The sequence below is a fragment of the Taudactylus pleione genome, unplaced genomic scaffold (genome assembly GCF_031769625.1).
Source record: "Taudactylus pleione unplaced genomic scaffold, aTauple2 ptg000007l, whole genome shotgun sequence".
Lineage (NCBI taxonomy): Eukaryota > Metazoa > Chordata > Amphibia > Anura > Myobatrachidae > Taudactylus > Taudactylus pleione.
In genome coordinates, this window is record NW_028284410.1 from 24,409 (window position 1) to 284,091 (window position 259,683).

The 259,683-nt window shown below is 45.1% G+C and overlaps 1 protein-coding gene, 1 long non-coding RNA gene, 1 other non-coding gene and 1 pseudogene across 5 annotated transcripts; 1 reads left to right on the top strand and 3 right to left on the bottom strand.

Moving 5' to 3' along the window:
- Nucleotides 1-12,222: 12,222 nt before the first annotated feature.
- ZMYM4 (zinc finger MYM-type containing 4) lies at nt 12,223-208,427 on the bottom strand. Of its 2 annotated transcripts, none has more exons than XM_088460608.1 (28): nt 208,409-208,427; nt 198,190-198,675; nt 161,732-161,793; nt 143,699-143,869; nt 143,428-143,506; nt 97,365-97,626; nt 95,739-95,913; nt 95,085-95,297; nt 90,435-90,585; nt 88,280-88,395; nt 87,370-87,666; nt 82,787-82,937; nt 81,593-81,765; nt 72,238-72,388; nt 69,973-70,002; nt 69,484-69,630; nt 61,146-61,183; nt 60,913-61,057; nt 45,876-45,991; nt 45,310-45,481; nt 39,896-40,075; nt 33,279-33,373; nt 25,930-26,101; nt 25,695-25,846; nt 25,243-25,354; nt 24,886-25,134; nt 22,177-22,306; nt 12,223-14,525 (listed from the first exon to the last, which is right to left on the bottom strand). In XM_088460608.1, the coding sequence occupies exons 2-28, from the start codon at nt 198,665-198,667 to the stop codon at nt 14,321-14,323; spliced, it is 4,422 nt and encodes a 1,473-aa protein (XP_088316734.1). In that variant the 5' UTR covers nt 198,668-198,675; nt 208,409-208,427; the 3' UTR covers nt 12,223-14,320. The 2 variants fall into 2 exon arrangements, with proteins under 2 accessions (XP_088316734.1, XP_088316733.1); XM_088460607.1 differs by having other exon boundaries at nt 12,223-14,528.
- On the bottom strand, nt 66,360-66,524 carry LOC148542832 (U1 spliceosomal RNA). The gene has a single exon (XR_015875762.1). It is a non-coding gene; the product is annotated as a U1 spliceosomal RNA (small nuclear RNA).
- Nucleotides 139,696-139,814, bottom strand: LOC148542833 (5S ribosomal RNA; annotated as a pseudogene).
- Nucleotides 208,428-231,888: 23,461 nt separating the features above from the next.
- On the top strand, nt 231,889-235,806 carry LOC148542834 (uncharacterized). 2 transcript variants are annotated; one of them, XR_015874404.1, is made up of 3 exons: nt 231,889-232,010; nt 234,319-234,448; nt 235,023-235,806. It is a non-coding gene; the product is annotated as an uncharacterized LOC148542834 (long non-coding RNA). The 2 variants fall into 2 exon arrangements; XR_015874411.1 differs by having other exon boundaries at nt 234,337-234,448.
- Nucleotides 235,807-259,683: the final 23,877 nt, after the last annotated feature.

Below are 259,683 nucleotides of genomic sequence, written 5' to 3' on the forward strand. Positions count from 1 at the left end.
GGCTAGGTTCACCAAATGGGAACTAGCATCTAATCGCTCCTGCAAATATTACTGTTAAACGTTGCAGTACGCTGAATCCAGCAACATACCTACCATATGTACAACATGATGTACAAAGGGTGGAAGGAGAGGTGTTGCTGGCGGGAGGTGAGTTCGGCAGACATAATGATACGCACGATTGTATGACATATCTGAATCAGACCTTTACTGCTAGACCTGACATACATGACACACCTTTAGAGAATGTGGAGGTAACTTTTTATACGGATGGGAGTTGTCATAGACAAACAGACACAGGTGAATTATGTACAGGTTATGCTGTTGCAAATGACACAGACACCATAGAAGCTAAACCTCTCGGTCTTCCTTACTCAGCCCAGGTGGCAGAGTTAGTAGCACTGACTAGAGCATGTGAACTGGCAGCAGGCAAATCTGCTAATATTTACACTGACTCGAGGTACGCGTTTGGGGTGGTGCACGATTTTGGGGCTCTATGGCGTCTGAGAAATTTTATGGCAGCAGCAGGCACACCAGTTGCACATTCCCGACACATAAAACATCTTCTAGAAGCAATCCAACTGCCCAAAGCAGTGGCAGTAATTAAATGCAAAGCCCACACATGTCAGGATGACCCGGTGTCACTGGGCAACAACAGAGCTGATGAAGCTGCAAAATGGGCAGCAGGGTTAAAAATGTTTCCTCCAACTGAAACAATTATGTCATTTCAAACTATTGATATGCTGAAATTAATTGAGATGCAAAATTTGTGTTCAATTCAGGAAAAATCCATTTGGAAGTCCAAGGGGTGTGGGTAAAAGTCCTCTGGGCTCTGGAGGGACGGACATGGTAAGCCAGTAGCCCGCAAGGCATATTACCCCAGCCTGGCTGAGGCAGCACACGGTCTGACTCATCTGGGTAAACAGGGTATGTGCAAGTTGGTGAGGGCATACTGGTGCGCCCCAGGTTTTTCTTCACAAGCAGAGAAGATAGCAATGTCCTGTCTGACCTGTTTGAGAAAGAACATAGGGAAAGTGATCCCTACCAAACCATCCCACATTCCACCGACTGATGGACCTTTCCAGGTGATACAAATTGATTTCATCCAATTACCACCCTGCAGGAACCTTAAGTATGTATTAGTGTGCACAGATGTATTTTCTAACTGGGTTGAGGCTTACCCAGCGGCCACTAATACTGCTGTGTTTACTGCTAAGAAAATAGTTCAGGAATTTGTATGCAGGTATGGTATCCCTAAAATCATCGAGAGTGACAGGGGAACCCATTTCACAGGTGATGTTTTTCAAAATATGTGTAAGCTGATGGGTATTAAAAGCAAACTTCACACCCCCTACCGACTGCAAGCCAGTGCCAAGGTAGAGAGGATGAACGGGACTATTAAAAATAAGCTAAGTAAAATCATGGCAGAGACTGGACTAGGATGGCCAGAAGCATAAGGACCACTCCTAGACCTCCTCTGAATCTGTCCCCATTTGAAATATTGTTCGGTAGACAACCTCATTTGATCATTTGATTATAAGTCCAAAGGGAGATCTAAAGGGTAACAACGAGGTAACTGTGAAGTATCTTATATCAATGAGTAAGCAGTTAAAGCAACAGCAGCAGAAACTGAAATTGTTGTCTAATGATATGCCTGAAACGAACTGTCATGATGTTGAACCAGGAGAATATGTAATGATCAGAAATTTCTTGCGTTCAGGTTGTTTGACTGATCCGTGGGAAGGTCCGTACCAGGTGCTGCTGATGAGTACTACATCTTTGAAGGTTGCCGAGAGAGATACCTGGGTCCATTCCACTCACTGCAAAAAGGTCAATCAACCGGTGGAGAAACAAGTCGGAGACAAAGCTGATAGCATGGATCTGTTGCTTGCGAGCTTGTTCCGGGAGGATTGAAAAGGTCGTAGTAAGATACCTGAACTGAGAGAAATTTGCAGGTCTTGTTGTGACAATGGACGGGCCTGCTGTGTTCATTTTCATATTCTCTTTTAGAGTGTTCACCATCCTGGTCAGTCCGGGGATATCCAGTGTCTGTGATGGGGGACCGATTGAGGAAACGGGAGCTGATGGCAGTGCTGATGGAGTGGAATCAGGAGGAGTGCAATGCCAATCAGGGGAGTGTCTTTCCAATCTTAGTACTGTTATTGTTAAAAGAGCTGTCATTCCGGATACTCGGGGAAGGTGTGGAGGGATATCGTCTGAAGATTCCTGTATTTGTGAGCTTTGTGGGTCCCTAGTTGATGAGAACTGTATCCAACGGTGCCAACCTAAATATAATCCATACTGGGGTGGGTATCCTCTAGAGGATTATCATTGCATGGTAGGCAAAGTGTTAAATCAAACTGATTGCTGGGTGTGTTCACATGTGCCCCAGGGACAGCATAACGTAGGGTTGGTGCCATTTCCGCTGAATATCACGGAAATTTTAGAATTACAAAAAGGGAAAACATTGGATGGAAAATTCCTCTCATCCAAACCACCTCATTTCAAACTCTATCAATTCCAAGTAGATAGATCACTTTTTGTCACAGACGTGGGATTTAGAGGCTGTGTTCCCGGACTGGGCCTAGGACCTGTACTAGTTGGCGCAGACGCTCGCTGGAGGAGACTTGGCTTAATAAAGTTCCTCCGCATGAGAGGGAGCAGTGAACTGATGGGGAGTTTGAGTAGTGTAGAAGTAGCGTGGTAGCTTGGAAGCCACTTGGAAAGACTGGATAGCCTTGAGTGGACATTAGGAGCTGGGAAGCTATGTGGAGTGGCTGGATAGCCGTGGGTAGACGTTGGTAGCTGGGTGGCTATGTGGAGCGGCTGGATAGCCATGGGTAGACGTTGGTAGCTGGGTGGCTATGTGGAGTGGCTGGATAGCCATGGGTAGACGTTGGTAGCTGGGTGGCTATGTGGAGCGGCTGGATAGCCGTGGGTAGACGTTGGTAGCTGAGTGGCTATGTGGAGCGGCTGGATAGCCGTGGGTAGACGTTGGTAGCTGGGTGGCTATGTGGAGTGGCTGGAGAGCCGTGGGTAGACGTTGGTAGCTGGGTGGCTACGTGGAGCGGCTGGAGAGCCGTGGGTAGACGTTGGTAGCTGGGTGGCTACGTGGAGCGGCTGGATAGCCGTGAGTAGATGTTGGTAGCTGAGTGGCTACGTGGAGTGGCTTTAGAGCCGTGGGTAGACGTTGGTAGCTGGGTGGCTACGTGGAGCGGCTGGATAGCCGTGGGTAGACGTTGGTAGCTGGGTGGCTACGTGGAGCAGCTGGATAGCCGTGGGTAGATGTTGGTAGCTGGGTGGCTACATGGAGCGGCTGGATAGCCGTGGAGACGTTGGTAGCTGGGACGCTACGTGGAGTGGCTGGGTAGCCGAGTGGAGACGTTCGTAGCTGGGACGCTACGTGGAGCGGCTGGGTAGCCGAGTGGAGACGTTGGTAGCTGGGACGCTACGTGGAGCGGCTGGGTAGCCGAGTGGAGACGTTGGTAGCTGGGACGCTACGTGGAGCGGCTGGGTAGCCGAGTGGAGACGTTGGTAGCTGGGACGCTACGTGGAGCGGCTGGTTAGCCGAGTGGAGACGTTGGTAGCTGGGACGCTACGAGGAATGGCTGGATAGCCGAAACACCTTTGGAGCACAGTGAGAAGGCTCACTTAGTAAAACTAAGAGACTAGTTGCACTGGTAACTTGTGTCAGCATTGGGGATCCTTTTATAGTAGACGCTGAGAGCTGACAGGCTGAGAAAGAAGGAGAAGATTCCTCATTGGTGGAATGGAGTCACATGGGCAATCCAAGATGGCCGCGCCCATGGACCGGAGGACAGCACTTCTTGGATGTAACCAGCAGGGACTAGCAATCAGCAGGAGCCGGCGTGGAAGCAGCACAGCAGCGGGACCCTCCAGAGGACAACAGAGGAGACCACCCTGAGAGAGGAGTATGGCACGGGAGCCGGAAGACAGCGTGGGTCAGCACCCGCAAAGGTAAGCGGCGGGGTCTGATTCTGGGGTCTCCAGGGCAGCGTGTGACACTTTTGTGTTTAAACATAACCAACCCCAATAAACCCGGGAGTTGGGAAGTGACGGGGAATAATCAGACAATGACCTTCTCACAAAGAGCTGATAATGAGTTCATAAACCATGATCTATTGCGCTCCATTAAGTCTGGTGGGAAACATTTTAGGTATCAATATACATTGAGTTCCACGCAAGAAATTATTGGTAAGGTGCCAATGGTTATTGTGCTAAAATAATACAGCCAGAAACTTGCATGTACCAGATGGAAGAACCAGAAATAGGATTGTTTGCAAGGGAAATGTGCTTAATGATAATGATGCATACCATTCCTTATGTTCTCCCCGATAATGTATATTTCATCTGTGGAAGAAAAGCGTATAAATGGCTCTCCCCGAGTTCCGAAGGTTTGTGTTACCTGGGAAGAGTAGTCCCAGAAGTTATGACCCTCACACATGTTGAAATGCTGGGTATACATAAAAACACACCGTCACAATATCTTCACACAGAATATGAACACAGAGGCAAAAGAAATATGGTACCTGGTGATATACATAAAGCCACTCAGTTAATCAGTGGGACAACTGGCTTTCAAGTTCTGGTCGCATTGGACGCCACCAGGATCACTCGGGGTACATTAAATTTTAGATATATCCAGGAACTTGCTAAATTAATAGATAATATCACCGAGATGTACGATGACACATTTAGGTATACAGGGAAAGAATTGCAAGCGTACAAGAAAGAACTGGTGCAACAAAGGCTAGTGTTGAATTATTTGTGCTGTTACTGGAGGGTATTGCGTAACATTGGCCACCCAATTTGGAGTAAAATGTTGCACCTATGTCACCAATGATACCAGCGCCCCTAAGGAGGTGATAGACTGGAAGATGGATGAAATTCTGCAGCTAAAGTGGGAATTTCGCAAGAACCATAACGCTTCAGTGGCTGAAGTAGGGGAAAAGATAGAAGGATGGGTGTCATGGCTGAACCCAGTAAAATGGTTCTCAGGTCTAGGGGAATGGGTCCAGGAAGTGATCGCCAGCATAGGCAAATTCTTAATCCTTATACTGATTGTCATCATAATAATTGGCATATGCGTCCGGTGTGTTCCTATTGTGTTGAAGTATGGAAAATGTAGAAACAGAGTGAAACGAAAGAACGAAACTATGATGGTGGTCAGTAATGACAATATGTATACTGAGGTAAATATAGAACTGCATTACAACCCTGAAATAGGAAATACCATCGTTTGATGTATTATATTTAGACATGCATAGAATGTATTATTGAAATGTTATTCATAGAACACCTCAGATAATGTAAAGTCTCAATTCCCCTTCAAGACTGCTATTATAAGACTGGTACATTCCCACACCTTTCACATGATCTCCCAAGATCCGCGGTGTGCATATAATAGTTTTATGTCCCCACCCAGAGACACATTATTGATGGATAAAGAACCACCTTGTGCCATCCCATAATAACACCAAATAATATGTAAATGTAAGCCTAAATTAAATTCTAATAGCAGATTGTGATAGCATGTTGTTTGCTATCAAAGGGTGGACTGTTAAAGCTGAATAATTGGCTAAGACAAGTTCAGGTTAAAATTTAATCGCGGCGACGCCATCTTGCGACTGGCCGCAAGACGCCATCTTGAAAATGAGATTGCAAGACGTCATTTTGCGAATGGCCGCCTAAGCGCCATTTTAGACAAACTCACATTTTAGTACATGTGGCGATAATACTAATAGCACCATGCGTTTGCATCTTTCACCATTTCTCATACACACATTAATACACACAATTGCGCTGTTAACTAGTCGCATATTAGCGAATGCATAGGACTTTGTATGAAACCGCTGTTTTATTAGCTTTATGCGCACGCATCTGCCCCAAGTTAACTAGCGTCCTTATTTCAAACCCTGAATACCCACACATTACATATTCACACATAAGGTTCAATAAGCTCTAAAGTATATGATTTAAGTTGGGTCAGTTAGTTTAAATGCTGAGAAATAAAGATATTTGATAACTAAGGTATTATACATGCTAAACAAGTCATGTTTGGAGTTGTACTGATGCGTATCCTTTTTACAGTATTCCGGTGTTATCGGTGGGGAGATCGCATCATGCATTCCCGAGTTATGGATCGCAGAGCCTACAAGCAACAAAATGTATATTTTAGAAACAACTGTTAGGATGCTACGAGAGGCGTGAAGAGGAAGACCCCCAGCTATTAGAGGCAGGGAGAGTGTTTGAACCAGCCTGTTAAATGTGCTGTACCAGACGCTTCACCCCTGAGAACCAATGATATCAGCAACAGACTTCCCTATTGTCCTGTATATTCTGGGGGGGGGGGTATAAATATTAGTGCACAAACGCTGGTTCGGAGTCTTCGTGCTGAATGACGAGGGTTCTCTTGCTGATGCCTATCTCTGGGTCCGGAAGCGCCTGCGTACGTATACTGTACTTGGGTCTGTATAATTTCCTTTTGCACCTAAATTGTGTCTTGATCAATTGCGTGTAACTGTCTGAACTTTTACCTGAATATCACTTGTGCTTTGGAACCACAGATTCCACGTCTAATGGAGCATACACACGGTCAGATTTGTCAGATGAACGATTGAACGATTTGAACGATTTTACCAAAGTTTTGAACGATTTGAACAATTTTTGACTGCATTAAAATGAATGGAATCATCCAAGTCTGACTGCAAACACATCAGATGTCAGATATCGTTATCTGACAAACGGGAACGCACATTGTAAATCGTCCATCGTTCAGGCATGTCAGATATGTCAGATTTTCCTTCAGATATGAACGACTGAACGATTTTTAAATCGTTATCGTTCATATCTGAAGGAAAAATCTGACCGTGTATGCACCATTAGTCTTTATTTATGGTATGACTGCGTACGCAAATTAGCGTCATCCTTAGAAGGTATAGGCAGGCCATTAGAAGGTATAGGAAGGTGTGTATAGAGGTTCTGATCCAGTATCGTTAAGACGGTCAAGATACCGGTGCCGAAATCCCGACACCAGCATCCAGAAGGTAAGTATCAGGGTGTTAGGGGGAGGTTAGGGTTAGGTATTAGGGGGGAGGATTAGGGTGCGGGGTGGGGGAGATTAGGCTTAGGCACTGGGGGGGGGTTAGGGTAGGGGGACATACTTACCAAACGTTCCTATGGGTGTCGGGATGCCGCTGTCAGCATTCTGACCAGTGGCATCCCAACAGCCTGGATTTCATACCCAACCCACACTAACATCTATACACCATAACACACATACTGAAACAGAACACATACATACTTTCACTTGATGCAGCAGCAACTGCTGCAGGACCAATATAGGTTGCAACAGGAGCCAGGCACCTTGATTTATTAGCTTGCCGTATTGGCTCCGCCCCCGATGCGGCAAGTGTAGGGGGGCAATCGGTGTGCCGGGGGGGTTGATACGTTAGTGTGAAACTGGACCCTAGAAAACTGCTGCAGCAGCACTGACTGTGCTGCTGAGCCTCCACCTTGGAACAGGTGTCGCTGTGTGGGGGCCCCGGGACAACTGCCTGTCGCCCCCTCTTAATCCGGCCTGGTGTCTTCAACTCCCTTCTCTATCGCTCTCCCGGCAAACATTCTGTGCAACTGTTTTGAAAATTGTCCCATCTCTAGCAGCCTCCTCAGAATTGGCTCGCTCACCTACGTTACGTCATTCCTGTTACTATATCAGCCCGAACTTCTCTTATCCACTTTCCTTTCATAATTTGGAGTAGTGCTATACCATTTCATTTACTAAACTTATTTGTATCTACTCCTGGTGACATACTGCTTGAGCTGATATAGGAAATTAATAAATGTGTATGAAAAGGTAATTTTGAGAATTCCCTAGCTGTAATCAATACTGAGAAATCCTGTTTGTGACAAACAATAATATGAATACAAAGATGTCATACGTCCCCTCCAGTGGCGGACTTTAGCTAGTGGCTGTAAAAATTCCCAGTGAGCCTCCAGTGATTGCAGTAGCTTCCCATTGGATTAGCATTATCTGCTAATCACATGACAAAAGGCAGTCTGGACTGCAATTGGCAATTGCTGTTACCAATGGTAAGCCACTCCAAAGCCTTTCTGACCGTCGTTATGTGCTTCTAGGGAGTGCAACCCATGCAGTTCTTAGAAGCCAGGGCCATGTGTACATGTGGGAGCATCAGTTTTTTTTTTTTATTCAATTCCTTCCCCTACATTTCACTGGTGCTGTGGCTTGTGCATGTTTTTTTTCTGCTTTCCCTACATCAGTGTTGCCCGTGTCACACACTCCAGATTCCAGCTGCTTGTCTTTAATTTTCTGCCCAGTCACTCCAGCCCCCTGCCTTTCCAGCCTACTGCCCCATCACACCGACCCAGTCTCCTAACCCCTATGACTCCAGCCTGCTGTGTAACCAACCTGTCCCCTCCAACTTTCACTCTTATTGGCAGCCTGCATGCTGCTAAATTTGGCTAAGTGTAGCCTATAGGTAATTGCGGATAACGTCATTTTCAGAAAAAGTTAGGTGTGGGGGCCAGAGTGCTTTGTAAATCCTGCCGTAACTATGAGGGTTGCGGCTAATGACAGAAATGCAGCAGATATCGGATATACAGTATGTGTATATATATATATATATATATATATGCACAAAAATAGGTGGGTACGGTACCTGTACTCTTTAGTAATTTGGAAAATGTCTTAAGTTTACATGTTGTACTGCACCAAACCAGTTGCTCAATTGTCAATTCATCTTTTTTTCTCTCTCTATATATACACATACACACAATATTTTTCACAATTTTTTTGTCTACACTGATCAACTACCGGGGAGGAATAATCTACCACTTAGGTTGTATTTAGTGATCACTTAGGATCTGCATTGGTGGTTCAGTGTATTAGTCACCATGCACTGCGTAGCGCACACAGACAGCCCAGCCTGTCATTTGTTTTATTGGGGCTATTTCTTTACATGATTAGCCCCACCCACACACGACACCCTGCAGCCAATGAGCTTCTGGTGGGCTCAGCCAGGAGTGATCAGTGTGGAACAGGCGTTTAATATATTGGTGCGATTATATGGTATATGAGCTGACTTGGGAGATGTGTGCACTAAGCCCCTGAGGGAAAACAGAGTTTATCTGTTGAGACGGACATCGGGCTGCTGCACTTTATTCACAAGTATAAACAGGTCATACTGTGTACAAAGGAGTTCACCTACTAAAGAGTGTTTTTTTTTTTACTTTTTTCTTTTGGAGAAAGTGAACGTGCATTATAAAATATATATATTTCTAAAACAGAATTAATTATATTTCCACTTGCCAATAATAGTTACTAACCTAATCTCTCTATCACTGTTGCTAACTCGACAATCCACCCTGCCCCACAAGCTCGCTGCCTTGGTGTCATCCTTGACTCGGAACTGTCCTTTGTTCCCCACATTCAATCGGTCTCAAAATCGTGTTACATACATCTAAAAAACATATTGAAAATTCAACCATATCTCACACAAGACACTGCAAAAACTCTAATCCATGCACTTATTATTTCCCACATTGACTATTGCAATAGCCTCCTTACCGGTCTTCCTAAAAACAGGCTATCGCTATTACAATCCATTATGAATGCAGCTGCGAGGCTCATCTTCCTTGTCAAACGTTCATCATCTGCTGCCCCGCTGTCAGGCCCTCCATTGGTTGCCGGTTTTCTACCATATTCAATACAAAATACTTTTACTTACACATAAGGCCATTAACAAAACCACACCAACATACATCTCTTCACGCATCTCAAAATATCTCCCAACCCGACCTCTCCACTCAGCACAAGACCTGTGTCTCTCATCCCCACGCATTACTTGCTCCCATTCACGGTTACAGGACTTTCTGCGGGCTGCACCCACTCTATGGAATGCCTTACAACACACCATAACTTTCCTCTAGTCCCCAATCCTTCAAGCATTCCCTGAAAACTCACCTCTTCAGGCAAGCTTATCATATTCCAGAACCACCCACATAACCTTCATAGCTTCCATGTCTAATTACATCCCCTTTCACAGTCCACACACAACCTCACACAGTCTCTCACATCCTCATGACATTTGGCCGACATTCCGGTATGACTGGATCATGCAGCCCACCAAGAAACTGTGCATTATGGCTGGACCAAAATGCAATATATAGCACCTATCCTTGTGTATCAATGCCTATTTCCTTTAGATTGTAAGCTTGCGAGCAGGGCCTTCCTGCCTATAAATCTGTCTGTTATTACCCAGTTTTGTTCAATTAATGTTTACAATTGTAAAGCGCAACGGAATAATATGCTACGCTATATAAGAAACTGGTAATAAATAAATGTGTGTGTCTCAATGAAAGATGTAATAAACATCTGAAACATTGCATGACCAGCAATGTCAGCAACAACCCATGCAATCCACACATGCAAAGAAATCAAACCATAGATATCCATAAATTAAGTTATGTGTAATAAAGTGATATGACACAGGGGAAAAAGGTATTGAACACGCTTACTGAAATTTACTTAATACTTTGTACAAAAGCCTTTGTTGTTAATGACAGCTTCAAGATGCCGCCTGTATGGAGAAACTGGTCGCATGCATTGCTCAGGTATGATTTTGGCCCATTCTTCCACACAAACAGTCTTCAAATTTTTAAAGTTCCATGGGCCTCTTTAGTTCTTTCCATAGATTTTCAATTGGATTAAAGTCAGGTGATTGGCTGGGCCATTCTAGCAGCTTTATTTTATTTATTTTTCTCTGAAACCAATTGAGTGTGTCCTTGGCTCTGTTTTGGAGCATTGTCCTGCTGAAATGTCCACCCTCGTTTCATCAGCAGCCTGGTAGATGGCAGATTTTATCTGGAATGTCTTGGTACATTTTTCCATTCATCCTTCCTTCAATAACATGAAGTATGCCGGTAATGTATGCTGAAAAACAGCCCCGCACCATGATGTTCCCACCTCCAAACTTCACTGTTGGTATGGTGTTTTTGGGATGATGTGTAGTGCCATTTCTCCTCCAAACATGGTGTGTATTATGGCATCCAAAGAGTTTAATTTTGGTCTTATCTGACCAGACTATATTCTATAATCCCAGTATTTCACAAGATTGTCCAAATGTTGTGCAGCAAACTTTAAATGAGCTTCAACATGCTTTTTCTTCAGCAATGGAGTCTTGCGTGGTGAGCGTGCATACAGGCCATGCCAGTTGAGTGCATCACATTGTTTTCTTTTAAACAATTGTACCTGCTAACTCCAGGTCTTTCTGTAGCTCTCCACAAGTGGTCCTTGGCTCTTGGACAACTCTTTTCTCTCCTCTGTCAGAAATCTTCCGAGGAGCACCTGGTTGTGGCCAGTTTATGGTGAAATTATGTTCTTTCCACTTCCGGATTATGGCCCCAACAGTGTTCACTGGAACATTCAGAAGTTTAGAAATCCTTCTGTAACCAATGCCATCAGTATGTTTCGCAACAATAAGGTTGCGAAGGTCTTGGGAGAGCTCTTTGCTTTTATCCATCATGAGATGTTTCTTGTGCGACACCTTGGTAATGAGACACCTTTTTATAGGCCATCAGTTGGGACTGAACCAGCTTGTACTAATTTGCACTGACAAGGGGCAGGGTTGCTTTCTAATTACTGATACATTTCAGCTGGTGTCTTGGCTTTCCATGCCTTTTTGCACCTCCCTTTCTTCATGTGTTCAATATTTTTTCCTGTGTCATGTTTCACATTATTACACATAACTTAATTTATGGACATTTATGGTTTGATTTCTTTGCATGTGTGGATTGCATAGGTTGTTGCTGACATTTGGTGAAAATTTTGTTACAATAGCCCCATTACAAATATATTTACTGAGAAAAATGTTGGTGTTAATATAATATACAGCAGATAAAATAAGTATTTAACAGAAAGAAATAGTTCTAAGATGAAACTACTGTAGTACGTGAGCTGTATATGACTTCCAGAATAATTCTCAATAAAAGCAATATAATCTATGGGTTTTGTGCGATGTACATTGAAAAAGTTTTGATATTCAGTTTCATTCTATAAATTTACCCATACAATTCCACATGGAAAATGTAACAGGTGGAGTTACCTAGGAAACATGACGAGAAACCCACTATCAACAGGATATGAGAGGCAGATTCCAAATTGGTGAAAAAACTTCTGATCCCGGATAGGGAGAAATGGACTTTAATTCTGGTCTTTCAGAAGATGCTGAGAAAACAGTTGTTCTTTGTGGCTGACTAGCTACATCACAGGAACATGGCTAAATACCAGTACAGGCCCTTACACCAGCCACACAACGCTCTTTACATTAAAAACACCAAATCAGTGATTTATTTTACAAGCAGGATAAGAACTAACAGATACACAAAAAAATGGGTCTACTTTGTCTTTAATATTAAACTCTTTAACTGCTAAAACAAAAAAATAAAAACATAAAAAAAAAGAAAAATCAAAGACGTGAGAAAATGAGAATCATTACTACCCTTTAAAATACAAGGGGATAGCAACATAATGCACAACATGTCAGGGTCCCCTGTGATAGAAAAGAGTGTAATGAAGTAACAGTAACATACAGAAACATTAGCTTCTCCTGTAACTGAAACACACATCTGTCCTGCAAGAGTATGCTCTGAGTGTTTGACAGCTTTTTCCATTATTTATAAACATTAGAAAGTTCACTGGTAATTTCCTTCTTAATTCTACAAAATAAAATCCAAGATCATGGTTTTTTTTTTTTTTTTTTTTTTTTTAAGTCTTCTCTGGTTCAGTGATCAAGAGGATAACATGTTACTTGGAAGGATCAAAGAAATGGTCTAATTGTGTAATGCCCTTGGTGATAAGTTAGGCATGATGGGTAAAAAAAAAAAAAAAAAAGTATTTACTATGTTCAAAGTGACAGGAATCCGATTGGCAAATTATTTCCATTGGTAGTTTTTGGAAACCAGACCACAGTACGGGAGCACAAGATAAATGCTAGGTGTTTGGCTGTAATCTCTTTGGAACGGCTATGGTGGTATATATAAAACTTATCTTACAGACTAGTTGCATAACCCTTATATAATGTATTCAAATCAGTTTTTGCTTTTTTTTGCTTGTTAATTTTACAGGTACTCAAACTTGCTTTATGGAACATTTTTTATCAAACATGATGAAAACACAAAACAGACACCAATTTTCTTGATTTATTCTAATTACACAGCATTAAATAGTGATGCTGTGCCCATACGGTATAAAGCCTAGATATGTTTTAAGCATTATTATTATTATTTTAGGAGGGAAGGGAAAAAAACCCAAATAAAACAAACAAACAAAAAAAACAATTAAATCCCTGATGGGTTAATGCCTGTCACACGTGGAGGTTCCTGATATTGTCTGTATCATGAAGGAGCCAATATATTGAACAGAAAGAAGTCTGCCTTACAGCATATAAAAGGACACATGCCAAATTTTGTCACAACAAAGGATTTTAACAGCCTAAACATACATATTTCCTGGCTGAAACATGTTTATTGTGCTACTTCCACATGGAGTGGTAGATCGGTCTAAGTACTAATGGTCTGATTGCAATACTCCTGGTGAATGCAGCTATACTGTGTACTTTGTGGCCAGTTTATAGTATAGCAGGAAGATTGTGAGAAATGCAATGTGTGAAAGTAGGCATCACTTGGCCCTCATATTGGGTTAACATTAAGGTGAAAGAATGCTTAAACCTGCTAAAGGTCGAGGGGGCCTGCAACACATTTTATAATTTATTTATTTTTTTAAGTCTGAAATTGAATAATGTAAAGTATGTGGCACTTCAATGCATCCAACAGTGTCACTCAGTATAGAAGATAATTCTTTCTAAATCCTTCCTGCTGTCTTTCTAGTAGTATCAGTCATTTTTGCAGAAGAGAGAGTAAAAAGCAATCTCCCATTTTGCTCCAGTTAAAAAGAAATACAGTTCCTATTGTGGGATCAAGCACCTAAATTCAGGTGTATGGTCGTCTGGGGATTGTAGAGTCATTTGCTCATCTCTGTGCCTGTTTTCCTACCACAGAGATTATATACTGTGATGTTTGGAGTCTCACTGAGATCCAGCAGGGGAGAACTTGATTCTTTTTATATACATATACATAGAGTCAGACTTTGGGGCAAAAGTTGGGCAGTGTACAAGTCCAGAGTGAAAATGTTGCATTCACAGTTTAGCGCTTGCCCCCACTTTATATAGAAGTTATGGTGTTTGTGGATTTGGAATTAAGGGGGCTGAGGGGATCTGATGCTAATTCAATCAGACAGTTCCACTTCTGAGTCCTCTTTTGCTTTGGTCAGCTCTTCGTGAACTTCTCGAACCATTAGGATGCGGGTCAGCATGCTCTCCAATGTGCCTGGGTCAATGGGCATGGTGGAGAACCACATGGGGCTATTGGGCACACAAGAGCGCTCTGGCTGTAGGTAGAAGACATCACTCCGTTGCTTCACACTTTCAGAACTGCTTGGGGGAGAGAAGAAAGAAGGATGAAGCAAGAACTATACTAACTATTATATAATGTATATAAACTAAAACTTCCAGATTGTTTATAACTTGAAATGTTTACAAATGATTAAAAAGAAAAAAACAACCAACCACCTTAGTACAGAGGGTGTCCTCTTCCATCTTTGCAGATTTAATGACAAACGCATGCACGCATCACGCCATGCCGCCCGCGCATGCACCACGGAATGCTAGGCAGCGTTTGCACCATGCAATCTTATGGATCGCAGTTGTGCGAGTCACACCATACATAGCGCGATTTGTCACATCAGTGGCAAAGATACAAGAGGACAAACTTGTACAATAGAATTAGTGGTCCAACACTGTTCAGCATGGGTCTTGTGTTTAAATGAAAAAAAGCTGGTTTATGTAAGGAAATGAACACCACCTCCTACATCTCCTAGTTCACTTCTAAGCTCACAACTAGTCCAGCAAGGAGGCACAGAGTAGTGTTAAAAAAAATAAGTTTGGGTCTGTCTCCCCTAACATAGGGCCTGATTCAGCAGAGATCGCAACTGCGATTACGCACACAATCGCCCGATTGTTGCTTTCTGCGCACGCATCGCAATACGCGCACACTTCACTGCGATCGGTACTGTGATTGCAGTGATTACTCAGAACCATCGCATAGATTGACAGGAAGTACCGTTCGGGGGAGGTGGTAGGCGAAACGCATGTGTGCCAGGGTGTTTGAACGCCGTTACAGGGGCGTGCATAAATTAGCCACTGCGATGCCATGCGCAGCTTGGGCTTTCACTGCGTACGATGAGGTTAGCAATTCCTGAGTAAGGTCAGAACTTGTGCAAGTTGTCGTGAGGCTGCGATGATACTCGATGTTACCGATGGGTTTCGCAGTCTTGCTAAGTATTATGGAATTGTGTAAGGTAAGGTGAGCGTCCTTATGTTGTGCTGCGACAGCATAGCGATCCCAGAGAATTAGCATATCTTCGCAGTGAGACTGCGTGTGTAATCGCTATTGCAATCGCAGTTGTAAACCTTAGTGAATCAGGCCCATAGTCAATAGATTAAATTTAAAAATATTTTAAATTCCAAAAAGCTACCCTCAAAGGAAAGTGGAAAATGAGTAGCCACCTGGATGATCTTCACGCCGAAAACTAGAGCAGGCCTGGCCAACATGTGGCTCTCTAGCTGTTGTGAAACTACAAGTCCCAGCATGCTTTACCAGCTGATCGGTAGGAGCGCATGCTGGGACTTGTAGTTTCACAACAGCTGGAGAGTCACAGATTGTCCAGGCCTGGGCTAGAGATAACTAAAATAAGAAATTAAGGGCTGAAAAGGAGCACCCTGCAGGACGAGTTCCAGGTTCCACTGGAGAAGGTAGGAAAAGCATAGCAGGACATTAGCACTTTTTTTTTTTTTTTTTTTCAGACTCTAGTGGAGGAAAAAATATATGGGTGACAGACTTCTGTTTCTCACAACAGGTCAAGTAAAATTTCTAAACCTTATGATAAACACAAAAATGGTCTCAATAACTGTGCCAGAAAATGTCTATAAATGTCAATAAACCACTGCTGTAGCAATGTCAGTCCAGATCACGACAGCTCAGTTCTTAAGAAATTAAATCCAGGTGCTAAGTAGATGGGTTCTGAGACTCTTGAAAGGCCAAATACCCTTTTTGTGCAATGGTGAAGAAAAAAATATTTCCATTTAAGTGGATTGGCATCCATAGTCATTAAAAGCTGCACCAGACTTAGAAAACTCTCCCTTCCCATCAGATATGAGATATTGAACCACTTCAAAAAGGAAAAAGGTTCCCTTGTTAACGCTCTTTCTTCGAAGTCCAAAGGGTCCACAGGGAGACGATGGGGTGTAGGTGGTACTTGGGAGGATCGGACACCAACAGCAAAGCTTTTTCCTCTGGATGCTCCGGTCCTTCCCACTATACCCCGCCCACAGCCTGAGGGCAACTGAGTTTTGTTAACAAGCCCAAGGCAGGAGCAGGATAGGAGAAAAGAAGACTGGTACACTGAAGAATCACATGCACATAGAGAAGGAAACAAGTGACCCATAGAACCCTTGCATAGTTGTTCGGCAGATGCGCCACGGCGGGCTGCCCACGAGGGACCCACAGAGTGAGTAGAATGAGCAGATATTGTAGCAGGCACTGGAAGGGCAGTCTGCTTGTAAGCCTGTGAGATAATCATGCCAAGCCATCTGCCCAGAGTCTGTTTGTTAGCTGGCCAACCCTTCTTGTGAATTTCATATAGGATGAAGAGGGAGTCCGATTTCCTGATGGAAGTAGTACGGTCCATGTAGATCTTCAGAGCACGGACCACATCAAAGAGACCTCACCTGCCGAGAGGTCTGGTGATTGAAAGGCCGGAAACACAATTCCTCATTGAGGTGGCAACGAGAGACCACCTTGGAAAGAAAGCCAGGGCGTGTTCGAAGAACAGCCCTGTCCGGATGAAAGATTAGAAATGGGGAGTGACCGGAAAGCGCCCCTAAATGCGATAGCCTACGGCAGAGGTTCGCAAACACAGCCCTCAAGGCTCAGGTTTTAGAGCTATACATGGTTGAGCACAGGTGGTTAAATCAAATTGACCGAGGTACTAATTAAGCCACCTGTGCTCAACCATGGATCTCTCTAAAACCTGAACTGTTGGGGAGCCTTGAGGACCGCGTTTGGGAACCTGCCCTATGGGAAGATACTATAGCCAGAAGAAAGAATTCGCAGTGAGCAATTTGGAGTGGAGGTTCCTGAAGTGTGTGGAGAACCACTGACAAATCTCATGGAGTCACAGGAGGGACAAAGGGAGGTTGTATACGTACAATACTTTGCAGGAAGGTGTGAACATCCGGTAGAGGAGTAATTCTGCGCTGGAACCAGATGGACAGAGCACAGACATGCAGTTAAAGCTAGGAGGAGTCAGAGATCCATTCCAGCTTGAAGAAAAGCAAGTATTCTAGAAACCATAAAAACCTGAGGGTCATAGTTTCTAGTAGCACACCACTTTAAATATGTATGCCACACTCGGTGATAAATCCTGGTAGAGGCCGGTTTACCCGCTCTCAGCATGGTCTGGACCACAGAGCTGGAAAACCCTTTAGGCCTTGGGAGGGATGTCTCAAGAGCCAAGCAGTTTGGCCAGGTCCGGATGTAGACAGGGACCCTGAGACAACAGGTCTGGTCGTAGAGGAAGTTGGAGAGGAAAGTCTATGGAGAGACTTTGAAGATCGGGGTACCAATGGCGTCTGGGCCAAGCCGGAGCTACCAACAGGACCGTTCCCCCTTCCTGCTTAAAGAACTCGAGGCAGAACGGAGACTGGAGGAAAGAGGTATGCCAAATGGAAGGTCCACTTCACAGATAATGCATCCACGAAGGCTGCGTCAGGTTCCCTTGTCCTGGCCCTGTACACTGGAAGGTTGTGGTTGTGTCATGAGACCATGAGGTCCACGTCCGGTATACCCCATTTGTGCACCGGAAGCTGAAAGACTTGTGGATTGAGAGACCACTACCATGCATGCACATCGTGATGGCTAAGGAAACCCACCTGCCAATTGAGAACCCTGTGATGAACAATGCGGAGATGGCATTCGGCCCAAGTGAGTATGCGGGACACTTCTGCCATTGCTGACTGACTGAGTGCCTCTTTGGTGATTGAGGTATGTCACTGCGGTGGCGTTGTCGGACTGTACTTGTACAGGCTTGCCCTGAAGAGTATCCTGAGCCAGAGTAAAGGCTTTGTAAACGGCTCGGAGTTCCAGGACGTTGATTGGTAAGACCGCCTTGGCTGAAGTCCAGCGTCCTTGGAAGGAGTGCTGGCTGATCACTGCGCCTCACCCGCGGAGGCTTGCGTCCGTTGTGAGGAGTGCCCAGTCCGGGATCCAAAAGGGACGACTCTTGTTTAGGTGGGACGTCTGTAGCCAACAGGATAGGGACAGGGGAACCTCCGGAGAGAGGCCAATCAACTGGGATCTGAGGAGATGAAGCAGCCCGTTCCACCTGGAGAGCATCAGGTGTTGTATGGTCCTGGAGTGAAATTGATGTCGAAGGTGGACACCATGGATCCCAAGGTCTGCATTGCATAGTGAATTGACACTCGGCAACTGTATTACAGCACTGAGTGAACAGATACTCCACAGATATTTTGTCTGCTGTCAGCAAGATTCTCTGAGCATGAGAGTCCAGAAAGGCTCCCAGATGTACCATTCTTTGAGAAGCGGTCAGGGAAGACTTTTTCCAGTTTATCAGCCAACCATGCGTTTGTAGAAAGGCAATGGTTATTTGTAGATGGTGGTGAAGAGATTCTGAGGAGCTTGCTAAGAGCAAGAGATCGTCCAAGGTTTGGGAGCAATCTGATCCCTTCACGATGAAGATAAGCCGCCATAACTGCCATGATCTTGGTAAAGACACGAGGAGCTGTAGAAAGACCAAAAGGCAGCGCTTGAAAAAGGTCTTGAATGTCCAGAGACACCATAAAGTCCCCAGGCTCCATAGCGAGGACAATAGAGTGTAGGGTTTCCATACGAAACCTGGGCACCTTGATAAACTTGTTCAGAGATTTGAGGTTTAGGGTAGGCCGATGAGACCAGTTGGGCTTCTGAAGCAGAAAAAGGGTAGAATAATAGCCCTTTCCTCGCTGTGACGTGGGGACCGGGATTATTTCCCCCGAGAGCAGTAAGGACTGAATGGCCCCTCTTGAGCAGCAGGTCGTTGCTTGGGTCCGATGGAGGTCCTGTGCAAAAGAACTGCTGGGGGGCCGCTTCAGAAAGGAGAGGGCGTATCCGAAGGAGACCACTTCTCTTACCGAGGTGTCTGAGGTAGTCTGACACCAGAAGTGGGCGTACTGAAGAAGTCAGCCTCCCACCCTGGGAGAGGCCTGCCTCGTCAGGCTGAAGGCTTGTTCTCAGATTTGGTAGGTGGACGTCTAGTAGCCCAGGCCTGTTTGGCTTGGAGGCCTTAGTGGATGCAGACTGCCTTGGAAAAGCTAAAGGTCAGTCCTTTCCTCGAGGATGAAAGGATGACATTCTAGGCTTTGCAGTAGATGCAGAAGGCAAGAACGCAGTCTTGGAAGCTGCCAAGTTAGTCACAATCTTGTCCAATTCTGGGCCAAACAGGATCTCCCCAGAATAAGGCAGAGACTCCAATGCTTTTTTAAGAGTCTGAATCTGCCTTGCATGAGCGAAGCCAAACAATACGTCGGGCTACCACGGAAGTAGAAGATGCTTTGGAAGCTAGGAGACCAATATCCAAAGTTGCTTCACCTAAATAGGAGGCTGCATCTCTAATGTGGGATATGTAGGACAGCTGTTGACTCGAAGCGTCAGAGGGAAATTTATCTTCATGGCCTCTGCCCAAATCTCAATGGCTTTTGACACCCAGACCGTAGCCCTGGCAGGACGAGTAATAGCTCCTGTAAGAGTATACAGATTTCAGGCAAGCTTCAATTCTTCTGTCTGTGGTCTCCTTTAAGGAGGTTGCAGTATGGATAGGTAGTGTTTTTAAGTAGGCATGTCACGTGGGAATCCACTGCAGGGGGAATTTCCCATTTAGTGCAATCAGAAGCTGGAAGGAGGTAAAAGGAAATGAAGCGTTTAGGCAGCTGAAACCTTTTACTTGGCATATTCCATTCCTCACTCATATGATCATATAGCTGATTTGAGTGAGGAAATTCTGGCAAAACCACCTTCCGTCATTTAAATAATGGCTCTTTTGCCTTAGGAGTGCGTTCTGCCTTTCTATCTGAAGAATAGATTTTACAGCTCTCACAAGTGCAGGAAAAAGAAGCCAGGGAAGGGGGGGGGGGGGGATCCTGAGGAGAGGATGCAGGGGCTGATGGGCCAGGTGCCATACAACAAGATGCATAAAGACAGTCTCGAATGAGATCCTCTTAAGATGCATAAAGACAATCTTGAGTTAAGCCTGCTAAGCAGGACTTACAAGACACACCAGAGTGGGATACACAGGCTGCTTGTTACTCTTGCCGGACATAGCAGCAAGGTAATGTAGCACACGATCTGCCACAGTGCAGTGAGAAACCCAGATATATGTGCAATATGGCACAGTGTAGTGCGCAACACCAGTATATAGTATGTGAAGATCCAATCCTGGGATTCAAATCCCTCCAATTCTAAGTCAAAATTCCGGGATCGCGGGATTTTGGCTTAGAATTGGCGGGATCTGAATCCCAGGATTGGAGCTTCACATACTATATACACTGTGCCATATTGCACATATATCATTGGTCTCCCTAGTAGCTAGAGTGCAGAGATGTAGAGTATGAGCTCATGAAGGTGGTGCATTCCTGGAGAATCAGGAGTCAATCCTTGTAGGAATGGCACCAATGTGCCCTATAGGAAGGATGAATACAGGCTGCTATACCCGGCTTAAGGCAATTTGGAAGCTGTAGTACTGGGAAACAGATTAACAGGCCAAGGATATTATAAACAGCAATCATACTGGCAGCATAGGATGTGTTTAGGGAAGGCAATCCCAGGATCAGCGGGAACCCTGGATTTAGCAGAAAAAAAACCGCAGAATTCCAGGATTGGTGACTCCAATCCTGGGTTTAAGCTGCGCATCTTCTCTTCAGCCTGGGGGCAGCGCAGAGCACTAGATCCATCGGCTCGGACGCTGCCCCGGGCCTCCTACAGTGAGACCAAACCCTTACACATCCACGCCTGCCCTGGAGTCTGCTGTGGGCGGGCAGCGGCTATTAATTGATTATGTTAAGCAGAGGCCTGGCTGACTCCCTGGACCCTATGGCGAGCGCCGCCAGTGAGGCCCAAGAGAGTTAGGACTGGAGGAGAGGACTGACTGGCTGATGTGGGAGTTGGTGGGTGCCACTGCCTGGGCTGGCACTGCTGACCTGCCTGCACGCTGGCTCTGCAAAACTTGCTGTATTGACTGAAGACTAGAGTATAAGACTAGCAATTCTGTCTAGTGAATGTGTGACAGGTTTTTGCTTGTGGAGGTGGGTGGTGGCTGGGGGGCTATGATTAACTCAATCCTTGGAATCCCAGGATAAAAAAAAAAAAAAAAAAAAAAAAAAGAGGCTGAATTGGCCTCCCTAGAAGTGCTGCTATGACACTTTTACTTTCAGTCAGTGGTATTATATGACCCAATTGATCCTATACTCTGCCAGTGGGACACAACCCTAAACAAACTCGCACTCCTGCAGACTAATCTACTACCAAGAAGCTGCCAACTTAGAAAAATTACAGTAGGGCCTTTTACTGGCCCCAGATATAATGTGGTGTGTTCCATTACTGAAAGCGCCTCTGGTCTGTTGAGCAGAGAGCAGCTACCATTCAGCACTCCCTACCTAAAACACTGAAGCATTAGATGGAAGGCCCGGTGATACTGCAGGGGGGTACAGCGTGTTCAAACACCTTTTCATCCCAGGAGGCCAAAGATTTCCTGATCACACAGTTATAGCTGAAAACAAATTTATTAAAAAAAACCACCATCTGATTGGCTGTCCCTCAAAGGGTGTCAAATTTGACCTATGTATACTACCATTCAGATGTCGCTGAAGATCTGCTGGCTTTTTGTGTCTATACATATTAGGATCTAAGGCCAATTAGGTTAAACAAAATCTTTCCACATATGATTATAGAAAACTTCAAATACGAAGTACTTACCATTTGGACAAATAAAATTCATACAGTCTGACTGGACACCTGAGAGGGTTGTCTGTATTTTCAGCCATCTCCATCACAAATTGTCCATCCTCCTCATCTAGTCTCTTTCGCTTTCCCCCTGTTACCTTCTCTGTGTTGTATATATTTATGGGAAGAAAGAAAAAAAGTTATATTGCACTAGGAAAGAAGGCTGCATATAGTGTCACCTTTTACATCTATTTAAAACTGATTTAATAATGAAGATACTGTAGTTGATCACTTAAACCAAATCCATTAAAGAACAGAAATCACAAGGAGCAACATAATGTGGCCAGGAGACTAAGCAGCAGCAGCTGGGCATACCTGGCAGAAGAGGACAACCCAGGACTGGATGTGAGCATCATCTGATTGGCTCAATCCTATCCTGGGATAATACATCTCCATTGAAGGCACCAAGCCTAACAGAATTTAAAATTCCTAAGAAGGAGATAGAGAGGTATTTACAAATACGCTGAATACTGGCTTCATTGCCTGTCTTGTATAAAAAAAGGCAGCGAATTAAGTGTTCAATAAGGCAGGTAGTATATGATTTATCTAATGCTAATAATTTCCAATTTAAATACATCTGAGGGGTATTCAATATGAAACGTTAACTTCACTGTCGAAGTTAACGTTTCATATCGGAGTTTTTTTCTGCGTAAAGGTATGGTGCGCGCTCCCTCTTATCCCCGTATTCAATATAAAATTAACGAAAACGGGAAACTAAGTTGGATTTGCGTAAAGTTAAGAATTTTTCCTTAAAATAATTGTAAGACCCCCCCTAAAGTTGTAAAAACATGGGGGAACACTATGGGTACCCCCGTATTAGCCTTTAATTGAAAGTCGGCAATTTAAATAGCCGCAGCAGGTGTTTTTTTCCCGACATTGAATAAGTGATGCAGAAGAGCACTTAGGTTATTTTTTTTGTTTTTTTAAGTGGTCCCATCAAATTTGGGGTACATGAAAATGGGTACTAGCATATTTTTAAGTCCCTAAAGTAAGTTTTTAAAAATTCTGCATTTGTGCACCGGCCGCTATAATTCTATTCTAGAAAACATTTGCCGCATACTTGCAGAATAGCCCTGAACCTATTTCCCTATTCTTAAACAATTTTTTCCCATTTTTTTTTTTCACCCCAATTTTTAAATTAATTTTTTGGGGTGTCCCTATTTTTTTTTTTTTACTTTTTTTGACAGTTCTTTTTTAAATGTCATTCCCAGGGGTGCAGGCTATTTTTTTTAAGCCTGCACCCCTAAACCCCAATTCTGCACTTTTTTTCGACACCTATTCAATGGTGAAAAGTTATCCCCGTTTTTATTCAAAGACTTTTCAAAACTGCGATAAGTCTTTGAAATTGAATACGATGTAAAAGTAAAACTTGCGATAATGACGTCATACCTCCGATATTAAAGCAAAAACGATGTTATCGCACCCATATTGAATACCCCTGCTAGACTTGTCTTTGGTGACATATTCTACATCCATGTAACATTAAGATGCCTCATTTGCCTGTACATAACAAGCAGTATAAATGGGGAGTTCCTGTCACACTAGTGCTGACAGGCTCTAAGATCACTGCAGACTGCCTTCATAGCATATTAGCGTACAACACTCAGCTCTGTGCTTATAATGGTAAAAAGCATCTGATGACTAACATATGCAGATTAACAAAGCACGTGTGATAAAGCAGGTGTTAGCGACCCTATAACTCTCCTTTCAATCCATATAACAGTGATTTTATGCCCATAATACTACCTGACCACTCTCTCAAATGGTTTCAGAAGGTAATTCATAAAATACCACCGTACTAAACAAGTCAAGTTTGGCTCCAATGGACTAGGTACCAGTCTATCCTTTGCATCCAAAGATATCAATTGTAGCATTAAAAGGAAATGCTACAACTGCCTGACAACAGTTTTGTGTGCAAGTTTTTATTCTTAAGGGGAGTTTTAACAAAGAGCAATACCTCCAATTGTACCCTTTAGAGGTTTGAAAAATCTCCACCTTAGTATTTGTCTGCTGTGGAAGGCTCTCAAAGTAATATAAAAATTGATACAACTTAAGGTGCGTACACACTGGGCGATAAAGTGGACGACTGAACGATAACGATATCGTTCAGTCGTCCACTTTATCGTCCATTTTTAACCCCAAAAAGATGAACGATAACGACGACGCGCGTTCCCGCGGGTCGTTCGTCATTATCGTTCATCGGGCTGACATGCAGGCCAACCTGACGATCTCGTCAGGTTGCAGCATGTCAGGGAATGGGGGAGAGAGCCCAGCGCTGAACGATATCTTTAATGATATCGTTCAGCGGCTGTGCTCAATGTCATGAACGATATTGAGCACAGCCTGCCGGGGACAACACTACACGATATCGCTCAGGAAGCATATCATGTAGTGTGTACCCACCATTACTGAACCAAAGTGGATTGTTTGTGCGAGCCACAATATTAACGGACTGCACACCAGCATATTTACGGACAGAATGGACAAAGATAACGTACAAACTTGCTGCTGTGAACAAATATGAACAGAATACAGATGTAGTTTTGAAAAAAGTGATAAACGCTGGAAGAGAAAATTGGCACATACAGTACCACCCTGATACTGTCCATATAACATACACCTCTTAAGACACATCCAGATTCTGAATCTCTACAAACTACTGTATAAAGTAATAATACACACCCTGCTCTAGCTCTGGCTTCTGGTAAGGAGGCATGAAACGCAGGTAGGTGGTCTTGGTGTTGTATTTCATAGTCTTTGTGCGTCTCATGACATAGGCAAAGGAAAGTTGCTGGTGCTCCGTCACAGTCTTTAACTGGAAGTATTTGGTTGTGAAGAAGAGCAGGGTGTTGAGAAGGATTATGGGGGAGTAGGCACCAAGCTGCTTACACTCCCACAGATGTTCCTCTTCAATCCTCGAGAACATGAAACCTAAAAACAGAGATTTATAAGGCAGCTAAAATAGCTCCGTAATGCAGATTATGGCTATAAGTATATTGCCACAGTAGCTCATGTATGGTTACTTATCTATGGATTTACCATTGGGTAACACGGGTGGGTGCCAGTTTTTCAGTAGCTTTGTAAGTTCCACCATAAATCTGGAGTAGGGTTCTGTAAAAATGTTATCTATTCTTCCATTCTCAAACAGATACTGGAAAAGAAATAGACAAAATGTATGAAAAAGAGGGCAAAGAAGCTAAAATGCTGTGACAGCATGTACTTATGTAAAACCAAGTGACAATGTGCTCCATATATTATTTAAACAAATGCACATTTCCGGGGTTTGTGCCTTGTTAACTTTGTTAGAAATAAAATTAATTAGAGGGATCTCCTGGGTAATAAAATATTGATATCACATTCGATAACTGTGCAAAACAACTGACTCTTAAACAAGTTACAGGTTGTTCCTCACTTTCCACAAACACACATGAAAATCTCTATACGCAAACATACGAATGTTGAACACTGCAGGCAATTAATGAATTAGTTACCTGTTGAACTCCAAGGCACAGGTACAGGATGCTGTCTGCATTGTATTTCTCTCCATTTGGCCGACGCACCTCATGTATAAACTGACACAGACCATAGCTCAGTTCTGCGAAAGTGCATGACAGAATATCTTCTTTCAACTTTACAGGTCGTACTATGAAAGAGTAAGGCAGTGAGTCAGAAGAGAGGTACAGAATAAGGTTCATGATTTCTGACCGACAGACACCTATAATTTACCTCCAAACTTAATGTCTTCCGGCTCCTCTTGCGAGTTTTTCCACCGTACCCAGTTTTTCCAAGCATTGACCCCATACATATATTTTAATGTGGAGCCCAAAGCAGAACAACCAGGGTATGATCCTTGCATAAGGTTCCGCGGTTCCACAGCAACTACTGACTTTTTGCGGCCCTATAACAAAGTAAAACAAAAGGCTATTAAATTGCTGGAACTGTAGGTCCCATATTTGGGTTCACATGACTTGCCTTCAGTGTATATTTCTGTATATACATATAGCATGCAATATTGCTTTCTCTCAAATTTAAAACTGCTGCTTAAAGAAACAGAAAATATAAAAAAGGATTTCTGTAACATTCGTAAATATAAGATGTGATACAACTGGAGAGGTTTGGAATTATATTTGAAGATTCTAGGTTTACTATTCTCTGGTATTAGCCATTTAATATGGACAGAAGTGTCCCATCTGTACCCTGTAACAGACATGAAGCCTGCTTCCACAGCAGAAACCTTCTTCCTCAAGACTCAGTACTTTTTCAACTATGGGCCAGATCAATTAGCCGCGGTACTTTACCACATGAGGAAATGGGTGGCAGCCTCAAGCTTTTACTCCCAAGGCTATTCAATTACAACCCCTTTTCCTTGCACTGTAAAGTTGCGGCTAACGCGCATTAACACTTAGTTTCCAGGATAAGTACCTGGAGCTATGGGTTAACGCGTTTGCGGCAACCGCGATAAGGGTACTTACAATGGATTTTTGTTCAAGCCTCCCTCAGGCTCAAACAGAAATCTACATTAAAAGAGGGATTTAGGGGTTTCACAATGAAATATTACTAGGATTAATGATAAATATAGTCAAATATCTCGGTTAAGATATTATAGTTTGAGTGTGTTTTTTTTCCTTTATTATTTAATTCTCTTTGGGATGTGTTAAGAAAAATTAATATTGTGAAGGGTTATACATCGGTTTATAAGATCAGATACCCCTACCCTTTTAGGGTGAAATTAAATTCTATGTTGCTGTTGGTTTGGTGGATAGTCTGGATATGTGCAGTCAATTCCAGGCTGCACCTGTCTTTTTTTTGTTGGTTGGAAAAATGAAAAGTGGAGGAAAGTGAAGCAGGAAGTCATATGTGGTTTTGTTGTATTCGGATTCTATCAATGCTATGTGAAATATGTCATGTTTTATATGTTGAGATCCGTCTGGTGATTGCTCAGAGGCCTACACGCACCAAAGTAATACTGGACCTCCCCCACATGGCAGTTATGTCTTAGGAAACTAAAATACTCCATAATGTAAATGTCGACTGGAAATGCAAACACTAGATCTCGAACAGATGAGATGCCAACCCGTAGCCCAGTGGGATTAAAACTTGTCTCGTGGAACGTTGGGGGGATTAAATTCACCAATAAAACGTAAGAGGGTCATAACACACCTTAAAAAACAACATCCCGACATAATATTTGTACAGGAAACACATTGGCAGTTGGGGATGAGGCTGTCCTCCGAGCTCCGTGGATAGGCACATGTATAACGGCCTGTCACCATAATAAATCCAGAGGTGTCGCAATTTTGTTCAAATATCATTTACCATATAATATCTTGAATCAAATTATAGATAAACAAGGGAGGTTTATAATATTAGACATTGAAATTAGACACTCTAAGTTTACTTTGGTAAATATATATGCACCAAACTCAGGCTCCCAATCTTTTTTTAACCACTTAACCAAATTATTACAACAAAGAGATAACTATCCATTGATTCTGGGTGGAGACTATAACATAATACTGGACCCACACATGGATGGACAAGGCCCTCCCACCCCCTAGACAAGATACAGCTATATGGAAAATACTCCCATCTCTACTAAATACACTAAATTTGATAGATCCTTGGCGGCTGCTAAACCCTACAGATCATTCATATACTCATTTATCAGCAGCACATGGCTCCTTGTTTCGAATTGATTATATCCTCCTGTCGGACGTTTTGATGGCTAGACTAGAAAAAGCAAATCTGGACAATATAGTAATTTCAGACCACGCCTTAATATCAATAAATCTAACCTTTCCCTGTGATATATATCGAGATAATATTTGGAGTTTTGCAGTAAATATGACTTCATCAGAGGAATTTAAAGTATATTTAAAGTCAAAGTGGTCTAATTTTGTAGATGACAACATTGAGCACTGGGACAATCCTAGCCTGATGTGGGAGACATCAAAAGTTGTATTATGAGGACATATCATTAGCTATATGGCCAAACGTAAAAGAGACATGTCAGCGAATAGACACTCCCTGACCACAACAATGCATCAAGCATTTAATGAATACACCATAGACCCCTCTCCAGATAAATTAAGCCAATATAAAACAAGCCAGACAATTTCTGGAAGATTTTCTCCTCATCCAGGCTAAACAGAACATAGAGATCTCTAAACACAAATATTATAGGTGGGGGAATAAAGCAGTCCGTTTTCTAGCTAATATGGCTAAATCAAGAAAACCTAGAAATCACATCAAAGCAATTCTTAACCCCACAACTAAATCCCTTGTCACTGATTCACAGAATATCCTTTCATTATTTAATGAATACTATTCCACCCTTTACTCCTCGCAAACCATTGATACTGAACAGCAAAAATTGTTGTTAGATGAGGCACGCCTTCCTGTGCTTCAACATGATCAAAGAGAGGCTTTGGACGCCGATATTACTGAACAAGAGCTCAGAGATACTATAAAAGTATTGCTAGCAAAAAAAGCTACTGACCGGATTGATACTCCGGGGAATATTATAAAATTCTCCAGGAAGATGTCTCCCCATTATTATTGGATCTCTACAGACATATCCACCGTAATTACCCTTCTCTTCCGTTCTTTAATAACTCACATACCATTATTTTACCCAAACCAGAGAAATATCCTCTTTTATTAGGTTCATACCATCCCATCTCTTTGTTGAATGTAGATTTAAAAATCCTAACAAAAATAATGGCCACACGTTTACAAAATATTTTACCGTCACTGCTAACCGAACATCAACTAGGATTCGTATCCGGCAGACATTCAGTGAAGGGTATTCGTGCTGCTTTAGCCGCTATTATTGCATCTAGCAAACTACCTAACGTTCAAAACATGCTTCTCAGCCTTAACACTCATAATGCGTTCAATACGGTCCTTTGGCCACACTTATTTGAAATTTTTTCTCGAAGACAATTTACCCCTGATTTTATCAGACTGATCCGGTTTTTGTATAATTCACCCACTACCTCATTGCTAATAAATGGAATATGTGGTCCACCGAGAAAACTGGGTCAAGGTACGCGTCAAGGCTGCCCACTTTCACCCCTACTATTCAATCTTGCAATAGACCCTCTTCTCCGTATCCTTCAGCAGTGGCCAGAATTTCGTGGGATTAAGATAGGCACACGTAATATCAAACTCACAGTTTACGCAGATGATATTCTGTTATACATTACTGATCTCCAATTTACCTTGACGAACATTATACACAAGATCGAACAGTTTGGTGATATTTCGGGGCTTAAAATGAATGAAAACAAATCCACTGTGATATTACATCCTACCCTACGCATCCCGTCGTAGGGTTCCTCATTTTCATTTTCCTGGGCCTCTTCACATTTGGATTATCTAGGTATTCAAATACCAAAAAATCCCACTCTTTTATATGAAAAAAATTTCATACTATTCGAAATATTACAGAAGAGCTTTGGAGTTGGCAACACTTAACACTCTCATACTTGGGGAGAGCGACTTTAATAAAAATGATGACATTCCCTCGCCTTCTATATGTGCTACAGGCACTACCTATTTTACTCACATCAAAAGACATTCAACTTATTAATAAACTAATTAGGTCTTTTATATGGCAGAATAGTAGGGCCCGGATAAGTTTAAGGAAGTTATGTCAACCTAAGGCAAACGGAGGAATAAACTTCCCAAATATTCTTGATTACAATCACTCATCACTGTTGAGGATATTGATAGATTGGCTGCATGATAGGGAGGTTTACGCTAATACATCAATAGAGTCACAATTCCTTCCCACTATGGATTTAAAATATTTTTTACACATACATGATCAAGAAGTACCAATAGAAATCCAAGATAATCCTCTGCTCATGACAACTAGACGTTTGTGGCATATATTACGTCACAAACAACAACTCAATGCATACAAATCAATACATCTCCCATTACTGCGTAATTTGGATTTTCAAGAAGGAAAGGCAACATATCCCTTTACAATATGGAGGGCCGCAGGGATGCATAATATAGGTAATTTGTTGAAATTTAATGAGAAAAGACCCCTGACGTTCCTAGAGGCAACGGAAAAATTTGGGACTTTAAGGGCATATTCCCTGGCATATTTCCAGGCAAAACATTATATCACATCAATAATGCAGGTATTCTCACCTTCTGATTGAAATAATCCATTAGACAGATTAATAGGTAGACAGAATCCCAACAAGAAGGCCATATCCATATATTACAAATTTCTTGGCGAAGAATTGGATCATACATTGGTTAGCCAAGGTGTGCAACAATGGTTGACTCAATTCCCAACCCTCACAATGAAAGACCTGGTGCGAGGGCTATCAAGATCGCGTGCACGGCTGAGTGCTAGTACATACAATGAGTTATTTTTAAACATTTACCATAGAACCTATCTGTCTCCCCATAGTAGATACAGAATGGGTCTGTCAGACACTCATACATGTCCTAGATGTGATACAATAGAGGTGTACTTATATCATTGCATATGGCAATGTCCAGTAGTCCAGGGCTTTTGCAGAAAAGTCAAACAAGACGCTGAACGACACTTAGTAAACTACGTACCCTTCACACCAGAATGGGCGGTACTGGGTATTTTCCCAAGGGGGCAGAGACTTACCCAAGGCAGCAGAACTACTGTTGATAGTTTTTTTTTAGCTGCAGCACTTATTGCTATCTTACAGGAATGGATCCACTCCACTCCCATAACCTTCACATTGTGTAAAGAAAAACTGCGATTTATTTTCAGAATGGATTGGGTGGAGACCATGTTTAATAGAGAAAGGAAGGCCTCTTCTTTTTTTTGAAACTTGGGAGAGTTATATGCCCACCTTGTCAAACACAATGCAAATTTATAACTGTATGCAAAAAACACAATGGTATGAGTCACAGCTATTGATAGGAGAATCATTAATTTAACTGCAGTTAAGGTAGATTGTGCACTCAAATAGAGAGTGTGGACGTGATCAATGGGCGGACGCCAGACAGAGATTTACTATGTTATGTGTTTTCATATTTTCTATTGAGAATTACTTAAATACAAATGTATGTTGTATATATGATAGAATGATTGATAAAATATTTCTAAACGTTTAGTAAAAAAAGAAAAAGAGAAAATTCACAAGAATTAATTTGTGACAGCATGTAATACTGAGATGAAGATTAATGGAAAAAATCTAAACAGTGATGTATATTCTTTTCTTTACGTGTATACAATGTATATGTCAATGATTTCCTTGTTTCGGTTTAAAATAAAAAAAAAAAAAATATTACTAGGATGATTCAAAGAAAAAAAAATAAATTTTCAATATCAATCTTAAAATGTATACAAGTCTATTATAATATTTAGCAGACTAAAACCTCAGTACCATAAATGCCCATGTCTTCCATGCATCACAAGCTTATTTACATTACTCACCCTGGAAACAAGCAAGGTGCGGTCATATGCTCTACTTATAAGGATGCACTAATTAAGCAAACTGCAGCAACTAAACCGAAATTGACTGAATGTATACCTGTCATGCAGTTATAAAATATCAAAGCAAGACATTGCTAGCTGTTGATATGACTGGTGGGTTTCAACACTTGTAAATTTAGGTTATTTGGCAGCTGGGAACAAGTTGGTTGGTAGATGCAACCAAAATGTAGCGCTTGAGCATATTAGTGAGCATGCTCGTAATCTATGTAAAGTTGAGTCTTATATTTTTAGACTAGCAACTAGAAGATCATGAAGGTGACCCACAATGCTGTTGGATGGGGACACGATAATGCCAATTACAGCGAATGTGTCATCACCAGGACTACCAACCTTACTGTGGTAATGTGTGAATTTGGGAGGCCGGTCTATTCCAGGAAAAGTATATTGTATAATTGTAACTAATCATACAGAACAATAAAGGTGGTACAGTGCAGAGAATTACATGAAGCACATGGATTTAACATCAAGCATACAGAATGATTATTAAATTGGACATCTACAAATGCTTTTCTGTAATAACTTGAATGCCCATAGACCTATGCAAAAGCACTGAACCCATTAATATGCAAAATAGTAGAAAAATACATATATAAAACAGGAGACTATATTTGTCTCTATTTTTTATATATTTATGAGAATAATTTGTGAAACAAAACAAAAATCCGAAGTGCACAAATACTTGTGATTCTGTGAGAAGACCTGGAAAACATGCACTGTTTGGGGTCCTGAGGGCAGAGTTTGAAAACCTGTGTCCTAGAGTAAGTTACCTCTAGTTAGGAGACTGTTTTTTGTTTTTCGTGCTTATGTTATTCTAATTATAAAATAGACTTTTTTTTTTTGGTTAAAGTGTTTGCTATTCTGATTATTTATATTAGTGCCACTGCTCTATATTTTATTTATATACACACACACACATATATATATATATATATACATACATATATATATATATATATATATACACATATATATATATATATATATATATATATATATATACACACACATTAAAAACACACACACACACACATATATATATATATATATATATATATATACATACATACACACACACATATATATATATATATATATACACACATACACATATATACATTCAAAGACACACAGAAGCTTGATTAGAGGGCTTTCAAGCTCTGAAACAATCGCTATTTAGAACAAAAACAATATACATTATTTACAAGCCTTTTTGCAGAAGTCTTCATTATATCTATATATATTTATTTTAAATACAAAGTGTGGCACTTTCTATTACATTTTCCCAAGAAGTGGAAACAAAAAGAGAAAAATGTAGGAAAAAAAAGAAATGCACAAATACCTGCTTTCCTAATGATGGAGTCCTAGTTGTGCAGGCATATTCTAGATGTGCAGCTTGTGAGAAACTAGGGCACAGCTGTGTCACATTAAGGGATCACTCCTCCCAACACTGGAAGTGATGTTAAACATCTCACTGTTCAGAAGTGGAAAACTCACAATGCAGCACTGCCCAAACACCCTTCTATTTAGAATCAATTAACTACAGGCACAGAGAGTTCTTAAGGTTTCCACTCACCCGTCTTTTTGGCTGGGGGAAGCCATCTCTATGTTTTCGCCTGCCTCGTGATCGGGCAAAAAGACTGGAACCTTTATTCAGCGGGTCAAAAGATTCTGTAATTGGAGATAAATAACAGGTTTCAAACAGTTACTGTACATATTAGAACAGTTGGGAAAACAAACAGCCCTTGCCAGCAGGACATTATTTAAAAATAGAGAATTGATTGGCCCTTGGAAGTAATTTCTGAAAGTGCAAAAAATTTGATATTTATTTTTCTGATTACGATAGTTTTTTTTTTGCACATCAAGATGGCAATGGCAAGGGGCACAAAAGGCTGCACTTTCTAATGGCAAACGTTTGAAGGATTAGGGAGTTCCTTAGTTAACGCAGGCTAGACACAAAAGTAATTTTTTTTCTCATTAGCCTAAATGGGTAACACTACTAGCCTTGGGGTGCAGAGTACTTCGGCTGGAGTTGGCACTCTATGCAAAACTAGTTAGCAGTGGTCTCCTCCCCTTCACTAACAGGATCTATTTTAATTTTAGTGCCCATGGAGTGGGCATCAAGGCAGATTAGGTAGGGTGGAATGCCCTAAACTGCCTTGACCACGGCTCATGAGCCAGTGATGTGTTCTTGCCCCTCAAGTTTAAGTTTGCCAGCCACCCCTGAGAGGACATAATTTCTTCAAGCTGCAAGATCAGCTATGTAAGTTCTTATAATCTAGTTGTTCTTTCTCCCAACAGTATTCTCAATGGGAAGTTTGCTGTAGGGGGGAGGGAAGGAGTGCTAATCAGCTCTTACCCAATACCCCCACACAGTGTTTTTTGTGACATGGAGCTTGCAAGGCACCGTGCCTTGGCCAGAGGTACCCTCGGCCAAGCATTGGGCGCCATTGTTCCCCCAGTACCAGTCTCTTCTGACATGTGTGAGAGGCACCCCCCTACCAGTCTACTGGATCTCCGTTGTGAGAACAATGCCATATCTGATCTGGCCCTTGAGGAAGGTAATTTCTTTGCACCTCTTGTATGGCATGTTTTGGTAGGAAAAGCTGGTCATTCAGGCAGCCATCCTCAACTCTGCAGGGAGAATACATGCATCCATATCTGTATAGGCTTGTCTACCAATTGCTTTTAGAGTGTCCAATTCTGTTACCAGATCCAGATTTCTGGGGGAAAATCATTATGTACTTCAAAAGCCAAACCAAATAGAACATGGATGTCCAGAGAACCAAAGCCTGCATGTCTGAGGGGATGCATCAGTAATGGCAGAGCTGGCGCTTTCGGTCGATGAACTGATAAAAGGACAGTCTATGTATCCTTGGGAAGTTAACAGATTCCTTGTTCCCATCCCCATAGGCAGTATTTGCAAAATTGGTTTCCCAAACTCTGTCCTCAAGGCACCCTATTAGTCCAGGTTTTTAAGGATAGCCATACTTGAACACAGGTGACAATTAGTACCTCAGTCATTTTGATTTAACCATTTGTGCTTAAGCATGAAGATCTTTAAAACCTGGACTATTGGAATGCCATTAAGATCAGGTGTGGGAAACAGCCCTTGGGTACTCCAGCAGTGGCCCTCATTCTCCAGGATCCTTTACTCAGCAGGACTAGACACACAGTGGTCCAGGAGCCTCCCTGATTAAATTTATTCTATCAGCCTTGAGTTCTGTCATCTGCCAGATCATGTGAGCATCAAGGATCTGCTCAGCTCCACTTACCAAGGGACTCAGTAGGGACTATGATTATGCCGAACTCACAGGTTAGAAAGATGACACCCCAGTAGACGGGGCGCTGAGGAGCCAAACTTAGAAGCTTGTTAGACCCTGTTTTCAGTATGTTTCTTTACTAAAAAGCAATAAACAGTCATTCTTTACTTTACGTCTATTCCTCAATTGATGGAATTTTGGCGACAGGCCTGGCAGAAATCAGACAGCAAGTTTAATTTCACCGATCCCTTTTTTAGAGGATATGTCCAGCAACATTACTATTCTAAATGTGGCATTCTTAAAGGACAGCTCAGATAGGAAATGTGAAGGGTTTGTTAAACCGGTGTTTGGTCTCTGCAGGTACATATGTCTCAGACCTGTTTTAGTGGCTGATTAAAATCAAGAGTAGGAGGTAAAAACTTATTTGGATGCGAGATTGTATTCACCTAGGATCGCTGCGAGTTTTCATTGAGTTTGCATAGTAAGTCACCATATGTAAAAGGCTGTGACTAGGAAGCTACAAATGTTCATCTCCCGTATCTTCCACCATGTTTGCACAAGCTGAAAACGAGCATTTTCTGACAGAAACCACTGTATGTAATGGAAGATAAAAGTCGAGCGAGTTTGACCTTATTAACTCTTCTAAATCTTGTTTGTGCATATTTAACTGAGAGCTTTGGGAAGGAGATAGGTGAAGGAGGACAGAGGAGAGGCTCAGTTGCTGAGGAGCATGCAAAATAAAACAGAATTAAATCTGTTGTGCGATTTAAACATTTTTTGGATATTACATTTTAATTTTATTAAACGCTAGCTGATGTGCCCGGGTATACGTTAGATATTTACTATTTCAATTTCCTTCATCCCATTTTAACTTAACTTATATGCTTAGTTAATTTTATGCCTCTGGGGTAAAAGAGTGTGGTAGTATCCAATTTTTTAAAACTTATTTTTTTTTTTTTTTTTTAATATAAATGAATTGAAGGTGGGTTATAATATGTATGTAAACCTTTTTTTGTTCTACTTAAAGGATTTCTTTGTAAACCACATTGGTGGTTCTCTCCTCAAGTGCTAGGATCACCAGGCTGAAGCAGGCCGCATAGAATTGCCCATGCGAGAATCATTCCTGGATCTAGTCAATCAATGTGCCTTCTGCGACTGCCTCTGGAACTTGTTGATGGTCATTGTAAAGCAAACCCTGAGGGGAAACTGCAGCCTCTTGTACTGAAAGGGGTACTCTGATGGTATGAACACCCACTCCCACCGAGCACAGCCGGTGAACACTTTACTTGCAGCCTGGTGCCATTGCAGAGTTTGGACGGGTTGAGGTACTGCAGCAACATCACTGGAACCCCCACTTTGAGGAGAAGCTTGTAGGCTGGGAGGCTAGGAGGGTGTTGAGAAACGCCACAGGGTAGTGGACAGTGTTATGCATTTGCACTACCAGGTCCACAGACAAGTACCACATTTCTGCCCCTTCGATTGACTTAAGTACGTAGAGTGTCATTAATGACAGTCTACATTTAGGCACTGGGATTTAGGTTTAGGGTGCGAGGAGGGAGAGGTTAGGTTTAGGCACTAGGGGGGAGGTTAGGGTTATGCACCGGGGAGGGAGGGTTAGGGGTAAGGGTCAGACTTACTTTTTGCCTTATGGGTGTCGGCATCCCGGCCAGGGCTGCCATCAGAAATTCTGGGGTCAGGTACTAACAAAACAGGCAGCCCGCCCTGGGTATAGGTCAGAGTTGAGCGGAGCTGTGGATAATGTGGGTGGAGCTATATCAGGGGTGTTGTCTCAAATGCTGGGTAAACCAGGGAAAGCTACACATGGTGGAGGGGGCAGGGAAGACTGGACAAGGGGGATACTGGGCTGTGAAGGGTGGACTGGGGTGGCAAAGGGCAGGGAAGGCTGGTTGGACTAGGGGGGCAAAGGACAGTAGGGGAGGGGCAGAGAAGACAGGAAGGCTGCCTGGACATGGAGGGGTGCAGGTAAGACTGGCTGGACTGGGGCAGGTAACACAGTGTGGCTATGCTAGGAGGGGGCACAGGTAGGACTAGCTGGACTGGGGGAGGGTCAAGGCAGGCTGGCTAGACTGGGGGGGGGCAGGGAAGGCAGGCTGACTGGACTGAGGGAGGGGCAGGGGAAGGCAGGCTGAACTGGGGGGGGGGGGGGGGGTGTGCAGGAAAGACTAGCTGGACCAGAAAGGAGAGGACACAGGGTAGGGTCAGCATACCTGCTTTCTTCATTCTTTTGTCCTGAGAGAGAGGGGGCCAAGCTGGCAGCTGCAAGGAGTGCACCAGGCGGCAGGCAGAGAGAACGAAAGAGCATAATCGCTGTGGCATTCAACTATGGACGGTCACTGGAGCCGGCCACGAGTATCAGCGGCGCTGTAGCATTTGAACTATGGAGCCGGCCGTGAGCCAATCACAGCTGATTGGCTCGCGGAACGGCAGCCAATCAGGAGCGGCCGTTCCAGATTGGCTGATCAGGAGTTGCTGCTCCTGATTGGCTGCCGTTCCGCGAGCCAATCACAGCTCGCGGCTGGCTCCAGTCCATAGATGTAATGCCACTATTTACCTGGGCCTGGGCTATTTCTGACTAATCAAGACTATTATTGATAATGACTCAAATAGGGGATACTATTCAAGGCACTCAGCACAAGATTAATTTCTTACAGAGACATAAGATGCAAAATGGGGCCGTATGCTTTGTAAAAACATCTGGCAGGGCCAGTTTTCTCTGAAAGAAAAACTAAAGAAACCTGAATATTGCAGACCCTCTTTAAAGAACCATAGCAGCCTACATAACCTAAAGCATGAAGAAAACACTGCCTCTCACATGAAAAGATGTCAGTCTTCCATACGTTATGGTAATATCGGGCTGAAACCAGTTTCATAACCTTCAGCATAGTTTGAATCACTTTACCAGACAAGCTTTTAGGACATTGGCTTCTATGGATTTTTACTGCCTTTCTGCACAAGAGGTGGTGTCCACTTACTAAGGTTTAGAATACCGCATTTAGGGCCTGATTCAGAGTTGTACGCTATTCCCGTCACAACTGCAAATTTTTACGCAGATATTTTTATAGTTACTATGCAAATGTCTCAGCCACCAGGATATGTATTGAGATGCCCACTGGCGGCTTTGCAATTCCAAGCGTCTGCGCAAAAAGTTGCAGCAGAAGCGTACAAAGACAGCACTGGTGGCTGATCAGACGATCATCGGCCTTCAGAGTAGCTATATGGCTACTTATAATGGCCGACGGAAATAAGATGTCGGCACAGTGAACCTGCATACAAAGACGAGAGTCGCTGGATTCGACTTGTACACTCGCATTTTTTTAACCGCCCCACTGATACCACCCACAAACGGACATTAATTGTCACTGCGTTTAAATCCTCTCTGTGAACTATACTGCAGAGGCATCAGGACACATGCTCCGTGCGACCTAGATGCATGTACTGTGATAAAATCACCCCCCAACTGCATAAATATCAGTATAGCGTACAACTCTTAGCTCCAGGACAGTGGTCTGAAGTCAGGACTCCAACGACACTGAAAGCGAGCATGAACAATGAACACTCCAATGACTGGAGCACATTATCACCAGCCCCAAATCCCATAGGGCTGCTCTCAACAGAGGTTCTGTAATCTTAATCACTAAACAAGAGGGCAAAATGCTCAAAACGCAAAAAGATGGCCTGGCTGCAATGGTGACAGGGAGACTTGTTTCAGGTTAAGTACGAGCTAAAAATTGTTGACCGCCTCAAAAAGGTAAAGTCCATCTTCCCCAGAGCTCTCGTACAAATGAACAGATTTCAGAGAGTCAGAAATGACTTTGCAAAACACTTTAACAAAAGAATCTTGTCCTGCAGCAGAAACACCTGCTGTAGCCAGATGATTAACAGAATCCTCAGGAAAACCATATGTATAGGAGTCGGTTTTGACTTACCGGTAATTGTCAACCCAGCCATGGGATTCCAGCATCTGTACTATTTCTAGCACATCCCTTGCCTAAAGCACAGATGGACACTGTAGTGAAGAAGCAGTGAGGTACTGAGGCATCAATAAAGCCCCTGCTGTGATGAGGCAAAAGCTCTAACCAAAGCTGGTTGCTGTCTGCTCTTTCACAGTGCAATATCATAAAACAATTCAAATGTATCAGTGATATGTACTAAACATGTTCCTTTACTTGCAGGTAGTAAACGTCGAAGCATAATTTTTGTATTTTGTTGACCAGTGCATTTGCAGTTGGAACCACAAAGGTACAATGGAGTATTTGCAAAAAGAGGTGAACAAATGTGCATATGTGCAAAATAAAATGTGCTGTACACCTGTATATTTCGAAGTTCATATAGACTCCCTTCTACCTTTGTGAATGCAGCTTTACATAGAACAAAACATAAAAAAAAAAAGCCATGAATGAATTACTTTGAGGAAATAAATACACAAACCTAAAATGACATAAGCTCCCTAGGCACTTACTCACTCTATTCCTAATCACATCTGGTTAAAAGAAACCAGTCAGTCAATGTGCACATAAAGCATGTGCAAAGATAATTGCCTTTGGAATTTGTCACTTCCCTGTAGATTTTCAAGTTTGTTCATACAGAAAAACATTGCAATGGCCCACTCTTGTCTGTTTAGTTAGTTGTAGACCGTTTATATTTTGGGTACCCATTTGTATACCAGGAGGTAGATTGCATTAGTGAGGTTCCACTAATACTACTGTATGCATGTTATTATTAGAGGAAGTTCTCACTTTGTTTATGCTCTCGTCCCATAGTGGTGAAAGCTAAAATACAACTATGGTAGTAAGCCAAAACATGCAGCCAAAAATCGACAACGTTTTGCCGGCTAATTTAAAACGGCTGTCATATGTTTTTATTGTTTATCCAAGTAAAGCTACTAAAAGATTATCTACAACTGACAAACCTGTTGGGAAGTCCAGTTCCAGATCCTGCTCGATTCCCACTCTGGAGAGCTGCCGGAGCTCTGTGTCTGGCTCTTGCAGGTTGTTGGACCTCAAGGTGTAGTGGTTTAATTCCTCCTCCCAACTATGTGGTGTAGACACAGCTTCAGATTCCAAGTCTCCACTGTACGTGCTGCCCTGATCTGATGTATACAAATGATAGCATATGTAAATGTAATGTATAAGACAGTAAATTTCGATATAGTCACTTTTACAACTTATCTTTGCTCTCAGTATCTTCAATCATGTCTACTATTATCCAATAAAGTTTTTAGTACTCTCTGCTTACTTAAGGACTTAACCCACACTTGCACGTCAATTGCCTCAGGAAGCTGAAATGGCTCTGGGAAACGCGTTGCAGTTGAAGTGAGAATTTATTTTTATGCTTTATTTGTTTTTAAAATTTTTAGCTGTTCATATTATTTAGTTTTATATTCAAACAGGTTTCCAATATTGTCAACCCCATATTTTTGAATCCGTGAACATCACCTTTCAAATTTTGCAGTTTGTACCTGGTGATTTGGTTGAAGGGTTTGTCATTCTTAAAGACCGTTTTATATTGTGCACCAAACCACTGCAGTTCTGCCAAGTCCAGAGGCTCAAAATGAGCCAGCTGAAGCTCCTCCAAGACCAAATTGAGGTCACAAGGCGGGAAAGACTGAACGTATGGTGCATGAACACGCAGCACTCCCTCCATCAACACCTCAACATCCAGAAGCAAGGCCAGACGCTTCTAAAACAGGGTCAACAAGGCAGAAACCTAACCCTTTAAGGAAGATACCGGAGACCTTGATGTATTCTGTGACCAAAGTGCCGGGCACGTGGCTGTTAGCGCCGCACTATGCAGAAAAACAGCTGCGCGCCCGGCACTTTGATCGGATTTCTCCTTCGCCTTCCCAGGGGGGTGCGAGAAGAAATCCTTAGCCCGCCCAAACAGCACGGTGTATTGAATAGCTTCGGGAGCTCCCTTCATTCGCTATTCAACATCGCACTTAATTGAATTCCTCCCGTTAAGAAAAAATGATACATATAAATGCTCACTTGTTGTAAAATCGGAAATAACACTGGGGATAAATATTAAGGTAAGTCTTGTAGTTAGTTTCTTAATACGAATACAAAACGCAAGTGTAAATCAAGGCGAAAAATGAAACATTAACAAGATTGTCATTGGTTCATAAATAAATAAATCACTGCATTAATATTTCATAAATCCTTGCTAAAGCCTCCAGGCGAAACGCGCATCGGGCAATGTCTCCATAGGAGTCTCTGTGCTCACAGGGACTCTATACACCACGGACCTTAATATTTATACCCAGTGTTATTTGTGATTTTACAACAAGTGAACATTTATATATGTGTCATTTTCTCTTAATGATTTATGTTTCCTGGCACTCAGCACTTTGAACTTTTTTCAATTAGATCAATTATTTATTAATTTTATGACTCTATTCATATTCACTATGTGTTAGAATTTGCACAAGAACCTTTATATCTGTTGCTGCTAATTATTTATATTAGTACAGAATAGTTTTCGGGCATCCGTTATATGCATTATAAGAATCTATTGTTTTCCAGTAGCATCATACCGCGGGATTTGTGATTAAGACATATAGATGCCACACTAGTTATATATATTTAGTAGGTATCTTTATTTCGATTTATATTCTGACACTTTATTAGTGTCAATTTTGCTATGTTTTTGCACTTAGCACTTTAGATTTCTTAATAGGGTTAATTACTTATTAGTTTGTGTGTAATAACTATATTTTATAGGCATCCATTTACTCTTTGCCGTTTATTACAGACTGCAATATCCAAAGCGTACTTGTCATACGCACTATATCTAAATCAGATGTAGAGATTGTTGCTACCTCCAAGCATCATACAGTGTCACTGTTGGATAAAAATAAGGTTAATTAGATAGGTTATGTATGTTTAATTTATATTGATTTTTAATTTTCAAGGAGATTTACACCATGAAATTGTTGTTTAACATATCTGAGTAATATTTATAATACACTTTTTTTTGCCCCTCTTCATTTGAATTTTTTTTAACATATTCATTAATAATAGTTAATTTTTAATAATAGTTTTGCGACACAGTGTGCCCCACCCAAGAGAGTTTCTCTTTTTCTTCTTCTTTTGAGCCTGAAGCAGAGTCTGTGTCAGCTACAGAAAACTCCATGTGCAGGACCGGCTCTAAACTTAGTAGATTGGTGGTCGAACCGTGGTGGACAAAGTCAGAAAATCTGCATACCATGCCCTCTGCCGCCAGCCCTGTACTATGAGGAGAACGTGAGCCTTCTCACGTTTGATGCTACAGGGGACCTACAGCAGCATGAAGATGGGTGGAAACAGGTAATGAGACTATTCCCCATTGTAGCCTGAGGATCCCTGGACCACGCGCACTGTAACTAGGTAGCTTTCTGGTTTAATTTGGACGCCATAAAATCGGCATCAGGAAGAGCCCAGCACTCCACATGCTCTGGGTCAAACAGGTACTCACTCACAAACAACAGTTTCCAACGTCTTTTTGGACTCCTGGCCAAAATAGATGGCGAGGACATACTGGACAGGTGATAGAGTCCAACGTTTTATTGAAATAGTGTATGTTTGTGTCAATGTGTGGAGCATATACTAATGGTTTTAAGAACTGTCTGCACTATTATGTGTGTATTGTTTTACATGATGAATTTCACAGACCGTGAGTGATACATCCAGAGTGTTCTGTAATCATAAAAGATGCCTTGGATGGGCTTCTTTCTGATATTCTGACTGCTTATTTCACTAAATGTACGGATCTGGACTCTATGGGAAGCACATTTTTCTAAGCTATATCTTGAACTCAGTGGGGAACGTCTGCATATATAGCAATATACTGTTTAACACTGTATTTTTCCTTTTTTCTGCATGGTGGATAAAATCAGCTGTAACTGGAGGCGTACCACCAGTGGATTTGATTGGACAATGGTTGCATAAGAATTGTAACAGGTTGTGATCAGACTCCTATTTTATTTCTGGACATTTTGCTCATTTGTTGAGAATTGGTTGTGGCTGCATCATATTTGCACCTTGAAAATATAATTTTTTTTTTTTTTTTGTTGTGCTTGTAGAAAATGCCATACACAACCTCTATGTAATCTCATACCAAATAGAGATGCTTTACTAAATCTGGGGACACACTGGATAAAAAGAGCTGCTGGCATAGTGCTAAAATAAACAGGATATCAGCTGCTTAGCCAAAGCCAGTCAGGGGGTTGGTGCCATGTTGAAAAGATAAGTATGTTACAGTGCTGGCCCTGTCCTATGGACAGCATAAAAAAATTACCATACATGAAATTGCTTGCAAGAGGCAGTGGCTCAAAGCTTGTACAGCATAAAGATGAAACAGCTATGTTTGGAAGTTCCTTTGTCCAGCTTTTATTGCAAATAAAATAAAAAAAATCAGAACATGTGGAATGTCACAAGACCAGATCAATGCAGAAAAAAACAAAACATCTAGATGTGATAGTTTTGAAGTACACAATTTCTTGGATGGAAAACAAATTCAATAATTGGAAAAAGATAACAGTGGAATTCACCACATAAAACCGGTGTCAAAAACTTGACCTGTGAACTGGTGCCATCCGGCAGGTTTGTGCAGGTGACCACAACCGTAAAGTTTGTTCGACTGGATTATAATGGTATGGCTCTGAAAGTAACTTTCGTTAAGAAGCATAAGAATTACTTGAAGTTTGAAAATATTTATAGAAAGCAGACACACGTGTCGAGACTAACAGCCTTGACAAATCAATATACTGTATGTATCCCAGCTCTCTAGCCTTAGAGACGGGCCTTTATAGTATTAACAGTCCAGATCAGTCAGCATGGACCAAACGATCTGCAGGTCAGGTGTGCTGGCTAACTCTGCCACAGCAACAGAGTGAGTAATGTGTTATAGAGGAAAGGTGTACAAACAGATTGCTGTAATTTTTCTTATAGTGCTTTTGGAATTGTGATATAAGGAGCTCTCAGGAGGAGAACCAGATGAAGACTCCATTATTCTTGATCAGAAACAGAATGACCTAGAATCCCCTGACTGCAGATATTGGGGAACTGGAGCAATGACTTGCTTTGGGGATTCCTGGAGATGCAATAGAAAGGAAGGGCTTTCAGTGAGTTCGAACAGACTGAGGAAGGTAGAACATGAAAAGAATGGAAGTTAAAAGTTCTTCTTAAGTTGGCCTTGTATGTACCATGCCATTGTCGGCTGCTTTGATGTTTTCAACCTCCATAAGATATTCTATATGTTGGATATCAAATACATTCCTGCAGGAAATGAGAAAGGTCCTGGGTCCATCTAAGATCTCACAAATGGTGTATCTCTTAAAGACTTAAGTCCCACCAGGATTTCTGGTATTCGATGGAATGGAATCGGATTTTACAGAACACATGCATTAACGGAGTACAGGAGAGATATTTTCCAATATTTGCAGTAGGAAGCACTTTTGTCCTGTTCTTGAAAGATGATGGGATTAATAGAAGTAAGCCCTCAACGAATCCCTGGTTATATACAAGAGAAAAGTATACAAATGTCCTCCACAGCTACAAGCACTCGGTGACTGAACAAAATGCTACAGAAGTGGATTTGGAACACTGATACTTTACTACCTTTTCTGCCAACCTTAAATGGCAGGGAGATAACTGTTGGGGATAATTAATAACAATTGGCAGCAACAATTTCCTACTTCTGGATTAAGCCATAGGGGAAGACAACATAGGCTCTATACCTCTAAAATACTATAAATACTATACATAAATACTATTAAAGGACAAAGAGGTGGAACAACTCCTTATATTTCTGGCACCCTGGGCCAATCTATGGATGGGATGCACGTGTTTACGATGTCCATGTAGCAAAAGGAGGAGTACTGTGCAACTCAGTAAAGAGAATGACACTATACCTTTTAAAACAAAATTCCAAGCTAATACCTAGACTAAACTTAAAAGAACACCTTATAGTCGCTAACTCCTTATCAAGACACAAGAAACCAAAATCTACTTGCGGTAGTAGAGGTATTCAGAGCCAAGAGTCGTCAGATTAAAACTTCAATATAGGGTTATCCTTCCTTATTTTAACGTAAATTATTAACTCAAGGCATAATATATTTATGTATTTAAAATTAACCTTTAGACGCTATAAGGTGGACACCATGAATTTCCATGACCACTTGCAGACATGATGCTGTATGTTCTTGTTTATTTAAATGACCATAATATTCAGTGGTGACTTACTGTAGATAAAACATACAAAACTAAAAAGACTGGTATGCCATTTGAATGGCATGTCTACGATCACTTTTTAAGTCTAGAAGAGAAAGCTGACGATAACGGTTACCTCCATGGGATAGAGTTTTCTCCTTTTCCTCATCTTCGGCAATCATCTCAGCCATCTGAAGAATGTCTGCCTCAAAGGGATCAGATGGAATTTTTTCCTTGAGGTCCTCTATTGCATCTATAATCTTATCAGCATTGTCAAGAGTGGTGGGGATCAGCATTGGGACAGGGACCTATACACAAAAGAAAGAGTTAGTTTCTCACTACCCCACAAGTGACGTTGCTGCAAGTTCTGTCTCATTTACAGTTCCAAGTTCTAAATACACTTTTAAAATAATACTTTATGCTTAAAGCAAAGAACAAAATAGAGTGTCCTCAGACTCACACAATGGTCTCCAACGGTAAGAAGTTCCAAAATGTAGTACAATAGCTATTAGTATGAAATAGATGCTAGGTTACAGTTGTTTTCTTATGAAGTTCTGTTTATACTATACATGGAATAGTAGAGAGAATTTCACTACAGCAGTCCTGACTACTATTAATATCTCAACCAAAAGCAGCATTACAGAGTATACTGAATTGACATATTAGATTATTATAAAACATTTAAAAAAAAAACAAACTCACAGGCAGTGGTATGCTTAGAGGGACAGGGGCAAACTGTGTATACAGGTGCATGGGAACAGGAATAAAGACTGGCACAGGTACAGGCAACACAAAGATCTGTGGCTTTCCGTCCTCCTCTGCAAGGAAATATACAACAAAAATATCATGAAATCCATCACGTCTTCCAACCAAATATTGTTAAGAGTGGTAAAAACAAGGTGCAAATAATACAAACCTACTGAACAAAAATAAGAGTTATGGTATAACATACCTTTGTTAACTCTTTTTCTTCGAGGTCCATAGGGTCCACAGACATTACCTTGGGGAATGTGGTTGGAGTGATCCAGTTAACAAGCTTTAGCTCCCAGGATGCACTGGGTCCTCCTCATTATTTATAATTATATATATATATATATATATATATATATATATACATACACACACACACACACACACACACATATACACACACACATACAGTCAGGTGCATAAATATTGGGACATTGACAGAATTTTAATATTTTGGCCTCTACTCACCACCACAATGGCTTTGAAATTAAACAAACAAGATGTGCTTTAACTGCAGACTTTCAGATTTAATTTGAGGGTAATCACATCCAAATCAGGTGAACGGTGCAGGAATTACAACGGTTTCTATATGTGCCTTCCACTTTTTAAGGGGCCAAAAATAATGGGACAAACTAAACAAACCTAAATCTAACTTTCACTTTTTAATACTTTGTTGCAAATCCTTTGCAGGCAATTACAGCCTGAAGTCTGGAACGCATAGACATCACCAGACGCTGGGTTTCATCCCTGGTGATGCTCTGCCAGGCCTCTACTGCAAATGTCTTCAGTTCCTGCTTGTTCTTGGGGCATTTTCCCTTCAGTTTTGTCTTCATCAAGTGAAATGAATGCTCAATCGGATTCAGGTCAGGGGATTGACTTGGCCATTGCATAACATTCCACTTTTTAGCCTTAAAAAACTCTTTGGTTGCTTTTGCAGTACGCTTCGGGTCATTGCCCATCTGCACTGTGAAGCACCCTCCAATGAGTTCTGAAGCATTTGACTGAATATGAGCATATAATATTGCCCGAAACACTTCAGAATATATTCTGCTGCTTTTGTCAGTCACATCAATAAATACAAGGGAACCAGTTCCATTGGCAGCCATACATGCCCACGCCATGACACTACCACCACCATACTTCACTGAGGAGGTGGTATGTTTTGTATCATGAGCAGTTCCTTTCCTTCTCCATACTCTTCTCTTCCCATCACTCTGGTACAAGTTGATCTTTGTCTCATCTGTCCATAGGATGTTGTTCCAGAACTGTAATGGCTTTTTTTAGATGTTGTTTGGCAAACTCTAATCTGGTCTTCCGGTTTTTGTGGCTCACCAATGGTTTACATCTTGTGGTGAACCCTCTATATTCACTCTTCTGAAGTCTTCTCTTGATTGTTGACTTTGACACATATACACCTACCTCCTGGAGAGTGTTCTTGATTTGGCCAACTGTTGTGAAGGGGTTTTTCTTCACCAGGGAAATAATTCTTCTGTCATCCACCACAGTTGTTTTCCGTGGTCTTCCAGGTCTTTTGGTGTTGCTGAGCTCTCCGATGCGTTCTTTCTTTTTAAGAATGTTCCAAACAGTTGATTTGGCCACACCTAACGTTTTTGCTATCTCTCTGACGGGTTTGTTTTGATTTTTCAGGCTGATGATGGCTTGCTTCACTGATAGTGACAGCTCTTTGGATCTCATATTGAGAGTCGACAGCAAATGATTCCAAATGCAAATGTCACACCTAGAATCAACTCGACATTTACCTGCTTAATTGATAATGAAATAACGAGGGAATAGCCCACACCTGTCCATGAAATAGCTTTTGAATTGATAGTCCCATTACTTTTGGCCCCTTAAAAAGTGGGAGGCACATACAGAAACCGTTGTAATTCCTACACCGTTCACCTGATTTGGATGTAATTACCCTCAAATTAAATCTGAATGTCTTCAGTTAAAGCACATCTTGTTTGTTTCATTTCAAAGCCATTGTGGTGGTGAATAGAGACCAAAATATGAAAATTCTGTCAATGTCCCAATATTTATGCACCTGACTGTGTGTGTGTGTGTGTGTGTGTGTGTGTGTGTGTGTGTGTGTGTATATATATATATATATATATATATATATAAATATATATATATATATATATATATATATATATAATGCAAAGCTGGGAAGCACTCCCTCAATCAGATATATAAACTCCGGGTGCCCTCCTGAGTAACCCGCAGCCACGGGTACAAAATACAATCCACAAGCAGGCGACACTCCACTGAATGATGACTCCTGATATCCGTGTGAGGAGTCTTCATTCAGTGGAGTGCCGCCTGCTTGTGGATTATATATATATATATATATATATATATATATATATGCACACACATACATACATACACATATATATATATAAAAATATGAGGACTCCAAAAACTCTCTAAGAGGGAATCATGGAAGATACAAAAGAAAAGATTACCCAACACCACCAGGTGCGTTAGGGTGGGTGTCCTGTGAACCCTATGGACCTCGAAGAAAGACAGTTACCAAAGGCATGTTATACCATAACTTGTATTTTCTTCTTTGGGGTCCATAGGGTCCACAGAAATTACCTTGGGGATGTCCAAAAGCAGTTCCCTTTAAGGGTGGGGACACTCCTGGGTTTCAGTAGAAGAATCCTACGCCCAAAAGAAGCATCCTGAGAGGCAAATGTGTCAAATGCGTAAAATTTGACAAAGGTGTGGACTGAAGACCACGTGGCTGCCTTATATATTTGTACAGCAGAGGCACCATGACGAACCGCCCACAACGGTCCCACAGAGTGAGTAGAATGTAGTGTGACCGTGTTCGGAACAACAAGACCAGCTTGTGTGTACGCTTGAGAAATTGTCATACGCAACCATCTGGCCACACTGTTTGTTAGCTGGCCAGCCTCGCTTGTGAAAGCCATACACCAGAAGACTTTCTAATGGGGTTGGTGCGATCTACATAGATACGTAGTGCACGAAAAACATCCAATGATGCCGGTGGTCTATAGTGTTGGAGACAGTTTGCACATGGCTCCTCACAACAGCGTCCCTCAGCGAGTCCCCACTGCCGGAGGCATGGACTGCCACACGGTTTCCCGCGTCAGCGGGCGGGGGGAACCACTAACCTGCATCCCTGATTTTTCCGGTTGCAGCCCTTGGCTGGCTAAGCCCGCCGAAATCACCACTGGTGTTGTGGCGCCGGCGAAGGAAGATTGAGCGGCGACACGGGCGTCTATACGGATGCTTAGCTGCTTCAGGTTTTCCCCTCACTCAGCACGCGCCGTCAATAAGGTGCCTTCTCGCACCAAACAAAAAACTGCCTGTAGCCGGGGGCGGGGTATATATTGAGGAGGACCCAGTGCACCCCAAGGTAATTTCTGTGGACCTATGGACCCCAAAGAAAAAAAAAATTAAACAGTATTACTTAATTACTGCTGAAGATGGTTATCTCCTTTAGGGTATCCACACTCTAGGCAGCCTTAGCACGTCCTATAAATCAACAGAAAAGCTGCAAGCCCAACATAAGATCTTCAAAAGGATAAATAACTAAACAAGCCAGTGTCGCCACTTCCAACACAGTTAATATACGACAGAGCAGCGCTGAAAGGTTAATTGCTTGGTGCTTCAAACAGAGCTGTTGCAGTGCGACTATATAGTTACATATAAAAAGGGGATCTTTGTTTACTTGCATTGAATCCGTTTTCTCTGAATCAGACTGGGGAACACTGGACCGTGGGGAGTTGTAGATTTGGACTGGAGAAGCTCGCACTTACAACTAAACCTGTAGCTTTAACAACCTAAGTTCCTCCCCCCTGCAACCCCAGCAAGCCAGTAGAACTTTAAAAAGAGCCTGGTAAGGAGAAGTAGTAATCCCAGGTAAACCGGCCTCCAAACTTCCTTGATGGCAGACTAAAAAAAAACACGAGTATTTTTTATCATATTACATATCCAAACCGTCTAGACTGATGAGGAATTCGGATAGTTTTATTTCATACTATACATCTTTTCAGCCGGACGCAGCTATATATTATCTATCTGGCTCCGTTAGCTACGGTACTTTCAGATATTCAGTTTTAAATGCTTTTTTTTTTTTCAGGATTGCTACTTAAAAGAAATAATGTTTCATCCTTTATATGCTTGATTTAATGTGTTTTATTTCATGTTTATATTCATTGCTGTAAGCTTTGAGCTTTTTATGACAAGTTACTGAACATTAATTATAATTTTTTATTGCACACTTATTTTTCTGTCTCCTTTAAAAAACGAGGAAGGCGAAACCTGGAAATATGAACTCCACGGTTTTCGCACAACAAGAGGTAGATCTTCCAGATCCTGTGGTAATTGCAGGACGAAACGGTTTCTGGGCCCGTTACAGATTACAAACCATCAAAGGTGAAAAACTTGTATCCTTCAAGAGCCGGCCTCAAAAGCCAGGCCGTTAAAGCCAATCAAGGAAGATCCTTGTACCATAACAAACGCTGCTGCAGCAGCAGATCTGGCTGTATTGAAAGCTGCCACCCAGGACCTACCGACAGCTTGAAAACGTTGGCGAATCAAGACCTGTCTAGAGCTATAAGGATCACCATTACCAGTTGATCCTTGAGCACCAAAATGGTCATTGGAATTGGGGGGAAAGAGATACGCCAGGTGGAAGTTCCACGCAACCATCATGGCATCCACAACTTAAGCCATCAGGTCTCTGGATCTTGCACAAAACCGCGGGATCTTGAAGTTGAGACTAGAGGCCATGAGACCCCACTTGTGAAACTCCGGATGAAGCGATCACTCCCAAGGGAGAAACATGGTTCTACTTAGGAAGTCCACCTCCCAATTTTCCACACCTGGCATGAATACTATAGAGACCGCTTAAGACCTCCGCCCAGGACAGAATGCGGGTCACCTCTGCCATCACCTCCGTGCTCATGGTGCCACCCAGATGATTTACATACAACACCGCCGTGGCATTGTCCTACTGAAACCGCATGGGTAGGATGGATTGGGCACCTAAGAAAGATAGGAGGGTTCGGAGCTTGAGCATATTGATTAATCATGCAGTCTTCGACAATGACTAAAGACCCTGTAGTCGCAGATATAATGTCACGACACCCCAACCGAGGAGCCACGCGTCCGTGGTTAATCAATCTTGGGAGACCTTAGATAGTCCCTGGAACAGATGATCGGATACCAGCCACCAATGCAGGGATTCAGGAGTGCTGGCGGACAGAATGAGAAACTGAGATGCAAGGAATTCTGTGCTCCCTGACTAATTTTGGAGAATCTCACACTGGAACTCCCGTGAGTGGAACCTGCTGTACTTAATGGTCTCGAAGGTAGAGAAGCTAGAAAAGCCCAGCAGCTTCATGCACAGCAAAATTGAAGAATGAGGCATCAACAGTACCGTCGTGACCAAATCCTGGAGTGTCTGGGCTGTAGACTCTGGTAGGTAAACTCGCCGTAGAGAGGTGTCAAAGACTACCCCCAGGAACAGCATGCGCTGGCAAGGTATCATGTGAGACTTTTCGTAATTCTGGATCCAGCCGTAAACCTGAAGTACCTGTACCGTGCTGTCAAGATGTACCTGTAACTGAGATGCAGAATGGGCCTTCATAAGATTGTCTAAATAAGGTAGAATTGTAATACCTTCCTTGTACAGTAGGCTCACCATAACAGCCATAAGTTTTGTGAAAATGTGTGGGGACATTGCCAAACTGAATGGTAGGGCCCGGAATTTATAGTGAGCAAAGCCAACTGTGAACCAGAACGAGAGAGTGATGACTTGCCCAAATAGGAACTTCAAGATATGCGTCCGACGTCTAGAAAGGCCAAAAACTTGTTGTCCACTATGCTGTGGATCACTGATTTGAGAAATTACATCTGAAAATGATCCACCTGGTGTATTAGGAGCGAAGATTGAATCAGTCACAAGGAGCCATTTGGTTTCCAAACAAGAAACACGTTGGGAGAAAAAAAAAAAACAGTTTCCAGAACCGGGGCAATAAGCTCTTCTGAAAGGAGAGAAGTGACAGCCTAGTCTAATGCCACCCTCTTCTCCGCATCCTGGGGAAGAGCAGTGTTGAAAAAACGCCTTGGCAGCAGACCCCTATGGTTGACATAACCTCTGGAAATGATGCCCAGCACCCAGAGAGTCCTTAGACGATTCCACTCACTGGTCCCTGAACTGGAGTAAGCGCCCACCTATAGGACTGGTGGGCAAAGACCCCATCAGGCTTCTCCGAAGCGTGGTTCCCGAGCACCTGTTGGCACCAGATAATTTACCTCCTAGGAGCCGAACCCGCCAGGGATAAAAAAAAAAACGTACTCTGGCTGACTGATTGAAGGAAGATCGAAAAGCTAGAAAGATGTGAACCCAGCTGTTAAGGTGCAGCCAAAGGAAGAAAGGTGCTTTTCTGCTCTGTCTATAATAGCATCCAGATCAGGCCCGAAAAGAACACCCCCACGATAGAGAAGAGATTCCAATGAATGCTAGGATTCGGTTTCCGTGTCCCTAGTGCAGAGCCAAACCTCCCTCTGAGCCGAGACGACCGTAGCCGAAGCCCTGGAAGCTAACTGAGCATCGTCCTGCAAGGCTCACACGCATATTCAGCTGCACCAAAAAGCTATTCCGCAAAGTCCAGTAACAAATCTCTGGACAAATCACTCTGAAGCCCTGCAATGAGTTTGTCGGTCCATGTCTCTATGATACGGGGGACCCATGCAGAGGCCAGCAAAGGCCAAACAACGACCTCTGTGCCTTTAAAAATGGAACAACCTTCCAATTTTTTATCCAGCGGATCCTTAAAGGACGCCGAGCCCTGAACCGGTAGAGCAGTGTGCTTAGCTAAACGCACCACAACAGCGTCAACCTTGGGAGGTGGCTCCGACTTGGTCACATGATCTGACAGAAGAGGATATAGGGAAGCAAACTTTCGAGGAACAAAGAACGTCTTATCAGCATATTCCAGGCCTCATGATGAGATCCAAAGAAGGAAAAGCAACAATCCTCTTGCGCCGATGCTTGAGTATCCAGATTCAAGCAGTCCAGAGACTGCAGCACCGCATTAATGAGATCTTCCACGCCCGTGGAAAACTCAAGATCCTCACACTCCAGGCGGACAACATCATCTGGAAGTCCACCATCCTCTTCTTCCAGATGTGAAACCTCTAATTCACCCCTGGAAGAAGGAAGACTCTTATGTGATTCATGCAGCCTCGAGAAACTGTTCCAGAGAAGAGGAAACATTCTCAAATCATGACACCGTATGCTCCATGGTACTAAGGCAGGGCGGATCAAACAAAGTGTGTGGAACCACACCACCAGGAGCAGGCGACCAAGCAAGGCAGTCTCCCTTTCTACTTCAGGGTCCATAGGGGGTCCACAGGGTTGACCTTGGGGTATAGGTTGGGAACCAAATCCGGGCACCACGCAGTTAAAGCTTTTAGCTCCCAGGATGCACTTGGGTCCACTCTCCCTATAACCCCGCCCCCCAGCCAGAGGCACCTCAGTTTAAGTTGGTGCCCGGCCGGAGTCGGGTCACCGTTACTGCAGGGGGGCTGCTTAGCAGCCCCTAAGCTTAAAAGAGTTTTATTTTATTATTTTTTTACTACTCTTCAGAGCGGCAGCATCAGACTGTCCAATGGACGTCTGAGCTGCCGCCCCTACACCCCGCCGGCGCTGCGACGCCAGTACAGATCTGGGGATCGCAGCGGGACCCCAGAGTCTGTACTAGCCGGGCTCTGGAGGAATCCCTGGGCTGCTGCCGGATCGACGGGGACAGGTAAGTCGCGTGGTCACCGCTTGCGGTGACCCGCGTGTACATGCAGCCTTATGCCTCCGGTCTCTGGGGACAGACCGGAGGCGCTAGCGGTGGCGGCGGGCTCCCCCTCCATGGAGGCATACCCCGCGTGTCCACAGCCCACCAGGGATTATAGCGGCAGCGGGAGCCGGCATCCCGGGGGGTTAATTGCTAGCCAGGGGAGGAAGCCTTCCCTGTCTAGCGGCTCCTCCCCTCAGCTCAGCGCGCCTTTCAATAATACAGTCTGGCGTCGCTGAGCTGCTTCCTCCGCGGGCCACGCTTCTTCTGAGGTCTCCAGCGGCCATTTTCTCTCTGTGGTGCTGCAGAACTCCTAGGATGTCAGTGAGCCCAGTCCCCCTGCGTACCTGGCCATTTGGGTGAGTGTACACAGCGCTATAGCCTTCCCAGACACTGAATCTGGGCAGTTGAATGTAGCGACATTGTGCAGTATATTATATGTCATGCTTATGTATGTATATATATTTTTCTGCATTGTATGTGACTTATGCTAGTGCTGACTGTCTGCTTTTTCTCTCACCTGTCAGTGTATATCTATCCCTTTTCTTTATCTGCCCTAATACAGGTGTACCTGGGGTGGTTCTGAGACCTCACATATATATATTTGTTAATATCTGTGAGGTTTGTCACATACTGTTGCGTGCTGCACGTTGCCATATTTTAGATGGAACTGTGAGTTGCGTACGCTGATAATGGGTTCCTGCAGCTAATCTTAGCGTCAGTCAGGACCGGTATGGCGCTGCTTAATATTTCCGTCAAGATAGTCAGATATATCTGACCAGGAGATTGCACACGATACTGCACCCATTATTGCTATCCTGCAAGTCATAGCCTGCAGGAATTAGTGCGGAGGATTTTAACTCAGAAAGGTTTACGTATGCGGCACCATCTGGTGCCGGGCCCCTTGCACGACCCCCTTAAAGGGCGTTGTTTCTCAGGATCCTCTCCTTTGAGGATCGCCGGGCGGGCCCCATTGTTGTCACTCGCTTGGAGTTACTTCACCATACTGCCCTTTTGAACTCGGGGTATCTCGCAATTTCTTGCAATTTACCCGTGTCACAGACTATCGCTCCCTGCCGGGGTTTTTCACAGTACATGAATTACCTCCGATACCACATCGGTCTGTCATTCCCCTTGCAGGGATTACCACAACGGCCACCCTGGTGGATGTCGTTTTATACGAAATACTAATTGGCGTGATATACGCCCTGTGGTTACTGACCAGTGGCTCTGCCGTGAACTGGATGGTATATTCGGCTCTTTCCCTCTCACATGGGGGGGAGCCGATCTCAAGTATTATTATCCCTGCTTTGGGGCTGGTAGCCAGGCTCATTCTGGATATAGAGAATGTCGATCCTGCACCAGTATCATACATCTCCCGTTTTCTGCCCAGCGGGTGGATCTCATAGCGGGAGTCTGGCTGTCCCCAGATACGAGGAGTCACAAAGGCCTCCTGTTTCCCATTCCCTGAGGGTCCTCACAAGTAATGGAAATCCCCTTCTGGGATGGATTTGTATGTTAATCATCGGGTTACAGGCATTAATACGCCTCCCATCCCGGCCTGGACGAATTTTACGGATCCGTAGGTGGTAACTTTGCCTGAAATCAATGTACTCGTTTTCAGGGCCTGTTGCCCGTCCTACCATGGCCATCGCATGGTGATGCTTTTGTGACGTTTTTCCCCTCCAACACGTCTGAGGTTCAAATATCTTTTTGCCGCTCACAAAATATGCAGTGGTCATATGTGGGATTACCTCATGGGATGCCGGTCTTCTAACTTTCAGGGTTTCGGCGGCGTCTGTATCCGCCGCAGTACCCTATGGTTGCGTTATGGGAAAGTAGAGGTGCACACTCCTTCCAGGGGGAAGTTCTTGTTTGGTCCTGACCTTGACAAGATCGTTGCATCATTGGCAGTATCACTAATGGGGAGATACCGTCTTTAGCTACTCCCACTACATTCGGACTAACTCTGTTAAGTCTTTTTGTCCTCAGGGTCAGCCTAAAGGCCTGTTTTTTCCTAGGCTGTCGGCCTCCACGGGGGCCACCATATCCAGTACCGAGCAGTCCTGGACTTCCGGACGACCCTGTTTCTACACCTGAGGATATACCCTCAGCCTGACGGGACAGGTCTACATCTGGGGAATTTCCAGAGTGAGGTACTGATTCTCAACGGCCTCTCATTGCTCATGCAGCCTCCTCACAGGCATTGTTACACGGGCCCTTCTTCAGAACTGATCAGGGCCTTACAATCCCAGAAAGCTATACAGTCTTTGTGGTAAGCAGAGCTATTTCGGCCAACCTCACTATCTCAGTGAGGGACTGGTTGTTCTACTTTCTTTTTGGGGCGGTGACCGACTGGTCCTCCTTTGCCTATACTCTGTCTCAAATCCCTGAATCAGATTCCAACGGTGCCTTGACTCAGGTGGAATCGTCCATGCTCCATCATCCGATGTTTGGAACCTGGGGATTTTATGGTATATCCGAGTATTCAGGATACGTACCTACGGGTACATACAGAGCCCTCTCATCAGCATGGGTTCAGGTTTGCTGTGCCACAGCAACACTGGTAAGTTTCGGGCTCTGCCTTTTGGGGCTGTCCTCAACTCCACCGGGGTTTACCAGCTTTATGGATTTTCTGACAGTTCACCTGTTCAGTGTATCCGAATGCTCCTTTCTCTGGACGGTCTCCTACTTTTAGCAGGATCACCAAGGTACTTTACCGCCAGGTCAGGATAACCGGGGCTTCTTCTCGTCACAGAAAAGTCCTCCCTGCATCCCTCACAGGGTTTTCTTCATCTGGGAGCACTGCTGGATTCTCAGAATCTGAGAATTTTTCTGGCGTAAGACAAGATCTCCACTCTTCAACTTCGAGTGTGCGGATATCTACGCAGTCGACATATGTCATTACTCTTTGTGATGCGCGGTCTACCAGAGTGTCTACCTTTTGGTAGGGTGGAATGTGCTCAGTTCCATTCCAGGCCTTGCCATAATTGACTCCCCTCCAGATGGATTGAGTTTTTTCCATCGGATCGCTGTTCGAACGATGATACTTTCTACGGAGGCGAGTTGGTCTCTGTCCGGGTGGCTATGGCCATCTCGTCCAGGGTGTTCTTTGCTAAAGACAGTGTCTGGTCCGCATTCATTTCGGGGCAGTTGGATGTCTGTCGCTTCTGCCCTGCCACTTACCTTGTTGATACTTTAAGCTGTCTTGGACTTTCACTCTGGCCTAACCCATTTGTCACGGTAAACCTGAATAGGTTCAGTCCGACAGTGTCACAACAGTGGCTTCCATCTAGGCAACACTGGTAGTTGGGTGGCAATGTTAGGAATGTCACCCATGCTGACATAGTCCAAGGGTCTTCTCCTGGCCAACTCTGCGGTGTTTATTCCCGGAGCTCTCCATTGGGAAGCGGGCTTCCTCAGCCGTCACAGCGTGCATCCCGGGGACTAGTCTCTTCTCCAAGAGAGGTTTCAACTCCTGGTGAGCAGAGGGGGCCTCCCTGAGGGGATTGATCCCCATGGCCTTCTGACTCGATCACACATTACCGGTGTTACAGTCCAGCTCTAGGAGTACTGAAGCTACCTTCAGTGACTCTTTGTCAGTGAAGTGGTCCTTCCACTTTGTGTACCTGTGTCCTCCGGTCTCCCTTCTTCCTCGAGGTCTTCGGAAGTTTAATTCGAGACGGAGGGGCTTTCCTTCTGGGGGCTCCAGGTCGTCCCAGACATCACTGGTACTAAGATTTTCGGAGTCTCCTCCTCGATGCTCCGTTCCTACTGCTTCACTATCTGGACCTGTTGTCTCAGGGTCCTTGTTTTTCCCGGGATCTGGATCGCTTGTCTTTAACTGCGCCCCTACTGTGGTCCTCGGGCTTCCCTGGCTCTGTCTTCATTGAGATGTTTAGAGCAGATAGGCCAGACTTTGCTGGGATCTGCCACGGACTGTGGCATACATAATTCTTATGGTATCGTACCTGTCGATACGATCCTCCGGTGTCCAGGATTTCCAGATATTCTGGTATTCCTTCCAGCTGGCTTGGGTTTCACCCTTGGCCTGGCCTTCCTGACAGTGCGGATCTCTACACTGTCGGTATGGTTAAGATATGGAATTGCTCCGCTCTGGTATCCAGTTCATCCTTTGGAGTGTTTTCTGGATTATGTCTCCACTTGTCCTCCCTAGGGACTCCTGGGGAGTTAGTAGTGGTTCTTTGTTCCCTCCGGGGACAGTCAATGGAACCGCTGGTTGTGATAGCCATTACAGGGTCTATTGTTTAAGCTCTCTCTCTCTCTCTCTCAGGGTGTTTAAATCAACCAGGAGAGTGTCTGAATGGGGAGCGTTCTCATGTGGCTCCCTCTTCTGGAGGGCATCATGTCAGGGTGTGAGTTGCTCTCGCCCTGTGTTTCTTCTTAAAGTGGTTTTTAGGTTCCATATTATTCTGGAACTTATGGTATGGCCATTCAGTTCCCAGTCCTCTCGGCTGTTGTGGCCTCATGGACTGTGGTCCGGCCTCTTTGGCTTTATGTGATCCGTTCAAGTTCCTTATGGTAAGCGGACTCCTTATTGGTGGTCTGCGGTTTCTGGTTTTAACAGGAAACGATGGCCGGCCTATAATGAAATGTTGACTGGATGGCCTCGTATGTCTTCCTCAGGGGCCTACCCATGGGTGGGCATTTCTGTCGTTGAGGCTTGTTTTTTTCTCGGGCCGTGTAACCCTCGTGGGCGGCTCGTCGTGGCGCCTCGGCTGTTTTGCCTTACTAGGTGTCCACGTGGTCTTCTGTCCATACCTTTTTAAGGTTCTAGGCATTGGTTTCCTTTGCCTCTCAGGATGCTTCCTTTTTGGCGACGGATTCTCCTCTCAGCACAGGAGCGTCCCCACCCTTGGTTGAACTGCTTTGGGACATCCCCAAGGTCAACCCTGTGGACCCCCTATGGACCCTGAAGTAGAAAACAAGAGATATGGTAAGAACTTACCTTTGTTATCTCTGTTTCTACGAAGTCCATAGGGTCCACAGGGCGCCCGCCCTGACGCACCTGGCTTCATATGGGCTGTGTTACTGGTCACCGGCTTCCCGTCTCCTTTTCTGTGAGTATGGTTCTAGAGTGTTCCAGTTTTCTCTCTCTTTTTCTCTCCTCCTCCGGCCTTTGGCTACTTACAATCTGAGGTGCCTCTGGCTGGGGGGCGGGGTTATAGGGAGAGTGGACCCAAGTGCATCCTGGGAGCTAAAAGCTTTAACTGCGTGGTGCCCGGATTTGGTTCCCAACCTATACCCCAAGGTCAACCCTGTGGACCCTATGGACTTCGTAGAAACAGAGATAACAAAGGTAAGTTCTTACCATATCTCTTGTTTTCTTGTTCCTCTCAATGAAGCTCTACAAGCTTCGCCAAAAAGGAGACAGACGACTCAGAGCCTGTGCCCAAGCCAGCTCCGCCAGTGCAGACAAGGCACCTCACAACACCTGTGCATCACCACGCCCCGTCCAACACTCTCTGCACAACATCCCAGAGTCCACACAGTAATGTAATATTACATTGGGCACGAGTAAAAAGCAACGCCTGCAGAGCCAGATGAGAGGAGTGTGGATGGCTGCTCCAGCGTCCTACGCAGCAAACTCGGCCGTACCAGTCGCTGCAGCTATGCAGGGGGGAGACCAGCACCGACAGGCTCTGGCTCCAATCTTCGTCCTCCGGTGTTACTCTGCCCCACCTGGGGAGAAAACATTGGTATGGCCCTGGACATAGGTTGCCTATTGCCGTTCTGTACCCTCTAAAATGGTGAGAGTGCGCCCTGTCCTTGGGTCCAGGCGGTCTCAGATAAGACCGGAGGGTGAAAGAGGGAGATTACCGCTGGTCAGCTCACTCCCCTCCACCTGCCATGCTGCAAGCTGAGTCAGCTCCCTTCAGCCGCTGCACTCCCACTGTGCACTGACAGCCAACCTTACTAGAGAGAAAAGAAAAACTTACAAATAAAACAAAACTAATCTAGCTACAAAGGGCTGCACCCCAACAAAATGTAAAACTCCACAGGTACTTAAAGTACACTGGCATGCTGGGGTTCAAATGTATTTTAAACTGGTTTAATTTGAAATGTATGTAATACAACTGATGCGTCAAATAAAGATATTTAAAAAACAAAAAAAAAAACACATGCAATACAAAATATGTTTTAACAGTGGTAGTGGTCATCTCTGACATTGTTGTTGTGCCACACTGCTTTCAGTTTGCCACACTTTTTCCCCAGAATAGTGGCGATATAAGGGCTTGTGCTGGAACCTCCTGGATTATAATAAATCCTACAGACATACTGCCTCTTCAGAGCAGCAACAGATGTGTCCTTGCTCATCTAGCCTCAATACGCCATGCAGCGCGATATATGCCTGACGTGAGTGAGCCGTCAGGTCCTGTGCAAATCTGCTAGCGTCGGGCATCTTTGTGCTGGAAATGAGTCTACATTTCATTTCGATGCGACTAGAAAGCACCAGGAGAATGTGGTGGTTATCATAATATATGACACTTGTAAATCTGTGTGCAACAAAGAACGTAAATGGCACTTGGCGTGGAAAAAAGTTAAGCCTACTGCATCGTAGCACTTCGCATGATGATTGGGAGACTAAATCACACACACATATACAAGTGTCACATATCAAATTAATCTCTTGGTGCTTCCTAGTCGCATCGTACTGCAAATCAGATGCATCATCGGCACAAACAAATTAGACTCCCTGCGCCAGCAGTGGCTGCTTGACACGACTGCAGCAAAGATGAGGGAGGATACATCTGTATGGCCCCCAAATTCTCTAGAGGTAATATTAGGTTGGAGGGTGGAAGCTAGACATCACAGCACTTTAACTGTAATTTGGGTGAGAGGGTTAAAGGTTTAACCAGACTTAAGTAATTCCAGGTACTAGTGAAAGGGCCTAGCAGCAACTAATCATCTACAACTGAGAAATGGGCACCCACAGTCAAAGGTTGTCAGGTGGCAGAGTAACAGTAGGAGTGGTCAGTAAAGGCAGGAAAAAGGAAATGCAAGTCTCCAAACCACTTTCCTGCAGACAGAGTGGCAATGTAAGCCCATCCGGACAAACACACAACAGCAGACTTATATTGGTTTTTTTTCTAAATGAAGATCCTAGCAAACTAATTTGTGAAAACTCTTCACGATACCTGTCTGACACTCCTTGTGCTGTGTGTGAGGTTTGCACGAGGTGGCCTTGGTTTGTGTAATTGGCTTGCAGAGTAGGGCCTTGTTCTTGAGGAGTCGTGGTGGCTGTGAGGAAGGGAGTTTCAGTGCATCTGTTTGGGTACTTGCCTGGAAGAGATCAACAATGTACACAGTCAATTACAAATAAAATAAAAAAAAGGCATCTCCAAGGCTTTATGTATATGCAGTAACTTACATCCCCAATTATTTTTGCTGTTACGGTTGGAACAGCACCTAAAAAACAAAAAAGGGAACAAATAATTAACTATAGGAAGGAGTAAATAAGGAGTGTTACGGTAAAACTTACCCTTGTTAATTCTCTTTCTTTGAAATCCATAGGATCCACAGGAGAGACAATGGGGTGTAGGTGGGAAATGGAGGACCGGACACCAACACCAAAGCTTTTCAATCCCAGGATGCTACGGTCCTTCCCTCTATACCTCGCCCAGAGCCTGAGGGCAACTCAGTTTGTTAACAAGCCCAAGGCAGGAGCAGGACAGGAGAGAAGGAAGACTGGTACACTGAAGAATCACACTCACACAGAGAAAGAAACAAGTGACCAAGAGAAGAAACCCATAGAAGCCAGGTTAGTCAGGGCGGGTGTCCTGTTGGAATGTAGTTATATGGCCGCTGGTCACCAGCCTAACAGCAGACCGCCGGCTAGGGATTTATGATAGGCATCGAAATACAGACGCCGGAATCCAGGCCGACACGTGCCCGAACGAGGTAAGTCCGGGGTGCCCATCCTGTTAGCCGTGGGGAGGGGGGACAGGTTAGGTTTAGGGCAGTTAGCGGGGTTAAGTTTGGGGGGTTATGGTTAGGCACTCCTAGGTGGGAGGTTTAGGCACCCCCCGGGAGGGTTAGGTTCAGGGAGCGGTAGGGGAGATTAGGCACCACTAAGGGAGGGTTAGGGTTGGGGGTTAGAATACTTGACTGCCTGTGATGGAATTTTCATCCGGTCGGGCAGCTGCCGGCATTTGAACTCCATTCTGTCTGGTGGACCCTATGGACTTCGAAGAAAAAGCTTTAACAAGGATAAGTATTACCAAAGCTTTCCTTTTCTTCTTCAGGGTCCATAGGGCTCCACAGGGGAGACAATGGGGATGTCCCAAAGCAGTTGTTCAAGAGTGGGGACGCTCCTGAGCTGATAGGAGAACCCTATACCCGAAGGAAGCATCCTGAGAGGCAAATGTATCAAAGGCATAAAACCTAAAAAAGGTGTGGACAGAAGACCACGTAGCCACCTTGCATAGCTGTTCAGCAGAGGCGCCATGAGGGACCCACAGAGCGCGTAGAATGAGCAGATACTGTAGCCGGCACAGGAAGGCCAGTCTGCATATAAGCCTGAGAGATAGTCATGTGAATCCATCTGGCCAGAGTCAGTTTGTTAGCTGGCCATGCCTTCCCATACAGGACAAAGAGGGAGTCCGATTTCCTGATAGAAATAGTACGGTCCATGTAGATCTTCAGAGCACGTACCACATCCAAAGAGGCCTCACCTGCCAAGAGGTCTGGTGATAGAAAGGCCAGAACCACAATTTCCTCATTAAGAGCGGTATCCAATTAGCCCCGAACATTGTTCAGGCGCTAACTGAACCCTACGACGGGCAAAAAAACCAGGGATTTTACGACGATTATGTTTTTCTTCACCCTATCCTGTCCTATTATTTTGGTCGAAAAAATAGAATAGTTCTCCCAAAAACACATAGGTGCCGCGATAAGCTTGCAGACCTATGTGTTTTCGCCTTTTTTTAGGCGAAAAAACGTGATATTATCGTGGATTCTTTTTCGGAACCCCTCAGGTCCTAAAAAAAAAATAACAAGATTTTGGTACTTACCGATAAATCCCTTTCTCCGATTCCACAGGGGACACTGGAGTTCAAGACAGTGGGGTATAGACGGTGGTAGAGTAGAGCCTGGCACTTTAAATAATTCAGAAGTGTGACTGGCTCCTCCCCCTCTATGCCCCATCAGCCCCAGTTTAAGAACTGAGCCCGAGAGGAGACGGAGGACCATAGGAAAACGAGGAGAAGGAGAGGACCACAGAACGGAACAAGACCGAATGAGGGAGAACAGAGGAACCAACTGCAGGGAACACATGCAGTCACACAACCTTATAAGAAACCAAACAAAATGGCAGGTACGCAGCGCTGGGCGGGCGTCCAGTGTCCCCTGTGGAATCGGAGAAAGGGATTTATCGGTAAGTACCAAAATCCAGTTTTCTCCTTCATCCACTAGGGGACACTGGAGTTCAAGACAGTGGGGACGTCCCAAAGCCAACCTCCCGGGTGGGAAGCGCGGAGAACTTGCCGAATCCTTGGCAAAACCGAAAACCGGGATCACCAAGAACCGTAGGCCTAATGGAAAGGCAAGAGCTGAAGATCAAGTGTTGTAGAGCAGAGGAGACAATCAAGGCTCCTTGCTAAACAGCCATAGAAAATCCACACCTTACAGCGTAAATCGAATGGAATACTGCTAGCAAGAGAACAACCGCAGATGAAAACAGCTGAACACCGTAAGCTCAGCCGAAACAGACCAAGCACGAACCAGAGTTGAACATGAGAAGCTGTATAATTTGGAGACAGCAGAATCCCAGCACTGCTGGATATAACTCATATAGTTATACATATAACAATACCAATCTACAGATACAGAGTTGATCCTGTCCACAGACTCCTAACAAGAGTATACAGGGAGCAAAAGACAAGACCGAACAGTCGCCCTGGACCATTCTTGAGGTCCAACTACTACAAGGTTGGCAACCAGAGTGAAACCATAGAAGTCTCCAATAAGGATAGAGATCCCAATGACATGAGGCAGAGGCAGCTCTGAAAGAATCGAGACCACAATTCCTTTCAGAGCATCAGACAGCAGTACAATCAACTCAGAAACAGAGGGAAAAACAGCAACTGAAACCTTGCAGCTGTAAATCCCCATACCAGACCACTGGCAGAATGTCTGGCAGCCCATCAGTTGTCTGCCTATTGAGTGGTTACTACTGCCTGGGGCGGGTCTCGAATTAGTGTATGGGGCATCCCAGGTGGAGACCTTACAGCACAAGCCACTGTGCCGACCTGAAAAGAAACCCACAGCAACAAACTCCAAACAACATCCAACATGATGGAAGTGCGTAGGCAGTATCAACTGCTGTCCTGAACATAGTATAAAAACAACCCAGTTACCCTAGCAGTTAAAGAGCACGGATGCAACAGTCACCCAGTGAGAGCTACCAATATAGGGAAGCAACCATACAGCAAGGCTACAGAACTAGGACAACCATAGAGGTACCCATCAGGTACCTGTCAGTGTGATGAAAATATTCACAGTACTGAACAGGAAAACCAACCAGGCCCCCTGCGTGGAACATAATGACTGTCACGCTTTAATATAAAGAAGTGCATAACCCCCAAGGCACTACATTCACAGTCCATTATAACCCCAACAGAAGAATAAAGTGACATTCTCAATGTTGGAACTATGCACGCCAGGAAAGCTCTAAAGTGTAGAGCCTACTGCTAAAAAGAGTGGATGGCTACAAAGTCTGCAGCTAGGATGCATAAGGGAGAATAACGGCTATGTCGTGTCAGGTTGCATGAAATCTGAGCATCTTCCGAGGCAATAGTGGGGTACCGCTTACCTGTGAGCAATCAGAAGCCCTCTAGAAACTATGTAGAATGTCACTGACCATCTCCATCTCACAGCAACCCGTCACATCGGGAATAGAGAGTAGCTTCAGTGGGCTAAAAACCAATGCTCCATAGCACAGTCTTCAGTCTGGCGATGTTGCCGTAGGAGAGACTGTAGAAAACTAGCAAAATGTTAGTGGTAACAAGAAGGTCGTACTACAGGACTCTATACCTGAGCTTGTTCCATTAGGGATGTGTATCCTTATATAGATTATACATATACCCCAAGCACGGTCTGCTAGAGTAAGTATTAGTACATTAACACTTATAATGGTTAAGTGCGTATTAGTCAAGAGGCGGGATAGTGAAAGAATTAAATAAGACCCTGTACTGGTCAAGATACACATAGCAATATTACATATTTGATGATGGATCCCACCAGTGACCCTTGACAATCATAGTGTTCACAATGAGGGATTAAACTTGAACCGCAGGGCCCATGATTTACTGGATACCCACCAATCTAATCAAGCCAGGCCTGACCCTGCCTATTCGGCGGGTGGCCCTAGACCTTCAGGTACAGGAGCAGAAGTGTGGTCTGTTGTCATTTAACCAAGTAAGCCCTGAGGATGGAATAGAATCTGGATTTTTATGTACTGATAGGAATGTACCCAGGGGCCACTTTATAGCCTCATTTTATTGAGATATGCGACTAAACAATAATATGGAGTACAGGAACCTATACAGAGAAAGGTACCTGTACATAGACATAGAATGCAATAATTATCCCAAGTAAGAAGGGATATATCTGTAAAGAAAACCCCAGTTAGGGCTAAAAAAAAAAACAGGTGTTTCCCAATTATTAGGAAGTAGTCATACGAGGAACATGAATATATTGGTATACATACACACGTACACTTAGACAAATAGTTGCATGAGAAGTCAACATAGTAAGTATACTTGTCAGACTCCTGCACCAGGAGATCATTATGCTCTATATAATATATAAATATATACATAGTAGGAACCACAAATAGCGGCACTCCGAGACTTAAATAGTGATCAAAAAGGTATATCTAAACTATGTTGAAACAAACAGGCCGACGTTTCGGGGGATACGTGCCCCTTTGTCAAAGCGAGTATATATACATATACCTATATACACATACATTGTAATAATAATAACTCCCCCGAAAAGGGGGCGCTGTAGATATAAACTGACAGGAACAAAACTGTAACCCCAGAAGGGTGTAAGTGCCTATCTTATATACATGTGTGGACTACCAGAAGGCTCCCAGACAAGTATATGGTCCATATTAGAAGCCATGCCTTAGGGAATTGCGACTATCACAATGTAAACTGCAGAACATGACTCTAGTCTATAGAGCCAATATAATATATTATAGCCTACAGCTTCTGGTAATCACAGCTGGCTTCCCATCTGTGGAATTAGAGGTAACCTAATGATTGCGGAAGCATAGGCATACCCACACATATAACAAATACATTCATACATAGTATGTGTAAATCGAAGTTGTTGTACCAACCCACCGCAGCAGGAGAGTCCAGCCTCCAATTGCAGTATCTTTCTTTTTAAAATATGCAAGGTATTAGATATAAAACTGATAAGAACAAATCCTACCTTTGCCTTTATGGCAAGGATAAGAAGCGATACATACATACATATATATATATATATATATATATATATATATATATATATACACATATATATATTGTATACATGTACCCTCATACAAGGTCACAGGTAACGATAATTTATCCAGGAGAAAGCGTGAACGCAGTCCCCCACTTCCACAAATTATGCAGTCGAGATTTCCGCATTTTGAGAAATCATCGGGGGTCAGCACACCCAGAGTGCAATGGATGCGCCTCGCCCTGGGAGAAACACCTTTGTGATCTTGGTATCTCCCCTGCCAGGTAAGTATGAACTGTGGCTTACCTCCACGCAGGGAGACTGCTGATGTGCCGTGTGTCCATCCTCTGTAGGCCTGATATTTTAGCAGCGCGCTGTCCCAGACTGGTATAGATCCTGGGAGCCTTCTGCCCTTGCCTTATCAGGTGAGCCATTTGAGCTCCAGTTGAACCCACCTTTTCAAAGTGGGGATCAAAAGGACAACCTCAGGTCAATGAAGTATATTGCATTATATTTAACGTATACAGGCATATTTGTCATGCGGAGGGCAAAGTGACATGGACACAGCCTCTGTATTAGGCTGCGGCATGTTCCTCCCTGAGCTAGTGTCAGGGGTCCAGACACTCACTCTATAATAGTGGCTGCGGGTCCCATGATATGTAGAGGTACTGCTTCAATAACATCTGACATTAGTGAGTACTGATTAATTTCCTAATCAAACAGACTCCAGCAGCCATCTTGAGATAGACAATTGTAAAATAGTCGCAACTATCTCTACACAGTGACATCACAATGACGTAGGGCAGCAGTTAGGATAGTTATGGGGTCGACAGTTTTGAAGTGCTCTCCCCTACAGAATAGAAGTACATTACTGCTAGATAAAGTACTAACAAGTTCATTGCTGGAATCTGACCACCATATAGGAACTACAGAGATGAGCCAAGTTCTATATGGACCATTCCGCTGCGTGACTAAGTAAGCAGGAAGACTGCTACACTGCGTGCATAATTTGTAATCAGCTCAGTATGCCTCAGCATTGTACTATAATAGAGACCAAACTAGGTTCTATCTAGATTCTACAGCTATGCACAGGGAAGACTATACACATAGGTCCTCTTCATCTATATATTTATTAACAGTTCTTATATATCGCAGCGTATTCCACCACGCTTTATCATTGGAAACATCAATAGAACAAAACTGGTTTTAACAGACAGTATATATAAGCAGGAAAGCCCCGTATATATACACATATATACTCATACATACACTTAACTCATGTAGGCATGTATACAAAGCTACCCATATTGCATTATGTCATAGGTAGACAAATGTGCTTGGAACTAACTCCAGCAGCGGTACAGTGAGTGCAGCGTCTTCAGGCACAAACTTCTACGCCTCTCCCTGCACTGCAAGCAGCTGCCTCTGCAAAGTTACAGACTGCCTGTATTCTGTACAGTGACAGTCTCTGCATATGCCTGCGCTGTAGTGCGCGCCAACTGAGAGGCTAGAAAAAATATGCGGCGCCTGCTCCCCGGGAGCAGTAACGGCTGCCGGACCTAAGCCACGCCCCCTCACTGCCGGGAGTAGAGCCCCGGCGCTAACTGCATCCGGTCTTGACCGGCAATAAACTAACCCCTGCTGCTCACCACTATGGCATAGAGCAGAGGGAGGAGGAGATCACATCGGCAGCAGTCACACAGCGCTGTCAGACTCTTAAGTGAGCCAGCGCTGACTCAGCAGTGCAGGGATGTTAAGAGATGCGCCAGCAGCTCGTAGCAGGGCAGTGCACAGCGCACCTATGTAATTACAGACTGTCTGAACAGTCTCCCTTGATGGGTATCCGCGCTATATGCGCGGTAGCTCCGCCCCTTGTAATAACGCTAGCGGCGTTATAACAGGAATCCAGGACTGTATGAGCCTGGGAGGGGGCGGAGGGGCCGCAGATCTAACTCAGTCCCCCGCTAGTCAGGGGAACAGAGCTATACTTACCAGTTGCTGGCATCAGGACTGCGGCTAGGCATAGGGAAGCACGGACACAGCTTCTATATTAAGCTGTGGCGTGTCCCTCCCTGAGCTACTGCCAGGGTGCCTGGGACCCGGACACGCACTCTTTATTAGTGGTGGCGGGTCCTCCTGATGCCTCCATGTAGCAGGCTGACAGACGCAGCACTCTGTCAGCCTGTCCTCAATGCTTGTTGAAGCTATGAAAATAAATAAAGTTAAAATAAAAGTAAAATTACTAAGTGTGGGCTGGAGCTCAGCCCTATGTGACCGGCTCATTTCTAAAACTGGGGCTGATGGGGCATAGAGGGGGAGGAGCCAGTCACACTTCTGAATTATTTAAAGTGCCAGGCTCTACTCTACCACCGTCTATACCCCACTGTCTTGAACTCCAGTGTCCCCTAGTGGATGAAGGAGAAACAAACAAAAAAAAATGATAAGTGCCTTCATCAGGGCTAATTGGATAGCCCCGGGCGAGGTAATTAGCCGCAGCTAATTGGATAGTGGAGTCCTGGGCGTACCAGTGTCCACATCAGCGCCTCTCCTGAGAGCGGAGGCAAGACTGCGCAGAGACGCGGGTCCCCGCAAGCGGGAATCCGCCTTCCCTGTCCCCTGGATACCGGGCTGCAGTCTAGGGTCCGGGGAGCCTGCTAGCTAGTCCCCCTCAGAGCCCCGTCTGGAGTACCTAGCTGAGGGCTGGCGTCACAGAGCCACAGTGCAGACGTCCAAGGGACTGTATCACGCTGCTGCTCAGTAGTAAAATAACTAGAAATTAAAATAAATCCAAATAAGCAGCTTGGGCTGCTTAAAGCAGCTCCACTGTTAAAAATGGTGACCCAGCTCCTGCCAGACACCAACGAAACAGAGTTGCCCTGTGGGCGGGGTATAGGGGGGAAGGTCCGGAGCATCCTGGGATTTAAAAAGTTTGCTGTTGGTGTCTGGTCCTCCAGGTCCGACCTACACCCCATGGTGGAGCCCTATGGACCCTGAAGAAAAAAAAAAAAAGGTAAAAAATTGGATCGAGTAACCACAATTATTAAATAAGTGTGACTTCCTAAAATGAAAACTTGCTTAATAGCAGAACTGTATCAGGCATGATTATGCAGCCATTCCATATAGCAATGGACAGTACAGGGGGATAATTTAAAATATTTATTTTACCATATTTCTAGGCTATAAAGTCCAAGCATCTGCTTTGAATACACGACAGACAAGACTGTCCAGCAAAGTCAAACCTAAAATGTTACCTTGTAAAACATTGGTAGAGTTTGCGGTGGGCTGTGCTACAGGGGCACTTGCAAGCGATACTACATTGGCAATCACTGGAGTAGATTCCTTAGCTCCAGATGAGCCTGTGGAAGCTGGGACTGCTTGGACCATGGGAACATTGGATGCTGAAACAAACAAAATGACTTTATACTGAACTATTTCACAACACAGGTAAAGACAACAGCACCTACTATCGCATATGCCTAGAGCCTGAAGTAGTGGGTGCACAGTAATTCCTCAAAGGGAAGCCATGGTAAACAGTGTTTGTAGAGCTATACATGTTGAATAAAACAGAGAATCAATTTGGAAAAAACAGGCATCATAAAACATTTCATTACAGCATATCTTGGACAGTAGAGGCATCGCCAACTAGAGTCTGTTACTGGAGTCTTATAAAATGTATCTTGCAGTAGAAGGAAGTTAAGCTAACATAGATGGAGTTCTATTTCTTTTTTGGTAGAGCTTACCTTCGAGTGCTGTGTCTGTCCCCCAGTTGGCTGAAAGAGAAAGTAAGGTTTTTATGGGATGACTTAGCCTAAATATTTTAATCAATATTTATAGAAAATCAAACTCATTTTACTGATTAAAGTTCTATTTAAAGCTAAAGAAAAAAACAAAGAATTCTGTGCACAGTGACAAAATTTAAAAAGTACAGAAAATGTCCCACACGATTCCACATACTATTTCATGGGGTTTCTGCTCTTCCTATTACTTAGAAAAGTCAACTAACTGATGGGCTGTGGCCAGTTCCCCCTCTTCACAGACCTTTATATGCTCCAGCACAAGTTTTGGTGCTAAGCGCCCGTATAAAAAAAAAAAAAAAAACACAGTAAAAGTGTTTCAACACCCCCCCCCCCTCCAACGATCCCAGCCAGAGCCTACAGCGTATCCGCCTAGTGCGTATGCGCTGTGTCGCACCTCCCGGCCAACTCTGATGCAACCTGGAGCCTGGCAGCCGCCGGAACCAGAAACAGTGCTGTCCCTACTATGGTGATAAGGGAACGACAGCTGCAGCGGTCGATATCAAAAGCTACAGCTGTCGGAACGGTCAGTGCCACTGACCGTTCATACATCTCCTGCACATTGGCGCGCCTATATTTAAGATCGGAGCACCGATAATGACATGGGCGCATAACTCGCTCGCTTCACTGCATTACTACAAGCAGGTAGGCAGTAACTGCAGAATATGACGACTCAAAACATCTACTATATTACTTTGTAATATAAAAAAAAAAGTAATTTATTCATGTTATATTGTTTGCACAATACTCTAATAATCGTGTACAATATATACATTATATATTTATGTAACAATGGACATTGCTGTGTTGCTATTCTTGGGTTACAGTATAGATGTTGATTTGGATATATATCTTGGTGGGGGTGCATACGTAAGGTATATGGACATAGTCGCTCATACATTTATGTACTAACATGCATACGATGAATTATCTGTATGTTACAGTTGAGGCTAGTCTGTATTATTGTTTTCACTAGCGTGGAGATTAGTCCTCATTTATGCATGGAATATGATGCCATCGATTGTAGCATTCAGACCCCATTGTGTCTGATCCATAAACAGATAGAATGTGTCCCCTTTGACACTTATAGTTCTACAGATTTTATGCTTTATGTGCAAATTTTTAATGTCTTCACACCTTTCTCCCTTCAGCCGCGGCGCCTGTGTATGTTGTTATGGAGACGGAGTAGCCGGGAGCCGACTGCGTCCCTGGTTACGTTCCCAGAGTACCTAGCACTTGGTAACTGGATGATGACGTCACAACCTCACGGCGCCCGGTGAACGGAGACACGAGCTCGCATTTTCACTTCACTACCATTAGAGGTATCCTATATAAGGTAAGCACGTTTCACTGTTTGTTTCTTTACATCCTGATGACAAGGCCGTTCAAGTCTTGAAACGTCGGCTTATATGGAATAATCAAATTTCCTTTAGTTTCTACCAAGTCCGGATGAGTGCCGCCTGCTTCTTTTTAGAAGATACGCTGGACATATTTTCTTTTTAGGAAGGCACCACGGCAATTACTGTTTTCTTTATCCAGAGTGCCCATCTACATGCAGTTTATATATATATATATATATATATATATATATATATATATATAAAAAAAATTAATTGGTCTGTTTGTCTATCTGTCCGGTTATGCATTCAAACATCCCTGCATTGACTGGGATGAACCAACGCGAGGTGGTCCAGTTGGGCCTTGGCCAGGTTTTAGGGGGGTTAGGGTACTGGTCAGACCTTCCGTGTGCGTACGGTGGGCAGAACTTTGACCCAGAGAGCCTGTTCTGAGTCTTACACTGGATGGATTTGGACGAAAGCTTCACAGAGGGGTGGCAATTGGTCTGGGATACCAAAGGAGCGATTGGGGTCACTGTCGGACCTCACGGCGGTGTGCGCAGGGCAGAACTTTGACCCAGGGAGCCTGTTCTGGGCCTTCCACTGAATGGACTTGGACGACATCACATAATAAAACTTAACAACTTGAAGAACTTCAGCTAGTTCTTATTAAATCTTTATTTCTACAGTAATGCAGTCTTTAATCACTATTTAAACCACGGCTCCACATCTCTCTTTTTCCTGTATTTTGTAATAGTAGGCAGCAGGAACTACTATGGGAGCTGCCACTTTGAATAGCTGTCTAGGTGGTTGGTAGACAGTGTACCCCCCTCCCCCTCTTTTTAAAATTTCTATTGATGCTGTGCAAACAAACCTGTATTATTGAGTGGAGGAGGATCCGTTACACCCTGCTGGCTGCAGAACACCAGAACACACATCAGATTACAAAAGTGCTTCATCTCTCCTCTCCACTTCAGAGACTCACTCAGCTTTCCTTGTCGTTTGCAGCTTTCACATTTCCCCATCTAACAAGAGATACATTTAGTTAAATATATATTGACGGTCTTAGAAAGGGTATAAATTATCGAACATTTTGAATTTTGGCATGGAATGGAGTGCACACACATTCAGTATACATGTTATAAATTATGCTAAATTGCTGAGTGGAGCAGCACTGTTCTGCTATTCTCCACAAATAAGCCTCTTGTTCATAACAATATAGCTTTCCTGATCTGAAGAACAGAAGAGTGATGTGTCATGGCTTTCATTGCCAATCTGCCTGTGATATTTGTTGGTCTGAAAGGACTGTTAAAATGAAAGTATCATTACTTCAAGCACTCTAGAGCGACTTCCAACGGTCATAATTAGGAGAAATGTGGACAACAGATACTTCAGAGGAAGAGCTAGCCATTTATTGAAAAAAAATCTTTGTTCCAAATGGTCACCTGGTGGCACTATTGAAATACAGATCAATTGAATTGCAATACAACTGTTCAATATATCCCCCACTGTGGTCAACAACAGTTTATACACAAACAGCAGCAGAACATTACATGTCATGTGAAATAGCCATCACATGATATCTAATGCGGTTTTTCAGAACTGATCTTGGTTGTTTAAAATAAAAATAAAAAACGCCACATCCAAAGTTGTATGAGTAAACTCCAGGGAAAAGCGTGGCCAAGATTTCTAAAAGTCGGTCATCAGGCGCTATACAGTGCATTGCAAAAGTATTCACCCCCCTTTGCATTTTTCATGTTTTGTTACCTCACAACCCGGAATTAAAATGGATTGCTTGAAGGTGTGCATCATTTCATTCACAGAACATGCCTACAACTGTGATGTTGTGGGATTTTTTTATATTGTGAATCAAACAACATTTAGGACAACATAACAGAAAACTTCAGCGTGCATAACTATTCACCACCCCTAAAGTCAGTACTTTGCCGAGCAACCTTTTGCGGCTATTACAGCTGCAAGTCGCTTTGGATAAGTCTCTATGAGCTTTCCACATCTTGCCCCTGGGATTTTTGCCCATTCCTCAAGGCAAAACTGCTCCAGCCCCTTCATGTTGGATGGTTTCCGCTTGTGAACAGCAATCTTCAAGTCTGACCACAGATTCTCAATTGGATTGAGATCTGGGCATTGACTAGGCCATTCCAACACATTTAAATGTTTCCCCTTAAAACACTCGAGTGTTGCTTTAGCAGTATGCTTTGGGTCATTGTCCCGCTGGAAGGTGAACCTCCGTCCCAGTCTCAAATCACAGGCAGACAAACAGGTTTTGCTCAAGAATATCCCTGTATTTAGCCCCATCCATCTTTCCCTCGAATGGAATCAGTTTCCCAGTCCCTGCTGCTGAAAAACATCCCCACAGCATGATGCTGCCACCACGTTTCACTGTGGGGATGGTGTTCTTGGGGTGATGGGATGTGTTGGGTTTGCGCCAGACATAGCGTTTTCCTTGGTGGGCAAAAAGTTAAATTTTAGTCTCACCTGACCAGAGCACCTTCCTCCATACATTTGGGGAGTCGCCCACATGTCTTTTGGCAAACTCAAACCGTGTCTTCTAATTTTTATCACTAATGGCTTTTTTCTGGCCACTCTTCCATAAAGCCCAGCTCTATGGAGTGTACGGCTTATTGTGGTCACATGCACAGATACACCAGTCTCTGCTGTGGAACTCTGCAGCTCCTTCAGGGTTACCTTTGGTCTCTGTGCTGCCTCTCTGATTAATGCCCTCCTTGTCTGTGAGTTTTGGTGGGCGGCCCTCTCTCGGCAGGTTTGTTGTGGTACCATATTCTTTCCATTTCATGATGATGGATTTGATGGTGCATCCGGGGGATCATCAAAGATTTGGATTTTTTATTTTTTTTGTAACCCTACCCAGAATGGTACTTTTCAAGAACTTCGTCCCTGACTTGTTTGGAGAGCTCCTTGGTCTTCATGGTGTGATGCCTCTTGTTTAGTGGTGTTGCAGCCTCTAGAGCCTTTCAGAAAAGGTGTGTTTACACTGACAGATCGTGTGACACTTCGTGAAATGAAGTCCACCTGTGTGAAATCTGAATGTGACTTCTGAAGATAATTTGTTGCACCAGAACTTTTGAGGGGCTTCATAGCAAAGGGGGTGATTATATATGCACAAGCCAGTTTTCAGAATTGTATTTATAAAGATTATTTTTTATATATATTTTTCTCATTTCACTTCACCAAATTAGACTGTTTTGTGCAGATCCATCACATAAAATTCAGATAAAAAAAATAAAATAATAATTATAGGTTGTAATGTAACAAAAAAGGTAAAAAGCCAAGGGAGGTGAATACTTTTGCAAGGCACTGTATACATTGTCCTAATAGACATTTAAAACAGTAAGAATTTATCAAACATTTATTTAGTGAACACATATTCCGCAGCACTTTATATAAGCACAAAACAAAAGTGGCACTCCGAGTCTCAAAATGGCAGATGAAGAAATATCTTTTAATCCATATGAAGGATAACCAGGCCATATCCTTCATATGGATTAAAAGATATTTCTTCATCTGCCGTTTTGAGACTCGGAGTGCCACTTTTGTTTTGTGCTTCTGTATCCTGTTTTATCTAGGAGGCAACCCGAACATATTGCACTTTTCATAACATAATAGTTTAAGACTGGTATCACAATGTCCTAGTTTAGATCGGTCTTCGATATCACTTGGATATCACTTTTGGCTGAAAAGGTGGTTTGGTTCTAAGGAGGAAGACCTGCAAGACAATCCCTTCGATATGTGAAAAACTATAAGCCCACAGTCTGAGATTGCACTGACAAAGTATAGGCTTCCGACGCCTTGCAATGCCATAGTATCACGTTAAGATTAGTCTCACGTATCTTATGTATGAGAGTGATTATCTGGCAGAACAAAAACAAAAATTAAACCATTAACAAGCAGTTCTGCTGTTATTGAAAAGTGACAGGTAGCAGAAAAGAGCCTTAACATGCACCTACAAGCTCTATGCTCCCACTCTGAGGGGTGACTGCAGTGCAGTTTGCACCACAATTTCCCTGCTGGTGTGGCTTCTGAACTGAGTGACAAGGTACACAGAAGATTTCAGTTGCATTTGTGGTCATTCTGGACCAAGTGATAGGTCTGAACAGCAGTTTGTGTTTTCATGCCCCGGTGTTCTAGTGGAGGAAGCAGTCTACCCTGGTTCCTTACTACAGCGGCCTCCGGCAGGTCTCCACTGCCGGAGGTACGGACTGCCACATGGTTCCCTGCCATCATAGGCCAGCAGGGAACCACCTTACCTGCATCCCCGATGTCTCCGGCTGCAGTCCTGTGCCCAGCTCGCACTCCGCTGACGCCCGCTGAAATCACCAGTTCCCTCACTGTTGCGGCGTCGGCGGGGGTAGACTGAGCAGCAGCACTGGCGTCCATCCGGACGCATAGTGCTGCTTATGCTTTGGCAAAAAATAAAAAAACTTGCTTGGGACTGCCAAAGCAGTCCCCTGTTCATAAGGTGCACTCCTACGCACCAAACAAAAAACTGAATGCCTGTAGCCAGGGGCGGGGTATACATGGAGGAGGACCCAGTGCATCCTGGGAGCTAAAGCTTGTAAACTGTTTGGTGCCTGGATCACTCCAACCATATACCCAAAGGTAATTCCTGTGGACCCTATGGACCCCCGAGCTACAGTGGGATGTTGAGCAACGAACAATGGGGGCGATTCAGTAGTGCACGGAATTGGAAAGTCAAACGCAAGCAGCTTTGCAATTCTGTCCTTGCAATTATGTTAATACAGCAGGAAGCATCAGATCATCTACAATTACATCGGTCAGCTGAATGACCCATTATAAGGACGATCCGCCAATATCGAGCGGATTGGCCCAATAATGTTTTAGTGTATGCCCAGCATAACATAAGGGGAAATTTATCAAAACTTAAAGAGAGAAAGTACCAACAAATCACCTCCTAATTGTCATTTTTCAAACAGAGACTGTAAAGTGACAGGAGCTGATTGGTTGGTACTTTATCTCTCTCCATTTTCTCTCTTCAAGCTTTGATACATCTCCCCCACAATTATTTAGCCTTAAGCTGGAGGAAAGAATTACACATACAAATCTGGGCAGTGAATCCACAGCAAACATAACTGACGAGCAACTTTGCCACTTGGGCTTTTTGCTTCTTATTAGCTGTGGGGTTTGGTTTTTGGCTTATGTCAGTGGGAAGAATATATTCCACACTCTTTCCTTGTTGAAGCTTAAATGGAACCACTAACAGTGTATTTGGCATTTAAGCGTCAAATTTGTAGATTTACTTATATATGGAAAAAGGAGATTTATGTTCTTACCTTGTTAAAGCCTTTTCTTCGAGTTCCACGGGGACACAGGGACAATGCTGGGGAGTATAGGGCTGTACAGGAGAACCGGGCACCAAACAGTTAATCTTTAAAAGATCTCAGAGTAGCCCAGCCTCCTTCTTCCCTATACCCTGCCCTAGACAGGCCAGTTTAGTTAGCAAGCCCAAGGCAAAAATGAGATAAGGAGAAGGAAGACGGGCACACACACAGATTCAAACACACCAAAGATATGGACAGTGGGAATCTGAAACAGAAAAACCCCCGCAAGCCAGGTGCGTCAGGGTGGGCGCCCTGTGTCCCCTATGGAACTCGAAGAGAAGGATTTAACGAGGCAAGAACATAAATCTTTTTTTCTTATTATTGACCATAGGAGATACAGGGACAATGCTGGGGACATCCCAACACAATTCCCCTAAAAGGAGTGGACGCTCCTGAACTGCACTGAGAAGTACTGACCGACCTGGTAGAATGAGCCGTCACCAAGTCGGAGCAGGGAGGTCTGCCACTGCCTGCGCGTAGTGTATAGTCAAACGGAGCCAGCGAGCCAACGTCTGCTTTGTAGCCAGCCAGTCCAGTTTGTGAAATCCATAAAGCACAAAAAGGGAATCTGACTTACGGAGAACCCTAGAGCGGTCTACATAGATCCGGAGAGCCTGCACCAGATCCAAGAGGACTCCTCCTCCGAACAATAAGGCGATTGAAAAGCTGGAACCACAATCTCATGGTTGATGCGAGACCGAGAAACTGCCTCCGGAAGGTAACCTAACCTCGTCTGAAGAATGGCCTGGTCCAAGTGAAAGACTAAAAACGGAGAGCGACACAACAACACACCCAAGTCTGAGACTCAGGAAGGTACAGAATTTTCCACCGACTCCAAAGGCTCGAAAGGAGAAGACTGAAGAGCCCTAAGGACTAAAGACAAGTCCAATGAAGCCACCGGAGGAACAAAAGGGGGCTGTACATGGGGGACTCTGTGAAAAAAAGGTTCTGACGTCAGACAGCAACGCAAGCCACCTTCCGAAATAGGACAGAGAGGGCGGAAACATGAACCTTCTGGGACGAAAGGCAAAGACTCAAATCCAGGCCCACCAAGAGTAGAGTAGAGACGAAAGACCAAGGGTTAAGGCCCCTGGCTGAAAACAAAGAAAAATAAATTCTCCAAACCCAGTGATAAATCCTAGCTGAAGTGGGTTTGCAGGCATGGAGCATGGAACAAATTACCGACCTGGAAAAAACCCTGGGCCTCAGAATGGATGTCTCAATAGCCACCCGTCAAAGCGAGATGGGCCATGTCCGGATGGAAGCACGGGCCTTGAGACAGGAGATCTGGCCATAACGGAAGACAGAGGAGTGTCGATGGTGAGGGCCTGAAGATGCGCATACCAATCTCTCCGCGGCCAATCGGAAGCCACGAGGATCACGGTGCCGCCATCCAGTTTCAAATTTGTGGAAAAACCCGCGGAATGAGCGAGATCAGAGGGAATATGTACATGAGACGAAAGACTAACTGAACTTCCAAGGTGTTCACCAGAAGTGCGAGAATTGTATCTCGGCAGCTTGTGGCTGTGTCGATACGCCATCAAGTCGATGTCTGGAAGGCCCCAGCGATGTGAACCAGAATCAGAAAAATGTCTGGATGAAGAGACCACTCGCCCGAGTGACTGTCCTGGCTGCTTAGAAAGTCCGCTTCCCAATTCTGGACTCCTGGAATGAAGACAGCCGACAGAGCCGGAAGATGGACCTCTGTCCAACTGAGAATGGGACTCACCTCCTTCATGGCGCCTCGACAGAGTGCCAGCCTGATGCGTGATGTAGGCAATGGCAAATCTGCGCACCTTGACCAGAAGGTCCTGAATCTTGTCCAGGCTGGAGGACACCTTCAGAAGGAAAAAGCGCAGCCCTGAGAAACAAGATCCCGAACCAAAGCTTCCGATTTGGTCACCAAACAGGTCTCGCAGAAGAGCAGAAGCCGGCCACCCACACTGGGGTCCCCCATGCGGAGGTGTCGCAGAAGGCAGAAAAGCTATCTTGGATGCTGCCACCGTGGCAATAATCTTGTCCAATTCTGAACAAAAGAGGATGTCCCCAGAGTAAGGAAGAGCCTCCAGAGCCTTTTTAGAGTCAGCGAGCCAGGAATGAAGTCAGAGGAATCTACTAGCCGTGACGGAGGACGCTGACACTTTGGAGGCTAGGATACAAGTGTCAAGGGCTGCCTCATACAGATAGGAAACTGCCTCATTAATATGTGCAGCTAGGGACAATAACTGGTTCCTGGGAGTACCAGAGGAGAGACCCTCTTCTAGGGCATCCATCCAACTACCCATGACCTTAGCCCCCCAAGCGGAAGCAATTGCTGGACGTGCAATCGCAACTGCATGGAAATAAATTGCCTTTGAGGAAGATTTCCAACTTTTCATCCATTGGGTCCTTAAGGGAGGCCGTATTAGAGATAGGAAGGATAGAATTTTTAACTAGGCGGGCAACATGTGCGTCCTACGATGGAGGGGACTCCCATTTGTGACACTGTTCGGCAGGGAGCGGATAAAAGGTCGCAATGCACTTGGAGACCTGAAAGAGTCTATTAGGAATGGTCCAAGCCTTTGCTAAGAGATGCTCCAGCTCTTCTAACTTGAGAACTCTACCGAAAGCTGCTTTTGCAGCTTAAAAACTGGAGCCTTGGACCTAGGTGCCGGCTCCTCAATCTGCAGAACCAGTTTAAACGCCTTAATCAAAGCCTCTAACATCCACCTGAGAGGAGGATTTCTCCTGGACAGAGGGGGCTTCCCCATCTGAAGCAACGGACCTCACCTGCTGCAGGTCTGAGGAAACCTCAGCGTCCGAAGCATAGGATGATTGAGGGTTAGTACCTTCCCGCTGGGATGGTGTCAAATTTGGTAATACGGTCCTTATCCAGCATCTGCTGGGAGGTGGACACCTGTGCCAAACCCTGAACTGACCGGGAGAAGGAACTCATCCATGGCGGTTCCAAAACAGGTGGCAGCAGATTAGACTGCAGAACCATGAGGGTGCGGCCCTGTCAGAGGGAGTGCTGTCAAACGGTCATCAAGCTACGTGCGTCATTTACTGTGACAGCGAGGCAGTCCAAGCCGGCTCCTGGATGGAGGCTGTGGATGGACCCTTTCGTGACGCATCTGTGCAGCACCGAATACAGAGACTGTGCTGGACTGTATCCTGCGTGGAGAGACCAACAGAACAAGATCTACAGATGCATAACACAGGAGCTCCAGTATCCTTAGATACCTCTTTAGGTGCTTTGCCTTTGGAAGACATTAGGCTTGATTCAGAGCCCACCAGCCATTCATAAGACACCCACTTGTGCACATCATCTCCTGGAAGTACATAAAAACATTGGTACATCGAGCACCATCGCTTGCAGCGCTTGAGGTTGACTATACCTGGCCACAAGCACTGCGATCACTTCAGTGTGAAATACAATCAGGTGACGTGTACAATGACGCTGCCTGTTAATTATGCACGCCTATGAAACGGGGTTGAAACACAGGCACGCCTGCGTTCGTAACTCCACTTCCCCGTTTCTAGTGGCCTGCCCGTTACCACCAACAAACGGCCTCTTCTGTCACTCATTCAACTGGGCTGTCTATGCTGGGCGAGCGAGCGCTTACAATTTGTAGCAGTGGTATGCGCACGTGCATTGTGATGCATACGCATGCGCAGAATGCAAATATCGGTCAGCTACAAGCGATCGCATCCTAACGAGCAGGTCTGAATCAGGCCCATAGTACAATCCAAGGCAATCCCCACACACGAGGCTGTAGTAACAGATGTGTGCAAGAAGGGGAGGGTGCAATGAATAATAACAAGTGGAGCGTAGTAGAGGGGGCACAGTGAACCCCTCATCCAGTTAATACAAGGGTTAATTGCCAGAACACAGATAATGTACAGTGTTAAAAGACAGAAAAAATGACTGGCAAAGGGATAGAAGAGAAAATACCTTTCTATAAGAACAAGCACACATTGAATGCAAAATAGTTTAATGAGCAGCGAGTGCTCAACAGCAGCCCAAGCCCCAGTCGGCTAAACTGTATAACCTGACCTGGGAGCGAGGTGTACAGGGAGACTAGGAGCCCAGCTCTCCAGAGATCAAGCTGCAGCCGGCTAATGGAGAGAAAATGGCCGCTCAGCGTCTCTTGAGGGAGGGAGAGGAGGAACAACTCTGACAAGAAGCCTCCATGAGAAACCACACCAGGGGCTGGGGGAGGAGCTAACAGGGTGAGGCCACCTTCCCCTTCTTATAAGAGATTCCCCAGGGCAAATGGCCACCACTATTAGCATTGCCACAATACCTAATGCCCTAGTGGTCCAGCTGGAATGTGGACGGCCAGGCCCCCGCTGTGTCAGAGATGGACACCATCGGCAGGTGAAGTCGCGTCATTGCTTGCAGGGTGCCACCTTACTTCTACCCACCCCGGCGTCCGGTGCTTGTGGAGGACCAGGCAGAGGTCACTGACCCGGTTGCCAGCACCGTGGCCACCGGGGGTTGATGGAGCAGCAGTGCTGAGCACCCTATAGGACACTCTGCGCTACCCACTCAGTTAATGTAAAAATCAAATAAAGATTAATGGCTGCAATGGCAGCCCTGTTTCAGTGTGCCTGGCTCCTGCCTTTAGCTGGGGGCGAGTTATAGTGGAGAAGGAGGCTGGGCTTCTCTGAGATCTATTAAGATTAACGGTTTGGTGCCCAGTCCTCCTGTAGAGCCCTAACCCCCCCCCCACACCCAGCATGGTCCCTGTGTCCCCCATTGGACAAGACAAAATCTGGAACCATTTTTTTTTTTTAAATATTTTCCTAAAAAACACTTAACAGTCTAATATTAAAACTACTAACATTTTCTTTAGTACTTGTCCTCACCTGATAAAACAACACTGTGAACTTTGACATGCACTCTTCCCCGCAGAACTCCTCCAATTTCCCGCCAAAATGATTCCGCACCAACTTGGGAGATGTCTGACAGCAGTAACTACACATTTTACAGTAATTTCCCCATTTCTTTGAAAGGTCGTGTTTGTACAGCAGCTTGCAACCTACAGGACACACACACAAATAAGTAAACAATTTCTATAGATATTCAAACTTTGTGAAAAGCAATACTTACACAAATTAACTAAAAACACAGCACTGCAGAACCAGTATGTAAGACATGCTCATTTATACTTTTCATACAACTACATTGTCTTACAATTAATGCTGTACACTCCAGTACCTTAAAGCACCCAGACACTCTGAGCACTGGTGTGTACTGCAGGCACATTCTATTCATATTTATCGGACATGTCAGTTTAGCCAAGAATGTGGGTACCAGGGTGAATTAAAAAAACAATCTTATATACAACCCTATAAAACAGTTCAATTACCTATTTGCTCAAAACTCATTGTTGGAAAAAGCTTTATTTATAATACTGTATTTAGGTGAACATAAAATTACTATTTTATGATCTGCAAAGTGATAACAGCAATCAGCCACTGGGTTTATTTTTAAAATAGTTAAGTACCACTAGTAATGCAGGCCAGATATCTACAGCCCCAATTCCCCGGTCTGCCAACCCAACTCGATAAGCAGATCGACAACCATTGATGATAGGCGTTCTGTCGGTGGATCGGAGAAAGTCAGCCATGTAAAAATTTAGATACAAACTTAAGTGGCCCATACATCTGCAACTCATTGCCACAGTTCCCGGTTCTGTTTGTGTCAGTGGATGAAGGAGAAAGCAATGCCTTCTGAATTTTCAGGCATAAACATGAACAGAAGTGTCAGGTTTATCAACCAGACACTTTGTAAATAAACCCCCAATAATCTTTTTACAGCCTGCCACAGTGTTTTAGATCATGTTAAAAAAATAATCATGGCTTAGCTGCATGAATATCATCCTCCACACACCTCACACAAATGTTATGCTCTTCTTTGAGTGATTGAAAAAGGAGGACTTAGATTACTGAATAAATGAAACAGAAATCAGAATGCTGCCTTGTCTGCAGCGTACAACCCCAAACATGTCAGTTTAGATTTCCACAGTATGATAAATAGACGCACTTTGCAGGACTCACCCTCACTGCAGAAAACCTTCTCATTTCCAGAGAAGCGTACAACCTCCTTGATGGTCTTTTCAATCTTACAGTACTCGCACATGGCCGTAACCATGTTAATTTTTTTATATTCATCACAGCATGCTTTGCCACAGAACTGGTACATTTTACCCTGGAGGGGAGATTGGATTGTAACAAAATCAGCCAAAAAAGACATGACTTATAACAACAAAATTCTCTCTTTCACTATTCCAACAAGAACATAAATTGCAATTATTTTTCACATATGGTATTGTGAAGCATTGCATGCAACAGGCTCGGCGGCTCTTTGGCGTTCATTCTTAGCTACGATTGCATTCGTTACAGTAAACTAAAATTTCAAGTCTTTCATTAAGGTAACAGTTGTTAAGTTAATATTCCATCTATTTACTTATCTCATCTTCCACTTACATTCTCATCATCCAGCTTATAAGAATTTCGTACCAAAAATAATCTGCTTGCTGTGCTAGTTCCTATTTCCAACACAAAGGGGCCTATTCCATTACATGCGATGTAAGATAGCACGCTGCAGTGCAATGTATGGGCAATGTACAGTATGCACATCAGCTAGACATACGGTAGACTTATATCGTACATATTCCGTGGTAAAATGCATCATTTACAGGCGTTGTAGGGAACGGTTGCCTCACAGCACAAAACTATATGCAACACAGCCATTATTTATCAATGATGGGGTAAGCCAGCCACTAGGAAAGTCTTGAATAGCTTCCAAGGGATGACTGGGACGGTTTTATTAAATAATTTACAGCACAATACGCCTATGTAGAATAAACTAATGAAGTTAGTACATTTTTGAAAAGTTTAAATGCAAAAAAAATGTATTGCACTCATCTCCGCTGAAAGAGAATGCATCTGCAGGTACCAATGGTATGCAGATGCTGTAAGTTAGATAATGCAGCACTGGGAGCACATACAAGCCCTGTGCAGGACTTGTAAAGGGGGGGGGTTAGCGGAATTCATGCTGCTGCATGAGTATGGAATGCAAATCGCCATACCACTATCCTGTAGCACAACTGGCATTCTAAGGATTTAACTGAGTTTTTTCTATGCACTGCCCCCTAGAGCCCAGTGGAGGAAAACACTACAGCTGATCTCAGAGTCGTGGTCTGGAATATTGCTCCTGGTTCATGAATCTATATACTCAGCTTGCAGGATGCACCAAACCAAGATCTCGGTAGGTATCTTTGGCTGTAGTTTTAAAGACTCCTCTCACAGTCCGAACTTAATAAAGCTGGGGTCAAGATATAGGGTTACATTCCTTGCGCAGACAGACAGGAAAGCTCCAACACTGCCACAGAGCAGGATGTTATAGGGAAGAATATGCTCCAAGCTGGTGCATCTGCAAGAATCAATTTCACTGGACGCAAAAAGGAACAGGGGGGCTGTATTAATGGTATAGAAAGGGGGGTAGAAATGTCTCAATTAAAGTGTGTGTAGCATTACAATTAGCATCTATTTAAAGATAGCCAATGTTACACACACTGAGACTTTTCTGCCCTTTTTATACAATTAATACAGCCCCTCCTGTTCCTTTTTAAGTCCAGTGAAATTGATTCTTGCAGATGCACCAGCTTGGAGCTTGTTCTTCCCTTTAACATACTACTTTGTGAAATACATGTGAAATACAGATGGGAGCTAAAACTCATTTATCCCCTGGCAATCCCTTGTTGAACCCATTACCCTGAGTCAACATTATCCCAGCTCCCCGGTAATCCAGACCTAAAGTAAGCCATCCTAAGGATCCAAAGCTACCAGTTCCAGGTGCTGGTGAAGGAGCCTAGTGTTGGGAGTGTGACAATTCTACCAGTCAGTGGCCAAGTAGCACCAGGAGGAATAAGCATAGTTTAAGTGAAAAAGCCCAAATAAAGATCAACCCCCGGACAGGATGGCTGAACCCATTCTGTCACATGAGAACAAAAGATTAGCAGGATATGGTTTCTTTGAAAAGTGATAAGCAGGATTAGTTTGGACAAAGTTCTGAAAAACGTATTTTGAACCAATGAAAATAACGATTAGCATCTAGGGGTTAGGTATCAATGAAAACCAGGCATCGCCAAAAGCCTGTACCAGCTTTTGAGTCCACAGTCTGGAGCATGTAACATTCTTGCACTCTTTTTTTGTCTGTGATGCCACCAAGAAGCTGGTTTGGGACTTTATATATACTATTGAGTGTACTGTTTCCGGCTTTACCGTCTACTTTGTAAAGAAACAGTAATATTTCCTCATGTGGTTTCCTGGCTTATCTTTTCCAGTTCTGGCCTAACAAAGCATTCCCTGAAAAGCGAAGGACAGATATAAGACATTTTGAATGTATAGTCTACCACAGAGGTTCTCAAACTTGGTCCTCAGGACCCCACACAGTTCACGTTTTCCAGGTAACCCAGCAGATTCACAGATTCACTGAACTTATGTGTCAGTCATTACTCACTGACACATTTTATAGATCCACAGGTGGAGCTAATTATTTCACTAGTGATTCTGTGAGGAGACCTACAAAACATGCACTGTTTGGGGTCCTGAGGACCGAGTTTGAGAAACTGTGGTCTACCATAAAGTCCATTCGCCAGAGGAAACGGCACGTTAGCATCTATTAGCTGATGTCCCCTAAATTAGCAATGCAGAATCAAAGGCCACATCCTAATATAGTATTACATGTCCAGGATGCAAGACAACCACACCAGATCCAACTTCTTTGAGCCGTTTTATAGTCCCTGCAAGAGAGATGTTTTGCTGACTGTGGCCCTGATTCAGAGCCGGACGCTCGCTCTGAATCAGGGCCATCCTTGTTTTCAGAGCGGCCTCCTGGCCGCTCGCATAGCTGTGGGTGACCACCCACAGCTATAGCGAGCGGCCAGGAAGATGGTCGCGATGGTCAAGACCATCGCGACCATCGGGCTTGCGACGAGACCCTTGTGGTAGGGTCTCGTTGCCGCAAGTCCCAGAGTGCTTTCGGCTCTAACAGAGCCGAAAGCACTCCCACTGACATCACTTGTGATGTCAGTGGGGCCGGCCCCAGACGGTAGGCGTTCCCATGGGAACGCCTCTGTCTGGGCAGCCACGCCCCCGGCCCGCCCACCAAAGGGGGCGTGCTGTCACTCAACATCGACAGCACGCCCCCTTTGGTACGAGACCTGGAGCGACGGATTGCCCGTCGCTATCCGGGTCTCGCGCATGTGCACAACGGAGCCGGCTCCGTCATGCACATGCACACTGGGCCATCATCGACCCGCTTGCGAGCGCTTAGCGCTCGGGTCTGAATCAGGCCCTGTATTGCTTCCTGACGATTAGAGCTGAGATTACAACACTGATAAAGCGGTCAATAAAAATACTTTGTGTACTATGACTTGGGTCACTCTGTTGTCCTATAATGCATCCTTTATTCCTAGAATCTCTTTACCATTTCAGGAATGTTCCACCACTGACTTAATCAAGGGGTGACAAGGCATTTGCCTTTTGTTAAATGTGAAACCTGAAAAGTGATCTACCTTCCCCCAATGGTCTGAAATGTTTTGAATTCATTCCTCTACCCATATCAATGGATGGAAATGGAAGATGCACTTGGGCACTTCCACACACCACTTGCCAGGATGGAGACAATAGACAGAGGCCTCAAATGCTCTGCATCCTCCCTAGGAAGTGCTTCCTGAGGTTGCTGTGCTTCATCGCCCGGGCAGAAATAGACAAAAGCACAATGTAACACCAAGGGAGGCTTATAAGGATTCCTTGGCTTAAGCTGGGTACACACTACGCGATCTGTTGTACAATATTTAGTTCCTTCGCAGATGGGAACAATATATCTAATCTATACAATGTGTATGCCTGACTCGTTGTTCGCGATGATCGTTCATAGTATTGTCCCATCTGCTGTTCTGCGCAGCATGGGACGATGCAATGAACAATACCATGCTGCAATATGCAGTATGGAATGACAAACTGCGCTATCGTACACCGGATCATGTAGTGTATGTGATGCGCGCGATGTATAGTTACATTGCGCCGTTCCGTTTTTGGGTACACACATCGTATATTGTGTGTACCCAGCTTAAGGCACAGACTATTGAGTCAGACAAAAAGCACCCAGAAAATGGCCGTCAAACCTCATATGCGCAGAATCCCCAAGTTCTTCAACATCTATGTAGGTATATCCAAAGTATGTCCCTTTAGGTATGCTGAGGCCACTTTACTCTAGTGGCTGTCCTCATAGACACACCCCTTCTGATGAAGAGGGGGGGGGAATATATAAGTAGGAGCATGCAAGAAGAGGCGTTCGCTTTCTAAAGAGTCCAAGTGAGGAACATAAACCAATCTGTGTACCACTACTGCAGAAGTAGAAATGCACATATTTGTCCAATGCACTCATGTCCGATACATACATCTTCTAATATGTTGCTGCTCATTGGCTTCTCTAGTAGTAAACTCTAATCTTACCAAATTTTCTGTCTACAAATTACAACAGTATGGCAAGTATATCTATCATTTTTATTTTTTGAATCACTGAACTTATGTGATTGTCTTTATGTAGCCAATTTATTGCCCTATGGTACCTTGTAATCCAAGAGATCTGGCTTGGTGGCAAACAGTCGGGTGCAATGGTGGCACCTTAGTTTCACAGTTAGACGTGAAATGGTGTTTTGCTGCTGTGTTTGTGCAGCTAGCCTTTGAAGACCAACAGCTGCTGAAGTATTAACCGTTGAAGAGGAGGTGGTTGATGTGGCAGAGACCACAGATGGTGTACTGCTTCCGGCTTGAGTTGCCGATGCTGCATTGACATTCATGATCACTTGGCCTTGGGACAGTGGGACCACAGAAGAATTCATGCCTGTGGGTTTGTTGAACAAGTTCTGTAGTTTTGAAATGGATAAAGAAGAAAATATACTTAAGGTTATACTAATAACATTTACTAAATAATAACATGGAGAGAAAAAAAAGCCAGTGTTTTCAATCTGCCAAATAAACCTGCATTTTCCTGCAACATTATTTATTGTAAAATAAAAAGTTATTTTGTAAAAATTACATTCCTAATGCTGGGCATACACAGCCAGATAAAATGTCTGAAATCTCACAGTGTATAGCCCGACATCCGCGCTCCGCCCCCGGGGGAGGAGACATTTCCCTGTTCCTTCCGTAGGAAGGAACACAGGAAATGTCTGTCTGTCGGCCGCGCTGGGCATACACTGCCTGATGCGGCCGACAGTTACTGGGTAAATATCGCATCGGACGGGCATGCTGGACAATCCTGCATGCCCGACCGAGCAATATTTAACCCTCGGTCGCCCGCACACACGCTTCAATTATAGGGGCGATCCGCCGATATCAGGCGGATCGCCCCGATAATTGTAGCGTGTATGGCCAGCATAAGCAGTGTTGTTGTTTTGTTTATATACAAGCACCTTCTGAAAAACAAGTATTAGAAGAGGACACCAGTGTTAATTAAAACACTGTTTCAAGTCTCACCTGAAAAGACACCACACAATTGTAACTGCAGAAATTTCGGATGGTTCCATCAGACATTGCCAAATGATACTGGGGCACAGCCATAGTTTTACAGCTGTTACACTGAATCTGTATGCCTATCACACAAAAATATATAGTGAGTGAACACAGCGTATAGTGTAACTTTACTGATATAACAAGAATTAAAAGCAACATAAACAACAATGTGTGTGGAAAAGACAGAATAAAGGGGATTTTTAGACTCGTCGTAAAAGTCATTTTTCTAAACCAATTTAGGGGACACTGCTAACCTGAGTGTAGAGTGTGTTGATGCAAGAGTAGACAATGTAAAATGAAAAGCTTGCTTGCACTGTGTCTCCTCCACTCAAACTAATAAGGAATCAGTTACAACTAACAAAGCCCAAAGAATAAAATAAAACAAGCAATCAAACACTCACAGAAACAGAGCAAAAGAACAGGAGGGAACAAAATGCAGTGTCCCCTAAACCAATTCAGAGAAATAGACTTAACGTTAAGTCCTAAAAACACTTTTTTTTCCAATGTTGTCTTTGGAAAACAATTTATAAAATTTGATAAAAGTATCGACAGAGGACCAGATTGCTGCATGACAACTTTTCTGGGCATCATGGCACTCCAATGCCATGATGCCCAGAAAATGCTCACCAATTGATAGATTAGTTAAAATATTATCTGGAAGCAGAGTGATGCTTTTACTTGGTTGCTTAACTGCTGTTTGTAGTAGTCACTTAAAAATGTGTATAGCAATACTTTGTGTATGTAGATTAGAGAAATCATACCTAAATAAAATAAAAATCTAAAAAGAAAAAGATGAAGGTTTTATTGTAAGCAGCTTGCTTCATTAAAAATAATTAACAATGAGAGTTATGGTAAAACTTACTTTCTTCAAAGTCCATAGGGTCCACAGGGATAGCATGGGGTGTAGGTGGTGGATAAGGACCGGACACCAAACAGTTAAGCTTTCAACTACCAGGATGCAACGGTCCCTTCCCCTTAAACTCGCCCCTGAGCCTAAGGCAAATCAGTTTGTTAACAAGCCCACGGCAGGAGGAGGAGAGGAGAGAAGGAAGACTGGTACACAGAAGAATCACACTCTCACATCAAAAGAGACGGGAAACAGGTGACCAGGAAACCCAACCCAAGGGAGTCAGGGCGGGTGCCCTGTGGACCCTATGGAAAACCATAAAAATAAAGCTTTGTGCTGCATAAGGCAGCCACGGTTATAAAGGTGAACCGAGCTCCTGAAGGACACCAAGCAAACGGATTTGCCTCAGGGGCGGGGTTTAGGGGGGAGGGACCGTTGCATCCTGGCAGTTGAAAACTTAACTGTCTGGTGTCCGGTCCTTACCCACCACCTACACCCCATGGTATCCCTGCGGATCCCTATGGACCCTGAGGAGGAAATAACGATAACTGCTAGTAAGTAAAACATTGGGCCTGATTCAGCATGAATCACAATTGCAACCGCGTATGCAGATGGGTCGATGGTGCGTACCGCGCATGCATAGCAGTGTCCGTGCGTGAGATAGCATTGCGACTGCTCTGAGTGTCGAGACATCAGCGTTTGGGAGGTGGCGACGTGTGAGAGGTCGGAGAAATGCAGGAGTGTCAGTCCATTTGAACGCTGTTACTTGGGCATGTATAAATTAGCCACTGCGATGGCATATGCAGTTTGAGTACCCACTGCGTGTGACGAGAGTTGTAACTTATGAGACAGGTCAGAGCTGCAGTAATTGTGCGTGAGGGGCCGATGTTACTTGATGGTACCAATGTATACGCAGGTCTGCGCGGTAGTGGGCATCTCTATGCTGGCTGTGATTGCAAACATTAGCATATTTTCGTAGCAGATCTGCATGCAAATTCGCAGCAGTGAATTAGGCCCATTGTTCCTTCTCAGTAACTGTTCCATGCAGGTTAAATGACCATAATCTGTAATCCAAAAAGTATGATAAGAGTTTAACGAGAAAGTGCTTTACACAGCGAGGAAGGATTTAAGTTTTGTAGTTATTAAAATGTAAAAGCAAGGCCACTCATAAGAATTACGGGGCTTTTGATAATTTTTCATCCCGGGTCACCGCTCTTTGAGAGAAGAGTTTAAAAAATCTTATATCTCAACATCTACAGTAATTCAACATACCTGACGACGTTACACTCTGAACCCTGTAGGCAGATAAACAGTTAACGGAGCAGTACAACTCGGTACGGCCTATACTGTTAGTGTTCTCAATCATTTCTGCTGATGAACGCAATGTTTTGCATAGAGCACATGGAGTGATCTTAGCAGATTTCTGTTGCAAAGAAAAAGACATGGTAAGTAAAAAAAAAAAAAATGGCTTTATATATTTGCATTTTAATCCAAAAAGTAACATACAAAACAATAGTACAATCCTAATCCAAGCCACTAGGAAATCAACCTGTAAGGCAAATCTTAAAAATAGGGATCTTACTTTTGAACTATGGTGGATACAGTGCCTTCATTAGGGCTTTAGCACTTTAAATTAACTAAATCTGTTTAATGCTAGTATTAGAAACCTCAGGCCTTCTAATCTTACAAATGCGTTTTTTCCACCAAAAAAAAAACGTATTGATCATGTTGAGTATTAATTAAATGTGTATCAGTTATATTTTCAATTTCCATGCATTGTACTCATTTTATTTTAACATTGTGCATATGATTTACACGTTTTTACTTTATTGCACTATAAAAAGTTGGTATTTCAAAATAGATCAGTGTTTTGTGTACATAAACTAAACTACTCGTAGAATTTTACACCGATCTGAAAATCCCGGGTTGATGCACATGAACGCGCATCAACCCGGGATTTTTGGCAGTGTAAACGGATCCACCCGGGTCCAGGGACCCAACTCTGGTAGCGTGCAGGGTTGGCCACGGTTCGTTCCCGTGTCACCCTGCAGTGTAAACGGCGCGATCCGGTTCATGTCGACCGGGTTGTGCCACATGCTGCCCGATTGACCGGCTTCAGTGGCGCTTGGAGATGACATCATCTCCAAGCGTCCACTGAAGTGCAACACCATAAGAGACAGGTCACTGCAGACCCGGCTCCGGTGCGGCCGCCTTCAGCGGCGCTTGGAGGTAACATCTTCAAGCGTCTACTGCAACGCTGGAAAGGTCGGGTCACTGCAGACCAGGCTCCGATGTGAACGGTGCCGACCCGGGCATAGTCCGAGTCGGTGCCGCGGTGTAAAAGGGGTCTGCTCCATGTTACAAATGTGTAATAGGGGTAATAATTAACATGGTATTTTGCGAAGCTTGGTTGTTCTATAAAACAAGGCTACAAATGTGTTGTGTGGCTTTGTCATTCTGCCTGTTTTTTTAGGGTCAAATGGTAGTTGGGATGGGGTTATAATGACAGTACCAAGGACTAGTGCAGGGGAGTGGAGCAGATGAGAGGAGGGGGGAGTTGGCTGCGGTGGATGAGCAAGGGGGTTTTGGAGTCCAGTTCAATAGTGCAACCAGGGGTGATGAGGACCTGCAGGTTAGAAGGTCTGCCGCAATTAACGCGCCTCAGATGGGAGGGCAGAATGCTTCCTTGTGCAGCAGGAAGATAATGCAGGAGTGGCTGGTGTGCCCATTAGGTAAGATGTCATCTACGGCTCCCATCTTCCGCAATCACCGCTACCTCGATCAGGAAGGTAGAGGGGCTTCCTTCTTTCCTTCTATGATCTTCTGATAGCTCCTCTGACTGGCAAAATCGTGTCATCATGATATCATATGCGAGTCAATATGCATTGGGACCTACACGCCTCTCACTTTCCCAGCGCTTCCACCTTCTCACAAGAAACTGAGAAGCCGGGACATACACTGCAGTGCTGAGTAGTGAGGATTATCCAGTGGGTCAATGATCCCGAGCAATCCACTCACCACTAACATTATTGCAGCACCCACCACACAGCCGCCGCCTGCACAGGCAGCTGTAACAGAGTACTTACACACCTCCTAAAGTCCCAGCATGCCCACTTTTTCAGAAGCTGTTTAGAAGCTGGGATGCACACTGCAGTGCCAAATTACTCGGCGGGACAGCGCTCCAGCATTACCCACTCACTGCTAGTGATACTGAGGCTCCTAAGACACAGCTTGAATGCACAGGCAACTGTAGCAGAATTTAATGAGTGCCAAACAGAGCAGGTTCAATTGGTGGCAGACTACATTCATGCAACCAGAGGAGCACAGCAACATATGTTGACAGTTCATATCAACTACTGAACCACCACCACACTGTAAGGCAAAGCCTGACCAGAGAACATTCAATGAACCGAGCGACTTACAGACATAAGATTGCCCAACTAGTACCTCAGAAAATTCTCTAATACACCTGTGTGGACTTTTTACCAAGCCCAGAACAGAAAAAGTTGGAGGGTGAACAGACTATCACACACACGGTGAGTATTTTTATATGTAGGATGCAACAGTATAATTATCACTCACCACCGAAGCATTATACCCCAACAGCAGGCTGCACAGTAACCCATTAATCTAGGGGACGTACGGTTAAAGATTTGATCAAACTATACGAGAAAGAGCGTCCCTACAAGATTGTCACTCTAAAGTGATTGGGGATAACATTCATATATAAAATTGTATCCACCCAAATGACATCCTGCTTTATTATCTGAAGGTGGACACCATTAATTTATCATCAATAAAATAACTAATTTTTACTACATGGTTATAATATTTTAGCACACAGTATTCAAACATTTTCCCTGTACCACCATCATCGTAACCAGGTGGTTTTCACTGAGCACTTCCCCTCCTTTTCGTACATGAAGTAAGCTCTGCAAAAACGTGTGGTGCCCCAGTATTAGAGCCAGCTTTCACTAAAGAAACCTAATGGGCTGAAATCTGGACCTTCAGGATACACAACCTCACTAGAATCTCCTATAGGAACAATAGCAACCTGGACAACCTAACAGATGAAGTAGGAAGCCAGTCTCACAACAAGAGATGCATATCTGCCACACTCTATGGTAAATTCTGACAAACTAGTTACCTGGCCTTCAGCATAGTCTGAATCACTTTCTCAAACAAACTCTTTGCTCTAAAATCATTACTTCAACATTACACCGCTAAAGCAGCTGCTGGAAACTCAGGTGAAGAAAAGGGCACTCCATGCGAAGGACGTCGTGTACCACAACCTTCATGCCCAGTCTGGAGATTCCAGTATGGCTGGACTACTTTCCCTCTTCACATTCTTCAGCACCTTAGGGAGCACTGCCACTGGAGAAAACAAATAAATGAGTTTAAAGTCCCAGGGCAGTGACTTGTCATCCACCAAAAAGGCCCTTGGATCCTTGGTTCCAGCACAGTACTTTGGCAATTTGTGGTTAAACAAAGAAGGCATCATACGGACATCTGGCTGCCCCAAGTTTCCACCTCCTGAAGAAAAAGTTCAGAACGGAATGGACCAACACTTTCAGGATTCTGCCATGTGAGAAAATCTGCAGTGCTCCTTGCTAAAGGACTCCTGAAGCACCCCTACACCACTGCTGTGAAATACATATTTACTGCCTTTCCACACAAGGGACATCCTTTTATTAAGGCGCAGAAAACTGCCCTTAGCTTCAGGACACTAAATGGGTTTCCAGCATCTGCGCAGAGTCCAGCACATGGTTCTAAAGCAAAGATGGGGAACTGGCATTAATCAAAAGATTGTCCAGGTAGAGAATGATAGTCACACCCCATGACCGTAGAAAAGCCACCATCACGGCTATGACCTTTGTAAACAGTTGCTGAGCTGCTGCCAGATTAAACAAAATTGCCCTGAACTGGTATTGCTGGTCCTGAACTTTAAACCAGTCTCTGGAACTTATGGTGCTCTTGTTAACACCTGTTCCCCTGAAAGCATAAAAACACTTGTCATTCTCTTATGTATCATGCACATACTTCAGAAAAAACTTACAGAAGTAGAATACAAAAATTACTCGAGGGAGAGGAGGAGTAGCTCAGAGGCGGGAAACCTCTTGTGAGGGATCGCGCCCCAGTCTGGGGGAGGGGCCGACAGTTGCTACTGCTGTATCAACTGTCGAACGCCGCTGGCCTTCAATATGGTCCCCAACGTCAGACTTAACTGCCTCGGTGGTCAGCGTGCTCCGGCTGGTCTCCACAATCGGAGGTAAGGACTGCATAAACACGGGGAATCGCCTTACCTGTCTACCCAGTTTGTCCAGCTGCAGCCCTGTGATCCAGTGGAGCGGCTAGCCTAGCTTCGCTGGCGCCTGCCGTAATCACCAGACCGCTCACCGGTGTTTGGGCACCGTTGAGGGTAGATGGAGCAGTAGCGCAGGCGCCCATCAGGAAGTCATACGCTGCTTGCTCTGAAGTAAAACAGAATAAACTCATAAAAATAAAGCTTGGGGCTGCCAAAGCAGTTCCACTCTAAGGGTGCGACCGGTCCTGCCGGCACCAAACGTAAAACGGTCTGCCTGTAGCTGGGGTATATGTGGAGGCGGACCGGGGCATCCTGAGAGCTAAAACTTTGACTGTTTGGAGCCCGGATCACCATGGGGAGGTATCCACAGGGATACCTCCCCATGGTATCCCTGTGGATCCCCATGGACCCTGAAGAAGAAATAGCCAATTAAATTGTGGGGAAAATTTTAGAGGCTGAATGAATGACATTAAAGTAACAGGAACAATCATGGAAAAATATTTTTTTTATTTTTGACTGCTTGCCACCAGGCAACACAGAATAACAATTAAAAAACCACAATATAAAAACTTAAAGCAATAAAAGTTCTTGATATTTATACTGAAGCATAGCATTACCTGTTTGAAAGCGGTGACACAAGTGGAACTGCAGAATTTCTTGCACTGGCCATCAATGTTCAGCAAGTGGCATTGACCAGAGCCACTATAACAGTAACCCCCGCAGTTCTCACAACAGTTCATGGTAAGGTTGTTAGCAGAGCGGAATTTAGAAAAGCAGACATCACTGCAGAGCTTATGCACCACATTCTGATAATTTACTTCATGTCGGATCTAAGAATAAATAAAACATTGAATATTTGAAACTAACTTTGGGAAAAATAAAATAAAACGAATACACCCAAACTAAAATGAAAGTTAACATACAAAACACAGAGTTCTACTAAACTGGTTTATGCTGCAGTGGTCCCCTACTGTATATCTTTATTGGTTCTACTGTCATCTGCTTTGTAATCTTATCAAAACTCACTTCAGACAGGCTGAGCAGCTTCAGCCAAATAATGAGTTCACAGGGGAGGAGCATCAAAACCAACGTAGCCTGTCTGAAACCAGCTAGTGGTAGAGTTATACAGCAGAACTACGCGAGACCTTTGATATACCAAAGACCACTGAGGAGCTGCTACATAGTACGCACTAGAGGAGTATTTGGTGAATGCCATAAAGTACTAACTTAAGCTTTCTGTAAAGTTATCAGTTAAAGCAGTCTCCACTTACCACGGCATTTTTCAGGCACACACTGCACTTAGTGGAAATGCTATTGGTGTGAATGGTAACTGTAGCTTTCCTCTTGAGCTCATAAGATGACAGACAAGATTGACAACAGAAGTCCATACTGCCACTAGGATTATCAAACTGAGCAGTGATTACATCCTTGGGATTTGCGATGACTCTAATGAAGGGACAAATTGAACAATTAGCACAGTTTAATAAAGGAAATAGTCATTATCATTTTCAAGTTTTCTGGCTTTATATTTTGCTGGACAAATTAAATACTAAATAAAAGTTTATTTTTCTTTTAAAAATGCTTTACTTGAATTGACAATCAGATTCTTTGCAGCTTTATAATGCATCTATCATCTATCGCATTACTGTGTGGAAGAAACAGCACATAATAAAATGGTTTCTAATTTGCGAGCTGTAGATTTCACCTGACATGTTTCAACTCCGTATAGCAAGTTAGCCAACAAAACAAGGGGAAGAATTACACTTTTGGTTTTGAGGAAATACTAAAGTGACCGGGTATAGACTCAGGGCCTTTAGTTAGTAACCTAACTAGCCTGTGAACATAGTTGAGATTATCTGAATTTAATCAATATTTTCATCACCCGACATTCTGGAACTAAAGGTGCGTATCCACTAGACTATTAAATGATTACGACATCGTTATCGTTCAATCGCTCATTAATAAATTGCTCCGTCGGGCGTCTGGCACATACAGTCGCCAACTCAAACATTTGAATAGCCTCCTAAGAGTAATATTAAGATTATACTTTACCTTCCTGTTAGAACAGAAGTAATCTAAATATACTAGAAGTACATCATGATATATACATTTTCCACATAATGGTACATTTTTGCTGAAGATTCCCCTCTCAAAATCAAGTTTTTAACAACCACGTTCAAGTTTGATAAAGGAATGGTCCTTGAGACAGAAGATCCTGCCTTAAATGGAAGACGCCAGGACTGACCACTTGCCCTGTTTAGTATTTCTATGTACCACAAATGTTTTGCCCACTATGGAGCCAGACAGAGCACCTGCACATTTTCCTTCATTACCCTTGGTAAAACAATTATCAGAAGAAATCGATAAACCAGAGAGAATTTGCAAGTAACTGACATTGGGGTTTATTTACTAAGTTGCGGCTTGCAAAAGCAGCCGCTTTAAAGCATGTTTAAAGTAACCTGAAATTTAAAAAAGAACAATGCTTTTAATAGCAAAAGAAAGTATGCAGCAACTATTGGTAAATTAATCTCCATTGTTTTTAAATTCCACTAATATGTCAATGAAGTTTACCTCAATTAACCAGATTTGCTCTGGGTCATGACATTTACGTTTAATTTCCTCTATGTACATTATATTTTGAAGTAGAAAACTTAAGTAAATCTCCTATAAAAGTACTCTAGCGTAGCTAGCAGCGCGTGACAACATTACTGAATCTAGACATAATGGCCAAGCAAATGGAAAGGTCAAGATACAATGGTCAACAATGCAGTTATTGCCACCCTTGTTATATAGCGCTGCCATTGCCACCAGTGTAACATAACTAATCCACATCTCTCCTGTAGCCTAGAAGGTAGTAGGTGTTAATAATGCCTATTTTACAGTATATTATTACTTACTTTGAGCAGCTGGAGCAGGTCCGTCTGGTGGGAGGCATGGGTCTGGCAGGGGTTACAGTGTAGCCAGTAAGGCATAGGGTGGAACAAAAGAGCTGCGTAGATCCCTTACGCTGGTATGCAGTCTGTCCTTTCTGAAGAACTTTTTTGCACCCCGAACATGAAACTCTGATTGATGTTGTGGGAACTGCAGGAACTGCTGGGACAGATTTGTTCATGCCTGGGGAGCCCAAGGGAGCCTGTAAGCCACTGGACAGCTGGGGGGCTATTGAGGGGAAAATGAGCAATCACACCAGTTAGCCTACAAGCTACTGAAATCATAACCTACTATTTCATTAATGGACAATTTTAAATAATACGCAAGTATTTCCCACCACTGAATAGCCATATCAGGCATCTGTGTCTAATTATGCTTTTGCACAGGTCACAAAAGTCTGAGGTGACTAATTTCCTAATAAATGGCTATTTTAATTACTTACAATGCAGGATTAGCAGCTTACATTATTTAAAAGAAAATACTAATATTTTGCATTTTACTTAGAAATTAAGTAAACTGACTTTGGTTATGCTGCCATTCTAGGTACATATAACAAAACTAAAATGGACATGTATCAACACAACATTGTCTCAAATAACATCATGTGAAAAGTAACGTACACCCCCTGTCAAATCAGTATTTTTACTTATCATGACATATTTAACAATCATCTAGTCTTCACTAAAACCTAAAAGTTGATCATATGATAAACTACACAGAACTAAATATTGACAAACTAATACCGGTTAAGAAAAAAATACTCTGAAGAAAACCTGTAATTTAAAAAAAAAAAAAAAAAAAGATCCCTACTGTTCAGTACCTTGTAGCTATAACAGTGTAGTAATGATTTTCTTACAAAAGCTGAGCAGTACCCCCACTCCTCCTTGCAACACTGATTTTTTACATTGATTGCCATTCATTTATGCACACAGTTCCCTTTTGCCGGGTACACACTAGACTATATGCCGCCCGATCCCGCGGATTGGGCCAACATATCGGGCTCATCGTCTAGTGCGTACCCACTATGCTTGCTCCAGATGGCCAACACCGAGGTCGTTCAGTCATCTGTGCATGCACAGATGAAGGAGCGACCAAGCTGGCAATGCCGGTAACATCAATGGTGCCGGTGAATAACATATCGGGCTCACCAAATCGTGCAGTGTGCATCGACGACTGCCCGATATATCGTTCATTGACACCATTTGCCGTTGCCTTAGGGCGGTCGGCAAGTGTGTACCATTACAGTCCCATTGCGTTGAGGTCTGGACATTTAATCGGTAATTATTTCCTTCATCAGCCATTAAGTTGCAGTTTTGCTTATGTGTTCAGTATTATTGTCCTGCTACATTATACATTTTGCCCAAGTTTCAGTTGTCCAACAGATACAGTCAGGTACATAAATATTGGGACATTGACAGAATTTTCATATTTTGGCCTCTATTCACCACCAAAACAGCTTTGAAATGAAACCAACAAGATATGCTTTAACTGCAGACTTTCAGATTTAATTTGAGGGTAATTACATCCAAATCAGGTGAACGGTGTAGGAATTACAACGGTTTCTATATGTGCCTCCCACTTTTTAAGGGGCCAAAAGTAATGGGACAAACTAAACAATCCTAAATCTAACTTTCACTTTTTAATACTTTGTTGCAAATCCTTTGCAGGCAATTACAGCCTGAAGTCTGGAACGCATAGACATCACCAGACGCTGGGTTTCATCCCTGGTGATGCTCTGCCAGGCCTCTACTGCAAATGTCTTCACTTCCTGCTTGTTCTTGGGGCATTTTCCCTTCAGTTTTGTCTTCATCAAGTGAAATGCATGCTCAATCGGGTTCAGGTCAGGGGATTGACTTGGCCATTGCATAACATTCCACTTTTTAGCCTTAAAAAACTCTTTGGTTGCTTTTGCAGTATGCTTCGGGTGATTGTCCATCTGCACTGTGAAGCGCCGTCCAATGAGTTCTAAAGCATTTGACTGAATATGAGCATATAATATTGCCCGAAACACTTCAGAATTCATTCTGCTGCTTTTGTCAGCAGTCACATCACCAATAAATACAAGGGAACCAGTTCCATTGGCAGCCATACATGCCCATGCCATGACACGACCACCAACCACCATGCTTCACTGATGAGATGGTATGTTTTGGATTATGAGCAGTTCCTTTCCTTCACCATACTCTTCTCTTCCCATCACTCTAGTACAAGTTGATCTTTGTCTCATCTGTCCATAGGATGTTGTTCCAGAACTGTAATGGCTTTTTTAGATGATGTTTGGCAAACTATAATCTGGTCTTCCTGTTTTTGAGGCTCGCCAATGGTTTACATCTTGTGGTGAACCCTCTATATTCACTCTTGTGAAGTCTTCTCTTGATTGTTGACTTTGACACATATACACCTACCTCCTGGAGAGTGTTCTTGATTTGGCCAACTGTTGTGAAAGGGTTTTTCTTCACCAGGGAAATAATTCTTCTGTCATCCACCACAGTTGTTTTCCGTGGTCTTCGGGTCCTTTGGTGTTGCTGAGCTCTCCGGTGCATTCTTTCTTTTTAAGAATGTTCCAAACAGTTGATTTGGCCACACCTAATGTTTTTGCTATCTCTCTGATGGGTTTGTTTTGATTTTTCAGCCTAATGATGGCTTGCTTCACTGATAGTGACAGCTCTTTGATCTCATATTGAGAGTCGACAGCAACTGATTCCAAATGCAAATGTCACACCTAGAATCAACTCCAGACCTTTTACCTGCCTAACTGATAATAAAATAACGAGGGAATAGCCCACACCTATCCATGAAATAGCTTTTGAGTTGATAGTCCCATTACTTTTGGCCCCTTAAAAAGTGGAAGGCACATATAGAAACCATTGTAATTCCTACACCGTTCACCTGATTTGGATGTAATTACTCTCAAATTAAAGTTGAAAGTCTGCAGTTAAAGCACATCTTGTTTGTTTCATTTCAAAGCCATTGTGGTGGTGAATAGTGGCCAAAATATTAAATTTCTGTCAATGTCCCAATATTTATGCACCTGACTATGTAGAATACATCCCCATGTGTTCAATGGTGGGAATTAAATTGTTTTCTCGCACCAATAAGTAATGGGCGCCCGACGGATGATATAGTTTAGCCAATGGCCGAGAGCTACATGGGCACCCATTACTTATAGCGCAAGTACCCAAATGCACTGAGTTTGATGTGCACTGCCCAAATGGCAGTTTGGCCACCCAAAAGCCGGGCTTTTCGTGGATTCTGCTCACCATCTCTGTCCTTAGGACGCTTCAGACGGTCACAGTGCTGTCCTTACAGCTCCCCGCAGCGATTGTGGCTCCGCCCCATGTGATGTCACACAGAGGAGTGTGGCCTGCATCGGGCCCGCAAATGATAGATATCTCTATCTATATCTATCTATTCTATCTATCTATCTAGATAAACGGGGGGCACTCAGCGGGACTTGCACAACTTTAGAAAAAATGAACCAGACAGAGCCGATGTCTCTGCCGACGTTTCAGCAAACAAATGTTTTTATCAAGACATACAAAAGTTAAAACATGTACGATATATATATATGTTATAACTCACCCAATGTGTCCCTCACCTCCACGCTCTCCACAGCCGCGGCTCCTGCTGACGACGTCATACACAAAGACACACCAGCGCGCGTGTAGGCTGAGGGGGCGTGGCCTAAACACCCGTGCTGTCACCATAGCAACCATGTAACAATAACACAAGACATCTGCAGAAAGGAATGAACTATCAGTCTAGGAGACATCCCAAATAAACATAATGAATATGGAATCTATTACAAATAACAAAATAGTCAAATAGAAGACTGTAAGTGAAACCAAATAACCAGGTAGTTACAACAGTCCCTCACACTGGAGTATGGACCTGTGGAAAAAATCCTATATCAATTATATAAAACGGGTTAGGGATAAAACTTTCATTAAGAGACCCATGGGGTACACAGTCTGAAGTACATGGATCCATTTTGCCTCTTTTTGTAAAAGAATACGCCCTCTGTCACCCCCTCTACTACTGGGGGGCACCCAATCTATCATTTTGTACCTAATGCTGGACAAATTGCGTTGGTGTTGTAGAAAATGTCGTGCGACCGGTTGGTCGCTACTCTTACCCTCAAGAGCTGTCCTAATGCTTTAACGATGCATAGCCATACGTTTCTTTGACGTGTGGTCTTACCGATATATAGCATACTGCAGGGACATCTAATGTAGTAAACTACATACTTGCTGGAGCAAGTTAATGCATGTTTGATCTTATATTTTTTGCCCGATCTTGGGTGAATGAAAGTATCACCTGTTTCAAGGAAGCTACATGTAGTGCATCCAATGCACTTATAATTACCAGGTTTCCGTGTAAGAAAATGACTTGGCTTGTTCACTGACAATTGACTAATGTCATTATGTACTACGATGTCCCTGATGTTCCTCCCCCGTTTAAATGATGGTAAGATGGAGGTTCCTAATAATGCTGGGATCTGATTGTCTGTAGCTACTATAGGCCAAATTTGCTTGGCAGTTTGCATCAGGGAATTACTACCCTCCGTGTATGTTTGTGTCCAAACAATGCGATTATTTGGCTATCAGGCAACTTTACGGCTGACAGACAATGCAATGCACCATCTCTGGCTTTTGTCAGAGTAGAATGATGATATCCCCATTTGAGGAACTTCATCATCATACTCTGAATCTGTATCCTGGTATCGCTTGGGTCACTGCAGATCCTTACCACCCTCATGAATTGTGAAAATGGTAAACCCCTTTTCAAAGATTTGGGATGTTGACTATCACAAGATAGGAGAGTATTCCTATCTGTGTCTTTAGAATACATCGAGGTATGGATACTACCGTCCTGACGGAGTTGAATAGAAACACCCAGGAAATGAGCTGCAGTATAACTGCTTTCTGATGCAAGCTTGATGGGACAATCACGCTTATTGATGTTAGAAATAAGTGTCAAAATGATCCTGGCTACCTTTCCATAAAAGGAATATATCGTCTATATATCGATAATAACCACAAATGGATTGTACATTAATGGAATCTGAAAAAAAGAAATCCTCCTCAGTGGCCAACATATATATATTGGTAAAGCTCGGGACTACACATGATCCCATGTGGCACACCCCGAGCGTTGCAAATAGATCTTGCCATCAAACATGAAATAGTTGTGAGTAAGGGTCCATGTAAGTAACTGAACAAAAAAATCAATTTGTGGGCCTTTGTAGTCAGCTTGACGTAAGACTGCGGACTGCTTCTATCCCTTCTGCTTGGGGAATGCTCGTATAGAGACTAGAGACGTCAATGGTACACATTAAATGTGGTTCCTGAAGAGGTGATAATGCTTGCAATTTTAGGATAAAAGATGTAGTATCCTTGAGGAAGGTTTTTTCTTTCTGAATAAGAGGCCGTAAAAAATAATCAAGCATTTTTTTCAGATTCCATTAATGTACAATCCATTTGTGGTTATTGTCGATATATAAACGATATATTCCTTTTATGGAAAGGTAGCCAGGATCATTTTGACACACTTATTTCTAACATCAATAAGCGTGATTGTCCCATCAAGCTTACATCAGAAAGCAGTTATACTGCAGCTCATTTCCTGGGTGTTTCTATTCAACTCCGTCAGGACGGTAGTATCCATACCTCAATGTATTATAAAGACACAGATAGGAATACTCTCCTATCTTGTCATAGTCAACATCCCAAATCTTTGAAAAGGGGTTTACCATTTTCACAATTCATGAGGGTGGTAAGGATCTGCAGTGACCCAAGCGATACCAGGATACAGATTCAGAGTATGATGATGAAGTTCCTCAAATGGGGATATCATCATTCTACTCTGACAAAAGCCAGAGATGGTGCATTGCATTGTCTGTCAGCCGTAAAGTTGCCTTAGAGCCAGCTCCAGTCAAGGAGCCAAATAATCGCATTGTTTGGACACAAACATACACGGAGGGTAGTAATTCCCTGATGCAAACTGCCAAGCAAATTTGGCCTATAGTAGCTACAGACAATCAGATCCCAGCATTATTAGGAACCTCCATATACCATCATTTAAATGGGGGAGGAACATCAGGGACATCGTAGTACATAATGACATTAGTCAATTGTAAGTGAACAAGCCAAGTCATTTTCTTACACGGAAACCTGGTAATTATAAGTGCATTGGATGCACTACACGTAGCTTCCTTGAAACAGGTGATACTTTTACTCACCCAAGATCGGGCAAAAAATATAAGATCAAACATGCATTAACTTGCTCCAGCAAGTATGTAGTTTACTACATTAGATGTCCCTGCAGTATGCTATATATCGGTAAGACCACACGTCAAAGAAACGTATGGCTATGCATCGTTAAAGCATTAGGACAGCTCTTGAGGGTAAGAGTAGCGACCAAACGGTCGCACGACATTTTCTACAACGCAATTTGTCCAGCATTAGGTACAAAATGATAGATTGGGTGCCCCCCAGTAGTAGAGGGGGTGGCAGAGGGCATATTCTTTTACAAAAAGAGGCAAAATGGATCCATGTACTTCAGACGGTTCACCCCATGGGTCTTAATGAAAGTTATCCCTAACCTGTTTTATATAATTGATATAGGATTTTTTCCGCAGGTCCATACTCCAGTGTGAGGGACTGTTGTAACTACCTGGTTATTTGGTTTCACTTACAGTCTTCTATTTGACTATTTTGTTATTTGTAATAGATTCCATATTTCTTAACTAGTCGTTTCTGCTGTTATGTAGATTGAGCTTCATCATTATGTTTGTTTGGGATGTCTCCTAGACTGATAGTTCATTCCTTTCTGCAGATGTCTTGTGTTATTGTTACATGGTTGCTATGGTGACGGCACGGGTGTTTAGGCCACGCCCCCTCAGCCTACACGCGCGCTGGTGTGTCTTTGTGTATGACGTCATCAGCAGGAGCCGCGGCTGTGGAGAGCGTGGAGGTGATGGACACATTGGGTGAGTTATAACCTATATATATCGTACATGTTTTAACTATTGCATGTCTTGATAAAAGCATTTGTTTGCTGAAACGTCGGCAGAGACACTGGCTCCGTCTGGTTAATTTTTTTTCTAAAGTTGTGCAAGTCCTGCTGAGTGCCCCCCAATTGCTGAAAAAGCTGTAACTCAATTTTCTGCCCAATGAAGGATGTGACAAACCTCCCTCATTGCTAGCCAGCTACGTGTGCCACCCTGCTTGTTTATGTAAGCAATTGCCGACTGCCGTGGCATTGTCTGATTGGATTCGCACTGGTAAATTCCTTAGATGGCATTGAGCCTGAATCAATGCATATCGAATTGCCCTTAATTCCAGTATATTGATGGAAAGAGAGGCTTCCTGGACAGACCAAAGACCCTGTAAGTGTCTGTCTAGAACCACCGCCCCCCAGATTGTTAGGCTGGCATCTGTGGTGACAATGGTCTAATCTATTACTGACAATTGGCAACTCCTGTTCAGATTTGCATCCTGTAACCACAACCGGAGATACTGCTGGGTCTGCAGAGATAATCTGAACATCTGCCTGTTTAATTGAGGGTGTGGCTTCACCCATCGATGAAGCAATTGGTTTTGTACTGGACAGGCATGAAATCTGGCAAAAGTAACGGCTTCTAATGAAGCCACCATTTTTCCAAGTATCTGCATAGCCCTGAGAAATGAGATACGAGACATCTGTAAAATGGTCCTTATCCTGGATTGCAGATCCTGAATTTTTGTCTGAGGAAGAAACACACTGACACTGAGTGTCAAAGAGAAGACCCAAAAATATCATCCACTGAGATGGAATTAAAATTTGATTTGGGGAAATTGATGATCTCTGGAGCATACCGAAAAGGTAATCTGAAGATGTTGTTGCAATAGAGCTATTGAGGCTGCCCTTAGCAACAAATCGTCCAGATAAGTCAACACATTTTTCCCACTCCTTTAGAGTGGGATACAGGGTTCACACAGACCTCTAACCTATATAACTCCCACTCTGCTAGTGCTTGTTGCCAGGAACTAAGCACCCAAACAAAAACATCAAAATAAAGAAATAAAACCTAACTAAAGCTGCATACACACACACAACGATTTTGTTACCAACGATTTTATGAACGATTTTCTGTCAGATTATTTGTCCGAATTTTTAAAGTGTAATGAACGATTTTTGTAACTTCCCTTAATGAAAATCGTTCAGTTGGTCAGTCAGAATGAACTACAAACGGGAACGCGCATGAACGCTAATCGTTCATCGTTATAACTCAGAAACTGAACTATTTTTTCAACGATTGAACGATAACGACGTCGTTATAGTTAAATCGTTCAAAAAAAATTGTTACGTGTGTATGCACCTTAAAAGCTGGGACCTAGCCAGTGCCTTACTACAAGGCTCTAAAAACAAGACTGAGCTTACGGTGGAAAGAGAGGGGGTTATATAGGGGTGGGAGCCAGTTTCAGCTAGCTAGTGTCCGACTCCATCCTTCACTATGCATAAACCAGATGTAAGGCATGGGCACCCGCAGCACTTGCGCCCATTACCATAGAAAAATGTAATAGCTCCCAGTCACTTTAGACAAGTGGGCGTTCAAAGACAATTGAATTCCCACCACTGGTTGTGAGGATCCATGTCAAATGGCTGCAAAACAACCTCAAATCATCACCGCTTCAGTAGCATTAGGTTCTTGTGGTGATATGCAGTGTTGGGTCTTAATGTACATTAGACAACGAAGAGAGAAAAAGAAAAGTGTTCACTGTGGTGCACGGACAGAATCCTAATTCACGTATTTCCGTGTGTAATATTGATTGATTGAAATCTTTATTTTTGTATTTTAAAATAATGGTTTAGGATATTATGGCAAAATAATTAAAAAAAATTATAGAATAGTACAGGTTGATTCACCCATATCCAAAAATGATTGGGACCCAAGGTATTTTGGATATCGGTATATTCTGTATTTTGGAATATTTGCATACCATAATTAAATATCTTGGGAATGGGACCAAAATCTAAATACAAAATGCATTTGTGTTTTATATACACCTAACTGTTCTCCCCAGAAAATTTTTCCAGTCGGGTGGCATCAAGAAGTAACCGGGAGGGAGCCTTTGCAATAATAAAATGTTTTAAACCCTGACCTTACCTCACCTGATTATGAAAAGCTGCAAAGTCTGTAGGATCTGTTCCTTTTTATACAGTGCCGGGTGGTAGGCCGTTTCTTGCCGGGTGGTGCACCCGCAAAAAAACAACCTGGGGAGAACTGCACCTTATACGCATTGTCTGAAGTTAATTTTATACAGTATTTTCAATAATTTTGTGGCTCAAACAATGTTTGTGTCGATACAAGAAATTATAATTATTATATATACACACCTTATACACAAATTCTGGAGGTAATTTTATTTGTAATAATTTTGTGCCTTAAACAAAGTATGTGCACATTGAACCATCAAAAAGTAAAGTTTTCACCATCTCGGTCATGCTAAAATAAATTCCGTATTTCGGAATATTTGGATATGGGAGACTCAACCTGTATAGTGAAAGAAGATTGAAACGTGTATTAAAATATAGTTTCTAATGTCGCTTGTCTGATACCAATATATACAGGTTCATGCTCAGTCTGTGCTGTTATTTAGCTGATGTTCAGCTGTCAATAAGTGTCACCTTTAATAAATATATCAATTGTATTGACTATCAGTTAAACAGGTAACATATCTTATTAGTCTAGGTTACCGGTTTAACTTATAAATACAATTGATAGACATTCTTCAGGGTCCATAGGGATCTACAGGAATACTATGGGGATAATGTGGTTGGAGTGATCCAGGCACCAAACAGTTTTTCAGCTCCCAGGATGCCCCATGGTCATCCTCCACATATACCCCGCCCATGGCCACAGTTTGTTGGTTTGGTGCGGCAGGATTCAGACGCACCTTTTTTAACAGGGGACTGCTTAGGCAGTCCTAAGCTTTTATTTTATGTTCTATTTTATTTCTGTGTTTCTGAGTTAGCAGTGCTGAGCGTCTGAATTAAGACGCATGAGGCCAGCGTACCCGGCTGGTTGATGCAGCTTAGAGGAGGTAGGCTCTCCCCCGGCAACTCCTCCCCAGACTTAGATCCATCAAAGGTTTTCCCGCGTCTGGGTCGCTCCTCCTACATATAATACACTCACAGTCCATTATCGGCGCTCCCCTGAAGCGGTTTGGTCTCAGGAGGTTTTGGGTCAGTCTCACTGTATACCTCTCCTCCAGGTCAGGTATATAGTGCTCTATATCCTACCAGGCCTCATGTTTGAGTAGTTGATACAGGGTCTATGGCAACTTAACTATATATGCCTTGTATGTGACTGTTTGCTAACTTCTGTTTTGATACTGCCTTTTATTTTTGGACTGTCAGTTGTTATTATTATCATCACCATTTATATGGCACCACAAGAGTTCCGCAGCGCCTTACAAAGTACATAAATAAGTAACCAGCGACTTACAATACAACACAAAGCAAGACATGGACAATAAACATAGCTATATTAGCAACCTTTACACCCATAAGCAGCCAAGTGTTAGTTGCCCTAGTGAAGAGGAAAATATAAATGAAAATACAGTAGGGAGAGCCCTGCTCGAAAGAGCTTACATTCTAAAAATAACTACAGATGAGCGGGTCCGGTTCCCTGAGGACCGAACTTCCATATCCAAGGCGAGATCAGAGTCTGGCTCGGGTTTTCCCGCCTGACTCAGATCTCAAAGAGAGGCAAAAAGTCATCATCCCGCTGTCGTATTCTCACGGGTTTTGGATTGTATAAGTCCCTCCCCACAGTGATCGGCGCCATTTGCTTGCAGACTCCCGGGCTGTCAGGGCTGTACTTCATCCAGGGCGGGGGCTGCTGTGTCCATCCAGGGGTGCCCAGTGTATAAAAAAATAAAAGCTAATAAATATAATTAATAAAAATATAATATATTTTTTTTGTGCTGTACCCCCAGTACACTATATTTAATTTATATATTTTTTTTTTTTACTGTGACGCTGCCTGTCAGACCGCAGTGTAATATTCATACACGTATTGTTTGGGACACCAAGTGGTAGCGCAGTGTATAATAAATATGCTCACACTAAGTGGAAAACGCAGTGTGTAAAAAATCTTGTGACACTTAGTGGAAAACGCAGTGTGTTATTCTTTTCTTAATCATAAAAAAATCTTGTGACACTAAGTGGTAGCGCAACTCCATGCAACTGTATTCCAGAGTGTAGCTGCTCCTCCTGTAGCCCAGGTCAGATGATGTGTAGGGGGTGTGATGATATGAACTAAAATGGAGCTGACATCCACTAAAGTGGACAATGAAACCCCAATCTAACCGGGAGCGCAGCTGTAATTTATACACAACACAGGATGGGATGACGATATAGGCCTGGGTGCTGGTATAATCTGGGTAACAATATAAACTGGGGTTATAGGCTGGGGTGACGCCTGGGCACAAGACCAGAGAAGCCACATCTTGGGTGTGGAATTATTTTAACCCAAATCCTGACAACAGATGTGAAGGCATCTGTATCATTTGTAAAGCCAAAATTAGGAACCTTCATCCTGTTATGTCATCTGCAGCGCACCCATCAAAAACGTTTTTTCAAAATTCAGAAACTTTGGCTAAAAAAGTAACAAGCAGTGCAGCGTCAGCTAGCTCCCTTCTCTCTGCTAGATCCAAACACCTGCCATCTTCACCACCAACACTTTCATCAACAATATCCTCAATCATTAAGTGATTGGTTTGTTTTGGGCCCCCACAAAACAAGCTACCAATGAGCAGCTGACATTGCTGGCAATGATCTCTGCATGCACAAACTGGCTTTACAGAGCCAAGATGTTGTCGCCATCATCATCATCCGATATGTCACCCTCATCAGTCTATACAACATCTTCACACAATATTAATTAGTCCCTGCTGGAATCCACCATTACAGGTGCCTCTGTACTTTGTGCACGTATTGACGGTAAAGGTCTCTCTCGCAGAATTTGTAGTTCATTTTGATGAACATCATCTTTTTCACATTTTGGGGACATAGCCTCATAGGCCGATCACTGACAAGGTTCCTGGCTGTGCTGAAAACTCTGAGTAAACACTGTAGGGTGTGCCGCTCAAGTAAAGCAAAGCCAGTTTGTGCAAGGGCCTCCAAAATTACCTTTTTTTCATGCCAGTAGTCAAACGGTCTGTCTGACATGCCTATTTGGATGCTTTCATTAAAAATAATGTAAACAGTCATCAACCATTCTTTGAATGGTGACCGTATCAGATGGAGTCACAGTAGAGGCGTCATTAATTGTAGGCAATTCTCTGACCCGACCAGATGTCAAAAGTTGGTTGTTTTGACTCATCTGCATCACCAATGGGTGTTTTGAAGGTATAGTTTTTTTCTCGGCAGATGCACTTGCTGGAGAAACTGAAGGAGAAGCCATCGCTGCTTCACGTGCCACTTGAGCTGACAATTTGCTTATCAACAACTCTTTACAACGTCTTCATCCCTTCTGGGATGATAATCCACACTCAGCAGCAAGTAAGACCTTAAATCTTGCATTTGCTCTGTTCCGCTTGTCCACATATCTGTGCTGGTTAAGTGGACAGTGGGTACAACGGCAGTTTGGAGGCCACTATGTTTTTTTGAATGTCCCTGTACAGGTTGGGAAATTCTTTGCAAGTGGAATCTTTGCAAAGGATTATTTAACAGTAAATTGTTTTGGAAAGCACTACTAGAAGTCTTCCTGGTGCCCTTCTGGGCTGAAAATCCACTCCCACCAGCAGCAGCAGGCACGGCGCTCAAGGATTCTTCTGGGGCAAGGACTGATGTGAATGAATAAAATATTTTTTGTAAATGTCTCCGCTCCCTCAAAAACTTTACTTCGGAATCAAAAATTTACTACCAATCAACCCTTCCTGTCCCATGCCTTCAACTACATACATACTCCAACTCCCTCAGGGCCTCTTGAATAATAAAAACATAGGTTTCCTGATGTGCCATGTTGGAAGTTAAACTGCCACGTGTGTTTGTGCCACCCTCTGCTGCCGCTTAGCTTAGTCAGCCAGCTAGCTTGGTGCAAATTTTGGGCCTAAACTGGATGGAAACAATATTGTGAGCTGTGAGGTGGTGAAAACTGTCTGGAAACGAGTGGAAATTAATGTTATTGATGTTAGGAACAATAAAAAACAAACAAAAAAAATTTTGATTTTAGCAGATTTTATAAAAAAAAAAAAAAAAAAAAAAAAGAAGATCGAAAAACTAAAAAAAACAAACAAAAAAAAAAAAAACAAGGGCGGTTTTGGCAAAACCAATCCAAAAAACACGGGAGTTGGCGCACATCTCTAGTTATAACTATCACTGTTTTTTTATTTCTCCTCAACCGTCTGTTGGTGTGTGGGGGTTTCCCTTGGTACTTCACATTTACTTGTTATTTGTAAAGGCTGTCACATTACATTGCGTTGTTACCTTTATAACTGAAATGTCGAAAGGTAAAGGGAAACAGGAGGAGGCGGCCCCTGTGCTGGTGTCATGTAAATCCTGTTTGGCGAGCTAGTTCCCTCAGGATTTTCATAAAGGATGGTTTATGTGCGGTCTGTCAAAGAACCACCTCACCAGTAGAGTATACCAGCCCCTGTAGAGGTTATCTTTTTATCTGTTCAGCATATAGATTCAGACGCATCATCAGAGGTATCAGATGATGTGCCGGGTTCTTCGAAAAGGGTCTAGTTCGGGAGAGGAAGACCATCCTTCTACAATGGATATGCCTTCTTTGGTGAGGGCGGTTAGATCAATCCTAAATATACAGGATGATGAACAGGCTCCTAGAAAGAAGGCTCCATTATTTAAACACCAGAAGGTGGTGAAAGCTGAGTTTCCTAAATCTGAGCAGCTCACTGAACTTATGGAAGAGGCATGGAGTAATCTGGATAAACGGTTCCATGTTACGAAAAGATTAGCATTATTGCATCCTTTCTCAGCTTCTGAATGTAATAAGTGGGAAATTCCTCATACTGTGGATGCTAATGTGACACATTTAGTCAGGAATACTACGTTGCCTATTCCGTCAGCATCTTCTCTCAAACATCCTACATATAGGAAAATTTAAACATGTCTTAAAGCAGTATTTTCTTCATCTGGAGCTGTTACTCGACCAGCTATGACAAAGTTGTTGAAGAATGGACGGAGGCATTGGAAGATACTCTACCTAATGCTACCAGAGAATAGCTGACATATCTCCTGCATACAGGAAGCGGCCTCCTATTTGGGAGAAGTTTCAATAGATGCTGGGCTCCTGGCTTCTAAGGCATCGGCAACTTCAGTTGTTGCTCGTAGGGCTCTATAGTTAAGGTCATGGAAAGCAGATACAGGGTCAAAGAAAAGGCTCTGGAACCCTTACCCTTTTTTGGGAATATACTATTTGGAGCAGAATTGGATAAGGTAATAGCTACTCTGGCTGCTTCAAAATCTGCAGGACTGCCATCAACAACTACATTGAAGTCTAGGCAGCCTTCTTTCCGGTCCTTTCGTCCTCAGGGACGAGCAAAAAAACAACAGTCTTCCTCCAGGCCATCTAGTTCTCGTAGGACAACCAAGCAGCTTCTAAGCCGGACGACAAACCCTCTGCCTGATGGGGCGGGCCTCCTCCCGAGGGATCCCAGGGTGGGAGGCAGACTTCTTCAATGTGTGGACTACTGGCATCAAACAGCAGATGCCTGGGTCAGAGAAGTGGTCTCTCAGGGGTGTGCCCTCACTTAACTGAGACATCCTCCCCAGAAGTTTTTTTGCACAACTCTCCCATCAGATTCGATCAAGGTCTTGGCCCTCCAGGAGGCTATGTACTCCCTGCTGCGGGCCAGGGTGATAATCCCGGTTCCTCTGGGTCAACAAGGAAAGTGTTATTATTCCAATCTATTTTTGGTCCAGAAACCGAATGGGTCTCATCGCCCTATTCTAAATCTGAAAAACCTCAACAAGTTCATCCGTGTACCCAAGTTCCATATGTAGACTCTTCGGTCAATTATTTGTGCAATGGAACCTTTGGATTTTATGGCTTCCCTGGACATTCAGGATGCATATCTGCATGTGCCTATTACGCCATCCCACCAACAATTTCTACGGTTTGCTGTCCTGCAACAAAATTACCAATTTCAGGCACTGCCCTTTGCTCCATCATTGGCCCCTCTGGTCTTCACCAAAATAATGGCAGTTATGACACCTACCTCAGGCATCAGGGAATCAGAATACTACCATATCTGGATGACCTTCTGATATTGGCACAATCTCCAGCTGTACTACAACACCATCTCCAACTGACCATGGCCTGTCTACAGACGCACGGCTGGATCATCAATTGGAAGAAACCCTCTTCTTCTCCAACACAGCGGATGGTACATCTGGGGGCATTTCTGGATTCTCAGGCACATAGGGTGTTTCTGCCAGAGGACAAGATTGCGGCCCTATCATTGCAAATTCGCAAAGTGCTATGCAATTAAAGGGTATCCATTCAATCAGTGATGCAGGTCTTCGGGTCAATGGTATCCACCTTCGACATGGTGGGACTGCTCAGTTCAACTCCTGGCCTCTGCAAAAATGGATTCTCTCCCGGTGGAATGGACAGCATCATCTAATAAAGTCCCAGAGGATACTTCTCACTCTGGAGGATAGTTTCTCTCGCTCTTGTGGTAGCTACGATAGGATCGTCTAGACAAAGGTCGCCCATTCTGGATTCCAAATTGGATGCTTCTCACCACGGATGCCAGCCTTCGCAGATGGGGGGCAGTGACAGGTCATCACACCTTTCAAGGAAGATGGACAAATCAGGAAAGTCATCTGCCCAATAACATTCTTGAGCTTAGAGCAGTATACAAAGCACTCATCATGGCACAGGACCTGCTCCAGGGCAGGCTGGCCCAGACCTAGTCCGACAACGCGACCACAGTAGCCTATCTCAATCATCAAGGAGGCATGCGAAGTTACGCAGCCATGAGGGAAGCGACAAACCTTCTGATCTGGGCAGAACATCATCTTCCGGCTATCTCGGCAATATTCATCGCGGGAGTCCTCAACTAGGAAGCGGACATCCTAAGTCATCAGGATATACACGCCAGAGAGTGAGCTCTCCACCCGGGGGTTTTTCAACTCCTAGTGAACAAATGGGGCCTACAAGATATAGACCTCATGGCATCACGTCATAACCGGACAAAACAAGGCAATGATTACATCTGCACACAAATTGATGCTAATATTGAAGAAACACCGTATTTTTATTTGTGACAATTGTATTTGTTTTGTGGGTACTGCCACTGACAAAAAGGTACTAATTAAGACAAGATAATAATTACCTGCAAAAAAAAAAAAAAAAGAAGATTTTGACTATTGTGCGGTGCACACTGATGATTTACTTATATTAAAGATTAACTTTTTTTATTAGATATGCACTAAAATGGCCCTTTTGGAGCATACTTCAGCAAAATAATGGTTGAAAGACAAATAAAAAGTAGTAAATGTGAATTAGATTGAAATTGTGTAAATAAAGATTAAACAAAAAACCCTACTATTTCTTAATTCTATATAAAGATGTGTGTATAAGCTTTGGGCTATATGTACAATGCAAGACTGAAAGGGGGGGGCACTGTCCACGTGCTCAACTTATATTTGAGGTTGTGGATGGATGCAATAATTTTTTTTTTTAGCATTCATTAACTTTTTCTTGTTACAAAATCACGTCACAACCACAAGGTCCCCCAGGTACGGGGTCCAGGAAGAGAGACCCCTCAGCCCCCTTAGTAGACGCACTGGCAGTAAGATGGAATTTCAATCTGGTGTATCTCTTTCCTCCGAATTCCCTCCTCCCAAGGGTCCACAGGAAATTCAAGCAGGAAGGCGGAACTGTAATACTAGTGGCTCCAGCTTGGCCCAGACATCATTGGTTCACCGACATACAGAATCTATCCATAGACATTCCATTTCCTCTATGGCAGGATCGGTTAGCGTAGGGTCCTTGCCTACATCCGAATTTACCCAGTCTATTTGATGGCGTGGTTCTAGAGTCTTCCATCTTAAGAGCCAAAGGTTTCTCCAGCTCTGTGATTGAAACGATAATTAGAGCATGAAAACCTTCTTCTGCCCGCATCTATTAGAGAGTTTGGCATTCTTTTGGTAAATGGTGTTCCCAAAGAAAGTATGGCTCTACGCCTCTTAGGGTTTCCCGGCTACTTGGTTTTCTCCAGGCTGGGTTAGTCCTTGGTCTCCGCCTGGCCACCCTGAGAATGCAGGTTTCTGCACTGTCAGTCTGGTTCCAGAGAAAGATTGCTTCTTTGCCGGATGTTAGAATTTTTTTCAGGAGAAATTCAGAGTTCAGCCACCCTTTGTCCCACCGGTAGCACCGTGGGATTTGTCTTTGGTTCGTCCACTTGAACCTCTGTTGATTTGAAATGGTTGACAGCAAAGACCCTTTTTCTCCTCGCTATCTCAACTGCACGCAGAGTCTCTGATTTTGCAGCGCTTTCTCGACGCTCCCCATTTTAAATTTGTCACCAGGATAGAGCGGTTCTCTGTACAAGGGAGGATTACCTTCCTAAGGTAGTGTCCCGTTTTCATGTGAATGAAGACATTGGGGTTCCAGCTTTTCAGTCTTCAGACCTTTCTGTAGGTGAAGCATGCCTGGATGTAGTTTGTGCTCTCCATATATATGTGGAGCGTACAAACTCTTAGAAAATTAGATGCTCTTTTTGTGCTATATGGTTTTCACAAACAAAGATGGCCAGCTAACAAACAGACTCTGGCTCGGTGGTTACATATGACTATATCTCAGGTGTACACACAGACTGCTCTCCCTGTACCAAACACGGCGACAGCACATTCTACCCGGTCTGTGGGGCCATCGTGGGCGTTAAGTCGTGGTACCTCTGCTGAACAATTGTGCAAGGCAGCCACGTGGTCTTCTGTCCACTTTTCTTAGGTTTTACGCCTTTGATACTTTTGCCTCTCAGGATGCTTCCTTTGGGCGATAAGTTCTCCTTTCTGCTCAGGAGCGTCCCCCACCCTTAAGGGAACTGCTTTACGACATCCCTGTGGACCTTGAAGAAGAACATAAGAGTTATGGTAGACTTACCATTGGTAACTCATTTTCTTCGAAGTCCATAGGGTCAACAGGGCACCCGCCCTGACGCACCCAACTTCATTGGGTAATTTTTTTCGGGCAAAGATTCCCTCATTTTCTGAGAGTGTTTCTGGTGTACGATTGTTCTTCCTTCTCCTGCCTTGGGCTTGTTTACAGAAGTGAATGCCTGTGGCCAGGGGCGGGGTATATGTGGAGGAGACCGCGAGGCATCCTGGGAGCTAAAAGCTTAACTGTTAGGTGTCTGGATCACTTCAACCACATTATCCGCATGTGGTCCGGCCTCTCAGGATTTACGTGGTCCGTTCCAGTTCCTTCCGGAAATCAGACTTCTTATTTGTGCTCTATGGATTTCACAGGAAAGGATGGCTGGCCAATAAACAAACATTAGCTAGATGGCTTTGTCTGACTATCTCAGGGGCCTCAACATAGGAAGGCCTTTCTGTTTCGGTTTCTGTTGATGCTTATTCTACTCAGGCTGTGGGCCCCTCATGGGCGGCTCGCTGTGGCGCCTCGCCTGTTCAGCCTTGCAAGGTGGCAACGTGGTCTTCTGTCCAGACCTTTCTAAGGTTCTATACATTGATTCCTTTGCCTCTCAGGATGCTTCCTTTGGGCGACTGTTTCTCCTCTCAGCACAGGAGCGTCCCCACCCTTACAAGGACTGGGTTAATGTGTTTCCATCTTTTCCACGGAAGATACAGTCCCTTAGCAGCGTAAAGCCTCCGGACGTCCGTTATTTCTGCCAAAATGCCAGGGAGAGAAATCCAAAGTCTACAGCCCGAATGTCCACAGATTGTTTATGAGCTGGGTCAGCAAAGAGCAGGTAGAGCTCTCTGTCAGCGCTTTCGTCTATTTAGATGTTTTTTTCCATATTTAAGAATTACTTAATGGATTTGAGATAGAGGATAGGCCAATGAGGACCATTCGGCCTCTGAACCAGAAAGAAAGTAGAATAACCAGTCCCCCCGCTGAGAAAGTGAGGAAGGCATAATTACTGCAAGGACTGTATAGCTTTCTGGATTTGTAAGACCTTGTTCGGGTCTGAAGAAGGGCCTTGTAGCAAAACATTTGGGGAGGCCATCTGAGCAATTAGAGGGCGTACCCGTGAGAGACCCCATCTCTTACTCAAGCATCCGTGGTGACTTGACACCAGCACTGGGCGAACTGATAAAAGTCTGTATCTCACTCTGGGATCCCCCAGATGAAGGCCTGTCCTCTCAGGCTGAAGGTTTATCCTCAGGTTTTAGAAGCAGGGCGTCCGGAGTTCTAGGTCTGCTTGGTTCCGGGTATGGCGGCCCTCGTGGAGGCCAACTGCCTAGGAAAGGACTGGCCTTTAGGCTTTCCTTGAGGACAAAAAGGACTTAACAGATGTAGTCCGAGGCCTTGTAGTGGAAAGTAGCTGAAGGCGGAAATGTGTGAACGTTGCTACAATCTTGTCAAGGTCAGGGCCAAACAAGATCTCCCTATTATAGGGTAATCCATTTTAAGGCCTATCTTGGATTCCACCTCTGCATTCCAGGAGCGCAGTCATAGGGTATGGCAGGCAGATACAGTCGCGGCCGAAACCCCGGAGGTTAGAAGATTGGCATCCAATGGGAATCGGTATGGAATCCCGGCTGCCGCATGGCCGGCAGTTCGATTCCCGGCAGCTCGACAGATCAGCAGAGCCCGGCAGCAGAAGCCCGACAACGCAGGAAATCCCGATTGCCCCTAAGGTAAGTATAAACTAACCTAACCCCCTAACCCTCCTTAGGGGTGCCTAACCCTAATCCCCCCTCTAAGTGCCTAACCCTAACCCCCCCCTTCCCCGCTGCCTAAACCTAAATCCCCAGGGGGGTGCCTAACCCTAACCCCCCATTCCCCTAACCTAACCCTCCCGGGCAGTGCCTAACCCTAAGTCCCCCCCCCCCCGGGTGGCCTAAACCTAACCCTCCCCCCCAGCGGCTGTCCGCTCGTGGCGCCTGGCATCCCTTCGATCGGGATGCCGGGTGCCGGTCTCCCGGCGTCGGGTAAATGACAGGCGTCCCGACTGCATACCATCCAATGTTGTTACTCCCACATAGGAAACTGCAACTTCAATGTGAGCAGCAAAAGACATCTGATCCCCAGAAACTTTTGAGGGAAAAAGGTCCACAAATGCATCAGCCCAGCTCTCAATCGCATTAGCCACCCCTGCAATAGCCATGGTTGGACGGGCAACAGTTCCTGAAAGCGAGTTTATTGATTTCAGGCAGAGCTACCACCTACTTATTCGTAGAATCCGTCAGGGCAGGGATGGGAGGCTTAGTAGCGCTCATAATCAAACAACATAAGAATCCACAGGAGGTGATTCCTATTACTTGCAATGACACTCAGGGAATGGGTAACATGAGGCCCAATGCTTTTGTTATACCCTTTATCTGGCGATTGCTAGCTCTCCGCCATGTGATCCACACGCTGGTCAGAGTGGGTGAAACCAGCCGAAGACACCTTCAAGCTTAAACTGAGGGTGATGTAATTTAGGTGCAGGTTCGACATCCTCTATAACCAGGATGGACTTGACCGTCCCCACGAAAGCAAGGATATTATCCATTTCTCCCTAGGCTGATGATCTGCGTTAGACAGCAGTGCACACTAAGAAAACACCACAGGGCGTTTATTACACCTTCTTGGTTTCCTAGAAACGACATCCACCCAGGGAGGCCGTTGTGGTAATCCCTGCCAGAGAAATTACAGACTGTGGTGGTACCGGAGGGAATTGCATGTACTGTGAAAAACACTGGTAGGGTACGACAGTCTGTGTCATAGGGGTAAACTGCAAGAACTGCGAGATACCCTGAGAGGGAAGGGTAGCATGTTGAGGTAATCCCAAGTGAGTTACAACTATGGGGACCGCCAAGTGATCCACAATGGAGGCTAGGATCTTGAGAAAAAAAAACACCCGAGGGGGGTCCTTTAAGGGGCCCGGCACCTGATGGCACCGTATACATAACCCTTGAGCAGAGGTGTATCTAGGAGTCAGAGCTTCCCTGGCAAAGTAATGGACTGATGCCCCTCATAATTTCTGCATAATTACACTCTGTACTTACAATGTCTCCCCAGCCAGCCCCCATATTTCATCAGCCAGTACCTTTATCTGATTCATAAGGTAGCACCCATTCTGTCTCCTCAGCCATCCACCTTCTGTCTCACAAGCCAGTCTACCCTTCTGTCTCTCCAGCCCCCGCAGCCCATACACACTTACATATTTTCTGGCTGTGGCCGGCTCCTCTTCAGTGCAGCAATACGGCGCGACCGACGTCAATACGTCATGCGCGCCTTGTGAATTTTTTATTTTTTTATTAATTAAATTGTGTCTACTCTACCAGGCAGCTGCCGGCAAGCGGCTATCTCGCCCTAGACCAGTGTTGGCTAACCTTGACACTCCAGCTGTTATGGAACTACATAGCCCAGCATGCACTGCTACAGTTTTGCTATTAGGGCATGCTAAAACTGTGGCAGGGCATGCTGGGATATATAGTTCCACAACAGCTGGAGTGTCAAGGTTAGCCAACACTGCCTTAGACAGCTGCCCCAGATAAGAGGCGGGAGCGTACCCAGGACTCCAGTCATGGAAGTCTAGTACCAATTCTACCCCCGACCATGGGTGACACCTCCAGATAGCGCCCCCCACCCCCCTTGACAGGCGCCCCTGGCGAGTGCCATCTTGGCCAATAGGTAGATACGCTCCTGCCCTTGAGTCAAATCCTCCGTACTGACACCTGCAGCACATGACTTGCAAAAAAAATGGGTGCAGTATCGTGCTCTATTTCCTGGTCAGATATATCTGACTAACAATCATTGTGCAAATATTAAGCAGTGCTATACTGGTTCTGACTGGCGCTAGGATTAGCTGCAGGGACCCATTATCAGCGTATGCAACACACAGTTCCATCTAAAATATGGCAACAAGCAGCACGCAACAGTATGTGACCAACCTCACAAATATTGACAAGTATATATATGTGAGGTCTCAGAACCACCCTAACTACACCTGTATTAATGCAGATTGTAAAGAAAAGGGACAGATATACACTGACAGGTAAAGTACAGACAGTCAGCGCTAGCATAAGTCACATACAATGCAGACAATATATATATATATATATATATATATATATATATATATAAAAATAAATAAATAAGTTACATATAATATACTGCAAGTGGCACTAAGTTCAACTGCCCAGACTCAATGTCTGGGAAAGCTATAGCGCTGTGTACACTGACCCAATAGGTGAGGTACGCAGGGGGACTGGACCAGCTGCCATCTTAGGAGATCTGCTGCTGCACCAGAGATAAAATGGCAGCCTGGAGACCTCAGAGATGCCAGACCTTGCGCTGGAAAGGCGCGCTGAGCTGAGGCTTGGAGCCACTGAACAGGGAAGGCTGCCTCCCCTGGCCGGCTATTAACCCCCCAGGACGCCGGCTTCCCGCTGCCGAACTATAAGTCCCTGGGGTTCTAGTGTACACACGGAGTATGGGGGGGGGGGGGGCGCCGCCACTACCAGCGCCACCGGTCTGTCCCCAGAGACTGGAGGCAAAGACTGCATATACCCGCGGGTCACCGCAAGCGGTGACCTGCGATTTTACCTGTTCCCCCGGCAATCCGGCAGCAGTCCTGGGCGCCCAAAGAGGCCGGCTAGCACAGACTCTGGGGTCCCGCCGCGATCCTCAGGTCCGTACTAGCTTTGTGGCGCCGGCGGGGTGGAGGAGCGGCAGCTTGGACATCCAATGGACAGTCCGACACTGCTGCTCTGACGAGTTATAAAAATAAAATTAAATTAAAACTCATAAAATAAATTTAAGCTTAGGGGCTGCTAATCAGCCCCCCTGCGATAATGGTGACCGACTCCGGCCGGCCACCAACTTAAACTGAGGTAGCTCTGGCTTGGGGTCGGGGTTATAGGGAGTGTGGACCCAGTTCATCCTGGGAGCTGAAAGCTTTAACTGCATGGTGCCTGGATTTGGTTCCCAACCTATATCCCAAGGTCAACCCTGTGGACCCCCTAGGGACCTTGAAGAAGAAAAAGTTATCAATGGTAAAGGCCCCCATACACCTACGCGATTTCTAGACGATCACACGATTTTCGATTCGATGTGCGTTCAGTCTTGTTGAAATCGTGCATTTCTTCATCCGATGCGTGCTCCCGTGGGTCCTTCAATCGTATCTTATGATCATATGTGCAGCATAGGTTCCATCGTATCGTGTTCAGAACGTGGTTTTTCTTTTTCATGCGATCCATCATGTGGCAATACAGTTATTTCAATAACTGTTTGTCCCTATTCCCTAATGAGCGCGTGCGGCACAGGATCGATCATACGACTGATCCTGTGCAAAGAAAAAGAAAAAGAAAAAAAAACAAAACGTACCGACGGAACTGCAGGGTAATCGGATGTAAAACGGATCGGAAGCTGATCGTGTAGGTGTATGGGCCCTATAAGTCTACCATAACTCTTCTTTATTATTATTATAGGTGACTGTAATTATTAAGAGCTTAACATCAGCAAAATAACAGCACAGACTGAGCATGAACCTGTATATATTGGTATCAGACAAGCGACAAACTATTTTAATACACGTTTTAATTATTTTCACTATACTATTCTATCAATTTTTAAATGATCTCGCCATAATATCCTAAACAGTTATTTTAAAATACAAAAATAAAGATTATATTTTAACTTCAATCATTATTACACATGGAAATACGTGAATTAGGATCCTGTCAGTGCACCACAGTGAACACTTCCTTTTCTCCCTTCACTGTCTGTAATAAAATTTCTTGGAGCATCACACAGTCTGATCTTTCATTTACTGAGATGCCCAACTCCTGGAAAGATTGGCAACTATCTCTGCTGGTTTCTATTTGTAATGTTTTTCTCAGTGTAAAATGACGGAATGGTTCAAAAATGATCTTACAACAACCCTTTCCCAACTGGTGAGCAGAAACTTTCCACTTGGTGTCGTGTTAGCAGACCTGTCAGGTTTCTGGTTTTATGTTCAGGTTGTAGCATCTTCTAATGATCAAATAAAGAAGGGTTTCCAGTACCTTAAGCCATGATTAGCCAAGAGTCCGGCTGCTCTTTGCCAATCAGCAGCTGTTGTCATAGTAACTGGCTGCTGATTGGCTAAGAGCAGTTAATGTGCAGGAAACCTTGTGGGTTCCCTGTCACACAGCTAGTGCTATCCTGTATATACAGTATTGCACTCTTTCTGGTCCAGGTAATGGTGCATACACACGATCAGATTTTTTCTTCAGATATGGACGATAACGATTTAAAAATCGTTCAGTCGTTCATATCTGAAGGAAAATCGTTCATATCTGACATGCCTGAACGATGGACGATCAACGATGCGCGTTCCCGTTTGTCAGATAACGATATCTGACATCTGATGGGTTTGCAGTCAGACTTGGACGATTCCATTCATTTTAGTGCAGTCAAAAATCGTTCAAATCGTTCAAAACTTTGGTCAAATCGTCCAATCGTTCAGTCGTTCATCTGACAAATCTGACAAGTCTGACAAATCTGACCGTGTGTACGCTCCATAACTCGCTTTTTTATTTTCTGAAGACGGGATGCTTACTGAACAAGAGGACTGACCAGCGCCAGGGAGCAAATAAATATTTAGTGTGAGAGCAGATGAGGGTGAGTGCATAAGTGTGTAAAAGAATGCCAACATTTGGTGTGTGCCTCTTGCGGTTTTTTTTTATGTTTTTTTCCACAGTGGAAGTACTATAAGTGCTACTACTACAGGCTGCCTAGAACTTGTAGTCCCACTGTGAAAAACTATATTAACACTTCAATTATACCGATACCCCTGGAGCTGGAGAATGGTTTGGCAGGGGAACCCCACACCCCCATGCTGTGCCATTGCCACCCCAGCAGGATCAGCCCAATGCTGGCAAGAGAAAATAAGGGAACCCCAAGTCTGTTTTCCCTCTGACTTTCCTCTACCAGATTGGGCTCAGAGGTCCAGTTGTTTCTTTAAATGAAGCCATATATCACTGTAGAACACACAGATGCCTAAACAGATCACAGTTATCTGTGCAGAGCTTCTGCTACACACGCTGCTAAGGAATGGGTCAAACCTCTATCTTAGATCCTGCTAGCAGGCACAGTTCTTGGTAAATCCCTGTGTTCTATTCCTAATCCCCGCAGTCTATGGGAAGTACTTGCGAATTTGCAAATTGGTGTATTGACTTCCACTTGTGTGTTCAGCTGTGTTTTGCAGACAGATATGTGTTTTTACTCCCGTGTTTGCCATTAGCAAATCTCCGTGATTGAGCATCAAGTAAACTCTCATGGGAATACTAACTTGGCCAGACACGATTCTTAGAAAATATACCCCTAAACCTCACATTATAATGGGACCCAGAAAAAGAGGTGGGACCCCAATTTATTTACATAAGCCCTGGGACCCACATAATTGTGGTCTCAACATGATTACTGAAGGACTTGGCTTTTTCATTTTGGTATGATTATTTCATCAATGACAATAACATTTTAGGGGGTATTTTTTTTTTTTACATAACTGTGTGCCTTAAATTCATTATTGTTCACAGTCTAAAATGTTACCACAAAATAACATGAGGGACTATTACTACTACACATGGTTCTTGATCCTGCGCTGGGGAGTTAATAATAGAGCTTGACTTGGATAAGTTACATAAATAGAAGATTAGTTTTATGTCACATTAATTTGCTGGGCTCATGAAATACTCATTATTAACAAGTACAAGTTACATTAATTTTGACTTTAATGTAGAAGTTATAATCTGTAATGAAAAATTATTTTTAAGTCATTTACATTATGATTATAAGCGGGTTTTAAAAAATATGAGATATGGTAAGAACTTACCCTTGTTATCTCTATTTCTACGAAGTCCATAGGGTTCCACAGGATACCTTGGGTATAGGTGTGACGTCAGTCGCAGGGCACCAAAGAGTTAAGCTTTCAGCCTCCCAGGATGCACTAGGTCCCCCTCCTATACCCCGCCCCCGAGCCAAGGCACCTCAGTTAGTTACCAAGCCATAGGCCGGAGGAGGAGAAGGAAGAGAGAGAACAAAGATCTGGACACATACAAGAATCACATTCTCACCAGAGGGAGACGGAAAACCGGTGACCAGAGCAAAGCCCATCTGCAGCACAGGTGCGACAGGGCGGGAGTCCTGTGGAACCCTATGGACTTCGTAGAAATAGAGATAACAAGGGTAAGTTCTTACCATATCTCATATTTTCTACTTCAGGGTCCATAGGGTATCCACAGGATACCTTGGGGATGTCCCAAAGCAGTATCCTTTAAGGGTGGGGACGCTCCTGTGCAGAAAGGAGAATCCGCCGCCCGAAGGAAGCATCCTGAGAGGCGAAGGTGTCAAACCTGTAATACCTCACGAAGGTATGGACAGAAGACCACGTAGCAGCCTTGCAGATCTGAACTGCCGAGGCACCACGTCGAGCTGCCCACGAAGGACCCACAGACCTAGTGGAATGAGCCTTCAGAGAAGGAGGGACCGGTAGGCCTTCATGAAGATAAGCTTCAGAAATAGCCATACGGATCCAGGCTGCCAAAGTTTGCTTTGAAGCAGGCCAACCCTTTTTACGGAAGCCAAAGAGGACAAACAAAGCGTCCGACTTCCTAAACGAAGAAGTGCGGTCAACATAAGTCCTTAAGGCCCGCACAACATCCAAAGAGGCCTCACCCACGGAAAGACCCGGTGAGTTAAAGGCCGGAACAACTATTTCCTCGTTAATATGAAACTGGGAAACAACTTTGGGAAGAAACTCGGGCCGAGTGCGGAGCACTGCCCTGTTCCCATAAAAAACCAAGAAAGGGGGTCTACAAGAAAGAGCCCCTAACTCAGAAACACGTCTGGCCGAAGCAATGGCCAGAAGGAAAACAGTCTTAGCTGTTAGCCATTTAAGATCCACTGAGCCCAGTGGTTCAAACGGCGGTCCTTGGAGAGCCCTCAGGACCACAGCCAAATCCCAAGGCGCCACAGGTGGAACAAAGGGCGGCTGAATGCGGAGAACACCCTGCATAAAGGTGCGCACATCCGGGATTGTAGCAATCCTACGGTGAAACCAGACAGATAGGGCCGAAACCTGTACCTTCAAAGAAGCAAGGCGAAGCCCATGATCTAGTCCCGCTTGCAGGAAGGCGAGAATCCGAGACAGACGAAACTCCCGCGGTGCATAACCTCTCGGTCGACACCACTGGAAGAACGTATGCCACACGCGATGGTATATCCTCGCGGAAGACGGTTTCCGAGCTCGTAACATGGTACGCACCACAGAGCTGGAAAACCCCCGGGACCTCAGCATGGCCGTCTCAACAGCCACGCCGTCAAAGACAGCCGAGTCAGGTCCGGGTGAAGGCAAGGACCCTGAGACAGAAGGTCCGGTCGTAGCGGCAACCGCAGAGGAATGTCCACGGACAGACCCTGAAGGTCTGAGAACCAGTGCCGTCTGGGCCACGCGGGAGCTATCAACAGGAGCGTCCCTCCTTCCTGTTTGAATTTCCGGATTACCCGTGGAAGAAGGGAGACCGGAGGGAACAGGTATGCGAACCGGAACGTCCACCGGACGGACAGAGCATCCACCAGAGACGCCCCTTCGTCTCTTGTGCGAGACCCGTACACCGGCAACTTGTTGTTGTGCCGGGACGCCATGAGGTCGATTTCTGGAAGACCCCACCTGTCCACCAGTAGTTGAAAAACGTCCGGGTGCAGAGACCATTCCCCCGGATGAACGTCCTGGCGACTTAGAAAGTCCGCCTCCCAATTGAGCACTCCCGGGATGAAGACCGCTGATATGGCCGGAAGATTGCGCTCCGCCCAAACCAGGATCCGAGAGACCTCTACGAGAGCCGCCCGACTGCGAGTTCCTCCTTGCCTGTTTATGTAGGCCACGGTGGTAGCATTGTCCGACTGGACCTGCACCGGGCGACCCTGGAGAAACCGCTGTGCCTGCTGGAGAGCATTGAAGACCGCACGGAGTTCCAAGATATTTATTGGAAGCTCCGCTTCTGTCGGCGTCCACCTGCCCTGGAACAAGTGTGGACCCGAAACTGCTCCCCAGCCCCGAAGACTGGCGTCCGTTGTCAACAGGACCCAATTTGGAACCCAGAACGGACGTCCCTTGTTGAGGTGGGTCGTCTGTAACCACCACGTAAGGGACAGGCGAACCTCCTGGGTGAGCACAATCGTCTGGAACTTCAGAGACTGAGTCAGCCCGTTCCACTTGGACAGGATCAGGTGCTGCAGAGGTCTGGAGTGAAACTGGGCGTATTCCACCATGTCGAACACCGACACCATGGAGCCCAGTAACCTCATCGCCGAGTGTAAGGACACCCGGCGGCTGTGCAGACAACTGCGCACCCTTGACTGTAAAGCAGAGATCTTGTCCTCCGTCACGAAGATCCTTTGCTGTCCCGAGTCCAATAAGGCTCCAAGATGCAGAATCCTCCGAGACAGGATTAGAGTGGACTTCTGCCAGTTGATTAGCCAGCCGTGCCGTTGCAGCAGTGCAATGGTCAGGTCCAAGTGGCGTAACAGGAGCTCTGGAGATCCTGCCACCAATAACAGGTCGTCCAAATACGGCAACATGCGGACTCCCTGCAGCCGCAGAGAAGCCGCCATGACCGCCATCACCTTGGTGAAAACACGTGGTGCTGTTGCCAGGCCAAAAGGTAACGCCCGAAACTGGAAGTGGTCGCTGCTGATTGCAAACCTGAGGAACTGTTGATGGCGCCAAAGAATAGGGACATGCAGGTAAGCGTCCTGTATGTCCAATGACACCAAGTAGTCCCCAGGTTCCAGCGCCAGAATGATGGACCGTAGGGTCTCCATCCGAAACATCGGGACCCGCAAAGACTTGTTGAGTGCTTTGAGGTTGAGAATCGGACGATATGACCCATTGGGTTTCTGTACCAAAAATAGATTTGAATAGAAACCCTGGCCCCTCTGGGAGAATGGAACCGCCACTATAACTCCAGCCTGGAGCATAGTGTGCAATACCTTCCGCAGCTCCGTAGCCTTGTTCCGGTCTGATGGGAGACCCGTGGTGAAGAAGCGAGCCGGGGGTCTGTGCCGGAAGGAGAGGGCGTATCCGTGGGAAACCACCTCCAGAACCCAAGTGTCTGTCGTAGTGGTCGACCAACACTGGGCGAACTGTAGCAGGCGGCCTCCCACCCTGGGATCCCCCAAAGGGAGGCCCGGACCGTCAGGCCGCAGGCTTGCCATCTGGCTTGGGGGCCGGACGTCTGGTACTCCATGCCTGCTTCCGGGGCTTGACCGATTTCTTAGGGCCAGTCTGTCGAGGAAACGACTGTGGTTTGGGCCTGCCCTGGGCCCTAGATGACCGAAAGGACGATGGTCCCGAACCAGAAGGAGCAGCGGCCGACGGGAGACAGGCAGATTTGGCTGCCGCCAGCGTGGCCACAATCTTATCCAGATCCGGACCGAAGAGAACTTCTCCGGTAAACGGCAACGCTTCCAGACCTTTCTTGGAATCTGCGTCCGCCTTCCAGGATCGCAGCCACAAGGTGCGACGAGCAGCTACCGCTGCTGAAGAAATTCTAGACACCAGAGTACTAATGTCTAGAGCCGCCTCGTTGATGTAGGTGGCCGAATCACGGAGATTGCCAATCAACTCCGCCTGATCGGCCGGGCAGTCGGATTCAAAAGAAGCCTCTAATGAATCCGCCCAGCGCTCCATCGCTCTGGCAACCCAGCAAATGGCCATAGCCGGCCGTGCTGCCCCCCCTGCAAGGGAATAAGCGGACTTCAGGCAGATTTCTACCTTGCGGTCCGTAGCATCCTTAAGGGAGGACATGGATGGCATCGGCAATGTGGCACTACGGACAAGACGGGTCACGTGAGAATCCACCTGTGGAGGGGATTCCCACTTCGCAAAATAATTATCCGCGAACGGATAAGCCACCGCCAGGCGTCTCTGCGGCTGGTATCTTTTGCCAGGTTGTTTCCACGCCTCCTCTAAATGGTCCACCAACTGACCCGAAAGAGGAAAGACTGTGGCATCGCCCTTCACATCTTTGAAAAAGGCATACTTAGATTTAGCCGCTGGGGGAACTTCGTCCTCAATCACCAAGGCTGTGCGGACCGCCCGAATAAGTCCAGGAATATATACTTTGGACTTAGCATCAGCGTCCTTAGTATGGAGAGGTTCCTGATCGTAAGGATCTAGAATCTCCCCATCATCAGACGTCCCTTCATCATCCTCATAAGGAGCGGACAGAGACGCCACCGGCCTTTTATGAGACCGCATCACAGACTCCCCTTGCAACACATCCGACAAGTGCTGTACAGAACTCGTCAGGGAGTTAACCCACGCTGGCTCCTGAGAACCCGGGAGCGGGGAAATAGGGAGACTGTGGGGTACCACCAATTGTCGTGGGAACCCCTGCATGGGTGACGACACCACAGACTGCTGGGACAAACCCATCGGAGTAAACGCGGGCTGCGGAGCTAACTGGCCCACTAAAGCTGTTAACGCCTGAGCGAAACAAGCCCAGGGCGGCTCCTGTACCGGTGCTGTAACCGTAATAGGCCGCGCCATGGACAAACACTGCCGGCAAAGGCCCTCCGCGCTACCCTCCCCCTCCGCTAACGGTACTTTGCACGTGGTACACTGTAGCCGGAGGGGAAAATCACTTTCAGACATGATGGCACCACGTATGTGACCTCTCTCACCAATTAAGTATTAAATAGGCGAGAGACCACCCTGCAGCACCGCACCGCAAGGGCTTTAGCAGAAAGAACAGGGACAGTAATAAAGCTGACAGTTTAGAGAGAAAAGATTACAGGCAGCAGCGCTAGCACAGTCACATACAATGCAGAAAAATAACAATTCCTGCACTAACAGCGCTGATCACTCAACTACACAGACACAGGGCCTGGTAGGACACAGCGCTGCATACACAGACCTGACCACAGCGGAGGAGAGGTATGCGGGGGGACCCAGACCACGATGCTTCCTTCCAGCGCTTCCAGCAGCGTTCACCATGCGTTCTGGAGAAGATGGCCGCCGAGGAGCAGAGAGGAGGCTGGCCTGGGGGAGGAGCGCTGCCACAGGACCAGTCGGCAGCATGCAGAGAGGGCTGTGTGCAGCGGGGGAGGCGCCGGCTGTGAGACAGGGAAGGCGCGCTCCCCTGGCATGCATTTAACCCCTGGGACGCTGCAGCGCTACCGCTCAGCTGCGGTCCGCTGTCCCAGGGGGTAGTGGAAGCGCAGGTTGGTCGCCTGGCTCCACGCTGCAGCCAGTCCCCAGGGAGCCCCCTGCCTGGGGACTTAGGACCATGTGATCAGCGGGGACCCACCGCGGGACCCCGCTGCTTACCTCTGTCCCCCTTGAATCCGGCCATGGTCCGGAGCATCTGGGGTCACCGCTAGCTGTGACCCCAGACGCCCACCAGCATCCCCGGATCAGTACCGGCGTTCTGGTACCGGCGGGGTGTAGGGAAGACAGCATGGACGTCAGGACTGACTGTCCATGCTGTTCATCCAGTTGTGCAGCCACAGCTGCATGAAGAATAAGCTTCAGGGGCTCTTCTAGCCCCCACTCCAACAGGTGCACCCGACTCCGGCCGGGCACCAAACTAAACTGAGGTGCCTTGGCTCGGGGGCGGGGTATAGGAGGGGGACCTAGTGCATCCTGGGAGGCTGAAAGCTTAACTCTTTGGTGCCCTGCGACTGACGTCACACCTATACCCAAGGTATCCTGTGGATACCCTATGGACCCTGAAGTAGAAAAAGTGGTAGCATTCAATTAAAAAATGTGTGGAGAACTAAACTCATAACCTTCATTTCAAGCTGAGCATTTTCCAATGCCCAAAGTGCCCTTTCAAAACACAGGATCTAGGGAGCAATGATACACAACGAGGTTATTCATGTAACAAAAATCAACTGATGTACATATTCTAATTCTTAAGGCATATTACTATAAATTGGCATTTGATGTAAGAACACAATTTAAGTTTAGAAAAGACTAAACAATGCACACTGAGCTGTTAATGCTTATAGACACTTTTTTAGGATTCATAAAAGGTTATTGAGGTTTTAATGTTACGGTGGTAGAAGCATTATACAGTTGTCAGAGTCAGGCAGGAAGAAAATAGCTCAATAAACAGAAACATATGTAAGCGTTCAATAACAGTATGTGAAGAATAGGGGAAACCTGGTGAGGTTCTGGAAGGAAAGGAGGAAGGAAAAGGGTTTGGGGGGGAGGGTTTGGGGGGGGGGGGGGGAGAACACCCCTGGAATAATCCCACCATGGGCAACTAGAAATGGGAGAGGGTGTAAAGAGGTTGGTGGAAGCAGGGGGTTTGAAGTAATAATAGATAAACCGCCTAGTAGAGTGGCTATAGATAATATGGGATAAGGATAGAGGAGGCAAAGAGTGGCTGGATAAAGCCGAGAAAAGTAAACGTAGGTGTGAGATAGGGGAAAGAAGAAATGTGGAGGAGAGGATGTCAGTAAGGGGAGGAAGTGAGCCGGGAGGAAATGGAAGTAAAAAAAAATTAAAAATAGGATTTTGGTACTTACCGATAAATCCCTTTCTCCGATTCCACAGGGGGCACTGGAGTATAGACGGTGGTAGAGTAGAGCCTGGCACTTTAAATAATTCAGAAGTGTGACTGGCTCCTCCCCCTCTATGCCCCATCAGCCCCAGTTTAAGAACTGAGCCCGAGAGGAGATGGTAGACAACAGGAAAATGAGGAGAAGGAGAAGACCACAGAACCGAACAATACCGACTGAAGGAGAAAAGAGGAACCCACTGCAGGGAACACAAGCAGTCACACAACTAGATAAGGACCCAACAAAATGGCAGGAACGCAGCGCTGGGCGGGCGTCCAGTATCCCCTGTGGAATAGGAGAAAGGGATTTATCGGTAAGTACCAAAATCCTATTTTCTCCTTCATCCACTAGGGGACACTGGAGTTCAAGACAGTGGGGACGTCCCAAAACCAACCTCCCATGTGGGAAGCGCGGAGAACTTGCTGACCTTTCGGCCAAACGAAACAGGGACTGCCCAAGACTGGAGGCGAGTCGTAGAGCCAGGAGACAATCAGAGCTCCTTGCTGAACTGTCAGACATTCCAGAACAGCGTAAATTGAATGGAATACGGCTAGCGAGAGACTGCCCGCAGATGAGAAGCATCAGAACACCGTAAGCTCAGCCAAAAACAGACCAAGCAGGAAGCTGCAACAGTCGCAGACAACAGAATCCCAACACTACGGGACATCAATCATATAGATAAAAGTATAATGATAGCAATCTACAGAGACAGAGCTGATCCTGTCCACAGACTGCTAACAAAGCATACAGGGAGGCAAAAGCCACGACCTAACAGTCGCCCTGAACCATTCTCGAGGTCCAACAACTAAAAGGTTGTTAACCAGTGGAAGGGTTAGACCATAGAAGTTTTCAACGAGTGGAGATCCCACTAGGCATGAGGCAGAGGCGGATACGAGAGGATTGAGACTACAATTCCTTCCAGAGGGGCAGATGGCAGTACAACCCATCCTGTCAAACAGCAGACAACTTCTTACATGATGGAAGTGTGTAGGAAGTACCAACTACTGGCCTGAACATAGTATGAAAAACAACCAGGATACCCTAGCAGAAAAAAAGCACGGATGCAACCTCCACCCAGAGAGAGCTACCAATATAGGGAAGCATCCCATCCGCAAGGCTAGAGCACTAGGACAACTATGAAGGTACCCTTCAGGTACCTGTCAGTGTGATGAATTTATCAACAGAAACTGAACAGGAAACCAACCAGGCCCCCTGCTCAAATCGATTCCAGTAGAATAGTGTTAGTAATCTCAACGAAGGAACTATGCACCCACACACCAGGAAAGCTTTAAAAAGTGTAGAGCCAACTGATTTAAAATAACGAATGGCTGCTAGGACAGCAGCTAGGGTGCGTAAGGGAGAATAACGTCAGCTTGCATGAAAGAGAAGCATCTTCCGAGGCATTAGTGAGGTAAGCCTGCTTACCTGTGAGCGACCAGAAGCCTTCTGGACACTATGTAGAGGTCACTGACCTTTTCCGTCTCACAGCAACCCACCACGTCAGGTATAGAGAGTAGCCTCAGTGGCCTAAGATCAATGCTCTACTGCAAGGACTTCAGTCTGGAGATGTTGCAGTAGAAAATACTGTAGAAACTAGCAAATTGTTAGTGGAGACAAGAAGTTCATACAACAGGACTCTATACCTGAGCTTGTTTCATTAGGGATATGTATCCATAAAGAGATTATACATATACTCCAAAAATGGTCTGCTAGTATATCCTTACATTAACACTAATAAACTGTGAAGTGTGTATTACGCCCACCAATCTGATACAACCCAGGCCAGACCCTGCCTATATCGGCAGGTGGCCCTAGGCCTCATGTAATTTAACTAATTAAGCCCTGAGAATGGAATAGATCCTGGATTCTCTATGTACTGATAGGAAATGTACCTAAGGGTCCTTTAGATACCTATTTTATTGAGATATGCGACAAGACAATAATATGAAGTATCAGAATCGATACTGAGAAAGGTATCTGTACATAGACATAGAATGCGTTAGTTATCCCAAGTAAAGAAGAGATATATCTGTAGTGATAACCCCAGTCAGGGCTAAAAAATAGATTTTTCCAATTATAAAGGAAAATTCATACAAGGAACGGGATATATCAGTATATATAGACATAGACAAACATAGCTACATGAAAAGGCAATCTCTTCGAAAGGAAGAGTTAGTATCGACATAGTAAGTTACGTGTCAAACTCCTGCACCAGGAGATTAGCACACTACACATACAACAGCATGCTTTATCTATATATACACACAAAATATATCCTGCATTCTTAGTGTCTTATAAGTTTGCTACTAAGTGCGCTATAGAGTGTAGTTGTAATTAATAGGTCCCCCGAAGGGGGCACCGTAGATATAGACTGACGGAAACAGGACTATAACCAGAGGAGGGTGTAAGTACATATCCTTATATACATGTGTGGACATACAGGAAGGCCCCAGGACATGTATAGAGTCCATACAAGAAGCAATGCCTTAGGGAATTGTGACTATCACTATGTAAGCTGCAGAACATGACTAGTCTATAGAGCCACCATATAATATGTATGGATATAGCCTACAGCTTCTGGTAAACCCTGGCAGCTTTCCATACGTGGAATAACAGGTTACCTTAATGATTGTGGAAGTATAGACATATCTACACATATTAATAATTATATGCACACCAACCCAATCCCTAGAGAGAGATGGTGTAAAGCGGAGTTATAGAACAACTACCGGATCAGGAGAGTCCAGCCTCCAATCGCAGCATCTTTCTTTAAATATGCTAGGTATCAGACATAAAACTGATAAGAACAGATCCTACCCTAGCTTTAATGGTAAGGAAAAGAAGCAATATATATATCCCTACATGCCTGCGCGTACCTACATACAAGATTAGTAGGCGACGATAACATTTTAAAAAATATGAGATATGGTAAGACCTTACCTTTGTTATCTCTATTTCTACGAAGTCCATAGGGTTCCACAGGATACCTTGGGGTATAGGTGATGACGTCAGGCATCAGGCACCATAGAGTTAAAGCTTTCAGCCTCCCAGGATGCACTAGGGTCCCCCTCCTATACCCCGCCCCCGAGCCAAGGCATCTCAGTTACGTACCAAGCCATAGGCCGGAGGAGGAGAAGGAAGAGAGAGAAAAAAAGATCTGGACACACACAAGAATCACATTCTCACCAAAGGGAGACGGAAAAACCAGTGACCAGAGCAAAGCCCATCTGCAGTACAGGTGCGACAGGGCGGGAGTCCTGTGGAACCCTATGGACTTCGTAGAAATAGAGATAACAAAGGTAAGGTCTTACCATATCTCATATTTTCTACTTCAGGGTCCATAGGATATCCACAGGATACCTTGGGGATGTCCCAAAGCAGTATCCTTTAAGGGTGGGGACGCTCCTGTGCTGAAAGGAGAATCCGCCGCCCGAAGGAAGCATCCTGAGAGGCAAAGGTGTCAAACGCGTAATACCTCACAAATGTATGGACAAAGGACCATGTGGCAGCCTTGCAGATCTGGACTGCAGAGGCACCACGTCGAGCAGCCCACGAAGGACCCACAGACCTAGTGGAATGAGCCCTCACAGAGGAAGGAACCGGAAGGCCTTCATGAAGATAAGCTTCTGAAATGGCCATACGAATCTAGCCTACCAAAGTCTGCTTTGAAGCAGGCCAACTCCTTTTACGGAAGACAGAGGACAAACAAGATGTCCGACTTCCTAAACGAAGAAGTGCGGTCAACATAAATCCTCAAGGCCCGCACAACGTCCAAAGTGGCCTCACCCACTGAAAGATCAGGTGAGTTAAAAGCCGGCACAACGATTTCCTCGTTGATGTGAAAACTTGAAACAACTTTAGGAAGGAAACCAGGACGAGTGCGCAGCACCGCCCTGTTCCTATGGAAAATCAGAAAAGGGCGTCTACAGGAGAGAGCCCCTAAGTCAGAAACAAGTCTGGCCGAAGCAATGGCCAGAAGGAAAATAGTTTTAGCTGTCAGCCATTTGAGGTCCACTGAGCCCAGTGGTTCAAACGGCGGTCCCTGGAGAGCCCTCAGGACCACAGCTAAATCCCAAGGCGCCACCGGTGGAACAAAAGGTGGCTGAATTCTGAGAACACCTTGCATAAAGGTACGCACATCAGGGATTGCAGCAATCCTACAATGGAACCAGACGGACAGGGCAGACACCTGCACCTTCAGAGACGCAAGGCGAAGCCTATGGTCCAGTCCCGCCTGCAGGAAGGCTAACACTCTAGACAGACGGAACTCCCGAGGGGCATAACCTCTCGGTCGACACCACTGGAAGAACGTATGCCACACTCGATGGTATATCCTTGCAGAGGATGGTTTCCGAGCCCGTAGCATTGTTTGCACTACAGAGCTGGAAAACCCCCTGGACCTTAACATGGCCGTCTCAACAGCCACGCCGTCAAAGACAGCAGAGTCAGGTCCAGGAGAAGACAAGGGCCCTGTGACAGGAGGTCCGGTCGTAACGGCAACCGCAGAGGAATGTCCACGGACAGACCCTGGAGGTCTGAGAACCAGTGCCTCCGGGGCCACGCGGGAGCTATCAACAGGAGCGTCCCTCCTTCCTGTTTGAATTTCCGGCTTACCCGTGGAAGAAGGGAAACCGGAGGAAACCGATAAGCAAACCGGAACGTTCACTGGACGGACAGAGCATCCACCGCCGCCTTTTCGTCTCTTGTGCGAGACCCGTACACCGGCAACTTGTTGTTGTGCCGTGACACCATGAGGTCGATCTCTGGAAGACCCCACCTGTCCACCAGAAGTTGAAAGACGGCCTGGTGCAGAGACCATTCCCCCCGGATGAACGTCCGGGCGACTGAGAAAGTCTGCCTCCCAGTTTAGGAATCCCGGGATGAAGACTGCTGATATGGCCGGAAGATTGCGCTCCGCCCAAACCAGGATCCGGGACACCTCCACGAGAGCCACCCGACTTCGGGTTCCTCCTTGCCGATTTATGTAGGCCACGGTGGTAGCGTTGTCCGACTGGACCTGCACTGCGTGACCTTGGAGAACCCGATGTGTCTGCTGGAGAGCATTGAAAACCGCTCGGAGTTCCAAGATGTTTATTGGAAGCTCTGTTTCCGCCCGAGTCCACCTGCCCTGGAACAAGTGTGGACCCGTGACTGCTCCCCACCCCCGAAGACTGGAGTCCGTTGTCAACAGGACCCAATTCGCCACCCAGAACGGACGACCCTTGTTGAGATGGGTCGTCTGCAACCACCAGGTTAGAGACATGCGAACCTCCGGAGTGAGCACCATTGTCTGTGATTTTAGAGTCTGAGGCAGTCCATTCCATTTGGACAGGATCAACTGCTGCAGAAGTCTGGAGTGAAACTGGGCATATTCCACCATGTCGAATACTGAGACCATGGAGCCCAGTAACTTCATCGCCGAGTGTAGAGACACACTGCGAGTCTGCAGACAACTGCGCACCCTCGACTGCAAGACCGAGATCTTTTCCCCCATCAGAAAGATCCTTTGCTGTCCGGAGTCCAATAAGGCTCCGAGGTGCAGAATCCTCTGGGATGGGATCAGGGTGGACTTCTGCCAGTTTATCAACCAGCTGTGCCGTTGCAGTACCGTAATGGTCAGGTCCAAATGACGTAGAAGGAGCTCTGGAGATCCTGCCACCAACAGAAGGTCGTCCAAGTACGGTAACATGCGGACTCCCTGCAGCCGCAGAGAAGCCGCCATAACCGCCATCACCTTGGTGAACACACGTGGTGCTGTCGCCAGCGCAAAAGATAACGCCCGGAACTGAAAGTGGTCGTTGCGGATTGCAAACCTGTGAAACTGTTGATGGCGTAAAAGAATAGGGACATGCAGGTAAGCGTCCTGTATGTCCAACGACACCATGTAATCCCCAGGTTCCAGCGCCAGAATGATGGACCGTAGGGTCTCCATCAGAAACCTTGGCACCCGCAAAGACTTGATGAGTGCTTTGAGGTTGAGGATCAGACGATACGACCCATTGGGTTTCTGCACCAAAAACAGATTGGAATAGAAACCCTGGCCCCTCTGGGAGAATGGAACAGGCACTATAACTCCAGCCAGGAGCATAGTGTGCAAGACTTTCCGCAGTTCCACTGCTTTGTTCCGGTCTGATGGAAGACCCGTGGTGAAGAATCGGGATGGGGGCCTGTGCCGAAAGGAGAGGGCATACCCGTGAGAAACCACCTCGTGAACCCAAGTGTCTGTCGTGGCAACCGACCAACACTGGGCGAACTGCAGCAGGCGGCCTCCCACTTTTTGATCCCACAAAGGGAGGCCCGGACTGTCAGGCCGCAGGCTTGTCATCCGGCTTAGGGGCCGGACGTCTGGTACTCCAAGCCTGTTTCCGTGGCTTGGCCGATTTTTTGGGGCCAGACTGTCTGGGAAAGGACTGAGCCTTAGGCCTACCCTGAGCCCTGTAAGGACGACCTACCAGAACTGGAAGGGACGGCAGCAGACGGAAGACATGCCGACTTGGCTGCCGCCAGTGTGGCTACGATTTTGTCCAGATCCGGACCAAATAGGACTTCTCCATTAAACGGCAAAGCTTCCGAGCCCTTGTTGGAATCAGCGTCCGCCTTCCAAGATCGCAACCATAAGGTGCGTCGAGCAGCTACCGCAGCTGAAGAAATCCGAGACACCAGGGTACTGACATCCAAGGCCGCTTCATTGATACAAGTGGCCGAATCCCGGATATCGCCTATCAACTCGGTCTGTTCAGCCTAACAGTCGGAATCGAGAGAAGTATCAGCCCAGCGCTCCATAGCTCTGGCTACACAACAAATGGCCATAGCCGGCCTAGCTGCCCCTCCCCCCCTCCCCCGCAAGGGAATAAACGGACTTTAGGCAGATCTCTACCTTACGGTCCGTAGCATCCTTCAAGGAAGACATGGAGGGCATGGGCAACGTAGCACTACAGACCAGGCGTGTCACATGAGAATCCACCTGTGGAGGTGACTCCCACTTAGAAAAATAATAAAATAATTATCCGCAAACGGATAAGCCACCGCCAAGCGCCTCTGAGGCGGATACCATTTGCCAGGCTGTTTCCACGCCTCCTCTAAATGGTCCACTAACTGACCCGAAAGAGGAAACACTGTGGCGTCACCATTAATAGCCTTAAAAAAGGCATTTAGACTTGGACACCGGAGGATCTTCATCCTCAATCACTAAAACTGTGCGGACTGCCCGAATAAGTCCAGGAATATATAGCTTGGACCTAGTATCCGCCTCTTTAGTATGGAGAGGTTCCTGGTCAGAAAGATCCAGAATCTCCCCATCATCAGACGTCACCCTCATAAGGAGAAGACAGAGACGCCACCGGCCGCAATAAAGCCCCCCCTTAACACGTCCGACAAGTGCTGTACAGAACTTGTCAGCGAATTAACCCACGCAGGCTCCTGAGAGACTTGGGGAGGGGTATTAGGGAGACTGTGGGGTACCATCAATTGTCTCGGGAAAACCTGCATGGGTGACGACACCACTGACTGTTGTGACAATCCCATCTGTGAGAGCGCAGGCTGCGGAGCTAACTGACCCACCAGGGTTGTAAGTGCTTTGGCGAAACAAGCCCAGGGCGGCTCCTGTACCGGGGCCGTGACAGTAATTGGCCGCGCCAATAAATAACACTGCCGACAAAGCCCCTCCGCGCTATCCTCCCCCTCCGCTATTGGAACCTTACATGTAGTATACCGAAGCTGGAGAGGAAAGTCACTTTCAGACATGATGGTAAGTATGTGACTCCTCACACTAATACTTTTAGTATAGCGTGAGACCACCCTGCTATCACCGCACTGCAAGGGCTTTAGCAGAAAAAGATCAGGGACAGAGAAAAGGCTGACAGTAGAAATGAAAGTACAGGCAGCAGCGCTAGCAGAAGTCACATACAATGCAAAGAAAATTAATTCCTGCACTATCAGCGCTGTTACTCAACTACGCAGACAAGGAGCCTGGTAGGACACAGCGCTGCATACACTGACCTGAACCTTAACGGAGGAGAGGTATGCCGGGGGACCCAGACCGCGATGCCACCTTTCCAGGCTTCCAGCAGCGCTCACCATGCGTTCAGAGAAGATGGCCGCCGAGGAGCATAGAGGAGGCCGGCCTGGGGGAGGAGCGCTGCCACAGGGCCAGCCGGCGTGTGCAGAGAGGGCTGTGTGCAGCGGGGGAGGCGTCGGCTGTGAGACAGAGAAGGCGCGCTCCCCTGGCATGCATTTAACCCCTGGGACGCCGCAGCGCTACCGCTCAGCCGCGGTCCAGCTGTCCCAGGGGGGTAGTGGAAGCGCAGGTTAGTACCTGGCTCCACGCTGCAGCCAGTCCCCAGGGAGCCCCCTGCCTGGGGACTGTGGACCATGTTCAGCAGGGTCCCACCGCGGGGCCCCGCTGCTTACCTTGCTGTCCCCCTTAGATCCGGCCATGGTCCCAAAACATCTGGGGTCACTGCTAGCTGTGACCCCAGACGCTTACCAGCATCCCCGGATCGGTACCGGCGTTCTGGTACCGGCGGGGGTGTAGGGGAGACAGCATGGACGTCAGCACTGACTGTCCATGCTGTACTTCCAGATGTGCAGCCACAGCTGCATTGTAGAAAGCTTCAGGGGCTCTTCTAAGCCCCCCTCTAACAGGTGCATCCGACTCCGGCCGGGCACCAAACTAAACTGAGATGCCTTGGCTCGGGGGCGGGGTATAGGAGGGGGACCCTAGTGCATCCTGGGAGGCTGAAAGCTTTAACTCTATGGTGCCCGATGCCTGACGTCATCACCTATACCCCAAGGTATCCTGTGGATACCCTATGGACCCTGAAGTAGAAATATAACGAGCAATAGTTAGATCCATGGAAGAAACTGAGCCCCAGGTCTTAACGCAGGGCTTAGTATAAAATACAAGTATATACATACATGTGGCTTACCTCCACGCAGGGAGACTGCTCATGTGCCGCGTGTGGCCATCATTCTGCTACGGCGTAGGGGCAGGAAATGTTAGCAGCGTACTATCCCAGACTGATTTCGATCCTGGGACCCTTCTGTTACTGGTGTACTCGCCTTATCAGGTGAGCTATTTTGGCTCCAGAAGATGGGAGTCAAAAAGATGACCTCAGTGTTGTGAGGCAGTAATGCCAACCACTACACCGGCCCTACGTCACTACGTTTATCTTGTGTGTGCTGCCGAAGGGAACAAATAAGATATAAATCCATTTAGATGCATACCCTCTAAGGTAAGCACCGAAGGCTGGTGAGATTTAGTATATGTGTTGCCACATATATGCATGAGAAGAGTACGGCCCCACTTTATGGCGAGCCAATGTGAGGCATAAGCCTGGGGATGGGACGCACAATTGTGCTAACCCTGGGTTAAAGATATGCAATAACCATAATTTCTGTCAGCAGCCAGAACAGTGGCCCTGACTATGCATTATATACACATTTAGGGTATTTATGTGATGCATGATTTCTGGCAGCTTGCAAGAAACACGCTGCATTATTCTATTACACATCAAGCATATTTGCCACAGATATTCAATGTAATAAGCCTACCGCACCTGGTATTCCCAGGCGGTCTCCCATCCAAGTACTAACCAGGCCTGACCCTGCTTAGCTTCCAAGATCAGACGAGATCGGGCATGTTCAGGGTGGTGTGGCCGTAGGCCTTTTATATTTATAGTGGGCAAAGTGGCATGGACACAACCTCTATATTAGGCTGTGGAATGTTCCTCCCTGTGCTTCAGGGTGCCTGGGACCCGGACACTCACTCTATAGTAGTGGCGGCGGGTCTTTTTTTGCAGGAGGGATCGCAGTGGGAACCAAACACACTAATTCAGTGCGAGGCAGCAATGCCAGCCACCCCACCTGCTGTCAAAAACATTAGCGAGTAGTAAGTTACTCACAGCCTATCAACAAGCAGAAGAAGTACATTTCTGCTATATATAATTTTAAACAAGTACACTGCCCAGTTCCGTAGGTAAACTACCGATGTGCAATATAACATAGATGAGGCAGAGCCAGAATCTATATAAAGTCTGCAGGTTAAATTACAAACTCCACAGTTGTGCCGTTAAACCTACAGCACCTGGTCTTTATTATGTTTAAGTAAAGAAAATAGCGGGAGAGGCGCATATGCAAGCACAGGGAGAATACACAAACTCCAAACAGTTAGGGCCGTACTGGGAATCAAACCCAGAACCTCAGTGCTGTGAGGCCCATTACACTATCTGTGCTGCCCTGTTAAGTGTTGCACCTCCCCACACGACTCCAGAGTGAGGATGTGAGAGATGCTGGCAATAAGCCCTGGCTCCTTTTAAGGCAGGTGCATAACTGCTAAAAGGGGAAGCCTGCAATAATACTCGCTGGAGTAATGGAAGCATCTGTGCACGCCAGCAGTAAGTGGACTAGCCTCCGCCCCTACTATCAATAAGCGGGCGGGGCGCTAACACTGGCTGGTATAGCATATCTGTGAGTGGGGGAGCGGGAACGTAATAGCCAGCGCCGGTGCTTCCTTCATACGAGCACCGGCGCCGCAACCAGCAGCCGAGAGCGCTGTGAATAACAGCCTCGCTCTTCGGCGGCTCTGAGGAGAAGCCAGCGCCGGTGCTTCTACAAGCACCAGCGCGGCAAGGAACAGCCGCGCTTAGCGGCTCCCCGAGCCCCGCCATATATCAGTGGAGCTACGCAATGTAGACTCCCTTATGGGAGTAGCGGGACGCGGCAGTCTCCCTCCCCGTGCATGGAGGAGGGAATAGCAGGCGTCCTCAGTGACAGCACCGCGCTGTCACCCAGCACAACACGCGCTCTCCAGCGGGGCCCGCGCGGCATCCAGTCCCTCACCACATAGGAGGGGGAACCGTATGTGCGCGTCACAGGGTAAATCAGTGACCCGGACGCTGACTGTCGAGTGCAGTGGCGGGTCTCAGTAGGGAAAAGGAGCCTGTATGCTCCGTGCCTGTGACAGCCGCACAGTAGGCGCTTCTGAGCCCAGCATTTTGGCCCACCATTCCAGCTAGTAGGGAGTGGTGGGGTATACTTACAGATTGCTGCGGCCGGGTTGCTAGGCTGGGGGACAAGGAGATAACCCGGACACGAACCGGTTGCAGTTGTGGCGGGTCCTCGTGGAGTCCGATGACTCTAATTTAAGGTCCCCCCTCGGGTCACCAGACACAGGCTGCAGTAGCTGTGGCGGTGCCCTTCCCGGCGGCTCCCACGTAGCAGGCAGACTGCCACAGTAAGCAGCCTGCCTGTCCTCAGTGCTTGTTAAATAAAAACACAAAAAAATAAAAATTATATGAGAAAGGCTGGAGACAGCCTGATGTGCGACCGGCTCTCTTGGGCACATTCTAAAAAACTGGGGCTGATGGGGCCATAGAGGGGGAGGAGCCAGTCACTTTACTGAATTATTTAAAGTGCCAGGCTCTACTCTACCACTGTCTATACCCCACTGTCTTGAATTCCAGTGTCCCCTAGTGGATGAAGGAGAAAAGAAAATGAAAAGCTGAGGGGAGAAGAATGGAGGGATGACAGTAGAAGAGGACCAGAAGTGAGAGCTGGTAGGGAGGGGGAGAAAAGAGAGGGTGTACTTTCATACAAGTTCAGAAAGGGTCACATTATGACACCTGTATCATGGAGACCAGACTGCATTGAACCTAGCCACTGTATTGTTCTGGAGATTTGTAATATATTCCATTTTGGCTACAAACCAAATCCTATTAATTCTTGACGGGATAGGGCGTTCGGTTGTTTCTATGTTCAAGCAATCTGGTATTTAGCTGCACAGGAGAAGTGCAGAATCAGTTTATTAGTGTGTTTGGGTGACTGGCAGACTGGGGCACACAGAAGTAAAGTAGCAGGAGTGAGAGGAGAGCCCACAATCACTACAGAAGCAATAAATGACTGAACAGACGACCAGGGTGAAGCAATATGTGGACAACTCAATCAGATGTAAAAAAAAAAAAAAAAAGTCACTCAATATGGCTGCATTGTTGCCACACAGGTTAGAAGAACTGGGATACAATTGATGTAGACATTCTGGAACAAGGTACATACCTTATAAGATTTCTCCCTAATGGACACACTGATGGAGCATTAAGAAATATTGCACTAACTGTCTAACATGTATCCTCCCTAAGAGGGGATCACAAATCTGCTTCAAATAAGCGTTCGTGGACAGCCAGGGGTGAGGAGTTCAGGGTTAAAATGGAAGTGTACAGGTGAGAGATGGTACCTCTATCTGTAGGCTGTAGATACAGAGTCGCTCCATTAGTGTAGGATTATAGTTGGAGTCAGTGTTAGGGAGGTAAGAGTTGATAAGAAGTCAAATTTGGTGGTATTGGTAAAAGTAGGAGTTAAGGTGGGTACACACCAGACCGATTTATTTGTGCAGATATATCCGCAGAACATATGTTCTGCATGTAGACTGCCCGATTCGTCACAACTGGGTGGGCATTTACTCTTAAGAAGAATCTCTATACGTATACATGGTTTCCTTCTTCTCCAAATTAATTTGCAAGGGATTGGAGGGAAGTGAGCACTCGGACAGGGACTACTATCGGGAATGTCTGAAAAGATACAGGAGTTTGGGGAAAACATTCATTTATATTGTGGTAATGTGACCTATGCAGGAGATAAAATATTTTTGCCATGGAGAGATTTTTTACTCGATAGGCCAGAAGAGGGGGGAAATTAGCCTTATATAGCTGGTCATAGTCTTAGACAGGTAGATTCCAAGGTGCTTAAGAGAATCGTTCCGCCACGTAAAATAGACAAACATTTTTCATAAAGACCCATACAGTAATAAACAGTAAAAAACATATATAGAAATAAACTACCATTGTTTACCATTTCCTATTTATTGTTTGACATGCCACTCGCTTAATCAGCAATGCAGATCTGAGTAATGCCACATAGGGTATCTATACATTTAGCCTTGCCTAAGAACTCGATAACAAAGACCTTGCATTAATTTTTTATTTAAGAAATTAGCACATTTGTTTCTCATTATAAAGTTAATTCAAAAACAACTATATTCTAACTATGTGCCAGATATAGAGTTACACGTAAGTGTCTTGGTGATAAACTGATGCACTGTGCATGAGAACAACTTGGATCATATTTAGAGTTGCACATATCTTGCACTTGAATTACTGTACACATTACTTGAGATATGTTAGCTAAGTGATGCACATTTTGGATGAAAGTATGACAAAGCAGTATTATATCACACAAATAAAGCAGGAAAAAAAAAAAAAGACACCCTTATCAATGCCACTCACCCAGAGGACTTCCACTGACTGAAAACACTGCACTGATTTTAAGTTCCCCGTCAGAAGCTTTTGGCTGCTGGGAATATTCCTGTAATGGATAAAATGATCAAACATTTTTCAACTCAGAAAACAAATGTAAGATCTGAACAACAAGGAGCAATAGCACCCAGCTGTTAGTATTGTAAAAAAATGTAAATTACAATTCTGCTAATTAAAAAAAAAATTCTGCTAAGTACATTTTATACAAAACATAGAATAATCGGAAGGTAAAATTATTTACCTCTGAGTTATCTGGCTCATCTTTGACTTTGTCCACAAAACTGGGTGGAGGTGCCAAAGCTCTTTCATAGTCTTCATCCATCGGCTCTTCCTTTATCCTGACACTTGGGGCATACGAGCTGCCCAGATTTTCACCTATTGGCGATTTGCTACTGTAGTTGTAACCAGATTCCTGAAACAAAGATATGGACACAGCCTGTTAATGTACAACAAAACATCCTCAAACAGATATGATTTATCCAGGAAACAAATTAAAAGTAAAATAGTAACTTTAAAACTCATAATAAGCCATACATTACTTCATTGACCCTGTACTCAGAAATCAGCATCCTGCATCATATTTAGCTACATAATAAGACCAGGTACACACATATGCATTAATGTACAAATGCATAAATGCTTGATATAAATGGTGCATCTTTTTGATCAATCATTAGTTCTAATAAGTTACGTTTAAGGAAAACACTACCGAGAACTAAAAAATTAGAGTTATGGTAGACTTACCTAGATGACTCCTTTTCTTCAAGGTCCATAGGGTCCACAGGGATACCATGGGGATATTACGGTTGGAAGACCAGGCATCAAACAGAAATCCCCAGGTCCTTCTCCATATATACCCTGCCCCTTAGCCATAGGACTTCAGTTTAGTTAACATGCCTCAAAGCAGGAGAAGGAAAGAGGAAAAGGAAGAACAATTGTAAGCCAGAAACACTATTGCATAAGATGAGGGAATCTGTGACAAAGGTTCCCTGTGGACCTCGGAGGAAAGGACTTATCTTGGTAAGTCTACCATAACTCTATTTTTCTTCTTCAGGGTCCATAATGATCCACAGGGATACCATAGGGATGTCCCAAAGCAGTTCCCCTAGGGTAGGGGACGCTCCTGAGCAGAAAGGAGAACTTGTCGCTCAAAGGAAGCATCCTGAGAGGCAAAAGTATCAAAGGCATAAAACCTAAGAAAGCTGTGGACAGAAGACCAAGTGCCTGCCTTGCACAATTGCTCAGCAGAGACACCACAAGTAAATGCACATGATGGCCCTACAGACCGAGTAGAATGTGCTGTCACAGTGTTTGGGACAGGGAGATCAGCCTGTGTGTAACTGCATACCTGAGAGATAGTCATATGTAACCATCTAGCCAGAGTGTTTGTTAGCTGACCGTCCTCGTTTGTGAATACCATATAGCACAAAAAGAACATCTGATTTTCTGACAGTTCCTGCTCTCCGTATTTATGTGGAGCGTACAAACTACATCCAGGGAGGATTCACCTACAGAAAGGTCTGGAGCCTGAAAAGCTGGAACAACATTTTCTTAATTCACAAGAAAACAGGACACTACCTTAGGAAGGTAACCCTCCCTTGTAAGAAGAACAGCTTTATCCTGGTGAAAAATAAAAAAAATGGGGAGCGACAAGTTAGCGCTGCCAAATCCCACAGTGCTACCGGTGGAACAAAAGGAGGCTGAACTCGCAAAACTCCTTGGAAAATAAACTAACATCTGGTAATGAAGCAACCTTCTTCTGAAACCAGACTGACAGTGCAGAAACCTGCACTCTCAAAGTGGCCAGGCGTAGACCTTTGTCTAATCCTGCCTGAAGAAAAGCCAATACCCTGGAAATACTGAATATCTTAGGATCATACTTCCTATGGGAACACCATTGACCAAGAGAATACCAGACTCTAATAGATGCGGGCAGAGGCAAATTCCTTGCCCTAATCATCATTTGAATTACAGAACTAAAAAAACCTTTTGCTCTTAGGATGGAAGATTCAAGAGCCACGCCGGCAAAGCCAGACAAGGTAAGTTCGGATGTCGAGAGGGACCCAGCGTTAGCAGATCCTGCTATAGAGGAAGAAGGTACGGACAGTCTATGGATAGATTCTGGATGTCGGTGAACCAATCACGTCTGGGCCAAGCCGGAGCTACCAGTATTACCGTTCCGCCTTCCTGCTTGAATTTTCTGAGAACTCTTGAGAGTAGAGAAATTGAAGGAAAGAGATACGCCAACTTTAAGTCACATTTTACTGCCAGCTCATTCGCGAAGGCTACTGATGGGTCTCTGGACCTGTACCCATACCTGGGGACCTTGTGGTTGTTGCGTGACATCATGAGATCTCTCTCTGGTAAACCCCACTTGTTTACCAGGAGCTGAAATACTTACGCCGGAGAGAAGTCTCTACATCCATGTGTGTCCTGGCGACTTAGGATGTCTGCTTCCCAACTGAGTACTCCCGGTATGTATATTGCCGAGATGGCCAGAAGATGACGTTCTGCCCAAATCAGAACCTTTGTCACTTCCTTCATGGCTGCATAACTTCTTGTGCCTCCCTGATGATTGAGGTAGGCCACTGTAGTCGCACTGTCGGACTGGATCTAAACCGGCCTGCCCTGAAGCAGGTCTTTGTGCCATGACAAGAGCTCTGTATACTGCTCGCAGTTCCAGAATGTTTATTGGCAGATGACTTTCTTGATATGTCCATCTAGCCTGAAAGGTGTGATGACATGTCACTGCCCCCCATCCACAAAGGCTGGTGTCCGTGGTGAGAAGCACCAAATTTGGAATCCAGGAAGGGCGCCCTTTGATCCTTTCTCAGCCATCACAGGAGGGAGTGACGAACCTCTGGAGTGAGAAGGATCCTCTGAGACCTTATAAGATGATGCTGTCCGTTCCACCTGGAGAGAATCAATCTTTGTAGAGGCCTGCAATGAAACAGAGCATACCCTACCATGTCGAAGGTGGATACCATTGATCCCAGGACCTGCATTACTAACAGAATCGATACCCTTCGCGTGCGTAGAAGCTTACATATTCGCAATGATAGATCAGCAAGCTTGTCCTCTAGCAGAAACTCTTTGTGCCCAAACATCCAGAATTGCTCCCAGATGTACCATCTGCTGTGTTGGAGAAAGTGACGATTTCTTCCAATTTATTATCCAGCTGTGCCTTTGTAGGCAGGCAATGGTCATTTGAAGATGGTTTAGTAACATAACCAGAGTCTGTCCAATATCAGAAGGTCGCCCAGATATGGCAGAATTCTGACTCCCTGACGCCTGAGATAGGCAGTCATGACTGCCATTATTTTGGTAAATACCCGGGGAGCCGTAGATAGGCCAAAGGGTATAGCCTGAAACTGGTAATATTGCTTAAGGACAGCAAACCGTAAGAATTGTTGGTGGGATGATATAATAGGAACATGTAGATATGCATCCTGAATGTCCAGAGAAACCATGTAATCCCCGGCTCCATTGCCAAAATAATTGACCGGAGAGTTTCCATACATAAACTTGGGTACATGGATAAACCTGTTGAGGGTTTTTAGATTTAGTATAGGGCGATAAGCCCCATTCTGTTTCTGAACCAGAAACAGATTGGAATAATAACCCCTTCCCTGTTGAGACACAGGAACTGGGATTATTACCCCCACCTGCAGCAGGGAGTGAATAGCTTCCTGAAGGGCCAAGGCCTTGACCGCATCTGAAGGAAGATTTGTGCAAAAAACCTTCAGGTGGGGATGTCTCCTGAAAGTGACTAAAAACCCCTAAGAGACCACTACTCGGATCCAGGCATCTGTAGTTGTCGAATTCCAATAATCCGCAAACTAAAAAAGTCAGCTTCCCACCCTGGGATCCCCCAGGAGGAGGCCAGCTCCATCAGGCCGAGGGCTTGTTGTCCAGCTTAGCAGCTGGACGTCTTGCCAGACCAGGTCTCTTAGTTTGTCGCTTAGACTTGCGGAAACTAGTTGGCATGGAGGAAGACTGTTCTCCTTTGCTTGTCCCGGAGAATGGAAGGACTGCCTAGATCTAGTTTTTGATGCAGACGGCAGACTGCAGATTTTGAAACTGCCAGAGTAATATTATCCAACTCTGCTCAAAAATGTACCTTTCCATAGAAAGGCAAGACTTCCAGCGCCCTCTTTGATCCTGTATCAGCTTTCCAAGATCTTAACCAAAAGGGCTCTGTGTGCCACTATTGATGCTGCTGATGCCCTAGAAACTAAAATTCCAGCATCCACTGCAGCCCCTCCCAGATAGTCAAGCTGCTTCCCATATGTGGGAGATATTCATCATCTGTTCTCTGGTAGCATTTTGTAGAGAATCTTCCAACGCCCCTATCCATTCTTCAACAGCTTTGGCTACCCAGGCTCCAGCCATAGCTGGACGAGTAACCGCTGCAGTTCACGAAAATATTACTATAAGACAGGCTTCAATCTTTTTATCTTTGGAATCCTTCAGCGAAGACTATGATGGAATAGGCAATGTAGCATTCCTGATTAAATGTGTTACATGAGCATCCACAGTAGGAGGTACCTCTCATTTAGTACATAGAGAAGGCTGGATCGGATACAATGATGTCATTCTTTTATTCACATAAAATCGTTAATCAGGGTTACCCCATGCTTCCTCGACAAGCTCTGTAAGCTGATCAGATACAGGGAACTCCGTTTTGACCACTTTCCGGTGGTGATTAAACATTGGAGCCTTCTTACTATGAGCTGGTTCATCATCCTGAATATCTAGGACTGCTTTTACCGTCCTCACCAAAGGAGGATCATCTACCGTGGACGGATGATCCTCCTCCCCAGAACTAAATGCTGGAGAGGAACCCTGTGCATCCTCTGATTCCCCTGATGATGCGTCTGAATCCATATGTTGGGCAGACTGATAAAAAGATAACTACCGGTCTGCTTTCAACATTACATGGTGCCATACTCGACTAGAATGGCCTTAAACATCCTTCCATGAAGGATGCATTACTAGGTGCAAACATAGTATACTGTAGACACCCCATCCAAGGAGACATTGTGGGAGCAGCCATACGATCCACAACCTTCATCGTAACCTGGGACAAAGAGGAAACCTGGCTCTTGTCCAGGGACAGGGTAAACTGGATTGTGAGGTGACTCTTTATAACAGACAACACACAAACCATCCTTTAAGTCCTGAGAGAACACATAAGTGTACATGACTTAAATGGAACCAGCACAGACTGCTCCCACTCCTGTTTACCTTTATCTTTTGACATGGTCAATAAAGACAATAATTGCAATGTTAAGTTACAGCCTTCACAAAATCTTTATTGAATGTGAAGTACTGAAAGAAACCTCCACCCCAAAAGGATGGGGAGAAAACAGTGATGGTTATAATTGACAGATTTAGAAATAAGAGACAGTGTAAAATCAGCAGCTAGCAAACAGTCATATACAATGCATATGTATATAATTACAATCGGCTCTAAATCAACTACAGCAAAGCAAAGGAATGGTAGGACATACGGCACCATATACCTTAACCAAGGGAGAGGTATACAAGGAGACTGACCCAGACCCTCCTGAGACGTGGACCGTGAGCATCTCATATACACGTGGACCCAGACACGCAAAACTCTTCGTAGGGACTGCGTCTGGGTCGGAGCTGCCAGGGTAGCGCCTACCTCCCCTAAGCTGCGTTGACCTCGTGGCAGCAGGAGTCCCCGGCGTCAGATGCTAATGGCCCGGCTGGTGTAGTGAGGACACGAACAATCCCGGGCCCTGACAGCAGCGGCTTCTGGTGCATCTCTGACACAAGAAGCAAGGACTGCCGTACGCGAATCCTTGTTAAGCGAGGGATCGCCTTACCTGACATCTCCGAGCATCCGGTGCAGTCCAGGTCCCAGCACTGCTGCTAGCTTAGCTCAGCTGCGACCCGCCAAAATCACCACCACAATTACTGATGTTGCGGCCTGGCGGAGGTAGATGGAGTCGCATTATCTGCATCTTAATACAGACGCTGAGTGCTGCCTCCTCAAGCATTAGAAAATAAAACATAAAATAAAAGCTTAGGACTGCCAAAGTAGTCCCCTGTTACAAAGGTGTATCTTGATCCTGCCGCACCAAACGAACAACTGAAGTCCTATGGCTAGGGATGGGGTAAATATGGAGGAGAACCTGGGGCATTCTGGGAGCAGAAGCTTTAAATGTTTGGTGCCTGGTCTTCCAACCATAATATCCCCATGGTATCCCTATGGACCCAAAGAATAAATTATGTTTTGGGTGGAGTTCATGTATAAGGAAAGCTCAAAGTTGAGGTACAACGAAATCCTCCTAGCCACACAAACCAATAGGATGGTAAGAGAAGAGGAGTGCATGTGAACATTACAGCCACTAAGGTAGACCGATTTTCAGTGGGGGCAATTAATTGTTTAGGTAGCGGCAATTTTAATTTAATTTATTTATTTATTTTTATTAAGGCGCCCAATGGAGCAATTCAATTGTTGCTTTATCTGAACGTGATCTTTGACAGTAACAGCATTTCTGCTTGCACCCTCAGGAGTGTGCGAGCAAAAATGTGCGATAAACCCAATTTAACCTGCTCTAACCAGAACTTTAGATGGGTTTGGCCGATTTACATGGCTAAACCCAGTTTAATAGGGTGAGAAAAATGACAGGGTCGTGCAGGAGATGCTCTCTGTGGCCCACAAAATTTCTGGGCATTTTTGCCATTCAGCCGATGCATGTAGAAGATTGCAGCACCTGCTAGAAATGTTGAATTTGCCCTGTCATCAGCTGAAGCAAGAGGTAGTTACGAGGTGGAACTCCACCCTTTATATGCTTCAGCGGATTGAGGAACCACAAAAAGCTATCCAAAGCTGCACAACGAAGTATGACATAGGAAGAGGAGGGGGACTGTACCTTACTCAAGCTCAGTGGAAAATACTTTCCGTGTTGTGTAGAGTGCTGAAACCCTTCGAAGTAGTCTTCTGTGAAGTGAGTTCAGACACTGCCAGCTTGAGTCAGGTAATTCCCCTCAGACTGTTGGAAAAGCAGCTTGAGAAACGGAAGGAGGAGCTGAAACTAAGTGATTCCGCTAAGTATGTCAGACTTGTAGATCAAGTCCTTTATTCGCTTCGCTATGATCCAAGGGTTGTCAGGATCTTCCAAATCGGAGCAATACTTTCTGGCGATTGTGCTCGATCCTAGGTTTAAGTCATATGCTGTGTCTTTCTTCCCAACGGACACAGATCTGAAGAGATGCAAAGAGCTGTTTGTAAGTAAATTGTCAGCTCAAGCGGCATGTGATGCAGTGATGGCTCCTCCTTCAGTTTCCCCAGCAAGTGCAGCTGCCAAGGAAAAACTAAACTTTCCCCCCCAAAAAACACTGGTGATGCAGATGAGTCAATACAACCAAGTTTTGACATCTGGTCGGGTCTAAAAGAATTGCCTACAATTAATGAGACCTCTACTATGACTCCATCTGATACGGTCACTAAAGTTTTAATGATAGCATCCAAATAGGCATGTCAAAACAGTCCGTTTCACTACTGGAAGGACAAAAAGGCAATTTGGAGGCCCTTGCACAAACTGGCTTTGCTTTGCTTTACTTGAACTGCCCACTCTCCAGTGTGTACTCAGAAAGAGTTTTCAGCACAGCCAGGAACCTTGTCAACCTCAAAATGTGGAAAAGATGATGTTCATCAAGATGAACTACAAATTTCATGAGGAAGACCTTTACAGCCAATTACATCCATTACACCTGAGGCTGTAATGGTGGATTCTAGCGGGAACAAATTAATATTGTTTGAAGATGATGTACACACTGATGAGGGTGAGGAATCGGATGATGACGGCGACAACATCTTGCCTCTGTAAAGCCAGTTTGTGCATGGAGAGATCATTGCCAGATGCCCATTGGTAGCTTGTTTTGTGGAGGCCCAAACAAAACCAAACCAATCACTTCAGCCACAACTGGCAGTCCCTGTAGCTGAAGTGATTGATTTGTTAAATTGAGCACATCCTATATACAACATACGGGTGGGTGGAAGGGCTAAAGGAGAATTCCATCTTGCACCTCTTTTCTTTGCATTATGTGCTGTTTGGGGCATTGCTGCCTGACAGTTTTAATTTTATAGTTTATGAAACCGCCATCCTGTTTGCCACTGCCGTGTTGCAAAAGTTTAATAGATGTCATATTTTTTTAAGCTGCCGTGCTTTTTTGCCGCTGCTCTGATGCTTACTTTTTTATTTTTTAGTTTCATACTGTATTTATTTAAACTAAAATCACAAATAGGTATACTTGTAAAATACTGTTATGCCATTTTTCAACCTTGATTTGTAGATACCAACCTGGTGGACTTGGCTTTCCATGATCATAACAGCCATGTTTGGTCAGATGCAACTCAAACACCAAATGGAAAGGCTATTTTGTGATGGTATCTGTAGATGTTCTCTCTCCTCCCCTCCCAGCCTTCCTATCCATAATCCCAGAAGCACAATGATGACAGATGTTTAGTACCGGACTTTAAAAATCCCTCTGCCCCCTTCCTGTTCAGAGCTTCTGTTTTGTGTGCTGCAACAGACAGACAGTAGCCTGCATGCCCTTTTCATTAAAAAATAAACCAAAATGCTGGATCACCACAAGAGCTCAACTGGAGCAAGGACTGATGACTGTTCTTTGAAAATGACTCCCCACCTCCCTCCCTCATAAATTTGCTTTGGAATCCAAAACTTATATTAAATTTACTATGAATCAACCCTTCCTTCCCTGCCTTCAACTACATACATACTCCATCTCCTTCAAGCCTCTTGAGTAATGAATACATAGGTTTCCTTATGTGCCATGTTGGAAGTTGAACGGCCATGAGTTTGTGCCACCCACTGCTATCACTTAATTTGCACCAAGCTAGCTGGCTGACTAAACTATGTGCCTAAACTGGATGAAAACAATATTGAGAGCTGTGAGGTGGTCAAAATTGACTGGAAACAAGTGGAAAATGAGAGTTATGGTAAAACTTTGTTAACCCTCTCTCTTCTAAGTCCATAGGGTCCACAGGTAGACCTTGGGGTGTAGGTGGTGGATGAGGACACCGGGAACTACGCCGTTAAAGCTTTAGCTACCAGGAAGCATCAGTCCATCCCCCTATACCCTGCCCCGAGCCAGAGGCACCTCAGTTTGTGACAAGCCAAAGGCCAGAGGAGAAGAGAGAAGGAAGACTGGTACACACAAGAATCACATTCTCACGGAGAATGAGACGGGAAACCGGTGACCAGAAACATTGCCCATATGAAGCCAGGTGTGTCAGGGCGGGTGTCCTGTGGACCCTATGGACTTCGAAGAAATGGTTAAAAAAGGTAAGTTTTACCATTACTCATTTTCTTCTTCAGTGACAATAGGTCTCCACAGGGAGACCTTGGGGATGTCCCAAAAGCAGTCCTTTAAGGGTGGGGAAGCTCCTGAGAGGAGAATTCAGCACCCAAAGGAAGCATACTGAGAGGCGAAGGCATAGAACGTCAGAAAGGTATGGACAGAGGACCACGTAGCCACCTTACACAGCTGTTTAGCGCCACGGCGAGCTGCCTACGAAGCACCCACAGAATGAGTAGTAACAGTAGCCGGTACAGGAAGGCCTGTCTGCGTGTAAGTCTGTGAGATAGTCATGCGAAGCCATCAGTCCAATGTTTGTTTGTTGGCTGGCCATCCTGTCTTGTGAAATCCATAGAGTACAAATAAGGAGTCTGAAGGGAACTGGTACGGTCCACATATACCCTGATTGCACCGGACCACAACCAAGGAGGCTTCACCTGCCGAGAGGTCTGATGATTGAAAGGCCAGGACTACAATTTTCTCATTAATGTGGAAACTAGAAACAACTTTAAGAAGGAAACCAGGACGAGTCTGAAGCACGGCCCAGTCCTGGTGGAATATCAGAAAAGGGGAGCGACAGGAGAGTGCCCCTATAATCGGCCACTCTTCTGGCGGGTGCTATACCCAGAAGAAAAAGTCTTTGTTCTCAGCCACTTGAGTTCCACAGAATCCAGGGGTTCGAATGGAGGACTCTGGAGGGCACGAAGAACTACTGACAAATCCCAAGGAGCCCCTTGGGACAAAGGGAGGTTGAATCCGGAGAACACCCTGGAAGAAGGTGTGGATATCCGGTAGTGGAGCACGTCTACGCTGGCACCAAATGGATAAATCATAGACATGCACTTTCAGTGAGGCCAGGCTGAGTCCAAGGTCCAATCCACAGCTTGAAGGAAGGCAAAGACTCTGGGAATCCTAAACACCTGGGGGTCGTAGCTTCTGGCACGACACCACTGAAAATATATGTGCCACAAACGTGCTCTGAGCATAGCTTTGTCTAGAGTGCTAGAGAATCCTTTGGACCTCAGGAGCCACGCCGTCAAAGACAGACGACCCAGGTACGGGTAAAGGCAAGGACCTTGAGAGAACAGGTCCAGTCATTGAGGCAGCAGGAACGGAGTGTCGATGGAGAGACTCCGAAGATCTGAGTACCAATGATGTCTGGGCCAAGCTGGAGCCGCCAGCAGGACAGTGCTCAGTCTTGTTTGAACTTCTGAAGAACTCGAGAAAGAAGGGAGACTGGAGGGAAGTGGTACTTAAACTGGAGGGTCCACTTCACTGATAATGCGTCTACAAAGATTGCCTCAGCATCTCTTATTCTGGACCCATACACTGGCAGTTTGTGATTGTGTCGGGAGGCCACGAGGTCCGCCTCATCTGCTCACTAGGAGTTCAAAAACCTTGGTGAAGAGAAAATTCCCCGGGATGCACGTTGTGACAGCTGAGGAAGTCTGCTTCCAATTGAGGACTCCTGGAATGAACACTGCAGAGATGGCTGGGAGGTGACCCTCGGCCCATGTTAGAATGCGTGACACATCTGTCATTGATGCCCGACTTCGAGTGCCTCCTTGAAAATTTATGTAAGCCACTGTTGTGGCATTGTCGGACTGAACCTGTACAGGTTTTCCGTGAAGTATGTGCTGGGACAGCTCAAAGTTCCAATATGTTGATTGGTATGGTTGATTCGACCGATGTCCAAGGGCCCTGAAAGGAGTGCGGAACAGTCACTGCACACCAGCCCCAGAGCCTGTCGTCTGTTGTAAGGATTACCCAGTCTGGGATCCAAAAGCGGCGACCCTTGATTAGAGGAGATGTCTGTAGCCACAAAGATAGAGACAGATGCACCTCCGGAGAGAGCACCATCGTCTGAGCTTTGATCCAATGGATGGGTTAACCTGTTCCATCTGGAGAGGATCAGTCTTTGCAAAGGCCTGGATTGGAACGGAGCATATTCCACATTGTCGAAGGTGGACACCATGGATCCCATAACCTGCATAGCTGAGTGGATCGATACTCTGTGACTGTGGAGACATCTGCACACTCGTGTGGAGATCTTGTCTGATGTCAGAAAGATTCTCTGATCCTGAGAATCCAGCAGAGCTCCCAGATGAATCAATCTCTGCGATGGATTCAGGGAGGACTTTTTCCAGGCGATTAACCATCCGAGCTTGTGAAGGAAGCAATGGTTAGCTGTAGCACCTCTGGGGATCCTGCTAAGAGCAGGAGGTCGTCCAGATATGGTAGCAGTGGGACACCCTGACAACACAGGTGGGCCGCCATGAAAGCCATAATTTTGGTAAACACCCGTGGAGATGTGGACAGTCCAAAGGGTAGAGCCTGAAATTGGAAGTGTTGCTGTAGTATAGCAAACCGGAGATATCGCCGATGAGAGTGCGCTATAGATACGCCTCCTGAATATCCAGCGATACCATAAAGTCCTAAGGGTCCATAGCTAGGATGATGGAGTGTAGGGTTTCCATCCTAAGCCTTGGCACCCTTAGGAATTTGTTCAGGGATTTGAGGTTCAGGATAGGCTGATGAGACCCATTCGGCTTCTGAACCAGAAAGTGTAGAATAAGAACCAGTCCCTCGCTGAGATAGTGGGACTGGCACAATTACCCCTGCTTGCAGCAAGGACTGTATGGCTTTCTGAATGTTTAAGGTCTTGTTCGGGTCCGAAGGAGGACCTGTGTAGAAAAACTGGTGGGGTGGCAGTCGAAAAAAATGAGAGGGCGCACCTGTGAGAGACCACTTCTCTTACCCAGCATCCGTGGTGGTTTAACACCAGCACTGGGCAAACTGAAGAAGTCGGCCTCCCACTCTGGGATCCCCCAGAGGGAGGCCCGTCCCATCAGGCTGAGGGTTTATCCTCGGTTTTTGAAGCAGGGCGTCTGGTGTTCCAGGTCTGCTTGGTCCTGGTTTGGCTGCCCTCATGGAGGCCAACTGCCTAGGAAAGGACTTGCATTTAGGCGCTCCTTGAGGACGAAATTACTTAAAAGATGTAGTTCGAAGTAGCTGAAGGCAGAAACCCCATTTTTTTGATGCTGTCAACGTGGTTTCGATCTTGTCAAGGTCTGGGCCAAACAAGATCTCCCCATTATAGGATAACCCTTCAAGGCCTTTCTTGGAATCCGAATCTGCCTTCCACGAGCACAGCCACAGGGTATGGTGGGCAGACACAGTCACGGCCGAACTCTGGAGGTTAGGACACTGGCAACCAATGTTGCTAGTCCAATATAGGAAGCTGCATCTCGAATGTGAGCAAAAAAAGATATCTGATCCCTAGAAGCCTCTGAGGGAAAAAAAAAGTCTTCAAGTGCATCAGCCCAGCTCTCTATAGCTTTAGCCACCCAAGCAAAAGCCATGGTTGGATGGGCAACAGCCCATTAAAAAGTATATCGATTTCAGGCAAGCTTCCACCTTCCTATCCTTAGGATCCTTCAAGGAAGTAACTGTAGGAATAGGCAACGTAGCGCTTTTAATTAAACGCATAACATGGGAATCCACCACAGGGGGCGTTTCACATTTTGCACAATGAGCCACAGGAAAATGGTAACATGAGGTCAGACTGTTTTGTGATTGAAACCTCTTACCAGGCGTTTGCCAGCCTGCAGCCATGTGTTCAGCTAGTTGATCCGATAAAGGGAATTCTGCTGAAGACTTTCTGTCATCTAAACAGAGGGTGCTTGGATTTAGGGGCTGGCTCGTTATCCTCTATTAGTAAGATGGATCTGACAGCTTGCACCAAGGCAGGAATATTAATTTTTGACAGACTCTCATCCTCCACCAGAGGGGAGTCAGGGTTATAGAGATCAGCATCTTCTGCCTCCTCGGATGATACCTCAGAAATCTGAGAGTTGCGTGGACTGCGACGATAACACAGGACGCTAGGGGCTTCAAATCTTGCAACATGGTTTGAAAGGCATTAGATGTAGCCAGACTCTGCACTGAGTTAGAGTACCTCTGGCCAGTACCTGAGAAAATGAAGCCATGGGGGGGGGGGGGGGCTCTTGTATAGGCACTGGGTAGTTTGATGGGCCTGGTGGAGTATAACATTTGCTACATAACCCACCTTGTATCAAATCCTCCTCACTTAAGCCTGCAGCACAAAACACGATAGCAGTATGGAAGCAGATGCCTGCTTGTTACTCTTGCGTTTGCTAGACATAGCTGCAGAGTAATATGGCACACAATATGATACTAGTAGGAATGCAATATACTGGTCCTGTCTTATGCTTGGGTAAGCAGCAGGAGCACACAACACAAATATGGCAGAGTGCAACGCACAACTGTATGTGACCAACCTCCCAAATATTACGTTCTATAGATGTGAGATATAGGAAACACCCTGACTACACCTGTATGTTAGGGAAGAATCAGAGAAAAGGAATAGATATATGCTGACAGTAGAAAATAGACACAAACAGGCAGCACTAGCATAACTCACATACAATGTGCTAATTGGCATTACAATCGACTACACAGACTCAGTGTCTGGGAGGCTATAGCGCTACATACGCTGACTCCAGGAGAGGTATGTAGGGGGACCGGACCTTGCGTTACCCTGAGAGAGCTGCGACTGTGCCACTGGAAGAAAATGGCCGCCGGAGACCTCAGAGGAGTAGAGCAGCTCGGGGAAGCAAGCTCTCAGAGGAATGGCCCCCTGAGCTGAGGTGCCGCTTTAACGGGGAAGCTGACCTCCCCATGCTGATTGTTTACCCACTGGGACGCTGGCTCCTGCACCATATGTACCCTGGTGGATCACGGTGTCCACACTCAGCACCTCTGGCCTGTCCCCTGAGACCATAGGTAAGGCTGCCCATGTGCCTTAGCTGTCCCCTTGCGTCCAGCTTGCAGGCTGGGTCTGTCTGCAGGGCCGGCTAGCTGGGACCCCGGGATATCCGCCGAGATCACCAGCCGGAACTGGCGTTGCGGCGCCGGAGGGGTGACGGAGCGGCAGCGCAGACGTCCTATGAACAGTCTGCTGCTGCACGCTCTGAAGCAGAATAATAAAAGAAAACAAAACCTAAAATAAAGCTTATAGGGCTGCCTGAGCAGCCCACCGCGTAAATGGTGACCAGACTCCGGCCGGGCACCAACGAAACTGAAGTGCCTCTGGCTCGAGGGCTGGGTATAGGGGGATGGACCGATGTATCCTGGGAGCTAAAGCTTTAACTACGTGGTGCCCGATGTCCTCATCCACCAAATACACCCCAAGGTCTCCCTGTGGAGCCGTATGAACCCTGAGGAAGAAATTAATGTTATTGAGGTTAATAATACTGTAGGAACAAAAGCAGGCCCAATTATGTGATTTTAGCTGTTTCTATGATTTTTTTTTTTTTTTTAGAAAAAAAACAGATCCAAAAACGCGCAAGGGCTGTTTTGCCAAAACCAAATCCAAAACACGAAGGAGATACAGATCCAAAACCAAAAACACGCGGGTCGGCGCACATCCCTATTGAGAACATACAAATAGTTTTTTCTGTCCGAAAACAACCTAAGCTCACAGATCTCCATGCTGTGAATGACAGATCTCAAAGGGTTCATCTTTAATAGGTCCACTCTGTATTCTTTTCATCCCATTCTGAACCTGACATTAGGCTCAGAGTGGAATAAAAGCACAAACTCTTGGTATGAACGGAATGAAACCCACAAGGAGAGTAAACACTGAATTACTTCCCACAAAGCAAAATATTTTGCCTAGTCTCCGTAAGATCTATGGCCGCTGCATCGTAGCGCTTCATATACAAATTCAAAGGCTCAGTCCCACAAAGAAATACAAGAGCTGAAAATAAAATTAATCAGCACAGACTGCTGGTACATTCTAGCTGCAACGTATTTTTGGGCAAAAGACGCCTGGCACTAACAGAGTTGCACTGCGACTACTGCAAGAATGTATGAGGACACATCTGTACGTTGACAGGCGAATCAATCCATACGCCCTAGCAATCTCCATCTGTGTATGCATCAGGTTCATAAGCAGATTTCTTTCTTTTGGTGCATGTGCAACATGCCATAATTTACAAAATCCTCAGAACCAGCCCTTAAATATGTATGCCTGCTGTGTTTATTATTTTAACTGAAGTTGGGTGGGTGTAGACTTTCCCTGATTTTGAACTCTTCAGTTTGATACCCTTTTTTTTGGTCCCCTGAAAAGTCAGGTTTAAGGTCGTTAAGAAAAGTGTAAAACAAAAACATCAATCCACTTTATCAAAACCATAACAAACCATTTTTCCAGTTTTTATTGAAGTTAAAGCAATTCAAGGCCAGTGAATAAGCTGAAAATGTACAAAGGGTAACGGTAAACTGCCAGAGATTTAAAAATTTTTAGGTTTGCAAAAACTGCAAATAATGTAAATTCCACTTTTTCAGACAGCAACTAATGGGTTACGTACTTATAATTGGTCTTCAGCAGAGGCTTGCCTGGGTCATGAAGCACCGCCAGTGGACTACTACTTTGGAGCAATAAATCAAAATTTTAGCTCTTTGGGGGCGACTCATTTGTTTTACCGATCTCCCGACTAAAATGGTGGGAGATCGGAGTGCATTAATCAATTGTTTTTGGGCGCCCATGCCTTATCGCACAGGTCGCGCCTAAACAGGCGTTTTATGCGGCTAAACTAGTCTAAAGTCCTGGTTAGCGTGCCCAAATCACGGACTTGTCACACATTTATGCTTGCCACCTCAGGAGGGTGCGAGCAGAAATGTGTGCATCCGCGGCTATTTGTGCCCGAATGGAGCAACAACTGAAAATTGCGCCGTCAGGCACCCATTACACCAGAGCTGTTCTAAAAACAATTGCGTGGTTCATCAAGCAGGGTTTTTGTAGTCAAAAGGCTGTTTACTCAGTGTGTGGGGTTTATCACAGCATGTTTAAGCAGAAAAGTTAAAATGATAATGCTTGCAATAGGAAAACACTGTTTTGCTATAAAAAGCATTGCTCCTTTCGGGCTTAAACACACAGGCAAGAAGCTTTTACAAGAGACCACTTAGTTAATAAGCCCATGTTACACTTACAAGTTATCGCTGTATATATATAAGTCCTGAGAGTGCCTCGGCTACCTTAGACACAGTATCCTATGCTGTAGTGAGAGCACCCAGGAAATTACATTATATATGGGAAAGAGTGCCACCTATAAAAAAAATATATATTCATTCATACATACATACATACATACACACACATACATACACACACACACACACACACACACACACACACACACACACACACACACAGCTCCACCTACACTGACCCACTCTGTATCATCTGTAAAGACCTGTATTATCCCCGTTAACACAACAATAAAACATATATAGTGCACCACTGACCTGTATTACCCACTGTGTCATTATATACACATAACACCCCAGCTTTGGCTATACCCCGCTGATATCACACTGCCCCGTGCATGTCATTCTCTGCTTGCCTCATTGTGTGTACAGACATTACTACCTGCTCACTCACTGCCCACTGTGTAAGTGTAAGGACTGTGCCCCTTTCCTATTCCTGACACATTCTGTCTGTGTCCTCCGTATCCTCCCAGTAGCAGCTACATGCCCTCCACCACCCATTCCCTGTGTACTTTTTTCTGCCCCATGGCAGCCTCATACTGTACCAACCCCACCTCTTGTTCTGCCACTTACCACAGTCATGTTCCGCGGGCATGAATCACGCATCCTCCACATGCTTCCTCCGCAGTCAGTCATCTGGCTCCTGTTGATCACAGACGGGATACCGCAGCTTTCCCCAGTAATGTCACCAGCCTCTTTCCCTTGCCCGGCAGTAACCATCCCTGGCCACACACAGCAGACTGGATGATCAGCTTCCTGTCCTCTGGCTCCTGTAGTGCACCGCGGCTTTCTCCGGTAATGTAACTGGCCTCATCCCCTGCCCGGCGGTGACAGCCCCCGGCCACACACAGCAGGCTGGATGATCTGGATCCTGCTCGGAGCAGAGAGTGAGGGGAGGGCGGGCGATCACACTATGTTCTCCTCCCCTTCCTCTGCATTTGAAGCATGAAACGGATTATTACAGGACAGCGCTGCTGATTGGTCAGAGCACGTCCTGAGGGACCCATTGGTTTATTTTATTTTTGTTTGAGTCCCCACTGCCAATTATCGGGTAAAATACGCGCTATATTTGCGAACATTGAGTACCATGCAATTCCCTCTAGCTTATGCCTAGTTGGTCAAGGGTTGAACATGCAGACAGATTTTAATGAAACCAGCTATGACACAATTTTACTTTTGAGGGCAAAAAAAAAAAAAAAAGACTTGAAATCCATCAAACCAGTTTGAGATGAATTGGATAGAAGGGTGAAAGTAAAAGCAAACTACAAGTGCAGCACATTTGTGGGACCTTCTGCAACAGCTTTGGGAAGTACTTCCAAAACAATATTTGATTTCCATTGTAGAAAGAATGCCATGAGTGTGTTCGACGGTTATATCAGCAAAAGGGGGCTACTTTGAGAAGTAAAACTATAGATCTAGATTTCTATTAAACAAAATGATTGTGTTTGTTTTAATTTCCAATTGTTTATTTGTTCTGTTTTAATTTCAGAGTAATTTAACTGTGCAGCAGGTGGGAAGGCTCAGAAAGGACGAGGGGAGTTTCAGCTCCAATAGTTTGAACTATTTAAGTGCCTTCTCCTGAGCCTCCTCTCTAAATACAGTCTGTGCAGTGTCCCCCAGATTACACAAAAGAGGAAATGGGGGTGTTTATAAAACTTCTGATTGGTAACTAGGCAGGTTAGAACACAAACCAAAACGTATTTCAAAACTAGGGGTTCCTTTCCATGGGCTGACTCTTATCATGCATCAAATGTCTATCACATTATACCACAGTTCTAGTCATGTACACACACACACAGACATGTTTGTTTTTTTACACACACATTTACATTGATTATGGTCTTACCCTAAAATTGCTATCTGGGGCTTGTGCCGCTAACTGTGCTCGTGAGGTTTCCTCCATTGGACCTGAAAATATTGGAGAGAAGAGATTACATTCAGCTCCTAAAAGTAGCATGCAATCAATAAAAAGAAAAGCCACGTAATATATATTTACACACTCGCGAGCATTGACGTTCTATTAGAAAGATATGGTTTAGAAATGCTGTCCATGCATTCTATCCTGCTGATCATCTTTTTGGAGAAGAACTACACACCACAGAGATCTTTCCTTCCAGTCATGTCCATCCCTCCATATTGCACATTATGGCCTGTTAAATGATCAACGCCACCAAATATGGCATCTGATTAGGTGTCAAATTGTATAATGAGTCAAAGACTCTAATAAGAAAACTAAACAAAAAGTAATGGTTTAGTCACTTTTACATTTTGTGTATATGTATACATACACAGTATATATACACACATACATGAACATATACATATTGAAGTGTAATGAGGCATACACAGTAAAGAGTATACATATAGTCTTCCCCCTAGGGGAATGGAATAAAGTTACAGCAATAGACTTCCTTTTACAACATCAATACTGCAGCCAGGCAAAGAAAATATTATCGTGTACCAATCACCAGATCTTATGAAGTAGTACAGGTAGTTCGGAAAGTCCCTCTGCAGTGACTGTGTGCTAAGTATGTGACAGTGCAAAATTCAAATAGGGGAGCCACACCAACTGCCAGTATTTGGCAGCATTTAGGGTGGCTCCCCTATCTGAATTTTGGACTGTGCTGCAGCTCCACCTCTGGAGTCGCCACTGTCTGTCACATGTAGCACATAGTCATTGCGAAGGGACTTTTTCGAACTCCCTGTATAAGTTCACACCATGCAATATTATGTCAATTTTTAAACTCTAGGAACCACCCAGCATCACTCTCCTCATAGTACCTGTAGGAAGAAATATCTGGTGATCATGTCTGACCAAGTCATAGAACAGCAGAATATACTTGTTGCTTCTTTCTGAATAAAGTGTTTCTTGAAAGGTACATGTACTTCTCACAAAATAAATTCTCTCAATTCCAATGGCAGTGAACCAGAGATTAGGTTAGGCTTTCCCCAGCCCCATATTTGAAGAAAAGGCAGATGCGCCCAAGGCCCTAAAAAGAAGCATATTGGCTTCTATCTACTGTCCCCAGTATTCTGTAATAGGACACTTATAAAAGAGGTACAACTAAAAAAAAAATGCTATAGGGAATTTGTAAAAATTCTGAGGAAACAACTAATTATTTCTAAACTACAAATAAAGTGCTTGAGGCTCTTCAGACTGACGTGTTAGATGGTGAGCAGCTGTAGTGAATCCATGTAACGGCTTCCATCTTTGTGAAAAGGTTTAAAGGCTAATTCAATATCAATATTCCATTTTGATGGAATTCCTTTTTTAACATAATACAGATTACTTCCTGGGGTCTTGTGGCTGTGATTATCAGCTCCTGCTGCTAGAGTGTTGTTGAAGCACATGCTGAGTGCCAGAAGCACAGGCAGAAAGTTACTCATCTACAGCATGCTTCATATATTTAACTTTTGGATGAAGCAAGGGTCCATACTTTTAAAGGTACACAGATTGCCCAGGATGTGAAAGTTATATTCTTTGCTAATAGTCTATCTGCAGAGTGTGCTGCGTCAGAAATATTCAGCTATTAAACGCAATAGAACACGCATTAGAATTGACCGGTTCATTTATTATTCATAAAGGTTAGGAAAAAAAATATCTGTTGTCTTTTTAGTGCACAGTTTCAGGTTAGCACTAGTAATGGTATAGTCATCCTTTTTAAAATTACAAAAATTGGGAGGGAGTGTTGAATTAAATGTAATTCTTAGCATGTAGATGTACCCATCTATGAGAAGATAGACAGTTTTTTTATTCAAACAGAATTCAAGCAAAAAAATAAATAAAAATGATATATTTTTAAATACTGTATAAAACGAGTGAACTGCAAGGAGGACATGCAGCAATAGAGAGGAGATGGAAGAAAAAACAAAGGAAGGAAGGGGATGGAAAAAAGGGTGCATTGGTTATGTATATATATTTTTTATCAATAGTCCGTGGTGAGAGAGCGTTTAAGAGATTATGGGGCAGATGTATGAAGCTCTGGGAAGTGAAAGTGCAGAGTGATAAAGTACCAGCCAATCAGCTCCCAACTGCCATGTTACAGGCAGAGTTTGAAAAATTACATTTGGGAGTTGATTGGCTGGTCGCGTATCACTTCCCAGAGCTTCATACATCTGCCCCTGGGGCGCTGACACCGCTTCTCCCCGATGTATGATCGGGGATTTTGGTGGTAAATGACACAGCTGCAGCCGAGACTCTGGAGGTTAGGAGACTGGCATCAAATGTCGCTTCTCCAATATAGGACGCTGCATCTCAAATGTGAGCAACAAAAAGACATATGATCCCTAGAAGCCTCTGAGGGAAAAGAGTCGTCAAGTGCGTCAGCCCAGCTCTCTATAGCCTTGGCCACCCATGCAATAGCCATGGTCAGACGGGCAACAGCTCCTGAAAGAGAGTATATCGATTTCAGGCAAGATTCCACCTTTCTATCCATAGGATCCTTCAAAGTGGATACTGCAGGTATAGGTAATGTAGCGCTTAAAATTAAACGCGTAACATGGGAGTCCATCGCAGGGGGGGGGGTTTCAAATTTTGAACAATGAGTCACAGGAGGTCGGACGTTTTTGTGGCTGAAACCTCTTACCAGGTGTCTGCCAGGCTACAAACATGTGTTCAGCTAGATGATCCGATAGAGGGAATTCTGCTGAAGCCACTTTCTGTCGTTTAAACAGAGGGTGCTTGGATTTAGGGGCTGGCTCGTCCTCTTCTATTAGTAAAATGGATCTGCTCGTACCAAGGCAGGAATATTAATTTTGGACAGACTCTCATACTCCTCCAGAGGGGAGTCAGTGTTAGAGAGATCGGCATCTTCTGCCTCCTCAGATAATACCTCAGATTCTGATAGCTTAAAAGGCTTACTGGGTAGGGGCTTCTCACCTTGCAACAAAGTTTGAAATGCAGTAGAGGTAGCCATCAGACTCTGTACTGAGTTAGAGAACATCTACCCATGGTGGGGGTACAGGAGGTACCTGTATCACCTGAACCTGTTGTGGCAAAACCCAGAGGGGGAATTAGAGCCTGCCGCAGTAAACCCGTAGGGGGAACTACAGCCGGAACCGCTAAGCGGTCGGCAATAGTAGCCAGCACTTAAGAGAAAGAAGCCCAAGGGGACTTTTGTACATGTGCTGGGGGGTCTGATGGGCCTAGTGGAGTATGACACTTACAACATAACCCATCTTGCATCAAATCCACCTCACTTAAGCCTGCAGCACATAATTTGCATGATAACATTAAGGGTGCAGATGGCAATAGCCGATGGCAGTTAGTTTAATAGTAGATGCTGCAGCTTTGGGAGCTGATGGTGCGGCAAATGTGCCGATGGTGTGGCAATAGCCGATGGCAGACAGTTAATAGTAGATGCTGCGGCTTTGGGAGCAGATGGTGCGGCAATAGCCGGTGGTAGACAGTTAATAGTAGATAGAGGCTTTGGAAGCCGATGGTGCGGCAAGTGTGCAGATGGTGCATCAATAGCCGGTGGAGTAGGAAATGGGTGCTGCGGCTTGGAGAGCCGATGGAAGCACAGTGGTATTGTTGCGGCTAGAGAGCCGTAGAAGAAGCTGGAGACCTGGAGATAGCACAGAAGCTACTATGGGAAAACCAAAATCTTCCCCACGAGGAGGAACAGAACGCTGACCATGCAGCCGAGCTGAAGGAACCCACAGATAAGTTATATTCGGCGAGGCGGCTAAAGTCCAGTGACGTTTGGATTATTATTACAATATTACTTGTTAAATTAACACGTGTAAATTATTTTCTTACTTCACAACTTCTCAGTACGGGATGTGCAACTAATTGAATTCAGCCTAAAATGACTTATATCCATGTTTAATTTGGTTTTAGTAATTTCCTTTATTGACATTTTACAACACTTGATTTTTATTGTGCAAAATTACATGACCGTCTCTATTGAGATTTGGCTTTATTGTTACTATATATAACAAAAAATGACAGATATGGTAAGAACTTACCTGTTATTGCTCTTTCTTCGAAGTCCATAGGCTCCACAGGGAGACCTTGGTGTTTAGGTAATGGCAAGGACATCCGGGCACCACGCAGATAATATGAGATATGGTAAGAACTTACCCTTGTTATCTCTATTTCTACGAAGTCCATAGGGTTCCACAGGATACCTTGGGTATAGGTGTGACGTCAGTCGCAGGGCACCAAAGAGTTAAGCTTTCAGCCTCCCAGGATGCACTAGGTCCCCCTCCTATACCCCGCCCCCGGGCCAAGGCACCTCAGTTAGTTACCAAGCCATAGGCCGGAGGAGGAGAAGGAAGAGAGAGAACAAAGATCTGGACACATACAAGAATCACATTCTCACCAGAGGGAGACGGAAAACCGGTGACCAGAGCAAAGCCCATCTGCAGCACAGGTGCGACAGGGCGGGAGTCCTGTGGAACCCTATGGACTTCGTAGAAATAGAGATAACAAGGGTAAGTTCTTACCATATCTCATATTTTCTACTTCAGGGTCCATAGGGTATCCACAGGATACCTTGGGGATGTCCCAAAGCAGTATCCTTTAAGGGTGGGGACGCTCCTGTGCAGAAAGGAGAATCCGCCGCCCGAAGGAAGCATCCTGAGAGGCGAAGGTGTCAAACCTGTAATACCTCACGAAGGTATGGACAGAAGACCACGTAGCAGCCTTGCAGATCTGAACTGCCGAGGCACCACGTCGAGCTGCCCACGAAGGACCCACAGACCTAGTGGAATGAGCCTTCAGAGAAGGAGGGACCGGTAGGCCTTCATGAAGATAAGCTTCAGAAATAGCCATACGGATCCAGGCTGCCAAAGTTTGCTTTGAAGCAGGCCAACCCTTTTTACGGAAGCCAAAGAGGACAAACAAAGCGTCCGACTTCCTAAACGAAGAAGTGCGGTCAACATAAGTCCTTAAGGCCCGCACAACATCCAAAGAGGCCTCACCCACGGAAAGACCCGGTGAGTTAAAGGCCGGAACAACTATTTCCTCGTTAATATGAAACTGGGAAATAACTTTGGGAAGAAACTCGGGCCGAGTGCGGAGCACTGCCCTGTTCCCATAAAAAACCAAGAAAGGGGGTCTACAAGAAAGAGCCCCTAACTCAGAAACACGTCTGGCCGAAGCAATGGCCAGAAGGAAAACAGTCTTAGCTGTTAGCCATTTAAGATCCACTGAGCCCAGTGGTTCAAACGGCGGTCCTTGGAGAGCCCTCAGGACCACAGCCAAATCCCAAGGCGCCACAGGTGGAACAAAGGGCGGCTGAATGCGGAGAACACCCTGCATAAAGGTGCGCACATCCGGGATTGTAGCAATCCTACGGTGAAACCAGACAGATAGGGCCGAAACCTGTACCTTCAAAGAAGCAAGGCGAAGCCCATGATCTAGTCCCGCTTGCAGGAAGGCGAGAATCCGAGACAGACGAAACTCCCGCGGTGCATAACCTCTCGGTCGACACCACTGGAAGAACGTATGCCACACGCGATGGTATATCCTCGCGGAAGACGGTTTCCGAGCTCGTAACATGGTACGCACCACAGAGCTGGAAAACCCCCGGGACCTCAGCATGGCCGTCTCAACAGCCACGCCGTCAAAGACAGCCGAGTCAGGTCCGGGTGAAGGCAAGGACCCTGAGACAGAAGGTCCGGTCGTAGCGGCAACCGCAGAGGAATGTCCACGGACAGACCCTGAAGGTCTGAGAACCAGTGCCGTCTGGGCCACGCGGGAGCTATCAACAGGAGCGTCCCTCCTTCCTGTTTGAATTTCCGGATTACCCGTGGAAGAAGGGAGACCGGAGGGAACAGGTATGCGAACCGGAACGTCCACCGGACGGACAGAGCATCCACCAGAGACGCCCCTTCGTCTCTTGTGCGAGACCCGTACACCGGCAACTTGTTGTTGTGCCGGGACGCCATGAGGTCGATTTCTGGAAGACCCCACCTGTCCACCAGTAGTTGAAAAACGTCCGGGTGCAGAGACCATTCCCCCGGATGAACGTCCTGGCGACTTAGAAAGTCCGCCTCCCAATTGAGCACTCCCGGGATGAAGACCGCTGATATGGCCGGAAGATTGCGCTCCGCCCAAACCAGGATCCGAGAGACCTCTACGAGAGCCGCCCGACTGCGAGTTCCTCCTTGCCTGTTTATGTAGGCCACGGTGGTAGCATTGTCCGACTGGACCTGCACCGGGCGACCCTGGAGAAACCGCTGTGCCTGCTGGAGAGCATTGAAGACCGCACGGAGTTCCAAGATATTTATTGGAAGCTCCGCTTCTGTCGGCGTCCACCTGCCCTGGAACAAGTGTGGACCCGAAACTGCTCCCCAGCCCCGAAGACTGGCGTCCGTTGTCAACAGGACCCAATTTGGAACCCAGAACGGACGTCCCTTGTTGAGGTGGGTCGTCTGTAACCACCACGTAAGGGACAGGCGAACCTCCTGGGTGAGCACAATCGTCTGGGACTTCAGAGACTGAGTCAGCCCGTTCCACTTGGACAGGATCAGGTGCTGCAGAGGTCTGGAGTGAAACTGGGCGTATTCCACCATGTCGAACACCGACACCATGGAGCCCAGTAACCTCATCGCCGAGTGTAAGGACACCCGGCGGCTGTGCAGACAACTGCGCACCCTTGACTGTAAAGCAGAGATCTTGTCCTCCGTCACGAAGATCCTTTGCTGTCCCGAGTCCAATAAGGCTCCAAGATGCAGAATCCTCCGAGACGGGATTAGAGTGGACTTCTGCCAGTTGATTAGCCAGCCGTGCCGTTGCAGCAGTGCAATGGTCAGGTCCAAGTGGCGTAACAGGAGCTCTGGAGATCCTGCCACCAATAACAGGTCGTCCAAATACGGCAACATGCGGACTCCCTGCAGCCGCAGAGAAGCCGCCATGACCGCCATCACCTTGGTGAAAACACGTGGTGCTGTTGCCAGGCCAAAAGGTAACGCCCGAAACTGGAAGTGGTCGCTGCTGATTGCAAACCTGAGGAACTGTTGATGGCGCCAAAGAATAGGGACATGCAGGTAAGCGTCCTGTATGTCCAATGACACCAAGTAGTCCCCAGGTTCCAGCGCCAGAATGATGGACCGTAGGGTCTCCATCCGAAACTTCGGGACCCGCAAAGACTTGTTGAGTGCTTTGAGGTTGAGAATCGGACGATATGACCCATTGGGTTTCTGTACCAAAAATAGATTTGAATAGAAACCCTGGCCCCTCTGGGAGAATGGAACCGCCACTATAACTCCAGCCTGGAGCATAGTGTGCAATACCTTCCGCAGCTCCGTAGCCTTGTTCCGGTCTGATGGGAGACCCGTGGTGAAGAAGCGAGCCGGGGGTCTGTGCCGGAAGGAGAGGGCGTATCCGTGGGAAACCACCTCCAGAACCCAAGTGTCTGTCGTAGTGGTCGACCAACACTGGGCGAACTGTAGCAGGCGGCCTCCCACCCTGGGATCCCCCAAAGGGAGGCCCGGACCGTCAGGCCGCAGGCTTGCCATCTGGCTTGGGGGCCGGACGTCTGGTACTCCATGCCTGCTTCCGGGGCTTGACCGATTTCTTAGGGCCAGCCTGTCGAGGAAACGACTGTGGTTTGGGCCTGCCCTGGGCCCTAGATGACCGAAAGGACGATGGTCCCGAACCAGAAGGAGCAGCGGCCGACGGGAGACAGGCAGATTTGGCTGCCGCCAGCGTGGCCACAATCTTATCCAGATCCGGACCGAAGAGAACTTCTCCGGTAAACGGCAACGCTTCCAGACCTTTCTTGGAATCTGCGTCCGCCTTCCAGGATCGCAGCCACAAGGTGCGACGAGCAGCTACCGCTGCTGAAGAAATTCTAGACACCAGAGTACTAATGTCTAGAGCCGCCTCGTTGATGTAGGTGGCCGAATCACGGAGATTGCCAATCAACTCCGCCTGATCGGCCGGACAGTCGGATTCAAAAGAAGCCTCTAATGAATCCGCCCAGCGCTCCATCGCTCTGGCAACCCAGCAAATGGCCATAGCCGGCCGTGCTGCCCCCCCAGCAAGGGAATAAGCGGACTTCAGGCAGATTTCTACCTTGCGGTCCGTAGCATCCTTAAGGGAGGACATGGATGGCATCGGCAATGTGGCACTACGGACAAGACGGGTCACGTGAGAATCCACCTGTGGAGGGGATTCCCACTTCGCAAAATAATTATCCGCGAACGGATAAGCCACCGCCAGGCGTCTCTGCGGCTGGTATCTTTTGCCAGGTTGTTTCCACGCCTCCTCTAAATGGTCCACCAACTGACCCGAAAGAGGAAAGACTGTGGCATCGCCCTTCACATCTTTGAAAAAGGCATACTTAGATTTAGCCGCTGGGGGAACTTCGTCCTCAATCACCAAGGCTGTGCGGACCGCCCGAATAAGTCCAGGAATATATACTTTGGACTTAGCATCAGCGTCCTTAGTATGGAGAGGTTCCTGATCGTAAGGATCTAGAATCTCCCCATCATCAGACGTCCCTTCGTCATCCTCATAAGGAGCGGACAGAGACGCCACCGGCCTTTTATGAGACCGCATCACAGACTCCCCTTGCAACACATCCGACAAGTGCTGTACAGAACTCGTCAGGGAGTTAACCCACGCTGGCTCCTGAGAACCCGGGAGCGGGGAAATAGGGAGACTGTGGGGTACCACCAATTGTCGTGGGAACCCCTGCATGGGTGACGACACCACAGACTGCTGGGACAAACCCATCGGAGTAAACGCGGGCTGCGGAGCTAACTGGCCCACTAAAGCTGTTAACGCCTGAGCGAAACAAGCCCAGGGCGGCTCCTGTACCGGTGCTGTAACCGTAATAGGCCGCGCCATGGACAAACACTGCCGGCAAAGGCCCTCCGCGCTACCCTCCCCCTCCGCTAACGGTACTTTGCACGTGGTACACTGTAGCCGGAGGGGAAAATCACTTTCAGACATGATGGCACCACGTATGTGACCTCTCTCACCAATTAAGTATTAAATAGGCGAGAGACCACCCTGCAGCACCGCACCGCAAGGGCTTTAGCAGAAAGAACAGGGACAGTAATAAAGCTGACAGTTTAGAGAAGAAAAGATTACAGGCAGCAGCGCTAGCACAGTCACATACAATGCAGAAAAATAACAATTCCTGCACTAACAGCGCTGATCACTCAACTACACAGACACAGGGCCTGGTAGGACACAGCGCTGCATACACAGACCTGACCACAGCGGAGGAGAGGTATGCGGGGGGACCCAGACCACGATGCTTCCGTCCAGCGCTTCCAGCAGCGTTCACCATGCGTTCTGGAGAAGATGGCCGCCGAGGAGCAGAGAGGAGGCTGGCCTGGGGGAGGAGCGCTGCCACAGGACCAGTCGGCAGCATGCAGAGAGGGCTGTGTGCAGCGGGGGAGGCGCCGGCTGTGAGACAGGGAAGGCGCGCTCCCCTGGCATGCATTTAACCCCTGGGACGCCGCAGCGCTACCGCTCTGCTGCGGTCCGCTGTCCCAGGGGGTAGTGGAAGCGCAGGTTGGTCGCCTGGCTCCACGCTGCAGCCAGTCCCCAGGGAGCCCCCTGCCTGGGGACTTAGGACCATGTGATCAGCGGGGACCCACCGCGGGACCCCGCTGCTTACCTCTGTCCCCCTTGAATCCGGCCGTGGTCCGGAGCATCTGGGGTCACCGCTAGCTGTGACCCCAGACGCCCACCAGCATCCCCGGATCAGTACCGGCGTTCTGGTACCGGCGGGGTGTAGGGAAGACAGCATGGACGTCAGGACTGACTGTCCATGCTGTTCATCCAGATGTGCAGCCACAGCTGCATGAAGAATAAGCTTCAGGGGCTCTTCTAGCCCCCACTCCAACAGGTGCACCCGACTCCGGCCGGGCACCAAACTAAACTGAGGTGCCTTGGCCCGGGGGCGGGGTATAGGAGGGGGACCTAGTGCATCCTGGGAGGCTGAAAGCTTAACTCTTTGGTGCCCTGCGACTGACGTCACACCTATACCCAAGGTATCCTGTGGATACCCTATGGACCCTGAAGTAGAAAATTTTTTTTCTCCCAGGATGCACTGGGCCTCTCCCTACACCCCGCCGCCGGGCCAGAGGCACCTCAGCTCGTAACAAGCCAAAGGCCGGAGGAGGATAAAAGAGAAGAAAGTCTGGAACACTGAAGAATCCGATTCTTACAAATAAGGAGACGGAAAACCGGTGACCAGAGCGAAGCCCATCTGAAGCAAGGAGCGTCAGGGTGGGTGCCCTGTGGACCCTATGGACTTCAAATAAAGAGAGATAAAAGTTCTTACCAGTTCTCATTTTCTTCTTCAGGGTCCATAGGCTCCACAGGGAGACCTTGGGGATGTCGCAAAGCAGTCCTTCAAGGGTGGGGACGCTCCTGATCTGACAGAAGAATCCAGTGCCCGAAGGAAGCATCCTGAGAAGCAAATGTATCAAATGCAAAGACCCTTAAAAAGGTCTGGACAGAAGACCACGTGGTCTTACAAAGCTGAACAGCCGAGGGCACCACGGCGAGCTGCCCACGAAGAACACACAGACAGAGTAGAATGAGCAGTAACATAAGGCAGTACAGGAAGGCCCTCTTAAGTGTAAGCCTCAGATGATATCATACGAATCCACCTGGCCAATGTCTGTTTATTGGCTGGCCATCCGTTCTTGTGAAAACCGTAGAGGACAAACAAGGAGTCTGATTTCCGAAGGGAACTGGTACGGTCCACAGAAATCCTGAGAGCACGTACCACATACCACATCCAATGAGGCCTCACCTGCCGAGAGGTCTGGGGAGCTAAAGGCCGGAAAAATAAATTCCTCATTAATGTGGAAAGTAGAGAGACCACCTTAGGAAGGAACCCAGGGCGAGTCCGAAGCACTGCCCTGTCCTGGTGAAAGATAGGAAATGGGGAGCGACAGTAGAGCGCCCCCAAGTCTGACACCCTTCTGGCCATTGAACAATCTTAACTGGCAACCATTTGAGATCCACTGAGGCCAGTGGTTCAAATGGAGGGCTCTGGAGAGCCTTAAGGACAACAGCCAAATGCCAAGGAGCCACAGGAGGGACAAAGGGAGGCCGATTCGGCAGGACACCCTGCAGGAAAGTACGAATGTCCAGTAAAGGAGCAACCCTTATAACGAAAAGAGAACCGAAATATGCACCTTCAGTGAGGCTAAGTGGAAACCAAGGTCCAAACCTGCTTGAAGGAAAGCAAAAAGTCTATGTAATTTAAATACCAGAGGGTCATAACCCCTGGGACGACACCACTGAAAATAGGTATGCCACACTCTGATAATATGCGAGCAGAGGCCGGTTTACGTGCTCTGAGCATGGTACTGACCACAGAGCTGGAAAACCCTTTGGACGTTAAGAGGGATGTCCCAAGTGCCACGCCGTCAAAGACAGACGACCCAGGTCCGGGTAAAGGTAAGGACTCTGAGACGGACGTTTAGGCAACAGCAACAGAGTGTCTATGGAGAGAGACTCCGAATGTTTGAGTACCAATGTCTTCTGGGCCAAGCTGGAGCCACCAGCAGGACCATTTCTCTCTCTTGCTTGAACTTTCGAATGAACAGAGGAAGAAGGGAGACTGGAGGAAACAGGTACGCAAACTGAAAGGTCCACTTTACTGACAGAGCGTCGATCAGGAGTGCCCCGGCATCTCTAGTCCTGGACCCATAACTTGGCAGCTTGTGGTTGAGCCTGGAGGACATGAGGTCCACTTCTGGAAGGCCCCACTTGTCCACTAGGAGTTGAAACACTTCTTGGTGAACAGACCATTCCCCTGGATGCACGTCGTGACAGCTGAGGAAGTCTGCTTCCCAATTGAGGCCACCTGGAATGAACAATGCCGATATGGCTGGGAGATGGCCTTCCGCCCATGTTAGAATGCGTGACACTTCTGTCATCGCTGACTTAGTGGCTTACATCAGTCATCAAGGAGGAACTCAGTCGTGGAGTTGTCAGACTGTACCTGCACGGTTTTCCGTGAAGTATGAGTCTGGCTTGCTGAAGGGCCCTGAAGACCGCCTGAAGCTCCAATATGTTGATTGGTAGAGCAGACTCCTCTGCTGTCCACCACCCCCTGAAAGGAGTGTGGAGCTGTCATTGCGCCCCAACCCCAGAGACTGGCGTCCGTCGTCAGGAGGGCCATTCCGGAAAGCAAAAAGGGCGCCCCTTGGTGAGGAGACACGTCTAGCCACCAGGCAACGGACAGACGCACCTCTGGAGAAAGCACAATCGTTTGTGCCTTTATCCGATGGGGTAATCTGCTCCACCTGGAGAGATTGCGGAGTGGATTGACACTCGGCGACTGTGGAGGCATCTGCGTACTCACGTCTGCAAGGTGTAGATCTTCTCTGCGGTCAGAAAGATTCTCTGCTGTTGGGAATACAACAGAGCTACTAGATGGAGCATCCTCTGAGATGGAGTCAGGGAGGACTTTGACCAATTGATCAACCATACGTGAGCCTGAAGCACAGACGCTGTCAGCTGTAGGTGGTATTGAAGTACCTCTAGAGACCCTACCAACAAAAAGAGGTCGCCCAGGTAAGGCAACAGCCAAACCCCATGATGCTGTACATGGGCTGACATGACAGCCATAACCTTAGTAAACACTCGAGGAGCTGTATAAACACCAAACGGCAGCGCCCGAAACTGCAAATGTTGTTGCTATATAGCAAAACGGAGGAAAAGTTGGCGAGATGAAGCAATTGGAATATGCAGGTTATGCATCCTGAATATCCAGCGATACCATAAAATCCTCTGGTTCCATAGCCAGTAAAATGGAGCGGAGGGTTTCCATCCTGAACAGAGGTACCCTGAGGAATCTGTTGAGGGACTTGAGATTGAGGATAGGCCGATATGATCCGTTCGGTTTCAGGACCAGAAAAAGATTGGAGTAATAACCCGTTCCACTTTGAGGAGACGGGACTGGGATGACAACTCCTGCTTGAAGCAAGGATTGTTTCGCTTTCTAGATTTGTAATACCTTGTCTTTGTCTGACAGAGGGCTTGTGCAGAAGAATTGCTGGGGAGGCCTTTTGCAGAAGACAAGGGTGTACCCGTGAGAAACCACTTCTCTTACCCAAGTGTCTGTTGTGGTCTGGCACCAGCACTGAGCGAACCGAAGTCGGCCTCCCACCTTGGGATCCCCCAAGGGGAGGCCCGCCCCGTCAGGCTGAGGACTTGTCATCAGACTTGGCCGCAGGACGTCTGGTACTCCAGGCCTGCTTTTTGGGCTTGGTAAACTCTTTAAAGGGCTGACTGTCTAGGGAAGGACTGACCCTTAGGCCAAGAAGACCGAAGGGACGAGGTCCGAGACCCTGAAGAAGCAGATGCCAAAGGCAGACACGCAAACTTAGCTGCTGCCAACGTATCCACAATCTTGTCCAGGTCTGGACCAAACAAGATCTTACCATTATAAGGCAAACACTCTAATCCTTTCTTAGAGTCCGCGTCAGCTCTCCTCCAAACCCGCCCCAGAGATAGATATATATATATATATATATATAGCCGAATCACGGAGGTTACCCACCAGAGTCACTTGATGTGTGGTAGCATCCGACAGAAAAGACTCCTCTAGGGAGTCTGCCCAGAACTCCATAGCCTTGGCCACCCAGGAGAGCCATAGCTGGTCTGGAAGCTGCTCCTGAAATAGAATACATTGACTTTAAACACACCTCTAGCTTCCTAACGTTGGTCCTTTAAGGTAGAAATGGATGGCATAAATAGAGTAGCACTTTTTATTAAGCGCGTCACATGAGAGGCCACCGCTGGAGGGGATTCACATTTAGTACAATATTCCTCAGGAAAATGATGGGCATAAGACAGGCGTCTTGGAGGCTGAAATCTCTTCCCAGGCGATTTCCACACCACTTTCATATGCTCCACTGGTCAGATAAAGGAAATACTGCAGAAATAGTCCTTACTTTTTTCTTTTGAACAGAGCTTGTTTGGACCAGGGAGTAGGAGGTTCATCCTCGTCTATGACTAAGGCTGAACAAACAGCACGTATCAGAGCAGGAATATTTATTTTTGACTTAGACTCCTTCTCTCGCTGAGAGGGCTCAGAGTCATCCCTCCTCTACCATCTCCCCGGTATCAGTGTCATCATCCCATTGTGTGGATGGTGATGAAAGCATGGGCCGTTTGGCCAGTCTAAGGGGGTTTATCGCCCTGCAGCATAGCCTGAAGGGTAACAGAGGTGTAGTAGACACTGCATCCATCCATGGCGGTGGCATAGATTGAACCGGCATGGGTGAAATCTGTAAGGGCTGGCCCTGTGAAGGCAAAACCGCCTGCTGTGTGAACCCTACCTGGGGAAACACAGGGGGTGCTGCCTATCACCCAGCCATGGTAGTTAATGCCTGAGCAATACGTAGTAGTTGGGACTACAGAAAGGGCTGGAGGATTATGACCCTCTAAGACCCAGTCCCCCACACCTAGTTCAGCAGAACAAGATTTACATGACTTGAGCAGGACTGGACTGCGATTGAGGCATAATAAAAGACCTTGACTTGTAATTGTAAGGGTTTAGAAAAAGAAATGTATAGTTATAATGGCTGACAGTTGAAAAATAGACAGGAGCGCTAGCATACAATGCAGAACAACACCTGCACAGTGGCACTACAATTCAACTTCCCAGACTAGGTGACTGGTAGGATATAGTGCTACATACACTGACCAGAAAGGAGAGGTATCCTCATAGATCTGTGACTTTGCCAGGGAGAAAATGGCCGCCAGAGAACTCAGAAGGGGTGTTCCTGTGAGAGGAGTGCTGCTACAGCTTAGCCAGACTGCAGTGGAAAGGCGCGCTGTGCAGCGGGGAGGAGCCGGCTGTAAACAGGGAAGGCTGCCTCCCTTGGCCGGCGATTAACCCTTAGGATGCTGGAAGCGCAGTCTTTATGTTTACTGCACTCCAGCAAAAATTCCCCCAGGTTATCGTTGTGGAAGTGCAGGTTTCCAGGCCTGGCTCCACTGCCGTCATCCCCCGGTCCATCCCCCAAGACCAGGGGAAAGGACTGCAATAAGCGGATCACCGCTTGGACTTGCTTGCCTCCCTGTGAATCCGGCTGCAATCCAGGGAGTCCCACGGGGTCTGGCTAGACGGGTGTACAGCAGCAGCGCGGACGTCCCACTGGTCCGTCCGCGCTGTCCACTAGTAAAGCCAACCAGAAATCTTCAGGGGCTGTTACACAGTCACACTGTGCTACAGTGACCCAACTCCAGCCGGACACCAAACGAAACTGAGGTGCCTCTGGCCCGGGTATAGAGAGGCGCCCAGTGCACCCTGGGAGAAAAAAAAAAAATTAACTGCGTGGTGCCCGGATGTCCTTGCCATCACCTAAACCCCAAGGTCTCCCTGTGGAGCCTATGGACCCTGAAGAAGAAAACAGGATTTTTTTTTCTTACTAGTAAAATCCCTTTCTCTGAATCCATGGGGGACACTGGAACAACACTGGGGGTATAGACGGTGGTGTGTGGAGCCTGGGCACTTTAAATCTTAAGATTTCTAGGCTTGGCTCCTCCCCCTCTTTACCACACCTGACTTAAGTTAGTTTTACAAAGCCAAGGAAAGATGGAAGGAGAGAGCAGAGAGCAAAAAGGAGGAAAAAACAACCCCAGAGAACACAATGACCAACAGGCACACAACATACAGCCAACAACCAAACCCAAAGTAATAATGAACACAGCAGCTCAGGGAGGGCGTCGAGCGTACCCCATGGTTTCAGAAAAAGGGATTTTATTGGAAAGTACAAAACTCCTGTTTTTGCCTTCATCTGCTGGAGGACAATGGAATGGGGACATCCCAAAGCAGTACTTACAGGAAGGAGCTCTCTGTGGCTATACAACACACTTCACCCAAAACTAGCCTCCGGGCACATAAGTATTTGACAGAAGTATACACAGAAAATCAGATAGCAGAGCTACAGAGCTGACCCGTAGGAGCTCATCTAGAGGCGCCCTCCAACAGAGTAGAATGAGCAGAAACCCTGGCAGGCACCAGCTGACCCTGGCAATACAAGTCTGCCAACTCACCTCCCGGATCCAAAGAGCAATCATCTGCTTGGAAGCCGGCCAACCCTTCTTGTGGTAATCGGAGACCAGAAACAACGCATCAGTCTTCCACAAAGAGTAAGTACAGTCGACATACAAACAAAGGGCCCGATCCACATCCAAAGACTGCATGGAAACATTCCCACTGGGAGAGCTGGGACCTAGTCTTACTGCCTCTAATGGTGGAAGATAGGTCTGTGGACCCCCGAAACTGCGGCCTAGCTGAGTTCCAAAAGGACGGGCCAGAACTGGCCGATATAGAGGGCAAGGCGGCACTCTTTCCCTATGTACAGAGAACGATGAGCCTGTCCAACTCTTGACCAAACAGGATTTCACCTGAAAAAGGCAGAGCTTCCGTTGAACGCTTAAATACAACATATGCCTGACAATTTCTAAGCCAGACGAACCTATGGGCATCCACAGAAGCCGAGCAAACCAGGCCTGCATCCATAGTGGAGTCTTCTAAATAAGTAGCGGATTCCTTCAAAATGTTCCACCAAGGAAAGGAGATCGGACCAATGGGTACTATAGCGAAAGTTATATGCCAGAAAAGTCCGACCACTTTGTCGACCCATGTCGAAACCAAAAGAGGGTGCAGAGAAATATCCGCAGCCACATACAGTCAGGTGCATAAATATTGGGACATTGACAGATTTTTCATATTTTGGCCTCTATTCACCACCACAATGGCTTTGAAATGAAACAAACAAGATGTGCTTTAACTGCAGACTTTCAGATTTAATTTGAGGGTAATTTTACATCCAAATCAGGTTAACTGTGTAGGAATTACAACGGTTTCTATATGTGCCTCCCACTTTTTAAGGGGCCAAAAGTAATGGGACTATCAACTCAGAATGAGAGTTCCATCAGCTTTTCTAGGGAGAAGGAAACCAGCACAAACCTTTGAACCTAACGAGCCAAACCGTGGGTCCAGGGAGGCTCAACAGACTGGGAGAGCGGTAGTACTGAGGGATCCCTTGTTAGAGGGTCGGAAGGGTCTGACATGCTGGGAGGAACTATCATTCCCGACAGAGGGGGCAACACTAACTGCCTAGACGCTGCCAATTGCAAAGTCAGGTCAGACATAGTCCTAGTCAAAGTCGCCAGCCAAGATGGCATTATCCACTGGCGACAATCCACCTATTGGCGCAGCGACAGACGGGGCTCCCAGTCAAATACTATTGTACTGGCTAAAGCATTACATGCCTAACTTGCAGCTACGTTTATTGCCCAAATAAAGTCACATTCTGGGTCCATCTGTAACTCTACGTAGGACATTCCAGTCCTATTACTCCCAATTGTATAATTTAAAGGGTCCAAGAAGCAGGCGTGGATGCTCAATCCCGGAGGCTCGCTATTAAAGCATACTTGACAGAGGTGGGATTCCCTACTCTCAAAAGGTGAAGATGGAGGCATTAGAGGATCAGTTTACTTCGCTTGAGCGGGCTATAAAAATCAACTCCGAATGGTAAGAGCCCAGGCCCGGATGGTTTCTCCAGTTGGTACTATAAGATGTTTTGTGAAGTCCTCTCACCCCTAATGATTAGGGCTTTTAACAAGGTTTCAGACCCTTCGCCCTTCTCCTTCTAATCTCTTCTGGCCCACATTTCAGTTATCCCTAAAGAGGGGAAAGATCCAGCCCTGTGTTCCAGTTACAGACCCATCTCCCTGTTAAATGTAGATTTGAAGCTTTTTGCCAAGCTAATGGCCAATTGTTTAAAATTGCTCCTTCCTGATCTAATTCATTCAGACCAAGTAGGATTTGTCCATGGCCGCGATACCAGGGATAATACCACGAAGGTTCTAGACTTAATTTCTGAGGCCTCTCAACGAAAGACCCCCACCAATCTTCTCTCAACAGATGCAGAGAAGGCATTTGACAGGGTAGACTGGGACTTTTTATTAGATGTACTGGATCATATGAGCCTAGGCACGGTAGTTTCCCAGGAAATCCGGGCTATCTATTCAACCACTTCAGCACGTGTGAAGATTAACGGGGACCTATCAGAAGCTGTCTTGATCTCGAATGGCACAGGGCTGTCCTTTATCTCCTCTGGCTTTTGTGCTATGTATGGAGGCCTTGGCGAAGGCCATTAGACAGAATGATCAAATCACTGGGTTAGGTGTAGGAGGGAAGGAGCACAAGTTAGTTATTTTTGCAGATGACCTACTAGCTATAGTGACTAATCCCCTGACATCTGTCCCCAATGTTCTGGCTGAGTTTAGGCGTTGGGAGTCCTATCTAACTTTAAGGTTAAACTATCTAAATCAGTTGCCCTCAACCTGACAATAGACCAAACTAGCCTCCAGGACATTAAATCTACCTCCCAAATCTCTTGGTATCCAACACATTTTAAGTACTTTGGGGTAATATTACATATGGATCTTTCCTTCTAATTTTCTTCCCTTGTTGGCCAGACTTCGAGCAGATCTCCTTAATTGGCGATTTCTTGGACAGTGAGGATATGAGTGATCAAAATGAATGTACTCCGTAGGGTACTGCATCATCTGCAAACCCTCCCTATTGCAATCCCACACTCCTGGTTCATGTCACTACATTGCATAGTCAGAGACTTTATATGGGCAGGTCGTATGCCACGTTTCAAGCATGAATATTATAAAGAAGTAAACTCAGAAATGGTCTCCAACTGCCACATTTTCCTTCATACTATCATGCAGTTTTACTTACTAGAATTATGGAATGGTGCCGATCATCAGACAAGAAGCAATGGGTCGACATTGAAGCTGCATCTTTCCCTACACCTAATCCGGGGCTGCCTTGGCTCTCAGCTCTTCAGTTACTGTCCCATCCCCTCCTTGGTCCTACTGTTTCGTGTTGGCGTCGCCTACGTTCGCAACTACTTCTCCCTCCCTCACCGTCCCCTCTCACCCCTTTATTTGGAAACCCTGGTTTTCCTCCAGGAGTCACAAGTAGTGCATTCCAGGTTTGGCGAACACATGGGATCACTAAGGTGAGCCAATTACTAGAAGCATCTGGTGTTATGAGTTTCCCTTCAAACCAAGCTAACTGGGACCTACCTAATAAAAGAGATTTGGAGATATCTCCAGATTAAGCACTTCCTTCAGAGCCTAGGTCCCTTCACAGGTTACTGTCGTGGAACCACTCCTTTTGAAAATGTGTTCTTCCCAATCATACCCCTCTATATATAAAACTCTGGTGGATCACACTTTTTCTACAAGGCCTAAATTCACGCGTGACTGGGAAAGGGATTTGCAGGGTTTGGTGGGAGAAGAGGATTGGCCAGAGATCTATAGAAATACATTTTCTAGCTCCTCGACTGTACTGGTGATGGAAACGCATTATAAAATTCTTTCCCACTGGTACCGCTGCCCCAGCTTACTAGCTAAAATGCATCCTGGAGTCTCGAGCTCCTGTTGGAGGTGCAATAAAGCATAGGAACACCTTTACTTATTTGGTGGGAATGTCCCCTCCTCCAGTCCTTTTGGCGTAAGTTGATAGAAACAGCCAATCTCATTCTCCAGGAAGACTTGCCCTCGTACCCTAGTTTTTGGTTGCTAAGTATTCTGCGGAGACCTCATGCACAATTTAAAAAGACGCTACTTAGGCACATACGGAGTGCCTCAAAAGCAGTTATTCCAGTATACTGCAGATCGACTTATATACCCACTATGACTGAATGGTGTGCTCGGTTAGATCATTACATGTCCATGGATGACCTTATCGAACACTCATCAAGATTTTACAACTATATGGTCCCATGGCTGAAGAAAGAATCTGCACACTACAGATAATTATGTAGGAGTGTGGATGAGACCAATAGGGATACTAGAGTGGCTGTCAGCTAGGCCACTTCCCTGCAGTGGTGTGACAGGTAGCCCTAATAAGAAACTTATATATCTCTCTCTCTCATCAATATTATCGGACAGTGTTCTCTTCTCTGGTTTGGAGGCCTTTTTTCTTTCTCTTTTCTTTTCTGTTCATTATTTTTTTTGGTTTGTTTTTTTTATATTTACGAAAATACCAACCATATGTGATGACTTGTTTATGATCAGATATATGCTCGGTTTTCACTGAGTTGTTATTATATGTAATGGAATTCTGTGTTAAGTGTATTTTATGTTGGTATTTAATAAAAACAATAAAAAAAATAAAAAAAAAAGGGGGAGAATTCAAACTTGAATCCTAAAGCAGGCAGCTCTGCGGTTGCAGGAACTCTGAGCAGCCAATATGGCGGCACCCTCGTGGGCTGGGCTAAGATGGCGGCACCCGCTGAGGCAGAGGCTGTGTGGGGCGTTTGGCAGGCCTCTGCAGTCAGGAGGGCGCTCACAGAAGATGGGAATGCTAGTACACTCCTCCCTCTGGTCAGCAGAGTGGAGCACTTCTCCCACAGCCGACGATAGCTCTGCCCCCTCCAACTCTTGTTCTGGTAACGGCGCCCATGGGACCTGGAGAAAACAACATCCAACCGCAGCTTAATAGGAGTTATGTCTAGAGACGGCTTCCTACTTATCCCCACCCATGCCTCCGGTACAATATGGAGCCACAGCGGTGGCGGATGCTGCGGTCAGGAAGCCCGGACATGTCCCTGTGGCGGGTTCCCCAGAGGCAACTCTTGTTGCAGGCAAACTCTGGTAGCCGAGAGTTTTGCCCATTAGAAAAATTAAATCAAAGTACAGGCTGCTCAGTACCAGCCCTCAGTTAGTCACATCATCAAAATGAGACTTGCTTTGTGTTGGTACAAAGCGGTTTTCTATGATGACATGCATGTGTGTTCCTAATCAGCAGATGTGGCAGCACAGAGGGGCGTTGTGACTACAATATTTTATTTTAGCATTTACTGGTCGTGTAAAAATAAAACTTTTCTTATAAATGGAAAAACTACTAGTAACATTAACAAATATCTAGTTAAGGAAAGCTACATAACATTTAAGGAGGACCTGCTCATGGGAGAAGACTTTTGTCTACGTATCTATCATTCTGCAATCTGTGTGATGTACAATGACATGTACAAAACTTACAACACAAACAATTCAATATAGCTGAAGGCGTGCTCCCGAAAAGAGGGTGTGGTCGGCCAGGGAGTGGACATGTCCATGTGTCACGCCTCTAATTTGTCACACTTGGGGTACCAGCAGTTCGAGGTGCTGGGCTTCCCCCAAGCTCTCCCCTTGCGGTAAATAGATGCCGTGATCGGTCAACGCAACTTTTGCCACCCACAGGCCGTGGGTGGGGAAGGCTCAGGGCAGGCTGTTTTAGCAGGGCGCAGCTAAAAGGGCTGGGCACATTTTGCCCTTTTAGACTTGAGATCCGGGAAATTGCCAGGTTGATAGACCCAGCAAATGCCTGGGTCTCAGTATGACCCTGGTAAAGAGCAGATTCGTGGACCCAGTTACATTCACATATAGGAAAAACCTGGGTTGATATGCGTTCACGTATAAAAACCTGTTTTGTGCTCTGGGTATTAGTGACTTGTATGTTTGAAAGCCTCCATTTCATTACATGTCTGCATGCAACCTCATCTTACACATAAATAAAAGATATCTCCATAGCTTAGTATCGAAGTTTAAAAAAATGGGAACATTTATTTTAACAACACATACAGCAGACAAGATTTATGTCCAGGATAAACAGCTTATCTGTGATCGAAGATGTGAGGGCACTGCAGTTCAAATGGTTATTTCCTTTAGAAAACAAGGTTCAGTCCATTTCCTGGATGGAGGTAGCTGGAGGTAAGTGGTACTGACACGTTTCGCCAGTAGTAAAGCTTCACCCTTGAAGCCTTACTACTGGCGAAATGCTTTGGGACCACTTCCATCCATCCAGGAAAAACTCTTTGGCCTGAACCTTGTTTCCAAGCAATCTCTTCTGGGAGGAGTGTCATTCATGAAAAGCCATCTCCTGCAGATACACTGAAATTATATAAATGATCAAAAATTTTACAAAACCTATTGAGTTTCTGCCACTCAAACTCAAAAAAGCAATGAAATTCCGATCATTAAGGCTGACGCCTTAATGGACGTGTTCCTTGAGTTAGTAGTTGCTGAACTAACAATGGTATCATGTACTAGTTAAAAATAAATAAGTATTCTTTTATCAGTACTAATATACTCTCAATTCTATTATATTATAAACCCACCCTCTCACTTGTATGCAATCATCCATGTCGGTGTGCTCCCAAAAGTGCCACTCTACCTTCCCCCCCATCCGCGCTGCTGTCGGTGTCCCCCATCTGCATCACTTTGTCGTCCTGCCCACCATCCGCATCACTGTTTCTACCCATCTGCATCACTTTGGCTCCCCCCATCTGTACTGCTTAAACTTCCCCCCTCTTGATGCCTTTCTGTCTCCCCCATCCACCCCACTCTTATCCCTTCTGCGCAGCTCTATCTTCTGCTCAGACCTCAGTTGCATAGATTGCATGTGTGTATTCCAATGAACACAAAATTCTGTGAATTTGCTTTCACTCACAAAATGGTGGAGCTGCTATCTCACTCTGCGAGAGTGCTGAATCTGCAGTTAACCACAGGGTGCGATGGCATACCATATCTATATTGCGCAAGGAACACCTCCATTAAGGCGTCAGCCTTAATGATTGGAATATCATTGCTTTGAATGTCAGAAATTCAGTAGGTTTTGTGAAATTTCAGATCATGTCTAAGAAGCCTTAATGGGACATGTGAAACAGTAACTTTTTTTGTCTATGGAATTTCATTGCTTTTTTAAAATTTATTAACCATCAGGGACAGAAGCCGCAAACTGGGCCACCTGCAGTGGAGAAGGGCAAGAAAATGATACACTAGCGAGAGTGAAGGAGGTGACAGCACACAGGAGGTGTTTTGCAACCATTGATGCTTTGGTTCCAATGTTTCCTCACCATCAATGGAAACTCCAGGTGAGCACAGTGCCGGATTAACAGCAGAGCAGTCACACAGGAGCTTCCACACACAGCTATATAACCAGCATGGAGCATTGTGACGTGTGAACTGGGGTGTCTGTATGGCATAATGTGAATTGGAGGCACTACAGTGTGATTAACACATTTGTGGTATTGGAATTAGGGGCATATTCAGAGTTGTACACTATGCATATAGCAGCTGTGTCTTTGGAGCCCTGCCATAATCGCTTAAGATGCAGCATCGGATCACCATTGCAACCTTTGGGATGACACTGCCCCGTTATTGGGAACGTTCCTCAGCGACTCCACCTCCCAGCCTCCATGCTGTGGATTATAGGGCACTGATGTTTTAAAGAGACAATCATTTAAAAAGGCACAAACAACCTGGTATTGCATTTTAAATGACTGCCTCTTTAAAACATCGGCCAGACTCGCCGATGCCTGCAAGTTCAATCTATTACATATAGCCCTCCCTGTGCTACTTTGCCTGGTGATAAGTGTACTATTTGCAGGTTGGGTCACTCCATCATGGCAGTTACATTGGTGAACTTGGACATGGGTGAGGGGCGAAGAGGAATGGAGCAGTGTGTGATCACGGATACTGGTATACATTCAGAAAATCAATATACTTAATGTCAACAATAAAAATGACGGGATGTAGTTATCAGACCGGCGGACGGTATGCCGCCAGTCTGAATCAAGACGCTGAAAGTTAGACTTAAAATAGGAGTCGGAATACCGACGCCTATCTTAATACCAACGCCAGAACACAGACAGATGCCAGCCCGAACCAGGTAAGTCCACGGCGTCTTCGCTGTTAGCCACTTGGAGGGTTAGGTAACAGTGGGGTTAGCGTTAGGTTTTGGGGGGGTTGGGTTAGGCTCTAATGGGGGGAGAGAGTTACCGACCACTGGGACGCCACTGTTGGAATTTTGACAGGAGGCATCCCGACAGCCCGCATTACATACCGATTCCAAAAATGTCGACATGTTCACAGAACATTTTTGTGATATTTTTAGGATTAGCTTTATATATGCAAAACCTGTACGTCGACCTAATCTCAATGCTAATATTCTGACTGTCAAACTGGTGTCGACTTTTTATAACACACCCCTGATACTGAGCAGGAGCTGTGTTGAGCACAGATGCAGCAGCAGTCAGCGCATCTTAGCCAGCCCTTCCGAGATATCAAGTCTTCTCCTGTACTGAAATACTATTATAGCACATACTACTATACACTACTACTGTATAACAGGTCTTCAGTTCAATTCTACAGTCACCATGGTGTAAATTAACAATCTGTTGGTTTGTCATAGCCGTTGTCATCGGCTGTTTTGACAGTTGGATTTAAAGCAAGAGGCGGGGGGGGGGGGGGGGGCTAGCCGACCCTGGGCAATGAATTTGACGGGCGCCGATTAGACGGTCCGCATCAATGGCCAGATAGGGCAGACCGGCCAGTGCCACCGAAGGGGGCCCTGGTGGCAGCAAGTGTGGATTTGGAGCCACCTGCCCGCAATGGCAGACAGACGCCCACAGCCCTTGAGAGACAGAGAGCCATGTATATTAAGCCGCTGAGATCCTCAGCCCTGATACCCAAGTGTACCCTATTATAAGTCCCTCACCATCCTCCTCACCCATGTGTACCATAGTACTGTTTGCCATCCTTCTCATCCCTGTGTATACCAGTGTTACCCCGCAGTACTCACACCTCTGTGCACCCCAGTATTATTTCACTATGTGCTCTGCAGTAGGACCCACCGTGTGTCTCTCTCTCTCTCTCTCTCTATATCTATATATAACCCGGCAGGACGGAGACCTGCCCGTCCGCCACCTGATGACCTTGGCTATGTCAGACCTGCTCTGTCAACTCAAGATCTCCGCACTACCTTGGGAGGTAAGTGCCTGTAACTGCGGCGCTAGTCTCTCCCCGCCTACTACCCTTACAGTCACCACTAAAGCACTCAGCAGCAGCAATTATAGCTCTTCCGCTGCCCTGCAAGTTGAAGCTCCCCATCTCTAAAATGGGGCATATTTTGGCCAATTGCCAAAAAACTAACTAACTTTCTCAATTACCTGAACCCCAAAAGGCCCTACACTGGAACAAGAGCTACCTAAGAAAACAAACTACAAGTCTTAATTTGCCCTCTACCCCGAGTTATGCCTTCCCAAAAATCACCCACAGACTAAAGCAGAAAAATGGCAGTTTTGACAAGACAGGAAGTGGAAGAAAAAAAAAAACCTGACAGTTTAAACTTTAGATTACGCCCAATTACTAATTTTTTTTTGGGGGGGGAGGGGGGTTTGCCCTGAAATGTGGCATGCAGACCGAGCGACAGTTCTACCCATCCATGGCAAATTTCAGCTCAGTACGTCCAATAGCTTTTGAGATGTACCCCCTCAAACACCATGCCCCCATCTCAGGAATTCCCTATGGGGAGAATTCCGTTTGACTTTTTACCTTCTAATGAGTCTTACACACACAAAAATGATATGCAGCATGCTTATGTTCTCTGAGCAAGGGCAGGTGTATCTGCATGCGAAAATGCTACATTACAGTGTCAGCGGCTGTAACACTAACAGTGTTTTAGAAAGCAGATACACTTGCAGACGCACAGAGAACATATCATTTTAATCAGCAGAAGCTGCTTGTGCTATCCATTTGCATTGTTGTGCGAATAAGACGCATTTAAAAAGGTAAAAAGGACAAAAACATGCTCAGTGCTACTGAAGTCACACCACGGCATGGCACGACTAGAAGAGCTGTTTAATGCGCCAGGAGGCTAGATGTATGTGGACCCATCTGTATGCTTTTTGGTAGATTACTAAAATAATATTAGTGCTATAAGCTGTTAAACTTCAAAAATACACATTTTCCAAAAGTTTTCCACAATTTTGAGGCGTGCGCACGAGAGAGAGAGAGAGAGAGAGAGAGAGAGAGAGAGAGAGAGAGAGAGAGAGAGAGAGAGAGAGAGAGAGATAACAAGAGATATGGTAAGAACTTACCTTTGTTATCTCTGTTTCTACGAAGTCCATAGGGTCCACAGGGTTGACCTTGGGGGTTATAGCTGGAACAGGATCCATGGGCACCACACAGTTAAGCTTTTAGCTCCCAGGATGCACTTGGGTCCTCCTCTATACCCCGCCCCCGAGCCACAGGCACCTCAGTTGGTAAGCAGCCTAGGCCGGAGGAGAATATGGAACAGAGAGAAGGAAGACTGGAACACACAAGAAACCATACTCACAGCAATAGGAGACGGAAAACCGGTGACCAGCCACACAGCCCATTTGAAGCCAGGTGCGTCAGGGCGGGCGCCCTGTGGACCCTATGGACTTCGTAGAAACAGAGATAACAAAGGTAAGTTCTTACCATATCTCTTGTTTTCTACTTCAGGGTCCATAGGGGGTCCACAGGGTTGACCTTGGGGATGTCCCAAAGCAGTTCAACTAAGGGCGGGGACGCTCCTGTGCTGAAAGGAGCACCCGGCGCCCAAAGGAAGCATCCTGAGAGGCGAAGGTGTCAAACGCATAGAACCTCAAAAACGTTTGAATAGAAGACCAAGTGGCCGCCTTACACAGCTGAACAGCAGAAGCGCCACGTCTAGCAGCCCAAGAGGGACCCACAGAACGAGTGGAATGAGTCTTAACAGAGGCTGGCACAGGTAAACCCTCTTGTGCATAAGCCTCACAAATAATGGAACGAAGCCAACGGGCTAACGTTTGTTTGTTGGCAGGCCAACCCCTCTTGTGAAAACCAAAGAGGATAAACAAGGAATCAGACTTCCTAACCGAAGCCGTCCGGTCTACATAAATTCTAAGCGCCCGGACCACATCTAAGGAAGTCTCACCAGCTGAAAGATCAGGGGACTGAAAAGCTGGCACAACAAGTTCCTGATTAATGTGGAACTTCGAGACCACTTTGGGCAAAAACTCAGGACGAGTGCGGAGCACCGCTCTGTCCTGGTGAAAAATCAGGAAAGGAGGGCGACAGGAAAGCGCCCCCAATTCAGACACCCTCCTGGCCGAAGCAATTGCCAGGTGAAAAACCGTCTTAAATGTCAGCCACTTGAGCTACACCGCCTCAAGAGGCTCAAACGGAGGACCCTGCAGGACCCGTAGCACCACCGCCAAGTCCCAAGGAGCCACAGGAGGCACAAAGGGAGGCTGGATCCTGAGAACACCCTGGAAAAAGGTGTGAACGTCTGGTAGTATTGCAATCCGCCGTTGAAACCACACGGACAAGGCGGACACATGAACCTTCAGAGATGCAAGGCGTAAGCAGAGATCCAATCCTGACTGAAGAAATTCCAAGATCCTAGAAACTCGGAACACCTGAGGATCATAATGTCTGGACTCACACCACTGAAAGTAAGTGTGCCACACTCTGTGATAAATCCGTGCTGAAGCAGGCTTGCGTGCCCTGAGCATGGTACCAATAACCGAACTGGAGAAGCCCCGAGACCTCAAGACGGCTGTCTCAAGAGCCACGCCGTCAAACACAGCCGACCCAGATCCGGGTAAAGGCAGGGCCCCTGAGACAACAGGTCCCAACGCTGAGGAAGAAGGTACGGAGCGTCGATGGAGAGGCTTCTGAGATCGGAGTACCAAGGACGTCTGGGCCACGCCGGAGCTACCAGCACGAGCATGCCGCCGTCCTGCTTGAATTTCCGCAGAACCCGAGGAAGCCGGGATAGCGGAGGAAACAGATACGCCAGGTGAAACGTCCATTTCACCGACAGCGCGTCCACCAGACTTGCGCCTGCGTCTCTTGTCCTTGACCCGTAAACGGGCAACTTGTGATTGTGACGGGAGGCCATCAAGTCCAGCTCCGGCAGTCCCCACCTGTCCACGAGTAGCTGAAACACCTCTGGGTGAAGCGACCATTCCCCGGGATGCACGTCGTGACGGCTGAGGAAGTCCGCCTCCCAATTGAGGACTCCGGGGATGAAGACCGCCGAGATCGCCGGAATGTGACCCTCCGCCCAAGTCAGGATACGAGACACCTCCGACATCGCTGCCTGACTGCGAGTTCCGCCTTGGTGGTTGATATACGCCACCGTGGTGGCGTTGTCGGACTGCACCTGTACCGCCCTTCCGTGAAGAGCGGGGCCGGACGACTGCAGGGCCCTGTATACTGCCCGCAGTTCCAGGATGTTGATGGGGAGAAGTGCAACGACCCTGAAGCGACAAAGAGCCGGTCACTGCCCCCCAACCCCGGAGACTGGCATCCGTCGTGAGCAGGACCCAGTACGGGATCCAAAATGGGCGCCCCTCGACCAGATGAGCTGTCTGAAGCCACCAAGCCAAAGATTGCCGAACGTCTGGAGACAACACCAGCATCTGAGAGCGGATCCGGTGAGGTAACCCGTTCCATTCTGATAGAATCAGCCCCTGCAGGGGCCGGGAATGGAACTGGGCAAATTCCACCATGTCGAATGTCGACACCATGGACCCCAGAACTCTCATAGCCGAATGGACCGACAGGCGGCAACGGCTCAGGCAACTGTGTATCCGCAGCTGTAGGGAGGCGACCTTCTCCGGAGTCAGGAAGATCCTTTGCTGACGCGAATCCAGCAGGGCTCCCAAATGAACCATCCGCTGAGATGGAATCAGGGAGGACTTTTTCCAATTTATCAACCACCCGTGTGCTTGCAGGCAAGCGATCGTCAGGTGGAGATGTTGAAGCAGTACCTCCGGGGAGCTCGCCAGCAACAGGAGGTCGTCCAGATACGGCAGCAGCCGTACATTCTGGTTCCGAAGATGTGCGGCCATGACCGCCATAATCTTCGTGAACACCCTCGGTGCCGTGGAGAGACCAAAGGGTAGCGCCCGGAACTGATAGTGGTGTTGAAGGATAGCGAACCTCAGATACCGCTGGTGTGAAGATGCTATCGGAACATGGAGGTAGGCGTCCTGGATGTCCAGGGACACCATGTAATCCCCCGGTTCCATCGCCAGAATGATGGAACGTAACGTTTCCATCCTGAACTTGGGAACTCTGAGGAATTTGTTCAGAGACTTCAAGTTGAGGATAGGGCGATGAGAACCATTGGGTTTCTGCACCAGAAACAGAGACGAATAATACCCCTTCCCTCGTTGTGATAGAGGAACGGGAACAATGACCCCTGCTTTCAGCAAGGACTCTATAGCCTCCTGAATCTGTAACGCCTTGGTCCTGTCCTGAGAAGGACTTGTGCAGAAAAACTGGTGGGGTGGTCTGTGCCGAAAAGACAGGGCGTACCCCTGGGAGACCACTTCTCGAACCCAGGCATCCGTGGTGGTATTGTGCCAGCACTGGGCAAATAGAAGAAGTCGGCCTCCCACTCTGAGGTCCCCCAGAGGGAGGCCCGTCCCATCAGGCCGCAGGTTTATCTTCCTGCTTGGAAGAAGGGCGCCGAGCACTCCAGGCTTGCTTCTTGGGTTTAGAGGCAGTCTTACTCGCAGACTGTCTCGGGAAGGACTGACATTTCGCCTTACCCTGAACCCGAAAGGAACGAAAAGCCGAACTCCGAACCTTAGCAGGCAGTGCCGCCGAAGGGAGGAAGGCCGACTTGGATTTAGCCAGGGTGTCCACTATTTTGTCCAAGTCCGGACCAAATAGTAATTCCCCATTGAAAGGTAAGGCCTCCAGACCCTTCTTTGAATCAGAGTCCGCTCTCCAGGACCGCAACCACAAGGATCGGCGGCCAGACACCGCTGCAGCCGATACCCGCGAGGTCAGCAGACTAGCATCTAAAGAAGCTTCACCAATGTAAGAAGCAGCGTCCCTCATTTGTCCCAACAACGCCCGCTGGACATCCGGAGCGTCGTCCGGGAAGGTATCTTCCAATGCATTGGCCCACCCCTCAATGGCCTTGGCCACCCAGGAGATGGCCATGGACGGTCGGGCCACCGCCCCGGAGAGGGAGTAAATAGACTTTAAGCAAGTCTCAACTTTCCTGTCCGTGGGATCCTTCAGCGAGGATATCGACGGTAATGGTAAGGTGGCGCCCCGAGTTAAACGGGTGACATGGGAATCCACCGCCGGTGGAGTTTCCCATTTTTTACAATGTGCCTCAGGGAAGGGGTAATTAGAAGCCAACCGCTTCTGAGGAAGGAATCTCTTACTGGGCGCCTGCCAAGCTACCGCCATATGATCCGTCAACTGATCCGACAGGGGAAAGACCGCAGAAGCCACCTTAGTTTTTTTGAAACTAGGAAACTTCGACTTAGGAACCGGTGCCTCATCCTCTATAAGAAGAATAGCTCGCACCGCCCTAACTAGTGCTCGCACATTAATGGACGACTTGGTATCCATTTCCTGGACCGAGGCGTCCGAGTCAGTGTCATCAGGGACCTCCCCATCATCTGAGGAACCCTCTGAGTCCGATACCTGAGCAGCCCGTGTCATGAGTGGGCGTTTTGAAATCCTAGAAGGCATGTCAGTCTGCAACATTGACTGAAAAGCCGAGGAAGCGGCCGCCAAATTTTGCACGGAGTTGGAGAGCACATCCACCCATGGTGGAGGAGTCGCCATAGGGGCCTGAAAAGGTACCACAGGCTGCTGCGGCACAGGGGAAGCCTGTATATACATAGGCAACCCCGCATAGGGACCTACTGATTGAGACCCAGGAGGACTCCGCAATAACTGCGGGACACCCGGGGAATGGGGGATGGTCGGCTGGGGCACCGCCCTAGTAGGGAGAGCAGTCGGGACCGACAGACGGTCCGCAATAGACACCAGCACTTGAGAAAACATCGCCCACGGTGGTTCCTGCGCCAGAGAAGGTCTGGATGGGCCAGGAGCCACCTGGCATCGACTACACAGGCCATCCTGTGACAAATCCTCCCTATCTACTCCTGCAGAACAGCGTCCGCAGGAGGCCAACACCGGAGCCACTGAGCGCTCAACCTCCTCGTCTGACATGACAGAATATATTATATATCTGGCACCAGGGTAGAAGTAAAACGCACTCACCGGTGTGCTGAACAACAGCCCACAATATGGCACTGAGTAGCACACAACTGTATGTGACGGACCTCACAAATACGTGATCTATATAAGTGAGGTCAGTAGAAACGCCCCTCCCCCACACACCTGTAGGGCTTGTAGGAGAAGTAAAGGGATAGGTATAAGCTGACAGTAAGCGGAAAATAAGCACAGACAGGCAGCACTAGCAAAAGTCCCATACCATGCAGGAAGATATACTCACTGCATCTTTACACTACAATCAACCTGCCCAGATTCAGTGTCTGGGAGGGCTATAGTGCTGTGTACGCTGTCCTTAATCAGGGGAGAGGTACACAGGGGGACCGGTCCGCGTGCTCCCTGAGATCTGCGCTGCCACTGGGAAAATGGCTGCTGGAGACCTCAGAGGAGGAGTGGCCGAGTAGATGCAGCTCAGCGACGCCAGACTACGTGCTGAAAGGCGCGCTGAGCTGAGGGGAGGAGCCGCTGACAGGGAAGGCTTCCTCCCCTGGCTGGCCATAACCCCAGGGATGCTGGCTTCCCGCTTGCCCCTTTATCCCTGGTGGTCTAGTGGTCCCACGGATTATGGGGGGGGCCCGCCGCCACTGCCAGCAGCCTCCGGTCTGTCCCCAGGACCGGAGGCTAAAGGACTGCATTTAAGGCATTCCGCGCGCCGCCGCTAGCCAGCGACGCGCGGCTTACCTGAATCCCCGGCGACTCCGGCAGCAGTCCTGGGAGGTAGACAGAGTCCGGCTAGTACGGACTCTGCCCTCCCGCCGCGATCCCCAGATCAGTACTGGCGTCGCGGCGCCAGTCGGGGATCAGAGCGGCAGCGTGGGCGTCTGTACAGACAGCCCTTCGCTGCCGTCTGTAGTAAAAAGAGATTAAAAATAAATAAAATCTAACTTAAAATAAAAAGCTTCTGGGGGCTGCTCCTGCAGCCCCCCTGCGCGGTGACCGACTCCGGCCGGGCACCAGCTTACACTGAGGTGCCTGTGGCTCGGGGGCGGGGTATAGAGGAGGACCCAAGTGCATCCTGGGAGCTAAAAGCTTAACTGTGTGGTGCCCATGGATCCTGTTCCAGCTATAACCCCCAAGGTCAACCCTGTGGACCCCCTATGGACCCTGAAGTAGAAATATATATATATATATATATATATATATATATATAGTGGAGATCTATATCTATTAGACACATATATGCACACCAAAAAAAAATTATACAGAAGCCATTTTCAAAATGTGCTCTGTATTCCTCCATTGGCAGTCACACTAAAGATTCCCTGACTCGACTCGTGTGCATAGCAGTTAGAACTCCGATTTGGCCAAATTAAACAGATAACAGTCAGCTCAGTGGTTGGATTGGCCTGTGTATGGTAATGCACACTAAAAAAGCCAGGATTCAGATGTGCAATTTGCACTAATTCAATAGAATGGCACTTTTTACCCACGGATAAATAAGAAAACTTCTGAAGCGCTATTGCCTTATTTATACCTCAAGTGCCATCACATCTCTATCAGCAATACAAGTGAAGTGCAGGGGGATTAACATGCCTACAACAAGACTGTCTCCTATATTTTAATTTCAATGGGGGGCAATTCAATTGTTTTAGACGCCCCCAGCTGGGCGTCTATATGAAGAGGTGCCCGACAGAGTAATTGAATTGTTTTCCGTTTAGACGCCTAAAGCTGCAGGGGGACACATTTCTCCCCGCAGCCTATTGAGGTGTGAGAAGAAATATGTGCGAGGTCCAGTTTTTTGGGCGCCCTAATGGTGGTTTGGACGCCCTAACCCCTTTCTTTTACGGCTAAACCTGGTGCTCTTAACCGCGTACTAATGAGCGCCCGAACAGAGAAACAATTGAATGCTCTGTCAGGCGCCTATTCGTATAGACGCCCAGCAGGGGGCGCGAAAAACATTTGAATCGCCACCAAAGTTACTTTCACTTAGCTCTGTTGATTACACATGTCATAATCAATTAGCCTGCATTTCTTATACACTTACTTGTATGCTTAGTTACGGCTCTACTGTCATCTACTGACTAAAAGTATTATTTACTGCTATATTAATTCTATGCTAAATTTAAGGTATAGTCATTATATAACAGAAAAAAAAAAATACCCATTGCCTGTGAGTTTCTTTCTGAATAAGGGGGAGACCATTTCATGTTTGCAGGTCTCCTTATTCTCCGCCAGGTAAAGAAATGCCTAAATTCTAGTCATATCACTGTCATTCGCTGACCATAAAAGAATAAACAGAAAATAATGCCCCAATATTGTAAGTCTCTTTGTACTGTATAGTCCTAGGTGATGCAGCTCCACCATATACAGTGGTGCTTGAAAGTCTGTGAACCCTTCAGAATTTTCTATATTTCTGCTGAAATTTAGCCTAAAACTACCTCAGATTTTCTCAAGTTCTAAAATTAGATAAAGAGAACCAAATCAAACAAATGAGACAAGAAAAATTTAGACGTGCTCATTTTTTTTATTGAGGAAAATGATCCAATATCACATTTCTATGAGTGACAAAAGTATGTGAACCTTTGCTTTCAGTAATTGGTATGACCCTCTTGTGAGCAATAACTGCTTTTAAACGTTTCCGGTAATTGTGGATTAATCCTGAACATCGGCTTGGAGATATTTTACCCCATGCCTCCGTACAAAACCGCTTCAACTCTTTTATGCTAGAGGGTTTCCTCCCATGAACTTCTCGCTTCAGGTCCTTCCACAACATTCCGATTGGCTTAAGGTCAGGACTTTGACTTGACCATTCCAAAACGTTCAATTATTCTTCTTTAACCATTCTTTGGTCGAATGACTTGTGTGCTTTGGGTCATTGTCTTGCTGCATGACCCACATTCTCTTGAGATGCAGCTCATGGACAGATGTCCTGATATTTTCATTTAGAATCTTCTGGTATAATTCAGAATTCATTATCCCATCAACGATGGCAAGTCGTCCTGAGACAGATGAGCAAAACAGGCCCAAACCATGATACTACCACCACCGCTCATCTGTCCTCAAAACATTGTTCCAATAGTCTTCTGGCTTGTCCAGGTGATCTTTAGCAAACTGCAGACAGGCAGCAATGTTCTATTTGGAGAGCAGCAGCTTTCCCCTTGCAATCCTGCCATGCACACCATTGTTGTTCAGTGTCCTCCTGATGGTGGACTCATGGACATAATGGTCTGGAATTTACTTTATTTGTACACAATCTGTCTGACTGTTGATTGATGGAGTCCAAACCTTTTAGAGATGGTTTTGTAACCTTTTCCAGCCTGATCAGCATCAACAACTCTTCTTCTGAGGTCCTCAAAATTCTCCTTTGTTCATGGCATGATACACTTCTACAAACATGTGTTGCGAATATCCTACTTTAATAGATTCCTGTTCTTTTAAAAAGACAGGTTGTCCACTCACACCTGATTGTCATCCCATAGATTGAAAATACCTGACTAATTTCACCTTGAAAATATCTGATAAGCCTAAAGGTTCACATACTTTTGCCACTCACAGATATATGTGATAATGCATCATTTTCCTCAAACAAAAAAAATTAGCACATCTAATTTTTTTTTTGTCTCATTTGTTTGATTTGGTTCTCTAACTACTTTTAGGATTTGTGTGAAAATCTGAGGTAGTTTTAGGCCAAATTTCAGCAGACATATAGAAAAGCCTGAAAGGTCACAAACTTTCAAGCACCACTGTATTATCTCTGAAGATCCAACACCAACACTTGGCACTCTGCACAGACTTGCCAGCTACAAAAATGTTCCCATACCTATGAGAACCAACAGAAAAAAAAATTGCTTCAATACAGACTTCCTCCACTAGAAGTGTAACCAAGAAAAACTACATAAGTGACTAATACCCAGCAAATCTACCAGCCTCCACTGCCTCTTTGCCATAATCTACTACATTTCCTGCCTACCATCACCACGTTTCTTTTCTCACTGATCATGACTTCGCCACCTACTTTAATTGCAAAATTATCCCATATTTGAAGAAAGCTCCTCTCACCAAATGCCTCATTCCATATCCACCTACTCCTCCACTCCCCTTCCCACACTAAGTACTTTGAGACTTACCCCGAGTTGAGAGCAAAGCAAAAAACAGCAAGTAACTTTGCACCTTGTTAAAAACATGCTGCATTGCAGGTGGGGCAGGTGTACAATGAGCAGAGAGATTTATATTTGAGAATGGAGTGTCCAAACGCAAACCTAAATTGTAGTGTAAAAATAAAGCTGTCCAGACTTATGACTTACTTAATTTCTCTCCACTTCCCTCCCTTCTCGAAACTCTATAATCTTGCTTCTGCAAGCCACCAAGACTGGCCACATTAAAACGACCAATGATCACTTTACGGCCAAGTAAAAGGTTCACTTCTCCCAATTCAACCTCTTTGACCCTCTGCCTCTTTCAATAGAGTTGACCACCCTCTTCTGAAAACCCTTCGCTCCTTTAGCCTTCACAGCAGTATTCCCTCCTGGATCACCTCCTACATCTCCAAACACTTTCAATATGAAGTGCATTCCCACAGAAAAATGCTTTATCTAATATTATGGACTAAAGAGTGACTATTCAACATCACCCAGGTATCTTTAAATTGAGCATGCAGATAGAACTATGGGTAATGTGAGAGGTCATGCTTAACTGGGTGTAGCACAAAACTCTAACTTCACATCCATTTGCCTTTACAGTGTTCTGTTTTTACATTACAATCTAAAACTTCAAGTAATACAAAGCAAAAGCAAATGAAAAGGCAGAGTGTTGTCATCATAAGTTAATAGTCTAAATAACAAGGTTATGTAGGTTCTTTGAAGAACAAAACAAAGTCAGCTGTGTGCATTACCAAGACAAAAAAACACAGACAGAATTAAATAACTGGAGGTTCCATTAAGAACACTTTCCCTCAGCAGTATGCTGCCATGTTAGAGGGGTCAATTACCTAAGCATGTAGACAGTAATGCACAGGCTTGTTCTGCACCAATGCACTGTATGGAATGGTAGTCACGCACTGGGCCAGGACCAGTGACGGCTTAACTTATGAAACCATTGTAGCCTCCACTTTTGACAAGCATCAGATGCCATGATGATACTTTTCTAAATATGTGTTTGAAGCTGCAGCTTTATGTTGTAAAATGTCAATTAGCAGTAAACAGAGTATTGGTTCATAGCTTAAAAGTTTATATTTCAGCCGTCAGTGGTACTTTAATGTCACTTGCTCATTGCATCTTCCCTTCCATAACATACATCTATGATTCATCTAACAAATGTCTGCACTACTGTCAGAAATCAACATTTCATGTTTTGTCTAAATGCTTTATAACACACCCATCCCATGTTCCTCCTATACAGTTACCTTCCAAACAACCTACCAATGATTCTTTTACACTCTTCACTCTCCTACACATGTTTACATACCACAGATTGATCACATGGAATGATCAATTAATCCCATTTACCTTGGTTAGTGTCAAAACTTCCTTTTAATGAAGAATCTGCTTCTCTGGAAAAAGTATCCTGGAATATCCCAGCCCGGCCTGACTCCTTGGATGCGTATGTGCCTTGGACCGCTCTCTCTCTGGACAAACTAAAGTCTTTTCTAATTGTTTGTAGCATGGACTCTTTGCTTAGCTGAGGAAGAATATCTGTAAGTCTCAAGTTACTGATATGAGTTTCCTTTTCACCTTCTATATTGTGTTCAGTAGGAGTCCTCGCTTCTTCCATACTCCCTTGGGAGTGTAGTGTGGATGAAGTGCTGCCTTTCAACAAGTAATCCTGCTCATCCTCGTCACCAATAACAGGAATTTCTGCCAGCACTTCCGAGTTCATAAAATAATTCTCATCCAATAGTGATTCATCTGGTACCTTTGGAATCTGTTGGTTGTATGAGATTCTTGTAATTCCAGGTCTCAAAGCGTTATTAAACTCGGCATCCATATTTCCATCTGTACAACATAATAAAGAAAAAAGTTCTGATTATTTAACAGCGCAAGCTTCTAGTAAGCTCTTTTAACAACACATTCAGCTATGTTTTACTACTAACAAAAAAGCCATGTTAAAAAGATAGTTGTGCTGAATCCAAGAAGATCAGCAGTTTTTTAACATAATCCAATACTGAAGCAACGGCTTGAAAAGTTAAATGCTGAAGCCAATGAGCTTGCATGAACACAATCTTGAAAACAGTTTCTCCAATAAAAGTCTATGGGCTCGATTCTATTCTGCTTGAAGTGAATAGCGCTGGGAATCAGCTCCTGGAGCTATTCAATACACCGCGCTGCTAAGCCCGACTAAGGATTTCTTCTAGCACCCCTCCGTGGATGCGAGCAGAAATCCGACAAAAGTCCATGCTGGCACAATGCTGGAAAACAGCATCGCACCAGGAAGTTAGGTTGGGGAATGCCCCTTCTCACGCCTTAAACAGAGTGTTTAGTCGCGAGAACGGGCATTCCCCGACTAAACACCGCGCAGAATTGAATAGCTCCAGGAGCTATCTCCCGGCGCTATTTACATCGCAGGCAATTCAATCAAGCCCAAAGATGTTAAAAGCAGAGAACATGCACCTTCAATACGTCACTGTGTGTAAAATCCCCTCACTGTACATAGTAAGTCAATTACCACAGAGACTACAAACAAATAACTTGGCTGTAAGTTTCAGTATTTACTGCACTGCCCCTGCTCTCCTTCACCATTCCAGATAATTGCTATATAAAGAAAAAACATGTGCTGGCTATCGTCAACAAAGTATAAAACAAATGGGATGAGTCACCATGTCGACCATGACAATGTCAAAATCAAATATTGACACCTGAAAAATGGAGACATTGATAAGGTCAACACATGAAATGTTGATGTGGGTTAGTGAGACAAAAGAACAACATATCTAGCGTTCCCGCTAGGCTGTTTTAGCAGGGTGTCACGCCCTGCCCTTTTGGCTGCGCCCCATTACAACATGCCAGGTGCCATCCCCACTCACGGGCCTCAGTGTCCCGCGAGTGGTAAAAATTGCAGTGCAGCAATCACCGCCAGTGAATAGACGCAGTGCGTATGCATATGCCATCTATTCACAGAGAGAGGAGAAGAGGAGAACTTGGGGGCAGCCATGTAAACCAGGCTTTTGTCTCTTTATACCTCTCTCTGTGAGACAATGTATACCTTCTGCCTCTACTGCCACCTTTATGCAGAAGGCAACTATTCCCAGAAATACAGACAAAACTGAGACACAAATTACATGAAAAATACACTGCGCAATATTCATGAAAAACTAGCACAAACGAACCACATAGGGGTCTATTTACTAAAGTGTGGGTTTAGAGAAGTTGCGGTGTTGCCCATAGCAACCAATCAGATTTTACTTATTTATCTAGCACCTTCTAGAACAGTGATTCTCAAACTCTGTCCACTGGACCCCACAAAGTTCACATTTTCCAGGTTAAGTGGCCCCATACACCAGCGACGGATCGCTGCGACCCTGCAATGCAGAGATGCCCGGTTGCAGGATTGGTGAAATCCAGCATGTTGGATATCACAGTTTTGCAAATCTGTGAAATTTAACATGGAGAATTTCACTGCTCCTCCGACGGATCGCAGACCATTGATGGCCGCAGGTCAGCATTTCCGACCAGCAGATCGCCATTTCCGACCCGAATGCAGGCAATCCATCACCTAGTGTATGGGGGTCTTCACCCAGCAGGTGGACAGGTGTATTCACTACTCACTGACACATTTAAAAAGATCCACAGGTGGAGTTATTATTTCACTTGTGAACCTGTGAGAAGACCTGAAAAACATGCCCTGTTTGGGGTGCTAAGGACCACATTTGAGAACTTGTGTTCTAGAAGAGAATAGCTATATTGAGTACATATAGGTAAATGATGGTCTGATTTTTTTCTAAAATGGGGCAACAATCTCTAAAAACCCATAGTGGGTAAAATTAAAATGATTCTATTATTCAACTGCTGTACCTAACCAAGAGGAATTTTATCCTGCATGCCTACTATTCTCTTCAGATTGAGTTAATCTATTTGATAACGGACCTGCCTATGTAAAGCTCATAGTCACCAGCAGTAGCTGGGTGCTATAATTACCCTATAAACTTCTATAATAAAAACATAAAGGCCGCGATTCAAATGTTATAGACAGCCCCTGCTGGGCATCTATACGAATATGTGCCCGAAGGAGCAATTAAATAGTTTCCCGTTCAGGCGGCAATTACTAGTTATCGTGGCCACAAGCACCGGGTTTAGCAGCGCACAGCGGCTACACCAGTCTAAAGAATCGGTTACAACGCCCAAATAAAAAAAAATAAAAAAAAAACAGGACTAGTTCCTGCAATAACATTGCACAAAACTGCTCTCACAAATTTCAGCGAATTTTTGAAATCCAATAGCAAAAAAGAAGAAGGATAACCGATTTTCTTTCAAACAAAATTCATTAAAAGAGCAGATTTTTGAACTACAACATATATTTTTTTTCTTGATAGGTGTTTTGCCATTGAAAGAAAAAAACAAGGCCTTAAAATAAGGTCATTTTTGGCTTACAGCCTTACGCAACAATATTATGAGCGACAAGGCATTTTTCAGAGGCAGTTATATTACGGTGTTATACTTGGCATGAAATGACCCATAAATGTTGAGAAATCTGTATATGTTACTTGAAAACATATTGGGTGAAACAATTATACCAATTTCTAAAAAAAAAAAAAAAAAGTAATTTGTGCTTTTTTATTTAAGGTAAACATTTTGACAGTTATACTCAATTCTGTTAAGAAAATATAATTACTTGGGCTTATATGGACTGCCTATTGATCATAAAAAATTAACGTGATACAATTCAATGTGCCACTGTGATGTTTTGGCTGCATACATTACTGCTTAGCCATCATCATTGACAGCAGACATTAGCACCAGCTCTATCCCTTAAAACAGATAGTTCTCTGCATATGCACAATATTTACATGGCCTGTAATTCCATCTACATGCCCTCACTAAACTTGGCCTACAAGCAAATACCCCAAAACCACCCAGTCAAACTGGAGATGCAACACAATTGCATAGAATTTGACGGCAGATAACCAGTGTTCACTCTAGCTTCGGCGCGAGGCAGGGCGCTGGAGCTAGAGAGGGCATGTCGTTCGCGCGCCGCAGTCGCGCGTCCGAGAAGGGGGCGTGGTCATCGAAAAGGGGGCGTCTATAAGACACGTCCCCGTTTCATCACTCTTGGGGGCGTGCCCGGCACTTACGGACACGCCGGGCAGCCCCCAAGCCATGCAGACAGGGAGAATAGATGCCAGGCGCATGCGCCCGGCGTCTATTCTCCGGAGGTGACCGGGTCACCGCATATTTCTTCACCCGCGGGACACTGCGACCCGCGGGTGAAGACAGTTCCCGCAGGCTGTTAGGGCAGGGCGCTTTTTGCCTTCCAGAAAGAGGGCAGGGTGCCGCGCCCCGCTAAAATAGCCTAGCGGGAACGCTAGATAACCACTTGGCCCATCTAGTCTGCCCTTTTTTACCTTTTGGTAACCTCAACCCTATGTGATCATTATTCTTTGTAAGGATATTCTTATGCCTATCCCAAGCATGTTTACACTGTTCTACTGTCTTAGCCTCTACCACCTCTGATGGGAAACTATTCCACTTATCTACTACCCTTTCTGTGAAGTAATTTTTCCTCAAATATCCTTTGAATCTACCTCCCTTTCGTTTCAGTGCATGTCCTCGTATTTTAGTATTTCTCTCTCTTTAGTACATACTCTCGGCTACAGAGCATGCTCACTGCTAAAATATATAGGGGGGAGATTCATTTGTTTTTTTTAAAGGCTCGGAAATTAATGGCCGCCCAATGGTGCAATTAAATTGTTTTTTGGGCACCCACTAAATATTGCACTGGTCGCACCTTATTAGACCACGTTTAGCTACTTAAAACGGCTAAATGCATCCAAAGTCCTGGTTAGGGTGCCCAAACAGCAGTTTGAGCACCCAAAACCAGGACTTACCGCACATTTCTGCACATCTCCTCACGAGGGGGCGGGCAGAAATGCCGGAACAACTGAATTGCTCCGTCAGTCACCCGGCACTGAATCCATCTGCAAAATAGATTTACATACAACTCTGTATTAGTCCCTGGGGGGCTGTGTTAAGCACTGAAAAGGTCTACAAAAAATTACTTTCACAGGGCAATTCAAATGTTACTGTCTGCATTTCTGCTCGACCCCTCAAGAGTAGGCAAGCAGAAATGTTCGAAAGTCCATGGTTTGGGCACCCTAACAAAAACTCTATACGCGACTAAACCCTGTCTAATTGGGTGCAACAAGCACAATAATTAATGGGCACCCAAAAACAACTGAATTGCCACATTGAGCTCTCATTGATTACAGTGGCGATTTTTAGCCATTGCGCATAAGCCGCTCTGCGATTAACCACGCACAGAGTAGTGTGAGCGTTTGGGGGGGGGGGGGGGGTAAGTGGTAGTAAAAAACGCAGATGTGCCTGTCTGTTTGGACGAGGTTTCATGGGCTTACATAAATTAGCCACTACGATTGCATACGCAGCATGAGAGCTCTTTGCGTGCGATGAGACTTGCAATATCTGCGGCTGGGCAGACTGGTGTAAATGCCTTTACGACTAAAGCCAACTATGAAATGACACAATGTAACAATATATTGTGTGCAGTGTACACACTGTACGATCTAGTTTACGACAGCGCGATATATATCATTACATGCTGCATGTAGCAGCAGGACATCATTAGTTGCTTTATTCCATCTGCTGTGCAGCACAGCAGATGTGATGGTGTGATGAACGGCCGCCGTGCATGAGCAATCGGGCATACACACTATACGATCCACACAATATATATCACTTCGTTCTCTGTCGGAACGATATATTATCTTATAACGTGCACCCAGCTTAATGTTTTGGGGTTGATTAAATTGTTTTTGGCCGTGGCTGTTGGTGCCTGGCGCCCGACAGAGCAATTGAATTGTTGCTCTGTCAGGGCACATCTAGCCGTGGTAGCACACATTTCTGTTCGCAACCCCCCGGGCAGGTGAGCAGAATTGTGCAATAAGTTGAAAGCAGGACTTTAGACAGGTTTAGTCGTTTTACGCAGCAAAACCCTGTCTATTTGGGCACGACATGCATGGGTGCCCAAGAACAATTGAATATCGCACCTCGATCTCCCATCACTTTGGACGGGAGATAGGGTGCAATGAAAAAATTGAATCACCCCCTTTATGTCCACAGAAACAAACGTGCCTATTAATTGATTCTAAGGGGGCGATTCTATTGTCTTATTGTGTCCGATTCCCCGCCTAAGTGACGGATGATATTCAATTGTGCCCAAATTGATCGGGTTTACCTGCTGAAAACGGCTAAACCCATCTAAAATCCTGTTTAACACACTCAAAACCAGGACTTTTTGCACATTTCTGCGCTTCACCTCAGGAGGGTGCAAGTAGAAATATGTCCACCCACGGCATTCGTGCCCAAAGGAACAATTAAATTGCTCCGTTGGGTGCCTGTTACTCACAACCGCGGGTGAAAATAACTGAAACACCCCATAAGCATGGAAAGCAAGCCCATCAAAAGCATTCTGATAACTATAACAGACCAATATCTTCTAAGAACATGACAGTGGAATCAACTAGTCAAACAAAATACTGTATTGTAGCTTAGTTGGCTTTCTTGCCTTTGTGACAACTGCCCATTCATTACCCATATGCAGAATGTAACTAAAATATAACTAAACCAGGGAAAAAAACAAAAACTGCAGACAAGGGAATCAGATCGTTTCCATTGAAAGCAATTCATTGTGTAAACAGTCTACAACAGTGGTTGCCAACCTGTAGCTCGGGTTCTTCATTCTGGTACCTCACCTAGCTGCAGTACTGCCGAGTCAACTAGGAGGAAGTGACCTCTGATGTGTGCTCACCGTGGAGTCGACGCCATGAGTGGAGCCACAGGGAAGCATGTCAGGTAATTGCTGCAGTCTCTACAGAAATCACCTGACCTGCTACCCAGTGATTCCACCCACAGTGTCTACGCTAAGGCAGAGTGAGCGACTTCCGTCCAGCCCTGCCGGAAAATCACACAGCAGCCCTGCCTATATCTTTTGCTCCTCTACTGTACGTACCTCATTGGAGCCAACAATTAAACAGTGATATGTGCCTGTGCTTAAATTTTATTTATAAACGACAACAATATCACAATAATTGAATTCATTGTTAGTTTTTACGAAACATTTTTTTAATTTCATTAAATGACCTTCAATTGTTCGGTTATTAGCCAGATTTTTTTATTTTTTTTATTTTACAATTTTAGTAGCTCTTCAGGAGGTTTCTTTTTTCTAAAGTAGCTCACACCTCAATTAAAGTTGACGACCACTGGTCTACAAAGTATATGGCCCTGTACGCAACGTGACCAAAAAGGTATGCCCCTTGCAGTTAACTCAATTAAAATTGAATGCCACATTCATAGCTATATCTTGGTAGAAAATGGGGCACCATTATAAGAAACTCAACTTTGCCCATGTGCTATGGTATTTTGCAGATGAGAGTTTTATTTTACGGCATACGGATGTGTCCTTATACATCTTTGCTGCAGACATGCTAAACAGCCCCTCTCGGCGCGCCAGGTCTCACGAGACTGTGCTAGCGGAGGGCATTTTTTCTTATTGAAAATGTGTGTAATTCGCAATGAGATGCAACTGGGACACACCAGCAGACTGTGCTGATTAATTTGATATGTGACACTTGTATATCTGTGTGCGACTGAGTTTCTGAATCTGTATACGAAGTGCTACAATGTAGCGGCTGCAGCTTATTTCATTCCAAGTTCTGTTGTGGTTCATATAAAGACTCAAGTGTACACAGATATACAAGTGTTGCATATAAAATTAATCAGTACAGGCTGCTGGTGGGTTCTAGTCGCATCGCATTACAACTTCGGCGCATTTTCGACGCTCAATGCTAGCAGAGTAGCACGGGACCTGGTGGCTTGCTCACGCCAGGCAAGTTGCGCTGCGCAGCGTATTGACACTAGATGTATGAGGACACAGCTGTGTGGCAGAGGTTTCCAAACTCCGCCATTACAGTTCGTGTTATATGGATATCCATGGTTTAGCACAGGTGACTTAATCAGTAACTCGGTCAATTTGATTTAACCATCTGGACTCAAGCATGAATATCCTTAAAACCTGGACTGTAATAGCGGAGTTTGGAAACCTCTGGCAAATGGAGATTACATTTAACACTTTACCAAATGTGGTTACACGCTTTAATAAAAAAATAATAAATGCAGGGCTTGACAAATTTTCTAAAATCTAGGAGCCAGACCACAGCCGCCCCCCCCCCCCCCCCCCCCCAGGAGTAAGGAGCACAGCTCTGTGCGTTATACACACTATACTAGTCCACAAAATGGTCACAGTTGAAATGATACAGTAAAATGGAGGCCCCCTCACTGCTCTGCACTGCTCCACCCTCCAGTAATAACGGACCACATTTCATACAAAACAATGGTGCCAGAAAGTACAACAAAACCCCCCTCCCCTCATGGTCACACCACTATCCCTCTGAAGCCGCTCCGCAATCCCTGGCCATGCATAGACCCCAATGCCGGAAAGCTCTATGCAGCCGGAGATAGGAGACCGTAGACAGCTGGGACGTACAGTAGGATCAGCGTAGACTGGGACAGACAGCAGGGATCAGGGAAGGCCAGGATGGAGAGTCGTCGTCAGTGCAGGCCGGGACGGACACAGCAGTCACCGCAGGCGACACTCAGCACATGCACTCTTGTGCATGATATTAACACCGCAAGACTATAGGCATGAAACTCTGCCAGAGCTGATGAGGATCTGCTTCCTCCCTCACTGCAAAATCTGGTAGCCATGGCGACCTGGCCCCTGGGATTTGTCGAGCCCTGAATAAATGCCTCATCATCTCAAGGATATTTCTCCAAAACTTCACCAGGTGTTATGAGATAATATTAATGTACTTATTGCTGGTGGAAAAAGAATTAAGAACCAAAAGAGTAATTTAAAGAAAGTCAACAACAGGACGTGCCCCAATAAAACATTTATGAAATTGCTGAATTTTTTAAGGCCCGGTAGTTATCTGGCTCCTCAGATTTGCCCATGCCTATAACTGGTTAAATAAATTCAAGAATATATGACAGTTTACAAAAGAGATTTTTAGATTCAACAAGAAAAACTAAAATCAGTTTAGAACAGCGGTTTACAAGCTTTTTTGAATCAAGGCACCCAAAAGTATCAGCATTTTTTCCATTGCACCCCTGGGCCAAAAGTTTCTTATTGAGAAATTCAGCAAAAATTAAATGAGGTATATTGTGCTTATGTCACCCTCAGATTCAATTATGTGGTTGTTGACAGGGCTGCGCCTCTTTTAGTCCACATATTTTTTGATTGACAGTCATTAGCACTGGTTTAGCTTATCGCACTGACTAAAAATCACTTTATTTGGTACTGGACCACCAACCTGAGGCACCCAGTTTGGGAACCACTGGTTTAGACAAAGAACAGACGACAACAATGTTATTTTATCATTCATCTGTTGCAATGATCATCCATCACCCAGGTACCATTCTGGAGTGCATGGCGGTTCAAAAATTGGCCCCGTTCCCCCCCCCCCACCCCACAGATAGAATGACAAACTGGGTTGGAGTTTTGACTTTTATAGCAGTGCTGTCTAATTCTCTACCATGGGGAAGTGCCATTGGGAAGCTAGGGCAGTAATTCCCAACCTCGGTCCTCAAGGCACACTAACAGTCCTGGTTTTAGTGATATCCATGCTTCAGCACAGGTGGTTAAATCTAAATTACTGAGGCACTAATTATGTCACCTGTGCTCAAGTATGGCTATCCTTAAACACTGGACTGTTAGTGTGCCTTGAGGACCGTGGCTGGGAACCCCTGAGCTAGGGGATGAGAATCTTGACAATCTTGTGTTGGGACTATTACAGCCACTAGGAAGCCACAGCAACACATCAAGAGGGACACAAGTATATGTTATCCTATTTTATCTGCCCTAACTCCACCCAAAAGTACATTTTTAGTTTTCAGTTGAGTTATCCTCTAATGAAAGTGTGCAATGCATATAATTACAAACTCTGGAGTATAGGTTACATACCTGTTAAAGACTTGAATGTGCATTACTGTCTTATACATACTATGCAAAATCAGAGTCTAAAGCTATACTATTATACGTGTCTACCTATCATTTTTTGTGTGTGACATATAACCAGATATAGGAGAAAACAACTACTTAGCAATGTACATGGTTTCTAACTGGGTAGTCCAATACAGTGCATAAACCAGAGACTCTGTTTGGACTTTTACACAAATATTGTAGCTTCCAGTGAGCAAAATGTGAATATTGTATCAGTAAACAGGGATGCACTGAGAATGAAACAAAACATTATCTGCAATGTGTCCAAATAGCAAATCAGAATTGCTCTTCGTGTAGCAGGGTCTCGCACAGATGTAATATAGACGTTACATATATGCTCCGTATACTGCAGGAGAGACACAACGACCCCATTCTATACAAGTGTCTATGAAAGGAGTGCAGAGCGAATGATGTGACTGCATGTGCATGCACCACGGCCAGACAATGTAGGATCACACACACATGTTCATGGGTCCGGGCAGCAGCTCTCCCGCACCGTACCCAGAGGGCAGCAGCACGGCACCGGCACACGTCCATGCAGAAGCATAATAATGGGCTGCAGCACGGTGCCGGACATGCAGGGTGAGAGAGAGCGCGGTGTACGGATGACTCGGGGTCTCTAGCACCGCCATTTTCTGCACTAATTGTCACCGGCAAAGCCACTCCCCACATTCCGGTTCCCTTACCCCCCGGCCAACCCGGGTTCTGTGTCCCGCCGCTCCGCCATGTCGGCCCCGGACCCGTCCAACTGCAACACTCCGCAGGGGGGGTGAGAGGTGGGCGGGCCAAGGCTGAGCCACGGCAGGGAAAGGGGGGACATGAGAGTAAAGGGTGTACCATTAACAAGTTTAGAAACAGGAACGAGGTCGACGCGGCGCTGCGGTCTCTCTCCGGCCCTTACACCGGAAGCATGGGAATCCCATCTGCGATACCAAACTGAAGAAAGTAAGCAATCATTATGATTACATATCGGGCCGGATCTCCCCCACTCCATTGTGTTGTTTGGTTCAACCCCTAGAGCGGGAGAAACACGCAGGCGCAGCAGGGCGGGCACTGGGGCAGGACGCATGCGTGGGGAGGAGGGCTATGCGCGTGCGCTCTGGCCGCTGTAAGGCTCGCAGCACTATGTTCTTAAAGAGACAGCAACACATTATTAATGCTTCCATTTTGTTTGGTCCTCTAAAACTACTGTTCACTCGTAATTGAAAAGAACATTTCCTGAATAGCAACCCTGATAGAAAACCATTAATTAATAAAAGCATTAAGGGCTCCAACTAGTGAATATAAAATGTATAGCTAATGTATACAATGCACAATGATACAAATTAAAAAAGTTACACATATAACAAAGAAATTCTAAATTTCCATGTGCTAACTGTAAAGTGGCAATACTGTAAATATTTGTATTGCCCTGTTTATTCCAGATTAAACACATACTTAAACCTGCTAAAGTCAAAACATATATATGTATTAATAAATAAGAAAAAAAGATCACTTCCAATAGATAATTTTTAACATTATATAATGTGTTGCTTATTATATGTACAGTAGTCAGTGTAGTTCAATGACACCCAATAAAGGTCACTTGGTAAACATTTACATATTTTTTGGAAGAACAGGACATACATACAGCCATGGCCAAAAGTTTTGAGAATGACATAAGTATAGGTTTTCACAAAGTTTGCCGCTTCAGTGTTTTTAGACCTTTTTGTCAGATGTTACTATGGTATACTGAAGTAAAATTACAAGCATTTCATAAGTGTCAAAGGTTTTTTATTGACAAGTACAGGACGAAGACTTTTGGAGGATGGCCTGGTGTCAAGAAGGGCAGCAAAGAAGCCACTTCTCTCCAGGAAAAACATCAGGTGCAGACTGATATTCTGCAAAAGGTACAGGGATTGGATTGCTGACGAGTGGGGTAAAGTAATTTTCTCTGATGAATCCCATTTCAGATTGTTTGGGGCATCTGGAAAAACGCTTGTCCGGAGAAGGAAAGGTGAGTGCTACCATCAGTCCTGTGTCACGCCAACAGTAAAGCATCCTGAGACCATACATGTGTGGGGTTGCTTCTCAGGCAAGGGAGTGGGATCACTCACAATTTTGCCTAAGAACACAGCCATGAATAAAGAATGGTACCAAAACATCCTCCAAGAGCAACTTCTCCCAACCATCCAAGAACAGAATGGTGACGAACAATGCCTTTTCCAGCATGATGGAGCACCTTGCCATAATGCAAAAGTTATAACGAAGCGGCTCGTGGAACAAAACATCAACATTTTTAGTCCATGGCCAGGAAACTCCCCAGACCTTAATCCCATTGAGAACTTGTAGTCTATCCTCAAGAGGCAGGTGGACAAACAAAAACCCACAAATTCTGACAAACTCCAAGCATTGATTAGGCAAGAATGGGTGGCCCAGAAGTTGATTGACAGCATGCCAGGGCGAACTGCAGAGGTTTTGAAAACAAAGGGCCAACACTGCAAATATTGACTCTTTGCATGAACTTAATGTAATTGTCAATAAAAGCCTTTAACACTTATGAAATGCTTGTAATTTTACTTCAGTATACCATAGTAACATCTGCAGAAAGGTCTAAAAACACTGCAGAAGCAAACTTTGTGAAAACCAGTACTTGTGTCATTCTCAAAACCTTTGGCATTGGCTGTACATACATACCTGACCAGGAACTAATGCAAACAACCTGGTGAAATAAAACAGACATTTCATGTGCACAGGGAGGAATTTCTGATCTGGAGATCACAACAGAAAACAGCAAAACAATTAGCAAAATTTGGGTAGTTATGACATCAAGGTAAATAAAGCATCCAATGTGGTGATGGGTTTATAGTGTCCGGTATAGAAAAGCTGTTATAATGGACCTTTATTCTGAGCTGGGAAAAAGCAAGAACAAGTGACAATGAGGAAGATGTATGAAGCTCAGAAGAGGTATCAGCGCACGTTATGTGCGCTGATACCGCTTCTCCCCAATGTATGATCGGGGGGTTGTGCGGTAAATGATGGGCGCTATGTGCCCGTCATTATCGGCGCTGCTATCTACAAGATAGCAACGCCGATAGCCTGGGCCATATATGAACGGTCAGATCGCCTGACCGTTCCGCCCGCTGTAGCTGTCACTATCGACAGCTACAGCCTGGTGATGCCCTACCCCCGCAGCAGGGACACCGCTGTTCCTGCTGTGGTGACTGCTGGATCCAGGGCTGCACGCGTGATCTTGCGATACTTGCGAGATCCCGCACATGCTCAGTGGAGCAGGCCGGGACTGGTGTACAGATGGTGGAGTTGACATGGATGCGGACAGGCGGTCTGAAGAGAAGCCACAGCGAGGGCTTATGGAAGACCGAGGGGCAGAGCCATCACTCGGAATTGCAGCCATGGCATGGGTATGTGTGCTTTTTCCCTGCCCTCTCTATTGAAACAAACTGGATTACACGGTCCTGAGACGGCGATTCAGAGTTAGGTTTTATGAATCACGGTCACCATTCTATGGTATGGTGATGGGATGACTGAAGTAGGGGCAGCGTGGGAGAAACATGATGTTTCTCAATGTGATAACATCTTTGTGAGAGGCAGAGAAATGCCCTGTTTACCGCAAAACAGGGCATTTCTCCGCTTCATGAACAGACCCCTGTGTCCTCTATACAATACAGTGTGGACTAGTGGTAAATATGCAATGCTGATAGCAATCTGGTGACCTCTATAGAACAGAGTGAACATATTATTATTACTACTACTACTCAGGTAATAGAACAAAATTTAGATTGTAAAGCATTATTCTCTCTGCATATCCTCCACTATCGCCATCCTGAGATGGCCATAGCAATAACAGTATTATTGCAGTAACAATTCCCAATAGGTTTCCCAAAGTTTTGCTTGGGAAACCTATCACTGGATGCAGCCAGTAATAATTATCTCCAGCCATGGGTATTCTTAAAACAGGGAGAAGCTTTTTTCCGTACCACACTTAGACCACGGCACCTCCGTAACAATACATTTAGGCGAATACGGAATCCTTACTGCAGCAAATTACAGCAATAAGGAATCATTATTGGGGGTGAGTCGCATATAAGTAATAATAAGCCCCCTAGAATCTGAGCTTTTAGGTTTGCAGGAACTATTCTTTGTTTCGATTACTTTGGGGGCGATTAAATTGTTTTAGTCGCTACTATTCCTGTGTGCTTCCAACTTTATGGTAACAATTTGGCAAAAACTCCTTTTATTATTTTAGCATGACAAAAGATCCCATACATAAAGCAAGGTTCAACAAATTAATTTTTTTTACCAAGATTGACGTTTGAGAACTTCACTGGCCTGCCCAGAGCCCTGACCTCAACCAGATCGAACATCTGTGAGATTGAACTGGAACACTGAGTGTAAGCCTCAATGCCCAACCTCACTAATGCTCTTGTGGCTGAATGCCCTCAAATCCTGTCAGCCATGTTGCAAAATCAAGTGTAAAGCCTTCCCCGAAGAGAGGAAGCTGTTGTAGCAACAAATAGGGAAAATAACTCCATATGCCCGTAATTTTGTAATGAGATGTTCAACAAGCAAATATGAGTGTGAAGTTCAGGTGTCCACATACTTTGATCATGAAGTGTATTTTAAAAATAGAAATTAGAACACAATCTCCAATCTTTCCAGAAGTAGTTGGCCCAACAAACTCACCCAAAGACCAGAGATGTATAGGCTTCTGGACTCAGTATGTGTAATTATTGAGTAGAACATTAGGAAAAATTATGTTTTTTATGGATGTGTAACATGGAGAAAAGCCCTTCTCTCCCCTAAACAAACATAGCTTAGGTTCGGAAATTTGCATCTAAAAAAAAATGTAAAAAGGTGTAACCTCAAGAAAATAAAGATGTTAAAAGACCCTTCTCCAGGGGAGATTTCTGTCCTCTCTGAGCTCGCCTTAGGACACCTACATTACAAATTTGACATGTGTACCACCCAAGTCAATGTTAGCAAATTTGCACCAATATAAAATGAAAGATGTATCCACAGGAAAAAACAGATTTGAAAGACAGGACTCAAGAATAGTCCTTAACCCAGAGGTTCCCAAACGCGGTCCTAAAGGCTACCCAACAGTTCAGGTTTTATAGATATCCATGGTTGAGCACAGGTGACTTAATTAGTACTTCAGTCAATTTGATTTAACCACCTTTGCTCAACCATGGATATCTCTAAAACCTGAACTGTTGGGGAGCCTTGATTACTGTGTTTGGGAACCTATGCCTTAACCCCTTACCCAGCAAAATTGCATGTGATGAAACTGCAGCCAGAAGTGCTTCAACCGGCAATGTCCTATCACATGCGACAGCGCAGCCCCGTTGTTTGTCCCAATTTTAGAAGAGAAGATCCATTTTGCAGAACAGATCTCATCTGATTTCTTCGACCCCCTGGAAGTGAAGCGGCGGTATGCGACCAACATCACTTCTGGAATCGCAGCCCAGAATGCTGTGCAAATGGCATTCTGGAGTGCATGCACTGGGGATCAAAGTGAGAGGTCGGGGAACTTAATTCCCCTCATACCACTACCGCTGCATGTGAGAGGGGGGGCATGTGCCTATGGGGTTTTTTACGAAGTACTATTATTAGGATTTATGACCACTGGGGAGTCTATTTCTAATGGGGGGGTTGAAAGTTCTTTTGTAATGGGGGCCTATGAAAATGGGGGGTACAAAACACCTCCTAGATATATTTTTTTTAAATAAAATATTTAAATATATTAAAAATAAGTTTTACACTTTAATAAAAAAATAAAAAAAACACGAGTTTCTGAGCAGTTTGGTAGGAAAACAAATGTCAGTTACGTGGTTGAAGAGGCAACAGTCAGCCAACTAGTGAAAGCTGTGAGGTGAGAGGGATTCCCTCCAACTCTCACTGCACTTGTGTAAGACAGATATTTTATAGGATTACAGAACAGATGCTTGAGACGTAGGATCTTCTGGGAAAAAAATCAACCAAAAAAAAAAAAAAGTTTTTCAGGGTTTTAGACAAGCATGCCTAAAATATACTAAATTGTAAAAGTCACCTGCCTTTCCCTACACTGCCTCGGAATTCCCCTCTCTATTACAGGTTACATTATCTTTATGAGCTTTACTTAAGACCCAAGACAAACAAAAAAAAAAAAGAAGAGGTATCTTTTGCAAATACTCGATCGGTTTTTTTACACTCTTTGGTATACAAAAGGTCCATGGTCTATGGCCAGTCACCAACTCTGCATCATCACCTTTAAAAAAATAAATTTAGTCTACCAACTCAAAACCAGATGTTGTTGAACATGTGACTTGGCTGTACAGCTAACCCACCAACAACGCTGATAGGGATCTGTTAAACCCTATCCTATTTATGGGTAAAGGAGCCCATTTGGCTCCTTTACACCCATAAAATACCCCAAAACCTTTCAATTATTTAGCAGAGCACCTCAGGGATATGCATATAAAAACATAACTTTGGCGTGGAAGTGTTTTTTTTCCTGCACCATATTTATCAACAGCCATGTAAACATTATAAAGCAAAGACGGAGTAATGGTTAGCATTACTGCCTCACAGTGCTGAAGTCAAGTTTTCGATTCCCACTACAGCCCTAACTGTGTGGATTTTGTATCTTGTCCCTGTGCTTGAATGGGTTTCCTCCCACACTCCAAAAATATACAGGTAGGTTACTTGGCTCCCAACAAAAAATACTAGTGTGAAAATATGTGCGTGTACATGTGGTAGGGAATATAAATTGTAAGCTCCACTGGGGGCAAGGACTGAGTTGAATGGACAAATATTCACTGTAAAAGCGCTGCAGAATGTGTGCACTATATAAATAACTGGCAATAAATAATAAAATCTCCTTAACTGCTTTCTGGATTGTTTGTTTTAAAATAATAGTCATACATACTGTATATACAGACACTGTTACTGAATTATACACTAAACTTGTATAGGTCTGCTTGAGGCAGTAGAAGGTTTCCTTAAAGTGCTGCTTCATATCACGAAGGTTTAGTCAAATGAGAGGATTGTGGTATATTTTTTGGACCTGTAAAGCTGACCATACACCAGACCAACTTTCCTCCAACCATCCAACCAGTTGATGAAAATCCAGTAAGTAAGTATGGGAGCAAATGACAATCAGCAATTTGCTCCCAAACACAGAAAACATGAAAAAGGTCGTTCAGGCAAGTTGGTTAAACCCATTTGATTTAAACAACTTGTCTGAACAACATCTTTCGTCATTTGGTTGGAATGAAAATCCAGCAATGCATAATGAGCAAATGACAATCAGCCAATTTAAGAGCAAATGGCTGATTGTCACTTGCTCATTACGCATTGCTGGATTTTCATTCCAACCAACCACCTAGTTGGTTGGTAGGAAGAAAGTTGGTCTGGTGTATGACCAGCTTTTATTCTAGACTAGTCTTTAGTTCCCGTGACTATCTAATTTTGACACAATTTACATTTACATTCATATTGGAAGGTTTTTTTAATGTTAATTTTAATAATTTTTTTTTTTAAATGCGTCCCAGTTGTTATAGGTGGAAGCACTGGAACTAAGTGAAATACATTATCACTGATCAGTAGCAATTCTTAAATGTAAAGATTTTGAACTTTTTAAATACTGTATTTCCAGGTAAAATACTCCATAACTGTATACCTGAAAATCTATCAATTAAAAGGTCTTTAAAATACATAATAGTTGTTTTAAAAAAAACTGAAGTCTAGTACTCTGCATAGTTCTAAAGTACACAGACACGGACTGGCCATAGACCAGGGGTTCCCACATTTGGTCCTCAAGGCGCCCTAACCCGTCCAGGTTTTAAGGATATCCATACTTGTGCATTGATGGTATAATCAAACTGATACCCCTTTTACCCTGGAGCTAAAACCCGGGTTATTGAAGGGTTAACCCAGGCAGCTCCCTGGTGTAAAAGGGGAGAGGGTTGGATCGCCGGGTCGAGTGACCCGGCAATCCAACCCAGGTAAATAGCAGGGTTTAACAGGGACGTAGCCCATGAAACCCTGCTGTGAGAACAGCGCACTCCGGGTCACGATGACCTGGAGTGCGCTGCAAGCCGGCCGATTGGTCCGGCTTCAGTGGCGCTTGGAGATTACGTCATCTCCAAGCGACCACTTACACGCCGGAAAATCTGGGTCTATGCAGACCCGACTGCGGTGTGAGCAAGCGCCGACTTGGGAATATCCCGAGTCGGCGCCGGCAAAATTCCAGGTCTGATCCGGATAGGAACCCTGTTCCAACTCTGAGTCAGACCCGGAATTTTGGTGGAAAAGGGCATGAGTGAGGTACTAATTAAGTCACCTGTGCTTAAGTATGGCTATCCTAAAAAAAAACCTGGACTGTGCCTTGAGGACAGAGTTTGGGAATCACTGCTATAGACTATACTTTGAAGTTAAAATGTTTAACTTCCAGCAGATGAGGTAAGTCTGGACTCTTTTAACACCTGGCCCCATCACAGCCAGCACAAGGCCAAAAAAAGGAGGTCTCACCAGTCAGCATTTATCTGAGTAATGCGTACATCTACAGGGAAAGCTCTAGGTTTAAAAGCCAGAGCTTTTCTCTCATTATTAAATTTCCCTGCACGGTAAAACACACATTAACCCATAGATTCCGTGTTAAGTGCTGTAATCTATGGGTTTCCCCACGCGATAAGTTCCAGTGGGTGCACATAATGCAGATAGATTTGTTTTTTAACGCAGATATATCGCAGCTGAACGGACACAGCAGTCATGTTCAGATGAAAAATCTGCATCTCCATAGGCTGGTGCAATGTTCGATGGTGTGACCAAAGCGTTCAATGATGCATCTTAATACGCACAGTGGCAGATTAGCTCTGCAACCAGTAGGCATCTCTGTACGAATACCACGGCCTTCGGCATTAGCAGAAAGACTAGTTGTGCTGTAGCACACTGTTGCAGCTGCAATAGCGTGCTCCTCTGAATCAGGCCTCGCAATGTGTTCCTTTGGAATCAGTTAAATGTGTAATTAAATAAATTGGTGTGCTTAATATTCGCCCTCCAGGTAAATTAAGAGTTACGGTAGACTTACCTTTGTTAACTATTTCTTTGAAGTCCATAGAATCCACAGGGATACCATGGGGTGTATGTGGTTGGAGAAGTTCGGGCACCAAACAGTTAAGCTTTAGCTCTCAGGATGCATCAGCCCTCCTCCACATATATCCCACACCCAGCCACAGGCAGACAGTTTTGTAAACAAGCCAAAGGCAGGAACAGGAAAGAAGAAGAACATTACTCTCAAGAAACTCCCAGAAGAAAATGAAGGAATCCGTGATCAAGAGAGAAAAAAATACCCAATGAGGCCAGGTGGGTCATGGTGAGCGCCCAGTGGATCCTATGGACCTCAAAGAAATAGTTAATAAAAGGAAAGTCTATCGTAACTCTAATTTCTTCTTCAGGGTCCATAGGGAATCCACAGGGATACCATGGGGATGTCCCATAGCAGTTTCCCTAAGGGTGGGGACACACTCCTGAGCAGAAAGGGGAATCTGACACCCAAAGGAAGCATCCTAAGAGGTAAAGGTATCAAAGGCGTAGAACCTGAGACAGGTGTGGGCAGAAGACCACATGGCCACCTTGCACAATTGTTCACCAGAAGCTCCAAGTCGAACAGTCAACAAGGGTCCCACAGTATAATGAGCTGTAACCCTGTTTAGAACAGGAAGATCAGCTTGCGTGTAGGCTCGAGAGATTGTCATGTGAAGCCACTGAGCCAGAGTCTGTTTGTTAGCTGGCCAGCCGCGATTGTGAAAGCAATACAACACAGAGAAATTTTATTTCCTCAAGGAATATGTAAGATCCACGTAGATCCAAAGAGCATGAACCACATCCAAAGAAGCTTCACCTGCAGAAAGATCCAAAGACTGGAAGGCCGGAACAACAATCTCTTAGTTCAAATGGAACGGTGATACCACTTTAGGGAGGTAGCCAGCCCTGGTATGAAGGACAGCTCTGTCCGGATGAAAATAACTCATAAAAATAAAAGCTAGGGACTGATAAAGCAGTCCTCCTGTTAAAAAGGTGCATCAGTTTCCTGCCGCACCAAACGAAAAAACTGTCTGCCTGTGGCTGGGGCATATGTGGAGGAGGACCAATGCATCCTGGGAGCTAAAGCTTAACTGTTTGATGCCCGGACCTCTCCGACCACACATACCCCATGGTATCCCTATGGATCCCCTATGGACCCTGAAGAAGAAAGTTTCTATATATTTTGGTTTATTAATCATAAAAATTATTATATTATTTACAGGTGATCTTAACATCAATTTATAGGTCAACACATATGGTATAATGCCAAAGTCCTGAGGCCATGTGCTTTTTATAGGATGCAGAACTGTGACTAATGCATCCTTCTCCTCCCGGGTACTAGCGTATGTGCAATGTCAGATTCCCCTGGAGGAGTCTTTCACAAATGTTAAAAAAAACGTTGCCCTCTGAAAGCAGAAATCAGCAGGCGGACTAATGATCAGCCCCCCCTGTGACCAGCTAAGATCCACTGGTGGGTGATCTATGGACACTGTGGGGGTTTAATTCAATGAAAATAATTACTGGCACTGGGAGTGGCAGACTATTGACTGAGGAATTATGCTGTCCCTGGGGTGGGGGCTTATTCTTCAATAGAAATACAGATATGGTGGTGGGAGATTACCAACTCTGGGGGGGGATCTGCTTCCACAGGGGGAGCAAGTTGGGGTAATATAACAATGGGGACCAAATTACACTGGGGGGTTGTATACATTGTCACTAAAATATTTAAGTATTTGTTTAAAAACAAGTTTTTGATTGAATTAAATAAGATTTAAAAAATATCTCCATTTTGAAAATAAATAATGATCAGTCGTGGTGGTGAAGTACATTGTTAACTTTGCTGCAGAGAAGCTTTGTTTTTCTAAAGCCCAATTGTGAATGCACGCTAGTTACCACAGTCTTACCTATCTTGGCAAAAGAGAGATGCATTGGAGTGTTTTTTTTTTTTTTTTTTTTTAATTTCCAAATGGATTCAAAAAAGCTTTTCTACAACAATGATCATAGAAATGTCTAGTAAATTATGTTACCTCATAACTTCCATGGGACTTTCAATGTATCTACTTCTGTCCCTGGAACTGTGTCAAGAGATCATGAATTTTAGTACCTTGGAATTCTGGGTTGTTGCCAAAATGTAAATCTAAGAAAGATCAAATCTTTCTATCCGTACTTGGAATACCTCCTGATGTAGAGACCATTCACCTGCAATAAATAGCCTGCAGTTTAGGTTCTGCCACTACATTCTCTTTGACAGCGACATGGAATGCTGAGAGTAACTCTAGGTTTCTTTGCAAACAAAGCATCAGTTTTGCTACTTTCAACATAGTTCTGCTTCTGGTGCCACCCTAATGATTTATGAAGGCCACCACTGCTGTTATCTGGGAGTACTCTTGAGTTGCTTCCCCAGCACTGTAGTTGACTTGCTGTCCCTAGAGCTCTAATCTACAGCACATTTATTTGGAGTTTCCATACTCTTTGTGACTATGTTCATTGTGTTATTTTTTTGTGAGGAGAGAACTTCCCAGCCTGTAGTACTGGAATCTGTCATCAGTATTACAATGTGAATTACATAGCCTGTAATGTGATGTCAGTGGGGGCCCCAAACGGTAGGCGTTCACATGGGAACGCCTCCGTTTGGGCAGCCACCCCCCCCCCCGGCCCGCCCACCAAAGGGGGCGTACTGTCAGTCAACAGTGACAGCATGCCCCCTTTGGTGCGAGACCCGAAGCGATGCATTGCCCGTCGCTATCAGGGTCTCGCTCATGCGCACGACGGAGCCGGCTCCATCGTGCGCATGCGCTCTGGGCCACCATCGACCCGGTTGCGAGCCTGAATCAGGCCCTCTGTTTGTGATCCCACAGAGTTAACAATTATACCTGCAGACTGTGCATATGCCATCTTGCCCATGGAATTACTCGTATGTTGGAGGAGAACATGCCCAATGGTTTAAGCTCTCACCTTACTGTTTCCATTGATAAATGTCTTTTGAAACACATCTCCTCCAGAGTTACTTTGTTCTATATGGCAGTTATTTGTACCCCAAGAAATAGATTTGTTGTGATGAAGTTAGTTGACATTTTGTCTTGTTCACAGCAGTATTTTTGTACCTGAATCAACCACCCCGTTATCGGCTTGCAGCATTAGAATGGTACGTACTGGGACGGAGGAAAGGGGCAAGTCCTTGCAGTGATAAAAAAATAAATAAATGCTACCGGTCCTACCTAGCTTTGAGACAGGAAAGACATAAGGGAAGAGGAGGATCCTCCTTAGATAGAATCCTGGGACTTGTATTTATAGACCTCTCTCTACCCAACTCAAAAGGGACTTAACCCATTGCAAGGGCTGCCATGGAGTACTGTAGGAGAAATGAATAGTAGCAAATAAATGTTGTGGATCAATAGTTAGATAAAATTAAGTATCTTCTTTAAAAATAAATAATACAGCTAATAAGTAAAAAAAACTTAAAAACAACAAGTGAACACTCTAACGTGCATGTAAATAATCCAAATATTAGCATCCCTGTACTAGCACCGGCCTTTTATAAAAAAAAATACAAAGAGAGGGGCTTTCCTTTCAATTAATTTATGGGTTTTTTGTTTTGCCGTTCTGACAGGCTGACCCGATGCAGTTTGAGTTCTCTCACCTGTCAGTAACAGGTCTAAAAACCCTTCCATTTTATTGCAAGCCATGTGTTCTTACTTCACATAGTTTGTATACTTGCGATTTGGAAAAAAAAAATTATATATATTTTTTATTATAATTTTTTTTATTATTATTTTAATAAATCTCATTCTCAAAACTGCTCAGAAAATCACCAAAACATGCAGTTATGCAAAACAGAACTTTAGTTCATCAGTGTTCTCACCAGAAAATTTTGCAAGCCAGGTGGCATTAAAAAGTAGCTGGATCGGGGCAGTGCTATCTGATACAGATATATTTTTTAAAAACTCATGCAGATATTGACCACTTGATGGCTGGACAGTACAGCAATGACACAGACACATTGCATGTCTGCACTCCATCTACCCTCACTGCAACATTCTCACTGTCCAAACTGTGCCTTGCCTCTTAAAGATGGGGGATGGATCTCTGCTACTGTGTGACTGTGATTTTGGCCATGAGACTCCTGGAGCAGGATAGTGGCGGTGGTATTAAAAAAATAAATAAACAGAGGAGCCATCATGAAATGAATCCTGGAGAGAACACTGGTACACTTGTCTCAATGCATTGCTCTTTAGACGGGTTTAGCCACTATACCTTATAGGCGGCTAAAAGCTTTCTAATTGGGCGCAACAAATATAATAATTAATGACCGCCTAAAAACAATTGGATTGCTATATTGGGCGCTCATTACTTATCGCAGCGCCCAAAACAATTGAATCACCCCCAATAAAACAAGACTGGATATTAATAAACAGACAAAGACGATAAGGTACTAGAACTGTACAACAGTATGGGGGTGATTCAATTGTTTAATTGCGCCCGATCTCATGTCTAAAATTCAATTGTTTTTGGGAGCCCATGCTTTTTCACGCTTGTCACACCCAAACAGACTGGGTTTCACCGCGTAAAATGGCTAAACCAGTTTAAATTCCATTTCACCCAAAACTAGGACTTTACGCACATTTCTGCTCGCCACCTCAGGAGGGTGTGAGCAGAACTGTGTCACCCGCGGCATTCGAGTCTGAACAGAGCAACAACTGAATTGCTCAGTCGGGCGCCTTTAGTCACAGCGGGTGAAAACAATTGAATCGCTCCCTATATGTTCAATAAAGAAACTATTCTCCCCTTAACCCTGCTGGTAAAGTGGGTTCATTCACTAATAACATGGCTCTGCTGAATCTCTTACCCACCCCCAAACTATGCTTACTTGTGATTAGTGAAAGATAAATAGGAGAAACACTTCATATAAGCAATCTGTTTTCGGGAAAAATACACATTTACTTATTTTGAATAAAAGATTTTATAAATGCACCATGGCTTACGGGTTTGCTTCTGAATGTGTATATTTTTTTCTTGCTTTTAAATTTGACATGCACAGCAAGTATTCGAATGTATACAGGCCATCATCAGACCACAGCAGATGCTAACATGGGGGTTGGATAGTGGCATATGGGATTTCTTGCCTCCTCAGCCATTACACAAAGGCTTTTAAATATTCAGGTCAACAGGAAGGTCACCACTGAGAACAGATACACTGTTTCCAATAAGGAGAAAATAAATAATAATGTCAGACTAGCAACATATTTTGGCCTACAGCTCCAAATCTACTATTTTAAATCACAAACTGAAGTCACTGTTATTACACAATATAACACCAAATGGTTCCTTATTTTTCATCAATATGAATCAATTAGTCTAGGTCATTTATTTACAAAATGCAAATATGCAGTAACAGACAACAACCATCAACAAGTGTTCCAGGGACATATTAATCATAATCCACATTTTTAATGTGAATGTGAAATATTTTTTGCATAAGTATGCAATTTAAAAATGTATATTTTCACTAAAATTTGCAAAAAAGTTCTTGCCGGAAGACAGCTCTGTGACGATCCCATCCTGGCCAAGAGCTAGAAGCAGACAGATGCTTCTAGCACTCTGCTTCCAGGTTCGGCTTCAGAGAGCATTCTCTGCATGCACGGCTAACAGCTGGTGTATGTGTCTGCGGGGTGTGGCGTTGAAACGGAGGGGTATCCTCCGGATCACACTCTGAAAAACTGAAGCAAGTAGCCCATAAGCTACCGCCATATGCAGATGGCATTAGCGACTGGACCCAAGCTTTGGAATGCTTAATAAATCTAATTCCATTGAAGCCCCCTAAAAAACCTATGGCTGCTTTGCGGTCGGAAATGTGGGGGACCGCGGCATATATTGGAGATATCTGCCATTGTCTCTCCATGGTAAATTGCGTATGGTATCGTTAACACTTGATAAGTGGTTTGTGACCCCTGAGCACATCAGGATGGAGACCTAAAGTGATTTAAAAAAGGGGCAGTTTCATGGGCGTAATGGCAGCGTCATGTGCATGTCTGGAAATTCTTCTGCATTGCTATCGCAAATACAATGCTTCAGAGACAATATTTAGTTGGATTATAAGAGTAGCTACTGCAAATGACAATGGTGCGACCGATGTTGGCTCGATCTTGGAGTGACTATACAAATGCACAGACAACACAGGCTGAAAGTAGGCATATCACAGCTAGTACAAACCATCGCACTGTTGAGCACAAAAGAAAGGCTGAGAATAGCATTTGCATATTCTCACAACCGTTACCGAGAGAGCGGCTGCATTAGCAACTGTCAGGCCCTCAGTACGGTATTGAGGAGTATGCTGTACAAAAGAGCGATTAAACTTGTTTTCAGGGGTGAGGTAAGAAAGTTTCTCAAAAGGGGTAATGTTGGGGAGAACCCCACATGACAGCAGGGGACTCAGTGTTGGACAACCCCTTTTTAATCCTGTATGTATAGGAACTTAGTGGGTTAACCTTCCTCTTGCCCATTTGTCAATGCATGGGAAACCAGTGCTTTGAAGGCTGTTCAAACACTGTAAAAGAGCTCCATTGTGAGCTATGGACTTATATTGTGGTGACATACAGTTCCCACACAACCTCCTAGTCATATATGCCATGGGAAGAGAAATATCCCCTTCCGTTTCTGTACGATGTCATCATCTGCCAGTGTCCGTCATTCCCTACCATCCAAGTGGGCACAGAGGGGGAATATAATCATGTGGCAAGCGAAGAAAGCCCGCAAAGGGCCAACATTCTAATTTTTATGGAAAGTGTGGGCAGAAACCCTACTTCCGCCCTCACTCAGGTTATACTCTTCCTATATGCCATGCCTGATATAGGATTATATAAAATCATTTGATCATTAGCACTCAGGGAATGTTAACATGGGCATGTGCCTAATGCATTTCCCATGTGTGCTGCCAATTTCTTCAGGGAAAGTACATGGATTTCTTCATGTTAGAAAATTCAAAATGCATAGGAGTCATTACTCTACACTAGTACAATGGTTCCCAAACTATGCGCTGTGGCACCCTGGGGTGCCTTGGGACACTTGCAAGGGTGCCTCAGGTTGGTGGTCCAGCACCAAATCAAATTATATATTGTTAATGTAATGTAAATATGTGGATAAACAGAAGTGCAAACCTGTCCACAACTATACAACTGAACCTAAACGGGCATACACATTAGACGATTCGCTTCATGAGCGACATCGTCTAGTGTGTCCCCGGCAGGGGTGTGCTCAGTGGCGTTAACAACATTGAGCACAAACACTGAACGATATCATGAACGATATCGTTCAGTGCCGTGCTCCCTCCCTCATTCCCGAACATGCAACAACCTGACAATGTCGTCAGGTTGGCCTGCATGTTCAAGCGATGAACAACAAAGACCTGCGGGAGCGAGCATCGTTGGTCGTTATCGTTCATAGTTTTTGTGTACAAACCGGACGATATAGTGGGACTGAACGATACCGTTAAGTCGTCCAAAATATCGGCAAGTGTGTACGCACCTTAAGGATGACAGGTATGCACAATTTACTTCACTTTACTACATTTTTTTTGTATTTCTCAATAAACTTAAACTTAGGGGTGCCGTGAAAACAATGCTGTTACTCTAGGGCACCGTGATTCAAAAAAGTTTGGGAACCACTGTACTAGTATACACCAACATCTGTTTCCATGTGACCATGAACCACATTTACCCAAAACAAAACTATACATTATAATGTATATTCCTGTGACTAAACTCCAGCATGTGTATTTATAAGCACTAGATTCAAACATTGATTTTTTTTGTAAATAACAAAACCCTGTCCACTGTCTAGCATAAACTAGCTTTACCAGGTCAGGATTCAGCATCTGCAATCACTTGTTCTGTTTGCTCTATTTATTTAAATTCTCTCGAGTGTCAGATAGGTTTGAATAGGAACGGAACTGAAGAAAAATTAGTAACTGCTTCACACACCCTACAATTTCCATCAACCGAGCAGAACGATCTTTCCAGTTAAGAATCAGGGATATTCACAAATTTTGTGCAAGGAGGACATCCACACACATCCTGCCCACTTCCCTACTATGGTGCACAGGGCCTTGGTGAAGCAAATTGTAGTGTCTCACATAATCATGGCCCCAAACCTTGCTGCATGATGCAAAGACTCGTGGGGGGCAGGGCTGCTAACGACATATCAGATCTCTATGCCCTTGCATCTGCCAATTGGACCTCCTCACTGGGGTCTCCCATAGAGGTCCATAAAGTCCACAGGAGTACATTAATTCTATGATTACAATACACACAACTTGAGCATCCATATGACCATTTTAGATTAAAGTTACACACACTTACATTTATTTTTAATTGCACCTCTATATTTCATTGTGGACCTATAGTCATTGTTAACTTTATTAGAATTTTTTTTGCACCAATATACTCTGCAGCACTTTACACTCAGGTCATCCATACACACGGTTTCTTTAAAAAATTGCTAAAACATACTACTACAAGGGTGGCACAGTGTTTAGAATTGCTGCTCCACAATACCAATGACCATTGTAGGGTTAACCATCAATGGTGTCATCGGTACTTAGCATCACTGGAATTAAACCATCGATGGACATCCCTGCTCTGACAATGGGTCGACGGGTGGCAGGCCAAACACTGAAGCAATGTGAGGTGTGCCTAAGCTTTGTTCCCCTTACACCAGGGAAAATTTAAAAAAAAAAAAAAATGGTGGAGAACCATCAATATCTCCGCCATCTATGGCAAACCATTGACCGTTGCTAACTATTGATGGTTGATGGCCATCCCTCCCTCAGTGCTTGGAACATGGGTTCTATTATGACCAATATAGAGGTCCTGTGTGAAACTCACACCGTTTGTGCAAGTTTCCTCCCACGGTCCGAAAACAAATCCCAAAAATATACTGGTAAGTTAACTGGCTTCTAAAAACAAAAATGATTAGATAATTAGGGGCTGTTTCTGCATAATTTTAAGTATTGTAGCTATGTTCCAATGGCACAAGGCAGGAGATTTTACAGAAATCTCTGGCAAAGTGCTATTTAGCACTGCAGATGCTAGTCCCCATTATCATCAATGGGGACTATGATCTAATCTGTCCCCGGTAGTTTACACCATCGCTTTTAGCCTATGGAGCCTCCAGGAGCAGGAGAGATCTTTTGATCTCTCTCTGGGCAAGATGTACCAACATTGTGCAATACATCCTGCCAAACATCGCATCCCTACTGATCGCATATGTACTAACTATGGAATATGCGGTAAAACCCCCCAAAAACTGTTTTTAGCGCATTTTCTATTTAGTACATACCGCACTCTAGCAGCTCTAAGCAGACTCCGGAAGCTGACACTGCTTCCGGAAGCTGACACTGTGCGCATGAGCAGTGTCAGCTTCCACAATTTGCCAGGGATATAACACGCCAGTGTCACCACAACCACTGTCCCTGCAAGTACCACTTTGTACATAGCTGGGATATTTTCATTAAAACTGAAAATGTCCCCTGCAATATGGATAGTTAATTATTGCCGCAGTTCCGCAATTATTAGTACATATACCCCATCTGAAAACTTCAATGTGAAAAGGAAGGACTGATGTGAATGACTGTGTCTCTACCCCCCCTTCCATAGTGATGAGGAAGAACTAAATAAGATTTACAATAAATCAGTGACAGTCTGTCACCAGAACAGATTTGTCTCTTGCTGCGGAGTGTATTATTAAAAACAATAAATGAACACATAATGACACTTTCTGCATAACTGGCCCACAGAAACTTTGTTAAGTAAGAAACTCGTATGAGATGGAAACATCACATCACCCTCCTGCACTGTACTCCTGTATTACAGACATTAGCACACATTCTCCCCCGCACCCAGTCAGCAGCGCGGCCGTCTCTTACCCTCTCACATCACACTGGACTGTTGTATCCGGTCACCCCTAGCACCGGGCCCGCCTGACACACATCCATTCCTACGTCATCTTCCTGCGAAACCCCCCTCAGCCAATCGGTAGCCATTTTCTCACAACGCGATTTAAAGTGTCAGCAACAATGGCGGCGCCTGGAGGTGGCCATGTGCTTAGCAGCGTGGACCGTACACACAAAGAGGGAGCGGAGGAAGCGGTGCTGCTGATATTAGCAAAGTGATTGGGGAGACCACAGACCCGAGATAGAGGGTGGGAACGTGATGCTTTGGTGCTTCTTACGAGGTTAATAATCTGTAATAGCTTCACCATTCACAAAACTGAATTTTATTAGTTATATTAAAATTAATAAACACACATTATATTTTGTGCAGGTAACTCATTGAATGACATTACCCAGTTTTGTAAATGTTTTATTACTAGTATGATCTATACTGAGCATTTATAACTTATTATGATTAATCAATAACCCAGATTATAGGCAGGGCCACAACCAGTTATGGTTTTCTAAAGAGGCGCCTGGTTCACGGACGCTGCTGTCTGTGTGTGGTTCAGCAGGCCAGTTAGCGTAATTACACCCTACCCTCCAACATGACCCGTTCCATTAGGTACAAAATGCTCTGTTCCTGGACTTCCCACCTGATGTATGATTGCAGTCATCTGTGTTGAGCAAGGTAATTGATGAGACAGGTGTTTCAGCACAGGTGGCTGCAATCATAAATTAAGACGGAAGTCCAGGAGCAGAGCATTCTGTACCTAATGGAATGGGTCATGTTGGAGGGTCTGTTACACTAATGGCCCCCTATTTAACAACGAGACATACCCTCTAGCACTCGCTGGAGAGGAGCATTCCCTGCTCCGCTGCACTGGCCTCATGCTTGCTGATAGTCTGGTGTCAGTCAAAACAAATTTATTTGCAGTGGCGGCTAACAATCCACTGTTGTTGTGCCTGTCAAACTGTATGACAGGCAGCACCCTACCCTCCAAAATGATCCCTTCCATCAGGTACAAAATGCTCTGCTCCTGGACTTCCCACCTAATTTATTACTGGCATCACCTGTGTTGAACTAGTTAGTTGACAAGACAGGCGTTTCAACACAGGTGGCTCCAATCATAAATTAAGAATGAAGTCCAGGGGCAGAACATTATGTACCTAATGGAATGGGTCATGTTGGAGGGTCTGCAGCATAGCAGCGTCATGGCACTTCAACACCTATCGCTAGGGTCTTCCCCTACAGGGGCGGACAGGGCCGGGGCTCATGGTGCCATGTGCCCCCCCGGGCTGCACCGTCACTTAGTGTCCCAGACCGCCTCCTCAGCAGTAAGAGCCCTGGTGGTCCAGTGGTTGATGCGGCCGCGATCTGACTGACACTGTCTGCAATTGCGGCCGCGTGATCGCACTACACTCAGTCACCGGTCTACAGTTACTTTATGTTCTACAGTGCTACCGAATCTCTGTAGGGCCAAAGTTAGTGGCAGACCAGGCTGTGATACACCACGCATAAGCGGCCGTATCACAATGGAGAGAGACTGCATGTGTGCTGTGATGCTGTGTTTACTGACAGCCTGAGGTAACGGTCCGGTGTAAACGGTATGAACAGGTCACGCTGATCCAGGTCTAGCATCAAGCCAGTGGATTCAGTTCAGTGTGAATGGCTAGACCCGGGAAACAATTCGGGTTCTGCCACCAGTGTAAACGGTAAAATTCGACTCCGACCAGTGCTCACTCAGAGCTCAGTGCCCTGGGTTGGAGCCGGGTTTTTGGTGGAAAAGGGATTAAAGTTTACCGTTGTACGTCACTGTATAGATGGTGGAAGCAATGAGGACCAAGCAACAACCTTTCTAGTTTCAGACTTCCAGGCTTGCTGTGTCCCCACCAGATGAAAGTGTGGCCTTCTCACATGACATAGCAGCTTATTGCTGGCAGTGATGGGCTGCTGGTAGCATAGCAGAGGGGGAAATCACTGGACCTCGCCGGAGAAGTAAGTAATGTTGAACATCAGTGACATTCATTAATATCACTGCAATGTTCATTTGCAACACTGCCGGGCCCACCAGGACACACTGATGGCAGCATTGCAGGTCATGGGGTCCTAAGTTTGCATCACTGCCGGGCCCACCAGAACACTCTTTGGGTGGTGCGGACTCTGCACTGAGGTAAGGTCTTTTCAGGAAGGGAAGGGAGTAGTACATATTTGGGGGGGCCCGCTCACATTGATCTGATCCTGTCAGTAGCATATTAAGGGGGATACTTATCAATGCTTGGAACCGTGGAGAGAGATAAAATGACAGAAGTTGGTACTTCATCAAACACTGTGTTTAAAAAAATGACAGGAGCAGCTTGGTACTTTATCTCTTTTCAAGCTTTGAGAAATCTTCCCCTAAATTCCATGCTCCACCTAAAAGCTAGAAGGTATTTGCGTGTATTATATAAGTTGTTTAGTGAAGTGTTGTTATGACGCTATGACGTGTGATGCAAGATAAACCCACAGAGTCACTAAGTGAGATCTTCTGCCTATAACACCAATCAGTTGTTCCCTTAGTGACTGAATATGCACACCAGTACTTAGGCTGCCTCCAGGTCTTACTCTCGGCACAGTGTGGGCAGATGGTACGCAGTTGGGACGTACCTGAGCTGGCAATCTCGATCTGAGCGAAGGTTGAATCTGAATACCCAGTGATGGACTTGGCGAGAACTGATATGCCAGCAGGTGAACAATAGGCAGGGCCATTCCCTGTTGCCAGCAGGGATGGTAATTACACAGCTATGATCACACACCGGAGTGCGAGTGGACCGCAAATAGTGATGGAGATATGCTGCGGTATGGGATGCACTAGATGGTATGAGTCACAGATATGAATGAGAACCGCTGACTTGTACACAACTGGGCAGCTGGCTACAGATGGTGAAGCTGAACTGTAGACTGAGGTACAGATGATTGATAATACGGTGAATCTGCAGGCTGGTAACGCGGCCAGGCCACAGGCTGGTAACATGGCTGTGCCGCAGGCTGGAGATCACGATCACAGCAGACTGGGAGTTACTTCACAAAATGAACAAGCACAAGTAAATGGCTCGGATGAGACAGGAGACTGGGAACAGGATGGAACCAAACACACTGGACACTAGGAACAGACTATCACCGCCAGGGAATGCTGTGACTGACTGTAATATAACAGGAAGAGGAACCAATGCAAGCCAGCCTCCTTGATTGCAGACTAAATTGCAGCTGAACTGCACACACACTGAGAACTTGACTACAGACTGGCTGCAGCTGAATGCCTCCACAATACTGACAGCTTCCCTGCTGCCTAGCAACAGCAAGGACTAGAAACTGCTAATGCTGTCAGAAATCCTGGCAGTGGCTCGTAACAAGTGCCCTATAAACTTTGGTAATAAATCCTTATGTAAATGCCACAGCTGCCAACATAAATTACGTTGTATAGAAAAATTTCACAAAAATGTTTTGTTAACACATAGTACCATAGTCAGAGGCATACCTCTATTAGCTCTCTTTCTGTGTAGCTTACTGCTGTGGTGTGGCCCCACCTGCAGCTCTGCAAGTGGTGACTGACTATACAGAAGTGAGGCTGTGCTGTTGCTGCCTCATCTCTCGTCTCCCTGCAGTCCCAGGGAGCTCCACAAAGCTGGTGAGTGTTAACTACAAAATTGATTACAATAAACAAAAAGATGTTTATAAGTTATACATATCTTCTATGTGTTATTCTAATTATTTTTATATCAAATCTCAGGAGTATGACAGGGGAGGCTCTGCCTACCCTGAATGCACGTCCCTGATGAGGGCTGCCAGTTATAGGTGTCATATAATGTGGGTGTAAAGGGAGTAGAACAATTCCATACCATTCTGATGATTCGCCACTGGAGGTCAGCTACATCCTCCTCCTATATTCCAGGCCTGGATGTATTCTTTCCAACATTAACATCCCATTGCTTTTTTAAATATGGCGAGGAGTAGTATACAGAATAGCAGCCAGGGAATAGGAACTAAGTAAAACACAGGATCTAGGCTTCACTTTGTGAGCTCCACTCATTACTACAGGATAGGGGCTGTTTAGTGCACACTGGGCCTGATTCAGAGCCGGACGCTATTTGTGAACGGTCGTTCAGAAAAAGGGGCCGGCTATATAAATTGAGCGCTCGCTCTTTGCGGTCTGTTGACGCCTTTAAGTCTGAGCGAGCGAGCGAACGAAACATGCGCTCGCTATTTTGTAAAGACGCCCCCTGGCTGTTCACATCATACGTCATCTCCGCTATTTATTAGATTAATCGAGTACATCGAAAGGCGTCTGAACTGCTCGCAGTGCTTGTGGTAGGTTTTACTTCCCGCAATCACTGCGAGCAGTTCAGGCTAAAAGACAACCAAGTGACGTGGTCAATGACGCTGCTTTGTTAATTATGCACACCCATTAAACGCCCGTTTCGACCGTTTGGCACGCCTGCGTTCGGATCTCCACTCCCCGTTTTCAAGCACCTTCCCCTGTTGCCACCCACAAACGCCTCATTCTGTCTCTCAAATTAGCAGGCCCTCGCTGTTTTGCGAGCGCACGATTTCCGACTGCAATGACTGCATGGCGCATGCGCATTACGACCCATGCGCAGATGTGCGAACATCGCTCGAAGCGAACGAGCGGCTCTGATTCAGGCCCACTGTGATTTCTGGCCTTACAAAACAGCAAGATCAATGGTGGTACTTCTTGCAGGATTGAGGTAATTGTATTTGACCCCTTAGCTTAGATGCTATACAAATCCTTTTGTATAAGCACATTGCACTAGATCACACACTAAAACTAAACGTTTGAACTGATACTTTATTTTTGTAACATTTATAACAAAACAGTGACATATATTTAAAGATGCTCTCTAACATCCTTTTTTCTTCTTTAAATCTTCCCACATTTTCTGGTGGCAGCTGGCTTAGATCTGCATGCTTATCAGTGAGCATCTCTACTGTCAAGCCTCCGTAATGATCTCGGAGGGAAGGATCCAATGCATGGCTTGGAAACAGAGCCATCTCCTAATCAGAAGAGCTTTGAGGCCAATACTTGGGGCTGATACAGACTTGCTTGCAAAAAGGTAATTATTTACTCCAATAAGGCAGCATGTTAAAATAATAAAACACACACAACTAGGCCCTTAACCTATTGAAATTAGAGATGTGCTCGGAATCCCGTGTTTTGGATCTGTATCTACCTCGTGTTTTGGATCTGGATTTTTTTTCTAAATGATCATAACACCTAAAATCACATAATTTGGGCTTTTTTTGTTCCTACAGTAATATTAACCTCAATAACATATTTCCAGTCATTTCTAGTCAATTTTGACCACCTCACAGCTCACAATATTGATTTCATCCAGTTTAGCGGAATCGCTCAGTATCAGCTCCTCCTTCAGTTTCTCCAGCTGTTTTTGCAAAAGTCTGATGAGGGGAATAACCTGAATCAAGCTGGCAGTGTCTGAGCTAACTTCACATGTGGCAAGTTCAAAGGGTTTGAGAACCTTGCACAACACGGAAATTATTCTCCACTGCGCTTGAGTAAGGTGCATTACCGCTCCACGGCCTATGTCATAGGCCGATGTGTAGCCCTGGATTGCCTTTTGCTGCTACTCCATCCGCTGAAGCATATAGACGGTAGAATTCCACCTAGTTACTACCTTTTGCTTCAGCTGATGGCAGGGCAAATTTAACAGTACTTGCTGGTGCTGCAATCTTCGACATGCAGTCGCTGAATGTCGAAAATGTCCCGAAATTTTTCGGGCCACCGAAAGCATATCCTGTATGCCCCTATTATTTAAAAAAAATGTTGCACCATCAAATTAATTGTGTGTCAGAAATCACAAATCCCGAGGAGAGTGCAAGCGGGTTAAGCCATTTTGCAATGATATCATTGAGTTTTCTTAAGAGGTTTTCCGCAGTATGCCTCTTAGTGAAACTGGTGATGCACAGAGTAGTCTGCCTCTGAATGAGCTGACATTTGTTAATACTGCTGCTGCTGTTTGCACCATTGTAGGCATTACACCTATCCAGTGGGCTGTTACAGTCATGTAATCCTTAGTCTGCCCTGTCCCACTTGTCCACATATCAGTGGACAGTGGGTACAACGGTATTTCGGAGAACATTAATAAGGTTTTTTTTAATGTCCTTGTATAGCCTGGGAATTGCTGTTCTAGTTAAGTGGAATCTAGAAGGGACCTGGTAGCGGGGACACAGGACCTCAATTAACTGTCTAAAACCCACTGCATTAATGGCAGATACTGGACGCACATATAATATCAGCACAGCTGTTATGGCGTCAGTAATCCGCTGTGCAACTGGGTGACTGCTGTCATACTTGCACCCCCTTGCAAAGGATTGTTTGACAGTCAATTGTTTTGTTAAAGTGCTACAAGTTGTCTTCCTCCTGGTCCCCTTCTGGATGAAGATTCACTCACAGCAACAGGCGTAGCAGTCAAGAATCCTTCTGAGGAATGACGGATAGGAGATGAGTTAGTCATTCTTCTTCGGAAATTGGATGCAGGACTACTTCCAATGAAGATTGAGGATGTTGATCATGCAGGAGTTGGTGGTGGAGATCGCAGGCGCTTGGATGTAACAGAGAGGAGGGAGCAGTTAGGTGACACTGGACTGCTCATTGTTACATTTTTGTTAGCCACACTGTCTACATTTTGCAAACACTTATGATGAATGCCCTGCAAGTGACGCAAGAGGGAGGAGGTTCATAGATGGTTAAGGTCCTTACCTCTACTCACTCTTGCTTTGCAAACGGTACAGATGGCTTGACAGTTGTTGTCTGGATTTTGGTGGAAATAATTCCACACGAGAGGTGGATTTTTTTTGTCTTTTGCCCCGGCATGACAATGGGCTTTTTCATACCATGGGCAACAACTGTTGCCTGATTTGCACAAACAACATCCTCCTCGGCATCAACATCCTCATCATCCTTAATAGCGGCAGCGCCAATTACTAAAGGAATATCAACCTCCTGGTGCAATTCCACAGAAGCATCCTCGATTTCTACGTCAGCAATATGTTGACTGCCCTTCCCCACATTTACAGAGGGCACACAAATGTTGGAAGGAGAATCCTCTTTAAGTACACTATTTGAAAGGCCAGGCTCACACATGACAACCGCGGAGACACTTACACTCTCCTCGAGGATTTGTGATATTTCGGAGCACACAGTTGGTTCCGGTGTCTTACTCGTCTTAACAATTAAACATTTTTTTATATACGTCTACTACAAGCAGAAGGGCTTAAATCATCACAATTAGAACCACCAGTCATAAATAAAGGCCAAGGCCTTATCCTTTCCTTTCCACTTCATGTAGTGAATAGCGTATTGCCAATTTTTTGTTTCTTAGTTTAAAGCTAACTTAGCTTTAGATTTTTTTTCTTTAACAGGGTAAAGGTTGATTTTACATGGCCTGACTTAAGCCCTGGGGCATCGACCTTCATAGATAACTTTGATGGCCTTGCATCGTCATCATGACTTCTGCCGGCAGCTACAAGACTGGTATGTGGTTCCTGCTCTCCTGTCATGTGACTGTCCTCCATACTCACTGCGGTCTTGCAGCAGTGTCAACAAGCAATTATAGCGCAGCTAAGTCGCGGCTAACGCACACAACTGCACAAAAAAAAACTATTTTTAAAACTGGGGAAGAGCACCCCTGAATGAGGCAGCAGCCCCTTGATAAACGACACAGGCAGCACACCTGCGCAGCTACGTTGCTGATAAGTGTGGCTAACGCGCACACACACACACAGGAACACTTATTTATTTGTTTGCACTGGGGGAGGGAAGAGCACTCCTGAACAAGGCAGCAGCTCCTTGATTAACGACTCAGGCAGCACGCTTTGCGCAGCTACGTTGTTGATAAGTGCGGCTAACATGCACACACACAGAAAAAAAAAAACACATTATTTATATTTATTTTTTTTACATTGAGGGGAAGAGCACCCCTGAACGAGGCAGCAGCCCTTTGATAAACAACACAGGCAGCACGCCTGCGCAGCTACGTTGCTGATAAGTGTACCTAACCCGTGCACACACACAGAAAAAAGAAAATACTTTTTTTTTTTCACGCTAGGGGTGAGAGCACCACTGATGGACAAAGCACCCCTTTATGGACTACAGTGACTCAGGAGCCACTGAAGCCCCCCTCTTCGGTCTGCAGCAGAGCTCCTATAGACAACACAGCCCTTATGGACAAAAGCACAGCCCAGTCAGCCCCTATGGACAACAGCAGCCAGCCCCTCCCTAGCTTCCTCTTCACGCTCCACAGCTGGAATGAAAATGTCGGCGTGCGCGGGGACCTTTCTAAGATACAAAAACGCTGCGAGAATCCGACAGCGAGAGGATGACGATTTGCCTCATTTTGAGATCCAAGTCTGGTGGGAAAACCCCAAATCGGACTCTGTTCTCGCCCCGGATGCCGAAGTTTGGGTGGGTCCGGTTCTCGGGGAACCGGACCTGCTCATTTCTAATTGAAATACATCAATCTGACTAGCTGCAGCTTTCACGTTACTGCAACCCTCTACATAAACCGGGAAAAAAATATTTGAGAAGTCTTGATTGTCAGATTACCACAATTTATACATTATTAAATTAGTTATTATACATATAACACATAGCTGGTGTAAAAGTAATAAAAGTGAATGTCTCAAAAAGAGAATGAAGAATTATCATAAACTATCGCACTTGTAGCATGCTGATGATTTATAAGCATATATTAAATGTCCACATATCAAACTTTCATATGCAGCAGGCAGAAAAATAAATGTCCACAAGACCAAATAAGGATATTAGTTGCAGTGCAGAAGTTCTTAAATGCAATTGTAGACAAGCTTGTGATATTTTTGCCAATGAGATTAACAAATCTGACATACATGCAATATGTTTGTTTTCCTCCTGGTTAGTATGGGTTAACTAGTCAACTACACTTACATCTAATTTGGTAGGAATTAGTAATGTTCTTTCAGTCTTAGCCATAGATAAATCCCAATTACTATGTCTTAGCATCTACACCCCTGGTCCATAATGGATTGCCGATTAAAGCTGCATAAAATTACCTCTCCAGAATTGTGGTGTCATAAATATAATGTTTATTACCTCCCGGCTGCTGGTATATTCTGTAATGGAGCCTGTAGGAAGACTATAGTAAAGTTGCGTTCAATATGCCAAACCAGAACTCAGCAGACATATACACCAGGGTTTTCATGCTTAACGCATTTCTCCCCCTCCTCAATTTGTCAGTGGCTTCCTCCGAAGATATGACATATTACCACACTAAAGCAGAGTTGTGCACATCAGAGGAGGCATATCTTGCATGAAATTACACTGCACATGCTCAGAAAGCATGTCTATGCTGACTAAAGGCCCACATATATCTGTGATGGGTGGGGCAATTCCTCGTTTTGCAGATGATTGGGGAAAATAAAAGGCAATGTTTGGGGTACACCAATCGCCAGTTCCGACCAAAAAGTGATCTGAATCGGTAAATCAGGTTGTCCAGCATGTTGGATTGGAGATAAAGATTGCTAGTGTATGGTAATCAGCCGATTTGCCGAACCATTACTAGTAAAATGTTGAGCCTTTCAATATTGTCAGATTTGTCTTTTCTGAAAATGATCTGCAAATCAGCGAAAAAGGGATTTTTAGATATTTTTTAGGGGATACAGTTATTATGCCAGCGGACGGGATGCCAGCAAACTAAATACCGATGCCGCAATCCCGTCACGCGGCATAATGCTGAGAATGATATCTCGATGGACATCAGGAATCCCGAACGTCGGACGGAGGGTAAATATGCGCTGTTAGCCGGGGATGGGGATGGTTAGGATTTGGCACCCCCGAGGAGACTTAGGATTAGGCACAACCCATATCGGAATGATAATGTTAGCGTGCGGGGAGGAGCAGTTAGGCACCCCCGGGGGGAGTTGAGAGTTAGGCACCCCCCCGGGAGACTTTGGGCTGCCTGGAGGGTGGGGTTAGGCACCACTGGGGGGGACTTAGGGTCAGTCACCCCCCAGGGAGGTTAGGGTTAGGCACCACTAAGGGTGGGTTAGGGGGGGACAGGGGAGAGTTAGATTACTTACCTCGTCTCGTTGGGATCTCATTCTGTCAGGCTTCCGGGATTGGTATTTGAACTGGCAGCTAAAGAGCTGTCGGTATTTCAATACGAATCCCATTTTTAGATTGTCAGATTTGTCTTTTCTGCAAATAATCTGCAAATCACAGAAAAATATCTGTAATGTATGGGAACAGATTGGTGGAACAAAAATAAAGTCGTCACATAATCTGTTAATGGTTCTTTTGTGATTGCTGATGTATGGGCCAGTTAACATGATATGCTCTGCAAACAGTAGTGGTATTCTGCTTCAGTTTTGTAATATTTACAGCAGCCCTTCTTTCAGATTTTTATGAAATTAGGCAGCAGTGGCCTCCGCTAATTGAGTAGCAGTATCCATTGGTGAGCCTCAAAAACAGGAAGACCAGATTAGAGTTTGCCAAACAACATCTAAAAAAGCCATTACAGTTCTGAAACAACATCCTGTGGACAGATGAGACAAAGATCAACTTGTACCAGAGTGATGGGAAGAGAAGAGTATGGAGAAGGAAAGGAACTGCTCATGATCCAAAACATACCACCTCATCAGTGAAGCATGGTGGTGGTAGTGTCAGGGCATGGGCATGTATGGCTGCCAATGGAACTGGTTCCCTTGTATTTATTGATGATGCGACTGCTGACAAAAGCAGCAGAATGAATTCTGAAGTGTTTCGGGCAATATTATATGCTCATATTCAGTCAAATGCTTAAGAACTCATTGGACGGTGCTTCACAGTGCAGATGGACAATGACCCGAAGCATACTGCAAAAGCAACCAAAGAGTTTTTTAAGGCTAAAAAGTGGAATGTTATGCAATGGCCAAGACAATCCCCTGACCTGAACCCGATTGAGCATGCATTCACTTGATGAAGACAAAACTGAAGGGAAAATGCCCCAAGAACAAGCAGGAACTGAAGACATTTGCAGTAGAGGCCTGGCAGAGCATCACCAGGGATGAAACCCAGCGTCTGGTGATGTCTATGCATTCCAGACTTCAGGCTGTAATTGCCTGCAAAGGATTTGCAACAAAGTATTAAAAAGTGAAAGTTAGATTTAGGATTGTTTAGTTTGTCCCATTACTTTTGGCCCCTTAAAAAGTGGGAGGCTCATATAGAAACCGTTGTAATTCCTACACCATTCACCTGATTTGGATGTAATTACCCTCAAATTAAATCTGAAAGTCTGCAGTTAGAGCACATCTTGTTTGTTTCATTTCAAAGCCATTGTGGTGGTAAATAGAGGCCAAAATATGACATTTCTGTCAATTTCCCAATATTTATGCACCTGACTGTATATATCAGTGGCGTATCTATAATGGGTGCAGTGTGTGCAGGGCACACGGACCCCCTAGACTCTGGGTACACTCTAGTGCCTGGAGTCAACTAATGCTCCGGTGGCTGGCCAGCTGTGTCAGTCGGCTGCCGGCCACCGGGAAGAGAGGAGGGGGCCCCGCACTGGGAGTGCACACGGGTCCCCTCCTCTCTTAAGCCTGATTTTATATATATATATATATATATATATATATATTAAGGATTAGGGATGTGCAGGCTCAGATAGGTTCGAGTTTGCACGTTGAGTTCGGATTTTTCCCTCCAAAAAAACGGAACTCAGAAAGAGGCTAAACTTTTGTCCAGGAATGATGATGTTCGTCCATGTAAGATGACGTTTAGCCTCTTTCTGAGTTGCGTTTTTTTGGAGGGAAAAATCCGAACTCAACGTGCAAACTCGAACCTATCCGAGCCTGCACATCCCTATTACGGATATTGAATTAGAACATCTATACACTCCTGCCTATACCTTCTAATATCCTGCCTATACCTTCTAATATCCTGCCTATAAACCTCTAAGGATGACGCTATTTTGCGTACGCAGTCATATAGTAAATAAAAACTCCAGACCTTGAACCTGTGGTTCCAAAGCACAAAGTGATATTTCAAGTAAAAGTACAGTCAGTTACACGCTATGATCTAAGTACAATTTAGCGCAAAGAATTATACAGACCCAAGTACAGCTATACATACGCAGCGCTCTGGATCAGATGTAGGCATCAGCAAGAAACCCCCGTCTATCAGCATTCAGCAAGAAGAAGACCAGACACCCAGGGTCAGAGCACACATATTTAGAATCCCCCAGAAATAGACAACACAATAGAGAGGCTTGTCGCTGATGCCATTGGTTCCCAAGGAGGATGCATCTTTTGCAGAGCATTTAACAGGTTGATTCAAATAGACACAGTCCAGCCTCTAACAACTGGTTCTCTCTGGTTTCCTGCCTCATGCACATTCTAACAGTTGGTCATATAATGTACATTTCGGTGCTTTAAGTCTCTGCAGTCCATAAGTTGAGAATGCATGTTGCGATCTTCACACCGACGATACCGGAATGCTGCTGAAAGAGTGCAGATCAGTATAATATCAAACATGACTTACTTATCATGTATTAAACCTTAGCTACCAAATAACCTTTATTTCACAGCAATTATAATAAATGAACAAACTTGAATCTTATACTTTAAAGTTTATGAAACCTTTTATGTGAATATGTACTGTGTAAGTATTTGGGGTTTGATATAAACGCTAGTTAACTTGGGGCAGATGCGTGCGCATGAAGCTAATAAACAGCGTTTTCATACAGGATCTTATGCATTCGCTAATATGCGACTAGTTAACAGCGCAATTGTGCGTATTAATGTGTGTATGAGAAATGGTGAAAGATGCAATCGCATGATGCTAATAGTAATATCGCCATATTTACTTAAGTGTGAGTTTACCTAAAATGGTGCTTGGGCGGCCATTCACTGGGTTCAACCATGAGGCCCATCCTTCTATCTTCTCCCCTACTTCAGCCACTGAAGCATTATGGTTCTTACGAAACTCCCATTTTAGCTGCAGAATTTTGTCCATCTTCCGGTCTATCACCTCCTTGGGGTCGCTGGTATCATTGGTGACATAGGTGCAACACTTTACTCCAAATTGAGTGGCCAATGTTACGCAATACCCTCCAGTAACAGCAGTTAAATAATTTAACACTAGTCTGTGTTGCACCAGTTCTTTCTTGTACGCTTGCAATTCTCTCCCTGTATACCTGAATGTGTCATCATACATCTCGGTGATATTATCTATCAGTTTAGCAAGTTCCTGAATATATCTAAAATTTAATGTACCCCGAGCGATTCTGGTGGGATCCAGTGCGACTAAAACTTGGAAGCCAGTTGTCTCACTAATTAACTGACTGGCTTTATGCACGTCACCAGGTATCATATTTCGTTTGCCTCTGTGTTCATACTGCGTGTGAAGATATGGTGATGGTGTGTTTTTATGGATACCGAGCATTTCAACATGTGTGAGGGTCATAACTTCTGGGACTACTCTTCCCAGGTAACACAAACCTTCGGAACTCGGGGAGAGCCACTTATACGCCTTTCTTCCACCTAAAATGTTTCCCACTAGATTTAATTGAGTGTAACAGATCATGGTTTATGGACTCATTATCAGCTCTCTGTGAGAAGGTCATCGTCTGATTATTCCCCATCACTTCCCAACTCCCGGATTTATTGGGGTTGGTTATGTTTAAACACAAAAGTGATCTATCTACTTGGAATTGATAGAGTTTGAAATGAGGTGGTTTGGATGAGAGGAATTTTCCATCCAATGTTTTCCCTTATTGTAATTCTAAAATTTCTGTGATATTCAGCGGAAATGGCACCAACCCTACGTTATGCTGTCCCTGTGGCACATGTGAACACACCCAGCAATCAGTTTGGTTGAACACTTTGCCTACCATGCTATGATAATCCTCTAAAGGATACCCACCCTAATACGGGTTATATTTAGGCTGGTACCGTTGCATACAGTTCTCATCAACTAGGGACCCACAAAGCTCACAAATACAGGAATCTTCAGACGATAAACCTCCACACCGTCCCCGAGCATCTGGAATTATAGCTCTCTTAACAATAACAGTACTAAGATTGGTCAGACACTCCCCTGATTGGCATTGCACTCCTCCCAACTCCATTCCATCAGCACTGCCATCGGCTCCCATCTCCTCAATTGGTCCGCCATCACAGAAACCGTATATCCCCGAACCAACCAGAATGGTGAAAACTCTGGAAAAGAATATGAAAATGAACACAGCAGGCCAGTCCATTGTCACAACAAAGACCTGCAGATTTCTTTTAGTTCAGGTATCTCACTACAACCTTTTCAATCCTCCTGGAACAAGCTCGCGATAGACAGGTCCACGCTATCAGCCTTGTCTCCAACTTGTTTCTCCACCAGTTGATTGACCTTTTTGCAATGAGTAGAATGGACCCAGGTATCTCTCTCAGCCACCTTCAAAGATGTAGTACTTGTCAGCAGCTCCTGGTTACGGACCTTCCCACCAATCAGTCAAACAATCTGAACGCAAGAAATTTTTGATCATAACATATTCTCCTGGTTCAACATCATGACAGTTAGTTTCAGGCATATCATAGGATTTCAGTTTCTGCTGCTGTTGTTTTAACTGCTTACTCATTGATATAAGATACCTTACAGTTACCTCGTTGCTACCCTTCAAGTCTTCCTGTGAACTTATAATCAAATGAGGTTGTCTACCGAACAGTATTTCAAATGGGGACAGATTTAGAGGGCGTCTAGGAGTGGTCCTTATACTATGTAGAACCAATGGTAACGCTTCTGGCCATCCTAGTCCAGTCTCTGCCATGATTTTACTTAACTTATTTTTAATAGTTCCGTTCATCCTCTCTACCTTGGCGCGGGCTTGCGGTCGGTATGGGGTGTGAAGTCGGCTATTAATGCCCATCAGTTTACACATATTTTGAAAAACATCACCTGTGAAATGAGTTGATCACTCTTGATGATTTTAGGGATACCGTACCTGCATACAAATTCCTGAACTATTTTCTTGGCAGTAAATGCAGCAGTATTAGTGGCCGCTGGGTAGGCCTCAACCCAGTTGGAAAATACGTCAGTGCACACTAACACATACTTAAGGTTCCTGCAGGGTGGTAATTGGATGAAATCAATTTGTATTACTTGGAAAGGTCCATCAGTCGGTGGAATGTGGGATGGTTCGGTAGGGATCGCTTTCCCTATGTTCTTCCTCAAGCAGATCAGACAGGAAATTGCTCTCTTTTCTGCTTGTGAAGAAAAACCTGGTGCGCACCAGTATGCCCTGACCAATTTACACATACCTTGTTTTCCCAGATGAGTCAGACCGTGGGCTGCCTCAGCCAGGCTGGGGTAATATGCTTTGGGGGCTACTGGCTTACCTTGTCTGTCCCTCCAGAGCCCAGAGGACTCTTGTCTACATCCCTTGGATTTCCAGATGGACTTTTCCTGAGTTGAACACAAATTTTGCATCTCAATTAATTTCAGCATGTCAACTGTTTGAAAAGACATAATTTGTTCAGTTGGAGTAAACATTTTTAACCCTGCTGCCCATTTTGCAGCTTCATCAGCTCTGTTGTTGCCCTGTGACACCGGATCATCCTCACATGTATGGGCTTTACACTTAATTACTGCCACCGCTTTGGACAGTTGGATTGCTTCTAAAAGATGTTTTATGTGTCGGGAATGTGCAACTGGTGTGCCTGCTGCTGTCATAAAATTTCTCAGACGCAATAGAGCCCCGAAATCGTGCACCACCCCGAACGCATAACTAGAGTCAGTGTAAATGTTAGCAGACTTGCCTGCTGCCAATTCAAACGCTCTTGTTAGTGCTACTAACTCTGCCACCTGGGCTGAGTGAGGAGGACCAAGAGGTTCAGCTTCTATGATGTCTGTGTCATTTACAACAGCATAACCTGTACATAACTCACCTGTGTCTGTTTGTCTATGACAACTCCCATCCGTGTAAAAAGTCACATCTACATTCTCTAAAGGTGTGTCTCGGATGTCAGGTCTAGCAGTAAAGGTCTGATTTAGATATTCCATACAATGGTGTGCATCATTATGTCCGCTGAACTCACCTCCCGCCAGCAACTCGTCCCCTTCCACCCTTTGTACATCATGTTGTACATATGGTAAATACGTTGCTGGATTCAGCATACTACAATATTTAACAGTGATGTTTGCAGGTGCAATTAGAGCTAGTTCCCATTTGGTAAACCTAGCCGAGGAGACGTGTCTGGTTTGAACAGAGTTCAGCAGAGCAGACACAGCGTGGGGAGTGTAGACAATCATATCATGACCCAATACTACGTCCTCAATTTTACTCACCAATAGAGCAGTAGCTGCTACACTTCTCAAACAGATGGGGAGTGATCTTGCCACAGTGTCCAATTGGGCACTGTAGTATGCTACGGGCCTACTGGCATCACCATGTTTTTGTGTAAGGACACCTGCAGCACAACCATTGGCTTCCGTACAACACAAATCAAAAGGTTTTTCATAATCAGGTATTCCCAATGCAGGTGCTTTTGTCAGACTATCCTTAAGATTAAGGAAAGCCTGCTCTGATTCCTCTGTGTGTATGACACGATCGGGCTTTGAAGAAGAGACTAAGGCCCTCATTCAGAGCCGTACGCTCTGAGCAGAGCGCACGCTCTGAATGAGGGCCGCCCTCCATAACTATGGAGCGTCCTCCTGGACGCTCGTATAGCTGTGGGTCACCACCCACAGCCTATACGAGCGTGCAGTTTGCTGGCAGCGATGGTCGAGACCATCGCGACCATCGAAACTGCGTACAAAAGCCTGTGGTTGAGTTTTTCAACCACAAGGCTCGGAGTGATTTTGGCTCTATCAGAGCCAAAATCACTCCCACTGACATCACTAGTGATGTCAGTGGGCCGGCTTCTGACGGGAGGCGTTCCCGTGGGAACGCCCCCGTCAGGGAGGCACGCCCCCGGCACGCCCACCAAAGGGGGCGTGCTGTCAGTCAACATCGACAGCACGCCCCCTTTGAAGAGACACTACGAGCGAAGGAAAATCCTTCGCTCGTCGCGTCTGGCGCATGCGCACGACGGAGCTCCCACCGTCGTGCGCATACTCAGTGCAGAACATCGACCCACTTGCGAGCAGACAGCCGCTCACGAGTGAGTCTGAATCAGGCCCTAAGTCCTGTAAAGACAAGGCCAAAATAGAAAAACCTGGGATCCACATTCTACAGTATCCACACATTCCCAAGAAGGTACGAATTTGCTGTTGATTCTGCGGCAGTGTCATGTTCTGTATGGCCTGAATTCTGTCATTTGTGAGATGTCTTAACCCCTGAGTTAGGCAGTGTCCCAAATATTGTACTCTGGATTGGCATGGCTGTAGTTTGTCCTTAGCAACCTTGTGTCCTGTATGCGAGAGATGAAGCAACAAAAGTTTAGTATCATTCAAACATGACATAAACGAATCAGAACATAGCAATAAATCGCCCACATATTGAATTAGAACAGATCCATTGGCAGGTTGAAAAGATTGTAAACAGTCGTGCAAGGCCCGGGAGAAGATACATGGTATCTTCCTGCACAGGAGTGGAAAAACACCATGGTGAATTTATTTAGGTAAGTATAAAGGCTATATTTATTTTGGGAATTATGAAACACAGTAACACAGCCTTTGATACTGTGTATGTCAAATCATAATTTACTTGTTCTTTTTTATAATTTATACTGCTGTAAAATAAGAAAGCACATTAATATTTATAAAGAATAACATGGGTCACCAACATGACAGACAAAAAATTTGAGTCCAGATTAGTTACTGATGCTTTCACTGATTTTTAGATATTGTACTGCTTTTATATGATGTCTGGCACAAATTGAACGTTGTTTTGTGACCAAAAGTCTACTGTACATTTTGATTTATTAACAAATGTATCAATAACTGTACTGTGTATTTGTATTGCAGAAAGGGACGTGAGCACTTTAGTCCAGCTATACTCTGCGATCACAAGATGTGCAGCTTCATCATCTATGTCTTGCCACATCTGCAAATATTTACAAAGCATCTCACGCCTATTTCTACCACTTTATAGTAACTACTCTGGGCCTGATTCAGCAAGGAATGCAGTTGATAATATGCACACAATCTGTCGATTCATGTTACTGAGATTTCTTGAAAAGGTCATTCCTAAAACCACCTCAGTTTATAGTGCCCAGTAGGCCTGGCTCCTTCCAGGAGTCTCAAGTGTCGGCAGCCGTGACAGTTTCCACAGACCTAAAAATGAATCTGGATCTGGAACAGGCTACTGGGGTACAGATGCTTCAAGGTTTGACCGCCCATCTGGAACTACAGGAAAATACTCAAGTTCAAGTTTTGCAATGTTTACAGGGTCTTTCCACACGTCTTAATAAACTTAAGAATCCTGTTACAAGTACATCAGGGGCTTCTGCTTCTCATCTACATTTACCGACTCCTACCTCTTATGATGGTAATTCAAAAACCTGTAGAGGATTTCTCAACCAATGTGAGATTCATTTTGAATTATTACCCCAAAGTTTTACCACCTCTCATGTTAAAGAGGCTTATATTGTGTCATTATTGCCTGGTGCTGCTCTCGAGTGGGCCTCTCCTTCATGGGAGAGAAATTATGGTTTAATGTCTAATTACCAAGCTTTTGTTTCCACTTTTAAAAGGATATTTGATGAACCTGGAAGATCAGTGGCCGCGTCTGTGGACATTTTATGAGTAAAGCAAGGAACAGTTCCAGTTGGTCAGTATGTGGTTCGTTTTCAAACTATAGCGGCAGAACTTAAGTGGAACAATGAGGCATTAAGAGCAGCATATTGGAATGGTCTCTCTGAGAAACAAAGATGAGTTAGTGACTCGGGATCTTCCTGAGAATTTGCATGAGAATTTCATTGACTATTAAAATTGATTTGCGTATGCGAGAACGAGGGGTTCAGAGGAGTCGCACTGAGTGTTTGAAAAGCTCTCTTCCCCAGCCTCGCTCCTTTCATGGTACATCTGATGAGCCTATGCAAATTAATAGAGCCAAGTTGTTTGAAGTGGAGAAGCAACGTAGGAGGCGTTCTAATTTGTGCTTGTATTGTGCATCCTCAGAAAATTTTTTGGCTAAATGTCCAATAAGGCTGGGAAAACGGTCGTCCCTAGTTGATGGAGGGGAAGTCAACCTAGGGGTGCTTTCAAAGTTTTCCCCAAATAGGATTGTTTAATCTCTGTGGGTATTCCTGATTTTGGGTCTCCGTGTCAAGAGTTTTCTGCATTGCTAGATTCTGGAGCAGCGGGCAACATTATTTCGCTGTCATTGGTTCAAAAATTGCAAATTCCTGTTGTCAAATTAACCCGTTCTCTTTCCCTTTCTGCAGTAAATGGGACTAGAATTTCTAATGGATATGTCACGCATCAAACAAAGTCTATGAAGTTGAGGTTAGGAGCTTTGCATGAAGAAAGTTTAGAGTTTCTGGTACTACCTATTTCTATGTATGATATAGTTCTTGGTTTACCATGGTTAACTCTTCATAACCCTCATATTGATTGGACTTGTTCTCAAATTCTTTCTTGGAGTCCTAAATGCAAATGAACTGGTTTGATTCATGTGGCACGAATGGCTGAAGTGAAAGTAGATGTTCCACCTTCTCTCCCACAGCCTTATCATGAATTTGCTGATATAGTTTCTGAGCATATGGCAGACGAACTTCCAACGCATCATCCCTGGGATTGCCCTATTGAACTTATTCCTGGTAAAATGCAACCCAAAGGTCGAATATACCCTCTGTCTGTTCCTGAGACTCAAGCCATGTCGGAATATGTGCAAGATAACCTACGAAAGGGGTTTATCAGGCCTTCTTCATCTCCCGCTGGAACGGGCTTCTTTTTTGTAAAGAAAAAAGATGGTGGTCTTCGTCCATGTATTGACTTGAGAGGTCTAAATGAGATCACGGTAAAAAAACAAATATCTTTTGCCTCTCATTACAGAATTGTTTGACAGAGTTAAGGGGCCTCGACTGTTTACTAAACTTGATTTAAGGGGAGCTTACAACTTGATCAGAGTTAAAGAAGGAGGTGAGTGGAAAACTGCATTTAATACGCGAGATGGCCATTATGAGAACCTCATCATGCCTTTTGGTTAATGTAATGCTCCCGCGGTGTTCCAGGAGTTTGTGAATGAAATTTTCAGAGATATAATTTATCAGTTTGTTATTGTTTATCTTGATGATATTTTGATTTTTTCCAGGAATCTTTCTGATCATCGTTCCCATGTCAAAGAGGTATTAAGCCGCCTTGGAGCTAATAAGCTTTATGGTAAGATCTCCAAGTTGGTTTTTGAAGTTCCAGTTATACCCTTTTTGGGGTATATCATCTCTGGTTCCGAACTTCAGATGGACCCCGAGAAGTTGAAGGCTATTCAGGATTGGGTTTTGCCCACTTCATTAAGGGCTATTCAGAGATTTTTAGGCTTTGCCAATTATTACAGAAAATTTATCAAAGCGTTTTCAACGATTGTGGCTCCAATCACTGCAATGACAAAAAAGGGGGCTAATCCCAAAGTGTGGTCCCCAGCCTCGCTCCTTTCATGGTACATCTGATGAGCCTATGCAAATTAATAGAGCCAAGTTGTTTGAAGTGGAGAAGCAACGTAGGAGGTGTTCTAATTTGTGCTTGTATTGTGCATCCCCCAGAGGCGTTGGATGCCTTCCAGACTCTTAAAGATGCATTTTCTGTGGCCCCTATTCTAGTTCAACCTGATGTTGAGAAACCATTCACGCTGGAAGTGGATGCCTCCACTTATGGAGTTAGGGCTATTTTGGCCCAAGTGGCTGCAGATGGGAGAACAGTATCTTGTGCATTCTTTTCACAAAAGTTTTCCAGTGCTGAGAGTAATTACTCCATTGGGGACCAAGAAATGTTAGCTATTAAGTTAGCATTGGAGGAATGGAGATATGTATTAGAAGGCGCAAAGTATCCCGTTACTATTTTTACAGATCATGAGAATTTGTTGTATTTGAAGACTGCCCATTGTTTGAACCCACAACAGGCTCGTTGGGCACTTTCCTTTTCTGATTTTGATTTTGTCCTCAGGTATCGTCCAGGTTCATTGAATAAAAAGGCAGGTGCACTTTCTCGCTCGATGTTGGAAGAGAAAGAACAAAATGAGGATCAAAGGTACCCTATAATAAACCATCTGGCCTTTTCTTCAACCTAGATCTCTCCGGATCCTCCTCCTGGGAAGATATTTGTGGCACCTAAGTTACAAGGTAAACTTCTTTCTTGGGCTCATAATTCTCATTTCTCTGGACATCCAGGGGTTCATAAAACGTACTAATTTTTGCAACGTTCCTATTGGTGGCCTTCCATGAAAAAAGATGTCCAAGAGTTTATACGTTCTTGTTATAAGTGTGTATAACATAAATCCTCCCGGCAGTCTCCTGTAGGTCCTCTCCATCCACTACCCATTCCTACCCAACCATGTACCCATCTTTCCATGGATTTTATCACAGATCTTCCTGAGTCTAGGGGGTGTACGGTTATTTGGGTAGTGGTGGATCGTTTTACCAAGATGGCCCATTTTTGTCCTTTGGCTCGAATTCCATCAGTCCCCAAGTTAGCACAAATATTTATTAAAGAGATATTCCGTCTTCATGGACTTTCTTCTGAGATAGTGTCTGATCGGGGTGTCCAGTTTGTTGCTCGTTTTTGGAGGGCCTTATGTTCATCATTGCAAATTAAATTACAGTTTTATTCTGCATATCATCCTCAGTCAAATGGACAAAGCGAAAGAGTGAACCAGGAGTTGGAGACCTTCTTGAGAATGTATATTTCCTCTTCTCAAGATGATTGGATGGATTGTTTGCCTTGGGCTGAGTTTGCCCATAACTTTCATTATTCAGCTGCTACAGGTACAGTCAGGTACATAAATATTGGGACATTGACAGAATTTTCAGATTTTGGCCTCTATTCACCACCACAATGGCTTTGAAATGAAACAAACAAGATGTGCTTTAACTGCAGACTTTCAGATTTAATTTGAGGGTAATTACATCCAAATCGGGTGAACGGTGTAGGAATTACAACAGTTTCAATATGTGCCTTCCACTTTTTAAGGGGCCAAAAGTAATGGGACTATCAACTCAAAAGCTATTTCATGGACAGGTGTGGGCTATTCCCTCGTTATTTCATTATCATTTAAGCAGGTAAAAGGTCTGGAGTTGATTCTAGGTGTGACATTTGCATTTGGAATCAGTTGCTGTCAACTCTCAATATGAGATCCAAAGAGCTGTCACTATCAGTGAAGCAAGCCATCATTAGGCTGAAAAATCAAAACAAACCCATCAGAGAGATAGCAAAAACATTAGGTGTGGCCAAATCAACTGTTTGGAACATTCTTAAAAAGAAAGAATGCACCGGAGAGCTCAGCAACACCAAAAGACCCGGAAGACCATGGAAAACAACTGTGGAGGATGACAAAATAATTATTTCCCTGGTGAAGAAAAACCCCTTCACAACAGTTGGCCAAATCAAGAACACTCTCCAGGAGGTAGATGTATATGTGTCAAAGTCAACAATCAAGAGAAGACTTCACAAGAGTGAATATAGAGGGTTCACCACAACCATTGGTGAGCCACAAAAGCAGGAAGACCAGACTACAGTTTTCCAAACAACATCTAAAAAAGCCATTACGGTTCTGGAACAACATCCTATTGACAGATGAGACAAAGATCAACTTGTACCAGAGTGATTGGAAGAGTAGAGAAGGAAAGGAACTGCTCATGATACAAAACATACCACCTCATCAGTGAAGCATGGTGGTGGTAGTGTCATGGCGTGGGCATGTATGGCTGCCAATGGAACTGGTTCCCTTATATTTATTGATGATGTGACTGCTGATAAAAGCAGCAGAATGAATTCTGAAGTGTTTCGGGCAATATTATATGCTCATATTCAGTCAAATGCTTCAGAACTCATTGGACAGCGCTTCACAGTGCAGATGGACAATGACCCGAAGCATACTGCAAAAGCAACCAAAGAGTTTTTTAAGGCTAAAAAGTGGAATGTTATGCAATGGCCAAGTCAATCCCCTGACCTGAATCCGATTGAGCATGCATTTCAATTGATGAAGACAAAACTGAAGGGAAAATGTCCCAAGAACAAGCAGGAACTGAAGACATTTGCAGTAGAGGCCTGGCAGAGCATCACCAGGGATGAAACCCAGCGTCTGGTGATGTCTATGCGTTCCAGACTTCAGGCTGTAATTGCCTGCAAAGGATTTGCAACAAAGTATTAAAAAGTGAAAGTTAGATTTAGGATTGTTTAGTTTGTCCCATTACTTTTGGCCCCTTAAAAAGTGTGAGGCACATATAGAAACCGTTGTAATTCCTACACCGTTCACCTGATTTGGATGTAATTACCCTCAAATTAAATCTGAAAGTCTGCAGTTAAATCACATCTTGTTGGTTCCATTTCAAAGCCATTGTGGTGGTGAATAGAGGACAAAATATGAAAATTCTGTCAATGTCCCAATATTTATGGACCTGACTGTATAAGTCCTTTTTCGCCAACTCTGGTCGCCATCCTCGAGTTCCTGAGCTTCAATCAATTCCTACAGTGGACGATCCAGCAGCTAAAGCTACTCTCCAACATTTTTCTGGAATTTGGAGACAGGTACATAAGTGTCTTAGGAAAGCCTCTCATAATTATAATATTTTTGCTGATAGAAAATGTTCGGCTGTTCCTAAATATTCTGTTGGGGATCGTGTCTGGTTGTCTACTAGAAATCTTCGACTTAAAGTACCTACTATGAAGTTTGCTCCCTGGTATATTGGGCCTTTTCGTATTGTAAAAATTATCAACCCAGTAGCATGTAAGTTACAGTTACCTCCAACCATGCATGTACCTAACTCCTAGACCATTTATTCTTAATCGATTTCACGACAGCTTGCCTAAAGTACCTCCCATAACAACTTCTCGAGGTGTGGAGTTTGAGATCGATAAGATTCTGGATTCACGTAAGCATCAAAATCAATTGCAATATCTCATTGCTCATATCTCACTGGAAGGGTTACGGCCCGGAGGAGAGATCTTGGATTAAAGACTCTGATGTCCATGCTCCTAAACTGATACGTAATTTTCATGCTAAATTCCCTTTAAAACCTGGTGGGTATTTGGAGACCACCCAAAAAGGGGGGGTACTGTCAGTACTGTGACTATTTCAGTACGTAAAGATAAACTACATTTGCCAAAGTTCCATTGTGGTCGTTGGAGGAGCTATCCTGGTTGCCGGCGTTCTTCACATACAGGGAATAGAGAGTTAAAATGATCATCTGTCTCAAAGGTGTTGTCAGGTTGTGGGATTTCTGATTGCTTATTATTTCAAAACTGATTCCATTTGGGTCACATGTTCAGAACTTCTTATGGATCACAGACCTCTAGTATAAAGCCTGTTACTAACTGTGTCTCAGTGTCTGTACAACGTTACTTTCAGGTCTTTCTTGGACTCCTGCCAGATCCCTGCTGTGCCTGTGGTTTGCTGTGGACTTTGCTATATCTCTGCCCATGTTCCGGTTAAACTTCTGATACTGGTTACCAGCCGCACTACAGAGCTCAGCATTGCCATTGCCTAAGTATTGTTATTCTGCTCCATTGCTGTGGTTGCATCCCCTGCTGGATTATTTACTCTGCCTGTTGTCTTCTACTTCCGTGGACACTGAACTCATCTTTACTACAGTTGTCAACTGCACCGTTACAGTTATCGTCGCCGGACCCTTCGTGCATCGCGGGGCTCAACCCCGCTCTGGATCCCCGTCACGCCGCAGGGCTCAACCCTGCTCCAGACCCTCACTACATTGCGGGGCTCAACCCCGCTCCGGATCCTTGTCACGCTGCAGGGTTCAAACCTGCTCCGGACCTTCACCGCATCGCTCAACCCTGTCCCGGATCTTCACTACATCACAGGGCTCAACCCTGCTCCAGATCTTTACTACTCAACCCTGCTCCGGATCTTCACTGCATTGCAGGGCTCAACCATGTCACATATCTTCACTGCATCACAGGGCTCAACCCTGTCTCAGATTTTCACCACACTACAGGGCTCAACCCTAGTAACATCCATTATACCATCCTGAGGTCTTAGCCTCATATTGGACTCGGGCTTCCTTACCACATTAGTATCAGAGACTTTATTTACATATGGGGGTTTACTCCTATATTGATTACTGTATATCTGAACTTCTGTGTTGTTGAGACTTTATGTGAAACTTTGCTATATGTTTTGCCTGTGAATAAATTCTATTTACTTTTATTCCGTGTTACTGAGATTTCATGAAAAGGTCATTCCTAAAACCACCTCAGTTTATAGTGCCCAGTAGGCCTGACTCCTTCCAGGAGTCTCAAGTGTCGGCAGCCGTGACACCAGTGTAGAGATAGTAAGTAATTTTAATAATGCCTAAAGTACCCAAAGATCCCAGTATAAAATGGAAAAGCCCATAATATACTTGCCAATAGGCCTGAACTGGTTCAAAAACTGTAGAACAGACTCTTAACTTGAGGTAAAAAATATTTGAAGCTGAGTTTCATGATTAGTAACAACTACACATAATCAATAAATTATTTCTTACTAGAGATGAGTGGTTCTGTTTTACTCTGTTATGTTCGGATCTCAAAAACGGCATCATATTGGCTATCCATCTCTCACGTGTATTGGATAGCCAATGAGGTAAATCTGAACTGATCCAAATTTATGCTAATGTGGCAAAAAGAACAGAGTCAAAACCAAACCGCTCATCTCTACTCACCAGCATTTAGGCCAACAGAGATTGGCCTTACTGTCACCTCCAAGGATATAAAAGCACAAAACTACAGGGGTTATTGCTACAGGTGAAAGAGGCACAATAATCCACTTAGCCCCTCCTCCCACTCAGTGGCAGATCTACATTTTTGGGCCCCTGAAGCTTGAACTGTTATGGGGCCCCTTTGCAACCAACAATAGGGCAACATCCAAAAAGGTCCGAAGGACCTTGTTGCCCTTGCAAGGACATTGAGGCCCAAATAGTGGAGATATAGAAACGCCCCAGGGATAGATGTAGAAACCCACCGGAGAGTGAGAGACGATAGATATATAGATGTAGAAACCCCACAGAGAGTGATACACTGTAGATATATAGATAGGTAGATAGATGTAGAAATCCCTTAGAGATTGAGACACTGTAGATAGCTAGATAGATAGATGTAGAAACCCCCCAGATAGTAAGACACTGTAGATATAGAAACCTAGAGAGAGAGAGAGACTTTAGATAGATCACGTACAAAACAAAAACTTACTTTTCCTGAGTGGGAGCTCTGGAATCCCCCTGAGATAGGTCTCTCCCCCACGCTGCAGGCTCCCACCTCTGAGCATCCCTCAGTCAACTTAGCTTTCAGTTTGTGGTCAGCACCGTAGGGCTGACTTCTGGCAGATGGGACAAATGGAGATGGGAGCATCTAGTGGCACCTGGCAGTACTGCACCCAGCAGTGACACTGACCATCCTCTGGTCAGAACTCTAGAAAGAGTGTCTGCCAGCCAGTACTGACCGGGGAGGGGGGGGGGGGGGAGTGCATGTTCCCCCCTACATGCACTACTATACAGCATATTCTCAGGTCAATATTAGGTACTTCAACCTATTGGCTTATGAATCTATCACTAAAATAACCTTACTTTAATAACACACTTTTTTTTTTTTTAATTCACTCATTAAAAAAAATTTGCTTAAGCTTCATTAGTTTCACAGTAGATCTGCCTCTGCTCCTACTATGTACCTGATCAATATTTAATCAGATCAACAAAGACATTTAGGCCCTTATTTACTGTGGGTCAAACATATCACTACTCTGACTTGATGACATCAGGACCCCATTTTACTAGGTATAATGATCCTTATTCAGAGTTGGATGCATCCAGAAATAAAGACATATTTTTGCAACCTATTCTTGGTTTACATACGTAAAGTACAACAAAGGATCAGCACAAATCAAAAGAGCACATAGACTAGGGAAAGAGTCAACAAGAGTATCAGCCTCCAACAAATTCCTAGATTTTTCAACAAAAGATATAGGTTGAGTCTCCCATATCCAAATACGGAATATTCCGAAATACAGATTTTTTTTTTTTTTTTAGCATGACTGAGATAGTGACACCTTTGCTTTTTAATTGTTCAAAGTACACAAACTTTAATTAAGGCATAAAATTATGAAAAATATTGTATAAAATGACCTATAGGCTGTGTGTATAAGGGGCCTGATTCAGACCCGCTTGCTAAGCCGCGATCGCTCGCTATGGGCGATTATTGCCCATCTGCGCATGCGTATGCATCACAATGCGCGTGAGCAAGCCAGTCACTGCGTAAGGGAATCGTGCGCTCGTAGCACAAAAACAGCGCTATTTTGAGTGGCAGATATGGGCATCTAAACGGCGTTTTATGGGTGTGCATAATTAGCATGGAGGCGTCATTGTACACGTCACTTGGTTGTATTTCAGCCTGCAGTGATCGCAATGCTTGCAGTGGGGTAAGGTCGACGTCATGGACTGCGTGCAGCTCCGATGGCTCTCGATGGTTCTGACTATTCATACACTACCTGGAGGGGACGTGTGTTAAGAAAGAAAAGTGTGTGTCTTTAGACTGGCGTGCGTTCGCTCTCTAAGACATAGAGGGCTTCCTTACACCAGACAGTGCGATCGCGGAATTTGCATACCAGGCCCCTTTTGGCTGCAAGAGAGCACAGCTTAGCGTCCGGGTCTGAATGAGCTCCTAGGTGTATATGAAATATAAATTAATTTCATGTATGTACACAAATTTAGTTTGAGCCACAAAATTATTGAAAATATTGTATAAAATTACCTGCAGGTTGTGTGTATAAGGTGTATATAAAACATAAATGCATTCTGGGTTTAGACTTGGGTCCCATTCCCAAGATATTATGGTATGCAAATATTGAAAAAATGGGGAATATTCCGTTATCCAAAATACCTCTGGTCCCAAGAGACTCAGGATCTTATTCAGAGACGGTTGTACGGTCTATGACCGCACGGCCGCCTCAATGTTTTGCCAGTGCACATGCGCACGAGGGAGCCGGCTCCCTCGTGCGCATGCGTGAGACCCGCTACGACCGACAGCGCCGGTCGTAGCGGGTCTCTTTCCAAAGGGGGCGAGCTGTCGATGTTGAGTGACAGCTCACCCCGTTTGGAAGGCGGGCCGGGGGGGTGGCATCCCAAATGGAGGCGTACCCATGGGAACGCCTGCCGTTTGGGGGAGGCCCCACTGACATCACTAGTGATGTCAGTGGAGAGCTTCCGGCTCTGACAGAGCCAGAAGCTCTCCGGGGCTTACGACAAGTGAGACCCTACCCTAGGGTCTCGTTGTAAGCCCCGATGGTCTATGACCATCGCGACCATCACCCGAGTGGTCGTTAGAGCTGTGGGTGTAAACCCACAGCCTAACGACCGAAACAGAGGTGGGCAGTCAGGATGCAAGCGGCCGCCCAGTTTCTGAGCGACCGCTTGCATCCTCCGACCGCCTCTGAATGAGGGCCTCTGTCTGTATAACTAAGGACCTTATTCAGCAGTGACACTGACCATCATCTAGTCGTAACTCTAGATAGAGGGTCTGCCGGCCGGTACTAATCAGGGAGGGGGTGCATTTTTTGGTCCTAGCTAACATTACCAGACATCAGCCCGGTCTAGCAGCAGAGACTTACATCCAAGCCTCTTGTGTAACACACTGCTGCTTTTTCCAGTGAAGCTCTCCAAAATAGGCTGCCCTCATAACCCGTTGGGCTCTATTTACTACAATCCGCATTGGGAATGCAGATTGTAGTGTGATATTACCTATATCACAGGGATTTGCTAAAAATCCCTTGCAGGGACAGAGCTTGTGATAAAGCTCTGTCCCTGCGAATCCTCTCCCCAACCTTATCACCGTATTTTTGCAAAAAATACTGTGACAAGTGCCCACACATGCGCCAAACGGCCACCGCTGCTACCCAAACTGATGCTAAGCCCCGCCCCCCACAATCGCGGACCCTCCTTCACGACCCCCTCTCTTAATTGCACTTACCTGCATGATGCGGGCTCCGGTGATGTCCTCCATGACTCCGGTCAGCTGACATCCCATACTGCACTGGGACCCGGTCACCTGATGACTGGGCGGCAGTGCAGTATGGTAGACCAGCTGACTGGAGGGAGGACATCACCGGAGCCCCGAACTCCGGTCCATGGACTCAGGTAAGTTAATTTTTATTTGACTATTTATTTATTTTTTATTAGCAGAGATCAGCGTGTGGTCTGTTTAGACCACACAGCTGATCACTGGGGACGGCTCTGGGCTCTGCTCCGCCCGTTATAGCAGAGCAGGAGTCCGGTAACCGGGGAAGACCCTGCATAACACCACCTCCAGGTGGCGTTATTATCACAGGGCCTCCCCACATATTTTTTTCACAATTTATTTTTAGTAACTTGCACACAGATCGCATTTCCCATTACAATTATGGGAAATGCGATCTGATTACTAAAAAATAAGTGATACTTAGGGGTTGGAGTAGAATTTTACAAATTCTACTCCAATTGCCCTGTAGTAACTTTAGGTGAAACTAAAATAATGTGGAAATGTGAAAACACCCTTTTTCACTTTATTTTAGTAAAAATAATGATAACAAATAGTGCCCTATGTGAGGCATAAAGCTTATTGTTTTACTCAATCTCCCCTTAAGAGTTCTATACAACAGAGGCCCAAAGCAACACTTTCCCCTTAAAGCACTGAGCACTCAAATATATATTTACAGAGATGAAATCCAAACATGAAAATAGGTAGAAATATTAATATTTCTTTATCCAGGTAAGCTAGTAAGTGTAACACGAGTGCACTTCAATAGTTAGCTATAACTTCATGTGTGAACACCCACAATTATACCATAATGTTTAGGAATTGGTATGTAATGCCGGCTGTCGGGATGCCGACAGCAGCATCCCGATGGTTGTTATCCCGACAGGGGTCGTGTAAGTATACTTACCCTTCACCCCCTAACCCTCTCTGCTTGTAGCCTAACCCTAACTCTTCCCACCCCCTAACCCTCCCCGTTAGTACCTAAATTTAAGTCTCCGCCCTACGTGCCTAAACCTAACCCTCCCCCTTTTGTGCCTAGTCCACCTACTCCCCCAAAACCTAACACTAACCTCGCTATGCTACCTAAACCTAACCACCCCTTGTGGCTAAAAGCTAAGATGCCCCGGACTTATCTGGTTCGGGCTGGGGGCTGGCTTCTGTCTGTATTCCAAAGTCGGGATTAAGATAGGTATTGGTAATTCGATGCCTATCTTAAGTCCTGTGTCGGACTTCCAGCATCGGGATTCAGACCGGCGGCATCCCGTCTGCTAACTACATCCCAATGTTACATGTATTAGAACTGCCGTATCATCTACAAATAACATACAGAAAACAAATGTTATTTCAGATATTTACCAAACTAAAAGCTGCAAACTCTTCTGATTGTTTGCTCTCAAGTGCTTTATAACTGAATCTACATACCTTATACTCCCAGAGTCCTTCACTTGATAAGCTCTGCATTGTGACAAATACTTGGATTAGCTGAGCAGGAAATTATTTACAGAAATTTACAATAACACTGCATAATTACACCTATCCATACACATTATTACTCTAGAAAATATTCTAAAATCAATAAACACCTCAATTTAAAAGACCCCATAAACACAATGCAATGGCTCCTAATCTACCATATTATGGGTGAACCATAGGTGACAGATGTCTCTTGACCATGACCTATTAAAAGGGCCTATAAACTAGGCGACCTGAAAGACTGAACGCCTAGCGTTCAGACCTTCAGGTCAATGAGGTGGGGTGCCCGCACTGAAAGGCGTTCACTGAACGTCATTCAGTGCAGGAGTCCGACCTCCTATCTCTGAACATGCCGAACCTTACAAGCGTTGTCAGGTTGATGGGCATGTTCAGTAGATAGTCGGGGTCGGCAAGGACCCAGCGTGCACGCGCATCGCTGGTCCTTGCGGGCTATCCATTACAAGACTTTGTGAACAATGCGACCAAAGGATTGTTCACTAAATTGTGTAATGGATAGGCCCCTTATGACATACCAACTTCCTAACCCCTCTTCTTCAGGGCACAACTCCTGAATGGGGAGAGTTAAAAAAGGCATGCTGAAAAATGGACACTTCACCCAAATCCAATATATGCCAAAGCTACCTGCTTTGCAATTACGTCCTTGCTATTATACAAATGCAGCAGGAGGTGTATGACTCCTGCTGCATTTGCAATTTAAATACAGGAGGAAGAGAAGAGCTGGAAGAAATATCCCTGATAATAGCGATACAGCAAAAACCAATACAGCAACACTTATCCATTGCTAGTGCTAGATTTATTGTATTAGAAGAGCACAACTATTAAACTACATGATGTTATCTGAAAGCATGTCTATGCAACACTGTTTAGATGACCTTGTAACTACAAGAAGAATTATTATTCTGAGGATCACGGTTATACCTGAAGATAAACAAACAAAAGTTCACCAAAATCTTAGCACAGAACTCAGTCTCTGAAATTGTCTTCTGAACCATAGAGTTTAGACCAGATTCCCCCCAAACATCAGTAGTGGTCACCACTGCAGTTTCACCTTAATCCCCCCCTCCCCTCCACCAAACAATTGTCTAATATGTCAGATATATTAAATATGGTCTATCAATGATAAGGGAATCAATAATCCAGAGAAAAAGATCACATTTGTTTAACAAGCTAAATCTAATTTTGACCTCAGAAATCAGCAACTATTTTGTTGTCCCATGTCTTATATAGCAATTACCCATTAGGAAAATGCCCAGGTGTGACAATTTGCATGTGTAAACCTTTGCCTATGGCAGAGAATTCTCATACTACAGATTGTTCAAAAAGTTACGCAACCGTATGGGGAAACAATTTATTTCATAGTAAGTGCTGGAAGTTACCGCCGTTCTCTGCTTCACTCAAATGGACATGGCTAATTATGTTCTTGAAAATCCTTTTTTTCCCATGAATTTGCATCAATCCAGTTCTATGTTTGCAATTCTGGAATACTGTGTGGGTAAGTTGCTTATCCTTCAGGTACCCCCACAAAAAAAAGCGGAGGGGTGTTAATTCCGGAGATCGCACTGGCCCAACACCACCTATGAGATCAGTCGTTCTGAAAAAAACTCTTCCAAGTAAGCCAGAGTGTTTATGGCTGTATGGGCGGTAGTACTGTCCTGTTGAAACCATGCAAAGTTGGACAGGCCCACAGGGGTACAGGGGAAATACCCGGTGGGCCCCATTGCCTAAGGGCCCCATCAGTAGGTTTAATGTCAGGTTCCAGACTGTGCACTGAATTTATATATTGCTACTCTATTAGAGGGTCAGTTACATGGTCTCTAATGTCTATTTAAGTCTCTTTGGGTCTGGCCTCATCCCCTGTGGTAACTGTCCACACCCCAAAGCATGGGGCCCTTCATGCTCCAGTCCAACACTGAAACCACGTGTTCTGCAATCGCTCTGCCGGCAACGTGTTGGTTGGTCGGTGTTATCAAACATGTTGGACAACCTGATTTACCAATTCCGATCACTATTTGGCCATAATTGGTGACAAGTGTACCCCCCACATTGCTGATTCTTTCCCCCAATCATCTGCAAAACTGGGGATTGCCCCAATCCATCGCAAATGTATGGGGGCCTTTAGG

What these genes read in the sequence shown, in the direction of transcription:
- ZMYM4 (XM_088460607.1), bottom strand. Translation starts at nt 198,667, where the DNA reads ATGGATGCCGAGTTTAATAACGCTTTGAGACCTGGAATTACAAGAATC. An exon ending in CAGATCTCTTGGATTACAAG is followed by an intron (nt 82,938 to 87,369) that starts GTACCATAGGGC and finishes TCTCCCCTCCAG; the next exon opens with GGTAAAATGTACCAGTTCTG. An exon ending in CAGCAAAAATAATTGGGGAT is followed by an intron (nt 61,058 to 61,145) that starts GTAAGTTACTGC and finishes GATCTCTTCCAG; the next exon opens with GCAAGTACCCAAACAGATGC.